This window comes from Salvelinus alpinus, chromosome 15 (assembly GCF_045679555.1).
Source record: "Salvelinus alpinus chromosome 15, SLU_Salpinus.1, whole genome shotgun sequence".
Lineage (NCBI taxonomy): Eukaryota > Metazoa > Chordata > Actinopteri > Salmoniformes > Salmonidae > Salvelinus > Salvelinus alpinus.
The window spans coordinates 40898590-41179529 of NC_092100.1; the positions used below are offsets into that span (position 1 = coordinate 40898590).

The window sequence follows — 280940 nt, forward strand, 5'->3', positions numbered from 1 at the left end:
TTCCTTCACTCTGCGGTCCAACTCATCCCAAACCATCTCAATTGGGTTGAGGTCAGGTGATTGTGGAGGCCAGGTCATCTAATGCAGCACTTCATCACTCTCCTACTTGGTCAAATAGCCCTTACACAGCCTGGAGGTGTGTTAGGTCATTGTCCAGTTGAAAATCAAATGATAGTCCCACGAAACACAAACCACATGGGATGGCGCATCGCTGCAAATTCTTGTGGTAGCCATGCTGGTTAAGTGTGCCTTGAATTCTAAATAAATCACTGACAGTGTCACCAGCAAAGCACCCACACACCATCACACCTCCTCCTCCATGCTTCACAGTGGGAACCACACATGCAGAGATCATCCGTTCACCTACTCTGCATCTCACAAAGACATGGAGGTTGGAACAACAAATCTCAAATTTGGACTCATCAGGCCAAAGGACAGATTTCCACCGGTCTAATGTCCATTGCTTGTGTTTCTTGGCCCAAGAAAGTCTCTTGGTATCCTTTAGTAGTGGTTTCTTCACAGCAATTTGACCACGAAGTCCTGATTCACACAGTCTCCTCTGAACAGTTGATGTTGAGATGTGTCTGTTACTTGAACTGTGAAGCATTTATTTGGGCTGCAATTTCTGAGGCTGGTAACTCTAATGAACTTATCCTCTGCAGCAGAGGTAACTCTGGGTCTTTCTTTCCTGTGGCGGTGCTCATGATAGCCAGTTTCATCATAGCGCCTGCTGGTTTTTGCAACTTTTAACAAGGCACAGCTGTTAATTGAAATGCATTCCAGGTGACTACTATATGAAGCTGATTGAGAGAATACCAAGAGTGTGCAAAGCTGCCATCAAGGCAAAGGGTGGCTACTTTGAAGAATCTCAAATATCTTTATTTGTTTTACACTTTTTTGGTTACTACATGATTCCAAATGTGTAATTTCATAGTTGTGATGTCTTCACTATTATTATACAATGTAGAAAATAGTAAAAATAAAGTAAAACCCTTGAATGAGTAGGTGTGTCCAAACTTCGGACTATTTCCAGTATAGTCACATTTTCAGACGAAGACTCATTTGTGAAATGGTATACATGTCATGAAAAGCTTTGGCATGTAAACTGCACTGAGACATCAAAGTTGTCAGCGGGCTGTAGTTTAGAATTACTCAACAAATTGCTGCACAAAGACACATTTTGTCATGTTGCATATGACTGGATAAGTAGAGTAGAGGTTCTCCACTTTGGTCTCAAAAAGTAATTCACTAATGCACTGTCTAATGCAAGGAATGTGAATTTCTCTCAACATAAAGACATTCCTAAGCCAACTCAGAGAAAACTGTCTTCACTAACCACTGAGGATTTTGATTCAATAAGCAATGGAAATTGGTTCCGTGATAAGAATTTATGTTGCTTGATCTTGTAAACTCTCATTTGGAGGATCACTTTGAGTTGATGTGCAACACTTATTTTGTTAGCCAGATGATAGATGTTCTGCCTAAGGTACCAAGAATAGCATGCAATGTTTGAGGCAGAGGTCCTCTGTCCAGTGTCTGTGTTCTTTTGCCCATCTTAATATTTTATTGGCCAGTCTGAGATATGGCTTTTCTTTGCAACTCTGCCTAGAAGGCCAGCATCCCGGAGTCGCCTCTGTTGACGTTGAGGCTGGTGTTTTGCGGGTACTATTTAATGAAGCTGCCAGTTGAGGACTTGTGAGACGTCCGTTTCTCAAACTAGACAATCTATTGTACTTGTCCTCTTGCTCAGTTGTGCACTGGGGCCTCCCACTCCTCTTTCTATTCTGGTTAGAACCAGTTTGCGCTGTTCTGTGAAGGGAGTAGTACACAGCGTTGTACGAGATCTTCAGTTTCTTGGCAATTTCTTACATGGAATAGCCTTCATTGCTCAGAACAAGAATAGACTGACAAGTTTCAGAAGAGTGTTTTGTTTCTAGCCATTTTGAGCCTGTAATCGAACCCACAAATGCTGATGCTCCAGATACTCAACTAGTCTCAAGAAGGCCAATTTTATTGCTTCTTTAAATCAGCACTACAGTTTTCAGCTGTGCTAACATAATTGCAAAAGGGTTTTCTAATGATCAATTAGCATTTTAAAATGCTAAACTTGGATTAGCTAACACAACATGCCATTGGAACACAGGAGTGATGGTTGCTGATAATGGGCCTCTGTACGCCTATGTAGATATTCCATTTAAAAAAATCTGCCAATTCCAGCTACAATAGTCATTTACAACATTAACAATGTTTCCATATCTATCCAATATAGACATCCTCTACAATCATTCACGCACAATTGCAACATAAGTGTACTGCCTGTAATCAAATGTAAGAAATTCGATGAAACAAATTAAATTAATTTAAAATAAAACATAACGTTTAGTACGCATTAATTTGCATCAAGACTGTGTTGAGCATTTGGCCATAAATTCTCATCCATATCACAGTGAATGTCATTGTTCATGCACCGTGGGAAAAACATTCTGGTATGGCGAATCCAAGCCTGACATTGGTCTGCATTAATATCGTTGCATGTCTCATCCATGGCCAGGAGGGTGGCATGCTCATGGGGATGTCGATCGTACACCTTCCACCTCCATACTGAAACTAGATACTCAAAAGGTTTGAGGAAAGGAAAGTATGTGGGCTGGTATTCGGTCATGAATCGGGGATGGGCCCAAAACCATGCCTGAACCAATTCAGCATGGTGGAACCTGACATTGTCCAGCACAATGGCATAGGTGACCCCTTCACCTTGCCTGCCTGCTCAATTTCATTGAGAAACACAATGAGGTGTGCAGCATTGTATGGTCCAAGTAATGTCCTACCACAACATCTTCAGAGAAGGCTGCGCACATAGAGATGTTTCCCCCAGGTTTTACAGGCACTTGGACAGTCGCCCGTTGGCCGATGATGATCCGCCCAAGGTGCCTTGTTTTGGCCAGGTTGAAGCCCACTTCATCAACAAAGATATACTTGTGATGGTTCACAGCAGCATCAAGCACCATCATCCTCTACATTTTTGGGGGAGTTAGTTATTTTTACAGTATAGTTTCAATATATTGTGAAGTAGCATGCGCATCAAATAATAACAATAATACAGTATATAGTGCTGTACCTGAACAAACTTGACCCACAGTTGTTTTACCCGGTTGTTAATTCTTTCAACAGGCAACATGTAAATGTATTTCATGCTGGAACACACATTGGCAAAGGTGACATCTTTCTCCTCAATGGCCTGCTTTATTTCGGACAGCCGTATGTCATTCCTGGCCCTCACCATTTCCACCACTGCCCAGTCCTGCTGGTCGGTCAGCATACGGCCACCACCATGTGTTCTCCTGTCAATTCTGAGGGTAGTATAGAGTATACTGTAACATGTTTAGTGAATTTACATGCATTACAATATGTAATTTACTGTAAATGTAATGATAATGCATAATGTATATCCTGCAGACTTACCAGTTTCTTGGCGAAATGTTCTCATGATCGAATTGACAGTTGATCTTTTCAGATTAATTCACACCAATCTGTCAGCCTCTTACCACATGGTCAACGACGATGTCCCGGACTTCATTAGATACAACAGTTACCTGCCAGTGGTGGAAAAAGTACTCAATTGTCATACTTGAGTAAAAGTAAAGATACCTTTATAGAAAATGACTCAAGTGAAGTCACCCAGTAAAATACTTCTTGAGTAAAAGTATTTGGTTTTAAATATACTTAAGTATCAAAAGTAAATGTAATTGCTAAAATATACTTAAGTATCAAAAGTAAAAGTATAAACCATTTCAAATTCCTTATATTAAGCAATCCAGACGGCACAATTGTATATTTTTAATTTTAATGACGAATAGCCAGGGGCACACTCCAACACTCAGACATAATTTACAAACAAAGCATGTGTGTTTAGTGAGTCTGCCAGATCAGAGGCAATAGGGATGACCTGGGTAGTTGTCTTGATATGTTTGTGAATTGGACAATTTTCCTGTCAAAATGTAACATGTACTTTTGGCTGTCAGGGAAAATGGAGTAAAAAGTACATTATTTTCTTTAGGAAAGTAGTGAAGTAAAAGTTGTCAAGAAATATAAGTAGTAAAGTAAAGTACAGATACCCCCAAAAATGACTTCAGTAGTACTTGAAAGTATTTTTACTTAAGTACTTCACTCCACTGCGTCTGCCTCTCTCTCTCTCTCTGATGTTCACCTATTTGATGGGGCCCATGCCCACCTCTTCTTCCTCTTCCTATCCCAGTCTGCTGTCCCCACTTGCTTTAATAGATCCACAGACGATGCAATTGCCATCGCACTGCACACAGGTATTCCTCTTGTCCAGATGGGATAGGCCAATGTAAGAATGCTGTTCATTGACTACAGCTCAGCCTTCAACATCATAGTACCCTCCATGCTCATCATTAACCCCTGGGTCTGAACCCCACCCTGTGCAACTGGGTCCTGGACTTCCTGACGGGCCGACCCTAGGTGGTGAAGGTAGGCAACAACACCTCCCCTACACTGATCCTCAACACTGGGGCCCCACAAGGATGCGTGCTCAGCCCTCTCATGTACTCCCTGTTCAACCATGACTGCGTGGCCACGCACGCCTCCAACTCAATCATCAAGTTTGCAGATGACACAACAGTAGTAGGCCTGATTACCAACAATGATGAGACAGCCTACAGGGAGGAGGTGAGGGCCCTGGCGGAGTGGTGCCAGGAAAATAACCTCTCCCTCAATGTCAACAAAACAAAGGAGATGATCGTGGACTTCAGGAAACAGCAGGGGGAGCACCCCCCTATCCACATCGACGGGACAGTAGTGGAGAAGGGAGAAAGTTAAGTTCCTCGGTGTACACATCACGGACAAACTGAAATGGTCCACCCACATAGACAGCGTGGTGAAGAAGGCGCAACAGCATGTCACCTAAAACTCTCAAACTTTTACAGGTGCACAATCGAGAGCATCCTGTCAGACTGTATCACTGCCTGGTATGGCAAAGGCACCGCCCTCAACCGCAAGGCTGTCCAGAGAGTAGTGCGGTCTGCAAAACGCATCACAGGGGGCAAACTACCTGCCCTCCAGGACACCTTCAGCACCCGATGTCACAGGAAGGCCAGAAAGATCATTAAGGATCCCCGCTATCATCCAGAAGGCAAGGTCAGTACAGGTGCATCAAAGCTGAGACCGAGAGACTGAAAAACAGCTTCTATCTCAAGGCCCTCAGACTGTTAAAAACAGTCATCACTAACATAGAAAGGCTGCTGCCAACATACAGACTAAAATCATTGGCCATTTAATAAATGGATTTAATAAAGGTATCACTACTCACTTTAAATAATGTTTACATATCCTACATAACTCATCTCATATGTATATATTGTATTTTATACAAGATGCAATAGATCTACTGCATCTTGCCTATGCCGCACGGCCATCGCGCATCCATACATTTATATGTACATATTATTTTTCCATCCCCTTACATTGTGTGTATAAGGTAGTCGTTGTGAATTTGTTAGATTACTTGTTAGATATTACTGCACTGTTGGAACTAGAAGCACAAGCATTTCGCTACACTCACATTAACATCTGCTAACCATGGGTATGTGACCAATAACATTTGATTTGAGCGGAGTAACAGGATGGTCCTACTTAAATTCGCTTTCGAAGATACTTTACTTAGGACAGCTTATCAGCCGTACCAGTGATTGTCCGGGAGGTGAGTTTGTTTCCACCTCGGGTTGAGATTCAAAGTTCAAACCACTTTAAAAAATGTGCAGCTGCAGCTTCACGCTTTTCTGGTCTCGTGTTTTTTTCTTAACCCATCGATAATAGAGTTTGGTCGAAAGGGGCGGTTCCGGCAGGCTGGCACGCTCTCTGACCTCACTCCAGGCGGTAACTACTCACTGTGCAAAGTTAGGTAAAACAATTATCTCTAATAACTTCTCATATCACATCCCTCTCTTAACAAAAAGACTCATCATTTTTCATATTACATGCACAACGCAGAGTATGGAAACTTTATATATAGTACTTTACAAATTACTGTATTTCTTTTAGATTTTTTTTATGACATCCCAAAATAACATTAGTGTTCTATAGATCGCCTCTGACCATGCCCCACATTCTATGTTAGAAATATTGTTCTAGTATTCACTTTTGAATGTGTTAGAGGTTCAGTGGGGAAAAGTACATTCCTTTGATGAATCTTGAGAGCGCAGGCCTGAATCTTCTCCCTTGATTTACAACAGGGTGTGAGTTGTTAACCCCTACTAGTTTTTTCCTTCCCTCTCTAGGGTGAGAGGGGTTCTGATTGAAGTTATTCATTGCAAACCTGATCTGACCTATTTGGATTCTCGTGGACAGTCATGACAGTTATCATACATGTAATTTAGATGTTTATTCTTTACAAACACACATGTTAAATCCATATATAGTAGACAAACCAGTTTAAAATCTATATGTTTATCAAATGGTTAAGTGATTATCCATTAAGCGCAGTTGGATTAACTGATGGTCAAATGTATTTAAACAAATGAGAAGAGAATCATATGAAAATTGTGAGCATTGCATTGTGAAAAGCAATTACTTTATATGAAATGTATTTCTAGATGAAACACTGATTAGATTGTGAAAAAGTTACTGTGTAATTTTGAGTGATCATCAAAAACAGCCTTTTTGATGATCTGTTTGAGTGGTGAAGTTACCACATACTTGTGAAAATAGTACCAAAGCAATAAAAAAAAACTAATACCTGTGAATTTAGAAGCACATTGGATGGCCATCGCTATAAACATGAAAAATAAAGTATGTGCTCGCAATAGTATAACATTGAGTGTTAAAAAATGTACTCCTTAAAGCAGTATGAGAAGGAACTGGAGGTCATTCTGCACTCACTACAGAAATATCTGGCGCTACAGTATTTAGCATTACATAGGAAGATTTTCAATTCAAATTAACTCACAACACTGACCCTGCATTGTAAATGTGGCACTGGCACTGACCCTGTAAATGGCTTACTTTCTTTTTTTTTTTTTTAACTCGACTTTATACTATTTTATATACGATAGTATGGCATAAGTCACACAATCCAATGGAGAGATTGGGATAAGGCAGAGAGCTCTGTAAATATTTAATCATTGGACATATGGAAGTGTAGCGGGTCTTATATGCACCACAGGAGAACCAAGAAATGAAGAGCGACACCACGACTGTCTTTTAGGCTTTTATGTTGATCTGCAATAGTATTGTGAAAAGACAGGACAGAAACACATCAGTCTCCAATGCACCATCTGACAAGTTGTTCTACACAGGAGCATGAAGATAAAACACATATCCTGTCTCACATCCCTAATACATTGCTAGGTGCTTTCAGTGTTGCCAGTACCAAAACACAACAACGCATGTACAAAAACACTGCAACACAGACAAGTTACAACGTGAAATCGCCCCCATCCCGTTCAACCTTAGAGGACCAAACTACATCTCCCGTAATGCAACGCCAGCACCAGTCGGCAGCTCAGCTAACCGTCTGCATCACAGAAAGGCATGCTAGCTAGCAACAGCAGCACTTTTAGCACTCTGTAAACTATATTAATAACAACAATAAAACTCTGAAAGTTACATGTTTCAATAGCCTCACACTCCCTTATAACAATATCTACAGCATTAACCTTGGGATGTTTTATTTATTTCACGTTATGGATTTATGGAGTAATCTGCAACACATACCTTTTTCTCTCAGTGTTTTCTCGGACTGAGGAGAACGGGAGCTACGGGTAGTACCAGGGTGTTAGTAGGTGACGCAAGCACCCAGATGAAATAAAATACATTTAATGAAACAAAACCCGAAGATGTTAACATCATTCAGCTACTGACTCCCCCCTCCTGTCTGAACTTGGAATATTCCTGTTCGCGGGCTTTGGCGACTGACCCTCAACCTGGTTGTTCTGTTCTGCGTTGTGTACTATTCTAATAATTTGAAGTTTGATAACCATTTTAACTCTACTACAGAAGCACGACAGCACTGACTTCAAGAAATGGGTCAATGCACAACTTCCTTAGAAGTTCTGATGTACCATACTGTACTATGACTAAGTGGATCTAAGTCTAGATGATGACTACACAACATGTAGTATTTTTTTTATTTAACTAGGCAAGCCAGTTAAGAACAAATTCTTATTTACAATGACGGCCTACCAAAAGGCAAATGTCGGTAATAGATTTGATCGAGGACACATTGCTTCTTTGGAACTGCATTGGATTCCTATTCCATGATGGATGCGTTGTTTGCAAAGCTTTCCACCAAAATGTTGTTGCAGTTTTATTTCATAGCATTTCTGCCATGTAAATAGAGCGTCAAGTTCTATTCTGAGCTCTGGCTTTAGGAACCAAAGCTCACACTCTGCAAACACACACACACAGTAAACACTGCATCTCTTAAAAAGCCACAGGGAAATTCCTTTCCTCTCTTCTCCCTGAGATTGCAATAAAGTGTCAGCCACAGTTAGAAAGAAAGGGGAGAAGGAGGGAAAAAGACTTGCAAACTTGGACAGTGTTGCTTAAACAAGTGGCCTTGAATAATAATTCAGGGGAACAGATATGAGAGAAGACAGACAAATGAAAGCTAGATGGGAGCATATACTGTACTGTAGGTTAGGTAATGTGTTGAATAAGCTGTGGCACTCATTCATAGACACAGTACATGATAGTAACAGGTAAATACTGTACATAGAGGTACAGAATACTGGATAGAGCAAGACAACATAACTTAAGCCTCTTGGATCAAATAGATGGTGTTCATGTTGTGTCATGCTGACTATAAGCAGTGTACTGTAAAAGTCCTTACTATCAGCCTACTAACACTGCAGCAGTGGTGTAAAGTACAAAAGTAAAAAATACTTGAAAGTACTGCTCAAGTAGTTTTTGTGGGGTATCTGTACTTTACTATTTATATTTTTGCCTACTTTTACTTCACTACATTCCTCAAAAACATTATGTACTTTTTACTCCATATATTTCCCTGACACCCAAAAGTACTCTTTACATTTTGAATGCTTAGCAGGACAGGAAAATTGCCTAATTCACACACTTATCAAGAGAACATCCCTAGTCATCCCTACTGCCCCTGATCTGGCGGACTCACTAAACACATGCTTCGTTTGTAAATGATGTCTGAGTGTTGGAGCATGCCCCTGGCTATCTGTAAATTTGAAAAACAAGAAAATTATGCTTTCTGGTTTGTTTATATTTGAAAATATTACATTTACTTTTGATATTTAAGTATGTTTAAAACCAAATACTTTTAGATTTACAGTGGCAAATACAGTGGCTTCCTCCTTGCTGAGCAGCCTTTCAGGTTATGTCAATATAGGACTCGTTTTACTGTGAATATAGATACTTTGTACCTGTTCCCTCCAGCATCTTCACAAGGTCCTTTGCTGTTGTTCTGGGATTGATTTGCACTTTTCGCACCAAAGTACGATCTCTAGGAGACAGAATGCGTCTCCTTCCTGAGCGGTATGACGGCTGCGCGGTCCATTGGTGTTTATACTTACATTTACATTTAAGTCATTTAGCAGACGCTCTTATCCAGAGCGACTTACAAATTGGTGCATTCACCTTATGATATCCATTTTGCGTACTATTGTTTGTACAGATGAACGTGGTACCTTCAGGCGTTTGGAAATTGCTCCCAAGGATGAACCAGACTTGTGGAGGTCTTGGCTGATTTCTTTTGATTTTCCCATGATGTCAAGCAAAGAGGGACTGCGTTTGAAGGTAGGCCTTGAAATGCATCCACAGGTACACCTCCAATTGACTCAAATTATGTCAATTAGCCTATCAGAAGCTTCTAAAGCCATGACATCATTTTCTGGAAATTTCCAAGCTGTTTAAAGGCACAGTCAACTTAGTGTATGTAAACTTCTGACCCACTAGATTTGTGATTAAGTGAAATAATCTGTCTGTAAACAATTGTTGGAAAAATTACTTGTGTCATGCACAAAGTAGATGTCCTAACCGACTAGCCAAAACTATAGTTTGTTAACAAGAAATTTGTGGAGTGGTTGAAAAACAATGTTTTAATGACTCCAACCTAAGTGTATGTAAACTTCCGACTTCAACTGAATACAATGTGCGACTTTATTTATTTATCTTTAATCAATTGCTCACTGACATTTAAATATAGTTGTAAAGATGAACAAATAATCTGCAAATCATGAACATGAATGCCTTATAAATTATGTATTAATCAATGGCTTTTGATTCAATTTATTATAAAGTGTTGCCTTCTGATTTAATAATATGGTAATTTAGCAGATGCTCCCTTGTTCTCTTTCACTTGAGTTACCTGTGTTCGTTTTTTCTTCTCTTTCAACTCTCTCTCTCTCTGTATCATCTCTCCTTCCTATAGCCTTTCTACAGCCTTCCGGCAGTGATCAATCAAATGGTTCTTCTCTCACATGTTGATGTAAGTGTGAGATGCGCTAATCACGATGAGTTTGGGAGAAATTATCTCTACATGCTGTTTGTCATCACTCTAGTGGAAAGTTGCTTTGATCTGAATTGAATGTTGTTTTTAACTTTATTTTCTCCACAACTCTACTTCTGTACAGGTTCTTACTGGAGTTCAACTTTTGTGGGTTGTGGCGCTCGTATTACGTTGTAGAGTGTAGACGGTAAATTATGCTCTTAATACTTTACGTGACAAAGGCCATTGCAAAGAGGATATTTGGATACATACCTGTGGAGGGAGAGTCTTTACGTGCTAGCTGAGAGGTTTGCATAGAAAGTCTACAAGTTATATATGTATAGTCAACACCATGGTGAGACTGAACACATCAACAAAGGAATTAAGTTCTGTTTTATTGACCTCGTTTAATTTTTCCCGTAAAAAATACTGAGAATAAAAAAACATTACAACAATCAATCGTCAGTCAATCATTCCAGTACAATTTAAGAGATTTTGTCCATCTCTTCATTACCCTCCTCAAAGAGTATTTCTCTTTCTCGTCACAGGAGAAAGACTTCTATGAAACCGTTTTCCAACAATTCTTTCACACTGTAACCTTACATAGATAATAAGAAGACATCTTATAAATTACTTCAGGAACTCTGAACATCTTTTCCACAGTTTGAGTGTTCCATTTGAAACCATAAACCATGGTGTTTCGTTTCAGACCACTAAGTGGCAGTATTTTACCAACAGAGCAGGCTTTTCCGAGGCCCACTAATACTAGGTGTTAAGATTTAGGTGTTGTTGACCCGCCTGAATCAGAGATTTAATATTTGAAAGAGTAAATAAAATGATGGAATATATTAAAATTGCTTGTTAAACAAAAGGCATTATAAACCCCCAAAATATGAAACAGCAGTACAATCTGAATGTTTCCATTTGCGTATCAAACTGTGCTCCTCCCTAAAGAAATCTTATTTTTAACATTGAGCATTTTATCTGCTTTTTCCTGCTTTTGTCATGGACCCATTGAAAAATCTCGGAGGCCTCATAGGGGTCCCCGGCCCCCCTATTTGAGAATTGCAACAACTGAGAACTCCAACCGAGGAGCCAGCCGTAGATCACTTTGCATAGCCCCTTGGCCTGATCATCATTCTGACAGTCTTGAAAGATTGTCTGTCATTAGTCGGGTAGTACTCTGTGGATATGTTATGCCACGTCCCCCAGTAGATCCCGTTCCGCACCCCTTTGTATTTTCCCACATAATATCTCCCGTTGAGGTTGGAAGCCATGCAGGCGTCAAACCACCAACCTGAGCTGTAGTAGGCCCCACAGTTCCCTGAAGGGTAGCGGTCATAGTCCCTGTCAGGAGTCGTAAAGAACCGGTTGTTGTGGTCGTAACTCTTGCTAAATTGAAGTGCATCTCCTGCCGTGCCCGAGTACCCACCCACAGACAGGCGGTAGCGTAGCCGCTCGCCAGCCACACGGAAGAGCCTGTACTCTGCGTACTCCATCATGCCGTTAAAGTCCTCCAGCTCCACCCTAAGGACCATCACCCTGTTTCGGGTCAGCAGGTGGATGTGGTCGTTGCCCAGCCAGAACTCCCCAACCATCAGGTCACCGAAGCCCGTCCGGTATTCAGCCCAGGTCCGGTTGAAGTCCACACTGCCATCCTGACGGAGCTGAATGACGGTCCACCCTCCGCCATGAGACTCCATGTCACAGAACACTGCAATGGTTCCGTTCTTAGGGTCAGGGGTCACTTGGTAGACTCTGCTCTTCCTCTCCCCCCTGGCCATGTGGTCAGAGCAGTCTCTGGGTGCCATGGTAACTGTTGAGTGGAAGGATAGTGGAATGAGAAAATTAGATTGGAGTAGTCTGTAATCCTTGTTGAAGAAAAGGTGCCTTGCAGCATAACACAAATATACATGTTCTTACTGTAGGCCTACAGAAACTAAACTGGTTAAATTAAGGTTATTTTATTTTTTGCAAACAAAATACAATATTTCACACATTTGATACTATACACACAAGATTAGAATATGATTGTATCATGCAGAAATAGCTAGGATTTATCGGTTACCATAAATTTGAAGTCTTTTTATGTTAAAGAAAATGTCCCTGAAACAGATTTCAGTTAAATGTCAATTAGAGTTAAGTCGGTAAGATATTTAGGTGCTTGGCTTAAAGTGGCCTTGTACATTAATAAAAAGCTAGCAATAGCTTTGTGTGACACTTAATTTGTTATTTGATATATGTGCCACTCATCAATAACAATGTGTGTTTAAGCTGACTATGACCTAAAAGCATGCTCTGCACAGTTGCACCTTGATCCCTATTTAAGCCACACACACTCACAGACATGCACATGCTCACATATATAAATTCTTAATTTAACAGAGAATAACCACAAACCACACAACATCTGTTACAAAGATGATGATCTCAAACCTCCACCACATTATAATAGGCTCATTAAACATCACCTTAGGTCGCTTGGACTTCAGAGTTACAATCCTCATAATTTATAATGGAGATGATATCACACTGATATAAAGTTGATTGAACAATATAAAAAAAAAATCCAGAACAACATTGTTCCACTCACAACAATATATTTTCCAGTCACAATTTCCACTGTTATCTGCCATAACCTAGGCTACACTGTTTCAATAGAAGTTTATAATTTATCTTAACCAATGGGGAAAGGAATAGGGGTTTTGTACTTACAGTGGGGAGAACAAGTATTTGATACACTGCCGATTTTGCAGGTTTTCCTACTTACAAAGCATGTAGAGGTCTGTAATTTTTATCATAGGTACACTTCAACTGTGAGAGACGGAATCTAAAACAAAAATCCAGAAAATCACATTGTATGATTTTTAAATAATTAATTTGCATTTTATTGCATGACATAAGTATTTGATCACCTACCAACCAGTAAGAATTCCGGCTCTCACAGACCTGTTAGTTTTTCTTTAAGAAGCCCTCCTGTTCTCCACTCATTACCTGTATTAACTGCACCTGTTTGAACTCGTTACCTGTATAAAAGACACCTGTCCACACACTCAATCAAACAGATTCCAACCTCTCCACAATGGCCAAGACCAGAGAGCTGTGTAAGGACATCAGGGATAAAATTGTAGACCTGCACAAGGCTGGGATGGGCTACAGGACAATAGGCAAGCAGCTTGGTGAGAAGGAAACAACTGTTGGCACAATTATTAGAAAATGGAAGAAGTTCAAGATGACGGTCAATCACCCTCGGTCTGGGGCTCCATGCAAGATTTCACCTCGTGGGGCATCAATGATCATGAGGAAGGTGAGGGATCAGCCCAGAACTACACGGCAGGACCTGGTCAATGACCTGAAGAGAGCTGGGACCACAGTCTCAAAGAAAACCATTAGTAACACACTACGCCGTCATGGATTAAAATCCTGCAGCGCACGCAAGGTCCCCCTGCTTAAGCCAGTGCATGTCCAGGCCCGTCTGAAGTTTGCCAATGACCATCTGGATGATCCAGAGGAGGAATGGGAGAAGGTCATGTGGTCTGATGAGACAAAAATAGAGCTTTTTGGTCTAACTCCACTCGCCATGTTTGGAGGAAGAAGAAGTATGAGTACAACCCCAAGAACACCATCCCAACCGTGAAGCATGGAGGTGGAAACATCATTCTTTGGGGATGCTTTTCTGCAAAGGGGACAGGACGACTGCACCGTATTGAGGGGAGGATGGATGGGGCCATGTATCGCGAGATCTTGGCCAACAACCTCCTTCCCTCAGTAAGAGCATTGAAGATGGGTCGTGGCTGGGTCTTCCAGCATGACAACGACACGAAGCACACAGCCATGGCAACTAAGGAGTGGCTCCGTAAGAAGCATCTCAAGGTCCTGGAGTGGCCTAGCCAGTCTCCAGACCTGAACCCAATAGAAAATCTTTGGAGGGAGCTGAAAGTCCGTATTGCCCAGCGACAGCCCCGAAACCTGAAGGATCTGGAGAAGATCTGTAGGGAGGAGTGGGCCAAAATCCCTGCTGCAGTGTGTGCAAACCTAGTCAAGAACTACAGGAAACGTATGATCTCTGTAATTGCAAACAAAGGTTTCTGTACCAAATATTAAGTTCTGCTTTTCTGATGTATCAAATACTTATGTCATGCAATAAAATGCAAATTAATTATTTAAAAATCATACAATGTGATTTTCTGGATTTTTGTTTTAGATTCCGTCTCTCATAGTTGAAGTGTACCTATGATAAAAATTACAGACCTCTACATGCTTTGTAAGTAGGAAAACCTGCAAAATCGGCAGTGTATCAAATACTTGTTCTCCCCACTGTATGTGGGATCTTAATTTGATCAATCTGTTGCAGGATGTCTTTTCTGCAATGCAGGACATTTAAAACTTATAGTGTATTTGAGGTTCAAAAAGGCTTCTTTTTGTAATTTGTGATTTCCACTTAGACGTGTCATACTTGATTTTCCATTATGAAAAATGTATTAACCTCTACAAAAATGTCCATTAATTATAATCCACATAATAATTAAAATTTCCTGTTGCTGCAGGATTATTTTCCTGCTGTAGCAAACTGGCTCAAATGAAGATCCTACATCTGTGTAGGCTGTAGTCAGAATTTGTAGTGCCGTATTTGTATAGCCCGATTCTATTAAGTTTACCAAAAAAATGGCATCTTAATAACTTAATAACAGTGAATAGCCTTTCTGGATCTTGCTTTGAAAAATTCAACACATTTGGTAGCTATCTACTATAGGCTACCTGGTACCAAATAATACATAACACGGCTTGATTCAGTGAACCCGTAAGAAAGCTCAAACTAAACTTTATGTAATTATCAATTACAATGTAATTATCATAATTCCATTTAAATAGCAGACAATAGCATGTAAAGTAAAATATAATTGATTTATCTTACCTCCTGGTGAAATCTGTGCAGGGCTTTGAGGCTGGTTCTCCGTCCTGTTAGTCTTGCTGCCTACCTGGTCCTTCTCTGTGAGCAGGTTTAGCCCAGGACGGACCTTTGGATGCCCTCCTCGAGAGACCTTTGGCCCTCCGCTTGTATCCTTTGTGTCATTCAGACTAGCAGATACCTGGCTGGTCTTCACACGCAGTTCTCTCACACTGGGGGTGGAAGACTCCGGTATGGGGCTGGGGGTAGGGGAGTCGGGGCTGGGGGTTGTAGGGCTATGGATAGAGTTGGCCAATGGAATGGGACTAGTAGTGGTAGTTTTGGGGCTAGGCCTTGTGCTAAATTGTTGCCTTGAGCTGGTCTTTTTTAGACTGGCGATAGTAGTGGTCATTGTGACAGGGCTAGTGGATATTTTCCAGCTAGTGCTAGAGATTATTTTTGAGCTAGAGCTGAGGGTAGTTTGTTGGTTAGGTCTTGTAGTTCTTGAGCCAGGGCTTGTGGGCGTTTGTGGGCTGGGGTCAGTCATAGTCCTTTGGCTATTGGATGTCTTGGTGCTAGGTGTGGAGGAAGTGGTCCTTGGACCTTGGGTGGTAGTTTTGGGCCAAGGCTTTGGAGCAGGTCTGGGCTTCAGCACAGGCTTTGGTCTTGGTCCAGGTTTAGGTGTTCGGTCTGGAATAGGTCTTGGGTCTGGTTTGGGCTTTGTGCCAGGTTTAGGCTTACGTTCAGGTTTACGCTTTAGGCCAGGTCTGGTAGTTGTTGTGCTGGGTTCTAGCTTTTGGGCAGACTTTGTTTCAGGACTGATGCTGATACTGGTGGTCCTTGAACTGGAACTTATGGAGGTTGTGGTTGCTGGAGTTGGACTGATTGTTTTGCTGCTTGAGCTGGAAGAGTTGGTCCAAATTCTTGAACTGGTGATCTTTGAGCTAGTGTTAGTGGTGGTTGTGGGTTCTGGAGTTGGGCTACCGCTGGTGCTGGTCCCGATGCTGAGCCTGAAGGTTCTGTAGTTCATCCTGGATCCTGGACTAGTGACCTTTGGGTTAGGATTAGTGGTGATTCTGGTTGCTGAAAATGAGCTCAGTGTTGTACTGCTTCGGCTTGAGCTGGAAGTGCCATTCCGGATGCTTGGACTGGTGGTCGTTGGGCCAAGGCTACTGGTGGTGCTGTTTAGACTAGTACTGGTCCTGGTGTCACGTAGAGTGGGGCTGGTAATGCTGATCTCCGGGCTGAAGCTGGTAGTCCTGAAGCTTGAACTGGTAGTATTGGAGCTTGGGCTATGGATAGTGGTAAGAGATGGGTCAGGCCTGGGAGTGATTTTGGGGCTGGAAGAACTAGTAGGATTGGGTGGTCTGGGCTTTAGGACAGACTTTGGTTTTGGTCTTGGTTTGGGTCTTAGGCCTGGAATAGGCCTTGGGACTGGTTTGGGATTTGGTTCAGTTTCAGGCCTTAGGTCATCTTTAGGCTTTAGGCTGGGTCTGGACTGTAGGCCTGGTCTGGGCTGTGGCCCAGATTCTGGCTTTGTGCTAAGTCTGGGGATCCACTTGGACCTGGTGATCGTTGGGCTGGGTCTAGGATTTTGGTCAGACTTTGTCGCATGGCCGGAGCTGGCGCTGATGCTCAGCGAGCTGAGTCTAGTAAAGCTGGTTGATGGGCTGGGGTTAGTGGCGGAGGAGCTGGCCTTGATAATTGGATTGGTGGTGGTTGTAGTTGCTGGAGTGGGACTACTGCTGGTTCTGGCCCCAGGGCTAAGGCTAGTGGTGGTGGTTGAAGTTGAGCCGGGTTTGAGTGTGGTCTTTGGTCCTGAACTGGAGAAGCTAGTCGGGCTGGGTGGTCTGGGCTTTAAGACTGGTGTGAGCTTTGGTCCAGGTTTGGGTATGGGTCCTGGAATAGGCCTTAAGCCTGGTTTAGGCTGTAAGCCAGGTCTGGGAGTCAACCAGAACCTAGTTCTGGAGCTTGGATGGGTGGTCCTTGAGCTAGGTCTAGCAGTGGTTGTAGTTCCTGGAGTGGGGCTACCACTACTGCTACTGCTGATGCTGACCCCAGGGCTGGAACTAGTGGTCTTGTAGCTTGGGTTAGTAATCTTTGTGGTAGTGCCTGGAGAGGAGCCTGGTGTGGTGCTACTTTGGCTGGTACTTGTCCGCGTGGTCTGCCAACTGTGGCTTGTGATCCCAGGGCTGAGGCTAGTGGTCGGAGTTATGTTACTGGTCTTAGGGTTGAGGCTGGTTGGGCTGGGTGGTCTGGGCTTTAGGATGGGCTTTGATTGTGGTCCAGGTTTAGGCCTTAGGCCTGGAATAGGCTTTGCGCCTGGTTTGTTCTTTAGACCAGGTTTAGACTTCAGGCCAGGTTTGGGCTGTAGGTTAAGTCGAGACTGTAGGCCAGGTGTGGGCTTGATCCTAAGTCTGGCAGTTGTTGTGTTTGTTTCAGGGTTTTGGACAGACATTGTCTCAGGGCTGGAGCTGGTACTGGTGGTCCTTGAGCTGAGGCTAGTGAAGCTGGTCCTTGGGCTGTGGCTAGTGGTGGTTGTTGCTTCTTGAGTTGAACTTGAGCTGGAAGAGCTGGTCGGGATGCTTGAACTGGAAGTCTTTGGGATAGCGCTAGTGATGGTTACTGGAGAGTATCCCGGTGTGGTGCTGCTTTTGCTGGTACTTTTCTTAGTGGTCTGTTGACTGGGTCTTGTAAAGCTGATCTCAGGGCTAAAGCTTGTGGTGGTGGTTGAAGTTGAGACAGTTCTTGGATAGGTATTTGGGTTAGAGCTAGATGAGCTGGTTGGTTTGAGTGGTCTGGGCTTCAAGACAGGCTTTGGTTTTGGTCCAGGTTTGGGTCTAGGGCCTGGAATGGGTTTTGCACCTGCTTTCGGCTTTAGGCCAGGTCTGGGCTTTATCCTAGGTCTGGTAGTCATTGTGATGTGTTCAAGATTTTGAGCAGATGTAATCTCAGGGCTGGAGCTGGTACTGGTGGTCCTTGAGCTAAGGCTAGTGAAGCTGGTCCCTGAGCTGCGGCTAGTGGTAATTGTAGTTGCTGGAGTTGAACTTGATGGCGTGGGCTTTAAGACAGGCTTTGATTTCGGTCCAGGTTTTTGTCTGTGGCCTGGAATAGGCTTTGCACCTGGTTTTAGCTTTAAGCTGGGTGTGGGGGTCCACAAGGACCCAATTCTGGCACTTGAACTGGTGGTCCTTGGGCTAGATCTAGCAGTGGTTGAATTTCTTAGAGTTGGGCCACTGCTACTGCTGGCCCTAGGGCTGGAACTAGTCGTCCTATAGCTTGGGCCGGTAATCGTTGAGCTAGGCTTGGTGGTGGTGGCTGAAGAGTGTCCCAGTGTGGTGCTACTTTGGCTGGGTTTTGCACCTGGTTTTGGCTTTAGGCCAGGTCTGGGCTTAATCCTAGGTCTGGTAGTCATTGTGCTGGGTTCAGGGTTTTGGGCAGATGTCGTCTCAGGGCTAGAGCTGGTACTGGTGGTCCTTGAGCTGAGGCTAGTGAAGCTGGTCCTTGAGCTGATCCCTGGGCTGGAATTGGTAGTAAAGGAGCCTGGACTGGTGATATTTGGGCTGAGGTTTGTGCTGGTGTCTAGAGTTGAGCCAGTCATGGAAGTTGTCTCTGGGACGGCTAGGGAAGAGCCAGTTGAGCTTGATGGTGTGGGCTTTAGGACAGGCTTTGATTTTGGTCCAGGTTTGGGTCTGGGGCCTGGAATAGGCCTTGCACCTGGTTTTGCCTTTAGACTGGGTCTGGGGGTCCACCGGAACCCAATTCTGGAGCTTGGACTGGTGGTCCTTGTGCTAGGTCTAGTGGTGGTTGTAGTTCCTGTAGTTGAGCTACTGCTAATGCTGTCCCCAGGGCTGGAACTAGCAGTCTTGTAGCTTGTGCTAGTAATCTTTGAGCTTGGACTATTGGTGCTGGCTGAAGAGTATCCCGGTGTGGTGTTGCTTCGGCTGGTACCTTTCTTAGTTGTCTGTAGATTGGGTCTTGTAAAGCTGATCCCAGGGCTATGCCAAGTAGTGGTTGTTGAAGTTGAGCCAGTTCTGTGATAGGTCTTTGGGCTAGAGCTGGAGGAGCTTGTTGGGCTGAGTGGTCTGGGCTTTAGGACAGGCTTTGATTTTGGTACAGGTTTTGGTCTGGGGCCTGGAATGGGTTTTGTGCCTGGTTTGGGCTTTTGGCCAGGTTTGGGGTGTAGGCCAGGTCTGGGCTTAATCCTAGGTGTGGTAGTCATTGTGTTGGGTTCAGGGTTTTGGGCAGATGTCGTCTCAGGGCTGGTACTGGTGGTTCTTGAGCTGAGGCTAGTGAATCTGGTCCTTGGGCTGCGGCTAGGGGTGGTTGTAGTTGCTGGAGTTGAACTTGAGCTGGAAGAGCTGGTTGGGACGCTTGAACTGGAAGTCTTCGGCCTAGGGCTAGTAGTGGTTACTGGAGAGTGTCCCGGCGTGGTGTTGCTTTTGCTGGTGCTTTTCTTAGTGGTCTGTAGACTGGGTGTTGTACAGCTGATCCCAGGGCTAAGGCTAGTGGTGGTGGTTGAAGTTGAGCCAGTTCTTGGATAGGTCATTGGGATTGAGCTTGATGAGCTGGTTGGGCTGGGTGGTCTGGGCTTTAGGACAGCCTTTGGTGTTGGTCCAGGTTTGGGTCTGGGGCCTGGAATGTGTTTTGCTCCTGTTTTGGGCTTTATGCCAGGGCTGGGCTTAATCCTAGGTTTAGTAGTCATTGTGTTGGGTTCAGGGTTTTGGGCAGATGTCATCTTGGAGCTGGTACCGGTGGTTCTTGAGCTGAGGATAGGGAAGCTGGTTCCTGGGCTGCGACTAGTGGTGGTTGTAATTGCTGGAGTTGAACTTGAGCTGGCAGAGCTGGTTGGGATGCTTGAACTGGAAGTCTTTGGGCTAGTGATGGTTGCTGGAGAGTGTCTTGTCGTTGTGCTGTTAAGACTCCCTAGGCTGGGGCTTGTATTATTAATCCCTGGGCTGGAGCTGGTAGTGCAGGAGCCTGGAGTGGTGGTACTTGGGCTGAGGCTTGTGCTGTTGTCTGGAGTTGAACCAGGTCTGGGAGTGATCTCTGGGTCAGAGCTGGAAGAGACAGTTTTCCTTGATGGTGTGGTATTTTGGACAGGCTTTGGTTTTGGTCTAGGTTTTGTTCTGGGGCCTGGAATATGCTTTGCACCTGGTTTTGGCTTTAGGCCAGGTCTATGGGTCCACAAGGACCCAATTTTTGTGCTTGGACTGGTGGTCCTTGGGCTAGATCTCGCGGTGGTTGAAGTTCCTGGAGTTGGGCTACTGGTACTGCTGACCCCATGGCCGGAACTAGTTGTCTTGAAGCTTGGGCTGGTAATCTTTGAGCTAGGACTAGTGGTGGTGGCTGAAGAGTGTCCCAGTGTGGTGCTGCTTTGGTTGGTACTTGACTTAGTGATCTGTAGACTGGGTCTTGTAAAGCTGATTCCAGGGCTAAGGCTAGTGGTGATGATTGAAGTTGAGCCAGTTCTGGAAGTGGTCTTAGGGTTGAAGCTGGAGGAGCTGGTTGGGCTGGGTGGTCTGGGCTTTTGGACAGGCTTTGGTTTTAGTCCAGGTTTGAGTCTGGGGCCTGGAATGGGTTTTGTAACTGGTTTGGGTTTTGTGCCTGGTTTGGGCTTCATGCCAGGTCTGGGCTTAATCCTAGGTCTGGTAGTCATTGTGCTCGGTTCAGGTTTTTGAGCAGATGTCGTCTCAGGGTTGGTACTGGTACTGGTGGTCCTTGGGCTGAGGCTAGTGAAGCTGGTTCCTGGGCTGCGGCTAGTGGTTGTTGTTGCAGTAGTTGAACTTGAGCTGGAAGAGCTAGTTGGGATGCTTGAACTGGAAATATTTGGGCGAGAGCTAGTGGTGGTTGCAGGAGAGTGCCTTGCCATTGTACTTCTAAGACTGCCTAGACTGGGGCTTGTATTACTAATCCTTGGGCTGGAGCTGGTAGTAAAGGATCCTGGTCTGGTGATATTTGGGCTGAGGCTTGTGCCGTTGTCTGGAGTTGAGCCAGGTCTGGGAGTGATCTCTGGGACAGAGCTGGAAAAGCCAGTTGGGCTTGATGTTGTAGGCTTTAGGACAGGCTTTGGTTTGGGTCCAGGTTTTGTTCTGGGGCCTGGAATAGGCTTTGCACCTGGTTTTGGCTTTAGGCCAGGTCTATGGGTCCACAATAACCCAATTCTGGCACTGCTGGCCCCAGGGCTGGAACTAGTTGTCCTGTAGCTTGGGCTGGTAATCTTTGAGCTCGGACTAGTTGTGGTGGCTGAAGAGTGTCCCAGTGGGGTGCTGCTTTGGTTGCTACTTGTCTTAGTGGTCTGTAGACTGGGTCTTGCAAAGCTGATTCCAGGGCTAAGGCTAGTGGTGGTGGTTGAAGTTGAGCCAGTTCTGGAAGTGGTCTTAGGGTTGAAGCTGGAGGAGCTGGTTGGGCTGGGTGGTCTGGGCTTTAGGACATGCTTTGGTTTTTGTCCAGGTTTGTGTCTCTGGCCTGGAATGGGTTTTGTGCCTGGTTTAGGCTTTAGTCTGGGCTGTAGGCCTGGTCTGGGCTTAATCCAAGGTTTGGTAGTCACTGTGTTGGGTTCAGGGTTTTGGGCAGATGTTGTCTCGTGGCTGGGACTGGTACTGGTGGTCATTGGGCTGCGGCTTGTGGTGGTTGTAGTTGCTGGAGTTGAATTTGAGCTGGAAGAGCTGGTCGGGATGCTTGAACGGGAAGTCTTTGGACTAAGCCTTGTGGTGGATACTGAAGAGTGTCCCGGTGTGGTGCTGCTTTTGCTGGTACTTGTCTTAGTGGTCTGTAGACTGGGTATTGTACAGCTGATCCCAGGGCTAAGGCTAGTGGTGGTGGTTGAAGTTGAGCCAGTTCTTGGATAGGTATTTGGGCTAGAGCTTGATGAGCTGGGTCGTCTGGACTTTAGGACAGACTTTGGTGTTGGTCCAGGTTTGGGTCTGGTGCCTGGAATGGGTTTTGCTCCTGGTTTGGGCTTTAGTCCAGGTCTGGGCTTAATCCTAGGTCTGGTATTCATTGTGCTGTGTTCAAGGTTTTGGGCAGATGTCATCTTAGGGCTGGAGCTGGTACTGGTGGTCCTTGAGATGAGGCTAGTGAAGCTGGTTCCTGGGCTGCTGCTAGTGATGGTTGTAATTGCTGGAGTTGAACTTGAGCTGGAAGAGCTAGTCTGGATGCATGAACTGGAAGTCTTTGGGCTAGTGGTGGTTGCTGGAGAGTGTTTTGGCGTTGTGCTGTTAAGACTCCCTAGACTATGGCGTGTATTACTAATCCTTTGGCTGGAGCTGGTAATATAGGATCCTGGACTGGTGATATTTGGGCTGAGACTTGTGCCGTTGTCTGGAGTTGAGCCAGGTCTGTGAGTGATCTCTGGGACAGAGCTGGATGGTATGGGCTTTGGTTTGGTTCTGGGGCCTGGAATAGGCTTTGCACCTGGTTTTGGCTTTAGACCGGGTCTGGGGGTCGACAAGGACCCAATTCTGGCGCTTGGACTGGTGGCCCTAGGGCTAGATTGAGCAGTAGTTGAAGTTCCTGGAGTTGGGCTATTGCTACTGCTTGCCCCAGGCCTGGAACTAGTCATCTTGAAGCTTGGGCTGGTAATCCTTGAGCTAGGACTAGTGGTGGTGGCTGAAGAGTGTCCCAGTGTGGTGCTGTTTTGGTTGGTACTTGTCTTAGTGGTCTGTAGACTGGGTCTTGTAAAGCTGATTCCAGGGCTAAGGCTAGTGGTGGTGGTTGAAGTTGAGCCAGTTCTGGAAGCAGTCTTATGATTGAAGCTGGAGGAGCTGGTTGGGCTGGGTCGCCTGGGCTTTAGGACATGCTTTGGTTTTGGTCCAGGTTTAGGCCTTAGGCCTGAGAATGGCTTTTCGCCTGGTTTAGGTTTTCGTTCATCTTTAGGCTTTATGCTGTGACTGGGCTTTAGGCCTGGTCTGGGCTGTGGCCCAGATTTTGGCTTTGTGCTAGGCCTTGGGTTCCACCATGACCTGGTAATTGTTGGGCTGGGTCCTGGGTTTTTGTCAGTCATTGTCCGTGCAGTGCTGGAGCTGGTGGTGGTGGTCCGTGAGCTGAGGCTGGAGGACCTAGTCAGGATGGGTGGTATGGGTTTAAGGCCAGGTCTGATGGCCTGGATAGTTTGTTTGGGCTTGTGCTTCTGGGAAGGTCTGTTTCTTGGGCTAATAATCCTTTTTGATGAGCTGATGGTTGTTTGGTTTGAGCTTGTTTTGATACTTGGGATGGTTCTGTCAGTCCTGTAGCTGGTGCCTGAACTTGGGGTTGTGATGGGGTCAGACCTGGTGGCTCCTTGGAGAGGTAAAGAGGAGATGGTCCTTTGACTTGAGCTTGTGTTAAGAATTGATTTCCTTGTGCTGGAGATGGAAGAAAATCTTGGGCTAGAGGTTGAGCTGGAGGAAGGACTTGGAATATATCCACCGGCACCATCTGATCTAGATCCTGGGCTGGGATTGGTGGCAGGGCCTGAGATGGAGGTGGATGTTTGGTCTGGTCCTGAGGAGTGAGGTCTGGGGATTGAGCCCTGTGTCAAACCAGTGCTTGGGCTAGTTGAGGCTATGTCCTGATTATCACTTGACCCATCTGTCGTCACCACTATGCTGTGTCTCTGCACTTTTTGGACTCTTTTTTCTACCTCTTTCTCTACCTTCTTTACTGTCTCCTCTCGCTGATTCTCTTTCTTTTCTTCTGTCTGTCTGTGGCTCGGGGTTTGCTTCTCTCTCTCTTTCTTCTTCTGCCATTCTTTCTCTCCCTGGGTCTTCTTCCCTTGCCAAGGATGTTGGCTCTGCCTCTCCTTCTCTTTCTTTTTTTCACTATCTTTCTCTATCTTCCCCTCCCTTTCCCTCTCTATCTCCACCTGATGTTGTCCCTTCTCCTCGATCTGTTCCCTATTTCCCCACCCTCTCTCTTCTTTCTCTCTACTCTCACGCTCCAGATCCTTCTCCCTTACCTTATCCCCCTGACTCTCCTCGGTTTCCACCTTCATTTCCCATAACCTCTCTCTTTCATTTTCACTCCCCCTGTTTTTCTCTATCTCTCCCCCTCTCCCCCTTTCCCCTTCTAAAATGTTATCCTTCTCCATCTCTGTCTCCCTTCCCTCCTCTTCCTCTCTCTTGGTCTCATTCTCTATTTTTTTCTCCCTCTCTATCCCCCATTCCCTGTTTCCCCCTCTTTCTCTCTCCTTTTCCCTCACCCACTCTGTCTCCCACTCTTTCTCCCGTTCTCTCTTTCTTATCTCAACAATATTGCTCTCAATCTCCCTGGCCCTCTCCTCCACTCCCTCTCTCTCTTCCACAATTGTTCTCTCCCTGTCTCTTGCCTCCTCTCCCTCCTTGTCCATCTCCATCTTCCTTTCTCTGTCTCCCTGTCTCTCTGTCTTCTTCTCCCACTCCTTCTTCCCCTCTTTCTCCTTCTCCCTCTCTCCCAATCTCACCTTCTCCTTCTCTTCTTTCTCCCTCTCTCTGTCCCCCAGCCTCTCTCTCTCCCGCTCCATCTGGCTTATCCTGCACTCCATGCAGGCTCTCTTCAGCTGCTCCACGGTCTCCTTTAGCCTCTGCACCTCCTTCACAGTCCTCTCCAATTCCCTGAGCTGCCGGGGCAGCATGACGTCCAGCGGTGGCAAGGTCACTCGGTAGGGGCATGCGTCCTCGTCCATCCCCTCTCCCCCACACTTCCCTGCAGGCTTTATAGTTACCAAGCAGCTCACAGATTCTGTACCCCAATTAAAGTCTCCCTTGCTGAGGTTTGCATAGTTCCCAGGGGGCGTGGAGAAGGCCAGCAGGGTCCCGCACACGCAGAGCACAGCTAACCTCATCGCTATCCTGAGCTATAAGAATTCTGAGAGAAGAGAGGGCGAGAGAGGGTGCATGAGGATGCCAAAGACCCACCTCAGTGTGTGGGAAGCTGTGACAGAGAGTGGGAGGGAGAAAAGAAGGGGAAGAAAGAGGAGGGGGCTGAGGGACTTCTTGAAAGTGGTGTTTGCTTGTGTGAGAAGGATTTAGAGGAGAGAGAGAGAAAAGGAATGGGAGTGAGGGATTAAAAATTGGGCGTCCACTTCAAGGGGGTATCCATGTCTGTGAGTGAGACAGGAAAGGATGAGATGAAGAAAGAGGGAGTGAGAGAGGTAAAGAAAGAGAGGGGAGGAAAGAGAGAGAAAGAGATAATTGGGGGATTATAGCAGTCTTTGGCCGCTTCAGCATGTCACCAAAAGAGTTAACAGGTACAGAGCTAAATCGGTCATAAAAGGCACAAGGCACGTGAAGCTTTAAAAACGAAAGGCATTTATACAGCATATTGTAATCCTATTATTATTTTCCACATTGTCTTTAACCAAATCAAAACATCTAATGAGGACCATTCGCAACGCATTCTTATTCCATGCTGTAATGATAAGCACACATTGTTTTCTCTTCTTGTATATCACTGCAGTGAATATGCATGTGTGTGACGGTTGCTTTGGCATCCATTTCCCCATGCGTCCTGTTAATAGGGCCGACACGCATGCGAATGACAGATGAGACAGGTCCAAATATGCATTTGAAGCACAAAGTCGCCGGGCCCTGGGCTGTGGCTTTATGTTTGTTGCATTACTGTTCAGACATATCTGATATCTCTCTGTCTCTGAGCCTCAGTTCTCTCTGGCTTGAGTGGAATAACAGGCAAGAATTTATCATCACATATTTATCCAAGGGGGTTTGTGGTTGCTAATTACAGTGTATGGGTAATGAATTGCCTTAGTTAGAGATAAGGATTATGGGCCAATTGTATGCATTCTATTCATGGAAAGAGCAAAGTTTTACGCCTTTGGAATGTGCCACTGGTATAAATCCACAGTGCCTACGTAGTCGAAGAATGAAGTTGCCCCCGATACACATGACTAGGCACCCACCCCAATGGCTCAGGTTAGGATTTGGGTGAGTGAATTTTTAAAATCCTAGATATGTGCCTAAGGGCAACTTCTACCCAGAACGATGGCACTACACTGCACAGCCAATTTCCTTCATATTTATTTTAGACCCAGGCCATTAACACCCTCTGCTGTGTCCTTAGCCATGTTTGGTCAGGAGGGGGGTTTTCATCCTCAGGGTGCCCTCTTTCTGAACGCAGTGTTTTGAATTCCCACGGTAACCTGTCTTGGCCTACTCTCTGTCCTGGGTTGTGTAAGCACTAAGCAGCACTATAGTTTTTCCTTAAACCGGCAAAAATAAACATCTTACTATCAGTAAGGCTTTGCTACCTAGACTGGACTACTAGATCAGGCCTCCCGGCAGGCCTCACCATCACCATCCACTCTAGGCAGAGAAGTGACTGTCGTTGGGCCTGTATGTTTGTCTGTGTGTGACTGCCCTATTCCTAACTGAGCTGGATTCACATATCTGTCTGCGATGCCATGCCACTTCCCTGTAATGCCATAATTCCTGGTAGGCCACTCCAACTCTGGAGCGAGATGTGGCAGTTGTGTTGGCTCTATGCCTAAGTTTTCTTCTCAGACCAACCAGAGTCTCATCTGTCTGCGACGCCATTCTAGTCCCCTGTAATGCAGCACTTGGCATGTGGGTCTGATAGCGTAAACACAGTAATGTAATGCAGTATTAGGCATGACAAGTCACCTGTCATTACCATGAGGTTATGTTTAGTCTAGAAACTGTAGTTGAGACTGGTCAGCTGGTCAGCTGTGTTCTGACTAGATAGGACAAGGACAGGAGCTTATTTATTAGGATCCCCATCAGCAGTTACTCTTCCTGGAGTCCGAGCAGGATACATTTCTGTTTTAATCCTACATCATAAATAAAATAACACATCATAAACAAAACAACACATCATACAAGACATTACATCATTACTATATCCTCACACATCTACAACATACATTTTACAATACTACAATACAACAGTATTAAAGTATTACAGTGTGTGTGTGTGTGTGTTTGTGTGTGTCTTTTCACAGTCCACTTTGTGCCGTGAGGTGTTGTTTTATCTGTCAACTAATTTACTACACACACACACTTACACACTTGAACACTAATTAGTTCACATCTTCTCCAGCCTCAGTCAACCCTCTGTACATACTGGAACTGATAACTTCCTGTTCCTCCGTGTAAAAGTTCTCCACTTATTCATTGGTCAGTTGCCTGATTTTTTAAAAATGAGAAAGCGAGGACTTAGAGTCCCACACATCTGGGCTGGATTTCCTACACAGTGTCAAACACAGATAACATCAGGTCATTTTTGTTTCTGTTTCAAGAGCCTGTACCTCATTAAGACATTGTTTGACAATTCTTTCTAAGATTCCCTGAGTTGATACAGGGTCTGGAAAACATGCTTTAAAGGGAGAGTGGGTTGTTTGGTTCTAACACCTCTCACCCAGGGGAGTCTGACTCTCAACCATCCACACAATCGTTATAAAAAACCTTTCTATTTTTCCCCTGAAGGAGAAGTTGTGGTGTACTGGAAAACAGTTTGTTTGTACCTTTTTTTTTGCCAGCAAATTTACAACAGGACATTCTAGTTTTATAATCCTCATATTGTGTCCTGAGGGACCACTATATTGTATAACTTGTTTAACTGTGAATTTCTCCATTTAGTTTCACAGTGCACTAATGGAGGAGGAGTGGAAACCAGCAGTAAACAAGATAATTGAGATGTGTCAATTCATTTGACCCGTATCGTGCTTCGCAATAGTGTAAAATCTTCCTCTCCTTATATTTATATCTATCTTCATCTGCATAGATGTGAAAGAGCAGGACATGTGAAAGCAAAATCCTGGTTTATATGTCTTCCATATGTTTTTAGATAAGAGGAGAGGACAGGGAGAGGAGGACACTTCAGACAATTGACTCCAGACATGTACAAATTACCTCGACTAACCTGTACCCCGCACATTGACTCAGTACCGGTACCCCCTGTATATAGCCTCGTTATTGTTATTTTATTGTGTTACTTTTATTACATTTTTTACTTTAGTTTATTTAGTAAATCTTTTCTTAACTCTATTTCTCGGGCTTGTAAGTAAGCATTTCACGGTAAGATGTGACAAATAAAAATTGATTTGATTTGATTTGACATGTTTGTGGATGGAGAGTGTGTGTGAGGGTCGAAGGGGAGTTACTTACTCTTTCCAGTGAGTCATCACCATCTCCATGGTAACCCACTCATTCAGTGTCAGTTCTCTGTCCAATATACACTCAAGAACAATTTAGGGCCAGAGAAATAAACACACTCTGTTAGAATAATCCACTATCAGGATTTAACTGAATGCTGTGTTTATTCTATACTCTCCGTTGTCTCTGATGGATTTTAACCCCTACTTGAATGTTGCATTAAAAGGATAGAGTGGTATTAAAAAATTGATCCCTTCGCCGAGGGTGCACTTGAACAGAATTATTTAGATGAGGGATAGTTTGCATATTTTCACTGTGTTTATTTCTGATTTATGTTTGCATGCAGATAAACTTCCCTTTTTCAGATAACCAGTGCATTACTGGAAACATGATTGAATGCTGTTTACAGCACATAGTTTATTCGGTAACTGAGACACAAGCTAGGTAATATAAATAATCAATAAATGAGAAAAGACACAGCTGAAGTTGAGCGTAAACAGGCCTATTACTATTATCAAGGTTGGATTGTGTAATCTGAGTCATGTTTTGAAATGACATCACTCGCTTCATGTATTTGGGTTTTAACTAGATCTGTGAAAACAGCAGAGAGGTTTAAAGTGCACGTGATGTCTCTCTCTCCGTCTCTCAATTTTCCCTGTCACTATATTTTTCCATTTCCCTCTCTTCTCTCTTCCTCCCTCTAACACCTCCCTTCCTTCCTCCCTCCTTTCATACAAGTACTTGGGAGTATGGCTAGACGGTACACTGTCCTTCTCTCAGCACATATCAAAGCTGCAGGCTAAGGTTAAATCTAGACTTGGTTTCCTCTATTGTAATCGTTCCTCTTTCACCCCAGTTGCCAAACTAACCCTGATTCAGATGACCATCCTACCCATGCTAGATTACGGAGACGTAATTTATAGATCAGCAGGTAAGGGTGCTCTCGAGAGGCTAGATGTTCTTTACCATTCGGCCATCAGATTATCCACCAATGCTCCTTATAGGACACATCACTGTCCTCTATACTCATCTGTAAACTGGTCATCTCTGTATACCCGTCGCAAGACCCACTGGTTGATGCTTATTTATAAAACCCTCTTTTACCTCACTGCCCCCTATCTGAGATACCTACTGCAGCCCTCATCCTCCACATACAACACCCGTTCTGCCAGTCACATTCTGTTAAAGGTCCCCAAAGCACATTACACCCCTGGGTCGCTCATCTTGATCTTGTTGTGCTGCTGCCATGTTGTTGCTACCATGCTGTGTTGTCATGTGTTGCTGCAATACTACGTTGTTGTCTTAGGTCTCTCTTTATGTAGTGTTGTGGTGTCTTTTGTCGTGATGTGTGTTTTGTCCTATATTTTTAAACCCAGCCCCTGTCCCCGCAGGCCTTTTGCCTTTTGGTAGGCCGTCATTGTAAATAAGAATTTGTTCTTAACTGACTTGCCTAGTTAAATAAATAAGCTCTCTCCCTCCCTCATACTCTGGTCCGCACAGAACTAACCACTAACTACTGGGCCCAGACGTCAGTTCAAAGTCTAGTTTTGATTTACATTTGCTTGAGTTGTCAACTAACGTGAATTCAGTGTGAAAACAACTAAATAATGTCACCATGTCATTGGATGTAGGTTAAAAGTTGGGTTAAAAAAAAATATATATATATTACATTGATAAGTTTTTTCAAATACAATCAGTTTCCACGTTGATTCAACGTCATCACATAGATTTTTTTTGCTTGAAATAACAGTGGGTAGTCCCTACTCCTGCACTTGTGAAGTTCAGAGAAGATTGGGTAGATTTCAGCAATATGGAGAGAAAAAAATCGATCAGCCTATTAATCAATCAAATCTATTTTATAAAGTACTTTTTACATCAGCAGTTGTCACAAAGTGCTTTACAGATAACCCACCTAAAACCCCAAAGAGCAAGCAATGGAGAGGTAGAAGCACAGTGGCTAGGAAACCACATTGCTTATGCCTATCCAATTCTGTAGGATCTACATGAAGTGAAGTGCTAGGAGTAGAGTCCTCTCCCCCTCTCTCGTCAACCCCCCCTTCTCTCTCTCTCTCTCTCTCTCTCTCTCTCTCTCTCTCTCTCTCTCTCTCTCTCTCTCTCTCTCTCTCTCTCTCTCTCTCTCTCTCTCTCTCTCAACAGCAAGACATGGATGCCATTGTTAAGTGAGTCGTGCCTCTGCTGCCATCGTGTGGTATATTTTAATATTGCAGCATAGCCGTGATTATGTATTTTTTTTACCTTTATTTTTAAGAACAAATTCTTATTTTACAATGATGGCTTACCCCGGTCAAACCCTCCCCTAACCCTGACAATGCTGGGCCAATTGTGCCCCGCCCTATTGGACTCCCGATGACGGACGGTTGTGAGACAGACCTCCTGAGTGGCGCAGTGGTCAGTGCTAGAGGCATCACTACAGACACCCTGGTTCGAATCCAGGCTGTATCACAACTGGCCGTGATTAGGAGTCCCATAGAGTGGCGCACAATTGGCCCAGCGTCGTCTGGGTTTGGCTGGTGTAGGCCATCATTGTAAATAAGAATTTGTTCTTAACTGACTTGCCTAGCTAAATAAAAAAAATACAGCCTGGGATTGAACCAGGGTCTGTAGTGATGACTCTAGCACTGAGATAAATTGCCACTCAAAATGTTGGTGTAGTGAGTACCCAAGCAAGGAAAAACAAATAGTCAAATGTGGATTAATAACTCTTTACAGGAAAGACACTCATATATTTAGAATATTCTCTATCGTCCAATCTCTTTCATTTATGTCACTATATCAATTATATATCTCATATCACAGTGATAGTGAGAGATGTGGCAATGTCAATATTGTACTATATTCATTGTAACAGTGTAGCTGAGGTACAGGGTGCATAGTATAACATTGTATCAATGACAGCTAGACTTTCCCGTTTGCAAAGTGTTTACTGTTCCCCCCTCTTCTTTTCTGACGTACTACACAGGGGCCCGCCCCTCCCTGTCTCTCACGCAGCAGTTACGTAGGAGCGTAAAAAATTGAAACTTTCAAGATGGCTGAGTCCGTAGGATCCATGCATTTCGCAGCTAATGGCAAAATAAATCCCCCAAAACCCTTGGTACCCAAAATACCACCTGAGAGTCGACCACAGTCTTCCAACGATGTCTTCCCCCCACCGCCCAAGAAAGTCAGAATTGAGGAGAAGAGCTTGAAGCAAAAGAAATTGAACGGGGACGTAGTGTGCGCAGGGGAAAAACACAACGGGAAGCAGAGTTATGGAAGCCCAGCGAAATGGAGTTTCGGCCCGGCTAAGCCGAGCAACTCCACCTCGCCAGCTCCCGCACGAAAGATCTTCAAGATCAGCAACTTTCTCGCCTCTCCTTCGAAAGTGAAGAAACCGAAGGAGAAACGTCACAAGGAAAAAGAGAAGAGCACTAAAATGCAGAGATCACTCCTGGAGAAAGTGAGCCCTCCGAGTTGCCATACAAAGACGGAGAATGGTGATGTAAAGATGTTACGAGGTCAGTCTTCTGAATAACGGATTTCATGTTAAAAGTAATGGAAACTAGGTTTTAAATGACTAAGGCCAGCTGATAACATTAGTTACAGTGCCACTGTACAGTAGGCCTACATAATGCCACTAGGCCCAGCTGTTTATAATACTACTGACTGATAGGCCTACACTTGAGAAGTTGAACATGAATGACGTGTTGATTGATCACTATCAATATATCTGTTACTACATAATCTGTATTACATTTCCATTTTTAAGATCACACTGGCAAAGATGAGGAAAGAGAGAAGAAAAGGGAGAAGGATACTGATAAAGAGAGGGACAGGGAGAAGAAGAACCACCCAGGGATGGTTGTGAATGATGTTGCGAGGGAGAATGGCGAGGTGAAAATGCCACTGAAAGGTATGGGTGAGAGAAGCTCTTCATGGTGATTGCTTGGAGATTGATGCCGTGTTTGTCATGCCCATGTCAGAGGTGTTCACACTGTTTTAGTTTCCCTCTCATAATACATTTAGTCAAAAGATGTGAAGTAGCTAGGTCATTTACCAGCACTAGTGCCTTCAAGATGTGAAGTAGCTAGGTCATTTACCAGCACTAGTGCCTTCAAGATGTATGCACATCTTATTTACACCTGTTGGCTTACACGTCTTCTCTTCCATGCAGACTCAACAGAAAAGCCAAAATTCAACTCTGAGGATGAGCTCCTCTTGAAAAAGTTAAAGAAGAAGAAGAAAAAGAAGCACAAAGACGGCGAGAGGGAAAGACGCAGCCGGCCCAAGATGCACCACCGCTCCAGCCAGACGGTGTGTTCTGGTGTATCTGTGGACCTGCCGGACCTGCTCAACACACCAGACAGAAGTAACAACAGCACCAATAACAGTTTCTTCCAAACCTTCCCAAGTCCCCATCAGGATTTTTCCAGCATCACCACTAGTACTTCTGTGTCCACCTCCACAGCCTCCATGGTCAGGGAGAGGTTGGGCTATGGCTCCCCCCTCCACAGTGCCCCGTCCCTTGGCATGGCGGTGCTGGAGTTTGGCAGTCTGATCCACGTGGAACAGCAGGCCAACGGCGGGGCCTTGGTGGCCCACGCTTACACTCAGCAGCTGGCCTGTCTCTCCCCGGCTGAGATGCAGCGCTTCGCCCAGGAGTTTGTCACCCTGTCATTCAGCGAGGACCAAGCTGACGCCGCCCATTACGTCATGGGCATCATCCATGGAGCGGCCTCCTACCTACCAGACTTCCTGGACTACTTCTCCTACAAGTTCCCCAACGCACCCGTCAAGATGGAGGTGCTGGGGAAGAAGGATATAGAGACCACCACCATGACCAACTTCCACACTCAGGTCAGTGGATGGATGAGGGAGAATGCTTTATAATGCTGGTATAATACTGTTGTGCTTTATAAGCATCCCAAAGAATCACCACATCAGTACCAGTCACTTCCACACACTGGTGCTGATGTTGTGTGATTTGAAGTGCATGTTGTTTTTGTAGCCCAGCGTTTTCACGGGACTAGCCTCTCCATCTGGGCCATATCCATTTTGTTTACGTTTAGGCTTTGTTATCTTTGCTCCAAAGGCGTTGGTGAATCTTTGACGCTCCATATGTTGTTAGATTATTGCCTGGATGAGGGTTTGAACCAGCCTAAAATGACAGAGCATATCAATCCCACCTCGTTGATTTCCCACTGCGCCAAGGATGTTGCTCATAAGTCGAGGTTGCGCAGCCAAGAATGAATAATTGTAGCGAATTCGGGGGATTTTTTTTACCGAAAGTGAACATACTCAATGACTCCGACCCGGCTGCTGTATTTACCCTAGAATTAGTTTTTTATGCTTTCTTTTCCTTACAGTAGGAAAGCATTGGGCTTCTTCCGACAATCCTCGCCCCTTCTTACCCTGTAAATCTCTCTTTTTAATATGAAAACCTGTCAGGATTCAAACTTGTTGATGGGTAAATGTGTTTATATATTTTTATTTAACCTTTATTTAACTAGGCAAGTCAGTTAATAACAAATTCTTATTTTACAATGATGGCCTAACCTGACCTAACCCGGACGACACTGGGCCAATTGTGCGCCGCCCTGTGGGACTCCCAATGTTAAGCCTAAACACCACAGGAGTTACATCTTGTTTATCCCAATTAAGATAAAGGGCTTAATCTATACATTTAAGATCATGTTCACATCGCAAACACAATGTTAGCTAAGTTGTTTTGATTGTAAATCAAGGAAGTAATTAAAAACACAGAATTGGAAGAAGACATGAGTGACAAATATACTTTAATTGTTTGAAATCGGTGCACATATCACACATGCTGGAAAATTAAATAGTTTATAAAATGGAGCGTTCAAAGACTAATATGAATTTATCAAAATGCAGTCGGAGCGTTCATCTAAGGGCTTTTGTGCACAGAGTGAATTAAGAGGAAGGGGAGAACACTGACTAATACATCAAATCACATTGTATTGGTCACATACACATGTTTAGCAGATGATATTGCAGGTGTAGCTAAATGCTTGTTTTCCTAGCTCCAACAGTGCTGTAGTATCTAACAATACACAGCAATACACACATCTAAAAGTAACATAATGGAATTTAAAAATATTAGGACAAGCAATGTCTGAGTCCGGAGTATAAGTGTGTGTGTGTGTGTGTGTGTGTGTGTGTGTGTGTGTGTGTGTGTGTGTGTGTGTGTGTGTGTGTGTGTGTGTGTGTGTGTGTGTGTGTGTGTGTGTGTGTGTGTGTGTGTGTGTGTGTGTGTGTGTGTGTGTGTGTGTATAATGGGATGTATAGACATTATGGACAGTATGTGGATAGAATATTTAGTGTATATATACAGTGGGGAGAACAAGTATTTGATACACTGCCGATTTTGCAGGTTTTCCTACTTACAAAGCATGTAGAGGTCTGTCATTTTTATCATAGGTACACTTCAACTGTGAGAGACGGAATCTAAAACAAAAATCCAGAAAATCACATTGTATGATTTTTAAGTAATTAATTTGCATTTTATTGCATGACATAAGTATTTGATCACCTACCAACCAGTAAGAATTCCGGCTCTCACAGACCTGTTAGTTTTTCTTTAAGAAGCCCTCCTGTTCTCCACTCATTACCTGTATTAACTGCACCTGTTTGAACTCGTTACCTGTATAAAAGACACCTGTCCACACACTCAATCAAACAGACTCCAACCTCTCCACAATGGCCAAGACCAGAGAGCTGTGTAAGGACATCAGGGATAAATTGTAGACCTGTACAAGGCTGGGATGGGCTACAGGACAATAGGCAAGCAGCTTGGTGAGAAGGCAACAACTTATATACTGTAATAGTTTAATATAATTGCATTGACTAGACTACAGTATATACCTATGAAATGAGTAAAACAGTATGTAAACATTATTAAAGTGACCAGTGGTCTATTATTAAAGTGACCAGTGATTCCATGTCTATGTACATGGGGCAGCAGCCTCTAAGGTGCAGGGTTGAGTAACTGGGTGGTAGTTGGCTAGTGATGGCTATTTAACAGTCTGATGCCCTTGATATAGAAGCTGTTTTTCAGTCTCGGTCCCAGCTTTGATGCACATGTGCTGATCTCGCCTTCTGGATGATAGCGGGGTGAACAGGCCGTGGCTCGGGTGGTTGATGTCCTTGATTATCTTTTTGGCCTTCCTGTGATATCGGGGGCTGTATGTGTCCTGGACGGCAGGCAGTGTGCCACCGGTGATGCGTTGGACAGATCGCACCACCCTCTGGTGAGGTACCGGGCGGTGATACAGCCTGACAGGATGCTCTCAAGGGTGCATCTATAAAAGTTTGTGAGAGTCTTACATGCTGACCAGACTGGACACGTGCACGAGCGTCGCAAAATACATTTTGAAATCAATGTTATTAAATTATTGCACCCACACTGCTCGCTCGCGCCAACGAGCGTCTGCGATGCCAAGGGCTAAAATAGAACTCCTTTATATTTCTGACGCAGATCGCTCTGAAAGTCCTGCCTCTCCCATCTCCTCATTGGTTTATAGAAGCAGGTACCCACTTGCCATCTCCTCATTGGTTATACCCACGTGGGTGATTGAAAGACGAACTGTTTTGCCGGTCGTCGTGGTAATACTATGAAAGTTTAGATGCCGATCACCATATAAGTTCAAAGATGAAAAAGCCTGGAAGGAGGAGAGATGACTAGAAACGATTCGGTTGGCCGTTTTATGTGTGGATTAATTGTCGGAGTAAAGGACCTTGTGCATTTCAGGTAAAATAACAACTCAATGTTTATATCCCAGGACAAATTAGCTAGCAAGTGCAAGCTAACTAGCTAAAGTGCCATACATGTTTAATGCTTTTCGACCTGTCCCCAAATTAATGTAATTGGTTCAGAGTTTGTTTTGATATTTTAACCTGCGTGTCGTGATCGCGTTTGGTGTAGGGGGGCAAAATAAATATATGCACGATAGCGCACGATGGCGCACGCGTGCAGCCGGTTTGGGTTCCGTGTTAGGGGCCAAGCTACATTTCTTCAGCCTCCGGAGGTTGAAGAGGCGCTGTTGCGCCTTCTTCACCACATTGTCTGTGTGGATAGACCATTTCAGGGTGTCAATGTGTATGCTGAGGAACTTGAAGCTTTTCACCCTCTCCACTGCAGCCCCGTCGATGTGGATGGGTGCGTGCTCCCATGCTCTCTCCTGAAGTCCACGATCAGCTCCTTCGTTTTGTTGACGTTGAGGGAGAGGTTATTTTCCTGCACCACTCTGCCAGGGCACTTCTCCCTGTAGGCTGTCTCATTGTTAGTAATCAGGCCTACTACTGTCATTGCAAATTTGATGATTGAGTTAGAGGCATGCATGGCCACACGGTCATGAGTGAACAGGGAGTACAGGAGGGGACTGAGCACGCTCCCTTGTGGGGCCCCTGGGTTGAGGATCAGCAGGAAGTCCAGGACCCAGTTGCACAGGGCGGGGTTCAGACCCAGGGCCCCAAATTTAATGATGAGCTTGGAGGATACTATGATGTTGAAGGCTGAGCTGTAGTCAATGATAGAGGTTGACCGATAATGATTTTTCAACTCCGATACCGATTATTGGAGGACCAAAAAAAGCCAATACTGATTAATCAGCCGATTTAAAAATAAAAAATGTATTTGTAATAATGACAATTACAACAATACTGAATGAACACTTATTTGAACTTAATATAATACATAAATAAAATCAATTTAGCCTCAAATAAATAATGAAACATGTTCAATTTGGTTTAAATAATGCAAAAACAAAGTGTTGGAGAAGAAAGTAAAAGTGCAATATGTGCCATGTAAGAAAGCTAACGTTTAAGTTCCTTGCTCAGAACATATGAAAGCTGGTGGTTCCTTTTAAAATGAGTCTTCAATATTCCCAGGTTAGACGTTTTAGGTTGGAGTTATTATAGGAATTATAGGACTATTTCTCTCTATACGATTTGTATTTCATATACCTTTGGCTATTGGATGTTCTTATAGGCACTTTAGTATTGCCAGTGTAACAGTATAGCTTCCATCCCTCTCCTCGCCGCTACCTGGGCTCGAACCAGAAACACATCGACAACAGCCACCCTCGAAGCAGCGTTACCCATGCAGAGCAAGGGGAACAACTACTCCAAGTCTCAGAGCGAGTGACGTTTGAAACGCTATTAGCGCGCACCCCGCTAACTAGCTAGCCATTTCACATCGGTTACACCAGCCTAATCTCGGGAGTTGATAGGCTTGAATTCATAACAGCAGAGCTGCTGGCAAAACGCACAAAGTGCTGTTTGAATGAATGCTTACGAGCATGCTGGTGCCTACCATCGCTCAGTCAAACTGCTCTATCAAATCATAGACTTAATTATAACATAATAACACAGAAATACGAGCCTTAGGTCGTTAATATGGTCGAATCCGGAAACTATCATCTCGAAAACAAAACGTTTATTCTTTCAGTGAAATACTGAACCGTTCCGTATTTTATCTAACGGGTGGCATCCATAAGTCTAAATATTCCTGTTACATTGCACAACCTTCAATGTTATGTCTTAATTACTTAAAATTCGGGCAAATTAGTTCGCAATGAGCCAGGTTGCATATACCCTGACTCTGCGTGCAATGAACGCAAGAGAAGTGACACAATTTCATCTGGTTAATATTTCCTGCTAACCTGGATTTCTTTTAGCTAAATATGCAGGTTTAAAAATATATACTTCTGTGTATTGATTTTAAGAAAGGCATTGATGTTTATGGTTAGGTACACGTTGGAGCAACGACAGTCCTTTTTCGCGAATGCGCACCGCATCGATTATATGCAACGCAGGACACGCTAGATAAACTAGTAATTTCATCAACTATGTGTAGTTATAACTAGTGATTATGATTTATTGATTGTTTTTTATAAGATAAGTTTAATGCTAGCTAGCAACTTACCTTGGCGTCTTACTGCATTGGCGTAACAGGCGGGCTCCTCGTGAGGCAGGTGGTAAGAGCTTTGGACTAGTTAACCGTAAGGTTGCAAGATTGAATCCCTGAGCTGACAAGGTAAAAATCTGTCGTTCTGCCTCTGAACAAGGCAGTTAACCCACCGTTCCTAGGCTGTCATTGAAAATAAGAATGTGTTCTTAACTGACTTGCCTAGTTAAATAAAGGTGTACATTTTTTTTTTTTTTTACCGATTTCCGATTGTTATGAAAACTTGAAATCGGCCCTAATTAGTCTGCCATTCCGATTAATCGGTCGACCTCTAGTCAATGAACAGCGTTCTTACATACGTAGGTATTCCTCTTGTCCAGATGGGATAGGGCAGTGCGATGGTGATTGCATCGTCTGTGGATATATTGGGGCGGTGTGGAAATTGAAGTAGGTCTAGGGCAGGGGTGTCAAACATACGGCCCGCGGGCCGGAACCGGCCCCCAAGGAGGTTCGATCAGGCCCGCAGGATAATTTGAAAGTGGAAAAAATGCATAAAAGACATGGAATTAATATTTTTAATTCGCTGCAATTCATGGATTATCCGCTAAGGGGCGCACTCTTTCCATCAGAGTAGAAGACAAGCCGCATCACTGAGACAGACTGAAAACAGCAGACGGTATCAATGCGCCATCTGCTGCTTGTTACGACGTTGTTAATACCTTGGTCTCTACCTCTCCGCTACACCCTCATTAGCCAAAATGTCGTTATCCAAACGGAGAAAAGTAGATAAGGAGTGTAGAATTTTCAAAGAAAAATGGACCACGTCCTATTTATTTACAGAGATGCACGGAAAACCTTCGTGCTTGGTGTGTTTGCAACAAGTTTCGGTATTGAAGGAATATAATATTCGACGCCACTACGAGACTCATCACAGCGAAAAATATGACGGCTTGCAAGGACAACTGAGAAGAGATAAGATTAACGAATTGCTGGCGGGTCTGAGGAAACAGCAGTCAACTTTCATCCAGAGCCGAGAAGTCAGTGAAGCAGCGGTAAAAGCCAGCTATATGATATTTTGGTTATTTATAGCAGAGTATGGTATAATTTTAATGGTCCGGCCCACTTGACATCTCCCTAGGCCGTATGTGGCCCACGATGCGAAATGAGTTTGACACCCCTGGTCTAGGGTGTCAGGTAGGATGGAGGTGATATGATCCTTAACTAGCCTTTCATAGAACTTCATGGTGACAGCAGTGAGTGCTATGCGGTGATAATCATTTAGTTCAGTTACCTTTGTTCCTGTACCTAAGAAAGCAATGGTGGATATCTTGAAGCAAGTGGAGACAGCAGACTGGAATAGGGAGTGATTGAATGCACTACCAGTCAAAAGTTTTAGAACACATACTCATTTAACGTTTAATTTTTTTTTATTACTATTTTCTACATTGTAGAATAATAGTGAAGACATCAAAACTATGAAATAACACATATGGAATCGTGTAGTAACCAAAAAAGTGTTAAACAAATCCAAATATATTTTATATTTAAGATTCTTCAAATAGCCACCCTTTGCCTTGATGACAGCTTTGCACACTCTTGGCATTCTCTCAACCAGCTTCGAGGTAGTCACCTGGAATGCATTTCAATTAACAGGTGTGCCTTGTTAAAAGTTAATTTGTGGAACCGTTGTGGGTGAACGGATGATCTCCGTATGGGTACTTCCCACTGTAAAGCATGGAGGAGGTGTTATGGTGTGGGGGTGCTTTGCTGGTGACACTGTCTGTAATTTATTTAGAATTCAAGGCACACTTAACCAACATTGCTACCACAGCATTATGCAGCGATACGCTATCCCATCTGGTTTGGGCTTAGTGGGACTGTCATTTGTTTTTCGACAGGACAATGACCCAACACACCTTCAGGCTGTGTAAGGGCTATTTGACCAAGAAGGAGAGTGATGGAGTGCTGCATCAGATGACCTGGTTTCCACAATCACCCGACCTCAACCAAATTGAGATGGTTTGGGATGAGTCGGACCGCAGAGAGAAGGAAAAGCAGCCAACAAGTGCTCAGAATATGTGGGAACTCCTTCAAGACTGTTGGAAAAGCATTCCAGGTGAAGCTGGTTAAGAGAATGCCAAGAGTGTGCAAAGCTGTCAAGGCAAAGGGTGGCTATTTGAATAATTTCAAATATAAAATGTATTTAGATTTTTGAAACACTTTTTTTTGGCTCTTACATCATTCCATATGTGTTATTTCATAGTTTTGATGTCTTCACTATTATTCTACAATGTAGAAAATAGTAAAGAATAAAGAAAAACCCTTGAATTGGTAGGCGTGTCCAAACTTTTGACCGGTAGTGTATAGATAGCTAAACAATCCAGCCAGCTTGTCTGCGCATGCTTTGAGGACGTGGCTAGGGATGCCGTCTGGGCCAGCAGCCTTGCGAGGGTTAAAGCGCTGAAATGTCTTACATCGGCCACGGAGAACGAGAGCCCACAGTCCTCTGGAGTGGCCCGCGTCGGTGGCACTGTGTTATCCTCAAAGCACCTGAAGAAGGTGTTTAGCTTGTCCGGTACCAATATGTCGGTGTCCGCAGCGTGGGTGGTTTCCCTTTGTAATCCATGATTGTCCTTGCCACATACGTCTCGTGTCTGAGCCGTTAAATTGCGACTCCACTTTGTCTCTGTACTGACACTGTTTGTAATGTTTGATTGCCTCACTGAGGGCATAACTGCACTGTTTGTTTTTGACCATATCCGTTTGCGCCTCAATGAAAAATTGTGCTGTATAAGCTTAAAATAGTAATATAGTTAAATAGACACTACAGAGGGACAAACAATTGAACACAAATAATTATATTTCTATAATTAATTGAAAATGGAGAGAGACTGCTGGCTCCATCAGAATGCCCATCCTGTAAGGAGCGGAGGACAGGGGGCTGCAGAGTCCCAGCCGGGCACGCATCCTTACTGTCAAAAATAGAATTAAATTAAGTCAAATCCAAGTTGTTCGTGATATACACAGGATACCTCAGTGTAAACAGTGAAATTAAATGCTTACTTGCAAGCTACCTGTCAACATAGCCCTTGATAATTCATGACTCTCAATTCCATTACATTACACGTAAGTCATTGGACCAAGGCGTCTTCTGTACGGGGGTTAGAGTTACTACACAGCCATATCTCCATGTTAGAGCATGTGTTTACGGAAAACAGACTGAAGGCAGAGTCGACTCCCTGTGGTAATTGGCTATCTACGTCTTTTAAGTGTGTGTGTGAACAGAAGACGGATGCCACAAACGTGTTGTCACTGAAAAATACTGTCAGCGACAACTGTGTTAAAACCCGGTCAAAACAGTGTGTGTATTTTGATGTGATATGAAAGTAGAGGGATTTCTGTTTCTGGAACCGTACCGTAGTTGAGAATCGATTCACGTTTAGCTGGAGTATTTGGCTGTTTTGGCTGCCAGAGCCAGTTCGCCTTTAAACAGAACATGTAAGGTCCTTGGACTATAATGAGTAACTTTAGGCTCCTTTAGTCCATTGTTGGACTACCTCTCAACAGTGCAGTGAAATGTCAAAAACAAAGAACACAATAAGGCAAGTGGTAAACAAATATTAAAAGGTATAAAAGTAGTAGTAAAACCTAGCAGTAATGGTATGTACTGTGAAATGTGCTATGTCAACAAGTAGATGAAGTGAGCAGTACATATAAATAATATCAGCAGTGATGTGTGTGCGTGGGCAAGGGCTGTGACTTTAGTGGAGCGGTAGGTAGCAATGCTTTGTCGGAAGCAATACTGTCAGAGTCAGTGGAAACTGTCTTTTAAGGTGCAGGTGAACAGCAGGTTGTGCAGGTGGACAGCCAGGCCTTTTAAGTCTTATGGCCTGGTGGTAGATGCTCCGGTACCGTCTGGCAGACAGAAGCGAAGAGAACAGGCCGTGGCTGAAGTCCTTGGTGATCTTCCCGGGGGACGGTGGAGCTGCCTTTACAGGCGGTGATGCAGCCAGATAGGATCTTCTCAGTTGTGCATCTGTAGAAGCTGGTGTCTGAGGACAAGGCTCCCATCTGACAACTTGCTATGGAAATAAGGGGGCGAGTTTATTGATGAGTATAAGCAAATTGGGTGTATAGATGGAACATTTTAAATGAACAGTGTCTAACCTTTACCTGACATCTCAACTCTCTCAGCACATTATAACACACACAAGCAAGTGCATGTTTATTCAATGTCAACATCTAGCTAGCCACATTATTCATTTAAGTAATTTCAAGCTATCTGACTTTAACTAGCTGGGCAACAAAACTTAGGCCTACTATAAAATCACACTAGGATTTCAGCCTAGTATGGAAATATTGGGGCTGACATGAAGAGAAACTATTTTGACAACCTGTCAAAACATGCAGCTAGCTACTGTTACTGTAAGTACTGTGGCTAGCTAAGTTGTTAGCCAACTGTACTAATGTGATGATCGTACATGCTAGTGATAGATGTTCCAATTGAAAACAGCAGACAACTTCTGATTTCAGAAAAATATAATATGAGCCGCGAAAGTTTTAACTTTACTGTTGGATGAAATGTTTGTTAGAGACAGAGGAGAGACACTCTTCTAGTTCCGGACACTTCCATAGCTCTATTCTCATTGGTCAATTCTTGATTGCGCTGGCGTCTCGGATTGGTTGGCAAGTGCAATTTTTGGTTAGCTCTTGGTTGTAAGTCAAATCAAATTTTATGTCACATACACATGGTTAGCAGATGTTAATGCGAGTGTAGCGAAATGCTTGTGCTTCTAGTTCCGACAATGCAGCAATAACCAACGAGTAATCTAACCTAACAATTCCACAACTACTGCCTTATACACACAAGTGTAAAGGGATAAAGAATATGTACATAAAGATATATGAATGAGTGATGGTACAGAACGGCATAGGCAAGATGCAGTAGATGGTATAGAGTACAGTATATACATATGAGATGAGTAATGTAGGGTATATAAACATAAAGTGGCATAGTTCAAAGTGGCTAGTGGTACATGTATTACATAAAGATGGCAAGATGCAGTAGATGATATAGAGTACAGTATATACATATGCATATGAGATGAGTAATGTAGGGTATGTAAACATTATATTAAGTGGCATTGTTTAAAGTGGCTAGTGATACATTTTTACATACATTTCCATCAATTCCCATTATTAAAGTGGCTGGAGTTGAGTTAGTATGTTGGCAGCGGCCACTCAATGTTAGTGATGGCTGTTTAACAGTCTGATGGCCTTGAGATAGAAGCTGTTTTTCAGTCTCTCGGTCCCTGCTTTGATGCACATGTACTGACCTCGCCTTCTGGATGATAGCGGGGTGAACAGGCAGTGGCTCGGGTGGTTGTTGTCCTTGATGATCTTTATGGCCTTCCTGTGACATCGGGTGGTGTAGGTGTCCTGGAGGGCAGGTAGTTTTCCCCCTGTGATGCGTTGTGCAGACCTCACTACCCTCTGGAGAGCCTTACGGTTGTGGGCGGAGCAGTTGCCGTACCAGGCGGTGATACAGCCCGACAGGATGCTCTCGATTGTGCATCTGTAGAAGTTTGTTAGTGCTTTTGGTGACAAGCCGAATTTCTTCAGCCTCCTGAGGTTGAAGAGGCGCTGCTGCGCCTTCTTCACAACGCTGTCTGTGTGGGTGGACCAATTCAGTTTGTCCGTGATGTGTACACCGAGGAACTTAAGACTTACTACCCTCTCCACTACTGTCCCGTCGATGTAAATGGCGATATGTAGACGGCGATATGATTGGTTGTCATAACCAGAAATTTCCTGGACTCACTGTTGTCAGGGGTCCTCACGAGATGGATATTAAATACATGATTGGAGATGAACACCTCAAGGATGACCTGATCAGCTCATTCTCTTCCCTCCTCTGTTTGTGAAAGCTAGGCTATGCGTGACTTCTTAACTCTGCACTAGGTCCTGCTAGTGTGACTCCTTGATTCTTCTCCGAGTGTTTGTTTCCGTTCAGAATCTGCATTTATATTTCCCCCCGACCAGGGACTCTTACTCCTGTATCCTAGCAACCCTGTTTCCTTCCTCCCTGCAGATAGCTTGAAAGGTCTACTGCTCTCTCTCAGACGTCACGTGGTTGAACATTCAGCAATGCTGAAAATGAAAGGCAGTCACTTACTACTTGACTTGATTCCATCATGTGAACAAACACTGCAGGGTGTTGAAGGGTTATTAGTGAGCTTCTGTTACCATTAGTAGCTGTGTGTATTGGGCCATGACAGAGACACCTGCTACAGCTAGATGTTGCTGACATTAATGGATTCTTGATGGATAGATAGTCAGCTTGTCTTGCGAATATAATGTGTTATGGTGTTAACAGTCCATTTCCGCATGATGGGAAGAAGATGATGAATCAGCCGAGTGCTTGTATTTAGGTTAAACTGTGTTGTCAAAATTACAGTAACATTTCTCAACATCAGTGGTTATTTTTACTGACCCGAAACTTGCATGGTAAAAGAAAAGTTGAAAAGCGGAGTTTGTTGAATGTTTATCTTCTGTCTGTTGGTAGATGTCTTTCTAGCCTTATTGACTATTTCAGCACCTGTGTATCTGATGCTGGTGTCTCTCTTGACTCCTACTTCCAGAGCACTTACCTGTCCATTCACATCTCCCATTTTAACCTATCTTCCCCCTTTGTCTGTCTCCAGGTGAAGCGTACCTACTCCCAGGGGACGTACCGTGCGGGGGCCATGCGGCAGGTCAGCCTGGTGGGGGCCGTGGACGAGGAGGTGGGAGACTACTTTCCCGAGTTCATAAACATGCTGGAGGAATCGCCCTTCCTTGAGGTGGGTGTAGAGTATAGGTCTTCTCGTCTCCCAAACATCCGAATTGGATCCGTTAAATTCCTCCCCGACAGGATCCGGTAATAAAAAATAAATAATCTATGTCGATTCGGATCTCAGGTGGACCAGATACGACCCAAAACATGTCAGACCTGAGAGAGAATCAGATCCAAATTGGGTCGGCCTGTATCCTACCAATGGATCCAAAATATATATTTTTTAAATGCAGCTTTTTTGTCGCGCAAGACAGCGAAATGGTTTTGACTTGTCTGGCAGTGAACTTTAACGTGTATTTTCAGTTGTATCTAAAATAATTGATCTGTGGTCTACAGCTTAGTATTTTCATAATAACATGCCTATAGTTAGATGGAGAACATGAGGTTTTCAGAAACGTTTCCTTATTTCGGTTGATCAAATATTTGATTAAGATTCAATTCTTTGTGATGATCATCGTGTGCCAGAATGAGAGCAGCGAATAGTTCACTTTTGTCTGTAACCTAATATTTTATATGCCTATTATTTTACTGAGCAACATTACAATCTAGCCTATTTAACTGTTTTGATCAACATTGATTTAGACTAAAGCTAGGCTATAGCCTGTGACCTGCAAGCTTCAAATAGGCTACGGAAGGATGGCGTCTCCCATCAGTATTCCCAACAATTGGGATTTGTCGGTCTAGATATGTTTTTCCGCTATGACAGTGCTATAATTTAATGTAAAATATTTCTACGTTTTCAGAGATCTGTTTTGTTTCTGTTGACCACTTTTTTTTTGTGGTAATTTTTAAGACTATGAAAATCACCACATTATGTGATGAGTGCTGTGTGTTAGACAAACAGTACCAGTCAAAGGTTTGGACACACCTACTCATTCAAGGCTTTTTATTTTGACTATTTTCTACATTGTAGAATAATAGTGAAGACATCAAAACTATGAAATTACAACCATGGAATCATGTAGTAACCAAAAAAGTGTTAAATAAATCTTTGAGATTCTTCAAAGTAGCCACCCTTTGCCTTGATGACAGCTTTGCACACTCTTGGCATTCTCTCAACCAGCTTCATCTGGAATGCTTTTCCAACAGTTTTGAAGGAGTTCCCACATATGCTGAGCACTTGTTGGCTGCTTGTCCTTCACTCTGCGGTCCAACTCATCCCAAAGCATCTCAATCGGGTGATTGTGGAGTCCAGGTCATCTGATGCAGCATCCATCACTCTCCTTCTTGGTCAAATAGACCTTACACAGCCTGGAGGTGTGTTTGGGATCATTGTCTTGTTGAAAAACAAATGATAGTCCCACTAAGCCCAAACCAGATGGGATGGCGTATTGCTGCAGAATGCTGTGACACTGAGTGTCACCAGCAAGCACCATCACACCTCCTCCATGCTTCACAGTGGGAACCACACATGCGGAGATCATCCGTTCACCTACTCTGTGTCTCACAAAGACATGGCAGTTGGAACCAAAAATATCAAATTTGGACTCATCAGACCAAAGGACAGGTTTCCACCGGTCTAATGTCCATTGCTTGTGTTTCTTGGCCCAAAGAAAGTCTCTTCTTCCTATTGGTGTTCTTTAGTAGTGGTTTCTTTGCAGCAATTCGACCATGAAGGCCTGATTCACGCAGTCTCCTCTGGACTACAGTTGATGTTGAGATGTGTCTGTTACTTGAACTCAGTGAAGCATTTATTTGGACTGCAATTTCTTAGGCTGGTAACTCTAATGATCTTATCCTCTGCGGCAGAGGTAACTCTGGGTCTTCCTTTCATGAGAGCCAGTTTCATCATAGCGCTTGATGGTTTTTGCGACTGCACTTGAAGAAATGTTCAAAGTTCTTGACATTTTCCATGTTGACTGACCTTCGTGTCTTAAAGTAATGATGGACTGTCGTTTCTCTTTTCTTATTTGAGCTGTTCTTGCCATAATATGGACACCTACTGTATAACACACCTACCTTGTCACAACACAACTGATTGGCTCGAATGCTTTAAGAATGAGAGAAGTTCCACAAATTAACTTTTTACAGTCACACCTGTTAATTGAAATGCATTCTTGGTGACTACCACATGAAGCTGGTTGAGAGAATGCCAAGAGTGTGCAAAGCTGTCATCATGTATTTTTATTGGTTTAACACTTTTTTTAGTTACTACATGATTCCATGTGTGTTATTTCATAGTTTTGATGTCTTCACTATTATTCTACAATGTAGAAATAGTAAAAATAAAGAAAAACTCTTGAATGAGTAGGTGTATCCAAACTTTTGACTGGTTCTGTAAATATATCAAAGTAAATAAGGTGATGTGTAATTGTGTGTGGTCCCAGCGTACCCTGCCCTGGGGCACGTTCTCCAGCCTGCGCCTGCGGAGCCCCACAGAGAGTGATGATGGGCCCATCATGTGGGTCAGACCAGGGGAACAGATGATCCCTGTGGCTGACATGCCCAAGTCCCCCTACAAGAGAAAGAGGTGTGTTGCGTTGTTTTGTTTGGCATGGTTGTTTGACCACCATAGTGAAAAGATTGAGTTAGGTCTAGGCTTGGTAGGGACAAGAACCAAGGCATGGCAGCAAGACACTAACATGACATAAGACATTAGAATTAATAGCTGACAACAATGAAGTAGTCTGAGGTATCTTAGGATTTGGTATCCTTATGCCACATCCTATAGCATTTTGTTACTACTTTTTAAGGTCAGTTTACATTTCCCCCTGTTCCAGGTCAACCAATGAGATCAAGAACCTGCAGTACCTGCCGCGGGCCAGCGAGCCCAGGGAGATGCTGTTTGAGGACCGGACCAGAGCCCACGCCGACCACATCGGACAGGGCTTCGAGAGACAGACCACCGCCGCCGTAGGGGTGCTCAAGGCTGTGCGCTGCGGAGAGGGGTGGGTACACACCTGGCCTCTGTACCCCTGATCTAGTACACACACACACACACACACACACACACACACACACACACACACACACACACACACACACACACACAGCCCATCCATATCTGTACACACCTGAGCTCCTCTTGCTGACAGTGTCTCTCTCCCCTTGTCTGTCCCTGTAGTGATGCTCCTGCCAGGATTACCAAAGACGTGGTGTGTTTCCACGCTGGAGATTTCCCTGAAGTGGTCCAGAGGCTCCAGCTAGACCTGTACGAACCACCCCTCTCACAGGTACTTCTGAGATCAATGGATTCTACATGGATCATTAGAACAGATTATTAACCAATGATTGTGTGTCAATGGTGGCTTTAACCAACAAAATAATCTCCTCTACTGCCCCTTTCACTCCTCCTTTTTTGCTCTCCCACCCACCCACCCTCCTTCTCTCCCACCCACCCACCCTCCTTCTCTCCCACCCACCCACCCTCCTTCTCTCCCACCCACCCACCCTCCTTCTCTCCCACCCACCCACCCTCCTTCTCTCCCACCCACCCACCCTCCTTCTCTCCCACCCACCCTCTCTCCCTCCCACCCACCCTCTCTCCCTCCCACCCACCCTCTCTCCCACTCTCCCCCTCCCTCTCTCCCACTCTCCCCCTCCCTCTCTCCCACTCTCCCCCTCCGTAGTGTGTGCAGTGGATAGATGATGCCAAGCTGAACCAGCTGAGGAGAGAGGGCATCCGCTACGCTCGTATCCAGCTCTACCACGACGACATCTACTTCATCCCCAGGGGAGTGGTGCACCAGTTCAAGACTGTGTCTGCTGTCTGCAGCCTGGCCTGGCACATCCGCCTCAGACAATACCACCTGGACCAAGAGAGGGAGGAAGAGGAGAGGGAGAAGAGCTGTACTTCTACACAGGCAACAAGTCAAGTCATAGAGGAAGCGGAAGAAACGGAGGAAAGTGAGGAGGAGGGAGGGAAAGAGGACACTCCTACACAGCCACAGGTAAAGACTGAGGAGGCAGGGGGAAGGGCGCCTGTACAGGAGCCGCCATCAGTTTGCAAGGAGGAAGAAGACACGCGGGAGGAGGGAGGGGAGAGAGGAGGCTGTACATCGACACTGGCATTCCCTTTAGTCAAGGAGGAGAGAGGGAAAGGAAACGCAGTCACAGAGACACTACTGGAAGTCAAGAAAAGAAAGGAGGATGATGACCATCACAAGATGGAAGAGAGGGTGAGAAAAAGAGCAAGAGATGGCACTACACCCACACAGATGCCACCACAAGTGCTGATGGAGGAAGATAGTGAACTCTCAAAGGCATCACAGCAGGCTGGCATAGAGAGAGAGGAGGAAGAAAGACATCAGAAGACACCTCCACAAGTCCAGAAAGAGAAGGACAAAGGGAAGGGGAAAGATTTGGAGAAAGACGGTAAGGAGAAAGTGGAGAGGGAGAAAGTGGAGAGGGAGAAGAAGGAACGGGGGAAAGAGAAGGAGGAGCGGGGGAAAGAGAAGAAGGAGAAGGTGAAAGATAAGGACAGAGAAAGGGAGAGAGGGAAAGATAAGGAGAAGGATAGAGTGAAGGAGAAAGAGAAGGGGAAAGATGAGAGTGTAATGGAAATCACCACACAAACAGAGATGTCTCCACCCATTAGGAAAAAGGAGGATGAGGAGAGGAAACACACACATCCATCCCAACTCACCCAGAGGGAGAAGGGAATGAGGGAGACAGACACTGCTTCAAAGACACAGCCTCAAATCAAGAAGGAACGAGACAGGGACAGAGGTGGTAATAGTGCACAGACACAGTCTCACACACGGCTAGAGAGAGAGGAGGGCAGAGAGAGCAGCACACACAGACACAAACCCTCTCATGGAAAGAAGGACAGAAACGGGTATAGAGAGGGTAACCCATCCACACACCCCAATCCAGGGAGAGAGGAGGATGGGAAGGTTCTCTCTCCTAGACCCACACCCTCTCATGTGAAGGAAGGAAAGAGAGATCGAGAGGTCAACCATAAGGACGAGAGGAAGAAACCGCCCCCTGCCCCTAGCTGCCCCCCCTCGTACCACAAACCCCCACGGACACTTGTAACCTTTGACCTCTTTAAGCCTATGGACGCACTCCAAGCCCCGCCCCTGTCCCTGGCAGACAGGTCTCACCACAGTGACTGTCGAGGTGCTCGCTCCAAGTCTGAGAGTCGGACACTAGCGCCCTCTAAAGGAGCAAAAGTAAAGGACATGACACACACCAAACCTGCAGTTCCTCTCCAGGACACACGGCTGCAGCACTCGCTAAAACAACCCCTGAAACCACACACCACACATCCACAGCATAAAGACTTTTTATTATGAATGTGTAGTTCTCTCTATTGTACAACTTACTTAGCCTTCTCCAAGATCTGTTGCTGCTTCAGCAATACTATAATTGTCATGCCATAGTACATATACAGAGGAGTTGAATTGGCTAAGGCATATACAGATCTGGGATCAGGCTACAACTTACTGTAAGGCCCTGTTTGGAACTTTGAAATGCATCCTTTCTTTCTTCCTCCATTCCTTGGAAGTAATTATTGGTCTAATACAGTTGGAGGGTAAAACCTAGTCCAACAATGGACTAAAGGAGCTTAAAGTTACTCATTATAGTCCAAGGACCTTACATGTTCTGTTTAAAGGCGAACTGGCTCTGGCAGCCAAAACAGCCAAATACTCCAGCTAAACGTGAATCGATTCTCAACTATGGTACGGTTCCAGAAACAGAAATCCCTCTACTTTCATATCAAAAGACATATCAAAAAATAAAATTCACAAATTAAAAATATACACTTACTGTATACTGTTTTAACCGGTTTTAACAGTTACAGCCGACAGTATTTTTCAGTGTCAACACGTTTTTGGAGTCTGTCTTCCATTTACACACAGGTGTTCAGAGACGCAGATAACTAATTAGGTACGCCTCTATCTTCCGTTTGTTTTCCATAAACAAGTGCAGTAACATGGAAATATGGCTGTGTGGGAACCCTCATCTTATTTAGGTGTGTAGTAATTTAGCCTTTTTTTAAAATATTATTTTGTTGCTAATATGAAAAGATACGTTCCTTACGTTTTCAAAACCATGCCGCAAGCGACGCATTTTAACGTTCAGAACGAGTGTCGGGGGCTCTTAAAACTCCCCTGGCCAGAAGATACTATCGTCAATAGGCGCTACGGTAGTTAGCCTCTGAATGTGTGACACAAACATAGGTGTTAAACCACGTAGTTCTCTCTGAGGAAGGATGCATTTCATAGCATCTGAAGAGGGCGTAAGGAATGTACGCTAAGTAGCTCACTTCACGTTTGTTAGTGAATCTACGTAGGTTCTTTCTATGAAAAGCGTTGTGACCCGTGCGTTAGTGCCTGTGCACTACTTGGCTACACTGTTCTTCAAGCACCTATTCTAGGTACCCTATGGCTCAGTCCAAAAACAGCTCCTTGGCTCCTTTGTCTTCTAGCCTTTCCCCCTTTTAAAGTTTGCAGATCTGAAGGGACTGGTTAGGTGTATGTAGGCAATATGTTTCCCCATCTAGGCTCAATTACAAATAGACTCCTACCCCCAAACCCTTGAAGTCTACACTAGACTATACTGAAGTGGTTAGTAGGGATAGGACTCTATTTGGAGTGTAGAATTAGCCTTCCTGTATGCTATGGGGAGCTTCTACTATATTGCTTCTACCTATCCAGGCACCTCAGGTTTGCCAACACTGAAGGCCTTAGAGCTAGGGGCTATTTTTGGACCAGTCTTGTATGTATGATTCAACACAGGGCTGTAAATGATACGTACCGAATCTGTACAGTATAGATGTACTAGTACTGATGTGAGAAAATGTATACATAAATGCATATATTTTTTGTAAGCCGAGTTTTATTTTCCATAGAACTTATTTATATCATTTTCAGTCTGTTTTTATTTCAGATGTATGTGAGAACCTCTGTTGTAAATGCCTTTTATCTCCTGAGATTAAGACTTGGTAGTGTGATTTATACTCTGACCAGAACCTTTCAATAAAAGGTTCCTAATATTACAATGGTCTCTTCATTGTGCTCATTCAATCTGTATGGCAGTGGTTCAGCACTATAGCGCAATTGAAATTTAAAGGCAATGTTAGAAAACAGTATTCAAAGTAAACACTGCATATGTCAGCTCAATCGCAAATTACATTTAAATTGTGCTGAATAAAGATTGAATCGATCCCAACTCCGATCGCACACACTGACAACCACCAATCATCCAAATAATGTTACATTTGATTGACATAATGCATGTCTGTCACTCGGGACATAATACCAGGCACACCACACATTTCTTTACAGAATCTTCCATAGTGCTACTGCCATATGAGTATATACATTTTAAGTGGAACTCTCAACCCATACCATGGGCCCTACAGACAAAGTCATGACCGGGAATATCCCAAATCCCCTTTAGTGTCTACAGATCTCAGGGAACCTGATCTGATAGGTGTAAGGCTGCTGACACAATGGGATTTTGTGTCTGAGAATTTCGGATGGAGACGATGCTTTTTCAATAGGTGCCGGATGAATGACAACGGATGATGATTCTCTGACAAAAAAAACGCAGTCTTTTGACAGACAAACTCGTCTGAAAATAGTTGACTTGAGTTGTACTTTTGACGGACAATGATGTACACTGTTTATTAGGTACACCCTTATCGTACCCGGTCGGACCCCCCTTTTTCTCCAGAACAGCCTGAATTCTTCGGAGCATGGATTCTACAAGGTGTCGGAAACATTCCACAGGGATGTTGGTCCATGCTGATGCGATGGAATCATGGAGTTGCTGCAGATTGGAGGCGGTACATTCATGTTGTGAACAGCCCGTTCCACCTCATCCCAGAGATGATCTATTGGGTTTGGTTAGAAACACTGTTCAGATTTGGACCAGGCAATTTTTTCCCACTCAATTGTCCAGTGTTGGTGATCGCGTACCCACTGGCGCCGCTTCTTCTTGTTTTTAGCTGATATGAGTGGAACCCAGTGTGGTCATCTGCAATAACCAATCCGTGACAAGGATCGATGAGTTGTGCATTCCGAGATGCCGTTCTGCACACCACTGTTGTACTGTGCTGTTATGTCTGTTTGTAGCCCGCCTGTTAGCTTGCACAATTCTTGGCATTCTCCTTTGACCTCTCATCAATGAGCTGTTTTCGCCCAAAGGACTGGATGTTTTTTTGTTTGTCGCAACATTCTCGGTAAACCCTAGACACTGTCGTGCGTGAAAAGCCCAGGAGGACGGGTGTTTCTGAGATACTGGATCTGGCACACCTGGCACCGATGATCATACCACGCTCAAAGTCACTTAGGTCACTCGTTCTAACGTTCAATCGAACAGTAACGGGATGCCTGCTTTATATAACAAGCCACGGCCACGTGATTCACTGTCTGTAGGAGCAATCAATTTTCGTGAACAGGGTGGTGTACCTAATAAACTGGCCACTGAGTGAAAATCATATGATTTCATCCATGTTCACGCATCTGAGTGTGGCTGTAGCTTAACGGATAAAAAATAAGGGAAGGTTCTAAAGGTTGTCAGACCTTCAGTCCTGGCACACCCCAGCCAGCCAGCGACAGGCCCTTTGTACAGTGTTTCTCAATCCATTCCTGTGAGACTCCAAAAATATGCACATGTTGGTTCTAACCCAGGTCTAAGCATTAGCCTTATTTCGCTAACATGGTTGATGATTACTTTCTTAGTAGAATCAGGTGTGTTAGTGCTTGACTAGAGCAGAAAACAAATACATGCAGCCTCCTGGGTGAGCCACAGGACTAGATTGAGAAACTCTGCCTTAGCAAACAACAAAACATCACAGAAGACAACATGGAGTTATTATAGCACTTTCTAACCCCGATGCCCTGGCTGCCAGTAGCAGTAACAGTACGAGTCCTGTCCATGAATAAGCTGACCTCTTACAGAACACTCCAGAGGGCAGGTAATCGCTGCCTCTGTTCTCTTTGGAGTGGGTCAGGTTACCAGTTATGTAATTCTCTTTATATCAGACTCAGAGCCTTGTTCCAAGACTTATAGAATGTACACTTCATTTCTCCCTTTGAAGTAGTCACTAATCTGCATGTGATTAAATAAATGAAAGATGGGATATACTGCTGTATAATCAGTCATACTGCTTACACCAATCCAACCCAGCAAAGTTGAGGAATTGTAAATATTTATTTTTGTGTCTGTTTCTCCGTGCTATCCACAGAAAAACAGATCCCTACCACTTCAAAAAGACACATAATTAATGTTCACATATAAACCCCTTGGACCTAACGGTTCCAGTTATCTGAGAGTAACAAAGGCACATGCACAGATCAGTCAGTCTGTCAGGAGGTCCAGTCTGCTTATGAATACCCTGAATTCTCATCCAGAGTCCATCATGGCAAAGACCAACATGGCTGCAACATTTCTTGCTGTATCACTAGGGCGAAATAAAGATTACATTTGTAAGCAGCATAAACCCATAAAACATATTGCCATATCACTACTCTCTCTTGTAGTAGTCTCTCTTGTAGTAGTCTCTCTTGTAGTGGTCTTTACATCCTGTACTAGTGGAGTAAACTAAATCAATTCCCTTCTCCATCTCCATTTACCCTCCCATTCTTTCAGTCTTTGCTGTAGTGAAAATGAACAATTTCTCATCTCCATATTCTTCAGTTCAGTTTCTCCTACAGTGGATAACAATAATCTCCCATTCATCTCCCCTACAGACTAACTTGCAGTCTTTATATCCTAGACGGAGTAAATAAAATCTATCTCCATCTTTCTCCCTCTCCATCCTCTCACTCTCTGCGGTAGTGAAAGACACTGTAGCCCAGCTCCACCATGGCCCCGACCAGCAGGGCCCAGAGGGGAACACACACCACACTGAGCCAGATTTCCATCAGCCTCTCCAGCCGGGCACACAGCGTCAGACAGAAGCCCAGCTTCAGCAGCATGGCCACTAGGTACCACACCCTCCGTCGCAGGTTCTGCTGGCCTCCACGCGGGTCATAGCCGGGCTTGCACCGACCCGCCATCTTCACCACGAGCATGAGGATGAGGATGGTGTCAAAAATCCATACGGGGAGGAAGATGAGGAACCAGTTCCAGGGGATCTTGGAATCCAGTTTGAGGACCAGCATGATGAGGAAGATGAGGGAGAAGACCCAGGTCAGGAGGACTCTTTGGGCCAGAGACATTCTCATTTAAGGGATGGGGTGGTGCCCTGGAGGGGGAACGTTAACAATGTGGCACTGGCAAGTCAAGAGCGAGACGAACCTGAAGATAGGAGACATACATGAGTGACATACACACCTAAAATGTGAGACAATACTAGCTAACATACCAGATTGTACAGGTTGTGATAGGAAGGTATAGCAATGTTGTCCTCCTGGCAATGTTTATTTTTTTGTGGGGTGAGGGCATGCTAAACGTATAGGAGTATGCTGTAGGTAGCTAACATTAACTACTGTAGCTAACGTGCAGTCTGAGTCTGCAAGCACACTAACGTTAACTAGTTGACACACTTCTAATGGGGGATCATGATCAGATTATTGCGACTTATATTTAGTGAAATAAATGAATGACAACAATATTGGTTAGCGAAAATAGCATTAGCTTAGCAGCTACAGTTAGCTAGCTAGCTAAATCTAGCCGAACTCACATACGGCCAGCCAACATTCTCCTTACCTGGATCAGAGGATTTGTCACCTAAGTATCTTTAAAAATCCATATCATAGACAATCTTGTATTTTATTGCACTTTCCGTTACGATAAAAACGAAAAGTGTCTAGGGGATTTTTCGAATGTTTATCTTCCGGTTGTCGTTATTAAAAACATTTTTTTTATCACGCTATTATACACTAGGATTGGCCATTCTCTGTCAATCATACAAAACAGCCCTCTGATTGAAGGAAAATAAATACGTGAAACCGAGCATTACCGTAAAGTACACAAAAGGTGTGCATATTTGTTTAGTTCAGGCAATGGTATAATTTAAGTAAATGGACTAAATATATATATATATATTTTAAGGCAATAGAAATCTGTACTTAGCCATTAGAATTTTTATTCAAATCTGATATCACAAATGAATGATAATTACAACCTTGGATAAAAATTTCTCATTACAGATTGTCAAAAAAAGCTAAGTATTAAAAAACGGTTGAGGTAAAACATCATAAAAATAGCTTCTGTTAAAAAGCCCTTATTGAAATCACAAGTTAAGTTAAAAAGCTTACTTCACAATACCTAGCTGTCCTAAAAAAACGATTTATTTACAGTTGAAGTGCCACACAACACAGTAAATGAGACAACATTAATTATCGTTAAACCCTATTTTTCTCATCATAAGTAAACAGTAAACAACAATTACAGTTCAATATTTAGTTTCTATGGGTAATACATAACATGAATGCTTTATGACCTTTGAAAAAAGGATGACAGACTGGTCCCAGAAGTACTTTAGCCAACTTCTCTATCATTGCCACACCATACATGTCATGTTTGGCATGACAGTAAAAAAACACACAGAGGAAGGGAAACATACAGATGGGACAAGCCAGGTTAACACAGATTGGACTAGGCAGGTTCTTAGAATGAGAAGCAAGATGTGACCAAATTACATTCACATCGTGTATTTACTCCAAAAGCTACTTTTATCTTTGAATTTTATAGTAACTGCAGTTCTCCAAGTTTTGTAGATGAAAACCCAGACACAATCCAAGGGCCCACATCCAAGGGCCTACAAGGTATGGCATCATAGTAGTGTGAGTCAAGTTTCAAAACACACAAAACATAAGCATCCCAAAAAAGCAGATATATTCAGATCTAATCAAATGCTTAGAAAAGTTTGTTTTTTCTCTAAGTAAATGCTGACTAAAAAGAGGCCTCTTGTGGGGAGAAGTATGGAGTGCACTTAACCATGTCTTTTTAGGTCTAGGTTGCTTCTAGCCTAGCCACTGATCTAAGGTCAGTTTAGCATTTTCCCCCTAATGTCTAAGATAAGATATTTGGGGAGGGCAAGCTACCCATGATTCCCTCTACTCAGTGCTCTGCCTACTCCCCCGACCATATCTCATTGACTCTGAGCAGCGGGGCTGGGAATTCTATGAATATCCCGTCTGAATCTAAGTCCAGGGACTCCAGCACCTGTCCAATGACGGTCTCCGGGCTGGAGGATCCGCTGATTGGAGAGGAGGGGGCAGCCTTGTCCATGTCCGTAAGGGTCATTGTTGCCTCCGTCCCATGGAGGGGTCCTGGGGAGTGGAGGGGGAGGATGGAGGGGGAGGGGAGAGGAGACTCCATGGTTCCTGACAGAAGGAAGGTTGTGGGTTAGAATCAATCAGTCTGGCAAGAGTATTTTCTTATTTTTAATACTCTGGGAACTTTTACACCCTGCGCCTCTGGAAGTTTGCAGTTTGTAGTGTATGCATAACGTAAACCTAGTGAGGAGGACAGATGACCTACCTCTGAACTGTGGAACCACACAGAGCCTGTTAGCAGAGGCGCTGGAGGTGGATGCGTCGGACCTGGAGGCCATGTCAGCGTAGGCCAGCCCCTGTTCCTCCAGGCAGGAGATGATCTCACAGGCAGAGTGGCGTCGGATGCCCCCGCTGCCCACCGAGCTGGCATCAGGGTCATACTCTGCCACGGGCGTCAGGAGGAGAGGGATGTTGTAACTCTTAGAACGGACCACAGGGTTCTTAGACGGCTGGTCCGCAGGCTGCTTAGGCCAGCACCACTGCAAACGCTTCTCTGTGAGGGAGGCACATAGTGTGTAAGAGAAAGAGAAAAGAAAGCAAAGGAGAGAGAAAACATAGTGGGAGAAGAGTGAACAGCGCAGTGTATGCTTCTTACCCAGCACACAGGAGCAGTGTGCCACACTGTCATCTCCAGAGTAGAGGCCGTGGGTGCCCAGGTAAGGAGAGACCACCCTCTGGACCAGAGACTCCAGACGCAGGTAGTCCTCACTCACACCCCGCGACTCATGGACACCCTAAAGGGAGAGAGAGGAGAAAGGTCAGAGCGAGTGTGTGTGTGTGTGAGAGAGAGAGATAAAAAGAGACAAAACGACTCAAAGATATAAAGGGGAAACATATAAAGACAGAAAAAGAGAGCGAAAGAGAGAGAGAAAAGGAGATCAAATAAGTGAGCGATAAAGAGAGAGAGGCGTACTGTACCTACCTGCAGTATAAGCAGCATCTGTGTGACGGAGGGGGGAATGCGGGCGCGGGGCCGAGACAGAGCGTCCTCCAGCTTCACACTCAGAACTATGGTGTTCCTGAAGTGGAGCAGAGCCAGCTGTCTCACATTGGGCTCCTTACCCTGCAGGCAGGAGAGGATAAGGGTAGAGATAGACAGAAGAATGGAGCGAAGGGTCAGGAGAGGGGGATGTAACGTTATGAAAACTTAGCTTTAAATACCTGAGAAAATATTCTTATTTATTGTCTGCTGAGAGAAATACAGATAGAGAGAGAGAGAGAGAGATTGAGGGTGAGCAGGTTAGAGGAGCGTCAGGACAGAGTGACAGTGAAAGCGAGATGAAGGAGAAGAGTCAGAGGATTGGTACCTGTACTGGGTGAAAGATGGCCTGCAGCATGTTGAGAACATCACAGAAGAAGAAGTCCCATGTCTCTGCCAGAGAGTCCAGTGACTTCTGACCTGCATACCAACAGGAGGAACAAACCATCTGCTGTTAGTAAGAGAATAATATCACAATGCACAGCTGCTTGGGACCTATGGCCTCAGATTACTTTGGCGTGTTAAACACAGAACACCACAGACCCTGACAAAGGTAATGTAAGCTTCAGTTCAACTATTCTTCTTTGGAGCACTGGCTGCTCTCTACTGTGTCACTCTGTAAACACATCTACTAATATTCAATTAACAGTGAGACACCACAAATACCTTCGTAGAATCTTATTTTGTCCCGTAGAATGACCATGCCCTTTGTCAGCAACTGGTTCTGAGGGACAGAGAGGTTCAATGAAACAACTTTTGTAAAAAAAAAAGATATTATGGCTCAATCAGAAACAATCTATCTATGATATTATTTCACCATTTAGCAGAACCATCACTTACCTGGAGGTATTCTGTGAAAAACGACCCCAGCTCTGTTTTCAATAGGTATCTGAGTAAACAAAGACAAGAGTTCACCCACTAGAGCTATAGGGTACATTTGACTAGTATAATACACTGATAACACAAAACAGGCAAAAGATTCAAAACCAACTATGTAAAATTTGATGATAGCATATTATTGGTTAAGTACATGTATATTACTGTGTAGGTACATGTATTCACACCAAGGAATGTACAGTAAACCTCATATAACTGCATGGTATCTGGGTAAGTGCAACCCAGCTCTCTCTTTTAAACATACTGTTCATGTTTGTTTCCAGTGGTATAAGTATATGTTGAAACAGTGTTAGGAATAGACCCTATGATTGACTCGGCTCTCCAAGTGTGTGATGCGTGTGATTTCAGTTGTTTACTAGGCTATAATGGAGGCTGATATGACAGAACTGATGGCTCTAATGTCAGGCCTGGAAAGATAATGAGACATCTGGCAAGGCCACATGGCTTCACACACACACACACACACACACACACACACACACACACACACACACACACACACACACACACACACACACACACACACACACACACACACACACACACACACACACACACACACACAGCAGACAAATGCCATGTTAGCAAACCGGTGTGTGTGTGTTTGTTAGTGTTTAGAACTCACCTGACACCTTCGTTGAGGACATAGAGTTCATTGTCAGACAGACCTTTCTTCTGGAAGACGGCAATGACAGCATTGTGGATGCTAGTGAACACGCACGCACGCACGCACGCACGCACGCACACACACACACACACACACACACACACACACACACACACATACTGTTTAGATTACATTTACCCATTAGATGATAGTTCATGTTCATACAAATGTAGAATCTTAATTTGAGCGAGTTTGCTATAGCAGGAGTTATTATATGGATTATAATTATCAAACATTATTGTAGGGGTTGATGCATTTTTCATAAGGGAAATCTGAAATGTCTAAGTGGAAATTATAAACTTGAAATACAATACATGTTTTACATTTCCTGCATTGGAGTAAAGTTATCCTGCAAGAGGGTGATCAAATGAAGTTCCTACATCTGTAACAGGCACAGACTACATGCATGGTCAGGCTGCAGCATACCTGTTCCAGGTAGCGTTGGCCCCGGCCCTCTTCTGTTTCTCTCCTCTCTCCTCCGGTGATCCCTTCTCACTCTTTCCCAGTTCACTGAGACTGGGGGAGCTCATCAACTTCAGCCTGTGTAGAGTCCTCATAAAGGCAGAGAGGGAGGGAGAGAGAGAGACAGCACACTAAGTATTGAACTAAACCAAAGACTAGAGTCTGAAATACTAGAAGAGAATGAAAATAGGGGAGTAGAGAGAGGGCATGAGAAGAGAAGAGAAGGAAGAAAGAGTGCAATGTGAAAGAGGGAAAGAGAGACATCTGGAATCTGGTCGAGGCAGAGACCAGAGCAGAAGACTGAATGAGAGAGTGAGGAGAAGAGAGAAAGAGGATAAGAGAGAGCGAGAGAGAGAGGGGAGGAGGAGGAAGGAGGGGCTATCAGAGCTGTCCTTTGCAAGGGGTGGGCCATGGTGTGACTTTTCTCTCTCTCTCTCTCTCTCTCTCTCTCTCAATTCAAAGGGGCTTTATTGGCATGCAAAACATATGTTTACATTGCCAAAGCATGTGAAATAAATAAAAGTGAGAAGAAACAAATGTAATAGTAAATATTGCAATCAAAAATGTTTAAAAAAGATAAAGACATTTCAAATGCTATATTATCAGCTATTTACAGTGTTTTAGCAATGTGCAAATAGTTGTAGCACAAATAATGGGGGAGGATAAACAAACAGATAAATATTGGTGGTATTCATAATGTTGTTTGTGCTCCACTGGTTGCCCTATTCTCATGGCAACGGGCCACAAATCTTGCTGCTGTGATTGCACATTGCGGTATTTAACCTAACAGATATGGGAGTTTATCAATGTTTGATTTGTTTTCAAATTCTTTATGGGTCTGTGTAATCTGTGGGAAATATGCATATTTAATGTAGTCATACATTTGGCAGGAGGTTAGGATGTGCAGCTCAGTTTCCACCTAATTTTGTGGACAGTGGGCACATATCCTGTCTTCTCTTGAGAGCCAGGTCTGCCTATGGCGACCTCACTCAATAGCAAGGCAATGCTCACCTACTCTGTACACAGTCACGGATTTTCTTCATTTTGGGTCTTTCACAGTGGTCAGGTATTCTGCCACTGTGTACTCTCTGTTTAGGGCCAGATAGCATTCCAATTTGCTTCGTTTTTTGGTTGAGGCTCTCTCTCTTTCGCTCTCTATCTCATATACACACATACTACACTGACACTCCAACACACGCACACATACTACATACGCTCACACACACACACACATGCATATTGACACCCTACATACACAAACACACTTTCACATACGCTGCTACTACTCTGTTTATTATATATCCTGATTGCCTAGTCACTTTTACCCCTACCCACAGGTACATGATGTATTACCTCAATTACATCAACAACCTCGTACTCCTGCACACCTACTCGCTACTAGTACCCCTTGTGTACAGTCTCGTTATTTCCTTTTATTTTTAGCAAATAGTTGTCTTACTTTTTAACTCTGCACTGTTGGGAATGGGCTCATAAGTAAACATTTCACTGTAAAGTCTACACCTGTTGTATTCGGCACATGTGACCAATCAAATTTGATTTGATGACAGTGTCTAAAGAAAGTCTACACCCCCTTGAACTTTTTTCACATTTTGCTGCTTTAAAGTTACATCTAAAAGGGATTAAATGCGACATTTATCCTATAGATCTACATAACCTACTCCACATTGTCAAAGTAAAAGAAAGTTCTTGAACATTTTCCAAATTCAGAAAAAATAAAACTGAAATATCATAATTGGATAAGTCTCCACTGCGCTGAGTTAATACTTGCTGGAAGCACCTATGGCAGCCATTATAGCTGGGAATCATGTGAGTAAGATTTGACCAACTTTGCAGAACTCTTAGGGCAATATACACAAATGCATTAACATTTGTGTGATTGTCTTGCTGAAAAATAAAACTATCCCAAGGTTAGGTTTTCAGAAGACTGAGGTGGCTTTTCCTCTAACCTGGGTTTTGCTCCTTTCATATTGATTTTGATCCTAACAACCCCCCCAGTCCCTGCCGATGACAAGCATACCCATAACATGCCACCACAATGTAATTCTGCCCTATGACACCCATCAATTTCTTTCAAGTTTCCAGTTAGTTCCATGGTAGTTATACCAATCCGATTGTAGGGCAACTCTCTGTAGCGCCATCTGCCATCCACTACATAAGGAATGGGGCTAGGGGTTGATTTCAGACTGGCTATAGCTTTATGACCAACCTCATAAGAGGGCTAACCAGAAGGCAAATTTTTAATGTTAATCCTTTGAGTTGATCCTCACCTCCTGATTGGATGATGATTGCTGTCAATATCAGGGCTTGGGGGCGGGGCTGAGAAGGTGGTGAAGTTGAGTGACAGGGGTCGGGGGGAAGGGCGAGAGCCGTGCCTCCGACGGAGTCCATCCAGCATCTGCCAAAAGAAACATTGAGAAAACAACATAAAATTCATCAACACAAGTAACTGCAAGAAAGCCTTGACTCACCAGGGTCTTATTATTCAGGTTGGGTTCAGGTTTCAAAGTGACAAATGCTCAGAAAGAACCGTATTATACAGAACAGGCATTTCTCTTCATCATGCAGAATAGGAACTTGATTGTGTCTGTGAGCTCTATATTTTATAGATTATTATTATGTCACAGCAGCTAGCCAACCAGGAAACATTGAACACATGGAAAGAGAGAGAGAGCAGTCAAATCCACAGTGAACTCTGAACAGCCTGGTATTGGATGTTCTCTCTATCACTGGATACTGTTGCTGTAGCAGCCTGTCATTTGAGAAGTGTAACAACAGTGGTATTTTGAAATCAAAAGTTAATGCTAACTCACTGCTAACTCAAACTCATTCAGTCTACACGCACGCACACACACACGCACGCACACACAATAGAAATACAAGGGTTAGTTTTAGTTTAGAATATTTTGCATGTGATGTGTCTTCCATTGATAGGATGTCAAGGTGTCGTCCAATGATGTTACAAATAATACAATGGCGCCATCAGCTGGTTATTGGGGAAAACTACAGTCTAGGCGCTCTGTTATTTTAACAAAGAGTATCAATAAAGAGTTGTTTTGATCCTAAAAACGTCATGCAGTGGGCGTATCTGAGACTAAAGGAAATTAGAGATACATTTCTTCCAATATTACACAGATCTAATGTTACACAATAACCAGGCTTCACTGTTGTGTCTGCACAAAGGATATTGGTACATAGGGCTGTTGCAATTTGTAACGACAGTTCCTAAAAAAGACATAGTAATTTAGTAATGATTGAATAGGAGCCTACAACCCAATTTAAAACAAAATGTCATTCACTCAACTAACAAATCCTACTTCCAGTGGTACCATTTACTTAATGTCATACTGTAGCCTAATAATTGTGACTGGAGATTACAATATGCAGATTAATCTAATAAATAATAATAGGAGGATCCAAGCACGTCTGGGGCTGTCCAGGGGTTGGGGCAATGTGTGTCAGACTATGAACATGGCAGGTGTGTATTCTCTTTGTATGGCAGGCGTGTGTTGTTGTCTCTGCGTAAACTGGTCGTTGGAGCAGACGCAGACTCCACACACACACACACACACACACACACACACACACTCCCTTCGGACTGTCTGCCCCGCATGCCACGCCAGTCTGGGTATTCATTTGGATATTCTGCATTTGTTCTTGCGGAGCGGCTGAGGTCCCTTTTCTTCCATAACAATCTTGAGATCGATCGCTTTAATTTGCAAACGAGGGCATTTACCTCGTTAATTTATGAGAACCCCTAGACTACATAATAATATCCTTGCTTTATACGATATTTGATGTGTACAACCTACACAAAGGAAATGTATTCCAAATATATCCCCATCATAGAACACGATGGCCATGTCACAGGGAGGAACGTAGCCTACATTACAGTGCGTACGTGGAGTAGACAACTTTAACATGTGCTACAGGATATGCAAACAAACTAGCCCATGTAAACAATGCGACAGTAGACTATCTTAGATTTCCCAATCAACAGACGCCCATACCTTAAAAATTAGACCATAAATAGCCTACCCGGTAGGCTATCATTCAAAGTTCACTGTACACACACATCCATAGCACGCTACGTACTCACCGTTCTCTCTCCTGATCGTGTTGCTTATAATATAATATAATGATATGGATATCATATATGGATGTTCACTAGCATTAATGTATAGCCTATCAGCAATAAACACCATAGTCTATCTCCTTGTTGATTCCCAGTCTGCACTGACCAAACAGCCATTGGGGTGCAGTTGTGGGGTGCGCCAGCGACCTATGCTGCGGGAGTCATTCCATGAGCATGCATGCTCGCCCCCGTGTTGTTTTGACGAGATCCGATCCACTGGACCAGACGCCTTGCGTGTTTTGCGTCTGTTGGTGCTTTCAAGACAACTCGGAAACACGGAATCTCCGAGTTTAACTATACGTTTTTTTGCGTAGAGAATTTCTATTGGTCAATTCAGACATTTTTCAAATGGTAACGAGTTTTCAAGTTGGACATTTCCGACTTTCCCGAGTTATGAGTTGTCTTGAAAGTGGCATGTGAGCGTGTACGCGCGTTTTTGTGTCTGGTGTTGTAGGGTGGACGAGATAAACATTCTCATTCAAGCAAGGAAGTTGTAAAAAGGAAAAGAAAGATCAGGATGCGCAATTTCAATTAGGCCTATAGATGTTTATATTATATTTTACAGCATTCTTCTACAATTTATTGTACATAATTTGTAATGTAATAGCCTACACATTCCCTTTTCGGAGAGCTGAATAGTTTTGAATTAGACTAGTAACCTAATTTTCCCTAGTTACACAGTTAGAGGCTGTAACTATTTACCAGTGGTGGAAAAAGGACCCAATTGTCATACTTGAGTAAAAGTCATGATACCTTAATAGAAAATGACAGAAGTAAAAGTGAAAGTCACTCAGTAAAACACTACTTGAGTAAAAGCATAAAAGTATTTGATTTTAATTATACTTAAGTATCAAAAGTAAATGTAATTGCTAAAATATGCTTAAGTTTCAAAAATAAAAGTATAAATAATTTTAAGTTCCTTATTAAGCAAATCAGACGGGACACATTTATTTTTTAAATTTGTAATTTACGGATAGCCAGGGGCACACTCCAACACTCAGACATCATTTACAAACTATGCATTTGTGTTTAGTGAGTCCGCAAGATCAGAGGCAGTAGGGATGACCAGGTATGCTCTCAAGATAAGTGTGTGAATTGGACTATTTTCCTGTCCTGCTAAGCATTCACAATGTAACTAGAACTTCTGGGTGTCAGGGAAAATGTATGGAGTAAAAAGTACATCATTTTCTTTAGGAAAAAGTTGTCCAAAATATAAATATATATAAAGTATAGATTCCCAAAAAAACGACTTAAGTAGTACTTTAAAGTATTTTTACTTAAGTACTTTACAGCATTACTTTCATCTTCACTCACATAAACGCTCAGTGAGGGTACTTCATAAATTTGAGTAAAATCTTTTTTTTTTTCTGTAGACCCATCCTTGGTGCTTAGGATGTTCAGGTCTGGACCTTTGTTGGTCTGTCTCCATAACAATGACTGTTTACAAGTGGATTATAATAGAGTAGAACAGAAATGAACAGTCAGATCCACACGCACACACACACACACACACACACACACACACACACACACACACACACACACACACACACACACACACACACACACACACACACACACACACACACACACACACACACACACACACACACACACACACACACACACACACACACACACACACACACACACAGCTCTCATGGCGAGATTTTCTTGGGTATCAGGCTACATTCCTGTGGGCTTCTGTAGCCTAGATGTAATGTGTAATTCACATTTTGAATATGACCACTATCTCCCCATAAAGTCCTGACTAATGGGGTTAGACACATGCTGCTCTATATCCAGCATTGACCCCAACCTCACCCAGTTTAAGCACAGCAGAGAGGGCTCTCCTCTGTGCCATCTGTCACATCATCATGGCACGAGTGGCGGGGGCCACTTTAGTGCAGTCAGTCAGGGTTGGCACAAGGTTGGTCGAGAAACTGCGATTATAAATATTTTTACGTTGACAAAGGTCAAGGTTATTTATTTTTCACATATACAGCTATCTATGTGACTGAAAACAATGACATATGAATTAATGATGATGATGATTCATTTAGGACATGAATGCACAAATCCTAACATCCTTAAAAATACTGGACAAACCCACTTAACTCGCGTACGACCAATGAACAAAGCGAAGGGATTTGACTAGGGTAAAATTCAGGATGGGTAATGGCTGTTTGTAGAGTACATTTTGTTTGTCGACGCAACATGGAGACAAATTGAAGATACAACAACCATTTGAACAGTTTGCTATTACAGCAGATAAAGTGGACTTGTGTGTCTTGTGTGTGCTCGTTACCACACGCCTCGGGACAAGACCTGGGACATGCTTTGCTCTCCAGAACAGGGTGCCATTGAAGGGAGTGATAACTGGAGTGGCACAGTTGAAACTGAAATGGTAGATTCCTGGTGTCTGTGACACCCGCCGTTTGGTGCAACGCAGATCCTGTTGAGAGTGTAGTGAAACACAGAAGACACTGCCTGTCCTGCGGAGTTTTGATGCAGAGTCTTTACCCAACAAAGTCAAGTTAGGATGTGTCAGTTGTCCCGTGAGAGCTTTAGTCCCTAATTCATTAAAGTGTTTTAGGGGCCAAGCGTATGGTCATGTTGCAGCAGAGTGTAGAAGGGAGATTCCTAGATGTGATAAGTGTGCAGGACTTTATTTAACCTTTATTGAGACAAAGGAATGTGTAGTATCAGTGGAAAAAGCTGTGCGTGTTAACTGTAGGTGTACCTATGGTGTCCGATGAGAGAAAGGCAGGTCGAGGTTGCCAGAATCCGAGTAGTACAGAAGGTGTGGTATGCTGAGGCAGCGAAGAGAGTAGTAGAGGAAGATGGTTCTATTGCTAGGGATCCTAAGTGTGTGAGTAGGCTGAGGCCAATAGAGAGTGATAGGAATAACATTTCAGTAAGGTTGGATTCTAAGCATTCATAGCCATGATAACCATGGCTATGAAATGGAAAGCAAATCACTGAAAATAAATGTTGTGGTGGCAGCTGTAGAGAAGTACTTGGGTCTACAAAATTTTACTGCAGAGGAGTTACAAGATGTGTTGAACGATAGCTTCCCGTCCTCCTAGGCTGCTGGCCTGGTGTAGGATCAGATAGGGTCAAATTGTGTAATAATGGTGAGGTTTTAATAGGTGTAGGGTTAGTTGGTGTAGGGCTAGTTTCCCCCGTTCTTTTCCTCTTCCCTTTTGTGTAACAAAGTTGAATGATTTCACACCCCAGAACAGTAGGCGGAAACACAGGGCTAGAAAATAGAAATTGTAGATTAAGAGGCCCACACTCCAGTACAGTAGGTGGCGGTACAGTGATGGTATATGCACCTTTCAGTTGGTTGCGATCCACCAATACAAATTTAAAGAAGAAGGAGAAGGGTCACATTCTTCAAGGAGATAAGTCACTCAAGGAGGTAGGGGAAGGAAGATGGCAGAAGCGGATGTTCTGTTTGAATCAGATGGTGTGTCTAGTGGAGATGAGAAGAATTGGATTACAGTGGCGAATACAAAAGGAAATAAGAGAAGTAAAGTTGTAGTGGAAGCTAGTAAACCCAAGCCTAGTTCTGATTCTTTTTTGTTTGGAGTAAGAGTTTTGGATCGATGGAGTTTCCTGGGAGATCCATTTTAAGTCTATGAAAATCATGGATGCTTTGGGTAAGGTGGTGTCGGTGAGAGTAACGAGAAGTGGGCTTATTTTGTTATTTTGTGTATCTATGGAACAGAAGGACCGTGCTCCGCGCCTCAAGAAGATATCGGATTGGAATGTGTCGTGTGTGGATCTTCGAAGCAGGGCAAAGGATATATGTGAAGAATTGGATCAAGTGGTTGGTGCACAATGACTGACCCGCATGGTGGATGGAGTGAGGAAGCCCACTCTATCCATTCTATTGTTTTTTTATTAGATTCTCTCCCTTCTCACGTCTATTTGGATTTTATGAGATGAGTCATGTGAGAACAGTCATGACCAAACCCATGCAATGTGAAAAAAGGAAATCATTTGGCCATGTGTCAAGTGTATGTAGATGAGAGGGGTATCGTATGCTGCAATTGTGGTGGTGAACATGCACCTGAATTTCTGAAGTGCCCTGTTAGGGTGAAGGAGACGGAGCTGGCAAGAATAAGGGCTGTCCATCATGTCTCCTGTCCAGAGGTGGTGAGAAGAGTGGAGTGACGTTGAATAAGTAATGGTAGTAGGAGTAGAGACACCAGATGATGTTCCTTGTCAACAGAGGGATCCTGACATGTTGCATGTTATGAATTTGGACTTTGTAGCATTTATTGCATTGGTTATCAACTGTACAGCGCAAACAGAGAGGAAATCAGAAAGAATAGTCATCGTTGTGAGTGCGGCTGAGCGTTTTTTGGGACTCAGATTTTACAGCAGAGACATTACAAAGAGACTTGTAGATGAATGCTCTGTCCTCACAGGCGCCTGAGCAGGAGTGAGGTGGTTGTTTTACCACCCCATACAGTAGGTGGCGGCAATACACCAATAGGTTGTAGTCTGCCATAAAACTTTAAAGAAGAAGAAGATGCGTCACTCAAACTTCGACTCAGGGGCAAGCGGGAAATACAATATTTTGTAGCTAGCTAGAATTCACTAGCTATAAACTTAACACGCTCTAAACTCTAAGGTAATTTACGGAACATGTATTAACTTTCCAACCTTTGTGAATAATACAGCTTCACCTCATAGCTAGCAAATTTTTCATCGGCTAATATATGCCAAAACAACTGCTAGCCAGTTAGTTATAGCGAGCCAACTAGTTAGCTAGCTAGACACATTCCAGAAATGAGCAGTTTGTATCAAAGCGATAGCTACATTGTAACTATTCAAATCAAATTTTATTGGTCACATACACATGGTTAGCAGGTGTTATTGCGAGTGTAGCGAAATGCTTGCTTATTAAGGTCAAAGTATGAGTTCGTTTGCAAACTCTGCGCACTTCGTTATGTCAGCATTTAAATTTTCTAACGGTACGTTGCCGATTTGGACAGTAATACAGCTGGATACGTTTTATTAGTCGTATGTACTGGATACACATGGCATACACCGTCCAACGAAACGCTTACTTTCAGGGTCTTTCTCGACACTGTAACAGTAAGAAACAAATATATAACAATACGAACAAAGGAAATGGCTAAGTAGAATAGAATACACATTTAACCACAAGTAGATATAATGTTAATACAGGAAGTGTCGTGTGGCAAATTTTGGTGGCACCAGAATTGGGAAGGACGGGCTCGTGGTAGTGCATCTTTAAGGGGCGGCAGGTAGCCTAGTGGTTAGAGCGTTGGGCCAGTAACTGAAAGGTTGCTAGATCGAATCCCTGAGCAGACAGGGTAAAGATCTGTCGTTCTGCCCCTGAACAAGTTAGCCTGTCTTTGTAAATAAGAATTTGTTCTTAACTGTCTTGCCTAGTTAAATAAAAACAATGACCGGACTGTTATTAGTGGAATGGTATGAAACAAATGGTTTGATGCAATTCCGTTCCAGGTTTTATTATCAGCCGTTCTCCCCTCAGCAGCTGACAGGAAGGCACAATTGAATGCTTAGAGACCGTCAGCTTGTGGCCGTGGGTTCTTTTTTGATGCTGCGGGCCTTTTACAGGCACCATTTCGAGGAGATGTCCTAGATGGGTGTGAGCACGGTCCCAGTGATGTACTGGGCCGTTTTCACCACCCGCTGGAGGACCTTGCGGTCGTGGATGGAACAATTCCCATACCAGGCCTTCATGCAACCGGTCAGGATTTGATTGACTGTCTGTCATACACTTTTTGCAGCACCTGCCACAGTATTGATAAACTGGAGACTGTGAAAATATGCACCATGATACAGAGGAGGACAAGAGCAGCCAAGCATCCAACACGCGCTTCGGGCAGGTAGGTTTGGGGTGCATCTCAGGAGTCTAAAGTGGCTCCAAATCCTCTATCCTTTCATGTAAACACTGATGTGAAAGAACTGGACAAGGGAATGCGTCATCCATCCTTTGTTTTCAGATCAGTTAAAGCTGCAATATGTAACTTTTTGGGTGACCCTACCAAATTCACATAGAAATAGATAGAAATAGAGATCTGCCATTCTCATTGAAAGCAAGTCTTAAGACACTTGTAGATCTGTTGTGAACTATTGCTATGCTTCCCATTAAGTTTAGTTTTAGCGGCTTTTACTTTAAAAGTACTTCTGAGAGTACTATATTTTTGGTTATGGAAAATATATTTCACAGTGGTTTAGATGGTACAGTGATTCTCTATAGTCTACACTATGCTTGTTTTGTCACAAACTAAAATTAGGCAAACTATTAGAATTTTAGCAACCATGAAATGGCGGAGTGATTTCTGCATAGTGTATCTTTAAGATGCAGGATAAGAAAGCCTCTTTAGACTATAGAAAATACCTTAGACTTTTTTTATCCACCCAAATGAATAAAAACAGTGTAGGACACTGACCTTTTTGCTTTATAATGGCAAGCAAACCTCAACCAAGACTTTATCTTTCCAGTATAACTATACTGCAGAGGAGTACCAGGCAGTCCAGAATGCACTGCGACAGAAGCTGGGACCTGAATACATCAGCTCCAGGATGGCTGGAGGGGGCCAGAAGGCAAGGCCAAGTCACACAAACTTTTTTGTTGTTGAAAACAACTTCGAATTACATCCTAATCCACCCAAGAGAAAACTAACCAATAAGTACACACTTCATCATCAGCCTTCACTCACTAAAACGCCCGCTTGGAACTAAAAAACAGTGTTGTCCTTGTTGCAGGTGTGTTACATCGAGGGGCACCGTGTGATCAGCCTGGCCAATGAGATGTTTGGATACAACGGCTGGTCTCACTCCATCTCCCAGCAGAATGTCGGTAGGAGAGCTGGAGCATCGCTAGCTATTAAACAGTATATTTAGACACTTACTTCTGTCTTCAGTGTAACCTTTATTATTTATTTATGACCCACTGGGTACTGTATATGAATGTGTTAGTGTAATGCACAGTCACAACACAGCGACGGTCTGTCTCCTCACAGACTTTGTTGACCTCATCAATGGGAAGTTCTACGTTGGAGTCAGTGCGTTTGTCAAAGTCCAACTGAAGGTGGGTGATGGGCAGAGAAGTCAACCATTGTTATTTCAAATCTACAGTGCCACTGTTGGCTCTTCCCAGTTTTGGAAGTGTGTTTCAAGGGAGGGTGCAATGAGTTGTGTGTTGTTCGGCAATGCTGTGCCAACATTGGTTATTATGTTTACCCATTAAATAGTTGGGAGCATCTATAGTACATATATAGTAGTACATACACTGAGTGTATAAATCATTGGCACCTTCTAATATTGAGTTTCAACCCCCCCCCTTTTGCCATCAAAACTGCCTCAGTTTGTTGGGGCATGGGCTCTACAAGGTGTCGAAAGCGTTCCACAGGGATGCTGGCCCATGTTGACTCCAATGCTTCCCACAGTTGTGTCAAGTTGGCTGGTTGTCCTTTGGGTGGTGGACCATTCTTGATACACACGGGAAACTGTTGAGTGTGGGAAAACCCCTCACCGTTGCATTTCTTGACAAATCGGTGCGCTTGGCACCTACTACCATACCCCGTTCAAAGGCACTTAAATCTTTTTTCTTGCCCGTTCACCCTCTGAATGGTGCGCACACACACACACACATAATCCATGCCTCAAGGCTTAAAAATCCTTTAACCTGTCTCTTCATCTACACTGATTGAAGTGGATTTAACAAGTGACATTGATCATAGGATCATAGCTTTCACCTGGATTCACCTGGTCAGTCTGTCATGGAAAGAGCAGGTGTCCTTAATGTGTTGTACACTCAGTGTCTATAGTAGCATATATAGTGTACAACTTTGTTTTTTAATACAGTTTACTCTCTGTTAGCACCACTACAAACCATTTTGGGTGTGTCAACTCACGCTTTTTACTATAATGTATTTCACACACTTACTGTATTACTAAGTGTGTTTGGTGTGTCTCTCTCCCCATAGGACGGGTCGTTCCATGAGGACGTTGGCTACGGGGTGAGCGAGGGACAAAAGTCCAAGGCCCTGTCACTGGAGAAGGCCAGGAAAGAGGCGGTCACTGATGGACTGAAGAGAGCACTCAAGTACAGGGGGAGACACTACACTTCATGTACCATGAACTACTTTTTACTGTGTGTGTGTGTTGGTGTCTAAGTTTGTTGTAGTTCTGATATTTGATCCCCCATCCTTCCAGATGTTTTGGAAACGCCCTTGGGAACTGTATCATGAATAAAGAGTACCTCATATCCATCAACAAGATCCCTAAACAGGTTAGATACTGTTCCTGTCAACTGTCATTTACATCCATCCATCCATCCTTTCCAGTGTTCACTGTCTGTGTCTCTCCCAGCCTGCTCCCCCTCTGGACCCGGCCCAGACCAAGCGTTCTGACAGTGAGCCGTCAGTGGAGAAGGCCCGGCTGTCTAGCTTGGCCCGGTGGGAGGGTGCTGGGCCTGGGTCAGGGAGGGCACCACTGGAGCAGCCCAGGGCCCACAACCACCACCAGGCTCCCCCAGGGGAGCACGGGGACAGAGGGGGAGCCAGGACCTTTCTCTCACACACCCCTACTGCTGTCTCTGGACCTGTAGCTCCCTCAGCTCCATCAGACAGTGAGAATAAGTGCTGTAATCTTGTCAGGTAAGCAACAGCCAGATGACTAACTGTCAAACCTTTCTTGTGTATTGGTTTTATTACAGGTGTGTCTGTCTCTATATTTCCTCTCTGTACCCAAACTCTTACTCTCACCTCTGTTCTCTCTCTTATCTCCTCTCTATCCCTCTCGTCCTCCTTCCTTCAGGTCTTTATCAGATGTGGAGGACCTCTGTCTCTCTGACGCCCACACAGACCCCAAGCAGCTGAGGAAGCTCAAGCAGCAGCAGCTGCAGCAGAAGTTCCGCCAGGAGATGGAGGTGAAAAAGCTCCTACAGGGACAGGGACAACCTCTGCTCCAGCTCAAGACAGAGGGCCCAGACACAGCTATTGCACAGGCACCCAGTGGAGCTCATGGTAAGACAATAAGCAAGCAAGAAAATACTATATTTTGGAGGACTGGTGCTTGACTTGGGCAGGAGCTCACCGGAGTACCGGCACCTTACATTTTCTATTGTGAAGCTCCTGCACCTAAAATATAAACAGTCCCGGTACCCAAAATGATTTCCGGCACCTATTTCAGTCCAAGTCGAGCACTGTGGAGGACCATACAATCTGTTAGCAAGAAATGTCCAAGTTCTGTATTAATGCAGTATGGCGTTTGTGTTAGCGTCAGTTAACCATGTTCTATGTGACTGGTGTTCGTCTTGTACTAGTGTTGCCATGCTCTTTGGGAATGGGATACCTCTCCTTCCAGGTAGGTTTAGCACCCCTGACCAGGGACAAAGACCACCATGGCTTACAGCACACCTAGTGGACACAAAGAACCCTGCAGCAGGGATGAGTATCTTGCCAGTACCGTAAACCACCACCAGGGAGCTCAAGTAGAAAGAATGGGAACTACGCATATCTGGTGTTGCGGAAATCTACCTCCCTATGCTGCCGTCTCTGTTACATGTGTACCTGAATACTGTGGCTGCTTCTAGTTGTTACTGTTGTACTAGGGGCTATAAAATCCCCATAGTGTGACAATATACTGTATATTCTCTAACACTTGTCATCGTCCCCCCAAGATAACCCAGAGCTGTGGAACTTCACTCTTGACGGCATCCAGGAGTTGGAGGCCCCAGCAGGTGGACCTTCTATAACATCATCCTCGTTACGACCCAGCACGCCAGGGGGTAGTCACCAAATGCTGACCCGCAGTAAGACACCTCAGAGAGGGGCTTCACCATCCCTACGACCCCCCGTCAGGCCCCACGAGCCCCCACCACACGGCCAAGGACAGGGGGGGCACCAACCCCAGTATCACAACCCTAGGACATCTGACAGGGCAGGTGAGACTGGGTAATGAATGAGCTGCTTTAAAACAGTGGACATCATTAACCCTGGTCCTGGGGGACTACTGGGCGTGCTGCGTTTTGTTTCAGACCTGAACTAACATATCTAATTATCAACACCTTGATTAGCTGAATCAGGTATTCTAGCAAAGTAAAGTACCTTCAATTTAACCAGTTTGAGAAACATTCTTGTTATTGGTACAGCATTTTCTAGATTATTAATTGCCTTTTCTTGTCACAGGTGAGGCATTCAGTCCATGTAGACAAGGACAGTACATGAAGAAACGCAAGCTGGACACTTGAGAAAAGGCTGTTACCTAAAAGCCATTTTACCAACAAGTCTTCATTTTGATTTTGTATTTTATTTTAATTGAGTATATTGGCATCTCCTGTTGCTGCTAAATGTAAAGAAATGTTTATGGTTTTTGTAAATAAAATCAGGGATTTGTTTGCCTTTCAAAAAACGGGACTATTCTTTTACATGCAAGTGTAACCTTTGTTCTGAATGTCATCATGTTACAGGTCCAGGATCCGGGCCACACCAACCTCATTGGCAGAAATAGGTCTACTTGGTGCATGTAAAAGATGAAACAATATGATTTCAGTTGAATTTTTATTAATTTTTTAACACTTTGTACAACGTGAAAAAACAACCATAGAGTAGGCTGGTCCCTGGAAGAGCAAGAGAAAAGATGGACAAAAATCCAAGAGTACAACATGAAATAACGTTATAAATGTCAGTAGCCTAAGGAGACAATTGTGCCTGTAGAATCTTTTCACCACTTGAGGATAATTGGGTGATTAGTAGCTTGTGCTGTACAGTGGGTTGTTGTAGGTAAGCCAAAGGTCTAAAACCAGTTAGCATGCAGAATTCAGGAAAGACACATGCCAATATTATATTGAGATACATTGACACCTGAGCAATTCATGATCGGCACTTTGTGTGGACTTGCATACAGCAAAGAAAAGCAGGATCTCAGTTTTCCCAATATCAAAAACACTAAATAACAACCCTCGTCGGCATGAAAACATTTCCCCTTGGTCCCTATTAAACATTGCATATTCTGCATTGCAGTAACTTATTATTCTCTAGAGAAGTTAAAGTAGTAGTTCAATCCAGGAGTGGGTGAGGTCACTGTATCGAGGGGAATGGCACTCATCACGTAAGGTGGCAAAGAAGCAAGAGAATGGTGCCAATGGAGAGAAAAACCACAGTTTAGTTTTCTTATCTGTTGAAAACAAGTGCTGCTATGCAATACTGTACTGATTACATTCACTTAGACAAGTCATACCCTTTTTCAACAACCAACATAAGATACACAAATGCCGGTTTTGGTGACTACAGAAAATAACCTGTTTTCATGCAACACTGCTCTGCTTTACATGAGTCAGTCCTGTGTTGATATAAGACTCACCTGCCTCTTCTGACAGACTTCATTAGGTATGTTTAACTTTCACATGAAACATTTACCCATGTCTATGGACGTTTGATGGATCTCACAGGTCGGCAGTTAACTGGTCTTTCAGTCACTGGACTCTAGTCCATCAGAAAGAACAGTAGGGCTAGGTGATTATGGTGGAAGTTCTCAGTAGTGAGGATGCGAAGCACTAAAGAGTTCTGAAAGTTTACAGGGCTGTCCGTGTGTGTACTGTGTGGGGGTGGGTAAATCGCAAGACATAATACTTACTCTATGGCGATGAGCATTATATGAAAGCATTATTTAAATGTAACACATGTACCTTGCATGTATAGACATATACACAGTAAAACAAAACAAAAATGACAGGGTGGTGTATGATAAGAGCTGAAGAAGCACAGGACTACTCTGCTGTTACGGAGTACAATACCAATAATAACCCTGCAATTGCACGTTATATTCCTTTAACTACATGTTGTTTAACAACATTTAATAGTTAGTGAAACATCAAAATATGATGGCTGAATACAGGTCCATAGAGAACATATTGTATTTGTATTTAAATATACACACAAAATAAACCACAGAAAGGGAACCCCAGACAATTTGTCATGATTTTGAAATATGACGACAACGGGAAATAAGGTTGGATAGATTTGTGAAAAGTTGACATTTCTAAGGTCTGTGTGAACATCATGCCCCGTTCACTGCTAGATAATATACCAGTAGTATCTATAGATAACCCCATGTCTCAGGAATGTACCGAGGGCCATAGCCTTACTTATCAGAGTGACTACAGTACACCAGGTGGTGAGGTGAGACAACCGACACAGTAGCTGAAGCCTACAACTCAAACAGTTGATAAGCCTAACCAGTCTCTAAAGCGTAAACCAAAATCACTCATGGATACAGTCAGGCTAAATCCAAAGCATGGACATGACAGGAAGTAGATAATGATAAACTATCTACAGACAGGTCTGTTACTTAGCTCACGCTAACAGGCTATGGTCTCAAATAAGAAAGTAACACCCTCAGTCAGGCATAACATCACACCATCTCAGAGGGACAGATAGAGTCAAATATAACCATAGAATCATAACCTAGGACAAGAAATATTTGTTATACAAAGAAAATGTGTACATGCGTTTAGGGGTTGAAGGCCACTGTTACACGGGGCCAGGGACTCACTCCTTTCCCCACAATGCTATTATTGCATCTTACTGTATGGCGATGATATGGGTAACCACTATCCAGTAAAACCTTACCGACTTCCATTCACTCTTCTTTCCTTCTCTACATACTGTATCTCTCTCGACTTTCTTTATACAAACTTGATACCCACAATTCATCTGTTTCTCACCAAGATAGCTTCCCATACCATTCAACACCCCCGAATCTCAGCCAATAACAGTAAGGCTAGGAGGTGCGTGTGTGTTGGCAGGGTTTCTCTCTATCTTCTAAATTCTGTCCTAGTTAAGCTTAAGGCCAGTTACAGTCAAGAAGTGATTAAGAGTTCCCCCTCCCCCTCCCTATCCTCTCCTTCAAGGGAATGATGACGTCACAATGGTGCTTTCAACAGACGTCTCTGGCCGTTGCTGTTTGTGCTCTTGGCTTAATGGCTTTCATTGGACAAACCTAAATGTCAATCACAACCCGCTTCCACAGCCATTGGCAGAAAGGACTGGGCCCTGGTAGGGGTGAAGGTGTGATTGGTGTGCTATGGGTATGTATTGCACTCTCCCTCCAACCGACAGACAGACCTCTTTTTTCGCCTGACAGGACCACAGTCTCCTCTCCTTCGTTCTCTTCTTTTTTGTTCACCTCACCAATAAGCGAAACAGAACAAAACATCAGAGAGTGCTAGTAGTTGTCCTATGGCTCTCCTCCTCCCTGCCCTCAGTCCCTCTCAGCCTAGCCTGACTAACCCAGGTCCAGGCTACGTGGGCCTCAGGTTGGGGCCTCCAGGGTTGCTGACAGGTTTCTGAGTGGCTCCCACGTGGAAGGCCTGCTGAAGGGGGGCTGAGGCCGAGGAGGGGGCTTGGGGCTGGTACTGGGCCTGCGGCTGGGTGGAGGCCAGGAGGCCCACCTGACAGGGACCTGTAGGTCCTGCCCACTGGGGGGTGCTGTAGGTGGATGGGCCGTAGCCGAAAACCTGGGCAGGGGTGCCCAGAGAGCCCTGACGCGGGCAGAGGGGGATGGAGGGGTTGGTGGAGGGGTGGGTAGTAGGGCAGAGGTGGCCAGGGGCAGAAAACTTTCGGCCCATGTTGGCTTGTGGAGGGATATGTAGAGGGATCTGTAGTTAGGAAGAGGGGACAGGAGAGAAGGAGAGGAATTGGATAAGGGGAAGTTACAAAAAAACACTATTAAGAGAAAAAAAAAGCAAACATAATCATGAAAAATAGAGCTAAAAACATAGATTGGCAGATGATGGAAATGGCTGGTCTTTAGACTGAGTCGTGAGGCCTTACGTCGTGTCCGGGTCCCTGGGATGTCCCCTTGGGTCCTTTCTTGCCGTGGGAGAGGCTGATGGCGTCTCGAGCCCAGTTGTCAACTAGCAGGTGCAGGTCGTCTGTGAATGTGCCCTTGCGACTCTGTGTTACGGCCGGGGCCATGTTACTGCCTGACGGCTGAGACTGGCTGGTGTTCGCTCCACTGTCTGAACTGGTCCCACTCACTCCTGGAAGACATACAGAGACGAGTTCAACCTGGGAAGCCAACTCGTTTCTCAAATCAAGTTTGGCTTCTCTTCTGGAGATGTATCATCTCTTGGTTTGATGAATATTACGTGGGTTTGCCTTTCTAAAACATGTAGTGAAGGAGCATAGACAATAGGAGCGCCGCTTGGTTTGCTTACCCATGGTGGAGGTGCTGAGGCTGGGCAAGGAGGGGGAGAGTTTGAGATTCTGGAGGGAGGTCCGGCTGCCTGGCTCAGAGAGCCCTGCCGTGGGGCGAGACGTCTGCTTAGAGGAGGACTCTGGGGAGATCTGGCCTGTGACTTGGGCTCCTAAACACACACACCAACATCAACCACAGAGTGGAGAGAAACAACTGATCACATTACATTTATACCTTCTAAGCTAGCAGTCTCTACCCTTTAATATTGACTGATTACTCGTTGCTTGCAGTCCAACATTTGTATATTAATTTCCATTCAGCAGTGCGGAGATAGTCCCTCACTAGATACAGACAGCTGGACTGACCAATCATAACTCGTGTTACCTGAGTGCAAGGGACCGGGCTGGGCGCTGCTGCGGGCTGATTTGCTGGCCTTGGTCTTGGCCCTGCGTCGGCCCCCGGCCATGGCCACAGACGGGGAGAGGACAGCCGAGGGACGAGGTTTACCCAGCCTGGTGAACAGAGCATCGATTTCCTCCTTGTGACGGGAGTGGAGGGTCTGGCTCTCTATCATATGTCTGTGGAGGGAAGGAGGAGTGGAGGAAGAGAGGAGGAGGGCAGAGTGAGGCAGGGTTGTAACAAATACAGTACAACAGTCATCACTTCTCTCTTCCACCACTACTAAGTGATCCCGTTGAAATTTAAAAACATATAAAGAGAAATATTGCCCAAAACGGCAAACAAACAAACAGGTTACATCTTGGAGGAGTGAAGGTAACATACTTCTCTCGGAGGTGGCTGACTTCCCTCTCAAAGGCCTCATCCTCTGGCCCTGAGTCATCCTCGTTGTCGCTGGTCATGTAATGATTAAACAAACCTCTGTTCACGCCGGAGGCGGAGCTACAGGGGTTAGAGGTTGTTGAAGAGGAAGGGCCGTTCTGATGGGAGGAGCTAGATCCCGAAGGAGCCGTGGTATTGGCTGCAGCTGGCGTCACTGAGAAACGGCCCACTTTTGAGACAGAGTTGGGGCTGGTTGTGACACTGGCAGTCACCTGAAAGCGTCCGATGGTGGCGGGCTGCGTTGGGACAGAAGTGAGCCCATCTACGGAGTCTCCATTCCAGACTCTTTTGGAGAGGGAGGAGGAGCGGTGGAGGGTGTTCTCTGGGCTGGAAAAGGAGGAAGACGAGGAAGAAGAGGAGGAGGATGAAGAGGGTGTGAGGGAGGAAGAGGAGGCGATGGTAGAGGGGTCAGGAGTGCTGCCGGCGCCAGCTTCTGAGACCTGGAAGCGTCCCAGTTTGACGACCCCTGTGGAGGGCGTTGCTGCTCTACTGCTCCCTGGGATGGTCTCAGGGCTCACAGCTCTCCTCAGCTGGCCGTCCAGACTACCAAGAGGCTGCTGGGACTGGACACACACACACGAGACATGTCAGTAACAAACATACCAACACAACTCACTCAGAAAACATTCAAAATAACTAACGCAACTAATATAGGTAAGATAACACAACAGAACAAGCACAACTCTGTGTGTAATGTGTAACTCTGTCGTTGTATGTGTCGAACTACTTTGCTTTATCTTGGCCAGGTCGCAGTTGTAAATGAGAACTTGTTCTCAACTGGCCTACCTGGTTAAATAAAGGTGAAATATATATTTTTTCAAATAAAAACTAGACACACCACTTAAAGATGACCCAACGTTCACCTATTCCACACATCTACAAAACTCAACATTACAGTACATAACTTAAAACTTCTCAAGGGTACAAGTTCTGAAAAGAGGACTAACCTGGTTTGGTACTGGGAATGGAGGCAATTGCTCAGAGGTAGGGGTGTCTGCCTGCTCGGAGACACCAGGATACATCCGACACACACACACAAAGATGTAATCATTATTATCAAGGTGGGAGAAAATCCCTCAAGTTACAACAACTGAAAAAAGCATTTAGTACAAATACTATATCTTCTCAGTCACTGGACAATCAGAGTACCCTCTACTGTACCTGCGCTCTGGTGGCTTGGCCATGCTTTTCTGGATGGATCTGTGCATGTTCCGCTGGTGTGAGGCCCTGTCCTGCGTTGGAGGGGGGGCCCGGGGCTCCCTGTTCCCCTGAAGTGAGGGACAGGTTGAAGGGGGGCACCAGGGCCGCCAGATGGGGAGGGGAGATGGTCTCTGTGGAGGAAGAGGTGGTCTCAGTGTTGCCAGTGTCAGCGGAGGTGGTGTCCTTAAAGAGGGAGCGCAGCTTCTTTTCTAGGGCATGGATGTCATCTATACCAGGGGCCTTGGACTGGGACTCTCCCCCATCTGGGTCCCCTGGCTGCAGCTGGGACGGTTGGGAGGGCAGGGTAGAGGGTGGAAGTTGGGTGGGAGCCATTGCAGGCTGTGCCACAGGGACAAAGGTAGGGACAGGCTGAGACTGAGACTGGGAGGAGGTGGGCTGAGTGACAGGAATGGACACAGGGATAGGCTGAGAGGACAGGATAGGAACAGGAACAGGGTGCTGCTCTGAGCTGGTCACAGTCCCAGAGTTACTGGGTGGAGCTCCAGAGACAGGGGCAGAGCTGCTGCCCATCTGATCGGCAGAGGCTGGGGGGAAAGAGGACGAGGAGGCCTGGGGGTGCTGGAGAGCAGCTGAAGGGGGGAATGTGATTTGGGCAGGAGCAGGTTGAGAGGGGGCAGCTTGGCAGCCAGGCTGGGGGTGTGGGATTAGCTCACTGGTAGCAGGTGCAGGGGCTGAAACTTGGGTTGGAGACCCCCTCCCGGTTGCAACTTGGCATGTGGAGGGGGGAAGAGAGGAGGACCCAGAGGGGATGACAGAGACATGAGGCAGGGTGGAGGAGGTGGTGGGGGCCGGGTGCAGACCAGCCTGGGAGGAGGAGACTGTGCTGGTGGCTCGTCTCTCCCCACGCGTCTCCCTCATCTCAGTGAAGGCCTGCTGGAGGCGGCTTGAGGGGGCAGACAGGGACAGGCCCAGACTCACTGGGGCAGCGGGGAGGTACACAGAGAGAGGAGTCACTTACATAATCTGGGCTCTTACAACAAGTCATTTATCATCATGACGTCAAACACACTAATGTTGGTAAATGCATCAAGCAACATGTTTTAGAGTTCTCAAACATGTCAAGGTTGGAAGTGGGGCACATTTTTGAAACACAGACTTCTAACATTCTATATGTGAGTTCTGGTTGCACTTTATGGCCCAGAGATTCCAGTAACTCTCACCTGGATGGGGCTCGTCCCTAAACGAGGTGTTAGCCGAGGGAGGGCCGAAGAACTGCTCTCTCAAACGGGACTCTGGGACAGGGCTGACGATGAACCTCCGGCCTGCAGAGTGGACCACCTGAGCTGCAACGTCTAGGCAACAGGGGTGAGAGGTGAGTAGTGAAAAGGTGAAGCCCAGACAACCATAATTCAGTAGAGATAGTAAATGTGTAGGTGCATGTTTACCAGACAGAGGAGTGGGCTTGTCACGCTGCTGTAAGGGGTCATCTACCACAATCTGTGGAGAGAGAAGGACAACACCATGTCAACTAAAGGCTGCCTAGGAGTTAGTGGGTGGGTAGTGTAGTGAGGGGAAAGATGAAGTGTTGCTGTGGTATGTTACTTGAGTGAAGGGCGGTTGAGCGCAGCCTTCCTTCATGCCCTCTACTTTATCGCCCGGCATTTCGATGACCTCCCGAACCTGCTCGATGAACGACTTGCGTTCGCTCTCCAGGATAAACTTACTCAGGACCTGAGAGAAGGATATACATTTAACTACAATAATACAAAAACCCATGCCTATCAAATCCACATTTCCACCTGTGGAAAGAGACTTGTGGAGCTACAAAACAAATACATCTAATTTCTTTACTTTTGACAATTACAGAGACTTGGGGGATACAACTCAGATCAGTGCCTTTTAGTTTCTTATCATCATCATTACCATGATCCGTGCGATCTCTTCAGGGTTATCTCCATCCAGGTCGAACTTAAAGGTGACCATCTTCCTGTTGTGGGTCTCCAGCTGGCACTCCGCCACCCGGTCTCCCATGTTGGAGATCTGAAAACAGACACACAGAGAGAGGACACCAGCTGAAATACGACCAGACGTCTGTAGACACAGAGAGAGGACACCAGCTGAAATACGACCAGACGTCTGTAGACACAGAGAGAGGACACCAGCTGAAATACGACCAGACGTCTGTAGACACAGAGAGAGGACACCAGCTGAAATACGACCAGACGTCTGTAGACACAGAGAGAGGACACCAGCTGAAATACGACCAGACGTCTGTAGACACAGAGAGAGGACACCAGCTGAAATACGACCAGACGTCTGTAGACACAGAGAGAGGACACCAGCTGAAATACAACCAGACGTCTGTAGACACAGAGAGAGGACACCAGCTGAAATACAACCAGACGTCTGTAGACACAGAGAGAGGACACCAGCTGAAATACGACCAGACGTCTGTAGACACAGAGAGAGGACACCAGCTGAAATACAACCAGACGTCTGTAGACACAGAGAGAGGACACCAGCAGAAATACAACCAGACGTCTGTAGACACAGAGAGAGGACACCAGCAGAAATACAACCAGACGTCTGTAGACACAGAGAGAGGACACCAGCTGAAATACAACCAGACGTCTGTAGACACAGAGAGAGGACACCAGCTGAAATACAACCAGACGTCTGTAGACACAGAGAGAGGACACCAGCTGAAATACAACCAGACGTCTGTAGACACAGAGAGAGGACACCAGCTGAAATACAACCAGACGTCTGTAGACACAGAGAGAGGACACCAGCTGAAATACAACCAGACGTCTGTAGACACACAGAGAGGACACCAGCTGAAATACAACCAGACGTCTGTAGACACAGAGAGAGGACACCAGCTGAAATACGACCAGACGTCTGTAGACACAGACAGCAGGTGAGAGGCCAATAGGGCTGCAAAATTCCTGTAACGTTTTTCTGAAATGCCGGTTAGAAGATTGTCCGGAATCCGAAGGGAATAAGCAGGAAATCTAAAATCCTCCAAGCAGTATTTCTGGAAAACCTGGGTATGTTGAAAATGACTGGAATTTTGGCTTGAGGAGATAGAAGTGGCCATGTGGGGTCTGTGTGTGACTTCTGTGCGAGCCAGGGACAGAGCGCTCCACATAGAGGAAGACAGACAGACATTGAGTTGAGGTGAAAGTCTGACCACGTGACTCTTACATTGAGGACGATGAGCTTGGCCTTGGCGGTCTTCTCGTGGCAAGAGTGGCTGCGTACAGAGTGCTGCTGGTGCCGCTTGATCATGGAGCGCCCTTCGTGTCTACCATCTGATGTCCCCTCATAGCCGTTACTCAAACCTGACGACACGTTCGAAAGGCAACTGGGAGAGAGAGAGGAGAGAGAAGTGGGGGGAGTGAGACATCACAAGGAACAAAGGGCCGTATCATACAGTATATAGGTGTATTTTCAATAGAACATATTGAGTAGCAGAAAAGGCTTTCTGGTGTGAGCTAGGTATAAAGCTGATGTGGAGAGATGTGATGCCTTACTTCTCCACAGACTGAGGCACCGGCGCTGTCTGGCCTGCTGCCTTCTCTGCTGACGCCGGCTGGGATACACTCACAGAGGCCTGAAACATCGTCACACACACACACTGTTCATTAAAAGGATCTTTACAACCATGTCATGTCAAGCATGAAAGCAAGGGTGTGTGATCTGACCGCAAGGGTGTGTGATCTGACCGCAAGGGTGTGTGATCTGACCGAGTAATTGGAAATGCTTTGAGCACAAACACACACAGAAGGCTTTGAGCACACACACACTGAAGGTACAAGGTACTTCTCGTAGGACATGTTTTGTATGTGTGTTTGTAGGCTCCTTACAATACTATCACATTCCAGCCTAACAACCAACACACATCTCACTCACACACGTTACCCCTGGTCTGTGTGTACCTGCGGCATAGAGAGGTTTGCGGCCTGATAGAGGAAGTAGAGGTGCTCTGCGTTGATTGGAGGAGATAGGATAGGAGGGCTCGGATCATTGGCCCATGACTGACAGCCATGCAGGAAGAAGCAGCAGCATGCAAGAGGAACGTATGAAAGAAAGAGTAGAGCCACGGAGCTTTTAGTCCAGGGTTTCCCAAACTCGGTCCTGGGGACCCCAATGGGTGCAAGTTTTGGTTTTTGCCATGACACTACACAGCTGATTCAAATGATCAAAGCTTGATAATCAGTTGATCACTGATGTGTAATAGGGCAAAAACCAAAACGTGCACCCATTGGGTTCCCCAGGACCGAGTTTGGGAAACCCTGTGTTAGTCAAAAAAAGAGAAAAAAAGTGGGAAAGAATAGAAAAGAGAAGGAATGACAGGACTGTACTCGCCTGATACAAATAGATGGAATACATGCTGTGTCCTTGTTTGTGACTGTTTTAGCGTTAGTAAGAGCGTAAGCTGGGGTTGTTGTGAACTAGTGTGTCGGTGTGTATGTCTCACCTGTATTTGTTGGGCACCAGGCTGGAGCGGTGGTAGTGCTGTGCTCTGAGGTACAGTGCTGCCCACTGGCTGTGGCTGCTGGAGGTGCACGGGAACAATGGCATGAGATGAGGGGGTGGAAGAGACACATAGATAAGAGATCTTCACAAATCAAACAGCCATATCTGCAGACAAGACAATCTCTTCATTATCTATTCACCAACACACTGCTCCTCAAACAAACTCACTATTCTTCCCCCAGAGGCCTAACCGCCTCATAGCTTTACACTGGCTCTCATCCACAATCCAACTCCCCCAGGAATTTACCTACTGCATCATATAGCAACACTATAAATCAGTCTCATATAGCTTCAGTACAGGTCTTACAGCATGGATTATACCACACACACACACACACACTCCCTACTCTAGTCAAAAAGCCGTGAAGGATACCATACAATAGGCTTGGGGGGTATCCAGATTTTCATATCGTCATACCGTCCTTCTCTCATCCCGGGATTTACAGTATTACCGGCATAGCACACAAGGGGGCGCTAAAATGCAAAAAAAGGCCATTGGGCCTCTATTACCAAAATGCTAACAAAATTAGCACAAACAAGCGAACAATAAACAAACTAATTGCAAAGAAAGACAAATACAGCTCAAAAAGTTATACAAGCATAGTTAGTAGCTACCTAATGTCATTTTTGGTGAGTGTGGACATGAACAAGCGAAAGGGAACAAGATACATTTAGCAAATGAACAAAGTTGTGATACATTCCTTTCTGAAGTAAGAGAAGCATGTGTACACGGAACAGAAGAGAAAATCACATATGGAGAAAATACATGCTAATAGGAAGCACCTGGAGAAAATGGCAACTGTACAGATAATTCATCAAGAGCTCTTTGACTTCAGGTAGAAAGCCATTATAAAATACAGCATCTAATTTCAAACATTTACAGTGCATTCGGCAAGTATTCCGACCCCATAACTTTTTCCACATTTTGTTACGTTACAGCCTTATTCTGAAATTCATTATTCTGAAAAAGGTATTATATTAAATTTCCCAGAATGCATTAGTTTAACCCTCAAGTTGACCCTAAAGCCTTTTAAAACAAAGCCAAACAAATTAAATGGTTGGTGGAAATAAAAAAAATAAAAAATAAAAAAAAGACCATATACAGTGCATTCGCAAAGTATTCAGACCCCTTGACTTTTCCCACATTCTGTTAGGTTACAGCCTTATTCTAAAATGGATTAAATAGTTTATTTCCCCTCATCAATCTACACACAATACCCCATAATGACAAAGCAAAAACAGGTTATATATTATATACACACACATATATATATATATATATACACACACACACACACACACACACACACATATAATATATATATATATACACATATATATACACACACACACACACATATATATATATACATATACAGTCATGGCCAAATGTTTTGAGAATGACACAAATATTAATTTTCACATAGTATGCTGCCTCAGTGTCTTTAGATATTTTTGTCAGATGTTACTATGGAATACTGAAGTATAATTACAAGCATTTCATAAGTGTCAAAGGCTTTTATTGACAATTACATGAAGTTGATGCAAAGAGTCAATATTTGCAGTGTTGACCCTTCTTTTTCAAGACCTCTGCAATCCGCCCTGGCATGCTGTCAATTAACTTCTGGGCCACATCCTGACTGGTGGCAGCCCATTCTTGCATAATCAATGCTTGGAGTTTGTCAGAATTTGTGGGTTTTTGTTTGTCCACCCGCCTCAATGGGATTAAGGTCTGGGGAGTTTCCTGGCCATGGACCCAAAAGATCAATGTTTTGTTCCCCGAGCCACCTAGTTATCACTTTTGCCTTATGGCAAGGTGCTCCATCATGCTGGAAAAGGCATTGTTCGTCACCAAAATGTTCCTGGATAGTTGGGAGAAGTTGCTCTCGGAGGATGTGTTGGTACCATTCTTTATTCATGGCTGTGTTCTTAGCCAAAATTGTGAGTGAGCCCACTCCCTTGGCTGAGAAGCAACCCCACACATGAATGGTCTCAGGATGCTTTACTGTTGGCATGACACAGGACTGGTGGTAGTGCTCACCTTGTCTTCTCCGGACAATCTTTTTTCCGGATGCCCCAAACAATCGGAAAGGGGATTCATCAGAGAAACTGATTTTACCCCAGTCCTCAGCATTCCAATCCCTGTACCTTTTGCAGAATATCAGTCAGTCCCTGATGTTTTTCCTGGAGAGAAGTGGCTTCTTTGCTGCCCTTCTTGACACCAGGCCATCCTCCAAAAGTCTTCGCCTCACTGTGCGTGCAGATGCACTCACACCTGCCTGCTGCCATTCCTGAGCAAGCTCTGTACTGGTGGTGCACCGATCCCGCAGCTGAATCAACTTTAGGAGACGGTCCTGGCGCTTGCTGGACTTTCTTGGGCGCCCTGAAGCCTTGATCCGATAAATGGTTGATTTAGGTGAGCGCTCTGGAGTAGGTTTTCAAAGATCTCTCTGTACTCTGTTCCGTTCATCTTTTCCTTGATCCTGACTAGTCTCCCAGTCCCTGCCGCTGACAAACATCCCCACAGCATGATGCTGCCACCACCATGCTTCACCGTAGGGATGGTGCCTGGTTTCCTCCAGACGTGAAGCTTGGCATTCAGGCCAAAGAGTTCAATCTTGGTTTCATCAGACTAGAGAATCATGTTTCTCATGGTCTGAGTCCTTTACGCGCCTTTCAGCAAACTCCAAGCGGGCTGTCATGTGCCTTTTACTGAAGAGTGGCTTCTGTCTGGGCACTCTACCATAAAGGCTTGATTGGTGGAGTGCTGCAGAGATGGTTGTCCTTCTGGAAGATTCTCCCATCTCCACAGAGGAAGTCTGGGGCTCTGTTAAAGTGACCAAGGCCCTTCTCCCCCGATTGCTCAGTTTGGCCGGGCGGCCAGCTCTAGGAACAGTCTTGGTGGTTCTAAATTTCTTCCATTTAAGAATGATGGAGGCCACTGTGTTCTTGGGGACCTTCAATGCTTCATAAATGTTTTGGTACCCTTCTCCAGATCTGTGCCTCGACACAATCCTGTCTCGGATCTCTATGGACAATTCCTTCGACCTCATGGCTTGGTTTTTGCTCTGACATGCACTGTCAACTGTGAGACCTTATATAGACAGGTGTGTGACTTTCCAAATCATGTCCAATCAGTTGAATTTACCACAGGTGGACTCCAATCAAGTTGTAGAAACATCAACGATGATCAATGGAAACAGGATGCGCCTGAGCTCAATTTCGAGTCTCATAGCAAAGGGTTTGAATACTTAAATAATTGAGGTATTTCAGCTTTTTATTTTTTTTAATAAATTCTCAAAAATTACTAAACTTGTTTTCGCTTTGTCATTATGGGTTATTGTGTGTCGATTGAGGGGAAAAGTAATTTAATCAATTTTAGAATAAGGCTGTAACGTAACAAAATGTGGAAAAAGTCAAGGGTCCTGAATACTTTCCGAATGCACTGCAAATTTAGAGGGAGGCTGTGGGTATGAGAGTAGAGGGAAGAGGTGTGCGTTTACAAGGGACGGTTTTTATATAGCTGAGGGGGAAGCGATGGGTGGCAGTAACCTCCATACTACAATAACAAACATAATACAACAAAGGGTAAGAGAGGGAAAGGTGGAAAGAACGAGAAAGACAGAGGGAGGCGAACAGAAGGAAGGAACAGAGACCAAGAGAAAGAGGGATGATAGAGAGGAAAATATAAGAAGAGGGGGATACCAGTACATCTGAAGAAAAAAAAAGAGAGACAATTTCAAGAAACGCATAAAGAAACCGAAAGAAAGAGGGAGAGAGGGTCCACCATTGTTTTCAAAAATGTGTCTACATTGGTCTTTTGGTAACAGCCCACAAGAACCTCTCATCATGGTGTTTCCATCTATGATCAGTTGAGGAACAGCAGTGGTGTTATTGTGATGGTGACGTGTACCTGTTGTGGAGCCCCAGGGACAACAGTGGCAGTCTGGGCAGCAGGAACCACCTGACAAACAGAACAGAGAGAGGAGGAGAGGATAGAAGGAGGGAGAGAGAAAGTCAGATGTAGTTTATATTATACTGTACATACAGAGACAAGAGTTGGGTACTGTTACTGTAAGAATATATTAAATACATTGCGTGCCACGATAATGACACTCACCATGGTCTGCTGCGGCTGCTGCTGCGATTGGTCGGTTTGGACAGGGGGCGTGGCCTGTGGGTATGGGGCCTCTGGCTGAGGCTGCTGACTGGGCAGAGAGCTGTATGACACCACCGGCTGAACCAGGTGCGTCTCGGGAAGGATGGAGGAACTATCTGTTATTTGATTGGCTGAAAGAGGGAGGGGTAAAGAATAGGTTTATTAATTGATAGTTCATAAAAACACTAGATTAACTTCTTCAGGCTGCAAGCCCGACATCGGGATCAATATGACAACAGCCTGTCCAAGTGCAGAGCGCGAAATTCAAAATCTATTTTTGTAAAATATTTAACTTTCACACATTAACAAGTCCAATACAGCATTTGAAAGATAAACATCTTGTCAATCCAGCCAACATGTCCGATTTTTTAAATGTTTTACAGAGAAAACACCACATATATTTATGTTAGGTCACCACCAAATAAAAAAAGACAGAAAGACATTTTTCACAGCACAAGTAGGCTGCATTTAGCATGCACAAGCCAACCTAACTAACCTAGAACCAACCTAAATAACCTAGAAAAAACTACCTCAGATGACAGTCCTATAACATGTTACACAATAAATCTATGTTTTGTTCAAAAAAAATGCATATTTTAGCTATAAATCAGTTTTACATTACTGCTACCATCATAGTTACAGTAAGAAATCGCACGGGAGTAGCCAGAGAAAATACAGACACCAACGTCAACTACCTTATTACACTTCAGAAAACATTTCAGAGAAATATATGGTGGATAGCTAATGAAAGAGAAAGATCTTGTGAATACAGACAATATTTCAGATTCTTTAAATGTTTTACAGCGAAAACACCACATATATTCATGTTAGCTCACCACCAAATACAAAAAGAGAGACATATTTTTCACAGCACCGGTAGCATGCAGCTAGCATGCAGCTAGCATGCAAAGCCAACCTAACTAACCTAGAACTAACCTAAATAACCTAGAAAAAACTCCCTCAGATGACAGTCCTATAACATGTTACACAATAAATCTATGTTTTGTTCAAAAAAAATGCATATTTTAGCTATAAATCAGTTTTACATTACTGCTACCATCATAGCTACAGTAAGAAATCGCACGGCAGTAGCCAGAGAAAACAGACACCAACGTCTACTTCTAATTTCACATCAGAAAAGATTTCAGAAAAATATATGGTGGATAGCTAATGAAAGAGAAAGATCTTGTGAATACAGACAATATTTCCGATTTCTGAAGTGTTTTACAGCGAAAACACAATATATCGTTATATTAGCTTACTACAATAGCTAGCACACAGCAGCATTGATTCTAGTCAAACGCTAGCGATAGCACAGTTCGACAGATATATGAAAAAGCATCCCAAATTGGGTCCTTATCTTTGTTGATTTTCCATCAGAATGTTCTCCAAAGGGTCCTTTGTTCAGAACCGTGTTCATTTGGACCTAGAACGAACGATGTCCCTGTTGAATTAGCATGACACACTGGCCATGCCATGCTAACCTCTCCGTCTTGACAAAATTCTTGCGTCGCATCACGTCTAAAGTCCAGAATAAATTTCAATAATATAATTAAAGTATATTGAAAAAACATACTTTAGGATGATTTTGTGACATGTATCAAAGAAAATCGAAGCTGGAGGTCATATTCACCTATAACGAGTGTTTTCCAGGAGCGCGGTCCAGTTCCTACTTCGCGCCCAGAAAAAATTATAAAGTGCGCACTTATCACTCAAAGAGGTTCCTTTCAGTCCCTGACAGAGATAATCAAGTCCTTTTTTCTCTCACTTCCGCATGACAACCAGGGGAAGATGTGTGACGTGTTTGTACAGTCCCAAGTGCCAAGGCCTTTTATAGAGAGTATCTTGAAGAGAGACATAGCTTCTTGGAAAATTCACTTTTTCCAGAAAATGGGCTGTAAAAAGAGTTATGTTTCACTTAGAGAAATAATTAAACCTGTTTTAGAAACTAGAAGGTGTTTTATATCCAAAGGTAATAAATAATATGCATATTGTACGAGCAAGAATTGAGTACGAGGCCGTTTGAAATGGGCACCTTTTTTCTGGCTACTCAATAATTTCCCTTGCAGCCATAAGAGGTTAAGACTAGGTCAATACTACATAGCACTGAGTGCAAAAAAAAGGTGCCAGGCAGAAGGTACAGACCTGTCTCTGTCTGCTGCAGGTACTGGTCCACCTCTGGCACCTCTGACTCTGGCTGGGCTGGAACTTGGGTTGATACTGGGACTGGGAGCTGCCCTGTAGACTGGGGTATGTAGGGAACTCCCTGGGGCCCCAGCTGTGCCGTCTGAGGGGGGATGTCGGGTGTCGTCTGCAGGTTGGGCTGTGGTGGCTGCTGGGTGGGCTGTGGCTGGGTGTAGGGGGCAGCCTGTTGGCCTGGCTGGGAGGCCTCTGTGCCAGGCTGCTGCTGTAGTATTACTTGTTCTTGTTGTCGTTGACCCTGCTCCTCCTCCAGCCTCCTCTTCTCCTGCTCCTCTCTCACCTTCAATATCATCACATCAAGTTCACCTCAGTTTAATTCATTTGATTGCAATATCATAAAACTTTACATTTAGGATTCAGACCTAAGATTCCATTGAGCTGGTACAGACCTGTTGCCTCTGCTCCCTCTTCCTGCTGATGAGGGAAACCCTGTCCTTTATGGCCTTAGCCATGGTCTTATGGTCCCCTTCACACACGTAGCCAGACTCCACCTGAGACAGAGACACACAGACAGAGAGAAAGAGAGAGAGAACAGAACAGGGGACCAGGGCAGTGTTAGGACTTGAAAGATTCCTAAATAATCAGGAAGAATAGACTCCCAAATGGCACCCTATTCGCTATTGGCCCTGGTCAAAAGTAATACACTATATAGATAATATGGTGCCGTTAGGGGTGCAGTCAATATCTCTCTGAAGTGGACATTGTGTCGTCACCCACCATCTCCTGGGCCACGTCCTCGGGGACGTCCTTGCTGAGGTCGAAGGAGAACTCGATGGCCTCGTTTTCCTTGTACTTCCCCTTCAGCTTCTTGACGTCCTCTATCCTCAGCCACAGCTTGATGGCCTCCATCTCCCCGTCATCTTCCTCAGCCAGCTCCACACGCACCCCGGTCTCCTCCTGGAAGAAGGCATGGTTCAGCAGGTCCTTTATCGAGTACCTAGGAGAGACGGGAAGAGTCAAATCAACACAGATATTTTTGACACAACAAAAGCCTTTTAAAGTCGTCTCATTTTGAGAAGGTCCTGGGTGCATGAGTAGGAATACTCTCCCCTGCATCCGTGATTCTATAGCTGGACTTCGCAGAAATCACACTGGGTAAGAGTGTCTGCTGAATTAACAGAATGTGAGTGTGAGCTGACCTCTCGTCCTTGTTCTGTCGGATGCATCCCTCGATGATCTCCTTCACCTCGGGGATGGCCACCTTGTCGAAGCTGGCCGGCTTCACCCCCTATAGGACACAGACACACACAGACACACACACACACACACAACTCTCAGTCAACAACCCACACATTGTCAACATAGAAAGATTCTTCTTCTGTGATTCTAACTTCCTGGGCCTGGTTTCCCGATAGCGATGGAACTTACGCTTACGAGTGTTTTATGATGCATCTTTCCATCAGAAGATGTAACGTGTGTTTTATGATGCATCTTTCCATCAGAAGATGTAACGTGTGTTTTATGATGCATCTTTCCATCAGAAGATGTAACGTGTGTTTTATGATGCATCTTTCCATCAGAAGATGTAACATGGTTTTCCAAAACATGCACTGCACTGCTCTCGGATCAGCGTTCTCCCTTTCCAATCTAATCTTAACATTAGAATTATTCCACAACACTGATGGCGGATCAGCTCCTAGAGCGATATTATTATCCAAGGCTACAAATATTGATGTTGACTATAATAATGCACTAAATCAAGATTTGGTACATCATTGCACATGTTACACATCATGAAATATATTGAGTCAAATAGCTAAAAAGCATACAAATAGCTAGATATAACTTTATTGAATTAACATGAAATTCCAATATCATTCAGATATATATAGGTCTATGTAGCCTATACTGTATTTATCTTTTGATACAGTTCTTGGTTTTCATTTGAAGTTTCTTTATATCATTCACTTGTTATGCAAAGAAATCGTCAACTTTGTATTTGTAGTCACTGTCACATTTGTTCTGAAGTTATTGGCGGTCACAGAAAGACAGATAAACATAGATTTGGTGTTTAGCGGAGATCTTCTGTGTATAAAATGACGCGGAAGTGCAAAACAGCATCTAACGACGTACTTAGCTGTTCTGAGGCAGTTGTTAAATAACAAACATTTTCAAGAGCAACTTTAGTAACAATGGTTTTGGGAAACCGTTCGGAAATGTAACGATGCACCTACAAAAGGTTCTAACGATGAAAGTAGCCTTAAGATGCTTTTGAGGAATCGTGCCCTGGTCTACTCAGGGTTGTGTTCTGGAGGGCACAAGGTTGCAGATAGAAATGATGTGTACAAAGTTGAAATTATTCCATATTCTACATGCCAGAAGTATGTCTGTTCTACATAATATATGTCTGAACGTTCTGTGGCGTTCTGTTGCCCTGTCGCCTCCTAGCAGCACTGTAGAACAGAGTATAACCCTTTACTGGGCAGCAGTGCATGCTTTGTGTTAAAACTCATGTACTTGAATGTCCCAAATGTTTTTGTGGGAAAACAACGTTGTTGAGGGGGAATAGAGTCACCGGTTACAGTGCTCTCATCTCAGACCAAGGTTCAGTAGCTACAGTACCCACTGAACCCTGGGCCTGTTTTGAGGGCCACTGATCTAAATTCTACATGTGCATTTAGGAGTTATGGTGACACTCCCACCCTTTGAAGATTAGTGGCTAGGGCTGTTACTGGGAGGGAGGGAGAGGAATGTAAATAAGGAAACTGACCATATTTCAAGAGGATTTACTTCTGGGTAACAGAGATTAGGTCTATAGAGACAGCAGGAGACTGCCTGGCTCTACAGAGGTATGGAGGGCTGGATAAGAGCTGTAATCACAGTCACATTAAGACAGCTCTGATAGACAGTCATAAGTTTGCACAATCAATTCTGTGATAAGTATGTTGTGTATACTGATTCCTGGAATGCAAGTAACTTATCAAGGGAGTTTAACAATGTTTAACTGAGGTAAAAAGGTAACCTGTGTCATAAACAGGGTTGGGAAATTACACCAACCCTTCCAAATGCGGGTAGATTTTGTAATTGGTGGGTAAGAATGTCTATTTCACCAGCCACGTTGACAGGTGATCACACATATATTTGGAATATATACATTTTTTATCCATATGTAGAAGTTGGTCGAATTGACTGGAAAAGCCTACTAAAGTGTGACTTTTTCCTCGAGTTTCTTGGCCAGTTATATCACTTTGTTCACATGCTAGGTAGATTTTTTAATGTTAGTTTGAGTTCGCTGTAACTGTCTGCTGAAATGTTTTTTTCATCAGAGACAAGAGCATATCCAAGTTACCACGGTAACAGCCAGTCCCTTAAAGGGGCAGCTGAGCGTTTGTCTCACCTACTGATTGTGCTTGATTCAGCAGGGATCTCTCTCTCCTAAAAGCTTTTATTAATCAACTTTTAGTCATTTCTTATCATTAAAAACTCTAAAATAGTTTAAATGTTCTCCTAGATTTATTTGTGAGAGTCTACATTTCTACTTAACTTCTTATGGCTGCAGGGGCAGTTTTGAGTAGCTTGGATGAAAGGTGCAGAGAGGTGCCCAGAGTAAACGGCCTGCTCCTCAGTCATAGTTGCTAATATATGCATAGTATTATTAGTATTGGATAGAAAACACTCTGAAGTTTCAAAAACTGTTTGAATTATGTCTGTGAGTATAACAGAACTCATATGGCAGGCAAAAACCTGAGAAAAAAATCCAAACAGGAAGTGGAAATTCTGAGGCTGGTGGATTTTGAACCAAGCTCCCATTGAAATCCCAGCGAGATATGGATGAGTTTTCACTTCCTACGGCTTCCACTAGATGTCAACAGTCTGTAGAACTTTGTCTGATGACTCTACTGTGAAGGGGGGCCGGATGAGAGGAGAATTAGTCACCACTGCCATGAGGTGACCATGCTTTCACCATGCGCGTTCACATAAGAGGGAGCTCCGTTCCATTGCTCATCGTCAATGTAATTCTCCGGTTGGAACGTTATTCAAGATTTATGTTAACAACATTCTAAAGATTGATTCAATACATCGTTTGACATGTTTCTACTGACTGTTATGGAACTTTTGGACATTTCGTCAGGTTTTAGTGAAAGCGCTTTGTGACTTTGGAATTGTTTACCAAACGCGCTAACCAAAGTAGCTAATTGGACATAAATAACGGACATTATCGAACAAATCAAGCATTTATTGTGGACCTGGGATTCCTGGGAGTGCATTCTGATGAAGATCATCAAAGGGAATATTTATCATGTCATTTCTGGTTTCTATTGACTCCAACATGGTGGCGACAGTGGCTGGTGGACCAAAAAGTGAATTTCCCACCGTGGTCGTGATCAGGTGTACCTACTCCCTCCCAGTGTAGTTGATGAACAACTGTGATCATTGAGCGTGGCAGCAGAGATTACAGTACTAGAATGGCAATGCTGATTGGTGACAAAATAGGCTCACCTTCAAGGTCCATTTCTAACCATAAATCATGGAGTATCTATGTCGAGGTGTGTGTTTTATTGCTCCTCCTTTGCCAAAGACCAGTTCCAGTATCAGCCAGAGGGAAATAACAGGACAGTGCAAACACTCCAATCAATCACACACTCCTCACTTCAACTGACAGACACGCAACACAACTTCTAGACTCATTCCACACACGCGTCAGGAGACAGAGCAAGGAAAACAGAGAGGAAGAGAAGGAAATAGAGGGGGAGAAAAATAATGGAGTGGAGGATTGGAGGGAAGGGAAATAGGTAGAGAGAGGGCGGAAGAGGACTCGAGGCGAAGACAGAAAGAGGGGTGAGAAATCGATAAAGATAGGAGAGAAAGAGAGTGGCAAAGGAAGGCCAATGATGCAAATGAAAAAGAACTGTGCTCAAAAGGGAGAAAACAGCAGGGAGGGAGGAGAGGGGGGTGGCAGAGTGGGAGGACAACAGGGAGAGGGGGGTGGCAGAGTGGGAGGACAACAGGGAGAGGGGGGTGGCAGAGTGGGAGGACAACATGGAGAGGGGAGTGGCAGAGTGGGAGGACAACATGGAGAGGGGAGTGGCAGAGTGGGAGGACAACAGGGAGAGCGGGGTGGCAGAGTGGGAGGACAACAGGGAGAGGGGAGTGGCAGAGTGGGAGGACAACAGGGAGAGGGGGGTGGCAGAGTGGGAGGACAACAGGGAGAGGGGGGTGGCAGAGTGGGAGGACAACAGGGAGAGGGGGGTGGCAGAGTGGGAGAACAACAGGGAGAGGGGGGTGGCAGAGTGGGAGGACAACAGGGAGAGGGGGGTGGCAGAGTGGGAGGACAACAGGGAGAGGGGAGTGGCAGAGTGGGAGGACAACAGGGAGAGGGGGGTGGCAGAGTGGGAGGACAACAGGGAGAGGGGAGTGGCAGAGTGGGAGGACAACAGGGAGAGGGGGGTGGCAGAGTGGGAGGACAACAGGTGGCATGGAATGAGGGTTGAGGCGTGGGAGACTTACGCTGGTGACTCGGCGGTAGATCTGTGCAGCGTTCTGGCACTCGGAGTATGGGTACTCTGAGGTGGCCATCTCCAGCATGCACATCCCAAAGGCATACACATCCACTGACTCGTCGTACTTCTCCTCATACATCTCAGGCGCCATGAACTCAGGGGTACCTTAAATCAAATACAACCATTCAGAACTCTGTGTCTCTCTCCCTCTCGGAGTGTCACACCCAAAACGCCCCTCTTCTCCTCTAACCGAAGAGGAGGAAGAGTGACCCGTCGCCGCTGCCTCCGGGTGAGCAGAACCTGCGAGAGGAGAGAAAGAGAGAGAGAGAGAGAAAGAGGGGGGGAGGAGAGCAACAAAAAAAAGGGGGGAAGCTGGGCTCAGTTAGACTGTAGAGAAAGAGGCACACGTTTCTCTGTGTAAGACCTGGTTATCTTGGGGGGGGTGACACCTGGTATAGGGGGTCTAAAGAAGATGGCTGGTGTACAGAACACACTATGGGCAAATTGGTGTTAGACACATATCAGTTCAACTACTGACAGACTGTAGAATTACCCGGTTTACCTGTCAGAACCCGGTTAGTGAGTTGAGTGCCAATGATCAGGGGCTTCAAAATGGCAGAGAAGGGGCACGAATCATAAGACTAGCTATGGAAATAACTTGTGTCAAGACCTTACCTTTCACAAACAAACACTCAAACATAACCCATTTCATACAAACTTACCTTTAAGTAGGCCGACTTACCTGTCCTCCTTGACCTGGGGAGTAAGGTGTTACGGTGAGGGCCGAGAGAAGCAGATCCCATAGCTAGTTAGTGAAACAGTGTGTGTCTGGACACCAGCCGTATTCAAATAGCAGATACTCTGCTCTCAATCTTCTGAGGGTCTTACACAGAAAAACTCAAGATGGATATTTGAAATGAATAGGTTTTTGTAAGATGTGTGTCACAGTGCACTTGCACACTTACCAGGCCCATAACAATACTCACTTACCAGCAGTACCCTACTTATTCCTTTACTGCAGCATGGAGCACAGCTGAGGCTAGAGCCTACAGTTTCAAAACATACCCGAGAGTGAAAGAAATCAAATAAAAAAAAGTCTGATAAAGGAGAAGTGGGTAGGGGGGCTTTCCAGACAGAAAAAGAAGCAGACATTCTCTCTGCTCCTAAAATGGTTTAAAAGACAGAGAAACACTGACAAAAACCTGTGGGAGCAAACCCTTAAAAAAAAGAGAGACAAAACGGGAAATGTTATTGGCATCATTGGCAAACAGACCACATATTTCCAAACCACAAAGCAAAGACCAGTCTGAGAGAACATAGAACCAGTGGCCATACCTGTAGCCCTGGTCTGGCTAGCCTGACGGTTAAGGCATGACAGGTGGATTGAGATTCATATTTCGCAGAGAGATTGGAGGCGCTACTTACTCTTAGTAGGAGCCTGACACAGCAAACTTTCACTTTATGGAGGAAAAATACTATCTAATCGATTCTGTCACTGAGTAACCAGCCCTGGCGGACTCACTGACATGACAGTGTGTGTAAAGAGAGGGTTTGTGGGTCTCCCCATGACCTGGCCTCCGCTTGTGCTGTGGTTTGATTAGAGAGCTGAAACATTGTGGTCTGTTTTCCAACCACATTGTCATAAAAAAAAAGACGATCAGAAACAAAAACCTAACCCCCCCCACCCACCCAATCAAACCCTTCATAACCTCAAGGTCAACCACAGTATAAGAACCTTACACAAGACATCCCTTTGGAGTGTAGCGGGGAGGAAAGCAGGGCACAGTAAAAGGAAGTGGGTGATATTGGGGTCTTACCTATGACACTCTTGGCAAAAGAGGACCTCTTGAGTGTGGCCAATCCCAGGTCTCCTATCTTGACGGAGCCTGTGGGGCCGGTGATGAAGATGTTGTCACACTTCAGGTCCCTGTGAATGATGGGAGGGGCTCGGGTGTGGAGAAAGTGAAGGCCCTTCAGGATCTGCCTACACCAGCTCCTCAGAACCTTAATCTTCATCACCTTGAAACGCTTCAGATACCTACAGAACAGGACACATATAGGGTTAAAGATGGACGTCACACATCCATCCTCATTACAATTCACTGACTCAGGAACCTAGTGCCGACAGTTTCATTATGACCATCTTTGAGAAAAAACACACAGAAGAGAACAACACCATTTGCATGACGTCCAGCACTGGACTGGTGTTGACGCCTGTGTGTAAGAGTGATACTCACGTTTTCAGTGTTCCGGAGGTCATGAGTTCTGTGACCAGCACAATGCACTTCCTGCCTTTAACGGGGGCCTCCCAGGATTCGTAGAAGCGGACGATGTTGGGGTGCTGCAGCCCCTTCAGCATGCCAGCCTCCTCCTTGAACCGCTGGCGTTCCGACTTGGACAGCTTACGGTCCTACGGGGGGGGGGGGGGGGAGAATCATAGGAACGTCAGTGTTACAGTCAGTCAGGAGAGAGAATAAACACAGGTCGATGAGAGTACATTTAGCTTACAGACAATATGGCATATACTCTTTTCATTCAGCAAAGGTCAAACAACAATGCGAACAGTAGCCTTTTACTAGTATGATGTCAAAGTGAAAGTGGCTCTACATCATGGCACAAACATTCATGTTGATGCTTTTTAAAGTGTGGGGATTTGCAATATGAGTGTTTAGCTCACTAAACTTTTGGAAAGAGGGCAAATCTTCAAACATTTCTGTCAGCTTGCTTTCAGTTAGCACATGCTTGGGACAAAATACATCATCACTTGTTTCTTTCAAAGCAGTATAGTGACTGAGTTGGACAAAAGTGCTTTACAGTTCATAAAAACAAGTACGAATAGACCTATGTATATTCATCAAATTACAGTACCGGTCAAAGGTTTGGACACACCTAGTCCTTCAAGGTTTAAAAAAAATATCATTTTATACATTGTAGAATAGCAATGAAGACATAAAAACTATGAAATAACATATGGAATAGTGTAGTAACCAAAGAAGTGTTAAACAAATAAAAACAGGAGATTCTTCAAATTAGCCACCCTTTGCCTTAATGACAGCTTTGCACACTCTTGGCATTCTCTCAAACAGCTTCATGAGGTAGTCACCTGGAATACATTTCAATGCTCCCGAGTGGTGCAGCGGTCTAAGGCACTGCATCTCAGTGCTTGAGGCGTCACTACAGACAACCTGGTTCGATTCCAGGCTGTATCACAACCGGCCATGATTGGGAGTCCCAGCCGTCGTCCAGGTTTGGCCGGGGTAGGCCGTCATTGTAAATAAGAATTTGTTCTTAACTGACTTTCCTAGTTAAAAGTTGAACAAAAAATAAATAAATTAACAGGTGTGCCTTAAAAGTTCATTTGTGGAATTTATTTCCTTCTTAATGCATAGGAGCCAATCAGTTGTGTTGTGACAAGGTAGGGCTGGTATACAGAAGATGGTCTTTTACCAAATAAGGCTAAGTCTATATTACGGCAAGAACAGCTCAAATAAGCAAAAAACGACAGTCCATCATTACTTTAAGACATGAAGGTCCGTCATTCCGTAAAATGTAAACAACTTTGAAAGTTTCTTCAAGTGCAGTCGCAAAAACCATCAAGTGCTATGATGAAACTGGCTCTCATGAGGACCGCCACAGGAAAGGAAGACCCAGAGTTATCTCTGCAGCAGAGGATAAGTTCATTAGAGTTACCAACCTCAGAAATTGCAGCCCAAATAAACGCTCAGAGTTCAAGTAACAGACACATCTCAACATCAACTGTTCAGAGACTGCGTGAATCATAGTCAAATTGCTGCAAAGAAACCACTACTAAAGAACACCAATAAGAAGAGAGTTTCTTGGGCCAAGAAACACAAGCAATGGACAATAGACCGGTGGAAATCTGTCCAGACGCAGAGTAGGTGAACGGATGATCTCCACATGTGTGGATCCCCACGTGAAGCATGGAGGAGGTGGTGTGATGGTGCTTTGCTGGTGACACGGTCAGTGATTCATTTAGAATTCAAGGCACACTTAACCAGCATGGATACCACAGCATTCTGCAGCGATATGCCATTCCATCTGGTTTGCGCTTAGTGGGACTATCATTTGTTTTTCAACAGAACAATGAGCCAACACACCTCCAGGCTGTGTAAGGGCTATTTGACCAAGAAGGACAGTGGTGGAGTGATGCATCAGATGACCTGATCTCCACAATCACCGACCTCAACCCAATTGAGCTGGTTTGGGATGAGTTGGACCGCAGAGTGAAGGAAAATCAGCTAACAAGTACTCAGCATGTGTGGGACTGTTGAAAAATAATTTCAGGTGAAGCTGGTTGAGATAATGCCAAAAGTGTGCAAAGCTGTCATTAAGGCAAAAGGTGGCTACTTTGAAGAATCTAAAATATATTTTGATTTGTTTAACACTTTTTCAGTTACTACCTGATTCCATATGTGGTATTTCTTAGTTTTTTTCTTAGTTCATAATAAAGAATAACCCTTGAATGAGTAGGTGTGTCCAAACTTTTGACTGGTACTGTACATTAAAGACATGCTCAGTTCGTCAAATTTCTGCCCTGCTAGAGCTGCCCCAGTCAAGTGTATGTGCTGTAAATGTGAAGTGGAAACATCTAGGAGCAATAACGGCTCAGACGCAACATGGTAGGCCACACAAGTTCACAGAACGGGACCGCCGAGTGCTGAAGCGTGTAGAGCGTAAAAATCGTCTGTCCTCGGTTGCAACACTCACTACCGAGTTCCAAACTGCCTCTGGAAGCAACGTCAGCACAATAACTGTTCGTCAGGAACTTCATGAAATGGGTTTCCATGGCCGAGTAGCCGCACAATAGCCAAAGATCACCATGCGCAATGCCAAGCGTTGGCTGGAGTGGTGTAAAGCCTGTCGCCATTGGACTCTGGAGCCGTGGAAAATGTGTTCTCTGGAGTTATGAATCACGCTTCACCATCTGGCAGTCCAACAGACGAATCTGGGTTTGGCGGATGCCAGGAGAATGCAACCTGCCCGAATGCATAGTGCCCACTGTAAAGTTTGGTGGAGGAGGAATAATGGTCTGGGGCTGTTTCTCATGGTTCGGGCTAGGCCCCTTAGTCCAGTGAAGGGAAATCTTAACGCTACAGCATACAATGACATTCTAGACGATTCTCTGCTTCCAACTTTGTGGCAACAGTTTGGGTAAGGCCCTTTCCTGTTTCAGCATCACAATGCCCCCGTGCACAAAGCAAGGTCCATACAGAAATGGTTTGTCGAGATCGCTGTGAAAGAACTTGACTGGCCTGCACAGAGCCCTGTCCTCAACCCATCAAACACGTTTGGGATGATTTGAAACGCCGACTGTGAGACAGGCCTAATCGCCCAACATCAGTGCCCGACCTCACGAATGCTCATGGCTGAATGGAAGCATGTTCCAACATCTAGTGGAAAGCCTTCCCAGAAGAGTGGAGGCTGTTATAGCAGCAAAGTGGGGCCCAACTCCATAATAATGTCCATGACTTTGGAATGAGATGTTCAACGAGCAGGTGTCCACATACTTTTGGTCATGTAGAGTAGCTGCACATATGGGATGTATCATGCCATTTTCGGAGATCACTTTGGCTGGTGAGTGCTACTTTAAGAACTACTGGCCAAAAAATATACAAAAGTACTGGAAGAGTCACTTTAAACTTTAATATAATTTGATGTATATATATAGGCAGAGGTAAAACTGAAATAATTTTCACACTATCAAATAATTGTACGCGCGCACACACCCACGGACGTAGGACCTTGCGCCTGTTCTCTCTGGCATGGGGCAGTGACATGAGGAATGTGTGCAGCTTTGGCATACCTTCCCACCAAACTGAAAACAAAAAGGGCCAAAGCGTGACCGAGCGAGAGACGAAAGTGGAAACGTGAAAAACCTCATTCTTCCTGTCTACTAACCAAATCCCCTCAGTCTACCATCGCAAATCATACATAACATATCTAGACTTCTCATAGTGCACTCTTATCCAAACACACAGAGCTCTGTCCAGTAACATTCAACAGGTGGCCAGCGTAAAGCCCTGACAGAATATCAAGTACAAGTCAAATCAGATACCTTCATGCATTTGTAGACTAACTCTTTGGAACACTTTATGATCGCCAACGCCTTCATTCTTGGACCAGTAAAACTCAACAATAATCAAAACCTTTTCTTAACTAAGAGAGCCAGCAAATAAATTCTAACTAAAAAGTCTAATTTCACTTCGACAATAGGCCTATTTAAATACTAAAACAGGAGTAAAAAGGCAACAGAGTTTGTGCACAGGCCTGAGGCCTTTATGCCTCAGTCTCAGATACACTGCTAGGCCTACATCTGCTCTCTGATCTGCTAAACGTGCCAACCCAGACCAGAAACCAGACCACAATATGAAACAACATCAGTGCAAGATCTGGCAAGTGGCCAGGTTGTCCAGGAAACGCTCCCTATTGTATGTGTGAGTGAGTGAGAGAAAGAGAGAAAAAAAGAGAGAGAGAGAGAAAGGGAGCTTTCCACTGTCAGACTGACATCTGACTGCAGTTAGAAAGGAACTGAGCTGTTCTGGCTCTGGGGCTTTGGTCTGACTGTTAAGTGTTGGGTGTCTTTGGGGGTGTGGTTACTAGGGAGGGGGGTTTGGAGGACAGGAGGTGGAAGGATGAGGATTCTTTGGACAAAGGCAGGTTTTATTTTTAGGGAGGGTACGCACAGGAGTGAGGGGGTGACAGGGAACCAGAGTATATTTCAGGAGGAGGGGTGACCCTGAGCCTGGATAAGGGCTGAGGTTGAGTCAGGGGCGAGGGACTGCTTGCTTTGCTCTCTAACTAACTGACCTAGTTTCAGTTCATCTGTTGTGCCCATGGCATAGGCCAGCAGTTCCCCTTCCCCTTTCTCTTCCCGTTTTGCAGTGCATATGGAAACAGCCATGAAAAACATTTGTGGTTCGATACCACGGTTGTGCGCAATTCTGAAGTTTGGAATCAACTCATATTCAACTCATGAGTTAAAATTAAAATTGAATTGGCCAGGATGTAGACTAAAACATGTGAGTGATAAAGTAAAATTGAATTCAGTGCAATTCAAATAAATTCCACTCAGTCATACAGAACATGAGTTTCAATGAATCTGACAGGTCACACTTCCAGATAACAAAGAATATTTCACTTTACTCTGGAAACAATGTTCATATACTCTTAACCGTAGAAGAGCAAAATACAGTGCATTCGGAAAGTAATCAGACCCCTTGACTTTTCCCACATTTTATTACGTTACAGCCTTATTCTAAAATAGATGAAATTAAATGTTTTCCTGAATCTACACACAATACCCCATAATGACGAAATGAAAACAGGTTTAGAAATGTTTGCTAATTTCTGAAAATGAAAAGCATAAATACCTTATTTACATAAGTACTCAGTCCCTTGAGACTCAAAATTGAGCTCAGGTACATCCTGTTTCCATTGTTCATCCTTGAGAGATTTTTCTACAACTTGGAGTCCACCTGTGGTAAATTGAATTGATTGGACATGATTTGGAAAGGCACACACCTGTCTATATAAGGTCTCACTGTTGACAGTGCATGTCAGAGCAAAAACCAAGCCATGAGGTTGAAGGAATTGTCTGTAGAGCTCCGAGACAGGATTGTGTTGAGGCACAGATCTGGGGAAGGGTACCAAAACATTTCTGCAGTATTGAAGGTCCCCAAGAGCACAGTGGCCTCCGCCATTCTTAAATGGAAGAAGTTTGGAACCACGAAGACTCTCCCTAGGGCTAGCCGCCTGGCCAAACTGCACAATCGGGGGAGAAGAACCTTGATCAGGGAGGTGACAGAGAACCCAATTGTCACTCTGACAGAGTTCCAGAGTTCCTCTGTGGAGATGGGAGAACCTTCCAGAAGGACAACCATCTTTGCAGCACTCCACCAATCATGCCTTTATGGTATAGTGGCCAGATGGAAGCCAATCCTCAGTAAAAGGCACATGACAGCCTGCTTGGAGTTTGCCAAAAGGCACCTATAGGACTCTCAAACCATGAGACCAAAAGGCACCTAAAGGACTCCCTGGTCGGATAAAACCAAGATTGAACTCTTTGGCCTGAATGCCAAGCATCACGTCCGGAGGAAACGTGGCACCATCCCTACGGTGAAGCATGGTGGTGGGAGCATCATGCTGTGGGGATGTTTGTCAGCGGCAGGGACTGGGAGACAAGTCAGGATCGAGGGAAAGATGAAGGGAGCAAAGTACAGAGAAATCCTTGATGAAAACCTGCTCCAAAGCGCTCAGAACCTCAGACTGGGGCAAAGGTTCACAGGACAAAGACCCTAAGCACACAGCCAAGACAACGCAGGAGCGGCTTTGGGACAAGTCTGAATGTCCTTGAGTGGCCCAGCCAGAGCCTGGACTTGAAACCGATCTCTGGAGAGACCTGAAAATAGCTGTGCAGCGACACTCCCCATCCAACCTGACAGAGCTTGGAGAGGCTCTGCAGAGAAGAATGGGAGAAACTCCCCAAATACAGGTGTGCCAAGCTTGTAGTGTCATACCCAAGAAGACGAGGCTCTAATCGCTGCTAAAGGTGCTTCAACAAAGTACTGAGTAAAGGGTCTGAATTCTTTCTGAATGCACTGTACATATCCTTAGAGATTGACAGTCTTAAAAATAACAATGTTAACGATAACCTTACATTTTTAAAGAATCGGTTGATTAAATAAATGAAACCATTAAATTATTTATAACATTAAAATTAATTTCCTAAATTAAGATGTATACTAATCTTATTTATATAAATAGCCTTTGTTCTCTTATTCCATACTTTTGGCCTGGTGTGAACATTTTAACAGCAGCTGTAAAAATCTGTCGTTCTGCCCCTAGGCAAGGCAGTTTACCCCCTTAAAATCAACCACGACAGGGTCAGAAATGTTGTGACAAAAACCATGTCCCTACACTTAATTCAAACCACTCCGCCCCATTCTGTGTTTACATGTGTTCACCATTCATTAACTGCCTCACTGACTGACTCCAAACACAGTTCAGTGCAACGGAATGGACTGGTCTAACACACCATTCACTTACGGTAATTCAAACAGTTCATTACGATATTTTAACACTAGGAACTCCTCTGACATTGTCATCTCAAAAATAGCATCTATGGAGTATAAAGCAAAACCTTATTAGGCAAGTTGTTGTTCACACTTACAAAGCAATGCAAACTACTTCCTGCATTAACCTGAGCGTGGACATCTGTTACTCACAAGTCCCCTTAGCTTGTCACATACAAGCAACAAAAGACACCACATTACTACTCCATGTAGTAACAACCATGTAGTAACACTGCACATCACGTGGTCACGAGAGATCACTGGCTACAAAAGATGCTAGCAATAATATACACTACATTTCAGTTCAAAACATCTTATGCATGTTTATAATTTGCTTATATCACACATGCTCATAGCTTAAAACTGAGCATTTCCGTTATTTTGTTGTGGTTGAGCAACCACAGATGTCTGAGTAAAACAATAACAAAAGAGGAATAACATCCATACCACAATACCGGGCTGTTTGCAATGCGTCATTGGTTAGACTTATTTACATACCAGTAATGTTACTGCTGATATTTACAAAGAAGTGCCAATACAACTGAGTGATACTAGTGTCCTAATCACAATGTTATACTATTATATCCTCTTAGTATGAATAGATTGTTTTTATACATCCTTAGAAAATAGTGTTAGGTTCAAGCTCTGTGTAGGAGAAATGTAATTACAGTGCACTCGGAAAGTATTCAGACCCCTTCCCTTTTATCCACAGTTACGTTACAGCCTTATTCTAAAATGGTTTAAACATATCTTTTCCCCAATCAATCAATCTACACACAATACCCCATAATCACAAAGCGAAAACGCACTGTATTTACTGGACTGCAGGAATGTGTACTCCCAATACCTCAAAGTTTCTCCTGACTGAGGTGATCTGCACAGAGAAATCCTGGGTGATGGAAAAGTACATCTTTGTGGCAGGTGGATGCATCCTGTCAGTAACAGTGGATAGAGCCATAGTTACTAAATCCGAGGGGATACAGCCCCAATTTATGAATATGATGGGAATGAGAGACGTTGTGTAGATCTGGTGAGTTCATTGAACCAATACATTTGTGACGGAATGGTCCGTCACTGGCCGCAGGCAGCGTTTGGTACACTAACAGGCTGACTACACCATTCGCGTCGCGTGGGTTGCAAAATAAATTTAGAAATCTATATTATTCAATTATTGCACCCACACTGTTCGCGAGCGTCTGCGTTGCCAAGGGCTAAAATAGAAGTCAGTTCTATTTGTGACGCAGATCACGCTGCAAGTCCTTCCTCTCCCATCTCCTCATTGGTTTATGGAAGCAGATACCCAGGTGCCTTCTCCTTATACCCAAGTGGGTAAATGAAAGACTAACGAGGTCAGTGGCGGTAATGCACCTAATTTATGAAAGTTGCCAATCGCAATATAAAGTCAAGAGAAGGAAAATGCCTAGGAGGAGATGACTAGAAACGATTCGGTTGGCCGTTTTATGTGTGGATTAATTGTCGGAGTAAAGGACCTTGTGCATTTCAGGTAAAATAACAAATCAATGTTTATATCCCAGGACAAATTAGCTAGCAACAGCAAGCTAGCTAAATAGGACAAATTAACTAGCAAGTGCAAGCTAGCTAAATTGCCATAAATGTTTAACGATTTTCGACCTGACCCCAAATTAATGTAATTGGTTCAGAGTTTGTTTTGATATTTTAACCTTAGTGTCCGTGATCGCGTTTGGTGTGGGGGGACAAAATACAATTATGCACGATGGCGCACGCTCGCAGCCAGTTTGGGTTCCTTGTTACACACAGACACATTCATTGCGCCTCCCTGCTCCGTTATCAGCTACGTTAACAATGTGGGTCAACACACAAGTTAACTTCTCTTAGTACATACATTTCACACCTCATTATTACCTTCCGTCAGTAACAGGTTATGGTATAAAGAATATACAAACAAGCGTTCATGTTTAATTTAAGCAACGTTTATTGTACTTATCAATGTTATGGATGAGTGCGTTGTTTGGTTCCTTTCTCTCCATCTCTGTAGCTTCCGGGTATGCTGGGATAAGGACCAGAGCTACGGTAATCGGGCTGGGTTTGTAGTGCCTGTTCCGAATCGCTCGTTCATGTGAATGGGCATATTGGAAGACTACGTGTCAGTAGGGATGGGATTTTGTAAATGGGTTATATTGGTTTATTGTATCATGAGAAACGTGTTGCAATGTATATAATTATTTATGTTTAGCTGAGTGGAAAATGTAGGCTTTGATGAAGGTAATTGCTTAATTAATTAGTGCTGGGTATTTTCTGATGGGAGGGGCTTCCCCGAAAAAGGAGCCTCTCTTTCAGTTCAAGGGGGAAACCATTTTGGATTGAGCTGTTGATGGGGTAGCACTGTTTTTAAGCTGTCACCATAATGTAATGTATACTTTGGATGGCAGAAACTGTTGTTTTTCTTCCGGATTCACTCTGTAAATAAACACCCTTGCACAGAAGTACTTCTGCGGCTCCGCCATCTTTTTTTTGATAGAGGTTTTTCAGTTTAGCCTTCTGGCCTACTCTACGTGACAACATTCAACCACCGAGAAGTCGCTAATTAGTATGTATGTACGTACGTACGTACAGTGAGGGAAAAAAGTATTTGATCCCCTGCTGATTTTGTACGTTTGCCCACTGACAAAGAAATGATCAGTCTATAATTTTAATGGTAGGTTTATTTGAACAGTGAGAGACAGAATAACAACAAAAAAATCCAGAAAAACGCATGTCAAAAACGTTATAAATTGATTTGCATTTTAATGAGGGAAATAAGTATTTGACCCCCTCTCAATCAGAAAGATTTCTGGCTCCCAGGTGTCTTTCATACAGGTAACGAGCTGAGATTAGGAGCACACTCTTAAAGGGAGTCCTCCTAATCTCAGTTTCTTACCTGTATAAAAGACACCTGTCCACAGAAGCAATCAATCAATCAGATTCCAAACTCTCCGCCATGGCCAAGACCAAAGAGCTCTCCAAGGATGTCAGGGACAAGATTGTAGATCTACACAAGGCTGGAATGGGCTACAAGACCATTGCCAAGCAGCTTGGTGAGAAGGTGACAACAGTTGGTGCGATTATTCGCAAATGGAAGAAACACAAAAGAACTGTCAAACTCCCTTGGCCTAGGGCTCCATGCAAGATCTCACCTCGTGGAGTTGCAATGATCATGAGAATGGTGAGGAATCAGCCCAGAACTACACAGGAGGATCTTGTCAATGATCTCAAGGCAGCTGGGACCATAGTCACCAAGAAAACAATTGGTAACACACTACGCCGTGAAGGACTGAAATCCTGCAGCGCCCGCAAGGTCCCCCTGCTCAAGAAAGCACATATACATGCCCGTCTGAAGTTTGCCAATGAACATCTGAATGATTCAGAGGACAACTGGGTGAACGTGTTGTGGTCAGATGAGACCAAAATGGAGTTCTTTGGCATCAACTCAACTTGCCGTGTTTGGAGGAGGAGGAATGCTGCCTATGACCCCAAGAAACCATCCCCACCGTCAAACATGGCGGTGGAAACATTATGCTTTGGGGGTGTTTTTCTGCTAAGGGGACAGGACAACTTCACCGCATCAAAGGGACGATGGACGGGGCCATGTACCGTCAAATCTTGGGTGAAAACCTCCTTCCCTCAGCCAGGGTATTGAAAATGGGTCGTGGATGGGTATTCCAGCATGACAATGACCCAAAACACACGGCCAAGGCAACAAAGGAGTGGCTCAAGAAAAAGCACATTAAGGTCCTGGAGTGGCCTAGCCAGTCTCCAGACCTTAATCCCATAGAAAATCTGTGGAGGGAGCTGAAGGTTCGAGTTGCCAAACGTCAGTCTCGAAACCTTAATGACTTGAAGAAGATCTGCAAAGAGGAGTGGGACAAAATCTCTCCTGAGATGTGTGCAAACCTGGTGGCCAACTACAAGAAACATCTGACCTCTGTGATTGCCAACAAGGGTTTTGCCACCAAGTACTAAGTCATGTTTTGCAGAGGGGTCAAATACTTATTTCCCTCATTAAAATGCAAATCAATTTATAAAATTTTTGACATGCGTTTTTCTGGATTTTTTTGTTGATATTCTGTCTCTCACTGTTCAAATAAACCTACCATTAAAATTACAGACTGATAATTTCTTTGTCAGTGGGCAAACGTACAAAATCAGCAGGGGATCAAATACTTTTTTCCCTCACTGTATGTATATACACTGCTCAAAAAATTAAAGGGAACACTAAAATAACACATCCTAGATCTGAATGAATGAAATATTCTTATTAAATACTTTTTTCTTTACATAGTTGAATGTGCTGACAACAAAATCACACAAAAATTATCAATGGAAATCAAATTTATCAACCCATGGAGGTCTGGATTTGGAGTCACACTCAAAATTAAAGTGGAAAACCACACTACAGGCTGATCCAACTTTGATGTAATGTCCTTAAAACAAGTCAAAATGAGGCTCAGTAGTGTGTGTGGCCTCCACGTGCCTGTATGACCTCCCTACAACGCCTGGGCATGCTCCTGATGAGGTGGCGGATGGTCTCCTGAGGGATCTCCTCCCAGACCTGGACTAAAGCATCCGCCAACTCCTGGACAGTCTGTGGTGCAACGTGGCGTTGGTGGATGGAGCGAGACATGATGTCCCAGATGTGCTCAATTGGATTCAGGTCTGGGGAACGGGCGGGCCAGTCCATAGCATCAATGCCTTCCTCTTGCAGGAACTGCTGACACACTCCAGCCACATGAGGTCTAGCATTGTCTTGCATTAGGAGGAACCCAGTGCCAACCGCACCAGCATATGGTCTCACAAGGGGTCTGAGGATCTCATCTCGGTACCTAATGGCAGTCAGGCTACCTCTGGCGAGCACATGGAGGGCTGTGCGGCCCCCCAAAGAAATGCCACCCCACAGCATGACTGACCCACCGCCAAACCGGTCATGCTGGAGGATGTTGCAGGCAGCAGAACGTTCTCCACAGCGTCTCCAGACTCTGTCACGTCTGTCACATGTGCTCAGTGTGAACCTGCTTTCATCTGTGAAGATCACAGGGTGCCAGTGGCGAATTTGCCAATCTTGGTGTTTTCTGGCAAATGCCAAACGTCCTGCACGGTGTTGGGCTGTAAGCACAACCCTCACCTGTGGACGTCGGGCCCTCATACCACCCTCATGGAGTCTGTTTCTGACAGTTTGAGCAGACACATGCACATTTGTGGCCTGCTGGAGGTCATTTTGCAGGGCTCTGGCAGTGCTCCTCCTGCTCCTCCTTGCCCAAAGGCGGAGGTAGGGGTCCTGCTGCTGGGTTGTTGCCCTCCTACGGCCTCCTCCACGTCTCCTGATGTACTGGCCTGTCTCCTGGTAGCGCCTCCATGCTCTGGACACTACGCTGACAGACACAGCAAACCTTCTTGCCACAGCTCGCATTGATGTGCCATCCTGGATGAGCTGCACTACTTGAGCCACTTGTGTGGGTTGTAGACTCCGTCTCATGCTACCACTACAGTGAAAGCACCGCCAGCATTCAAAAGTGACCAAAACATCAGCCAGGAAGCATAGGAACTGAGAAGTGGTCTGTGGTCACCACCTGCAGAACCACTCCTTTATTGGGGGTGTCTTGCTAATTGCCTATAATTTCCACCTTTTGTCTATTCCATTTGCACAACAGCATGTGAAATGTATTGTCAATCAGTGTTGCTTCCTAAGTGGACAGTTTGATTTCACAGAAGTGTGACTGACTTGGAATTACATTGTGTTGTTTAAGTGTTCCCTTTATTTTTTTGAGCAGTGTATATATATATATATATTTTTTTTTAAATGTAGAGGCAAGGACAGAGAGCTTTGTGGCGATATGGCTCTTCTTGCCTCCCAATCTACTGACCGGTGACCACAAACAGTGAAGCAATTGTGTGAGAAAGCAGAAGGAGTTTAAAAGAGTGTATAAAAGGTTGTTAAGAGGTGATCGTGGGATGTTACGCTCCAGAGTCTATAACCCACAGCAAAAAGTGGGCCCCTATGCAACTGTGTAAATGGTTACATTAGAAACAACATCAAACAATTCAAAACCATAGCCAATAGTTAAGACTAAAACAAAATTGGAAACGAAGCAGAAAGCGGTAAGGAGTAGTTCAATATATACAGTATGTTTTACATTTGGTAAACATTGGTGTGATGACTGATGTATTTTATAATTTGGAAGCATTACATATTAACCTCAAAATAAGACATTCATGAGTGTGAAGCAAATGAATATACAACGGAGACTGGTAATAAATATGTACAGCAAAAAAAGTTAGGGTAGACTAAAACACACGAAGCCTTCCGGGGTGGCAGTGGCCTGCCTGTGAAAATAAGTTTTGTTTTGTCTGTAATTAAAACCTTTTTGTTCACCTGGTAAAATAATGTTAGAAGGAATGAGTGGTAAAGCATAGAAGAGATGTTAAAGGGAAACTATTGTTAGAGTGGAAGAGAAATGTACTGGGTGATGATGATTGAGAGGGCTTTCCAGTTGGAAAGGGTGGAAGAGTGAGTTGAAGGAAAACATACAGTTGAAGTAGGAAGTTTACATACACCTTATCCAAATACATTTAAACTCAGTTTTTCACAATTCCTGACATTTAATACTTGTAAAAGTTCCCTGTCCTAGGTCAGTTAGGATCACCACTTTATTTTAAGAATGTGAAATGTCAGAATAATAGTAGAGAGAACTCTATATTTCAGCTTTCATTTCTTTCATCACATTCCCAGTGGGTCAGAAGTTTACATGCACTCAATTAGTATTTGGTAGCATTGCCTTTAAATTGTTTAACTTGGGTCAAATGTTTCAGGTAGCCTTCCACAAGCTTCCCACAATAAGTTGGGTGAATTTTGGGCCATTCCTCCTGACAGAGCTGGTGTAACTGAGTCAGGTTTGTAGGCCTCCTTCCTCGCACACATTTTTTCAGTTCTGCCCAAAAATGTTCTATAGGATTGAGGTCAGGGCTTTGTGATGGCCACTCCAATACCTTGACTTTGTTGTCCTTAACTTCTTGCAACTATAGGGGGTGCTGTTCTGCATTAGCATTTTTTGGTCTCCAAATTAAACTGCCTCGTGCTCAATTCTTGATCGTACAATATGCATATTATTGTTATTATTGGATAGAAAACACTTTCTAGTTTCTATAGCCGTTGGAATTTTGTCTCTGATTGGTACAGAACTACTTCTACAGCACTTTTCCTGACAGGGAGTCAGATTTCAGAAATTTTGACCCCTGATCTGGGGTCGGTTTTAAGGTGCCTGTAAATGCTATGGAGAAACCGACACTGCCTACGTCTTCCTCTGGGTGTCAGTACGTCATCACGCTTTGAATGGAGTCGATTGCACAATCAGAGCCACTATAAAACAACAAAACGTGGAAGTACCGTCCTTTCCCTTCGCGCGTCTTACGCAAGATGGACATCGGACTTGCCTCCTTCCAAATGGTTGTTTAGCCAGTGATATTTCTCCGGTCATGTTTTTACTCGTTATAGTTGTTAAAAACATCATAATGTAGTTAATTTGAACCGTTTTATAGCAATTTATATCCGTTTAGTGCGATTTTGAGGAATTTCTTTGTCGTGCACTTTGAAGCTTTGGGCACGTTTCGGGGTCTCGGTCGATGTTAGTGGACATTTCGAAGGACAGAGGACATCTATCGACCAAAAGAAGATTAGACCCAAGAAAGGATACATTGCCCAAGAATCTGATGGAAAATCACCTCATAGTAAGAAATATTTAATATGATAAATCGTTGTTCTGTTGAAATATTTTAAACGCATAATCCGCCATTTTGTTTGTTATCGCTTCACTTGGCGAACCCTGTATTGCACAGTAAGGATAATTTTATAAATGTAAATCAGCGGTTGCATTAAGAACTAATTTGTCTTTCGATTCCTGTCAACCCTGTATTTTTTAGTCAAGTATATGATTAGCTTTCGATTAAACTAGATCACTCTGAAAGATGACGTCCGACATTTTGAGGCTTGATTTGCTAGTATTTTCATTGTATAACCACGGTTTTGTATGGCTAAATATGCACATTTTCGAACAAACTCTATATGTATGTTGTAAAATGATGTTACAGGAGTGTCATCGGAAGAATTCTGAGAAGGTTAGTGAAAAAATTAATATATTTTGGCGATGATTACGTTATAGCTCTCTTTGGCTTGAATCGATGCTCTGGTAACGTTTGCACATGTGGTATGCTAACTTATCGATTTATTGTGTTTTCGCTGTAAAACGCTTAGAAAATCTGAAATATTGTCTGAAATCACAAGATCTGGGTCTTTCCATTGCTATGCTTTGTCTATTTTTATGAAATGTTTTATGATGAGTAAATTGGTCATACACGTTGCTCTCTTTAGTAATTCTAGTCGAGTTGTGATGGTCGGTGCAATTGTAAACTGTGATTTCTACCTGAAATATGCACTTTTTTCTAACAAAACCTATCCTATACCATAAATATGTTATCAGACTGTCATCTGATGAGGTTTTTTATTGGTTAGTGGCTATTTATATCTTTATTTGGCCGAATTTGTGATAGCTACTGATGGAGTAAAAAACTGGTGGAGTAAAAAAAGTGGTGTCTTTTGCTAACGTGGTTAGCTAATAGATTTACATATTGTGTCTTCCCTGTAAAACATTTTAAAAAACAGAAATGATGGGTTTATTCACAAGATCTGTATCTTTCATCTGGTGTCTTGGACTTGTGATTTAATGATATTTAGATGCTACTATCTACTTGTGAAGCTATGCTAGCTATGCTAATCAGTGTGTGGGGGGGGGTGGGGGGTGATCCCGGACCCGGGGTAGAGGCTCGTGAAAGGTTAAGCCATTTTGCCACAACTTTGGAAGTATGCTTTGGGTCATTGTCCAATTGGAAGAACCATTTGCAACCAAGCTTTAACTTCCTGACTGATGTCTTGAGATGTTGCTTCAATATATCCACATAATCCACATTCCCCTCCACATGATGCACTCTATTTTGTGAAGTTCACCAGTCCTTCACGGTTGGGATGGTGTTCTTTGGCTTGCAAGCCTCCCCTTTTTCCTCCAAACATAACGATGGTCATTATGGCCAAACAGTTCTACTAGACCAGAGGACATTTCTCCAAAAAGTACGATCTTTGTCCCCATGTGCAGTTGCAAACCGTAGTCTGGCTTTTTTTATGGCAGTTTTGGAGCAGTGGATTCTTCCTTGCTGAACGGCCTTTCAGGTTATATTGATATAGGACTTGTTTTACTGTGTATATAGATACTTTTGTACCCGTTTCCTCCAGCATCTTCACAAGGTCCTTTGTTGTTGTTCTGGGATTGATTTGCATTTTTCGCAGCAAAGTACGTTCATCTCTGAGACAGAACACGTCTCGTTCCTGAGCGGTATGACGGCCGCGTGGTCCCATGGTGTTTATAGTTGCGTACTATTGTTTGTACAGATGAACGTGGTACCTTCAGGCACTTGGAAATTGCTCCCAAGGATGAACCAGACTTGTGGAGGTCTACAATTTTTTTTCAGAGGTCTTGGCTGATTTCTTTTGATTTTCCCATGATGTCAAGCAAAGAAGTTTGAAGGTAGGCCTTGAAATACATCCACAGGTACACCTCCAATTGACTCAAATTATGTCAATTCGCCTATCAGAAGCTTCTAAAGCCATGACATCATTTTCTGGTGTAAAGGCAGTCAACTTAGTGTATGTAAACTTCTGACCCACTGGAATTGTGACAGTGAATTATAAGTGAAATAATCTGTCTGTTAACATTTGTTGGAAAAATTACTTGTGTCATGCACAAAGTAGATGTCCTAACTGACTTGCCAAAACTATAGTTTGCTAACAAGAAATTTGTGGAGTGATTGAAAAACGATTTTAAGTGACTCCAACCTAAGTGTATGTAAACTTCAACTTCAACTGTATGTAGACTAGTGAAAGTAAAAGAAAGTGAGTTCGGCATAGAAAGAAAGGAAAGATTCATGTTACTCATGGTCTATCAGTTGAAGTCAAGTGTAATGAGTATTGACAGTATAGTTCATAATATTAGTAGCTTTCAGCAAGCACTCTAATAATGCAATATTTTAGTAATTTGAAGCGAAGGTTCTCATACAAGGTCACATGATGAATACGAGTGTTGACAGCATCTGCATTCTATTGTTTGATATGCTCCCATTACGTGAAACATTGTCCCAAATTGAATTAAACCGATCCAAAGAAATGGGCTGTGAAACTAAAAAAGCTGATAATCCAGCACAGGTTTCTTATTTGATCTCCCAGGGACAGAAATTATAGAAGGCAAGCCATACGTCAATGCAACAGGTCTAGACAACAAGATTACCAGTGAAAGAAACTTTTGCACATCTTTCCTACATCCATCGTTTTTTGAATTTTCTAATGCTATATGACTGTCCAGCTTTAATTTTTGTCCGTAAATGATTGGGGATTGCCAAACAAACTTTGGTGGGTCTTCACAAAATGTATAGTAATCTAGACTTTAAAAATGCATTGAGACAATGATCTGTCATTAACATGCCACTCGCGCCGGTATAATACAAGGACAAACGGGGACCATACTGAGAAAAATGTATGCTGGAAATTTAAGATAAATAAAGTTAATGTTTGCAGGATATCTCCCTTTCTGTAAATGTGTGTCCGTTTGTGCTAAATTGAGGGTCGATTGATAGACTCAACGTGAAGTACCCTTTCATAGGGTTTCGGGCGTGTCACAAAATGCACGTGTCACTGTCCCAGTAGCAATCGATTTCGGCTGTGGGGCAGTGACAGTTAAATTAAGAACTGGGTCTATTTGACTACATCCATAGTTTTATTCCATCGTTCTCATCAATGGCTATGCCATTGCAAGCTTTGACGGAAGGGGGGGGGACAGAGACACGACCCAGTATACTGGACACCAGGGTGTCAAGAAGCGTTTGAGAAGTTTAAACAAGCGCTGTGCGAAGCCCCCACTCTGGGAATACCAGATGTAAATAAGGAGTTTGAGATGATTGTACACAAGGATAAGGGACTACCACTCTACATTTAGGTTGGATAATTTATCAATAGTTCTAATTGTGATGGGAGAGAGAGAGAGCTGCCCCTGGACTGTGAAGCACAAAGGGAGGGGCGCGTGCGCTACTCACAACAGCGATTGAAGGGTGAAAGAGGAACCTGTCTAGTCTATTTGACAATTTCTTGAATTACCTTATGGAATTCCCTATACTGTTCCAGGACAGAACCGTTATTTTAAAAGCACGGGAACCAGTTAATAACGTTATTTTACATTCCGGGCATTTTTTACAGTCCCACAACAAAAAAACGCAACAAAGCGCCTATGCAAAGCTTTCACTCTGTCACTCATGAACGAAAGCAAAGCTACTCCTACACATTTCTGTGCCATCATTCATATTTTGTGCAGAGGTGTCATATGATTTCAGACTTGGCAATATCATCATACAGGTTGTTTCTGAAACGAATAAAACCTTTGTAAGAATTAATTGAGTCTAAATTTGAGGGTTTCCTCCCTGGTTGAGAGAGAAGGCCCTGTTGTACACTTGAGCTGCTAACAAGCTACTCTGTCAGTGGTTATACCAACAACAATGATGTATGTAATGATGTATTAAAACTTCTTGCCACTAGGGGGGTGCCATTTCGACATAGTCCAAATTCGTTTCCAAATTAAACTGCCTCGTACTCAATTCTTGCTGGTACAATATGCATATTATTATTACTATTGGATAGAAAACACTCTCTAGTTTCTAAAACCGTTTGAATTATATCTGTGGGTGAAACAGAACTCGACTTAGAGCAATTTTCCTATGTGTATGTCAGAATGCAGAATTTTACTGGCTGTTCTGAGACCTGTGTATTAATTTGCCTGTCCTCTATTGGTTGAGATGCACTGCATACGCCTTCCCCTGGGTGTCAGCGAATAGGGAGACTTGAAATGGACTTTCTGCGTAGTTCCCAAAGGTTATAAATTGATTGGAATCACGGTGGCCGTTCTTTTGGATCTTCGCTCGGGCGCAAAGAGGAGCTTGGCATGTCGTTGTAGAAGCTCTGGTTTTAGCTCCTTAGATAATTCCGGTCATGTTTTTATTCGATATAGGCTTTAAAGACATCATAATCTTGTTATTTTGAACCGAATTATTTCAGTTTATGTCAGTATATTGCGATTTTCGGGTATTTATTTCCTTGGCGCTGTAGGAACTTGGGTATCTCTTTCTTTCGTGCTAATGTTTACAGCTAATTGCAACTCTGAAGACAACGTTCTCCAACCTAGCAACGATTCTTTTGGACAAAGGACACCTAATCCTAAGATTCTGATGAGAGTTCATCGAAAAGTAAGAACTATTTATGCTGATAATTCATTGTTCTGTTGAAAAAAGTAAAATGCATGAGACGCCATTTCTTGCAGTGTAGCCTTGCGTTATCGGACCCTGTATTGCGCAGTAAGGTTAATTTAAAAAATGTAATTCAGCGATTGCATTAAGAACTAATTTGTCTTTCAATTGCTGTCCACGCTGTATTTTTTAGTCAAGTTTATGATTATTTATTGATTAGACTAAGTCACTCTCCAAGATGGCGCCCGACATTTTCTGGCCAGTTTGGCTACTTTTCTCATTGTATAACCACGATTTTTGTGGCTAAATATGCACATTTTCGAACAAACTCTATATGTATGTTGTAATATGATGTTACAGGAGTGTCATCGGAAGAATTCTGAGAAGGTTAGTGAAAAAATTAATATATTTTGGTGGTGATAACGCTATCGCTCTTTTTGCCTTGAATCAATGCTGGGGTAATGTTTGCACATGTGGTATGCTAATATAACGATTTATTGTGTTTTCGCTGTAAAACACTTAGAAAATCTGAAATATTGTCTGGATTCACAGGATCTGTGTCTTTCAATTACTGTACGCTGTGTATTTTTATGAAATGTTTTATGATTAGTAATTAGGTAATACACGTTGCTCTCTGTAGTTATTCTAGTCGCTTTGGTGAGTTTTGTGATAGTGGCTGCAATGGTAAACTATGATTTATACCTGAAATATGCACATTTTTCTAACAAAACATATGCTATACAATAAATATGTTATCAGACTGTCATCTGATGAAGTTTTTTCTTGGTTAGTGGCTATTTATATCTTTATTTGGTCGAATTAGTGATGGCTACCTATGCAGGGAAAAATGGTGGACAAAAAAAAGTTGTATCTTTTGCTATGGTGGTTAGCTAATAGAAATACATATTTTGTCTTCCCTGTAAAACATTTAAAAAATCGGAAATGATGGCTGGATTCACAAGATCTGTATCTTTCATTTGGTGTCTTGAACTTGTGATTTCATGAACATTTTATTATATGATATCCCTGTAGCTTTAGGCTAGGCTATGCTAGTCAGCTTTTGTGATGGGGGGGGATCCCGGATCCGGGTTTGGTAGCAGTGAAAGGTTAAGTTAGTTACAACATACAATGATGTATTAAGTTAGTTACCTGGAAGCTTAGCTAAATATGGTCTAACGGTTTATTGAAACTCTACGCTCAAGCTGTTTTGAGGTTGAATTTGATTACCAATTATTGCAATTTCACACTCTGTTGGCTATATATGGGGAAGGTTTTACTAAGGAAGGAACGACCATTGAACGATTAGCCACAGACCCCTGTATACAGGAAGCTTGTTCACCAGAGGGAAAGTTGTCTGTATTTGGGGTGGCTCATCTGTTGCAGAGTGTGATTAGGAAACGTGACTCAAGAGTTGTGCTTGACACGCAACACTACTACTCTCTCCTTTTTTTGTGAGCAGATAAGCTTTAGACATACATCACAGAGGACTGGGACCAAGCTAAGGGAAAAGGAAATTGTCAGAGAGTTGCTCAACATTAACCATTAGGCCCTAAAGCCTAAACTGTTCATAGGATTTTCTCTAGGCGGTGGGTGTAGATAGGCCTTGGGATGAGAGGTGTGTGACTGACCTGAGTACTGGTAAATAATACCAATAAATACCAACTGTAGCTCAACACAAGGAATTGGTAGAGACTTTAGCTGGTAGAGATTGGCGTGAGGTGAAACTGATTGAGGCCACAGCTAGTGTAGAGTGGCTATGGGAGGTGGAATAGAACGAAGTGAGGAGGACATGGTGTAGGAACACCTTCTGTAGACCTGCCACCTCTGGGGGAAGACTGAGTGAAAGCAAGAGGTGTATAGATCCTATATTTTTGTCAATCTCAGCAGAAAAGCAGCCCACAGGCCAGGGTTTCCATTAGGAAAATGTGGTGCCGGACAACCTGACCCGGGAAGATTTAGATTTATCTGCCATTTGAGATATTTACCAGACCCATATGTATTGGGTGGGTAACCCATTAGGGCATCCACCAACAGTGCTCAGAATGACAGGAATCACATTTAGATTATGGTAATTCATCTTAACGGAACATGCAACTCCTGTAAGGAAGCAGCCAAGAAAAATACATTCAAACAAATGTAATTTGCAGAAAAACAACATTCTAAACAGCGCACCTGGGAAAACACCATTCAAAGCAGGGCACCTGATAGCAGTTCCATATGTGACAAAGATGAAAATCTCTGTTAGAAACTTAGAAAGAAGGGGAATGAAAATATGCAATATGACTAGGATTGTGCCTTTGGCTTCTATACAATGAAAGAAAGTTGATATGAAAACCAGAAATGGCATAGCAATGGATGCAATACAGAAATAAAAAATATTCAAAGTACTTCACCATGACTTAGGCACAGAGGAATCAAGGTTCATTAGCTTCTTTAAAAAGATAGCTTTGGGCCTCCCGAGTGGCGCAGCGGTCTAAGGCAATGCATCACAGTGTTAGAGGTGTCACTACAGACTTGGGTTCAATTCCTGTCTGTGTAGCATCCGGCCACGACCGGGAGACCCATGAGGCGGCGCACAATTGGCCCAGCGTCGTCTGTGTTAGGGGAGGGTTTGGCAAGCAGGAATGTCCTTGTCCCATCGCGCTGTAGCGACTCCTTGTGGCGGGCCAGGCGCAGTCGCCAGTTGAACGGTGTTTAAAACTTCTTAGAGTCAGGCCCCTTTTTTCTCCATTTCCGCCTGAATGACGTGCCCAAAGTAAACTGCCTGTAGCTCAGGCCATGAAGCCAGGATATGCATATAATTGGTACCATTGGAAATAAAACACTGAAGTTTGATAGATATGGTAGGAGAAAATCGAAAGAAAAACCAACTGGAAAAAAAATTCTGTTGAGAAACCATCCTCTTAGAAATGCAAGAGAAAGGTAATATTGTAAATTAGCTCCCTGGATGCAATTCCTATGAATTCCACAGGGTGTCAGGAGTCTATGTTCAAGGTTTCAGGGTTGTAACTTCAAAAACGAATATGAAATAGCAGTTTTTGTAGAAGGACACAGTCCCGGAAATCCGTGTTTGCGCACGCCATGAAGAAATTACGCACCTGCTAAAAATCGGTTTCCAAATTAACATACTTCTTTCCGAAATAAATAGTAGTTTGATTACATTTTAGGGTATCTGAGGAGTAAATAGAAACGTATTTTGACTTGTTGAAACAAAGTTTAGGGGTAGATTTTCGAATTCCTTTCTCTGAAAGTTGAACGAGTGGATTACTCATATCGATGTCACCAACTAAACTGACTTTTTGGGATGTAAAGAAGGATTTTATCTAACAAAACGACACTACATGTTATAGCTGGGACCCTTTGGAAGACAAATCAGAGGAAGATTTTCAAAAAGTGAATATTTAATCGTTATATGTGAATGTATGAAACCTGTGCCGGTGGAAAAATATTTTGATGTGGGGTGCCGTCCTCAAACAATCGCATGGCGTGTTTTCGCTGTAATAGCTACTGTAAATCGGACAGTGCAGTTAGATTAACAAGAATTTAAGCTTTCAGTTGATATAAGACACTTACATGTACCTATATGTTTAAAATCCATAATATTCACGATTATTTATTTGAATTACGCGCCCTCCAGTCTCACCGGAAGTTGTCCCGCTAGCGGGACCCCGATCCTTTTAACCGAGCAGTGAGTCAAGAAGCAGTGCGGCGGGCCTCCCGGGTGGCGCAGTGGTCTAAGGCACTGCTTCGCAGTGCTAGCTGTGCCACCAGAGACTCTGGGTTTGAGCCCAGGCTTTGTCGCAGCCGGCCGCGACCGGGAGGTCCATGGGGCGACACACAATTGGCCCAGAGTCGTCCGGGTTAGGGCGGGTTTGGCCGGCAGGGATATCCTTGTCTCATCGCGCACTAGCGACTCGTGTGGCGGGCTGGGCGCAGTGCACGCTGACCAGGTCGCCAGGTGTACGGTGTTTCCTCCGATACAGTGGTGAGGCTGGCTTCCGGGTTGGATGTGCGTTGTGTCAAGAAGCAGTGCGGCTAGGTTGGGTTGTGTTTTGGGGGACGCATGGCTCTCGACCTTCGCCTCTCCCGAGTCCGTATAGGAGTTGCAGCGATGGGTCAAGACTGTAACTACCAATTGGATATCACAAAATTGGTGAGAAAAAGGGGAAAATTACAAAAAGAGTAAACAAATTTTTAAAAGATAGCTGTGGATTATTTCAAATCACAAGTTTGTAGGTCTATGCCTATTTGAGAAAGCCACAACTAAATAATTGTGGGCGTCAGCAAAAAGCATCTAAAATGTGTAAAGATAATGTGTCTTGAGTATCATTTAAAATGTTGAGACAAGGGCAGGTGTGTGGCGAAGAAAGGCGAGTCGCTCCACAGAACAATTATTGCGCATTTACGGTTTCATTGAGTATGGTTACATGCACACAATGCAATTATATTAAAACTATAGTTCCTCACAGTTAACTATTTGAAAAATCTTTCCAACAATCTCCCCCTTGATAATCACCAATCCTCAGTGTGAAAGAGCAATGAAAGTTATAGGTCTACTGCTGCATTGGCCTATAGGCTATGAGTTCCATGCGCTCAATTATTGTGGATAGTCAGATTAATATAACAGTTCTATTAAAACGTTTACATGCTTTGCAAAAATAACGATTTCCCTAATAATCCTGTTTACAAGGACACATCTGAAATCAGGCTACCTGATTGCACTCAGATAAACGCAGAAAATCGCCCATCAAAATAAACGTTCTACCACAGTGACCATGTTATTTTTCGGAAGCCTATTTTATTCTGAGTTCGGACATATATAAAGTTAGTTTGTGAAAACTACTTGTAAGACACATGCATTCAGTTGTTCCGAACTCAGGGAGGCTCGCTCAGCTGGTGCTAGCACATGCGCAAACCAAATACGCCGCTGGAACATCGATTTAAGTGTTTACATTAGAGGTCGACCGATTAATCGGAATGGCCGATTAATTAGGGCCGATTTCAAGTTTTCATAACAATCGGAAATCGGTAATTTTGGATGCCGATTTTGCCGATTTATTATAAAAAAATATTGTTACACCTTTATTTAACTAAGCAAGTCAGTTAAGAACACATTCTTATTTTCAATGACGGCCTAGGAACGGTGGGCTAACTGCCTTGTTCAGGGGCAGAACGACAGATTTTTACCTTGTCAACTCAGGGATTCAATCTTCAATCTAAAAATCGTCCGATTAATCGGTATCGGCTTTTTTTGGTCCTCCAATAATCGGTATCGGTGTTGAAAAATCATATTCGGTCGACCTCTAGTTTACATGTCTTAATTATTTGAAAGATTGCTCATAAAACCAAGTGTTTTAATAGGCGTAAGTTTACTTAGATTTTTACCGTATGCCGATTAAGATAAGAGAATGGTGTTTACATGACTATTGCATTATGTGAATGGGAGGCGGGCTTCAATTACCAGTAGAGAAATAAAAATAGTAGCTCTTTTTAATCATGCACCAAAACTGTGATTGCATTTAGAATTGTTGTGCAATGAATGGGCTTATAAAAGCTAAATGTTTTAGTCCAACAGCAACCAGCTGAGGAGCTGCAGGAGAAATCCAGCTCAAAAAAGGCTCTGTATGCTGTGCTTATGTGATAGTTGTGCTGGATAAATAAGTTACATGATGACTAACGAAAAACACAGCCTAATGTAACTCAACTAAACTAAATAAATGAACCTATAGACTGATACTCATGACTGTCAAATGCATTTCTAACTGGTATTTCCATCTATTTTTTTTCTCCTGATCATTTTGGCCTTTATTTATCGGCTTTTCATTCATCTGTATTATTATTGCCGGTTATGTTTATTGTATAATGAGATCTTGGTCCTATCACTATGATCATTGATATTCTAAATAAGCTATCCCTTTCTTTCTGTGCCCCCAAATGTTTAGATATACTGGTAAAGTTACCAGATAGATGAAAAAAAATCTACCAGCCACTCAGAATACTTACCAGTCATAATAACATCAAAAACCACTCGGTTTAGTTTTTCCAGGTTCACTCAAAATCTTATTTTTTTTTAATTAAAAAAACAAACAATTATGTTCCAAGTCCATAACAATGATTAAAACCACATCAGGAGACCACTTTTGAGGCCAGGGGAAGAAAAGAAAAAATATTTGATGGTACTTGGCATTGCTAACTGGCTACACAAAGTGGTAGACAGGCATTCCCATGCAGTTCTCTTCAGAAAGTTACAAGAAATACAAATCGCTGGTGCATTCTTTACAATATTAAAGAATCTGACCTCGCTTTTTTCTCTAGGGCACTCAAACAATTGCACAGTGAAGCCTATCATTACAACAATTATTATCTGGGTGATTTTTCCCCCCCTGGTCACACTGGTGCTCCCAAAATAAAATGTTAGGTCCCACAGCAAAATATCTAGGAGCACCTAATAGAGCCCTGGTGATACCTGTCCTCTGTGACCCGTCTTCACACACCGGCTTTGTCTGCAGCTGGGAGGCTGGAAAGCCTGTCTGGTCTAGTCTAGGCTGTGAGGGAAGAGATGGGCCTCGGTGTACATGGGGTTGGGGTGGGTGGTGTATAACCTAGACTATGTCTGGGGAATAAAGCCTTGTGCTTGAGTTTTACTGATCATGGGACAGCTTTAATAACCGTGTGAGGGGATTTCAGCTCCTCCCAGCATAGTGCCTACTAGGGTTGGGTGGTATTGACTTTTGTAACTTCATACCATTCCTGTACCATACCAGGGTATACGGTATTACCACACAATGGGCAATATTTAATTCAAAAAACATATATATATATTTTGACGCGCAAAACAAATTTAGGCAGCGGGGATCTTGATCCAGGGGGGATTGTCTCTTCTGTACCCAAGAAACTTGATCTTGCAAGAGCTGGAGATCATTTATTTGGCAGATCTTAGATAGTTAACTTATACTTCTCAGCAATGGGGTAGCACACACCACTTTATGTTTGTGACAAAGATTTGACATGTAGAGTTTGAGAGGGAGCATAAAATAAAGAAAAGGCAAGAATATATCCTGAGGCTATAGAAAATAAAATGTGCAGCTTGATTGGTTATACGCTTTATGTCTGAATCCTGGGGAGATATTAGTCACATGCCACTGTCAGCATCATCTCTGTAGAATGGATGGAGTGTGGAAGGGGAGAGAGAAGGGACTAAGTGGAGGGGGGAGGAGGAGATAGAAGATGGACATATAGAGAGCTGAAGAAACAGGCCTTGGCAGGCCAGCCTGCTGCGCTTCACACAGGAGATTAGAAATTCATCAGTCAGGAATCTGACCCATTTTAAATTCACAAAAGCAATGAGCTCAGGGGTTGGACTGAGCATGTGCAGAATTCTCTCTCCGGGCTGAGTGAGGAGGAAGGGCTGTGATAGCAGCATCTCCACGTTCTTGGTGTGTGTGGGATCTGTGATTGTTATGACAGGCTCAGAGTGTCAATATCAAGACAGTGCATTCGGAAAGCATTCAGACCCCTTGACTTTTCCCACTTTGCTAAATTACAGCCTTATTCTAAAATGGATGAAATGTGTTTTTCCTCATCAAGCTTTACACAATACCCCATGACAAAGCAAAAACAGGTTTTAAAGAAAATTTGGAAAAATGTCAAGAAGGACAACCATCTCTGCAGCACTCCACCAATCATGCCTTTATGGTAGAGTGGCCAAACAGAAGCCATTTCTCAGTAAAAGGCACAACAGCCCACTTGGAGTTTGCCAAAAGGCACCAAAAGACTCTCAGACCATGAGAAACAAGATTCTCTGGTCTGATGAAACCAACATAGAACTCGTCGGCCTGAATGCCAAGCGTCACGTCTGGTGGAAACCTGGCACCATATCTACGGTGAAGCACGGTGGTGTCAGTATCACGCTGTGGGGATGTTTTTCAGCGGCAGGGACTGGGAGACTAGTCAGGATCGAGGCAAAGATGAAGGGAGCAAAGTAAAGAGAGATCCTTGAAGAAAACCTGCTCCAGAGCGCCCAGGACCTCAGACTGGGGCGAAGGTTCACAGGACAAAGACCCTAAGCACACAGCCAAGACAATGCAGGAGTGGCTTCGGGACAAGTCTCTGAATGTCCTTGAGTGGTCCAGCCAGAGCCCGGGACTTGAACCCGATCGAACATCCCTGGAAAGACCTGAAAACCATCCAACCTGAGAGCTTGAGAGGATCTGCAGAGAATAATGTGAGAAATTCGCCAAATACAGCTGTGCCAAGTTTGTAGCATCATACCCAAGAAGACACCAGGCTGTAATCGCTGCCAAAGGTGCTTCAACAAAGTACTGAGTAAAAAGGCTGAATACTTATTTAAATGCAATATCTGTTTTTAATAAATGTTTGCTTTGTCATTATGGGGTAGTGTGTGTAGATAGATTAAATTGTTTTTTTTTCATCAAATTTTTGAATAAGGCTGTAACATAACAAAATGTGGAAAGTCAAGGGGTCTGAATACTTTCCGAATGCACTGTATATGGTATTCTTTTTTTTATACAGGTAAAGTTGATAATTTCATAACCAACCTTCGTGAATTCTCATCCGAGTGGAGAAGCGTCTGATGTGGAACAGAAAGTTTATTTATTTATTTATTCTGCATTAACGCGAGACACATTACTAGCTAACACTTTTAAAATCGGCAAAAATGACAAATTAGTGGGTGATTTTCTTCAACTTTAAGTTGTAATTTAACATCATGACTTTCAAGACAAAACATGCAACATAGCTCTGTGTGACTGTACGAGTAAAGGATAAACACATTGTGAAACACTTGTCATACCAATACCACAATGAGGAAGGACACATTCTTTACACAAAATGAGGAAGTGTGGGGCCACTCTAGCGCCCTTCCTCTGACCAGAAAGAATCCAAACAATTAAAAGGGAAAAGGCAACGCCGTTTCTTAAAAAGGGAAAAAAGCTGTGGCTGTGACTCAGGAGACTGAATCAGGGAGGAAATCACTCTGGGTGTGGGCCACGAGATTCTACTAGAACGTGAACAGTCACCGGTGTTGTGGTGGCATAGACCCATGTAGTAGGGAGTGAATGTAATTAGTCATTTCCGGTCACAACTTGCAGACTTGTTTACGTGCTGCTGCGCGTTTTGTTGCCAACCTTACTTGACTACCTGACAACTTTACGGTTTTTACTTTTTAATTACCGTTTATATTTTTAGTTTTTCCCTCACTCAACTTTTTCACTCCGGATGTTTTATCTGGACATGGTTCGTCAGGACTTCCAACAGCCGAAGCTAAGTAGTAACATTAACATGATGCCTTCTAATTGCAGTCGCTGTACTCATAATATACAGGAGAACGATCGCCTTACGGCGAGGATAGCTGTGCTGCAAGCCCAGCTTCAGACGCAATCGTTAGGCAAGGGTAATTTCAGTGTAGGAAAGGATGAAACAGCGTTGGTGCCACCAGTAAGTACAGATAGTAGTATAAATCCCCTCGCACGGTCCCCGCAGCCAGACAACTTTCTCATGGCTTCTGGAGGGAAATGCTGTAGGAATGCTCAACTGGTGTCGCTCATTCAGCCGACAGAAAATTTCAACCGGTTCTCCCCATTAAGCAGCGAGTCGGAGTCAGAGGCCGAGCCTTCTCTGGTCTCTACTCCTCCCGTTACGGGGTCTGAGACGCCGAAGGCTCCCACCATTAGCTCTGACACATTGAAAACCCTAATCATTGGCGACTCCATTACCCGCAGTATTAAGACTTAAAACGAATCATCCAGCGATCATACACTGTTTACCAGGGGGCAGGGCTACCGACGTTAAGGCTAATCTGAAGATGGTGCTGGCTAAAGCTAAAACTGGCGAGTGTAGAGATATTGTTATCGACGTCGGCACCAACGATGTTAGGATGAAACAGTCAGAGGTCACCAAGCGCAACATAGCTTCAGTGTGTAAATCAGCTAGAAAGATGTGTCGGCATCGAGTAATTGTCTCTGGCCCCCTCCCAGTTAGGAGTGATGACCTCTACAGCAGAGTCTCACAACTCAATCGCTGGTTGAAAACTGTTTTCTGCCCCTCCCAAAAGATAGAATTTGTAGATAATTGGCCCTCTTTCTGGGACTCACCCACAAACAGGACCAAGCCTGTCCTGTTGAGGAGTGACGGACTCCATCCTAGCTGGAGGGGTGCTCTCATCTTATCTACGAACATAGACAGGGCTCTAACTCCCCTAGCTCCACAATAAAATAGGGTGCAGCTTAGTGGACTCTGCCACTAGCACAGTCAGTGTAGTCAGCTCAGCTATCCCCATTGAGACCGTGTCTGTGTCATGGCGGTGTTCGCCTTAGCAATCTCACTAGAATAAAGACATCCTCCATTCCTGCCATTATTGAAAGAGATCGTGATACCTCACATCTCAAAATAGGGCTACTTAATGTTAGACCCTCACTTCAAAGGCAGTTATAGTCAATGAACTAATCACTGATCATAATCTTGATGTGATTGGCCTGACTAAAACATGGCTTAAGCCTGATGAATTTACTGTGTTAAATGAGGCCTCACCTCCTGGTTACACTAGTGACCATATCCCCCGTGCATCCCGCAAAGGCAGAGGTGTTGCTAACATTTACGATAGCAAATGTTTTTGAGCTTCTAGTCATGAAATCTATGCAGCCTATACAATCACTTTTTATAGCTACTGTTTACAGGCCTCCTGGGCCATATACAGCGTTCCTCACTGAGGTCCCTGAATTCTATCGGACCTTGTAGTCATAGCAGATAATATTCACATTTTTTGTGATTTTAATATTCACATGGAAAAGTTCACAGACCCACTCCAAAAGGCTTTCGGAGCCATCATCGACTCAGTGGGTTTTGTCCAACATGTCTCTGGACCTACTCACTGTCACAGTCATACTCTGGACCTAGTTTTGTCCCATGGAATAAATGTTGTAGATCTTAATGTTTTTCCTCATAATCCTGGACTATCGGACCACCATTTTATTACGTTTGCAATCGCAACAAATAATCTGCTTAGACCCCAACCAAGGAGCATCAAAAGTCGTGCTATAAATTCTCAGACAACACAAAGATTCCTTGATGCCCTTCCAGACTCCCTCTGCCTACGCAAGGACGTCAGAGGACAAAAATCAGCTAACCACCTAACTGAGGAACTCAATTTAACCTTGCGCAATACCCTAGATGCAGTTACACCCCTAAAAACGAAAAACATTTGTCATAAGAAACTAGCTCCCTGGTATACAGAAAATACCCGAGCTCTGAAGCAAGCTTCCAGAAAATTGGAACGGAAATGGCGCCACACCAAACTGGAAGTCTTCCGACTAGCTTGGAAAGATAGTTCCGTGCAGTATCGAAGAGCCCTCACTGCTGCTCGATCATCCTATTTTTCCAACTTAATTGAGGAAAATAAGAACAATCCAACATTTATTTTTGATACTGTCGCAAAGCTAACTAAAAAGCAGCATTCCCCAAGAGAGTATGGCTTTCACTTCAGCAGTAATAAATTCATGAACTTCTTTGAGGAAAAGATCATGATCATTAGAAAGCAAATTACAGACTCCTCTTTAAATCTGCGTATTCCTCCAAAGCTCAGTTGTCCTGAGTCTGCACAACTCTGCCAGGACCTAGGATCGAGAGAGACACTTAAGTGTTTTAGTACTATATCTCTTGACACAATGATGAAAATAATCATGGCCTCTAAACCTTCAAGCTGCATACTGGACCCTATTCCAACTAAACTACTGAAAGAGCTGCTTCCTGTGCTTGGCCCTCCTATGTTGAACATAATAAATGGCTCTCTATCCACCGGATGTGTACCAAACTCACTAAAAGTGGCAGTAATAAAGCATCTCTTGAAAAAGCCAAACCTTGACCCAGAAAATATAAAAAACTATCGGCCTATATCGAATCTTCCATTCCTCTCAAATTTTATAAAAAGCTGTTGCGCAGCAACTGAATGCCTTCCTGAAGACAAACAATGTATACGAAATGCTTCAGTCTAGTTTTAGACCTTATCATAGCACTGAGACTGCACTTGTGAAGGTGGTAAATGACCTATTAATGGCGTCAGACCGAGGCTCTGCATCTGTCCTCGTGCTCCTAGACCTTAGTGCTGCTTTTGATACCATCGATCACCACATTCTTTTGGAGAGATTGGAAACCCAAATTGGTCTACACGGACAAGTTCTGGCCTGGTTTAGATCTTATCTGTCGGAAAGATATCGATTTGTCTCTGTGAATGGTTTGTCCTCTGACAAATCAACTGAAAATTTCGGTGTTCCTCAAGGTTCCGTTTAACGACCACTATTGTTTTCGCTATATATTTTACCTCTTGGGGATGTCATTCGAAAACATAATGTTAACTTTCACTGCTATGCAGATGACACACAGCTGTACATTTCAATGAAACATGGTGAAGCCCCAAAATTGCCCTCCCTAGAAGCCTGTGTTGCAGACATGGCTGCAAACTTTCTACTGTTAAACTCGGACAACACAGAGATGCTTGTTCTAGGTCCCATGAAACAAAGAGATCTTCTGTTGAATCTGACAATTAATCTTGATGGTTGTACAGTCGTCTCAAATAAAACTGTGAAGGACCTCGGCGTTACTCTGGACCCTGATCTCTCTTTTGACGAACATATCAAAACTGTTTCAAGGACAGCTTTTTTTCCATCTTGGTAACATTGCAAAAATCAGAAACTTTCTGTCCAAAAATGATGCAGAAAAATGTATCCATGCTTTTGTTACTTCTAGGTTAGACTACTGCAATGCTCTACTTTCCGGCTACCCGGATAAAGCACTAAATAAACTTCAGTTAGTGCTAAATACGGCTGCTAGAATCCTGACTAGAACCAAAAAATTTGATCATATTACTCCAGTGCTAGCCTCCCTACACTGGCTTCCTGTTAAGGCAAGGGCTGATTTCAAGGTTTTACTGCTAACCTACAAAGCATTACATGGGCTTGCTCCTACCTATCTTTCCGATTTGGTCCTGCCGTACATACCTACACGTACGCTACGGTCACAAGACGCAGGCCTCCTTACTGTCCCTAGAATTTCTAAGCAAACAGCTGGAGGCAGGGCTTTCTCCTATAGAGCTCCATTTTTATGGAATGGTCTGCCTACCCATGTGAGAGACGCAGACTCGGTCTCAACCTTTAAGTCTTTACTGAAGACTCATATCTTCAGTAGGTCATATGATTGAGTGTAGTCTGGCCCAGGAGTGTGAAGGTGAACGGAAAGGCTCTGGAGCAACAAACCGCCCTTGCTGTCTCTGCCTGGCCGGTTCCCCTCTCTCCACTGGGATTCTCTGCCTCTAACCCTATTACATGTGCTGAGTCACTGGCTTACTGGTGCTCTTCCATGCCGTCCCTAAGAGGGGTGCGTCACTTGAGTGGGTTGAGTCGCTGACGTGGTCTTCCTGTCCGGGTTGGCGCCCCCCCTTGGGTTGTGCCGTGGCGGAGATCTTTGTGGGCTATACTCGGCCTTGTCTCAGGATGGTAAGTTGGTGGATGAAGATATCCCTCTAGTGGTGTGGGGGCTGTGCTTTGGCAAAGTGGGTGGGGCTATATCCTGCCTGTTTGGCCCTGTCCGGGGGTATCATTGGATGGGGCCACAGTGTCTCCTGACCCCTCCTGTCTCAGCCTCCAGTATTTATGCTGCAGTAGTTTGTGTCGGGGGGCTAGGGTCAGTCTGTTATATCTGGAGTATTTCTCCTGTCTTATCCGGTGTCCTGTGTGAATTTAAGTATGCTCTCTCTAATTCTCTCTTTCGGAGGACCTGAGCCCTAGGACCATGCCTCAGGACTACCTGGCATGATGACTCCTTGCTGTCCCCAGTCCACCTGCTCCAGTTTCAACTGTTCCGCCTGCGGCTATGGAACCCTGACCTGTTCACCGGACGTGCTACCTGTCCCAGACCTGCTGTTTTCAACTCTCTAGAGACAGCAGGAGCGGTAGAGATACTCTCAATGATCTGCTATGAAAGGCCAACTGACATTTACTCCTGAGATGCTGACTTGTTGCACCCTCGACAACTACTGTGATTATTATTATTTGACCATGCTGGTCATTTATGAACATTTGAACATCTTGGCCATGTTGTTATAATCTCCACCCGGCACAGCCAGAAGAGGACTGGCCACCCCTCATAGCCTGGTTCCTCTCTAGGTTTCTTCCTAGGGTGTGGCCTTTCTAGGGAGTTTTTCCTAGCCACCGTGCTTCTACACCTGCATTGCTTGCTGTTTGGGGTTTTAGGCTTGGTTTCTGTACAGCACTTTGATATCAGCTGATGTAAGAAGGGCTATATAAATACATTTGATTTTAAATAAATACATTTGATGTAGTAGGTACTAAACGGTCAATAAGAACACATTGTCAAATTCCATTTCAAAAAGCTTTGCTGCATTGTGCACAAATGAAGATGACCCTTATATTCAGGAAGGGGTCCATCCTGATTGAAAATATATTGTTATCCCTAGGGACAACACCAGAATCACAATATTTTTTCCATGGCAAAAATGAAAACACAAAGCAGGCCACACTTTGGTCCTTTAAAAACCTTCGGTATGTAAAATAGTGTGCTATAGCCTGGAAAATAAATCCATTTGACTCTGGATGACAACATAATGACGTTTGTTTCCAACATTAGGGATGTTTTCCTAAACAAGTTAAATCCCCTGTGTTTTGTTTCCTTGTCACAACACTAACGAGTATCACAATATTTGTATTGTCCCAACCCTAGTCAGCTCTGTAACATTGCGGGCTAGATCTCAGAGAGGAAATGCCAGGAACTTGACTAATGAGATAAGGCCTATAATAAATACAAAGGTGAGGGTTTGGAAGAACAAAGGAGACATTGCACTAGTGTACTAAACTAATATCAGGAGGATTATTAGCAAATATTTTACAACAGATATTTGATACGGCTTTGAGATACAGAACGCGCATTGGCCATTGCGATTGCATAGGCCTCATTGGGCGGTAGGCTACAACTGCAAAGTTTTTTAGGATATTACATTTATTAATAGACGGCTACTAGCAGTGGGTATAATATTTAGAGTTGGCAATCTAGCTCATGTTTTTTAGTTTCCACTTACTCAGTTGGTGAATTACCCCCTAATAAATTAGCCTATGATATCAGTGCACATAAAGTCGCATGTAAATTTGCATCACCAGAGCATGGCAATGTGAAGGGGCATGCTCGGATGACTGTGACTGATTTAAAACACCTGAGGGTGTGTCACCGGTGACACCCACAGTTAATGTCCAAATGCCCTGAATGTGACTCAGACCGCATGACAGTACCACAGTCACAGGAAGGAAAGATAGGTAGACTTATGGGCCTAGACCTCAGTAGTCATGAAGGGAGGGATTTGAGGATACAAGTTTATTAAATAGATAGTATTGAGATGCAGGTAGCTTAGTGGTTAGAGTGTTGGGCCAGTAAACGAAAGGCCTAGTTAAATAAAGTTTAAATAAATAAAAAATGAAAAATCCCATGCTCTTACCTGCAGCTCACACCATGCCACCTCCACTGTGGTCTCTGTGTCCAGGCCCTTGTAGACAGTCTTGAAGGAACCACGTCCAATCTCAATGTCAAACTTCAGGAAACGCCCATCCGGCGACGTTCCCACCGCTTTCGTCTCTGCTTCCTCGATGTCATCCTGCACCTTTTTCTCTGCCTCTCTCTGTTCAGCCTCCACCCGGGCTTTAGCCTTCTCTTCCTCCCCCTCTTCCCTCTCCTTCACTTCACCGCCACTTCCAGGTTCTGTCGTTTGGCTTGGCGGTAGGGCAGCTAGACTGTTTGCTGGCTGAGCCACTACTGCATCCCCATCACAGATATCTTGTACTACGGCAGCCTTCTGCTCTACAGACACATCTACCTTCACTTCTCCTCCTTCGCTCTCCGTCACAGTCACACGGGGTGCAGGTCTTGGGGTAGGGGGTGGACTGGCAGGATGGGACACATCTTGCACGGGGGGTACAATGGGCGCAAAGATAGGGATTGTACTGGGTAAGGGGAGGTCAAGGGCGGTGGCATTGGAGTCACTGATGACGCTGCGGCGGAAGAATGGTCGATATTCGGCGGTGCAGCGATCGCGCTCCATGGTGTGGTGGCGGTGCCTCACCTCCACTGCCACCCTTTCACCAACAAGTGAGTCCGAGCCAGATCCGTTGTTTACGTTGCCATCACCACTCTTGGAAAGGGGAGCCAGGAACTTCACCATCTTGTCGTTGGGCTTTTCCGACATCCCACCACCCAACGCGAGAGTGAGCGGATACGATTCAACAGAGAAAAGAGAAGTCAAACTTCCTCCATAGAGGCTTTGGAATGAAACAAATCTATCTGGTCAAAAAGAAAAAAAAATGTTTTAAAAATGCCACTAAACAGGAGCTTGTTTTGCAGATCTCCCTCTCCTATTCCTAGCTGTGTGCTTGTTGCTTTAAAACAGTCTGCAGGTGTACAGGGCTCAGCGTCTGGATGGAGGGTGTTCTTTTGTAGATGGAAACGAACAGAACACAGTCACGGAACAGGAAAAGCTGATGCTGATACACAAGACCCTTTAGATCCACACCATCCATGCTGCAAGAAACCAGGTACAACCGCGATCCATCATAAGGAGCCACCAGGGCGGGGGAAAGAGCTAGACTCTGCTCCAAGCACTGAGCTTCACTGCAGGCAACGACAGGCCACACACTGCCAGCTGAGATCAAGTGTCACTGCAGGGGGAAAGAAGCAGGGAGAGATGAGATCAGTATTACAATAAAATTCAGGGGAGAAAGGGAAAACTGTTTTAAGGGCAGGCGAGGGAAGGGTTTGGTCAGAAAATCTAGAATTCCTGACTTATCAGGCCAAATTCCCTCAATGAGTGCAAAGAGAGGTTTGAGGAATGTCTGTTTAAAAAAAGTTGTTAAGAAGCAGTACATTAGAGTGAATATCTGTAGCTACCTTGTTGTGGTGGTCAAGTGGCAGACAGTTATCTCAAGCTTTACAGTACACAGCAGAGTAACAGTGATTCAACTAGGTAACTAAATATCACAATATTTACACATAATACGACAGTAGCTTTGTTGGCTTGTACGTTGTAGTCAACTGCATTCAACGCCGACCCAACAGCAGCTTTGAAACACTACAAGGTTTTATGCAACCCTCTGTCCTAGTTATGTCACACTGTTATGGGTCTAAACCACATCGATTAAACCCCCTAGAGTCGATTGACACACCTGTGCCTCACAAAGTGACGTCATTTTGAATATTGAATAGCTCCGTGTGTTTATGCTAGAGACTTACTGTTTCTTGTAGTGGCTGCAAATCAAAGCCCTCTTTCCGCCGATATAAAGTTTACGCCTATTCCATAACATGGGAGCTTGTGAAAGTGGCCTTTTTCTACACGAGGATCCAGACAAGAAAATTATCACGAAACCGTCTGTAAAACCCGAACCGTCTGAGTTACAAACTAATATGTGACAGTGTCGGTTGTTTGGCTATACGACAACCACAAGCTTTACAACAGTCGTCTCAAATCTGTCACTGACGTTGTAATTTTGAGGTCATCTCACAAAACCGACTGTCCAGACCGAACCATCAGAGCTACACACCAATATCGAAAGGGGAGACTCACAAAGGTGTCGGTTGTTCTGCCTAGTGGTTAGAGCATTGGACTTGTAACTGAAAGGTTGCAAGATTGAATCCCCAGCTGACAAGGTAAAAATCTGTCGTTCTGCCCCTGAACAAGGCAGTTCCTAGGCCGTCATTGAAAATAAGAATTTGTTCTTAACTGACTTGCATGATAATGCACGGCCCCATGTTGCAAGGATCTGTATACAATTCCTGGAAGCTGAAAATATCCCAGTTCTTCCATGGCCTGTATACTCAGCAGACATGTCATACTGTTGCGCATGTTTGGGATGCTCTGGATCGACGTGTACAACAGTGTGTTCCAGTTCCCGGCAATATCCAGCGACTTCGCATAGCCATTGAAGAGGAATGGGACAACATTCCACAGGCCACAATCAACAGCCTGATCAACTCTATGCGAAGATGTGTCACGCTACATGAGGAAAATGGTGGTCACACCAGATACTGACTGGTTTTCTGATCCACTGACTGGATTTTTGTTGGTCACAAGGTATGTGACCAACAGATGCATGTTTGTATTCCCAGTCATGTGAAATCCATAGATTAGGGCCTAATGAATTAATTTCAATTGACCAATTTTCTGTATATGAACTGTAACTCTTTGAAATTGTTGCATGTTGCGTTTATATTTTTGTTGCGTGTGAGATATATATACACAAACAAAATAACTGATTAAATATTGAATTTTGCATTTACTGCTATAGCCCATAGAAATGTATTGAGTAACACATTCATATTTGACAAAACATAAAGTAAATTAATCATTAGGAACAAGGTTTTGAAGTGAGATCTATATCTGAGAGGGAAAAGAACTGAGAAAAAATAAATGTACACCCATGTTTGGTCATATTATTTTTGGCACATTTTACCCCCAATACATGTTTTACAGCCTGGTACTTGGTTACCTTCAGACCACTCCCCTGAAGATTACCTGCTGGCCACTAACAAGGATGTTAACAAATTTGTGCACAAAATTAGACCAACCTTTTGGTGCGTATTGAACATTTCTGGTATCTTTTATTTCAGCTCAAGAAATATGGGACAAACACGTTACGTTTTTATTTTTGTTCAGTATATATTTTTGTTATACCTACAGGGGTCCTAAAATCCAATGGCTAAATGATACATTTTATGACAATCTTTAAACAATTCTATATGCTAGCTTTGTAGATATTGCGGTCTAAGTGCTTAGACCTACACGGCTTAATTTCTGAGCTTTGTAGAGAAAATCGTGTGATTCAATTCAGCACAACCTATTTGTGTATGTGCTACACTTATAAAAAAATGTGACACTGATGAGTCAGTTATCAATGTGAAATGCTTGACGTAAATTTGTTAACATTTTCTAGCTAAATAGATAACATTAGCGACCAAATATACTCAACGCACAAACCGCAGAATTTCGCAACATCGCGAGACTTCCAGGAACGCTTGCGAAACAGACCTGGGTTCATAGTTTGATAAATCAATTAGAGAAGTGAAAGATTACTTCTTAGCTGTTCATTTTCTCGAACTCTAAAGTAACAACCTTGATTATAGCTAACGTCATAACTAGTTGATCACGTTATTAATCCCAACCTCGTGAAAGTGAAATGTTTTAATTTCCCTAAAAGCAACTTGATATTGAAGGAGTGCCTTTGATTTTACAGCCTACATATGCGCAGTTCGGCGCGAGACGACCGTTACACCTATTTATATGCATGAGTTTAGCGAGCCAACGTCGCCTGCAATCAAAGATCTTACAATTGTGAATGGAGATTTATATTGGATTAACAGTTTTAGCCTAACTTTTTTTTCTATTTTCCCCTAAAATGACATACCCAAATCTAACTGCCTGTAGTTCAGGCCCTGAAGCAAGGATATGCATATTCTTGGTACCATTTGAAAGGAAACACTTTGAAGTTTGTGGAAATGGGAATTGAATGTAAGAGAACATAACACAATAGATATGGTAGAAGAAAATACAAAACAAAAAAAAACGTTAAAAAAAAAGTCTGTATCTTCTTTCGACAAACGTTAGCTACTAGTTAGTTAGCTCACCATCATTCCATGGCGACTGCGCAGTTAGCTAGCTATTATTATTAACTTACCTAAAAATGAGTGATAGAAATATAAAACGTTTCTAAACCCAAAGGCGCAACATTGCAAGACCTCCGGGAATGCTTGAGAAACAGACCAATCAAACCAGAGAAGTGAACAATTCTTACTTGGTTGTTCATTTTCTCAAAATCTAAAGGCGCAATCTAGATTCAAGCAAATGTCTTAAGTGGTTTAACATGTTATTACTCCAACCTCGTGAAACTGAGAAACTGGCACGTTTTTATTTTCGTAAAAAAACAACTTTATATCACAGGAGTGCCTTTGAGTTGACAGCCTGCACATGCGTAGTTCGGCGCGAGACGACCGTTAGACCCGATGACGTGTTTCTACGCATGAGCTAAGGTAGCCAAGGTCCCCATGATATCGCCTACTAGTGTGATCGGAGAAGCAGTTTTAGCCTACCTTCACACTGTACTGTCTTTGGAAATATCTCATAGTTAACTAACTACTTTAAGTTATCGAGCTACGATGGTGCTTGGTGGCGACTAGCAACTTAACAGTTAGCTACCCCAACTTGATAAAATAACAATTGATTAACGTTTGTCAAATTACATTATCGTGAAATCGAAACGATAACTAACACAAAACAATAATAATACAAAGACAAAAAACGAACATGAGATTTGGCACTTGACTGTTTTAAATCTGTCTGATTCGCGTTGGCTAGCTGGAGCGAGAGTTCTTTGTTAGCCCATCTCCGCATAGAACATCGAAGGACAGTTCCGCGTTGCCAAAACTGCGATTTCTCTCCCGCTCATAGAATGCTAATAATAATAGAAATACTTTAATCGGTAGTTTCATTTACCGTTGTATGGTCAAGTTTCCATCCATAAGTATCCATCAAGCTGTGAGAAAACTCTCCGAGACGTTTGTTTACCCAAGAAGGTCCTTGCCAAAGGAGCCGGTTGGAGCCTTCCAAACACAAACAGGCAGCGTCGATTCTTCTTCTTTGGGTTTATTGGCGAACTACACGAAAATTGTCACCACCAACTGGACAGGGGTGAAAAATTCACAAAAGAAAAGTAAATTCCACTGTCTACAGCAAAGCTCAAATTAACATTATTCAACACAAACTACGAAAGAAAAAAAACTGTGTGTGTATATATATATATATATGTGTGTGTGTGGGCCAGTGACATTTAAAAAAAAATTGATTTCATTTTAAATTCAAGCTGTATCACAACAAAATGTGGAAAAAGTCAAAGGGTCTGAATACTTTCTGAAGGCACTGTACATCATTGGTACTGACTCGTGTGGTCCCATTCTGTCGAGCCTGAGCAGGGGATTTGAGGTTTCAAATGACTGAAGGAGCGGGAATATTTACAGTGTATTTACAGTAAAATATGTACAGTGCCTTCAGAAACTATTCAGACCCTTTGACTTTTCCCACATTTTGTTGTGATACAGCTTGAATTTAAAATGAAATCATTTTTTTTTTTTTTTTGTCACTGGACCATACACACACTATACCCCATAATGTCAACGTGGAATTATGTTTCTTTTACGAATTCATGAAAAGCTGAAATGTCTTTAGTCAATAAGTATTCAACCCCTTATCATTTTCATTTTATGTGACTTGCTAATCACATATTTACTCCTGAACGTATTTTGGCATGCCATAACATGCCAAAATACGTTCAGGAGTAAATATGTGATTAGCAAGTCACATAATCAGCTGAATGGACTCTATGTGTGCAATAATAGTGTTTAAAATGATTTTTTAATGACAACCTCATCTCTGTACCCCACACATGCAATTATCTGTAAGGTCCCTCAGTCGAGCAGTACATTTCAAACACAGATTCAACCATAAAGACCAGGGAGGTTTTCCAATGCCTCACAAAGAAGGGCACCTATTGGTAGATGGGTTAATAAAAATTGGGGATTGATCAACAACTTTGTAGTTATTCCACAAATCTAACCTAATTGACAGAGTGAAAAGGAAGCCTGTAAAGAATACAAATATTCCAAAACATTTTGCAACAAGGCATTAAAGTAATACTGCAAAAGAATGTGGAAAGGAATTAACTTTTTGTTGAAAACAAAGTGTAATGATTGTGGCAAATCCATTACAACACATTACTGAGTACCACTCTCCATATTTTCAAGCATAGTGTTGGCTGCATCACGTTATGGGTATGCTTGTAATTGTTAAGGACTGAGGAGTTTTCAGGATAAAAAATAAATGGAATGAAGCTAAGCACAGGCAAAACAATCCAAGTGTGGAAAGCTCTTAGAGACAGACTTACCCATAAAAACTCACAGCTGTAATCGCTGCCAAAGTTGCTTCCACAAAGTATTGTATGTACATTTTATATTTCTACTTATCTAAAAAATATATTTCTGTATTTCATTTTCAATACATTTGCAAAAACTTTCAAAAACATGTTTTCACTGTCACCCATCAACCAATAGGTGCCCTTCTTTGCAAAAAAATCTAAATTGATTTCATTTTAAATTCACGGTGTAACACAACAAAATGTATAAAAAGTCAAGGGGTCTGAATACTTTCTGAAGCCACTGTACATCATTGGTACTGACTCGTGTGGTCCCACCCTGTCGAGCCTGAGCAGGGGATTTTAGGTTTCAAATGACTGAAGGAGCGGGAATATATATATATATCATTTTTTTGTGTTTTTTTTCGTAGTTTGTGTGGAATAATGTTAATTTGATCTTTCCTGTAGACTATGGAATTTACTTTTCTTTAGTGAATTTTTCACACCTGTCCAGTTGGTGGCGACAATACACATTTTTGCGTGTAGTTCGCCAATAAACCCAAAGAAGAAGAATCAACGCTGCCTTTCTGTGTTTGGAAGGTTCCAATCCTCTCCTTGGCAAGGACCTAGTATGTGTAGATGGGTGAGAAAAAAATTGAGTACATTTAATCCATTTTTAATTCAGGTATGAAAACTTTCTGAAGTTCGGAAAGTATTCAGACCCCTTGACTTTTTCTACATTTTGTTACATTATAGCCTTATTCTAAAATGTATTGTCACGCCCTGACCATAGTTTGCTTTGTATGTTTCTATGTTTTGTTTGGTCAGGGTGTGATCTGAGTGGGCATTCTATGTTGTTTGTCTAGTTTGTCTATTTCTATGTGTTTGGCCTGATATGGTTCTCAGTCAGAGGCAGGTGTTTGTCGTTGTCTCTGATTGGGAGCCATATTTAGGTAGCCTGTTTTGTATTGTGGTTTGTGGGTGATTGTTCCTGTTTCTGTGTTTGTTCACCATACGGGACTGTTTCGTGTTCGTTAGTTTATTCGTTATTTTGTTTGTTTGTTTCAAGTATTCTAAATAAATATGAATACTCACCACGCTGCGTATTGGTCCGATATCTCCTACTCCTCCTCAGACGAGGAGGACGAAGACAGCCGTTACATGTATTAAATAAATAAAAAATCCTCAGCAATCTATGCACAATACCTCATAATGACAAAGAGAATACAGTTTTTTTTGCAAATGTATTAAAAATAAACAACTGAAATACCTTATTTACATAAGTATTCAGACCCTTTGCTATGAGAATTGAAATTGAGCTCAGGTGCATCCTGTTTCCATTGATCATCCTTGAGATGTTTTTACAACTTCATTGGAGTACACCTGTGGTAAATTCAATTGATAGGACATTATTTGTAAAGGCACACACCTGTCTATATAAGGTCTCACAGTTGACAGTGCATGTTGGAGCAAAAACCAAGCCATGAGGTCGAAGGAATTGTCCGTAGAGCTCCAAGACAGGATTGTGTCGATGCACAGATCTGGGGAAGGGTACCAAAAAATGTCTGCAGCATTGAAGATCCCCAAGAACACAGTGGCCTCCATCATTCTTAAATGGGAGAATGTTGGAACCACCAAGACTCTTCCTAGAGCTGGCCGCCTACCCAAACTGAGCAATTGGGGAAGAAGGGCCTTGTTCAGGGAGGTGACCAAGAACCCAATGGTCACTCTGACAGAGCTCTAGAGTTCCTCTGTGGAGATGGGAGAACCTTCCAGAAAGACAACCATCTCTGTAGCACTCCACCAATCAGGCCTTTATGGTAGAATGGCCAGATGAAAGCCACTCCTCAGTAAAAGAAACATGACAGCCCACTTGGAATTTGCCAAAAGGCAGCTAAAGACAACTAAGACCATGAGAAACAAGATTCTCTGGTCTGATGAAACCAACATTGAAATCTTTGGCCTGAATGCCAAGCGTCACGTCTGGAGGTAACCTGCCACCATCCCTATGGAACATTTCTGGGATCTTTTATTTCAGCTCATGAAACATGTTACGTTTATATATTTTTGTTCAGTGCAGTGCCATTTGTCACCATTGCTATAAAAGCGACAAAGTCCACTTTCTTCAGCGTTGATTCTGACAGACTAGGCGGGTCTTGATACTCTCGTGCCACCCGAGGCCTAGAACCTCCTCCTTCCCCCTAAAGACAGCAGTTTACTAGCTAGTTTAAAACTGGGCACTCCCCCAAATTCATCCTGCTAGTGGCTACATAAGCTACTACTATGTGAGGGCTATGGTCATTTGACTAAATGGCCTGAAATGTAGGCACCACGGCTTGCCAGTGATCATCAATGAATACTGCAACTTCACATAAATACTTACCTTACAGTGCAAGTTAAGAGAACTACCGTAGCAGGTTAGGATAATTGAGGTGGAAGGTTAGGAGAATAAAGTTAAGGTTAGGAAAGGGGTTAGCTTTCCTAAAATGCGTAGCTGGTTTGGATAATAAACGTGGCAGGTTAGTAGAATGAGGTTAAAGTTTGGAAAAAGGTTAAGGTTAGGCTTAGCTAAAATGATACAGTTAAACAATAAACTTGTCGTGCATCCCAATCAGCCACGCAAAACGATCTTGAGTGGCAAGAAATCTCCCAATTAGATGATTCGCTTTCAATACACCCACTTCTGTTGACAAGCCCACTTTCATACACACTCCAAGTATGCAGATAGAAAAATGAGCCAAATATTCCACCAGATGTATAAATTTGAAGCATCCGGTTGGCGGTTCCACTAACTACCAAATATGGTGATGAGAGGAATCCCAGTGGCAGGCAGTTGGAGAAGATGGAGTGAGAAGGATTTTGGCTGACATTCTGCAAATGTTCTTATCGATTAAACAGGTTTCTGTTTCCAAAACTAGAATCGGTAACAAACAGAGAAGACTGTGTTTTGTAGACTTCACCCGTTGCCAACGTTTTAAAAAATTGCGAGAAGGAGTGCAAGGGAAAATTGTGTTATTGCATACATGGTAGGCGTTCCATAAAGGAAATATGCAAATAAATGCTAGAACGCGCCAATAGGATCTCACTAGCTCGTGCTTGGCTCTGCCCACCTGCTTGCTTGTTCTGCCCACTATGACGCAACCGGCTTTGGTCTATCTTGGGTTAGTTATAACAATCTTTGGCCAAATCTTTGTCGCTGTCCCTGCCATACTATAGGCCTACTGCCCTGTCCAAAACTGCGACTGCTGCTTCGGAAAGACACGAAGACCCGGCGTAAACCTTTTGATGATGAAAAAGTAAACAAGAGCACCCCCTTCAGGTGAAAATTAAATGTAGGCAGAGTTTTAGAATGCTTAATGTTCCGTTATCTATATATCATGACACGTTTGTGATAATGTAGAAGAGAAAATCACACAAGACAACAATGACAAAACGGGACAAAACATACCAAGAATTTGAGTAGACATTGTACAGGGAAAGTTCAATCGCTTTTGGTTCAAGGGACAGTGGACCTGAGACCTCACTTTTATCATAAGGACCTCTAGTCACTTCGTAGGTCGAATTCGTAGTTTTTTTCAATATGGCCCATGCGGTGATTGAGTTTGACACCCCTGCTTTAGAAAGTTGGGTTGCCTCCAATGATTTATATATACACTAGATCAGGGGTTCCCAAACTTTTTAACTCGGGGTCCCCCTTCCAGCACTGGGGAACATCCCGTACCACGCCTGCGCGCACAAGCACTTTTCATGACACAAACTGTTAACAGCCCTCGTTGGTGGAGAGAATTTTGAAGGTTTAAAGTTTAATTCCTACAATTCTACACATTTTGTCATGGGGTGCAAAGAAAATGTTGCAACTGTGAAGCACATTTTCTTGCAATTCTATACCATGTCTAATTTGTATTAATTTGATATTTGAGTGACAAAAGAATTACAACAATATCTATGGGCTGAACAACCTAAATAAAAAAACGTTTGCTGACATGGGCTAGTTGATGACAAGTTATAAATAGCTCTCTAAGGTATGCAATGACTAACATGACAAGAGGAACTGATGATGCACTACTCAATTTTGAAATTGCACCTTGTGCATTCTCAGGGGTGCGTTCTCAAGTATGCGTACTTAGTCCCCTCCTGTACTCCCTGTTCACTCATGACTGCATGGCCAAGCACGACTCCAACACCATCATTAAGTTTGCTGACGACACAACGGTGATAAGCCTGATCACCAACAACAATGAGACTATAGGGAGGAGGTCAGAGACCTGGCAGTGTGCTACCAGGACAACAACCTTTACCAGGACAACAACCTTTCCCTCAACGTGATCAAGACAAAGGAGCTGATCGTGGACTATAGGAAAAGGAGGGCTGAGCACACCCCCATTCTCATCAACAGGGCTGTAGTGGATCAGGTTGAGAGCTTCAAGTTCCTTGGGGTCCACATCACCAACAAACTATCATGGTCCAAACACACCATGACAGTTGTGAAGAGGGCACCACAATGCCTATTTCCCCTTAGGAGACTGAAATGATTTGGCATGGGTCCTCAGATCCTCAAAAAGTTCTACAGCTGCACCATTGACAGCATCCTGAGTGGTTACATCACCGCCTGGTATGGCAACTGCTCGGCATCCAACCGCAAGGAGCTACAGGCCATCATTGTAAATAAGAATTTGTTCTTAACTGACTTGCCTAGTTAAATAAAAGGTTAAATAAAGAATTAAATAAAAATACAGAGGGTAGTGCGTGCGGCCCAGTACATCACTGGGGCCAAGCTTCCTGCCATCAGGACCTCTATACCAGACGGTGTCAGAGAAAGGCCCTAAACATGGCCAAAGGCTCCAGCCAACCTACTCATAGACTGTTCTCTCTGCTACCACACGGCAAGCGGTACCGGAACGGCAATTCTAGGTCCAAAAGGCTTCTTAACAGCTTCTACTCCCAAGCCATAAGACTGCTGAACAGCTAATCAAATGGCTACCTGAAATATTTGCATTGACCCCGCCCCCATTTTTTTTACTCTTCTGCTACTCACTGTTTATTAACTGTGCATAGTCACTTTACCCCTACCTACATGTACCGTACCAGTCAAAAGTTTGGACACGGCTACACATTCAAGGGGTTTTCTTTATTTTAAAATATTTTCTACATTGTAGAATAATAGTGAAGACATCAACACTATGAAATAACACATATTGAATTATGTAGTAACCAAAAAAGTGTTAAACAAATCAAAATATATTTTAAATTTGAGATTCTTCAAAGTAGCCACCCTTTGCCTTGATGACAGCTTTGCACGCTCTTGGTATTCTCTCAACCAGCATCACCTGGAATGCTTTCCCAACAGACTTAAAGGAGTTCCCACATATGCTGAGCACGTGTTGACTGCTTTTCCTTCACTCTGTGGTCCAACTCATCCCAAACCATCTCAATTGGGTTGAGGTTGGGTGATTGTGGATGCCAGGTCATCTGATGCATCACTCCACCCCTCTCCTTCTTGGTCAAATAGCCCTTACACAGCCTGGAGGTGTGTTGGGTCATTGTCCTGTTGAAAAACAAATGATAGTCGCACTAAGCGCGAACCAGATGGGATGGAGTATCGCTGCAGAATGCTGTGGCAGCCAAGCTGGTTAAGTGTGCCTTTAATTCTAAATAAATCACAGACCATCACACCATGTCCTCCATGCTTCACGGTGGGAATCACACATGCGGAGATCATCCATTCAACTACTCTGTGTCTCACAAAGACACGGAGGTTGGAACCAAAAATCTCAAATTTCGACTCATCAGACCAAAGGACAGATTTCCACCGGTCTAATATCCATTACTCGTGTTTCTTGGCCCAAGCAAGTCTCTTCTTATTATTGGTGTCCTTTAGTAATGGTTTCTTTGCCACAATTCGACCATGAATGTAATGGCTTCCGTCGGTAGAAGGAGAGGAGGACCAAAGCGCAGCGTGGTATGTATCCATATTTATTAGAATACTTCTTCTATAATGAACAAAACAATAAACAGACGAAAAGCCAACGAAGCTACAGTCCCGAACTAGAGAACACAAAAACAGATTGTCACGATCGTCTTTATGTGGAAGAGAGGACCAAGGCGCAGCGTGATACGAATACATCTTCTTTAATTATAACGAAGACGAAACAAACACTTTTACAAACTAATACAAAAACAACAAACGTGAAGCTACAAACCTACGTGCACACATGCAACATAGACATAGACAATTACCCACAACCTGTCTAATGCCTATGGCTGCCTAAAATATGGCTCCCAATCAGAGACAACGATAGACAGCTGTCTCTGATTGAGAACCACTCAGGCAACCATAGACATACCTAGACACCTACACTGAACACAACCCCATAAACTCTACCAAAACAAACCCCCTAGACACTACAAACACCCTCGACTAGACAAAAACACACAAACATCCCCCATGTCACACCCTGACCTAACTAAAATAATAAAGAAAACAAAGATAACTAAGGCCAGGGCGTGACACAGATGAACGCAAGAACAGGAACAATCACCCACAAACCAACAGTGAAAACAGGCTACCTTAATATGGTTCCCAATCAGAGACAACATAAAACACCTGCCTCTGATTGAGAACCATATCAGGCCAATAAGACAAACCTAAACAAAGAAACACATAATATAGACTATACCCACCCAGCTCACGTCCTGACCAACTAAATAAAGACTAACCAAAGGAAATAAGGTCAGGAACGTGACAATGAAGGCCTGATTCACGCAGTCTCCTCTGAACAGTTGATGTTGAGATGTGTCTGTTACTTGAACTCTGTGAAGCATTGATTTGGGCTGCAATTTCTGAGGCTGGTAACTGTAATGAACTTATCCTCTGCAGCAGAGGTTACTCTGGGTCTTCCTTTTCTTTTGCTGTCCTCATGAGAGCCAGTTTCATCATAGTGCTTGATGGTTTTTGCGACTGCACTTGAAGAATTGTTCAAAGTTCTTGACATTTTCTGGATTGACTGACCTTCATGTCTTAAAGTAATGATGGACTGTTGTTTCTCTTTTCGGCCCTTCTCCCCGATTGCTCAGTTTGGCCGGTCGGCCAGCTCTAGGAAGAGTCTTGGTGGTTCCAAACATCTTCCATTTAAGAATGATGGAGGCCACTGTTTTGCTCTGACATGCACTGTCTACTGTGAGACCTTATATAGACAGGTGTGTGCCTTTCCAAATCATGTCCAATCAATTGAATTTACCACAAGTGGACTCCAATCAAGTTGTAAAAGCATCTTAATGATGATCAATGGAAACAGGATGCACCTGTGCTCAATTCCGATTCTCATAGCAAAGGGTCTGAATACTTATGTAAATAAGGTATTTCAGTTTTTTATTTTTAATACATTTGCAAAAATTTCAAAAAAACAGTTTTTGCTTTGTCGTTATGGGGTATTGTGCATAGATTGCTAAGGATTTTTTATTTATTTAATCACCCTACCACTGAGGGGATTAGATTAAGCTGCCCCTCCTGCCCGTGTGGGTGGAGTTTGCACCGGGTGGACAAAAATATAAACGCATCATGTAAAGTGTTGGTCCCATGTTTCATTAACTGAAATAAAAGATCCCAGAAATGTTCTATATGCACAAAAAGCTTATTTCTCTAAAATGTTGTGCACACATTTGTTTAACTCCCTGTTAGTGAGCATTTTTCCTTTGCCAAGATAATCCATTCACCTCAAGAAGATGATTAAACAGTATGATCAGTACACAGGTGCACCTTGTGCTGGGGACAATAAAAGCCCACTCTAAAATGTGCAGTTTTGTCACACAACACAATGCCACAGATGTCTCAAGTTTTGAGGGAGTGTGCAATTGGCATGCTGACTGTAGGAATGTCCACAAGAGCTGTTGCCAAATAATATAATGTTCATTTATTTACCTTAAACCATCTCCAACGTCGTTTTAGGGAATTTGGCAGTATGTCCAACCCGCCTCACAACCGCAAACCACGTGTATGGTGTCGTGTGGGCGAGCGGTTTGCTGATGTCAATGTTGTGAACAGAGTGCCCCATGGTGGCGATGGGGTTATGGTATGGGCAGGCATAAGCTATGGACAACGAACACAATTGCATTTTATTGATGGCAATTTGAATGCACAGATATACCGTGACGAGATCTTGAGGCCCAATGCAAGGCCCATTTTTAAGCTATTTGTGACCAACAGATGCATACCTGTATTCCCAGTCATGTGAAATCCATAGATTAAGGCCTAATGTATTAATTTCAATTGACTGATTTCCTCATATGAACTGTAACTCAGTAAAATATTTGAAATAGTTTCATGTTGCGTTTATATTTTTGTTCAGTATATTTTATGGAAAATAGATATTAGTATTTTATGGAAAATAGTATTACCGTGCGGCTCAGATTACTGTTCGATTTAAACTGGGAAGGCCTCCCTCACCGGTTTTGCCCCCTTACGTTACGGGCCATAGCCCAGTGCAACACGGGCTAGCTCAACAGAATCCCCTCAGTGCCTCAGCATCAGTTGAGTCGACCCCCTCTATCTTACTCTTTCTGGTTTTTCAGATGGCCATTTTAACCTGCCCTAACAAGCAGTTCATGAGGCAGTCCATCTGCCTGTTTGCCACGCTGTACTTGGGCCCCCCAACGTACAGCTGCAGGGTCCGCTCCATGCCCAGCCCCTCACACCATCTATCTAGGACCATGAGCGAGAGATAGAAGGAGAGAGAGTTAAACAAAATGTCAAATAAGATGTACCTAGCATAGGTCTAGACCTATCCAAGGAGAATGCCCACTGGCTTCATAACCAAACCGTGGAATTATGTCAGGTATCAAACATCTGACTCAAACATTTATTTAAAGGAAATTAATTCATTTTTACCATCCTCCTCTTGGTGATTGCAACCCTAAAATTGGTTCTCAAACACTTTAGGCCTATCTGGTGAAACAGTTCTAGGCTACACAAAATAACACACTTAGGTAAAAAGGCTAGTAAATTAATTGTAAAGTAAACCGACTTTCTGTACGTTATGGTATGTCGTCGGGAACACGCCTTTGGGATTAAAGTGTAGCGATGACAGTCGTGAACGCGCATCGCGGGCTTGACGTCACTGAAGCGCCCAGGCTCTCCAGAGCGAGAGCCGCTGGTTGTGTTGGCAAAAAATATGGGAAAATTAGATAGAGGTATGCTGGGGAAATAAGGGAAAATGTCCGTATATGTAGCCGTTTTCCATTTGACGCAGGATACAACAAACTGACTTGACTGACCCCCATCAGACAGAGCTACAGCACGGTAGGCTAGTTCACTCTATAAGTTATTTTCGTCATCATTGTGTTCATTTCTAAGGATTCTGCTTGACCATATCATATTTATGAATATGTATGCATCAGAATATTATGACATTTTTGGCAAAGAAAATAACGGCATTATTGTTAGTTTTTTTTTAGGGGGGAGCAAATTTCTTTAAATGAAGGAAAACCCCGTAAATGATGTTCAGCCCTACAGCAATGGAGGAGGAAAAGAAAGGGATATTTGAGAGGGAGCGATTGGGTGGCTCCTGTATTTAACGAATATATATATTTTTAGATGTTGTCCATTACTAAAGATTTTAGACGTCTTGCCACCCAAGTTGACAATCGTATTACCTTCAGACCATTTATCAGTTTTGTTAGCAGTCTATCTTGCATCCATGAGGTTTTTATTCCCCAATGTTTAAATGGCCAGCCCTTTCAGTCATAGCTAACGTAGCGAACAAGAAACAATGTAGCACACTACCTTGCGCGATATAGGCTAGTGCAAGATCCATCAATCTACATTCAATTTCGGAACAGTGTTACGTTGCAATATTTTTTTTCCGATATTGCAGCAAAACGTTACATTGTAACGCTTGATAAGTCACATTAGCGTCATATTTGCTTTTAGCTAGGCTGCCATTTGAAACTCCTACTAGCTATGGATACATTTATGAGGAGTCTACAATCGAAATGGTCCGTGGTGAAATGTATCACGGATAAAGATAGTAAGTGGGGTTTCTTAGGAAATTCTGTACTATCGGTCGCATTTTTGGGCCCACAACTCGCAGTCATTGGATACAATTGAAAAGGGGCGCTCCTCCCTACATTAGCCAGGTGACGTGACACATACAGTACCATAACGTACCAGCGTCCCTACATGAAATTCTATCTTTGACGCTGAACGTAAGGGGAAAAAATCTAAATTATCTATACAAAACGGTCTTTGCAGAGCCTACTATTTAACTGTAGGTGTAGCGGATTTCACATATGTATTGATACAACTGTCCATTCATTCATAGGAGCAATAGGCCTACATTAACACGGCGATATGGGAATTATTCCATAGTAGCCTTTATACATTGGCTAGTAGAAATAAAAATGTTCAACTAACCTGTTCTTGCCTATACTTTCTTCGTCTATTGGGAAGAAACGTATTTTACATGTACGTGTTCAGTTGCAGGTGGTTCTCAAAAAATCTGAGAATATTCAGAAAGATAGTGAAATTCATATTTTTCCAACAAGTAACGTTAAGGAGTTCCCTCCTTTAATCATTAGGACATCTCGCATTTCCCAAAATATTTTCAGGAACAAGTCGGCGAGAAGTCGGAGCAAAACAGGAAAAATAACATGTAACAGCTTTATGAAACATAATACACAACATCCGGGACTAGCATTAGCCACTGTAGCATGGTGGGGGAAAAGGGTGTTTCATAAAGAAAGTATGCATATTTTCCCCGTTTCTTTTTGCCTTCTCGCCATTAAGTCGAATGAAGGCGAAAACCAACGCCTTTGCAGCCTGAATGGACAATGTTTTATGTACGAACCGGTCCAAGGGGGATACGAGTGTATAGCTGGCTGCATACATTCCCTTTGAATGGTAAGATGACATGACTCTATCGACATCGTTTCTATGCGACACAGCCGTGGCCATGTGTAGAAAGAAGTAGATGACAGTGCAACCAAAACAAAAATCAACACAAATGCAAGAGGGGCGCCCTAAAGCTCAGGTGTGAGTGCTACGCCACTGCTTATAAGTTAATGTATTTGCCACATCTTAGATAGTTATCTCCAGTTCAGGGTTCCAGCTATATGGTTTGCTAACGTTCTATCTAAGTGGCAAGCTTGCTAGATCAAGTGTCTTGGTTACAGCAAATCCCTCTTGGATCAAGATCTCTGCTGCCTAAATTAGTTTTGTGTGCACTACTGGTAATACTGTATACCCTGGTATGGTAAAGGAATGGTATGAATATCTGGATACCGCCCAACCCTATTTCTCACTCCATACAAAATGTGGATTTGACCATTTTTCTTTATATTCTCTTGTTTTTGGAGAACCGCCTGCAACTGAGCACAGACAAGATACATGCTTTGTTCTCGATTCGGTAGAAAAGTGTATCTGCTAAAACGGGTTCATCGAAAAATTGCTTTAAACACTTTTTACTAGCCACGGTATAATGGCTACTATGGAAGAATTCCCATATCACTGTTTTAATGGATATCTACACCCAGTTGGTGGGCTTTCTATATGGGAATTTCTTACTGGACACGCTCAAAGCATCTGCCAAAATGCATTGGCCCTTTGAAAAACCTTAGAGCAGGTTTTATTGCAAGATTATGCCTATGGTTGGTAGTGTGGTTTCCACTCTGGTTTCTCCTTTAATCAGCTTGTCTTTGTTGTATTTGGAAAGGCAACAATGTAGTGTTGTTGAATGCAGAAACATGAGTATGACCTCTTCTGGAGTGTATGGTACAGACTCATCTAGAGTCTGCTTCTTCCTAGTTCCTGCCTACTAAGTTTTCTTTTCTTGCCACTATAACCTCTGCTTGCTCTTTGGGGGTTACGGTCTGCATAGTTGTGACATTTGAGGTACTCATCCTACACACTTGGTGTAGGGACCCTGGATGTACAGTCGTGGCCAAAAGTTTTGAGAATGACACATATTAATTTTCACAAAGTCTGCTGCCTCAGTTTGTATGATGGCAATTTGCAAATACTCCAGAATGTTATGAAGAGAGATCAGATGAATTGCAATTATTTGCAAAGTCCCTATTTGCCATGCAAATGAACTGAATCCCCAAAAAACATTTCCACTAAATTTCAGCCGTGCCACAAAAGGACCAGCTGACATCATGTCAGTGATTCTCTCGTTAACACAGGTGTGAGTGTGGACGAAGACAAGGCTGGAGATCACTCTGTCATGCTGATTAAGTTCGAATAACAGACAGGAAGCTTCAAAAGGAGGGTGGTGCTTGGAATCATTGTTCTTCCTCTGTCAACCATGGTTACCTGAAAGGAAACACGTACCGTCATCATTGCTTTGCACAAAAAGGGCTTCACAGGCAAGGATATTGCTGGCAGTAATATTGCACCTAAACCAACCATTTATCGGATCATCAAGAACTTCAAGGAGAGCGGTTGTTGTGAATTTTCAATTGTTGTGATGAAGGCTTCAGGGCGCCCAAGAAAGTCCAGCAAGCTCCAGGACCGTCTCCTAAAGTTGATTCAGCTGCGGGATCGGGGCACCACCAGTACAGAGCTTGCTCAGGATTGGCAGCAGGCAGGTGTGAGTGCATCTGCACGCACAGTGAGGCAAAGAATTTTGGAGGATGGCCTGGTGTCAAGAAGGGCAGCAAAGAAGCCACTTCTCTCCAGGAAAAACATCAGGGACAGACAGATATTCTGCAAAAGGTACAGGGATTGGACTGCTGAGGACTGGGGTAAAATCATTTTCTCTGATGAATCCCCTTTCCGATTGTTTGGGGCATCCGGAAAAAAGCTTGTCCGGAGAAGACAAGGTGAGCGCTACCATCAGTCCTGTGTCATGCTAACAGTAAAGCATCCTGAGACCATTCATGTGTGGGGTTGCTTCTCAGCCAAGGGAGTGGGCTCACTCACAATTTTGGCTAAGAACACAGCCATGAATAAATAATGGTACCAACACATCCTCCGAGAGCAACTTCTCCCAACCATTCAGGAACAGTTTGGTGACGAACAATGCCTTTTCCAGCATGATGGAGCACCTTGCCATAAGGCAAAAGTGATAACTAAGTGGCTCGGGGAACAAAACATCGATATTTTGGGTCCATGGCCAGGAAACTCCCCAGACCTTAATCCCATTGAGAACTTGTGGTCAATCCTCAAGAGGCGGGTGGACAAACAAAAACGCACAAATTCTGACAAACTCAAAGCATTGATTATGCAAGAATGGGCTGCCATCAGTCAGGGTTGTGGCCCAGAAGTTAATTGACAGCATGCCAGGGCGGATTGCAGAGGTCTTGAAAAAGAAGGGTCAACACTGCAAATATTGACTCTTTGCATCAACTTCATGTAATTGTCAATAAAAGCCTTTGACACTTATGAAACGCTTGTAATTATATTTCAGTATTCCATAGTAACATCTGACAAAAATATCTAAAGACACAGAAGCAGCAAACTTTGTGAAATTAATATTTGTGTCATTCTCAAAACGTTTGGCCACGTCCTTACAGTACCAGTCAAAAGTTTGGACACACCTACTCATTCAAGGATTTTTCTTCATTTTTACTATTTTCTACATTGTAGAATAGTAGTGAAGACATCAAAACTATGAAATAATAAAAATATATATTTTATATTTGAGATTCTTCAAAGTAGCCACCCTTTGCCTTGATGACAGCTTTGTACACTCTTGGCATTCTCTCAACCAGCTTATTGAGGTAGTCACCTGGAATGCATTTAAATTAACAGGTGTGTCTGTTTTAAAGATAATTTGTGGAATTTATTTCCTTCTTAATGCGTTTGAGCCAATCAGTTGTGTTGTGACAAAGTAGGGGTGGTATACAGAAGATACCAATTCCATGTTATGGCAAGAACAGCTCAAATAAGCAAAGAGAAACAACAGTCCATCGTTACTTGAAAACATGAAGGTCAGTCAATACGGAAAATTTCAAGAACTTTGAACAATTCTTCAAGTGCAGTTGCAAAAAACCATCAAGCGCTATGATGAAACTGGCTCTCATGAGGACCGCCACAGGAAATTAAGACCCAGAGTTACCTCTGCTGCAGAGGATATGTTCATTAGAGCTCCCAGCAAATTGCAATCCAAATAAATGCTTCACAGAGTTCAAGTAACAGACACATCTCAACATCAACTGTTCAGAGGAGACTGCTTGAATCAGGCCTTCATGGTCGAATTGCTGCAAAGAAACCACTACTAAAGGACACCAATAATAAAAAGAGATTTGCTTGGGCCAAGAAGCACGAGCAATGTACATTAGACCGATGGAAATCTGTCCTTTGGTCTGAGTCCAAATTTGAGATTTTTGGTTCCAACCTCCGTGTCTTTGTGAGACGCAGAGTAGTTGAACGGATGATCTCCGTATGTGTGGTTCTCACCGTGAATCATGGAGGTGCGGGTGCTTTACTGGTGACACTGTCAGGTGATTTAATTAGCATTCAAGGCACACTTAACCAGCATGGCTACCACAGCATTCTGCAGCGATACGCCATCCCATCTGGTTTGCGCTTAGTCCCACTGTCATTTGTTTATCAACAGGACAATTGTGTGCTGCCCTATGGGACTCCCAATCACGGCCGGTTGTGATACAGCCTGGAATCTAACCAGGTTCTGTAGTGACGCCTCTAGCACTGAGATGCAGTGCCTTAGATCGCTGCGCTACTTGGGAGTGAAGGAAAAGCAGCCAATAAGTGCTCCGCATATGTGGGAAGTGGGAACTTCTTCAAGACCGTTGGAAAAGCATTCAAGGTGAAGTTGGTTGAGTGAATGCCAAGAGTGTGCAAAGCTGTCATCAAGGCGAAGGGTGGCTATTTTGAAGAATCTCAAATATAAAATATATTTTGATTTGTTTAACACTTTTTTTGTTACTACATGATTCCATATGTATTATTTCATAGTTTTGATATCTTCACTATTATTCTACAATGTAGAAAATATTAAGAAATAAAGATAAACCCTTGAATGAGTAGGTGTGTCCAAACTTTTGACTGGTACTGTGTGTTAGTGATATTAAACTTGTTCCTCATTTCATGCATCATGGCTAGACCGATATTACAGTAAAGCAGCGATGGTATGCTTTTGCCTTTCGGTGTATGGACTTTCTCATTTAGCCAACTCTGTTCCTTCCAGATCAGTCTCCTGTGTATCGACCCTCTGAATGGTCGTTATCTAACTCCAAGAGCAGCTGTCACTCAGTCCCTTCTGAGATTGAGAGAGCGCTCAGCTGTTTCACATGAAACAAGCGCTCACTTACTTCAGTTGAGTCCGTTACACACTAGACAAGGCTACATCTCCACGTTTCGGACACTGCACCTCTTCCCACCATCCAGCCGTCCACTCCTCTGCTTCAGCAAACATGTACGGCAGCGCCCGTTCCGTTGGCCGAGCGGATGCCAACCACAGCGGAGGAGGGAGAGATGGGGGGAGCAGCCAGGGTTCTGGGCGCTCCCCTCGTCTCCCCCGCTCACCACGGATGGGCCACCGTCGCACCAACAGCACGGGGGGCAGCGGAGGATGTCCAGGCGGAGCGGGGGGTAAGACCCTCTCCATGGAGAACATCCAGTCCCTCAATGCAGCCTACGCCACCTCAGGACCCATGTACCTGAGCGACAACGAGGTCGCCATGTCCGACCGCGTTAACAAGAGTGGTCGGGAGATGACCACAATGGGGCGACAGAGAGTGACATACGGGTCGAGGGCGAGCGCAGGTGGGGGTGGAGGCGTGGCAGCCAGCACGCCAAACATCGCCACGTCGGCCCCAGCCAACGCTGGGCTCCCTGGGGGTATGATGGCAGGTGACTCCCTGGCTTTTGGGGATCACCACATGGCCTCTACGGTGCCCCACTCCCTGAGACAAGCCCGGGACAACACCATACTGGACCTGCAGGCCCAGCTCAAAGAGGTCAGTAGCCCCAGTTGCAGCTATCTAATTTACTTATTTGCATATTTTAGTGAGATTGGAAGCTGTGATGTCATAAGGACATTTTGCAATGACACGTTTGACATGACCGTATTTTGAGCAGCGCATCCAGTTGGACTTTTACGGAGTGTCTGCCATACAAAGGTTTGTGTGAGAACGATTCGGTGCAGAGTGTGTGAGTGAAAGTCAGATTGTATGTTTGACTGACTGAGTCTCCTGGTCCCTCAGGTACTGCGTGAGAACGAGTTGCTGTGTCGTGAGGTGGAGGTGAAGGAGAGCAAGCTGAGTTCCTCCATGAACTCCATAAAGACCTTCTGGAGCCCTGAGCTGAAGAAGGAGAGAGCCCTAAGGAAGGACGAGGTGTCCAAGATCACTGTCTGGAAGGAACAATACCGCGTGGTGCAAGACGAGACACAGGTTGGTGTGGGTGATATTTTTCATCCATGTAATTGTTAAAGAAAGAATTGGGGGTTAGATAATCTGATCCCAGATTTGTGTTTAGGGGCAATTTACTACCACGAGCAAAGGGCAGGTTAGAGCCTATTGGCTGTGTGTGTGACAGGGGAGAGACGTAGGCTCTAACCTATCCTGTAGCTATCGGCTGTGTGTGTCTGGGGGAGGATGTGTAGCTTTAGCAACATCAGCTAATCCTCTTATATGCAGCTATGTGCTCATGCTACATACTGCAGATGAAAGAGGGGTGTTAGTTTAATGGCTGCATAAGTCTGTACACAACATCCCCCTTTTGTTAAAGGAATGGGAGGATGTAGTGAGCAGATATGAGAGGAAACCTGTGAAAAATTAGCTTCAGATTGAGCTAGGGGGATGTTACAACGCTACTGTACTGTACCTGCCATAGAGAGAAAATAAATAATGGAAACAGCAGAACAGCCTCTTGGGGATAAGACATAAAGTAAATAGCAGGCTCTTGGGAAAAGCATATAAAAGCAAGCGTTTAGTCCCCCCCCACCCCCCTGTGTGTGTGTGTGTGTGTGTGTGTGTGTGTGAGAGAGAGAGAAAGCTTTTAGTTTCCTCACATTGCTGTCTTATGTGGTGACGGCTCACAACTCGGCATACTGAAGACGAACTTGCTAATCAGAGACCAAGGGCTCTATTTTTGGCTGCCGCTACGGCGGTGTGAGTACCAAACACACGTTAGTTTGCATTTTCAGCATGTAAAAACTGGCCCCATGCACCAGGTTCATGCCTAATATCAGCTCACTTGTGCTGAGGTGGGAGAGATGGCAATATTTGAGGTGTGTCCTTGAAAACAAGCACAAAACGGAATTTAATGCGGCGCATATCGGAAGATTTAAGACCAATGAAAGCAGGTAGCTCTTAGCAGTAACGCGGTTGGTAAGGGCATGGATTTTGTGAGCGGAAGGGCAACCAATCTAGCCGTGACGCACAGTGCCCTTATGCTCATTGAACAAGAGAGGGGATGTGCTTTTTGTTCCGGTAACCCTCGGGGCGGTAGGTAGCCTTGTGGTTAGAGCGTTGAAAGGTTGCTGGATCGAATCCCCGAGCTGACAAGGTAAAAATCTGTCGTTCTGCCCCTGAACAAGGCAGTTTACCCACTTCCCTAGTAGGCCGTCATTGTAAATAAGAATTTGTTCTTAACTGACTTGCCTATTTAAATAAATAAAGGTTAAATAAATAAAATAATAAACCAAGCATATAGCCTCCCCTCAATTAATGCTGCTTTCAAGCCTGAAAGGGTTTGACTCGTGAGACTGCTTTGAAATGAATCTTAATCTCCAACGCTTTATTCAAATATCAAGTTTGGGAGCAGCAAAACAGTGAGCGAACGTCCCCTTTTTATGTATTGTGTAGGCCTACATTATTTTAGCCAGCTCTCGTTTTGGGTGTGCGTAAACCACCTCCAAATAGGCTACATGTGTCCATATGCCCATCACGAAACGAGATATGAGATGATGCTGGTGCCCCTTGTGTTTAGAACTTATTTTCCTCGACCAATTGCTTGTTTTCCTTTTCACATGATTAAAAACCATTCCCTCCGTAGGCTACCCTTACCCTAGACCTATACGCTGTAACAAAGGCTGGTTCAACAGCCATCCTTCATGTCTTTTTTTATCCTGTTGGTTTTATGATATCATGGTTCTGACCCCAAGCTATTTAGAAATATTGTTGTAAAAAAAACAAAAAAACAGTGATTTTAATTTGATTAAAAAACCAACTTATTAGAATGATTCACCGTCCTAGCTTTGTGATGAGATCGTCCAGCTCGCATGCAGTGGAATTTAGGAACCGTCTGCTATTTCTGGAGAAGTGTGAATTCCATCTGTAAAATGGCTCCATTATGTTTCTAAAACATATTTGGGAGCAGTATAACGGTTGACATTCTCTTTATATTGGAGCTTTGTCCAGCTTCTGTGAAAAGTTTGGATGTGTGTAAAACCTTCCATTGTCTGCATTGCCTTATATTATGCTCATGGGAACAATTATGGTGCCTGTAACTATATTTATGCATAGCCTATTTTAAAACAAGTTTTGATTTTAATTTAATTTAAATGTTTTGCTCTTTTTAGGCCTTATAGTGAATTCAATCTTGCTTATTGACTACGTTTGGCATGTCCTTGGCTCAGACATAATGCAATTTACAGTAGTCTTATCCCCTGATTCAGAGGGGTTGGGTTTGTATTATGTATTTATTTATATAATTTTTTTGACCACACTGACCTTACGAATTCAAAAGTACAATTCTTGTGTTTCATAATTTGGTCCGTTATACTTGGATGTGTGGTGTCAGCGTTTGTTGCTGGCATGTCATCCCTAAGTTTGCTTATCTTGCCAATGAAAAAGTCATTAAATAGTTTGCAATATCAGTGGGCTTTGTGATGAATGAGCCATTTGATTCAATGAATGATGGAGCCGAGTTGACTTTTTTCCTAAAATGTCATTTAAGGTGCCCCAAAGCTTTTTACTATCATTCTTTATATAATTTATCTTTGTTTCATAGTGTAGTTTCTTTTTCTTAAGTTTAGTCACATGATTTCTTAATTTTCAGTATGTTTGCCAATCAGTTGGGCTGCCAGACTTAATTGCCATACCTTTTGCCTCATCCCTCTTAACCATACCATTTTTTCTCATCAATCCAAGGGGATTTAACAGTTTTTACAGTCATTTTCTTAATGGGTGCGTGGTTATTAGTAACTGGAATAAGTAGTTTCATAAATGTGTCAAGTGCAGCGTCTGATTGCTCCTCAGACCACCAAATATTCTTTACATCATCAACATATGAATCACAACAAAACTTCTTGTATGACCTCTTATACACTATATTAGACCCAGCCTTTGGAACTTTGGTTTTCCTAGATATGGCTATTATATTGTGATCACTACATCCATTGGATTTGGATACTGCTGTAAAGCAAATATCTGCAGCATTAATAAAGATATGATCAATACATGTTGATGATTTAATGCTGTTTGTAACTACCCTGGTAGGTTGACTCATAACCTGAACCAGGTTGCAGGCAATGGTTACAGTTTGAAGTTTTTTCCTGAGTGGGCAGCTTGATGAAAGCCAGTCAATATTTAAATCACCCAGAAAATATATCTCTTTGTTGATATCACATACATTATCAAGCATTTCACACATGTTATCCAGATACTGACTGTTAGCACTTGGTGGTCTATAGCAGCTTCCCACAAGAATGGGCTTTAGGTGAGGCAGATGAACCTGTAGCCATATTACTTCAACGGTATTTAACATGAGATCGTCTCTAATCTTTACAGGAATTTGGTTCTGAATATAAACAGCAACAACGCCGCCGTTGGCATTTCTGTCTTTTCGGTAGATGTTATAACCATGTGTTGCTACCACTGTAACATCAAAGGTATTATCTAAGTGAGTTTCAGAAATTTAGCAGAATATGAATGGCATCTGTTACAAGTTATTGACTTCATGGACCTTGTTTCTTAGGCTACATATGTTAATATGGGCTATTTTTAGCGCTTTTCTGGGTTGTTTGATTGTTTTTAATGCTTTACTGGGAAGCTTATCAGAGGTAGACTTACTCATGTTATTTACATTGGAGCTGATAGTGCAGGGTGAGCTGCATAAAGATGTCTTCCTACTAGGGCACATCGCCTCAGTGCTAACAGTGTAACTCTGGTTTATAGGCTCATGATTAAATGCGGAAGACACATTTCAGTTGGACAACTGACTATGTATCCCACTTTCCTTTCCCTATATTAGTAGGAATGCTATGTTTTAACAATATATTTCCATATTGAAGCCATTCAATTACTTAGAACAATGTGGATTGCAAACTTGGTCAACATATTATGCAAAGATGGGACAGGCCCACATTTTGTTTCTGTAGGCTATTTAACAAACTAGGCTATAAAAGACTAACATTCGAATTGGAGTTGATGACAACACGGTACATAAGACTGTAAATACACAAGTTGAAGCAACTGCATATTTAGCCAAGGAGCACATTCTGATTGGCCAGTGAGGGGTCAAGCCTCCAACTTATTTATTAATCAAAACTCCTACTTTAGCAGTCAATGGCATTTGATTCTTACCCCCTCCTGTCTCCTTTGGGGTTGTGCCAAGTTCAATTCCACATCAGGTGCTTTAAACACAGCTGCCCACCTCTCTGTCTCTCCTGCTCTTCAGAGTGAGTGAGAGGAGACGCTGCCTCTGCGTTTAGGATAATGCTCAGCTCAGCACCCCATCACTGCGTGTGTATAATGTGTGAATGCTGGCAGGGGGATTTTCTGCACTCCAACCTTCTGTCATCGTGTGTGTGTGTGTGTGTGTGTGTGTGTGTGTGTGTGTGTGTGTGTGTGTGTGTGTGTGTGTGTGTGTGTGTGTGTGTGTGTGTGTGTGTGTGTGTGTTAACTAGCAACAGGATATTAACTGTATGAGAAATGGGGATCAATTCTGTTTCAGAACTAGTGTATTTAGGAAATCATCTATAATCCAGATGTCTGGAAAACATGGATGATTTTTCACTTCATGTTTTGGACTTCACTAATCAAATGAATGTATTTCCCCTCTGAACACTGGCATCCTGACATAAGGCATGTCTTTAATGATTAATGGCCTGATCTGGATAATTTGGTGTTTCTTTTCCTGCCCATTATGCCCTGCTGAGTCACACACACACACACACTACGGGAGAGTGGCTGTGTGAGGGGGCTGACGGTTAGACGAACAGGGTAATTACCCAGATGCCTGTGCAGTGGGGCGCTGACAGTCTGAAAACAGCCATCTTTAAATTAGAGCACCCGCTGATTAGCCCTACAGTAGTGAGGCTACCTCACACAGCCACTCTCCTGGTGTGTGTGTGTGTGTGTGTGTGTGTGTGTGTGTGTGTGTGTGTGTGTGTGTGTGTGTGTGTGTGTGTGTGTGTGTGTGTGTGTGTGTGTGTGTGTGTGTGTGTGTGTGTGTGTGTGTGTGTGTGTGTGTGTGTGTGTGTGTGTGTGTGTGCGCGCGCATTGGTTGCAGCTCTTGTCATCCCAGTAGAAAATAGAAGACATTGATCCCCTTCATCCCCAGTGATAAGTGACTGCTATTAGTCTCAGAATGTGAGGCGAGCGCTGTAAAATGGCTGTCATCTTCCATCTCCTACAGTAGTACGACTGATACTCAGCTATTTAACATCGCCTGTTACTCACTAAACACCACTCCCCTCTCCACTCAGATACACCATTTGTCATGTCAGAATGTTAAAAATGCTTAATTGGCTCATATTAAAGTGGATGTATAAGATATTTGTGGTAAGATAGGGAATGAATACAAATGGGAGGGAGGGATAAATATATAAAGAGAGAGGGAGGGAGTGTCAGTGTTGATATGTTAGTGTTTATCGTACGTTTGACCCATATATAGCATTGTACTGCAGTGTGTTGTAATGCAGAGCTTTGCTTACTGTGTGTGTGTTCTGTTTAGATCAGCTTGCTGTATCCAATCTCTTAAACGCCTCTCTGTTGTCTCTTCTCATGAGGGAGAGGAATGGAGCGAGGGATCAGTGAGTCAGACTTAGTCACTGGGTCTGGGAGGGGCGAGGAGGAGAGAAAGAGGATGAGGGAACGTGTGAGAGAAACGGGAGGGTGAGGAGGGGAGTGAAAGAGACAGAGCGAAGGAGAGCGCGAGTGGCAAAGGGATGGGGCGAGGGATACAGACACGGACTTGTCTTTGTGCTGTTGTCTGAAACACCTCCCAGCTGATCCAAAGCAGAGAATAGAGCACAGCATTGTATTTCTGTCACATAGCTACTCTGTCAAAGAACTGTGGCAGTACAGGCTGCAAACAATGAATGCTGGCTGATTGTGCTTTTGCTCTCTGTATTTCACTACATGGGAATGCCAGAATGTCCTGATTGAGTAGGTGGTATATTTGTTGCTGTACCCACCGATCCTTCTCTTCTCTCCCCTTTCCCACCCTTTTTGATACATATAACTTCTCCCCCTTTCTCTTGCTCTCTCTCTAGCACCTCCACATGACGGTCCAGGCCTTGCAGGATGAATTGAGGATCCAGAGAGACCTGAACCAGCTGCTCCAGCAGGACCCTGCCAGCCAGGGTCGCGAACTGGCTCTGAACTCTGAACCAACGGAGGAGAACTACCGGCGACTTCATGGGGACCACGAGCGTCAGGCCAAGGAGCTGTTCCTGCTCAGAAAGACCCTGGAGGAGATGGAGCTGAGGATAGACACCCAGAAACAGACCCTGGGCGCCAGGGACGAGTCCATCAAGAAACTGCTGGAGATGCTGCAGAGCAAAGGTGGGTTACTGGGACACACACGCAGCGACCCATATTAGTCATTTTCCAATGTTAACGCATCTTCTAAATGACCATATTATTGTATTCCAGGGCCGTCGGCTAAGGCCTCAGAGGAAGACCAGGAGAGAACAAGGAGACTGGCTGATGCTGAAATGCACAGACACCATCTAGAATCCCTACTGGACCAGAGAGACAGAGAGACGACTGCTCTACGAGAGGTGAGGGACACTGGGAGAGATGAGGAGGAGAGAGGGGAGACGGAGGAAGGTAACACATAGAGGGGCTTTAGTTGGGTCACAATACAAACCATTTGGGATTGAGTGTTGTGTAGTAGACAATGTGTGTGAGGTGTGACAACCTTGTTCTCTTTAGGAGCTGCATCGTCGATATGAGGGAACCCCAGAGTCCACCAAAACCAAGGCTCTACAGACAGTCATCGACATGAAGGTACCCGTCTCTGTGTGTGGCTGTATCTGTAAGTGTGTTTATGTCTGTGGCTTAACCCCTTATCTCTCCGGTGTGTGTCAGGATGCTAAGATCAACTCTCTGGAGCGAGGTCTGAGGGACATGGAGGAGGAGGTGATGATGCTCAAGTCCAACGGCCTGCTGAGCTGTGAGGAGAGACAGGAGGATATGAAACAGATGGAGGTCTACCGCAGCCACACCAAGTTCATGAAGAACAAGGTTAGATGGTCACTTCCCCTCAGTTCCCATTGGTCTGAATTCAGTTGCCCTTGGTTCTGATAGGTCAGAATTCAGTTCCTTCCAATCAGCTCAATATCAATCTGTTCTATAGTTGTATGTGTTCTCATTATGTTCTCTTCATAGCCATGCACTCCTTCCTCTCCCTCTGCTCATCACCCGCTACTTCTCTACCATTCCTCTTCTCCCCTCTCCTGCTCTTGTTTTCCCTCTTCCTCCACCTCTGTCTTTCTCTCTCTCTCTCAGATGGACCAAGTAAAGCAGGACATGTCCAGGAAGGACACAGAGCTGCTAGGTTTACAGACCAAGCTGGAGACTCTGACCAACCAGTTCTCTGATAGCAAACAGCACATTGAGGTCCTCAAGGAGTCGCTGACCGCTAAAGAACAACGAGCTGCCATCCTACAGACAGAGGTACACACACACACACACACACACACACACACACACACACACACACACACACACACACACACACACACACACACACACACACACACACACACACACACACACACACAAACACACAGAGCCAGTAGGCTGAGCGGTTCCCCTCTGCTGGCCAGGTGGATGCGTTGCGTCTGCGTCTGGAGGAGAAGGAGACCACGCTGAACAAGAAGAGTAAACAGATCCAGGAGATGTCTGAGGAGAAGGGCACTCTCAACGGAGAGATCCACGACCTCAAGGACATGCTGGAGGTCAAGGAGCGCAAGGTCAATGTCCTGCAGAAGAAGGTGGAGCTTGACTATATATCACGCTGTATAATGCAATAGGATACAAAGTCATACAACGTCCTGTTTAGTAAGCGTTTTGTGTATGTTTTTTGTCTAGCTCACCTAATTGTGTGTGTGTGCCAGATTGAGAACCTGCAGGAACAGCTGAGAGACAAGGAGAAGCAGATGAGTAGCCTGAAGGAGAGAGTCAAGTCTCTACAGACAGACACCTCTAACACAGACACAGCTCTTAACACACTGGAGGAGTCCCTCGCCGAGAAGGTACACACACACACACTAGAGTCCTACATTGGTCAGCCTGCCACATCAATTCCGATACCTACCTGACATCAGGACAGGTTGTTCTCCCCAAACCGACCCACGCGCTTAGAATTGTTCCCGAGAGCCGGTCCATTACCCGCCAAATTGCATCAATTTATTTAATTGTTTTTATGACTCCAGACAGTAGGCTATTCCTTTTCCCTGCTAGAATGAATTTGTCTGCATGTCTATTCAACAGTTGGATAAAAGAAACCATGCGGCACATTGATAACTCAAATATAACAAAACATGACCTTTGCATTCAATATTGTTTTGATTTTCAAATAGTTTAATTGAAACTTAAATAAATAATTGCCCGAATTTTTAATATAGACTACAAAAATACTTAAACCTTTACCAGCCATATTGGTCAAACGCAAATTATATGGCCAGTGTATGGTGAATGAAAGTCTGAATTGCGAAAGCCTCTGCACATGGACAAATTAAAGTGTTTCAGCCCCAATAACGGACAGTTCCCTGCTCCACACTCTCACTGTGGCTGGGTCTTGCACCGCTCACACAATGGAATTTACACCAATAAAACAAGCTGCTGGGTTTGTACAAATTGTATAAGCATGATTTAAAACATTTCCGACCCGCAATATAATTGTTCTGAACTGCGAGCCAACCCACGGGTTCAAGGAATGCTTTCATTCCACCCGCCAGCAGATTTTTGTTGTTGTTATGGGTCACCCGTGGGGAACCGTCGGTACCCGATGCAGTGCTCAAACACACACACTGTCCAACTCCGGCAGAGACTCATGAGCAGTGCTGTTTCTGTCCGGGGTGTTTGTACTCTCATATGGGCTCTGAAATGACACACGTCTGTAGGAGCGCATCATCGAGCGTCTGAAGGAGCAGAGAGACAGAGACGACAGGGAGAAGACTGAGGAGATCGACAGCAACAAGAAAGAACTGAAGGATCTGAAGGAGAAAGTCAGTCTGCTGCAGGGAGATCTGTCTGACAGAGAGGTACACACACACACCCAAAATGTAGTGACACTGTTGACACTTTAGATTTTTTTTTCATTATTATTATTTTTTCAAAACGCTATATCAACAAATGTTTCACATTTTGTTTTTGTTTTTTCATAAATGATTGCTTATGAGTACCTTCGTGTGTGTAAAATATTACAGATTTTTTATTAAAAGATTAAGAATAATTTTTTGTTGTTGGGAAAAACACTATATATCCATTGTTTAGCTGGAACGGAATGTTCATATCCTGTATATTTGACTGTGATACGTGGTTGTCTCACCTAGCTATTTTAAGATGCATGCACTAACTGTAAGTCTCTCTGGATAAGGGCATCTCCTAAATGACTAATGTCAAATGTAAATGTTTTACATAGAGGTCATATTACTGTATAGAATTATTATTTTTTAAATTTAAATATTGATGTCACAAATGTATCAAAAAAAAAATGTAATGTAGTTATTTGTTACATTTTACTATGTAAAACCTAGCAGTACTCCTTGTTTCCCTGAGAGTCATTTACACTGAGTGTACAAAACATTTCCATGATATAGACTGACCAGGTGAATCCAGGTGAAAGCTATGATCCCTTATTGATGTCACTTGTTAAATCCACTTCAATCAGTGTAGATGAAGGGGAGGAGACAGGTTAAAGAAGGATTTTAAAACCTTGAGACAACTGAGACATGGATTGTGTGTATCATTCAGAGGGTGAATGGGCAAGACCAAAGATTGAAGTGCCTTTTGAACGGGCATGGTAGTAGGTGCCAGGTGCACCTGTTTTAGTGTGTCAAGAACTGCAACGCTGTGGGGGTTTTCACGCTCAACAGTTTCCCGTATGTATCAAGAATGGTCCACCACACCCAGCCAACTTGACACAACTGTGGAAAGCATTGGAGTCAACATCCCTGTGGAAAGCTTTCGACACCTTGTAGAGTCCATGCCCCGACAAATTGAGGGCAAAAGGCGGGGGTGCAACTCAATATTAGGAAGGTGTTCTTAATGTTTTGTACACTCAGTGTATGTAGCATTTAGCAAAAAAACATGATTATTTGTCTGAAATGAAACCATCAAGTGATAGACATGTATTTGTTTCAAACCTGTCATTGAACAACCCCATGCCATGATTAGATAGTGAAAAAACACACATCCCTTTCATAATTTCTTTAAACAATAAAAGGTAATTTACCAACATTTCTGAAAATGGATATATAGCATTTTGGAATGAAACTCTTTAATTTATTAACCCCCTCTTCCTCTCTCCAGACCAATCTGTTGGACCTAAAGGAGCATGCATCATCCCTGGCATCCTCGGGGCTGAAGAAGGACTCCAAGCTGAAGAGTATGGAGATCTCTCTGGACCATAAGAAGGAGGAGTGTCTCAAACTGGAGAACAATCTTAAGAGGGTGAGATGTTGCCTCTAGACAATGATCTAAGGCCACTTTTACTTACTTGTCTGATCATAAAAATAAAAAAATGTGTCTGACTGTGTTTTCAGGCCCAGAATGCGACGTTGGAGGCCAAGGCGAACACGGAGCTGTCGGAACGCATCACCTCCCTGGAGCAGGAAGTGACCCGACACAGAGAGGATTCTGGCAAGGCTCAGGCGGAGGTGGACCGGCTGCTGGAGATCCTGAGAGAGATGGAGAATGAGAAGAACGACAAGGACCGCAAGATCAACGAGCTGGAGAAGTATGTGTATCTTTCTCTGACCCAGACTCTACTTGTTTGTGACTAACGCAGCCTCTGTAAACAGCAGTTTATCTATATACATGTGGACCTGGTCTAATGTAGGTGTTTTCCTCTGAAATACCACACGGTCCTCCTCTTCTCCTTCCTTTCATCTTGTCTTCCTGCTCTCTGAATCTGTTTCTCTCTCTCTCTTGCCTTCTTGTCTTTATGCTGGAACTCTCTTGTCTCCTCTCCAGTCAGTCCTCCAGGTTAGTAACATGTTCTCTGCTCTGTCTACTGGCTGGACTTCCTACCTTTCCCCCACCACCCCCACTCTCTTTTAATCTCAATTGCTTTTGCTCTCCCTTCCCTCTCACTTTCACCACTCTCTTCACTTTATCCCACTTCACCCCCCCCCTCTCTCTAACACACTCTCCCTCTGTGATGCTTTAGTGTTATGAGTGTAACCTTATGGGAATGTCTGTAACCCAGTCCTCTTGTGTCCCATGGTGCCTTGCAGGCAAACCAAGGACCAGAGTAAGAAGGTGGCATGCCTGAAACATAAGGAGCAGGTGGAGAAGAGTAGGAACGCCCGACTGGTGGACGAAGCTAAAAAGAGAGAGGACAACATCTCAGAGAGCTCTCAACAGGTCAAGGTAAGGCACGTGTGTGTGTATGTTTGTTTGTGTGTGTGTGTGTGTGTGTGGGGGGGGGGGGGGTCTATGGATGTGTGACTAATAACACTGGTAAAGAAAGCTCTTCTTGTTGGCACAATTTTCTTTCGACATACAGAACCAGTCAAAAGTTTGGACACACCTACTAATTCAAGGGTTTTTATTTACATTTTTTAATTTTCTACACTGTAGAATAATAGTGAAGACATCAAAACTATGAAATAACACATTTGGAATCATGTAGTAACCAAAAGTGTGCAAAGCTGAGTGTGCAAAGCTGTCATCAAGGCAAAGGGTTGCTACTTTAAAGAATCTCAAATATAAAATATATTTTGATTTGTTTAACACTTTTTTGGTTAGTACATGATTCCAAATGTGTTATTTCATAGTTTTGATGTCTTCACTATTATTCTACAATGTAGAAAATAGTAAAAAATAAAAACCGTTGAATGAGTAGGTGTGTCCAAACTTTTGGTACTGTAAATATCCTTATCTACCTCAGTCTTCTCTCCCCTCCCATCTAGGACTCTCTGCGGTTGAAGACTGAGCGTATCGAGGAGTTAGAGGAGGCTCTGAGGGAGAGTGTTCAGATTACAGCAGAGAGAGAGATGGTGCTGGCACAGGAGGAAGCTGCCAGGAACCACCAGGAGAAACAGGTACACACACACTTAACACAAGTGTACACACACATGCACAAACACCTGGAGGAGGTGTTGGAGATGAAGTAAGACGCACACGCGCAACACAAGGGTACACACGCAAAACACACGCACACATGTGCAACACAAATACACACGTATGTACAAAGCTACACAGACACACACAGCTTCTATATCCTTTCTCCTCTCATCCCATCTACTGGCCACATTTCACTCTGTCCCTCCCTTCCTACCTGCTGTCCCTCCCTTCCTACCTGCTGTCCCTCCCTTCCTACCTGCTGTCCCTCCCTTCCTACCTGCTGTCCCTCCTTTCCTACCTGCTGTCCCTCCCTTCCTACCTGCTGTCCCTCCCTTCCTACCTGCTGTCCCTCCCTTCCTACCTGCTGTCCCTCCTTTCCTCAGCTTTCTTGTCTCTCATTTTCTCCTGTTTTCTCTGTTACTTACTGCCTCTCAGAAGCACTCACACAAACCAATGCATGAGTCCAACCACGTCCACTTTAAGTGGTCTAAGGTATGACGTAATGATCCTCCTCTGTTGTATTTCACCCTTTTGGATCAGTAGCTCTTTAGACCATGTTATCATGTACCATTTACCTACTATTCACTTCGAAATTACATGGTGTAAACTAAACCAGAACCATCTGATACTTGTTTCTCGTGACGCCAATCTGTAACTTGTTGGTAACCAATGATACCAACATTGCACCCCAGAGAAGGTCAATAGTTATTATTTAGCAATGTTGGGTTGTACTATTAACCATGTGACTTCTAAGTAAATGCCAGTTAAATGAAAGTACTACAGTGAAGTAGTACCTTTATTGCTGTTTAGATCTGTCATTGGAGCCCCTTGTTGTAAAATCAAATCATCAAATCAAATCAAATTTTATTAGTCACATACACATGGTTAGCAGATGTTAATGCGAGTGTAGCGAAATGCTTGTGCTTCTAGTTCCGACAATGCAGTAATAACCAACAAGTAATCTAACCTAACAATTCCACAACTACTACCTTATACACACACACAAGTGTAAAGGGATAAAGAATATGTACATAAAGATATATGAATGAGTGGTGGTACAGAACGGCATGGCAAGATGCAGTAGATGGTATAGAGTACGGTATATACATATGAGATGAGTACTGTAGGGTATGTAAACATAAAGTGGCATAGTTTAAAATGGCTAGTGGTACATGTATTACATAAAGATGGCAAGATGCAGTAGATGATATAGAGTACAGTATATACATATGAGATGGGTAATGTAGGGTATGTAAACATTATATTAAGTGGCATTGTTTAAAGTGGCTAGTGGTACATTTTTACATAATTTCCATCAATTCCCATTTTTAAAGTGGCTGGAGTTGAGTCAGTATGTTGGCAGCGGCCGCTAAATGTTAGTGGTGGCTGTTTAACAGTCTGATGGCCTTGAGATAGAAGCTGTTTTTCAGTCTCTCGGTCCCTGCTTTGATGCACCTGTACTGACCTCGCCTTCTGGATGATAGCGGGGTGAACAGGCAGTGGCTTGGGTGGTTGTTGTCCTTGATGATCTTTATGGCCTTCCTGTGACATCGGGTGGTGTAGGTGTCCTGGAGGGCAGGTAGTTTGCCCCCGGTGATGCGTTCTGCAGACCTCACTACCCTCTGGAGAGCCTTACGGTTGTGGGCGGAGCAGTTGCCGTACCAGGCGGTGATACAGCCCGACAGGATGCTCTCGATTGTGCATCTGTAGAAGTTTGTGAGTGCTTTTGGTGACAAGCCGAATTTCTTCAGCCTCCTGAGGTTGAAGAGGCGCTGCTGCGCCTTCTTCACAACGCTGTCTGTGTGGGTGGACCAATTCAGTTTGTCCGTGATGTGTACACCGAGGAACTTAAAACTTTCCACCTTCTCCACTACTGACCCGTCAATGTGGATAGGGGGGTGCTCCCTCTGCTGTTTCCTGAAGTCCACAATCATCTCCTTTGTTTTTTTGACGTTGAGTGTGAGGTTATTTTCCTGACACCACACTCCGAGGGCCCTCACCTCCTCCCTGTAGGCCGTCTCGTCGTTGTTGGTAATCAAGCCTACCACTGTAGTGTCATCCGCAAACTTGATGATTGAGTTGGAGGCGTGCATGGCCACGCAGTCGTGGGTGAACAGGGAGTACAGGAGAGGGCTCAGAACGCACCCTTGTGGGGCCCCAGTGTTGAGGATCAGCGGGGTGGAGATGTTGTTACCTACCCTCACCACCTGGGGGCGGCCCGTCAGGAAGTCCAGGACCCAGTTGCACAGGGCGGGGTCGAGACCCAGGGTCTCGAGCTTGATGACGAGTTTGGAGGGTACTATGGTGTTAAATGCTGAGCTGTAATCGATGAACAGCATTCTCACATGGGTATTCCTCTTGTCCAGATGGGTTAGGGCAGTGTGCAGTGTGGTTGCGACTGCGTCGTCTGTGGACCTATTGGGTCGGTAAGCAAATTGGAGTGGGTCTAGGGTGTCCGGTAGGGTGGAGGTGATATGGTCCTTGACTAGTCTCTCAAAGCACTTCATGATGACGGAAGTGAGTGCTACGGGGCGGTAGTCGTTTAGCTCAGTTACCTTAGCTTTCTTGGGAACAGGAACAATGGTGGCCCTCTTGAAGCATGTGGGAACAGCAGACTGGGATAAGGATTGATTGAATATGTCCGTAAACACACCAGCCAGCTGGTCTGCGCATGCTCTGAGGACGCGGCTGGGAATGCCGTCTGGGCCTGCAGCCTTGCGAGGGTTAACACGTTTAAATGTTTTACTCACCTCGGCTGCAGTGAAGGAGAGCCCGCAGGTTTTGGTAGGGGGCCGTGTCAGTGGCACTGTATTGTCCTCAAAGCGGGCAAAAAAGTTGTTTAGCCTGTCTGGGAGCAAGACATCCTGGTCCGCGACGGGGCTGGTTTTCTTTTTGTAATCCGTGATTGACTGTAGACCCTGCCACATACCTCTTGTGTCTGAGCTGTTGAATTGCGACTCGATTTTGTCTCTGTACTGGGACTTAGCCTGTTTGATTGCCTTGCGGAGAGAATAGCTACACTGTTTGTATTCGGTCATGCTTCCGGTCACCTTGCCCTGGTTAAAAGCAGTGGTTCGCGCTTTCAGTTTCACGCGAATGCTGCCGTCAATCCACGGTTTCTGGTTTGGGAATGTTTTAATCGTTGCTGTGGGTACGACATCGTCAATGCACTTCCTAATGAACTCGCTCACCGAATCAGCATATTCGTCAATATTGTTGTTGGACGCAATGCGGAACATATTCCAATCCGCGTGATCGAAGCAGTCTTGAAGCATGGATTCAGATTGGTCGGACCAGCGTTGAACAGACCTGAGCGCGGGAGCTTGTTGTTTTAGTTTCTGTTTGTAGGCTGGAATCAACAAAATGGAGTCGTGGTCAGCTTTTCCGAAAGGGGGGCGGGGGAGGGCCTTATATGCGTCGCGGAAATTAGTATAACAATGATCTAGGGTTTTTCCAGCCCTGGTAGCACAATCGATATGCTGATAGAATTTAGGGAGTTTTGTTTTTAGATTAGCCTTGTTAAAATCCCCAGCTACGATGAATGCAGCCTCAGGGTGTGTGGTTTCCAGTTTACAAAGAGTCAGATAAAGTTCGTTCAGGGCCATCGATGTGTCTGCTTGGGGGGGAATATATACGGCTGTGATTATGATTGAAGAGAATTCCCTTGGTAGATAATGCGGTCGACATTTGATTGTGAGGAGTTCTAGATCAGGTGAACAGAATGACTTGAGTTCCTGTGTGTTGTTATGATGATCACACCACGTCTCGTTAATCATAAGGCATACCCCCCCGCCCCTCTTCTTACCAGAAAGATGTTTGTTTCTGTCGGCGCGATGCATGAAGAAACCAGCTGGCTGCACCGACTCCGTTAGCGTCTCTTGAGTTAGCCATGTTTCCGTGAAGCAGAGCACGTTGCAATCCCTGATGTCTCTCTGGAATGCTACCCGTGCTCGGATTTCATCAACCTTATTGTCAAGAGACTGGACATTGGCGAGTAGTATGCTAGGGAGTGGAGCGCGATGTGCCCGTCTCCGAAGCCTGACCACGAGACCGCCTCGTTTGCCCCTTTTACGGCGTCGCACAGGGTCGCCGGCTGGGATCAGATCCATTGTATTGGGTGGAAGGCAAAACACTGGATCCGTTTCGGGAAAGTCATATTCCTGGTAGGAACGATGATGAGTTGACGTTAATCGTATATTCAGTAGTTCCTCCCGACTGTATGTAATGAAACCTAAGATTACCTGGGGTACCGATGTAAGAAATAACACATAAAAAAACAAAATACTGCATATTTTCCAAGGAACGCGAAGCGAGGCGGCCATCTCTTTTTCGGCGCCGGAAGTTCAGGTGTACGTTCAACACCTCAGTGGGGTTGGATCCAGAAACAACCCCTAGCCCTGTTCACCATATTGCTGGTCTATTACCCATCAATCCGTTCAGATTTACACTAGTACCTAGGTGCTATAGGGTGTAAGAGCTAGTGCCAAGGGGATAGGGTGTAAGAGCTAGTGCCAAGGGGATAGGGTGTAAGAGCTAGTGCCAAGGGGATAGGGTGTAAGAGCTAGTTCCAAGGGGATAGGGTGTAAGAGCTAGTGCCAAGGGGATAGGGTGTAAGAGCTAGTGCCAAGGGGATAGGGTGTAAGAGCTAGTGCCAAGGTGATAGGGTGTAAGAGCTAGTGCCAAGGGGATAGGGTGTAAGAGCTAGTGCCAAGGGGATAGGGTGTAAGTCAGGAATCATCAACTAGAGCAGCCGCGGGACCATTTTGTTTCTTGCGCGGATGTTCGGGGGGGCCGGAATCTAATTACAAATAATTTGTAGACTGCAAATTCACCACAAGAAGCCCAAACCGATGTAATGTTTGACTAAAACATAATCATTTCAGTCCTTGCTTATAGTTGTATATGATCATGTGTGTCTCTCTATTTTCCGTGGGAATACTTGGGAACAGATTTACAAAATTATATAACTTGGAGCTGATTTCCTGACTTTTTTCCAGTCTTTTATGTCCAACAATGAACATTAGAAAACGTATGGGTGGCAAATATTTGGCCTGCAGTCTGCCAGATGGGGAACCCTGGTGTAAGGGCTAGTGCCAAGGGGATAGGGTGTAGGGGCTAGGGGTTCTTTGATTGACGGCTCATCAAAATGGGGCTGTACTTGAGGAAGGTTATGTCTTTGAATGATAAACATAATCTAATACATTTTCACTCTCTCTGCTTGTCTTTGTATTGTCTTATTTTTATTATGTGTGCGTGTGTACAGATTGAGGAGCTGCTGGGGGCCATGGAGAAGGTGAAACAGGAGCTGGAGTCTATGAGGGCCAAGCTGTCATCTACCCAACAGTCCCTGTGTGAGAAGGAGACTCACCTGACCACTTTGAGAGCCGAACGCAGGAAACACCTGGAGGAGGTGCTGGAAATGAAGTAAGACACGCACGAAGACACGCACGAAGACACACCCATCGTACACACACACACACACACACACACACACACACACACACACACACACACACACACACACTGTATATACACCCATTCCCTCCACTTTCACACTTTGCAACATGTCTGCTGACTTGGTAGTCAGGTAATGCTGTAATAGTCAGGTAATAGGATATCCTGTAAATGACTCATTCTAAAATGCCACCCTGTAATACCACCTTGGTGCAGACAGGAGGCGCTGCTGGCAGCCATCAGTGAGAAGGATGCCAACATTGCCCTGCTGGAGCTGTCCTCGTCCAAGAAGAAGAAGACGCAGGACGAGGTGGCTCTGCTAAAGAGAGAGAAGGACCGTCTGGTACAACAGCTCAAACAGCAGGTAGGGAACAATCCCTCGTCATGTTACCTAGGTCCAGCCACATAGGCCTCTGTAAAGTCACTTCCTCTACTCATCTCCTTCACCTGAAATGGGGGGAGACTAAACAGACCTCAGATTGTTTATAGGTATAGGTTTTAACTTTGCAGCAAGTGTCAAAATCAAACAGTAGGCAGCCATAAACCTCTCTCGGCACAGCTGTCTGCTCAATGCAGCATGATTAGGGTGGCAGGTAGCGTGGCGGTTAAGAGCGTTGGGCCAGTAACCGAAAGTTCGCTGGTTCAAATCCCCAAGAAGACTAGGTGAGAAATCTGTCTGTGCCCTTGAGCAAAGCATTTAACCCTAATTGCACCTGTAAGTCGCTTTGGATAAGAGCATCTGCTAAATGACTAAAATGTAATGTAAATGAGTATGCTGGTCAAAAAATGCCTTTAGTCTCCCCCTGAAATTTTGTCCTCTCTCTCTCTCTCTCTCTCTCTCTCTCTCTTTCAGACTCAGAACCGTATGAAGCTAATGGCAGACAACTATGAGGACGACCACTTGAAGACCGCTCCCGACCAGACCAATCACAAACCTTCTCCAGATCAGGTGGGTACACAGTCAACCAAACAGAATCATATTTTTTGCAGTCGAAGGCTGTCTAGATGCTATTATTGTGTGAACACATGTGTAGCTTAACCAGAATAGACCATCTTTCTCCAGTATATAAAGTTATCACGGCCGGCCAGCTCATTAGGCAGGATTACACCTGCATGCTTGCTGTTTGGGGTTTTATACTGGGTTTCTGTACAGCACTGTGACATCAGCTGATTACAGAAGGGCTTTATAAATACATTTGATTGAAATTGGATTAGGCAGCCACCTATGGCGGCATCGTCTGACCTAGACACACCTCCAACAACAAATAAAACCTCACATAATTCTGCCCAAATACAATGACAATTTCTCTCAACCAGTGGCAAATGGGCTTTTTAGGTGATCGCTGATGCCGCCCTGTGATAAGCAGTGCCCCTTTGTCAAAGGCAGGTGCGCAAAATATTTAGCTTGTCCATTCCCAGCGTGCCTCTCCAGGGTGCTGTTGGAGAGACTCATCGCTGCGGTGCTCCACCAACGTTCCGTCTAAAACATAATCTAACATAAATCATGTAGCAGATATAGGGTAGGGTTTCCCTAACTCGGTCCTACACCCCCCCGGGTAAACTTTTTGTTATCAGCCCCAGGACCGTGTTTGGGAAACTCTGATATAGGATATGGTAGAAAGAGTATGTGGCCTTTTCTGTAGCTTGCAGGCTGGAGATAAAATATATGACAATGTAATGAGATGGACACTTTTTACATCATGCAAGTTTCTCTGGTCAATTTGCCTAACTAACTTAAATGGCGCCCAATCAAATAAAAAATGTGCTGTCATTTTAACAAACAACATATCCTAAAAATAGGACAGGTCAGACAATATGGAATGGACAATCACAACTGTTGTCCAGGAGTTTCACCCCTTTGATCAGTGGTTTAAAGTTTGTATCCTGTTCATAGTGAAAAAGAAAATACTTCTGCTTTTCCCACTGTGTAAACACATTGCAAATAGGCTCACGATAACTCCTGATAAAGTTGGTTAGCTGATATTCAGAGCTTAAATAGCCAAATTGATTATTCACAGGAATCAGGACTAATAAAGCCAATACAACAGCCGGCTTTACAAATGGTGGTCCTACCACATGAATGGGCATTCATAACATGCAGACATGGTAGGCTACACCTCAGTAAGCACGGACTGACGCAGATGCTTTGTGGACATCTTTTTTTGGCGCGGTTCAGACCGGCCTTGATTTCAACGTCCACAGACATGGATTTTTGGTCAGTTTTCTGTCTCGCACTCCTATTTTTCTCTGTCACACTCTCTCTCTCTCTCTCTCTCTCACACACACACACACACACACACACACACACACACACACACACACACACACACACACACACACACACACACACACACACACACACACTAACCAAGTGTTCTTTTCTAATGCTGCAATTGGCTAAACCATCTGTCCAATAGGATGATGAGGAGGGTATTTGGGCATAGCCAACCCTGCGCCCCCCTCCCCTTTCTCTCTCAGCCATTTTGTTCAGAAGGGTGAGAGCACAAATGAATGTCCGAGTCATCTGTCCATTTTCACCACCTTCCTGGCATGTATGCCCGTCTCTCACTCCATCGTCAGTGTGTCCCGTTTTGCGCCTCCATTTTGTTTTGTCGTCCGTTTCTCCTCTCACCAATTTATGTTGGTGCAGTGAGTTGGTCCGTGCAGTGTTTGGTACATGTCATCTGTTCTCATATTTGTATTTTCTTACGGGAATGATATCTCTGTTGTTACTGTGTTACCTTGGATGGTGTTTCAGTGTTTGTCTGCCCACCATGTACTGTAGCTTGGACACTGTTTGTGAACAACTGAGTCAATCAAATAGGCAGACATACACACACACAAGACACACTTCTGTCCCACATACCAGACTCCACAATCGTTTCTCCTTGTGATCTAATGCATGTGAGATGCAGCCTTTTCCCTCCTCCTTCTGCATGCTCCATGATTCTGGTTTAGTCTCTGAAAACACACAGGGACCTAATGTCATTTTTCTTATCTCTCTCTTATCCAACTGGCTCTTCCCTTTCCTCTCCCCCCTTGCATCTCTCCCCTCCAGATGATCCCCCCTCTCCTGTCCCTGAGTGAGAATCGCAATAAGCTTAAGCTCTACATTGCCCACCTGACTGACCTCTGCCACGACCGAGACCCCAGCATCCTCAGCGTCCTGACCCCACCGACCCACTATCACCACGCCAACCCACCAGCCTGGGAGGAGGAGCTACACAAGATGACTTTGGAGCAGGTAACAGAGGAGTCCCTCCCTCTGGGGTTTTCTCTCTCTTGTTCCCCGTCTCTTTCTCACCCTCTATCTTTCTTTCGGTGCTCTGTCATATCTTCCTCTTAACAGGAATGAGTGAAGTTTTTATCGCCTCAAGGGAGATGGTGGGGGAGGAGAAGTATGCTAACTCATTATCTCTCCCTCTGTCCTATTTTCTCCCCCCTCCCTTCCTCCTTAGTTGGAAATGGAGTTGGAGTTGTGTGAGAAGGAGAGTGGGGAGCTGCAGGAGTATGCCAACTCGGTGCTGCAGCAGATCGCTGACTACTGCCCTGACATCCTGGAGCAGGTGGTCAACGCGCTGGAGGAGTCCTGCTGAATTCTCACCTTTACAGACCACCCCCTGATGACCCCAGGACCCTGCATGAGCTTCAGACAACCTTCCTCCCATCTATCCACACATGATCTTGGCGGAGGGAGGACTGCGCGATCATACTACACCCCCACATGCTCAATTCTCATTCCTGGGGAGATTCACCAGCCTGAGGAGATGATGATGATGATGATTAACTGATGAAGAACAGTCACACAGTGGGCTAATGGTGGAAGGATGTAGATGCATGCTGGTCATGGGTTGTGTTCAGTAGTGCACATCGCACAAAAACGTTTTGAAAGAGAAAACAAAGTTAAGGTAGCACCTCCCTGTTTCATTTCTTTCAAAGTTTTCGCAGTTTTCGTCCCTACTGACACAACCGTAGTTGTCTCTTTGTATCTAAACCGGTGTTTTTTCTGAATGGTGGGGAGTCGTGGCATGGAAATGTTTAGAAACCAGTGACCATTTAAACAAAAACATTTAGCATATATTACGTGTTATTTCCTATGTTTGACATTAACAATCTCCTATGTGAGTTTCTGGACAACAAAACTTTTCCCATTTTCCCTCAACCACCCAATTAGATCCATAGAGAGAGAGAAACACTAGCTGGGTTTTAGGGCTTGTGGGGCTTTATCTCTGGCTGACTTACTGCATGTTCTGGGAACGGATCTTAAGATATAAGAGGGAGGAATCCTAACTCAATATCCTAACTTGAACTTCCACACACATCTCCCATTGACATCAGTGTCTGATTTACGTCAAATAAGGATTTGGACCAGAGGGAGAAGGGGAGAGAGAGAGAGAAACAGAGAGGAGAGGGGGGTAGTGGTTTGTTTTAGATGGTTTTGCACACAGCACCCTCTTCAATATGAGGTATGCAACATTAGTTTATTTTAGCCACGTACACTTCTAGTAGTGCATCACAGGAGGTTGGTGGCACCTTAATGGGGGAGGACGGGCTCGTGGTAATGGCTGTAGGGGAATGGTATCAAATATATCAAACACATGGAAACCAAATCCATTCCATTTACTCCGTTCCAGGCCTTATTATGAGCCGTACTCCCCTCAGCACCCTCCACTGTAGTGCACTATATGGAATATGGTGTCATTTGGGACGGTACGATAGAGTGGCCTTTGAGTGTGCAAAGGGATCAGTACTGGACGTACATGAGGGACCTTTTTATTCCTCAGTTCTATTGGTGCTACAGCTTGACATAAGACATGAAGAGATCTACTCCACCAGTCATAGGATCTCATCCAAAGTTTCTATAGATATGACTTTATAAAACATTATCATTGTTTAATTTTTGATTGAATTATGTTCCCTGAGATTGATGTTGCCCCTTTTGTGCATTTTTCCAAAGCTTCAGGGCGTGTGGTTCTTGTAATGAAATTATAGTGAATACTACTTAAAAGGATATGAAAGTCCCTTCCCAGTGGGTTTGAACCTTTTTTAAATCAATTTGTAAATGACTCATTAAATACGTAGTGACTAGGGTTGAATATTTTCCCCGTTTTTTAGAAATGTTCCATCCCGAAAATAAATCACTTTTCTCCTGGGTAACCTGGTGTTTCCCACCAAAACCGGACGTTTCATTCAAAAGAATTATAAAGCATATATGTTTGGATTTGATTATAGCTTTGATCAGCATGAAAATTCTAACCTGAATCTACCAGAGCCTGATGAGCCATATATTTTTAAAACATTTATGAGCCCTACATTAACAACATTTAATGAGCCTAAGCCCAAAAATGCCCAAATGAATATGCCATTATCCAATACATGTATGATAAAGCCTACTGCACATTATGCGTGACAGAAAAACATAGAAGCCCCTAGATGTAGCCAGCTATAACCTATGCTCTCTTGGGTAAATAAATTAAACTAGCTCCAATAGGCTAATCTTTTTGAGTGTGAACTGTATTGTATTATATGGACTGGAATTAGGCACATCGTTGAAACCATGATGAAGCAGAAGAGAACATGCAATTCTGGTGCAGCACATGCGGCCTACAAAGTTAAAAGTATTGGCTAGCGAATTTGATTTTAATTTTGAAATATAATTGGGCCTATTTGTATAATTAATATGCTGACATATTTCTATACCTACCTTTTATATACCCTGAATGTTATCCTCTTTCTCTCATTCCATCCGCCCTTTCAACAATTAAATGAAATACGTTTCGTTGTCCTTATCTTCATCATTCTAATGACATCCTTGAATAATATAGGACTAGACTTAGATGCAGACTGCTTTCACTTCTCTTCATGAAGATTGAATGGTTATGGGTCTGAATAAATAACTGCCATCGCGAGTTCGCTCATCTTTCAAATTACCCATGAGTTCTATTGGCTTCTGTGTATAACATTCAGCTAAAAAGAGCTTGCATCCCTCTTCGAATAGTCTATTGGTATAAAAAATGCTCAAAACATTATGTCCAGCAAGCTATTGTGGTCTAGATTTCCCTGCATGGGACTCCAAGAGCTAAGGAGCGTTTTTTTAAGGAGAGAGGCCAGAGGAGCGCAGGTGCTTGCGTATTGGATAAGAGACAGAGGTTATAAGTTAGAAGCTTATTGTGCATAACCCATAATTAATTAGCTAAATATAAGGCTTATACGGCATTGAACGTATTACCCGTAGAAGGTAGGCTAGAACATCTCTATATATAGGGCTATATATCAATCTAGAACAGGATTATCTATTTTGGATGGAGTTGATGGAGAGCGACAGAGAAAAAACAAGACCCACGAAAGCCAGGAGGAGATGGGTAAATTAGATACGCATTAGATCTTTATATTACTGTAACATAGGCTATGCTGCAGCAAATGTAGTCCCACCTGTCATAAGAACAAAAAGTTGAGATGATAGGTCTACATGCATTATGAACTGTACTCCATACTGAGATGGGCTGTCTGTCCCCACCCTGAGCGTTGATTCATGCAGAGGCCATAGAGAAGCCAGATTTAGATATCGCATATAATATAACAGTTCCATTTCACACCATGCTGTTCATATAAATAATTTATTATAATTTACCGGTTTCTCGCAGTTATTTATCCCAGGGAAAAGCGAGTGATTTTGAGAGAGAAATCCCGGTAACCGGGTTCCCGCCATTCAACCCTAGTAGTGACTACATAAATGTAACCCAGTGGAAGATGTTGTGAATTCTGTAAAAAACAAAGTGAGAAGCTAAAAGCAGTGCAGTTAGTTGTCTATTGTGTGTGTGTGTCTCAATTTGTCTGAAGACAAAAGATATGACCGTACTGCCATAAATTGCGGAAAGTCATGTTCTATAAATATATATACATATAAAGTATGATGTTGACCATATGGATATATATGCATTGAATGTTTGCACAGAATCGTGAGGAGCAAGACTCTCTGAACAAAATGGCGGACCGTTCTAGTGTCTTCAGCTAAAACTGGAGAAATATTTGTAAAAAAAAAAAAAAAACTTTTATAAATGTCAAATTATGTGTAAACTTCAAACGTTTTCAAACTGTGACTGTGTTGAGGGAGAGTACTTTTTATTTTCTTTCATTTATTTATATTTCTTGAATTTTTTATGCATACTTTTTCCACATGATGTAAACGTATTACCCTGAGGTTCCAGTGTTTAGTTATTTCATATATCCGAGATGTTTGTGGGAATGACGCCCCCTAGACTGTGTTCCTCTGTTCTCCACTTGTCTCACACTAGTCTGACCGTTTAGGACAGAACGGTCTCCAACCATGGTTCTCCTGATACTTATTCAGTGGCCTGATTTACAGAGCACGCTGCCAGTCTCTGGCATTTAGAACTGCTCTGTACAGTACATTTCTATTTCAATCTGTCCATGGTTGAACAATGATAAGCTACAAATCAGCTTGGTCTCCAGGACCAGAGTTGGAGACTAGGCTACTGTTTAGGTTCTATTATCTTGCCCCTTGTCCATAAGCCAGGATGTGATTCCAAAGTACTCTCTATGGCCATCTCCCTTTCCAGAAGTTATTACTGACCTGACAAAATCGTAGAGGTAAAAGCAAAGGGTTTCACTGGTCAGCTTTCACCTATCCAGGTCATGAGAACAGTTTTATTTCAGGAAGGAGGAAAAAAATGTGTCTTTCAAAAAAGTTGCAACAGGGCCCTAGCCTGTGTATCCCTGCCCTTGCCTTAATGTCTGTGGACTCACCAGTCTGTGATAACTTTGTTTTAAACTCTTCATTCAGGAACACAGTGCTGTTAAAGGGGCTACTTCTAAAGTCATGGTTCTAATTTTATTTTTTTACTTTCATTTGCATTTGTTAAAGAAATGTACTGCCTTCCGTCTGTGTTAATGATGAAAAAAGTTATCTATGAAAAATTTAAGCAGAACAGACACGTTTGAGTATTTGCATTTTGTATGTATGTAAATAAACATATCCTATCAGTCTTTCACGCTCTGTGGGGATTTTTGTTTACAGGACTACCATTGTGCATATTTATCAGCATAATTAAGTAACATAAAACAAAATGATTTGTCACACACCGGATAAAAGGCACAGTGATGCTGAAATGTTTTTTTTTTACCCAATAAATTACTGGGAGGTTATACATATGAAGTGTGCGACTCTCTTTGTAACACACCGGATAGGTGCAGTGAAATGTGTTGTTTTACAGGGTCAGTTATAATAGTACAGCACACCTGGAGCAAATTAGGGTTAGGTGCCTTGCCTGACCCTAATTTGCCCAATCTTGTCGGCTCGGGTAATCGAACCAGTGATCTTTAATTTACTGGTCCAACACTCTAACCGCTAGGCTACATGCCACTCTAATAGCATATCTTGGAATACCTTAATACATGTCTGTCATTTTATACCTAATAGCTGTCTCAGTTGCCAAGAATGGTTTTCATGCCCTCATATTTGATTTGACTGTGTCCCGCTGTGGATTCGCTAGGGAGATGAGGTCAAATGTGATTGGCAACCCTTCGCCTCAACTCGACTTCTGAATGTGTGTAAAGAGTGACAGAAACTCATCCATGGTAGGTGCTAATCCACTATTTCATTTAATCTATCCAGTTCAGACCTGAAAACACCAGGGAGATAGAAAGAAAAGGACAGATTTTATGTCAATCTGGTTGTGCAACCCCCAAATGGTTGTTTCTGGGCCAGCATAATTTATATTAGAGTAAGATAATGGAATGGCCCTTAATGTTCTGAACACCCTGCACCTTCTGCCATATTTAGTACCTGCTTTTTCATAGTAAGGCCCTCCTATAAACCTCAAATGGGCGACAGAACTCAAAATAAACCATTTCCCCAAAAAAAACATTCAGCATTTTTATTAATAAATATCACTGTTGTATGAATATAAAACCATTTTAAATTACCCTTTTTAAGAAACACACCAATGATCTTTCCTTGAAGGCTTTACAGGAGAAAATATGATGTAGGTTATTGATATGTTGCATACAGACTTCAAATACATGCTCTTGATAACCAAGGGCAAGATAAAGTCTATTTTTACACTCTCCATTCTAAAGTCCCCAGGGGGGAGAAGGCAGATAGTTTACCCCTGTCATATCCACACTGTTCATGTTTACCAGAAGGAATTAGGAAAGGCAGATTACAATGTTAGATACAGTACAACTCCTCAGGCATGGAAACTACCAATTCAAAAAGGTGTACTTCAAAAACAAACAATTCACTTCAATTTGAAGTACAATGTTCTGGCTTACAGCCATTCATTATAAAAACTATATTTATTAACATAAGAAAAATACTTCTTAGTCAAAACTTCAATCCAAGGCATTAAGGCCTTAATGTGCAGTGTTAAGATGGACTGTGTTAGAACATAGTTGTTTTGCATGAGTTGTCTATCATCAATACTGGTAAACAGTTAAAGGGAAAGTTGAAAAATGTGGCATATATCCCATATTTTTTTTGTTTGCATGGAAAGACAGTGGGGTTGTGTCCCAGGCACTCCAGTTTCTTCAATGAATGAGGTAGCTAGTAAAAACCTTATAAATGTGATACAATGACAGGATAGTTAACATGGAAATAAGGGGTGGAATAATGCTATGACAGTGAATGTTTAAAAAGGGTTGATCCCTTCTACAAAAAATAAGGTCACAGTATTATAGTTATTAAAAGGTAATGTAATAGTCTACAAGCTGTTCCGCTCAGGTATTCTATGAAAAATAATACACCTTCCACGGTGAAAACCACAACTTCTTCCTCCCAGCTTGGCTTTCACCTCACTTTCTCACTCTCCGTCATCTGCCAGAGTCCCAGGTTTAACACTTTAAGGCACGGGAGCTGCGTTATCCTTTCCAGACCCCGCTTGGTGATTTTGGTACACCCGTACAGGTCGATACCGGTGAGCTGCGTCAGGTGGTCGGCGATCAGCTCCAGCCCCTTGTCAGTGATGCGTACGCACTGCCCGATGTTCAGGGTCTTGAGCTCGTGCATCTGGCGCACCATCCGGTTGATCCCGTCGTCACTGATGTGGCAGGAGCACAGGGACAGAGACTTGAGCTGGTACAGCCCCTGGGCGATGTAGGCCAGGCTCTGGTCACCTATCTTGTCGCAGAAGGACACGTCGAGGCCGGAAAGCTGTAGAGACCCCATTGCCAGGTGCATGATGCCCGTGTCACTTATGTTGTCACACGACCGCAGGTTGAGGCTCCACAGGTGAGTCATATTCGACAGGTGGATCATACCGGCGTCCGATATTCCTCCGCAAAAGCTGAGGTTGAGCACCTTGAGATTGGCCAGTCCCTTGGAGACGTGTTTGAGGGACAGGTCCGTCAGCTTTTGGCAGTCCTGCAGGGTCAGCTGCTCCAGAGAGAGGCAGCCTTCGGCAGCGCTTCGGGTCATCCCAGCCAGGTGACCGATGCCCACGTCCGACACATGCCTGCAGCTCCGCAAATTAAGGCTCTTGAGTTTGTGCAAGCCCCAGGCAATGAGCAAAAGGCCTGTGTTGGTGATGTTACTGAGGCCACCGAGTTCCAGGACCTCCAGATTTTTCAGGTACTGGGCAATCCTGCCCAGGCTTGAGTCTGTGATTGGTTTGCAGAGGCTGAGGTTGAGGATCTGCAAGGATGGGATGTCCTGAACAAAAGCATGTCCGAGCCCGTTGTCCGTGAGGTTAAAACAGCCGCATAGGTTAAGGCTTTCAATGTTTGGCATCCCCTGGATTACGTAGCTCAGGCTGCGCCGCAGGCTGAGGATCTGGACCTTCTTGATGCCCCGGGTATGGAGGCTGGGGAACAGGGACGGATTGGCCCTACGCAGATGAAGCTTCGCTTCCACCCCCCTCCACACAGACTTGTGGTACGAAGCGTCCCTCCAGGCCGCACACACTTGGGCCACCCTACCTTTGTCCCTTACGTCCAAGTAACTGAAAATCATAGCTAAAATTTCCGGGAAGAGGCCAGATATGTGTGTCTCCATTTCAAACATGTTTGGAAGGGGAGAGGTTAGCCAAAACTAACCAGGTATACGATTATTCGAGTAGGCTAGCTAACGTTATCTGTTTGCGAAGTTAGCTAATGTAACTCAGAAAAATAACATGTTCAAAGTCCAGGCATCCCAAGCCATCTTTACATAATACACATCTGAAATTCCAACGCGAAGTTTTCAGGTTGTGTTATATTATTCCAAATCAACTGAGATAGTTAGCTAACTACTTCCCATGAAAACGTAGACAACTAGCTGACGTTAGCTTGCCTGGCTAGTAGCCTAGGCTAGCTAGCGAACCATAAGGCGGAAAACAGAGACCGTCAGGCGACTCTACCCATGTTCAAGTCAGATGACGGTTGTCGTTCTTCAAATGGATCCAGTCGGTCGTTCATTTTCAAAATAAAAACTGAAAATGTATCTCTGAAACCCGTAGTATTCTTTTCTTCTGTGTAATGGGTAAAAAGGCACAGTTTATATTAGCATTTCAGTTCTGTTGATGGATTCATGGCGCTTCTTCCCGTGGCTGCGCTGTGCTGCCTTTGTCTGGCCAACCATTTCAAACTGACGACGTAGGAACAGCAGTGCTTTGGGGGGGGGGGGGGGGGGTACAAAAACAATCCACAGAAACAATTGACATTAATATGAGAAGACGTAATAAATGTAATTGGCCGGATTTAATAACATAAATATTAAAAAGTTTGATATTTTATACATAATCACTTTTCTCAGAAATTATTTTAAAGATAATAACCTTTTTTAGGACCACCACATTTTTTTATTCTTGGTTTCGCCCAATTCGCTACAAGTTAGTGGTCCTCTGGAAGCGACTATAAATCAATGAAATCCTTTTTTGTATCCATTGTGAATGATAATATTTTCTCACGGTATTTAAAAAAGGCCTCGGTGTGAAATAGTATAATGTAACGCTCTGAGGATCCCATATAGCCAGTGGAAATTTCATAAAACACCTGAAAAATTTCCCCACAGATAGAAAGGGTAACTCAGACACGTCACGTGGGCTATTAAACGTTTAGAACGTTTTCTCACCATCAAATATGGTAGTGAGAGGAAGTTCAGTCGCGGGTAGTGGGAAAAGATGGAACTAGGTGAAACTGGGCCGATCTTCTGCACATTGTCTCATCGATGAAACATCTGATCTCAATACATTTTTCTCTTCCCAAAACTACAAATCTGTTACGAACACAGTGCCCTAAGTTTTCTAGACTTGACGCTATGCCAAAGATTTTTTTAGCAGTACAAGGTCGAATTGAGTTTGTGCGCACGCGCACTTCGCAGAGGAGGGGTTCCCTAACGGAAATATGCAAATACTTGCTACAACGCGCCAATAAACTCGTGCTTGGTTTTGAACCTCTTTGCTTGTTCTGTTCACGATGCTTCATTTGCTCCCATGTAAACGACAGAGATTAACTATCTTGGGTTAGTTATACATTTATTTGATTTCCCTTTTCAAAAACAGCTGTGTCTGTCCAGAGATCACTGGCGCGGGGAACTTGAGGGCCCGGAACAGGCACATCAATATCCCGTTATTTTTCGGGATACAAAAGTATTCTGTTTTTGAGATAAGCCCAAAAACCTTGTATCCAGGTTATGTTAAACCAGGACAAAATGCCTGGGGTATGCTGATTTTAACGGGATGCTGTGGCATATAAACATTTTATCCCGTGTACTGTTGTTATTCGCGGTCTGCGCAGGCTCAGTTGCGCATATCCTGGGTGTTGTGTTATGATGTTTTCATCTGATTGTCAAACAAATCACTTAAAAAAGTAGTTTACCTGCGCAGTTCGATCCACCATAATATACCATACTCGCTACTTTCAACCCTAATTTACACACGTTCTTGCTTATAATTTCCGACATTTGGTGGTGGACAGGCCATTTGTTTGTCAACTACAATAGTTAGAAATAAATAATATTTCTCCACTTCTGTTCCTGAGACAAAATGTAACCTACATTTGTTGTTTCATTTTACTGCAAGAAATGCATAATTCTGCTGGAGTTAATACTATATTACGCTACATATAAGAGGTTATAGGCCTAAAGTCAGTGTTCAGTCAGTTACTATTCCATTTAACCCATATGAACTTAAATGAGGAATATTCTGTTTATTCAAGGTACAGGGATACTATAGTTAGATACGTGCAGCTTATTTTATGTCATAACTCCAAAACAGTGGAAAGTTTGGTCCTGTGCTAAATGTCCAATGTCATCCGTTTGACCAATTTCTAAGGAAATTAAAAGCTGAGAAAAATGATTATTAAACATGTTTCTGATAAGACTTCAGTTCGTCTTGGGTGCATATTTTATGTGTTGAAATACTGTCTGCTTGCATAACAGTCAAAGATTACCCATTAGGCTACATGCACCTTTGCATTTTCTCAAGAGATGCTGATGCTGAAAGAAAGAAATCATATTTCTCCACTCCTGTTCCCGAGACAAAATTAACATTTATTGAATCCTTTTACTGCAGGAAAGGCATAATTCCTGCCTCCCGAGTGGCGCAGCGATCTAAGGCAATGCAGTGCTTGAGGCGTCACTACAGACTCGGGTTCGATCCCAGGCTGTGTCACAGCCTGCAGTGACCCGGGGTCCCATGGGGCTGCGTACAATTGGCCCAGCGTCGTCCGGATAGAGGAGGGTTTGGCAGGGAGGGATTTACTTGGCTCATTGCGCTCTAGCGACTCCTCGTGGCGGCTGAGCACCTGCAGGCTGACTTCGGTCTTCAGTTGAACATCTTTTCACCAGCACTAATAATCGGGCTGGTGTAAAGAAGCGTGGTTTGGAGGGTCATATTTTGGAGGAGGCATGACTTGACTTTCGCTTCTCTCAGGCCGTTGGGGAGTTGCAGCATGAGACAAGATCGAGATTGGGGAGAAAAAATGGGGGTAAAATACAAATATATATATATTTTGCATAATTCCATATGAACTTCCATAAGGAATATTCTGTTTATTCACAGGTATAGGGATACTCGTGAATGGGTTATCAAAGGTGCATGTAAACAGCTTATCCCGAATGAGACCTTAAGCAGGATATGAGCTACTATCTGGAATACTATGCGCATGTAAATGTGGTACCTGTTGCAAGTTCGCTAGCCACAGCATTGGGCTGGACCTTCACAGTCATTGGGCTGGACCCAGTTGATTGGATAGACTACAATGATGCACTTCACTAGTGATAGCTCAAGTTAAGACAGAGCCACTCTTAGAAAAAAGGGTTCAAAAAGGTTTCTTTGGCTGTCCCCACAGGAGAACCCTTTTTGGTTTCAGGTAGAACAATTTTGGGTTACATGTAGAACCCTCTATAGAAAAGGTTCAACCTGCAACAAAAAATAGTTCTTCAAAGGGTTATCTTATGAGGACAGCCAAAGAACACTTTAAGGTTATAGATAGCACATTTTTTCTAAGAGCGTAGAAAGGGAAGCAGACAGGCGAAGTAGAAAGATGAATGTGATTGAAAGAACCTGCATTTTCATCAGGATATTTCAGTTTGTATTTGTTGTTGTTTTTGTAGGCTATTTTTAATTAGTTGACAATTATAGGCCTACTACTACATTGGCCTAGGCTATCTCTTAGTTCCATGTGCTCATGGTGCATCAATGTGTCCATATGGCAGAGGCTGGTGCTCACCCATTAGTGGAATTTTAATTTTAACTTCATCATTTTAATTCGATTATTATTAATCAAGTGACAATGATTTTGAGAAAGAAAAAGTTATTATTGAAATGAAACTGTTCCAACAAAATGCACATGTGAAAATCATGACTGGATCGCAGATTGGTAGAAATTATAGAATAAATTAAATTGTAAGCTTTCCCAAACTTGAAACTCACAAACTTGAAACTAAGGTGCAGCCTAGGATTAGACAATTCTGAACAGAGCGCACATTTCTTTGTACTGCATAATTACAGGTGTACAGTTGAAGTCGGAAGTTTACATACACCTTAGCCAAATACATTTAAACTCAGTTTTTCACAATTCCTGACATTTAATCAGAGTAAAAATTCCCTGTCTTAGGTCAGTTAGGATCACCACTTTATATTAAGAATGTGAAATGTCAGAATAATAGTAGAGAGAATGATTTACTTCAGCTTTTATTTCTTTCATCACATTCCAAGTGGGTCAGAAGTTTACATACACTCAATTAGTATTTGGTAGCATTGCCTTTAAAATGTTTAACTTGGGTTAAAAGTTTCGGGTAGCCTTTCACAAGCTTCCCACAATATGTTGGGTGAATTTTGGCCCATTCCTCCTGACAGAGCTGTCAGGTTTGTAGGCCTCCTTGCTCACACACGCTTTTTCAGATCTGCCCACACATTTTCTATAGGCTTGAGGTCTGGCTTTGTGATGGCCCTCCAATACCTTGACTTTGTTGTCCTTAAGCCATTTTGCCACAACTTTGGAAGTATGCTTGGGGTCATTGTCCATTTGGAAGAGCCATTTGCGACCAAGCTTTAACTTCCTGACTGATGTCTTGAGATGTTGCTTCAATATATCCACATATTTTTCCTGCCTCATGATGCCATCTATTTTGTGAATTGCACCAGTCCCTCCTGCAGCAAAGCACCCCCACAACATGATGCTGCCACCCCGTGCTTCACGGTTGGGATGGTGTTCTTCGGCTTGCAAGACTCCCCCTTTTTCCTCCAAACATAACGATGGTCATTATGGCCAAACAGTTCTATTTTTGTTTCATCAGACCAGAGGACATTTCTCCAAAAAGTACGATCTTTGTCCCCATGTGCAGTTGCAAACCGTAGTCTGGCTTTTTTATGGCGGTTTAGGAGCAGTGGCTTCTTCCTTGCTGAGCGGCCTTTCAGGTTCTGTTGATATAGGACTTGTTTTACTGTGGATATAGATACTTTTGTACCTGTTTCCTCCAGCATCTTCACAAGGTCTTTTGCTGTTGTTCTGCTATTGATTTGCACTTTTCACACCAAAGTACATTCATCTCTAGGAGACAGAACGCATCTCCTTCCTGAGTGGTATGATGGCTGCGTGGTCCCATGGTGTTTATGCTTGCGTACTATTGTTTGTACAGATGAACGTGGTACCTTCAGGTGTTTGGAAATTGCTCCCAAGGATGAACCAGACTTGTGGAGGTAAAACATTTTTTTCTGAGGTCTTGCCTGATTTATTTAGATTTTACCATGATGTCAAGCAAACAGGCACTGCGTTTGAAGGTAGGCCTTGAAATACATCCACAGGTACACCTCCAATTGACCCAATTAGCCTATCAGAAGCTTCTAAAGCCATGACATAATTTTCTGGAATTTTCCAAGCTGTTTAAATGCACAGTCAATTTAGTGTATGTGAACTTCTGACCCACTGGAATTGTGATACAGTGAATTATAAGTGAAATAATCTGTCTGTAAACAATTGTTCGAAAAATGTATTTTGTCATGCACAAAGTAGATGTCCTAACCGACTTGCCAAAACTATAGTTTGTTAACAAGAAATTTGTGGAGTGGTCGAAAAACTAGTTTTAATGACTGTATGACTGTATGTAAACTTCCGACTTCAACTGTATGTGTGTGTGTGTATGTGTGAGAGAGATCATGAGTGGGGTGTTGTCGCTAAGATTGTGCCTATTAAAATTGAGCACAAATGTACAGCTATGCTATTTATCCCGGAGAAAATCGCAGAGATTTTCACCTCGATCTACCTCGATCCAGCACCAGTGGGAGGAAAGCACCTGGTGGAAAACAACACGCGGAAAGCACAACACACCACCCAGCACTGTGTTGCTTGCTACACTAGTGGGCTAGTACATCTACATGTTTGATATGGGCAGGAGCAGGCCTGCGAGCCGAAGTCGACATAATTCCATGTTCCTTATTTGATATTGTTCTCATTCCATTTTCGCCAAATTTAGAATTGAAAACTAATAGAAAATACAAGGGAAAACTATTGCAAGCACTGCTCCAGATCACTTGATATCCACCACATGGGGGAGATAAGAGAAGAGGGAGAGAGAAAGGGAGACAGAGAGACCCGACTTAACTCAAACTAAACTGTATATAGCAGAGCGTGTCGGACTCCAAAGCCCCACAACTGAATAGATAAGAGCATATCATGAGTGCACTACTTACAAAACAGAGCTGAGAGCTCCCTAAGGCAGAATGGGGCCCATATATAAACAGCCCATGTTTTATTTATCTTCCCTACTCCAATACCATTATCATGTATATCAATAATGTATCAGAAAAATAGTTTAATAATTTTTTATTGTAACAACACAAATTCTTGCAGTTTTACCATCTCACTAACAGGGGGTGCTGTAGCACCTTCAGCACCAGTACTTCACTCTGCTCTGTCAATTGATGTTTACTGATCCAGAAAAATATGCAGTTACTTGCTTTATAATGATAGGCCTAGAGCTAAATGTGCGCAATTGTTTTTCATGAAATAATCGGAAATGTGTATTTCTGACTCTGCTCTTCAAGAGGTGATGATATTAAAAACCAAATAGTTATACAATTTATTTAACAATCCCTGAAAACGGCACACAGTTGTCAATGATTTTAATGGAACTTGGGGTCTCCTTGCCCTCCAGCAGGCAAATCGACTGCTCTGCACCTTATTGTGACGTTTGATAACGACATATTGTCTCCTGACTAATCAGAAATGTTGAAAAACCATGGAACATGGTGAAGCCCCAAAATTGCCCTCCTGAAAGCCTGTGTTTCAGACATAAGGAAGTGGATGCCGGCAAATGTTCTACTGTTAAACTCTGACAAAACAGAGATGCTAGTTCTAGGTCCCAAGAAACAAAGAGATCTGTTGAATCTGACAATCAATCTTGATGGTTGTACAGTCGTCTCAAATAAAACTGTGAAGGACCTCGGCATTACTCTGGACCCTGATGTCTCTTTTGACGAACATATCAACACTGTTTCAAGGACAGCTTTTTTCCATCTTCGTAACAATGCAAAAATCTGAAACTTTCTGTTCAAAAATGTGGCAGAAAAATTACTCCATGCTTTTGTCACTTCTAGGTTAGACTACTGCAATGCTCTACTTTCCGGCTACCCGGATAAAGCACTAAATAAACTTCAGTTAGTGCTAAACACAGCTGCTAGAATCATGACTAGTACCAAAAAATTGGATCATATTACTCCAGTGCTAGCCTCTCTACACTGGCTTCCTGTTAAGGCTAGGGCTGATTTCAAGGTTTATCTGCTAACCTACAAAACACTACATGGTCTTGCTCCTACATATCTTTCCTATTTGGTCCTGCCCGTACATACCTACACGTACGCTACGGTCACAAGATGCAGGCCTCCTTACTGTCCCTAGAATTTCTAAGCAAACAGCTGGAGGCAGGGCTTTCTCCTACAGAGCTCAATTTTTATGGAATAGTCTGCCTATCCATGTGAGAGATGCAGACTCGGTCTCGACCTTTAAGTCTTTATTGAAGACTCATCTCTTCAGTAGGTCCTATGATTGAGTGTAGTCTGGCCCAGGAGTGTGAAGGTGAACGGAAAGGCACTGGAGCAACGAACCACCCTTGCTGTCTCTGCTTGGCCGGTTCCCCTCTCTCCACTGGGATTCTCTGCTTCAAACCCTATTATAGGGGCTGAGTCACTGGCTTACTGGTGCTCTTCCATGCCGTCCCTAGGAGGGGTCACTTCAGTGGGTTGAGTCACTGACTGATCTTCCTGTCCGGGTTGGCACACCCCCTTCGGTTCGTGCCGTGGGAGAGATCTTCGTGGGCTATACTCGGCCTTGTAAGTTGGTGGTTGAAGATATCCCTCTAGTGGTGTGGGGGCTGTGCTTTGGCAAAGTGGGTGGGGTTATATCCTGCCTGTTTGGCCCTGTCCGGGGGTATCGTCGGACGGGGCCACAATGTCTCCCGACCCCTCCTGTCTCAGCCTCCAGTATTTATGCTGCAGTAGTTTATGTGTCGGGGGGCTAGGGTCAGTCTGTTATATCTGGAGTATTTCTCCTGTCTTATCCGGTGTCCTGTGTGAATTTAAGTATGCTCTCTCTAATTGTCTCTCTCTCTTTTTCTCTCTCTCTTTTTTTCTCTCTCTCTCTTTCTTTATTTCTTTCTTCCTTTTTTTCTTTCTCTTGGAGGACCTGAGCCCTAGGACCATGCCTCAGGACTACCTTGCCTGATGACTCCTTGCTGTCCCCAGTCCACCTGGTCGTGCTGCTGCTCCAGTTTCAACTGTTCTGCCTGCGGCTATGGAACCCTGACCTGTTCACCGGACGTGCTACCTTGTCCCAGACCCTCTGTTTTCAACTCTCTAGAGACAGCAAGAGCGGTAGAGATACTCTGAATGATCGGCTATGAAAAGCCAACTGACATTTACTCCTGAGGTGCTGACCTGTTGCACCCTCTACAACCACTGTGATTATTCTTATTTGACCCTGCTGGTCATCTATGAACGTTTGAACATATTGGCCATGTTCTGTTATAATCTCCACCGGGCACAGCCAGAAGAGGACTTGCCACCCCTCATAGCCTGGATCGGCCTTTCTAGGGAGTTTTTCCTAGGCACCGTGCTTCTACACCTGCATTGCTTGCTGTTTGGGGTTTTAGCCTGGGTTTCTGTACAGCACTTTGTGACATCAGCTGATGTAAGAAGGGCTTTATAAATACATTTTATTTGAAAATTTGATTTGATGTTCCTGGGATCATATGGTACCACAAATATGATCCCAAAATTCTAAATCGTCTGACTGAGGTTCACACCCGTTCCAGGAGGTTCCAGGAAGATCAATATGGAGTAATGAGAGCAGCAGCTGCCTGTCTGCCAGGGTCTAGGACTTTTGCATTTAAAGAATCACTGCTGGCCTCATGCAATCACTATCATATCTCTGTTGAGGATGCTGAATTGGCAGTGTTTATTCAGCAACTGCGTCGAAAGTGGTGGGAGGTCAGGAATTCCCATCCCTTATTGAAGTTTTGGACAGCTGCAGCCCTGACATTTTCCCCAACATCAATAGACTACTAAGGGCCATTCTCAAACGTCCTATGACTTCATACTGTTGAGAGACTCTTCTTTACTACAGGTCGTATCAAAACATTCGTCAGATCTTGCATGCATGTATGTCTCAACAATCTAGTCCTATTGTCCTTTGAAAGGGAATACAGTGACTCTTTGTACTATGAAATAATCTCCATCTTCAACACCAAGTCTATGCCTTGTGCTGTAAAACGTGAAACACACAAGAAGCCTGAATGCTGTTTATTTATGATTTAGCCTAATGTTTTCATGCCTGCCTTTATGTGTTTGATTCAGAGTGAACTACTTTATTCATACCCACCGTGATATTAGGCTATGTATGATGATTTCATGTTTTCATGCATGCCTTGGTAGGCCACGTTGATATTTGCTGATTCAAGTGAGATAGTGTATTCATATCCTTTTTTCATGCCTCAATGCCTACAGAAGCGTTTGCTTATTCAAAGTAAGCTATTCATTTCATACTCGCCACACAGTTCAAGATATAGGCCCAACGTGTTTGTATTGTTTTGTGTGTGGCTGTTTCCATATGGCAAAAAAGTGTGCACTTTTGGGCTAAATTAAATTAAAACACTCTTTCTATTCTTTGTGCATTAAGCTGTTTGCGCATATTCCAATCCAGCGCCAAGTTGGTGTCCAGCTGATGCGCTGACCATGTCCCTGAATCTACCTGTTGTGCCTGTACTGTAGATCGCTCCTTTGAGTGGAGTGGTCGATCTGATCTGATAATATGTGATTATTTAATGAGGTTGTACTGTCGGATTGAAAACTTCATCCATTATCCGTATTTTCTGACAGTATAATCTTCCCCATTTTATCACTGCACCTGTTGCTCTCTCTCTCTCTCTCTCTCTCTCTCTCTCTCTCTCTCTCTCTCTCTCTCTCTCTCTCTCTCTCTCTCTCACACTCTCTCTCTCTCTCTCTCTCTCTCTGTCTCTCTCAACATGTGCATTTCATTATGTTTGTTGACTTGGACAGTCGGCCTGTTTTGTCAGCAGTGTTGTTGTAAGCGGTTGTGTAGTTGCGCATGGAGCTTGTTGATAAGGGGAATATGTGGTGTTTTTTGTTTGCATTTATCCTGTTTTATGTGTTAAATCATGCAATGTGATTCCACAAATTTTCACTTAAATATGTCGGGGTAATTTTGCTGTATACTTGCTGGAGAATGTTTCCCCAGACATTTTTACTTATGCCCAGGCACACAGCAATTTCTGCCTACAATGTCATTCATTCTCTTTCCTCAATTCAGTCCCAGGAGAGAGGTATAAGGCTAATGTGAGAAAAATATATAGATGGTGTCACACCCTTTGTGATTGTCTCCACCCCCCTCCAGGTGTTGCCCATCTTCCCCATTATCCGCTGTGTATTTATACCCGTGTTCTCTGTTTGTCTGTTGCCAGTTCGTTTTGTTTCGTCAAGCCTACCAGCGGTTTTCCCTCTGCTCCTGTCTCTCGATTGTTCCTGTTTCCTTGTTTTCCCGGTGTTGACCATTCTGCCTGCCCTGACCCTGAGCCTGCCTGCCGTCCTGTACCTTTGCCCCACCTATCTGGATTACCGACCTCTGCCTGCCCTAGACCTGCTTTTTGCCTGCCCCTGTTCGATTAATCAACTGTTGTTACTTCGACGTTATCTGGGTCTTACCTGAAACATGATAGATGGAAATGAGTAAAACATTTACAACATCGATGAAACAGTCTTTGGATGCCCATTGACTGATAATGACCCGACACTTGGTCTAATTAATGAAATATACAATTGTAATAATATAACCTTTTTAGTGTGTATTATTGACTGATGATTAGAGTAAACATAATATCTGTGTATCTGACAGCACAGATGGTAGAACAAAAACCAGATTCCCTGTTATTCATCCTCCTCTCTCTCTCCTATCTTTTCTGCCAGTGCCTGTGGCAAGGACGAGGCAGATAGTGGCTATGTCCCAATTATCTCTCCTTCCTCCCAGTGTGCTCTTGTTCACTTCCCTTCACTGATTTGAAAGGAAATTATTGGTAGAAGAAATATGGTGGCATTTCGCACTAGCCCATGCCTCCACCAATCCACTGCTTTGTGGGAAGTAGTAAATGAGTGCACACCTTGGGAGAAAATACATATTATTGGGATTCCCAGACTCCGATCTTCACTGACCCTGACCTGGGGGAGGCCATCTTCCAAACAATCATCTCCTTTCATGAAGCGACCAGAGGTATATACTACGTACCGGGTTTGAGGAGTTAGCGAGGCAACTTTGAGTTCAACTCGGGATAATCGGTCATACGAAAGTGGCTCACCTTTTTATCAGATACATTTCTATGGCAATGAATCCTTCGGGGCACGCACACTCGGCTAACTTCATTAATTGAGAATGAACTGTCTGAGCCATGAGTTGAGGACTAATGAAATCAGATACCTTCCCTCTCACAAAGATTGTGTCATCTGTGCCCTTCATTGAGGAAGACCACTCATTAAATATTTTATTAATAATTTAAAAAATGCTGTGTAAAGAAAATAGTAATGTTAACATACCTATCACCTGACATCGTTACTACTGAAAGCATTTGCTTTCCAAATTGTACGTTTTTTGAGCAATTGTATTTAGAAAAAAGGCAAATAACAACCACAACCAACCATAGACCAATAATCCATAGATGGCAGTTCCCATTCAGGGTAATAGGGGGTAACTACCCCCCCCTAAGAACAATGTCTAATTGCTGACACAAAAAAGCAATGTTTGGAAAAATAATTGGTATATGGAGGAAGGTCATGTTTAGGCAAATAAACTATAAAGGGAAATAAATGGCTACAGTTTACACTTTTTTAGTTATTTCATGAAATGTTGTTTACAGGCGTTTTTTTTAAGTCCCGGGGGTGCCAGTTACCCTGGTAGAATATTATGGGATAGGGTTTCACACAAGTGTGTTCAAATCCATTTAATCATTTTATGTAGAAATTCTTTAGTAAGAGCTAAGTCTAGTTGTCTTATTTTAATGATTTAAATACAGTATGGGGGGGGGGGGGGGGGATATGGTGTTGCACATGTCACCATTAATATACACACTGTGAGGAGATTTGATGTAAAGTCCCACTTTTTGACTCACCTGCACATTAATTTGATTTGTTCTTTTCCATACAATCCATTATGTACCATCACACTAAATACTGTATGATTTGAATAATGCAAGATTTTAAATCCCAGCAGTCTTTAAAATTATATTCAGGAGCTAAAGGTTTTCAATAGTTGTTTCTAAGTCATAAAAAAATAGTTAATTGGAAAATAACTAACAACATTAAATAACATTGGAATATAACATTTAATAACAATAACTTAACTGATTAATTCAGTGTAACATTGATGTGGCAACTCTCTTATGCTCTGCTATTGCACGGTTCTAATTTACTACTTTACTCAAAAATTATCAACATTTTTTTCTCTAAACAAGTGGATTATTTATCTTAAGGCTTTCCTATTTATATATTTAAAAAACAATTATAGATCTAACTTCATTGGAATATATCTACAACTTTTTCACAAATAAAAAAAAATTAGATCAACGTACTGCAAAATCATTTTGATATTTTTTTTTTAGGTAGTTACCCCCTACTATTCAATTGCTAGTGTACCTACTCATGCGTTTAACAGTCAAATTGCCAGGTTTAGAGGTTCCAAAACCCTTTTATGGATTATATGTCTCTGGCCACCACAACGCAACAAGCTATTCTGTTGGTTCCACAGATAGCAGAAAGAACGATAGGAGTAGGGAAAAGGTGCTTGTGCATTGATAAGTACACCAAAGATGGCATTAACGGTAAGTAATACAACAAAGACGACACTTCTAAAAGCCTATTTCACACCATAGCCTGCTGAATGGGCAAGATAACTTTTCTTTCATTTAGATTTTGGCACAAATAAACATGTGGCACTGACTCGCCCATGGATTGATGTTTTAGCACTGTCTCAATGAAGAGTTCGGCATTCGACTGGCCATGTGCGATATGCATGCGCAGTTACAAGCCTGCTAGAGTTAGTGGCAGGTGTATGAGCAAAGGGCACTAGGGGGTAACCCACCCTGTAATTCACAATAAGACCACAAGATATCACCAAATTATTTTCCCAACACTTTCCCTGGCTGCCACTGCTCTTGCACAAATATTTCCTCTGTGTCTTCACAAGTTTTGGAGATATTTCAACAAAACTATTTAGTGGTCATTTTATCACATTTTTTTAATTTGGAAAAAGTTTAGATATATTCCAACGAAGTTAGAGCTATAATATTTTTTTTAAATATACAAGTACTAAAGCCTTTAGATAAATTATTCACTTGTTTAGAGAGAAAAGTGCAGATCATTTAGAACAAAGTAGTAATATGTTGGATGAGTGTGTTGGGGGTAACTGGCCCCTGGGGTCTAGTTACCCCTTTATGGTTATGAATGTGTTTCTACCTGTCATTTAAAAAATGACTAGCCCAGTTAGTGCTAGTTTATGCTAACTTGCTAGCTAGCAACTTCACTAGCAGTAAATGCTAGCCAGCTAGCAAGTTGTGTGCTACCTAGCAACCTTACTACCAGATCGTCTGATGTAAAATACATTAAAAACATAACGTAACTTAATTGCATTTGTAAATGTTTCCGCTAGTGACTGATAGCCTTACAGTTAATGTTACTTTATAGCCTTTTAGCTATTTTAAACAGCATTTTATGTCACATAGCTAGATAGCTAGCTACGTTTTTAAGCGAGAGCTTTTCAATTGGCATCTCTCCCCCTGTTTTCAGTCACATGTGGGGACTGGATTATGCGTGAGCAGTGCAGGAGGGCGTCTTATGAGTTGTGCTCCAATTTTACTAGGGATAGCTGTATTTGTGACCTACAGTGAGGGAAAAAAGTATTTGATCCCCTGCTGATTTTGTACGTTTGCCCACTGACAAAGAAATTATCAGTCTATAATTTTAATGGTAGGTTTATTTGAACAGTGAGAGACAGAATAACAACAAAAATATCCAGAAAAACGCATGTCAAAAATGTTATAAATTGATTTGCATTTTAATGAGGGAAATAAGTATTTGACCCCCTCTCAATCAGAAAGATTTCTGGCACCCAGGTGTCTTTCATACAGGTAACGAGCTGAGATTAGGAGCACACTCTTAAAGGGAGTGCTCCTAATCTCAGTTTTTTACCTGTATAAAAGACACCTGTCCACAGAAGCAATCAATCAATCAGATTCCAAACTCTCCACCATGGCCAAGACCAAAGGGCTCTCCAAGGATGTCAGGGACAAGATTGTAGATCTACACAAGGCTGGAATGGGCTACAAGACCATTGCCAAGCAGCTTGGTGAAAAGGTGACAACAGTTGGTGCGATTATTCGCAAATGGAAGAAACACAAAAGAACTGTCAAACTCCCTCGGCCTGGGACTCCATGCAAGATCGCACCTCGTGGAGTTGCAATGATCATGAGAACGGTGAGGAATCAGCCCAGAACTACACAGGAGGATCTTGTCAATGATCTCAAGGCAGCTGGGACCATAGTCACCAAGAAAACAATTGGTAACACACTACGCCGTGAAGGACTGAAATTCTGCAGCGTCCGCAAGGTCCCCCTGCTCAAGAAAGCAAATATACATGCCCGTCTGAAGTTTGCCAATGAACATCTGAATGATTCAGAGGACAACTGGGTGAACGTGTTGTGGTCAGATGAGACCAAAATGGAGTTATTTGGCATCAACTCAACTTGCCGTGTTTAGAGGAGGAGGAATGCTGCCTATGACCCCAAGAAACCATCCCCACCGTCAAACATGGAGGTGGAAACATTATGCTTTGGGGGTGTTTTTCTGCTAAGGGGACAGGACAACTTCACCGCATCAAAGGGACGATGGACGGGGCCATGTACCGTCAAATCTTGGGTGAAAACCTCCTTCCCTCAGCCAGGGTATTGAAAATGGGTCGTGGATGGGTATTCCAGCATGACAATGACCCAAAACACACGGCCAAGGCAACAAAGGAGTGGCTCAAGAAAAAGCACATTAAGGTCCTGGAGTGGCCTAGCCAGTCTCCAGACCTTAATCCCATAGAAAATCTGTGGAGGGAGCTGAAGGTTCGAGTTGCCAAACGTCAGCCTCGATACCTTAATGACTTGAAGAAGATCTGCAAAGAGGAGTGGGACAAAATCCCTCCTGAGATGTGTGCAAACCTGGTGGCCAACTACAAGAAACATCTGACCTCTGTGATTGCCAACAAGGGTTTTGCCACCAAGTACTAAGTCATGTTTTGCAGAGGGGTCAAATACTTATTTCCCTCATTAAAATGCAAATCAATTTATAACATTTGTGACATGTGTTTTTCTGGATTTTTTTGTTGATATTCTGTCTCTCACTGTTCAAATAAACCTACCATTAAAATTACAGACTGATAATTTCTTTGTCAGTGGGCAAACGTACAAAATCAGCAGGGGATCAAATACTTTTTTCCCTCACTGTATGTACAAATTAGAATGCCACAATAGCAGAGCATAAGAGAGTTGCCACATCAATGTTACACTGAATTAATTAGTTACGTTATTGTTATTAAATATTATATTCCAATATTATTTAATGTTATTAGTTAGGCAGTGCGAATATTAATGGTGACATGTGCAACACCATCCCCCCCATATTTCTACATAAAACTGATTAAATGGATTTTAACACACATTTTAACCCCTTTTTTAAAAACAACATTTCATGAAATAACAAAAAAAGTTTCAACTGTAGCCATTTATTTCCCTTTATAGTTTATTTGCCTAAACATGACCTTCATCCACATACCAATTTATTTCCAAACATTGCTTTTTTGTGTCAGCAATTAGACATTGTTTTTAGGGGGGACTAGTTACCCCCTAGTACCCTATCCATTGTGTAGCATGGATGAGGTCTGACCTGGAATGTGAAGCATATTCTATTAACTAGAAAGGTATCTTGGCGGCGTAGAGAACATTCTGCTGTTGTAAAGCACATTTTCGGCAATTCTACAAATGTTTCCATTGAGCTGAGAAAATGATGCCATTTTAAAGCTAATTTACTGCAATATTATGTATTTTGTCATTGCTAATGCTGTGTTCCTGTGCTCATACATTATAACAACATCAATGCGTATGTTCCCTGAATGCCCAGATTTTAAAATTTTTTAGCTTTTATTTGATTTGTTAGTCCTCAAAGATGGTATTATAAAAAAATATATATATACTACATAACCAAAAGTATGTGGACACATGCTCATCGAACATCTCATTCCAAAATCATGGGCATGTTAGTCCCCCCTTTGTTGTTATAACAGCCTCCACTCTTTTGGGATGGCTTTCCATTAGATGTTGGAACATTGCTCCGGGGACTTGCTTCCATTCTGCCACAAGAGCATTAGTGAGGTAGGGCACTGATGTTGGGCGAGAGGCCTGGCTCGCAGTCAGCGTTCCAGTTCATTCCAAAGGTGTTCGATGTGGTTGAGGTTAGGGCTCTGTGCAGGCCAGTCAAGTTCTTCCACACCAATCTCAACAAACCATTTCTGTGTGGACCTCGCTTTTTGCTTGGGGGCATTGTCATGCTGAAACAGGAAAGGGCCTTCCCCAAACTGTTGCCACAAAGTGGGAAGCACAGAATCGTCTAGAATGTCATTGTATTGCAGGGTTCTCCAACTGGCGGCCCGCAGGCCAAAATTGGCCCGCGGGTGGTTTTATTAAGGCCCCCGAGTTTTCTGAGCAAAACATTTTTTAAATGTATGTGGAATTTTCAATGTTGGACATAAAATACTATAAAAAACACCAGCAAATCAGCTCCAAGTGATTTTAATTGAAGAAATCTGTTCCCAAGTATTCCCACACATAATAGAGAGACACAGCGTGATCGTATAGAAATGTAAGCAAGGTTTGAAATTATTATGTTTTAGTCAAACATATCAGTTTGGGCTTCTTGCAGTCTACAAATTATTTGCAATTATGTTCCGACACCCCGACCATCCGCCAGCCCGCAGATGAATCTAGTTGATGATCCCTGTTGTATGTTGTAGCACTAAGATTTTCCTTCATTGGAGCATGAAAAACAGCCCCAGACTTTTATTCCTCCACCAACTTTACAGTTGGCACTATGCATTTGGGCAGGTAGCCTTCTCCTAAAATCCACCAAACCCAGATTCGTCCATCGGAAATGCAAGATGGTGAAGCATGATTCATCACCAGAGAATGGGTTTCAACTGCTCCAGAGTCCAATGGTGTTGAACTTTACACCACTCCAGCCGACGCTTAGCATTGCACATGGAGATCATAGGCTTGTGTGCGGCTGCTTGGCCATGGAAACCCACTTCATGAACCTCTCAACTAACAGTTCTTAACAGTTCTGCTGACGTTGCTTCCAGAGGCAGTTTGGAACTCAAAAGTGAGTGTTGCAACCGAGGACAGACGATTTTTGATCCCAGACGTTTCCACTTCACAATAATAGCATTTACAGTTGCCCGGGGCAGCTCTAAAAGGGAAGAAATTTGATGAACTAACTTGTTGGAAAGGTGGCATCCTATGACGGTGCCACATTACTCTTCAGTAAGGTCATTCTACTGCCAGTATTTGTTTATGGAGATTGCATGGCTGTGTGCTCGATTTTATACACCTGTCAGCAATGGGTGTGGCTGAAATAGCCGAATTCACTAGTTTGAAGGGGTGTCCACATACTTTTGTATATATAGTGTAGGTCAATATCTTTTATGTATGCTTTCTATTTCATTGTAGTTGCTTAAGCTGACACTGAAACTGTTGTTCCATCCCAAAAATGTACACTTTGACGGCCCACCTAATAATGTTCTATACAGAAAACCCCTGTAATTAGCTCAAATGACAGTCATTTTCTCCATATGAAATGGATAGTTTGAGATTTTGACAATGAAGCCATTTATCTACTTCCCCAGAGTCGGATGAACAGGAACAGCTAGCATGCTAACGGTTCGTGTATACTTCCAGTTATTGCGCTAACGCTAGTAAGCATTGGCTCGTGAAACTACCTCTAACTTCCTTCATACTGGACCCAGAGACATAGCCTAGCATTTAAGAGCGTTGACCTAGTAACTGAAAGGTCACTGGTTTAAATCCCCGAGCTGACTAGGTGAAAAATCTGTTGTTGTGTCCTTGACTAAGACACTTAACGCTATTTGCTCTTGTAAGTCGCTCTGGATAAGAGCGCCTGCTAAATTACTAAAATGTAATGTAAAAATGGTATACACAATGATATTCTGTTACAGCTAGCAATATTAATAAAAAATATATTTTTCACATAAAAAATGTATTTTACATTCACAGACCCCCTGCAGTAGGCTATCTCCGCGGACATCTAGGGGGCTGCGGACCCACGTTTGAAAACCCCTGACTTAATGTATTTAAAGACAAGTCTACTATACACAATGATTACATTGGTAGAGTTTGTTTGAATGATTTTGTGTAAGTACACAAGTGGACCACTGACATATATATTGTTTTAGATTACTGTACATCTAACAGGTTCATTCAGGAAATCTGTTCCCAAGTATTCCCACAAATGAAAAGAGAGACATACAGTGCCTCCAGAAAGTATTCACACCCCTTTACCTTTTCCACATTTTGTTGTGTTACAGCCTGAATAAAACATTTATTAAATTGAGATTTTGTCTCAATCTCCTTGGCCCTCTCCTCCACTCCCTCTCTCTCTTCCACAATTGTTCTCTCTCTCTCTTGCCCCCTCTCCCTCCTTGTCCATCTCCATCTTCCTTTCTCTGTCTCCCTGTCTCTCTACCTTCTTCTCCCACTCCTTCTCCCCCTCCTTCTTCCCCTCTTTCTTCTTTCTCCCTCACTCTGTCCCCCAGCCTCTCTCTCTTCCTCTCCATCTTGCTCATCCTGCACTCCATGCAGGCTCTCTTCAGCTGCTCCACGGTCTCCTTTAGCCTCTGCACCTCCTTCACCGTCCTCTCCAGGGGTTATTCCTTTGAAAGTTGCATCATACTGCAGGTACTGGGTGCCGCAGAATTCTATGGCACGTTATTTAAGTGTCAGCAATTGTTGACATTAATGCTAGTTAATGCTGGTTTGACCACCAGAGGGCATCTTTGAGAAGTTAAGTTAATGAAATGACATGGAGCTGTAGACCTAAGAGTCCTGTTTACTGTACAGTAGCTGTTTTAGCGTAACTTACTTATTGGCATACAGACCTACTTCAATATACAGTATATCAATCAATCATTCATTCATTTGTCCATGTCATCACACAGCGTAGAAGTCATCCATGTCTTTAAATACATGCAAGCATTTTTGTTATAAAATTAAATAACAAAGGTAGCCTTGAATATTTAAACAATGAATAAACCTCAATATGTTGGCTAAAGCGATTGAGTTCAGGAATACATTTGACTGTTTTTAATATTAAGAAAATATGGCGCTGTACAACGTGACCAAGCGGGAGTAGGACTTGGCTACTAAGTGACTGCGAGTGAAGAGCAAAATAATACTAACATTTCCACACCCTAAATGTAGGCTAAATAATACCCAAACTGAGATTCTGTGAAAATAAAAACCGCATTGATTTATCAAGACCAGTCCCCATGCTTGTCTCAGAGAAGCACAAAATGGTGCTGAAATAGTTGACCACACGCAGGTAGGCTATTGCTTCAAATCCTATTATAACAATTGGATGACATTGGGAGTTTCAGTAAGCAACAATTTGTTGCCTTCATTAGCCTACTTTATTCAAATGTTTCTGTCATTCAGTGATATTTATTCCCGTAGTAATTCGTTATGGATCCATCCAGATGTGGTTAGAAAACAGTGCATTTCGTGGACTCAGTGTCATGCCTGCTCCCTCTCTCTGAAAGGCATCAGGCTGCCCTTCATTACGCCCTGTCACCGTCATTACACGTATTAGCGCTCACTGGACTCACCTGGACTCCTTCACTTTGTTGACTGCCTTCCCTATTTCTGTCTGCTCCTCAGTCTGTTCCCTGTGTCAGCTTTAATGTCGTTATGTGTTCATGTCCAGACGCTGTCCTGTCATGTTCCATGTCCGTTGCTAATTAAATGTTCACTCCCTGTACTTGCTTCTCGTCTACCAGCGTCAATCCTTACAGAATGCTGACACCACTAAAAGAAGCATCAAGGAGTTTTTGTTTTTGTTTTGGTTGGTGACGTCGGGTCCGGGTGCCGTTGCCGAGGGAACCGGAGGTGCCTCAGCTAGCTCGTTGGCTGGCTGAGAGGTCTTCTTGCCTCGGTGGGCTCGGCAGGCGCTCACTCCACATCATGCTTCAGCTGGTCCATCAGGCTCCCACGCCTCAGTTGGCTCGACAGGCTCCCATGCCTCTGCCGGTTCATCGGGCTTCTACGCCCCCAGCCGGCTTGTCCAGCGCCCATGCCTCGGCCAGCCCATCAGGCTCGCCCAGGTGGGACGCCGGGTGCGCCAGAGAGAATCTCGGCTTAACATGAATCTTGGCTTAACAAGTCCGTATAATTCACCATATTACAATACATTCACTCCATTACAATAAGCTGCCATGTCTTTAACATGAAACATACTTTTTTTTAAATCATACTTTTTTTAATTTAACCTTTATTTAACTAGGCAAGTCATGAAACAATAACGCAGTGCACCATCATTTGCTAATTTTCTCATTATTCAGTTGAGGAATGAATCTTTAATAGACGTCGGAGATGCACATCGCCAAACGCTGCATAAATATGTTTGACATATGACTATGTGTAAGGACAGATCCTGGAAGACAGGAAGCAAGTACAGGGAGTGAACATTTAATAAATAACAGACATGAAACAAAACAAGGACAGCGTCTGGACAGGGGAAACAAAATGACATTAATGCTGACACGGGAATTAAACTGAGGAATAGACAGATAAAGAGGAGGCAATCAAGAAAGTGATGGAGTCCAGGTGAGTCCAATGAAGCGCTGATGCGGGTAATGATGGTGACAGGTGTGCGTAATGATGGGCAGCCTGGCGCCCTCGAGCACCAGAGAGGGGGAGCGGGGGCAGGCGTGACACTATGACTATCAACGTGTAACCATTTTAATCATTGCGGACCGTCGTCTACATTTGACATAGCTCTTGAAATCCCATAGTAAAACAGAGCGGGACTGTTCTAGATTCTCCAGGGACAAACGCATGTATTTGTATGTATGGCTGATCATGTAGGAAGCACATCGGAATGAGAGCCTTTGGGCTACTAACGAGGTGTCAGCCAGCGCAGAGAGAAAGGCAGAGCGATAGAGGGAGAGAGTGAGAGAGGGGCATCACCTCGGCAAGAGTCTATTGTCCTGATGATAGCCCATCAAGGGTGGAAGGATTATTTTGTATTCTTAAAAGAACTCCAGCACAGAGAACAGAAAGGAGCCTTAAATGATTCACGAATGCATTTGACTGTTTTTAATATTGGCCATCAACCAAAAACACAGAAGCTGGCATGATGAAAACTATGTCCATTTAGTCTGTTCTCTTTGGTCGCAATGTCATTTTTAAAAAGATAAACAGCTCGTTTTTGAATGGTAACTGTGTTTAGGGTGGAGTTTGGGGTGGGGTGAGGAGTACTGGAAAGGTGTGACTCCAGGTTACAATAGGCCATAAGTATACAGCAGATCACCGATTGTCCTCACTTTGATTATGCTGTAACAACATACTGTAGCACCATGACCTGGATCTCTATTCATTTAAATGAGCAGATTAGTATCATTCAGGTAAGACCCAAATGCAGACTCTGTTGAAGTAACAATGTTTATTACAGCAACAGGGGCAGGCAAACGACAGATCAAGGCAGGAAGAGGTCGATAATCCAAGGTGGTAGCAAAGGCATAGGATGGGAGGCAGGCAAAGGTCAAAACCAAGAGAGTGAGAAAAAGAGAGACTGGGGAAAAGTAGGAGCTGAGACAAAACGCTGGTTGACTTGACAAACAAGACTAACTGGCAACGGACAAACAGAGAACACAGGTGTAAGTACCTAGGGGATAATGGGGAAGATGGGCGACACCTGGAGGAGGGTGGAGACAAGCACAAGGACAGGTGAAACAGATCAGGGCTTGACAATTAGGGCTTTCAGGAGGAACAAAAATCTACTGGAGACATTTCAAAAATACTGTTAGATTTAGGGATTATGTAGCTGAGATGTACGGTAGTTGAAATAAACATCTGCATTTCAAAAGAGTATTTTTATCATTATTTTATTAACAAAAAAATTAAGATGTTGATGAAAAAATACTGTACATTAAATGCTTTATCCTACATTTTGCGGTTGTATGAGGTTTGGAGATAGTAATGTAAAACTTTAGAGTACTTAATACACCACTGTAAATAAAAACACAGCATCTACAGTGGTACAAATATATTATTGAATTCTAAAAAAATATACAAGCGCACATAATTTTCAATGTTATACTAACAAGTGGTTACCATGGTAAATAATCCAATAATAATTGGTATGACATGGCTCTCGGGAACTCATTAAGAGGCGGCTTCTAAATGAAAATACCTGCAGATCAATAAAATGTAGGTCTAATTAAATTTAGAGGATTGGAGGATTCTAAATTAATATCTAAGAAGCATTTTTCGTTAGGACAAATCTGATCTGTGAGAATATCTAAGGGTTTTTATATAATTATAATAGAGGGTTAATAATAATAATAATAATAGTTGGATAACAGATCGGCTCTCGGAAGTCATTAAGAGGCGGCTTCAATATGCTTTAAATGTTCCAGGACCACCGACAGTTTTTTTTGCCTGATGCAGGACTCTAGTGCCAGAGAAGAGAGACTCTCAGACTGAAAACACCTCCATTAACACCTCCACCAATAGATCAGCGTTGTAACTCCACCTTGATAGTGTGGTTTAATGACAGAATGCCACCATCTACCACTAACTTTTAATGGAAGCTTCACTGTACATACAATACCCCATAATGTCAAAGTGGGATTTTTTCCCCCAAAATTTGTACAAATTAATTAAAAATGAAAAGCTGAAATGTCTTGAGTCAATAAGTATTCAACCTCTTTGTAAGTTCAGGAGTAAATATTCTGCTTAACTTCTCTGCGCTACGGATCCCTTTTTTACGGGATCATTTTCCTAAACAACCGCTGAATTGCAGGGCGCAAAATATTACTAAAAATATTTATAATCATGCAATCACAAGTGAAATATACCAAAACACAGCTTAGCTTGTTGTTAATCCACCTATCGTGTCAGATTTTGAAAATATGCTTTACAGAGAAAGAAATCCAAGCTTTTGTGAGTGTATCAATCAATGCTAGAACAGCTAGCCCCAAATTAGCATGGTCACGAAAGTCAGAAAAGCAATCAAATTAATCGCTTACCTTTGATAATCTTCGGATGTTTGCACTCACGAGACTCCCAGTTACACAATAAATGTTATTTTTGTTCGATAAATATTACTTTTATAACAAAAAAACGCCATTTGGGTTGCGCGTTATGTTCAGAAAACTACAGCCTCGTTCTGGTGCTGAAAGGCAGAAGAAAATTCCCAAACGTATCAGATTAAAAACTATTACTAAAAATATTTATAATCATGCAATCACAAGTGAAATATACCAAACCACAGCTTAGCTTGTTGTTAATCCACCTATCGTGTCAGATTTTGAAAATATGCTTTGCAACGAAAGCAATCTAAGGTTTTGTGAGTGTATCAATCAATGCTAGAACAGTTAGCCTTATATTAGCTTGGTTAGCTTGGTCACGAAAGTCAGAAAAGCAATCAAATGAATTGCTTACCTTTGATAATCTTCGGGTGTTTGCACTCACGAGACTCCCAGTTACACAACAAATGTTATTTTTGTTCGATAAATATTACTTTTATAACAAAAAAACGCCATTTGGGTTGCGCGTTATGTTCAGAACACCAAAGCCTCGTTCCGTTCGACGAAAATTCCAAAAAGTATCCGTAATGTTCGCAGAAACATGTCAAATGTTTTTTATAATCAATCCTCAGGTTGTTTTTAACAAACATAATCGATAATATTTCAACTGGACCGTAACCTATTCAATAAGAGAGAAAAATAAAATGGGGAGCTACCCCTCTCACGCGCAGGAAGTAATCAGAGGACACCTGACTATTTTTGAAAAATCTCGCTCATTTTTCAGAATAAAAGCCTGAAACTATGTCTAAAGCCTGGTCACAGCCTGAGGAAGCCATTGGAAAATGAATCTGGTTGATACCCCTTTAAATGGAAGAAAGACGGGCCAGGAAACAGATTTAAAAAAAAAATCACTTCCAGGTTAGATTTTCTCAGGTTTTCGCCTGCAGAATCAGTTTTGTTATACTCACAGACAATATTTTGACAGTTTTGGAAACGTTGGAGTGTTTTCTATCCTAATCTGTAAATTATATGCATATTCTACGATCTGGACCTGAGAAATAGTCCGTTTACCTTGGGAACGTTATTTAAAAAAATACAAATAATAATCTGACCTCTAGCGTCAAGAGGTTAATAAGTTGCACGGACTCACTCTTTGTGCAATAATAGTGGTCAACATGATTTTTGAATGACAACATTGACATTTTAGCAGACACTCTTATCCAAAGCAACTAGGGCTAAGTGCCTTGCTCAAGAGCACATCAACATATATTTCACCTAGTCAACTTGGGGATTTGAACTAGCAACATTTCAGTTGCTGGCCCGACACATTTTACCACTACGCTACCTCATCTCTGTACCACACACATACAATTATCTGTAAGGTCCCTCAGTCGAGCATTGCATTTCAAACACAGATTCTACCACAAAGACTAGGGAGGTTTTCCAATTCCTCGCAAAGAAGGATAGAATAATTTTTTTAAACCCATTGCCCCCGACCCCGCAGGAGGTCTTTTGCCTTTTGGTAGGCCGTCATTGTAAATAAGAATATGTTCTTAACTGACTTGCCTAGTTAAATAAAGGTTAAATAAAATAAATAAATAAAAAACACTGAGAGATGAATTCACCTTTCCGCAGGACAATAACCTAAAACACAAGGCTAAATCTACACTGGAGTTACTTACTAAGAAGACAGTGATTGTTCCTGAATGGCCGAGTTACAATTGTGGCTTAAAATCTACTTGAAAATCTATGGCAAGTCCTGAAAAAGTTTATTTAGGAAGGATCAACAATCGAGCTTGAAGAGTTTTCAAAATAATAATTGGCAAATGTTGCACAATCCAGGTGTGGAAAGCTCTTAGAGACTTTTTTTTAACCTTTATTTAACTAGGCAAGTCAGTTAAGAACAAATTCTTATTTTCAATGACAGCCTACCGGGGAACAATGGGTTAACTGCCTTGTTCAGGGGCAGAACAACAGATTTTTACCTTGTCAGCTCGGGGATTCAATCTTGCAACCTTTCGGTTACAAGTCCAACGCTCTAACCGCTAGGCTACCTGTTAAAAATACTCAACTGTAATCACTGCCAAAGGTGCTTGTACAAAGTATTGACTCATGGGTGTGAACACTTATTTAAATGAGATATTTCTATTTTTAATTTTCAATTAATGTGCAAAAAATGTCTAAAAACATGTTTTCAAATTGTCACTGTGGGGTGTTGTGTGTAGATGGATTCAGGCTGTAACACAACAAAATGTGGAATAAGTCTGATATTTATGAAGGCACTGTACATTTCACAATGACATAGACTTTCAATATCCCAAGCATTCATACATTTAAAAGGAATAACGTGCCAGAAAAGAATTCTTTCAGTAATTTCTAGGGCTGTCAGAGTTAATCAGTTAACTCAAGTTAACTGTTTGTAATTTTTGTGCACACATTATTTTTAATTGTGATTAATCGTATTGTCTAAAAGCGTTCATAATACACTGAAAACATCCAAAATGCACAATATATTCAACTAAAAACAACACTGCAATGTCCAAACAGGTTGACATTGCAGTTAAAGAAAGTGTGCTTCATCTGTTTACCTGATTCTACTTACCATTACTTTGGAAAAAATCAAGATGTCAATATTTCTGTCATACTTTTTGTATCAATTGTTTTAAAATACAGCTCAATTTGAGCAAATTCAGAATTTGCGATAAATCGCAATTAATCACAGCAAATCCTGCGATGAACTCAATTGCATTTTTGTATCATTTGACAGCCATAGTAATTTCATTATCTGTTATAATTAAACCCAGACTGTTTTATTTTGACCATTTTCCATTTTTGTCTGGAGATCTCTGGACCCAGCTGAAACAAATGATTTCATTTTCTTTCATTTTTCTTGCCTGTTTGGCCTGGTGAGCCTGCAGCACAGTCACAGCTTCATCCACCTTGGAGCGGAGACACTCTGGAGACTCCAGCATGTAGAGCAGCTCAGAGTTGTCAATCTCCAGCAACATGCCAGTGATCTTTCCTGCCAGACTGGGGTGCATGTTCTGGATGAGCAGGTAGAGGCGTTGACCCAGCATTTCCTTCTGTTCCTGAGGAGGAGCAGCAGCTAGCGTGGAGGCAGTCAGAGGCTCCTGGTCCTGCACATGGACAGCAGGCTGCTGCTTAACAACCTGGGGAAGTGTATGAATGTATGAAGGGTTGCGCACTCCTGCAGCATACTTGTACTGAGGCATGTGCACTGGGGTTACAGTAGCTGCAGCCTGGGCGGCCATGCGATGAGGGGTCACCATGTGAGACACGTTGGGCCTCACAGTGCTGAAGGTCGCTTGCATGTTCTGAAAATATTGTTGTTGGGTTATCCAGCGAGGGTTGGGTCTCCGCCCTGCCAATTGGTTGGTATTGTAATAAGAAGTATGTGGAATGGCATCCATGAAGTAGTCAGATGGAGGTGCTAAGGAAGAGATGCACTGATTGATTTAAGTCAGCTTGATAATTGGTGTTTGGACAGTTATTTCAATCACAGGTTTATGTATCCATTCCTCAGTAACACAGAAGATTGAAATGAAAGTCCCCATAATAAAATGTGGGTGTATTTTATAATCTGTTATTATTCGGGCAATTACACGCCAGACCACCAGGGGCAGACAGATGGTGGCGGTAAACACACATCAGGTGATCTATAAAGACACATGTTTGAACCTATGGTGAGTGTGGATGGTGGGAGAGCTCACTGTTCTTACCACAATCAAACCAACGCAAATTAATGCAAGAAAACGCAAGAAACCCCAAACAAGATAAAAAGGATTACTACAGTCAACTCTATGGATCAACATTCATTCAAGGTAACCACTATTGCTAATTTTGAGGCATGTAAAAAACAAGTCTATTTGATACTTCTCACCTACCTTCCCATGATAGTTTGACAATTTCCTTCTTGCAGATATCCTCTAGTTGTTCTGTCACCTCAGATACAAAATTCTTCACAAAATGAAAAGATATGTGTGGATTGACAGATATGCTGGGTAAGGCATCAGATCCAGGAGGGACACAGAGAGACTGAAAACTCTACAGGGAGAAACAGGTTGAAAACAGAAATGTGGAGATGTTTTATCTAAAGTTTATAAGTTATTTTAGATTTTTTTTAACTTATATAGACAGACTGATGTCACCTGGAAGAAATGGATGTGATCCTCTGTGTGTGAAAGCTGCTCCAGCTCAGCATCTCTCCTCCTCAGCTCAGCCACCTCCTGCTCCAGCTGCTTCAGTTGCCTTTTAGCCCGACTCACTTCAGCATTTTCCTGGGCTGTTATCTGCTGCTTCACCTCAGAGTTCCTTCTTTCAATGGAACAGATCAGCTCAGTAAAAATCCTCTCACTGTCCTCCACCGCTACCTGTGCAGAGAGCTGTTAGAACACGCAGAGAGAATGAGGGTCCATTTCATTCAGCCCAGGAGAGACTATAAGGACTTTTCTTACCAGCATTCCATTGACAGCCAACATCTAAAACTGATCCTTACCTTAACCCTAACCTTACACCAAACCCTTTACCCTGACCCTAACATAATTTTAACCAATTCTGAAATGAAATATTGGTTTGCTGGTCATGTTAATATATATTTAATTTAAATATAGATGGCCCTAAAACTCACCTTCAGAGAGACCACAGCCTGTCTCAGCTCCTGCATCTCCTTCTCTTTCTGCTGGATTCTCTGCTGGGATTTCTGCTGATTCTCTACCAACTGTTTCTGCAGAGAATGGTGACAAGACTTTGTAACGGCTCCTTTCATGATATTCATGTGAAATAGGATAGTCCTTCAAACCACTGAGACGCAGAGATGCAGCCAAAAGAAGGAGATATGTCTAAATATAATACCATAATGATTGCATTTTGTGATGTGTCAACGTATTATTGTTATTATTATTACTTATGAGAGTCACCAAATTACTGCAACAATATAATCAGGCAATTCTGTTCAAGTACTTTGACATCTCTCGGGGCGTTGGATGTTTTTCTTACTCTTCCAGTTATATCACCTTTGACATAAAACACTTCCATATGATATGAGGTACATCAACAATATGTTGTAAAGAGATTAACAAATGTCTAAATGCAGATCTATGATGTTTAACAGTGGAGTTATCATCCTTACCTGTTTCTCAGTCCTTTCTGCTGCAGCTGTATCATGGCCTTTATGTTCATTCATTGTACACAGATAACAGATACACTGCTGATCGGTACGGCAGTAAACCTCCAGTGGTTTGTCATGATGAGAGCAGATCTTCTGCTGTAGTTGTGTGGAGGCTTTGACCAGCTTGTGCTTCTGAAAGGCAGGGGATTCAAAGTGAGGCTGGAGGGAGTCTCACAGTAAGATGCCAGACACACCAGGCAGGACTTGACAGCTTTGAGTTTCCTCCTAGTGCAGAAATCACACTCCACATCTCTAGGTCCAGCATAACAGAGAGCTGGAGGAGCAGATTTGAATCCTGTCGTCTTCTGTTTCTCCATTAATTCAACCAATAAGATGTTTTTCCTCAAAACAGGTCTTGGGATGAAGCTTTCCATGCACAGTGGACAGCTGTAGACACCTTTCAGATCTTCCTGGTCCCAGCAGCCCTTAATACAGCCCATACAGTAACTGTGTCCACAGGCAGTAATCTTCAGTACATCCAGACAGATTGAACAGCAGAAGGGATCCTGACCCAAAGTTGCCTCTGCCATGTTGATACACACACTGGCGGACTGAACAGTTGTGGACAAGCATTGGGGTGTTGTCTGTCTGCTTACTTTCATTTCTCTGAAAATGTTTGTGACTTCCTGGTTCTGCCTATCTAACCACAATGAGGGTTTGTTTGGCTAATGGCCAAAATATAGTCATAGATTGTATTTTTTAAATGTATTTAACCTTTATTTAACTAGGCAAGTCAGTTAAGAACAAATTCTCATTTACAATGACGGCCTACCAAAAGGCAAAATGCCTCTTGGGGGACTGGAGCTGGGATAAAAAAAAATATAGGACAAAACACACATAGCATGGCATCAACACATGACAACACAGCATGGTAGTAACACAACATGACAACAACATGATAGCAGCACAACGTGGCAGTAGCACAGAATACAAACATTATTGGGCACAGGCAACAGCACAAGGGGCAAGAAGGTAGAGACAACAATGGTAGGCCTACTGAACAGAAGGAGACAATTAAAACATGTCATTTATGAAATTATAGTATTCCATATACAGAGATATTTAATTAGAAAATCAACATTCTCTCTGGGGTACTTGGGGATAAGTAACAGACTAGATTGAAATCACTGAACAACAAATCTTAAGTTTTAGATTTATTATTTTCATCCAGTAGGTGGCAGAAAAGTTTAAAGTAGAAATTAGACTTGAACGTCTTTTCTCTCCAAGAAAAGGTGTACTCAACAGCGCGAGAGACAGAGGAAATGACAGGAAAGAAACATGTAGAAAGAACAGTGTTCTCTTTACTATGGTTTGACTTTTACATTCATTCTCTCACCTCAAGGAAGAAAGGATCATGTGCTAAAAATATAGGCTAAGAAATAAATGAAAACCTTTAAAGATTTAAATGAATAAAAAGTACTAATAAAATCGATGAAACAATGTATGGTAACGATTGACTCAACGCCTTGATTTGATAATTAATTCATTAATTATATTATTATCAATGTTATTATGATGGGCTTAGTTTAAATAGCGTACATTCTAGTTTAAGTAAAATTTTAAAAAGGCAGCCTCTAAGAATAGTCTAAATCAAGATGTATCTCATTTTGCTTTTTGATGTTCGAGTTTAACCAATAAAATGCTTAATTCGTTAAATTGTTTAGTATTTATGAGTCGTTCAATGGACAGGGACAGGCTAAAAGTCACAATTTAGAAATAAATCGATTTAAAATACATTTCATTAAAATAGTCTTCTTTTTGAACGATAAAATAGGGCCTATGTTGCTTTTTAGACAACTGGTAAACTCGGGGATTCTCATCAAAACGCTTAGGCCCACTGTATTCAGAGGACAATACTCCACCTCCACATCATTATTAATGCACATGGCCCGCCTGCACATCTACCAGCAGTGGTAGAGCACGAGCGGTGACCAGTCGGTTGCGTCTGTTCTATAATGTATGGTTTGGACAATGGGTGCGCGTGGACAGATTTCAGCGCAACTTTAGATGTTGAAAAGGTTTGAAATCCAAACCGCTCCTCTCTGACGAACTCAGCCCGGATCACCTGAAAGGGTGAGATCTCTTTTTCAAAGTAGGCCTCTATGTCTGTCTGTGTAATTATCAACAGCAGGTGAATGGGAGAAAATTGGAGTATGGGGGGGTGTTCACCTGCTGTAGGTCTATATATTGAGGGGATGTGAGCCCCGATCTACAGTTCGAGCGGGACCTTTCAGTGACAGCGCCCCATTTCGAGCAACGGGACGGAACATGGTTTTGGAGGAAGATACATGCCACACCCGATGGACAGCACAGGTTGTATAAAATGTGTCTCTGAGCTGAAATGTCTTGGTTAAAAAGGAAAGCATGAAGCTTTTTGCTTGGGCTAAATAAATGGTTTTGTGTTGTTTATAAATATATTGTTTTAAGTTTAGGCGATAGGCCTATCCTAAAACTGGAAAGGCAAAGAACTTGTGAGTGGAAAACTAGATTAACACAAACTAATTATTTACCTACATCACATTTTTTCTAAAGCCTCCACGTCAATATGGGGATCAAGGTGAACGGCCGTGGAGTGCAACGCTTGCTGCATGGCATAGAGTGGGCCTAGGCTAGAGAAAGAACTGTTGCACCGGTTCACTATCCGCCATATGAGGAGCGTCATTCGATGCTGCCGCAGTGTGAGCGCAGGAGCTGCATGCGCTCTCAACAAGCCCTAAAAAAACGGAGAAATCTGTGCGAACGCTTTAGAGGCTAAGGACATTAATACTATAATGAACATTTAATGCTCGTAACAGTAGGCCTATAGCCAATACACTTAAAAAACGGTAATACAATCAAATATAATCTAAAATTATTAGTATTGTCACTATCAGCAATCTTAATAGGCTATGTTCGCAATATCGGACAAGTGACACACGGCACGGGACTCCTGTACGCGCCGCACGCGCTAAAGAGGTCCGTGACACTGACGAACTGTTCACCAGCAGCAGGAGGAGAGGGATGAGGGCAGCATGGATTACTCCCTTCCACTGGGTTAAGATGCTTACCAACTAATGACCTTTCTATCTCAAAATCCCCGGCCACGCAGCCCCAACAGACGGAGTGCTAGGAGAGATGAAGAGATAGAGGGACGGGGAGGCCGGTGGTGGAGAGAGGAGAGGATGGGTGTTTGTGTTTCTTTTTTCATTTCAGGATGAGGATGCTGTCCTTTGGGTGATGTGGCCTTCGTTCAGGTATGGAGCTATTCCTCGAAGAGGGGGAGGTAGGGAGAGAGTGGTGAGTAAAGGGAAGAAAACAGTCCTTGACTAGACATAAAGTTGTATAGACAAAGTTGTATAAGCTTTATACACTGTATTATTTTTAGGTAGGTAAAGTGCGGTTTAATAATTTCGTTTCATGATTATGTAGAGTTATTGCGCAGTGCGCTTTATGGAATGTAATTTCAGTCACAGAAGTCGCTGCATTTTAAAAGAGAAAACGATAGGCCTATTTTTCATTACAAAAATAATAAAACTTGGCATTTGGTTCGAAATTAATGTTTTCTATGCGGTGTTGATTCACGTGCATAAATGTTTTATAGGCTATTGCATGTTAACTCTGTCATTGCAGCCTGATGCCTAATTCAATTAGCAAATAAAAACTAGTAGCTTCGCTTTCTGAAAAATGTGTTTTATTCAAATTGTAATTGTATTTAACCTTAAAAGATATAGCTTCCTCCTACAATGCGGTTTAATCAAATACAATTACTTAGCACTATAAGTAGCCTAATTCTAATTCGTTCAAGTTGGCTACTTATGCGTTATAGATCATTTATTTTTAGGCCTACAAAAAAACGATATAATCACTTTTAGTCCACATGAAAGCTAAAGAAGTGACTTCGCGGGTTAAACTGTAAAAATATATATCAAGGTCATACCTGGACAGCTATGGGCCTTAACTACCCTCTTGGCGAACCCTCTCGTGCACTCCTTCAAGGGTTTGTATTTCTAAAACGGTCCTAAAATAACAGGAGGTGGAGGAGCGTAGACTGCATAATCATCACAGACAAATGCGATTATCCACCAGCATCGAGGGCATTCTAAAGAAAGGTGAAAGTCGCTCCCGCACGCAACTAGGCCTGCGGCTAACCTACTCTTCACATCGTATTCCTGACGATGGGATTAGGTGACTGAATAATAAAAAAGTAACAGACTGTTTTCTGTAGAAATTTAAACAAAGCCTATAACCTAATATGTATTATTGCTGCTATATCCTATTTATTCGTTTAATTGAGGCGTTTTGATTTGCATATAGGCTACCCGAAGTTAACGGTTGTAACGTTTTTATAAGGTTATAAATTAGCATTTGCTTTTTTCTAATAGAAAAGGCCTATAATACCAGTGAAACGTCTGTTGCTAACCATTTTCAGGGGCATTCCTCTCACCATTGCAAAGGCCCCACTCAACTTGCTTAATGACAGAGGTCTCTCTCCCTCTTTCTCTCTCTCTCTCAACCAACATTGCTCTTTAGGTCTATTGATGATTTCTTCCAGAAGCGGGAAGAGGAGCTCTGGGACCCATTTGGAGCATCTCAAAAATCACTTAGTGCATCATTCCACACAGCTGTGATCAATCTTCGAGCTGGGTAGTGGGTCTGCATGGCACAGAGATGAATGTCTGCCCCACACTCCATGTCCCGATAAGGGATGTTTGTTCTAACCTGTTTGTTCTAACCAGATGGACAGAAGGCATGTGCAACGCAGCCCATGAGGACATGGATATAAGAAAGTTGTTGCTGATTTGAAGTGGTAGTATTGAATACATGGCTAATGCTGTGTTGGACGACATGTTGGAACACATTCTTTTAGAACACATAGAGCATAATTCTTCTCTGTGTAGTGTGGAGTAAGGTCTAGTGTTTGAGAGAGTACTTTTGTCATGCATTTCATTCAAGCTCTGCCTTTCTCCCCCGTTCATTCCCCTTTTGTGGATCAGAGACAAGGTAGAAGATGTAAGCAATAACTTGACTTGAGCTTCTATCATATTTCTCTGACCTATCCAAGTTCACAGGGGCGGGCGGCCTGTCCATCTGGCATTTTGGGCAAATGCCAGATGGGCTGGTCCATTTTTAGCCCAGTAGGACTGTCTAACTTGTTGCTGTGGTTCTGGATTTTCTGTAACCCGACTTGCTGTTGCTAAAAATACATAGATTTCTGCATATGCAGGATCCACTAGCCTACCTCCTTTCAGCTGCTGTTCAGTAATAATGGGAAGTTCTTACCAACTCAGATCTTTTTGACCCAGTCAAAAGAATGAATCAAGCTCATTCCATTCATTTGATTCAGTAATGCCCAGAGCATGCAGGACCCCTACCGGCGAATGATGAACTAAAAGCTCGAAGGAATCATGATTTCACAAGTCTCTCATTCACCATAGGAGGCTTATTGGAGCTGCCATTTGTGACTGAAACGTATAAAACTGTGCTTCATACAATGTACATTTGTGATTGCTAGGTATACAAATAAGATTATTTATTGATACATTTGAAACAAGGTCTTGTTGCGGCCGCAGCCGGACTAGATTGTGTGAACGACTCTTGACGGAATGCTTGACTGCCGCGAGGGAGATCAGCAAGATATTGTTTACGAACTGCAGCAGTCCACCAAAACGATTTGTTCGAGTGTTGGGCAGAGTCAGGCTGTGTATGTTTTGATTCTACAAAGCTGTGTCCATCGATAACATTCAATAATCAATTCATTGCATTAATTCTCGCACCATGCGATCACCTATCAGTTCTAAACATGTATTTCCTTTTCTGCTGCCTGTATTTTTCTGTGCACACATGATAGACAGTTGGTAGGCGCATATTAATCCTACTTTCAATTTTTTTGGCGGCCAGCAGGTCAAAAGAATGACTAAAATGAGCGAGTCACTCGGAAAAACGAATCATGACTCTCGAGTCAGTAAAAAGAGTAGTTCAAAAAGAACGAATGGTTCACAAACTGCACATCACTACTGCTCACTGCTCAGTCACTCTGTGACGCCACTACTGTTTGCACACAAAACAGGTAATCAATAGCAATTTAATGGTTTAAAAAATAAATAATTATGATCATTGCAAACATAGGCTAACCAGGAGGGAGACTGCAGTGCTGGTAAAATGTCAGCATAGCTATAAAGATTACATCCCCACTCAAAATGCTAATTGTTTTGCACCAATGCAATGTGTAGACTGCATCTTGCTTGTGCTATGGCAATATCAGTTACAGAGAAGGTTGTAGCCTTCATATATATTTTTGGAACGCTCATTCAAATTGCAGTTGTTCAGAAATATCAGGCAGAGACATAAGGCTGGTTTACAGTTGGTCGATCGACATGTCTGTCAACAGTTATCGCAGTGACATCATGAACATTCTATTGTCATCCGACATCAAACTTGTTGTCGTCGTTATGAGTATAAAAGTATAAACACAAAACAACAACCTGTGCATAACATCAGCATTCTGGTGTCCAATAGAGTACTTGCTCTATTTGAACACCAATAAACACAAAAGTTTAAAAATTAATTTAATAAATGTCAACCTAGCAAGCCTTGCAACAATGTTTTGGTTCATTGTCAGCTAGCTGGCTAGCCAATTAAAATTAGGGCCAGAGTACAGCTGACAACATCTTAACTTGAGCTGCTTTTTATTCATTATTACAGGAAAATAAACCAACGACAACAACACACCACATTATTCACAAGGTAAAATTGCTTACGGTTGTGAGTGTAACAAAGGGTGCGTTCGTAAATTCACTCTGGAGTGCCAGAGTGTGCTCATAGTGCGCTCTGGGCATTCGCAAATTCAGAGCGTTGTCAGATTGTCCGTTTGTAAATTCAGAGCGTTTCACTCTCGGAGAGTTCAGAGTGCACACTGGACGCTCTGGCCGAGGAGTAGGGTTGGTCCGAGCGTTCTGACCACACAATGGCAGTCAAGCACCCAAGCTAACTGGCTAACGTTGGCTAGCTTGCTAGCTACCTCCAGACACAAATGAGAGAACACCTCACTCTGACCATTTTACTCACCCTAGCACAGCTGGTTAGACTGTTTTCATGTTATCCAGAGCGTTGGTGACTGCAACAGTGCTGCTGGCAACAATGTAAATACGTTTTTTTGCTGACGTTTACCGACACCGGCCATATTCAACGGGTGTTGAGCATTCGTAAATTAATCAGTTATTCTGTGCTCTGGCACACAGACGAGAGTGCCCTGAAATTGGAGTAGATAGCCAGAGCGAAATTACGAACACGGCCAAAATAAATTAGGTCATTTTTTCTGAGAATTTTAGAACTCCTGTTGTCCTGCACCTTCTTGTCAGAGGGATTTAGTCTTGTTGCTGTAGCAGCCCAGTAACCACAACAACGGACATTGCGACAGTCGCAGAGACATTAACTTTTTCATGTCTGTGCAACGATGAAACCGAGTTGCAGCGACGGTCTACAGACAGTCCACCGGACTATAAATTAAATGTAGTTTTGACCAGCGACACATGTCGCGTTCAATTTGTCTACAGACATGTCGTTAGACCAAGTATAAACTGCTCTATAGGCTACATCATCATATCGATCAAATTTGTTTGAGGGTTCAGAAGAGGGTGAGTAAAGAGAGAAACGTGAATGTTTATGTAAAATAGCACATGCACAGAACGTGGTTCGGATCCTTAGTTTCGAGAAGTTTCCAGAGGGGTGTGGCAGGGGTGAAAACTCAGTATTTGTAGCCTCGGCCAAGAAAAAAAAGGTCCGGAGTGTTTCAACTGACAAGACCGATTTCTGATCCCAGTCCGCCCCTGTGGATCTGTGATGGGAATAAACAAAGACAGAAGGTAGGCAACAACTTCCTGGATTGAAACACAGCTCTGCCATGTTCTGTGTTTTGTCCTGCCCTGCATGGATGTAGTAGGCTGCCCATGCAGCATGCCCCGGTGCTGGGCTGATGACTCCTCCTGTTCTGTGTATGGCACTGGTAGAATTCACTGTGAAGGCACACTATCAGTGAATTACCATAGGGCCATAAACAGAGTAGAGAAATAACCAAATTACCCAACATGCATCGCTGACACTGTCCCCTACCCTCTGCCCTCTTTACATTCTATACACCAACTGCGTAAAATTCAGTGTTGATGAAAGTCTATGACCATGATTGTGTTCTAACAGCTGTGGTGAGACAAACAACTTGTTATTCATCCAACTATTTTAGTTTTCTTCAGGCTGGTGCTGTTGTTTAAGACATGGCCTCCACTCGTCTTCTTTTCCCATTTTGGCACTAGCACATTTTTGCTTCTGTATATATCTGTTTGAGCAATCATGTGTAGTGCCAATATAGGAGGAGACAGACACTCAACACTTGTCTTTTTGGTTTGTTTGAACGGAGGTTGTATAGAACGTGGATTAGTGATACGTATGTGATAGGTCCTGTAATTGATGTGCAGTGTCACTGATTTGACAGAAGCTGAGGGTGGGACCAATTACTTTGTTTCTTTAGATTCATGAGTACTTGATCACAATTTTTCTTTATCTTTCCTACGGACAGAGAGAGAGACAGACAAAGAGATAGGTGAACTCCAGAGGGAATGAAAAAGAGAGCGAGAGACCGCAGAGGATGATCTATAGATCAATGGTCTTGGTCCTCTCCTATATCTCTGGTTGCTATGGAGGTCTATCCTCTGTTCCAGAGGCCCTGAACGCTGTAACCTGAGCTGTAGTCTCAGACACAGGCCTCATGACTCACACAGAGCCTTATGATGCTCTCAGACTTAATGCATTCAAACCATTCCACAGCAGTCAAGTTCCAGGGCCTTCTTAGGGTGGTCATTATTAACTCTTTTGTGACTCCTGGGCAATTCTACTGACCAATAATAATCAACAGAATGTGCTCCGCCAGTGTATTTATGGTTGCCCCGCTCACCCCGCTTTTTGGCAATGGTAGAACTCACACTGGTGGGATAGATGGATCCGGTGGTTCTAGACTTGCCAACAACTGACTGAGAGCTTACCAGCCAGCCAGATCCACCCGGCAACCACATGGCAACCACCCCCTTCAGGCCAGATGTTGATGGAGTTAAACAACAAGAATGACACTGCAGCCTTTGATGACCAGAGTTCTTTTAAACCTGAGACACGACAGGAGTGTCAGGTGAGCGTGACTCATTGAGTGTTGATTGGATGAGGCAGAGAGAGGAGGTGTGTGTGTGACAGGTGTGTAAGTGACTGTGGGCGGAGCAGAGAGAGGGTTAAACAGACTGTCCCCTCCTGCACCCGTCAGTCTCAGAACACTCATCACCATGGAGGCTGGGAGGAACACAGCCATAACTGAGGTTTTGTGACCCACCTAAAGCCTTCTGGGGTTTAGACACACAGACAGACTTCTTCAGTGTGGCGACCAAATTATGGGCAGAAGAACAAGCATCACCCTTCCTCTTGTTCTGACTCTTCCTCTCTCCCCTAGGTCCCAGGGCTCTCAGTAGCTGTGTGCCATCCCCCTGGGGCATCTGCACTATGATTAGCTGATTATAACATACACTCCCAGAGTAACCTTACACTTGACAGAGGAGTGTGTGTGAGTACGTCTCAGCAATAGGGGCTGTAACAGAGATCCATACACACCCCCATTAACCATTAACCTCACTGGAATGAGAAGTGCATCCTACCGAGATTTGCGCCAATCAACGAATCAGTCAATCAATTTGATTGATTCATGTGCTTTCCAAGTCGTATGGATGGTTTTGGCTGGGGCTCGAGATGGGGCTGGGGCTGGGCAGTACGTGAGTGTAGTGGAGTATGTAGCAGTGTAGCAGTGATGTGCAGTGGATTAGAACCTGCGTTGTCCCTGCAACAGCAGAAGGGCCTGCTGTAAATCCTGGGCTTTAACGTTAGCCACAGCCACCGCAGCTTATAATGCAACCAGCTCCCCCTCTACGGCACCACGAGAGGGGAGTGAGAGGGGAAGAGAGCAGGGGGGGATTGAGAAAGGAGAAGAGAAAAGTAGGGTGCAAAGTGGTCTTGATTATGTCATTTTGACACAAATCAGCTTTCGAACACTGCAGTTCATCGGGTTCAACACAGAATGGGGAGGTTCACGCACACATGCACGGATGCACGCACACACATATCCATAGCACATGGTTAAACTGGTGGCTATAGCGAGAGGGCAGTGTGCTGCTGACACACTGACAGCTGCTGGTGGTGATTAGACCATGTAGCCATGATGGAGGGGATCAAAGACACACACACACACACACACACACACACACACACATGGTGTGCCAAAAAAAAACCTGGAAGGAGACCAGAGGAGGTTTAAGGTAAGTAGGAAGAGTGTGTGTGTGTTACATGTGTGGTATGGAAAATTTCGCTGGTCCCCACAAGGAAAAAGGCTATTTTGGGGTTAGGTTTAGTTTTAGGGATAGGGGTTTTGGGTTAGGGTTAGGTAAACGGTTAGGATAAGAGTTAGGGGTTAGGGAAAATAGGATTTCGAATGGGAATGAATTGTTTGGTCCCCACAAGGATAGTAAAACAAACGTGTGTGTGTTGCTAAGACCTGCCCTGTCACTCATGGGTTATAGGTGGTAGCAGAGCAAGAGGAGAAGAAATGGGCTTAGGAGTGGTAAGAGGGTAAAGGATGAGGGGTGGGGGGTAAATGGATCCCATTATCAGCCACTTAGTGATGGTAGTACAGAGCAGGGCAGGGGAAATGACTGTACAGCTGATCACACTGTATTCATGTCTTAATGCTGTATGAATGTTGGTCTATGCTGCATGTAGTCCTAAAGTATGTGAAGAATGTAGGTACTTGTGCTCTCCTAATCCGTTCTGAATTGTCCCCAAGAGGATTGATAAAGTTCTAGTGAATACATCTGTATTGTATTGTCGCACATTCCAGTATACTATGTGGTAACAACTGAACACAGAGCCTATAGAAACAGGTGGTGGGAAGGTGAGAAAGTAAGAAGGAAAGGTGGGGTCTGAAAGATGAAGTGTGGAGGGTGACAAATAAAAAGAACAGATAACACACACACGCACACACACACACACACACACACACAAAACCACCTCCACTTCATCCTGTGACGGCTCTGTCTACTGGGTTTTGCTGGGCTTACTTGCTGCAGGAGATTGGTGGGCGGAGCTGGGAGGGTTGTCAGTGCTGATGGGGCACACCTGTGAAAGCTCAGCAGTGGCATAAAGCCACTGTTTCCCCATTCAGCCAGATATTCCTCTCTCCATGCATACCTTTGGTTGTTTCGTTGTGGCAGTTGGCAGTTGACACCTTATTTACTGACCTTCATGCCTCATCTATTGTTGTGTGTTTACTTTATTTATGGAATAAATTCATTTTGTTATCCTTTTTGTGTGGTTTCCCAATGTTTGTTACAATCTTGAGCCAGGTTGTAACTCATCCAGAACACACAACACAGTAATAAACAGGACACCATCATCTGGGCTAAGTAACCCCCCCTACTACCCCCCCTGCTGTCTTGGCTAGTTTTTATTGCTTTATTTCACTGTAGAGACCTCAGTCCCGCTCAAATTGCCTTAGATAGCTCTTTCGTCCCACCCAACACACATGCGGAGACCTCACCTATGTTAATTGATGCCTCCAGAGACAAAACCTCTCTCATCATCACGCAACGCATAGGTTTACCTCCACTGTACTCACATCCTACATACCCTTGTCTGTACATTATGCCTTGAATCTTTTTTACCACACCCAGAAATCTGCTCCTTTATTCTCTGTCCCCAACGCATGTAGAGGTTAACCCAGGCCCTGTAGCCCCCAGTTCCACTCCTATTCCCCAGGCGCAATAATTTGTTGACTTCTGTAACCGTAAAAGCCTTGGTTTCATGCATGTTAACATCAGAAGCCTGCTCCCTAAGTTTTTTTTCTTCTTCACTGCTTTAGCACACTCCGCCAGCCCTGATGTCCTAGCCGTGTCTGAATCCTGGCTTAGGAAGGCCACCAAAAATTCCCCAACTATAACATTTTCCGCCAAGATAGAACTGCCAAAGGGGGTGGAGTTGCAATCTACTGCAGAGACAGCCTGCAGAGTTCTGTCATGCTATCCAGGTCTGTGCCCAAACAGATTGAGCTTCTACTTTTAAAAATCCACCTTTCCAGAAATAAGTCTCTCACTGTTGACGCTTGTTACAGACCCCCCTCAGCCCCAGCTGCGCCCTGAACACCATATGTGAATTAATTGCCCCCTCATAGATATCATCCTGACCAACCTGCCCTCTAAATACACCTCTGCTGTCTTCAACCAGGATCTCAGCGATCACTGCCTCATTGCCTGCGTCCGTAATGGGTCCGCGGTCAAACGACCACTCCTCATCACAGTCAAACGCTCCCTAAAACACTTCAGCGAGCAGGCCTTTCTAATCGACCTGGCCCGGGTATCCTGGAAAGATATTGACCTCATTCCGTCAGTAGAGGATGCCTGGTTATTCTTTAAAAGTGCTTTCCTCACCATCTTAAATAAACATGCCCCATTCAAAAAAAATTGAACCAGGAACAGATATAGCCTTTGGTTCACTCCAGACCTGACTGCCCTTGACCAGCACAAAAACATCCTGTGGCGTAGTGCATTAGCATCGAATAGCCCCCGCGATATGCAACTTTTCAGGGACGTTAGGAACCAATATACCCAGGCAGGAAAGCAAAGGCTGGCTTTCTCAAACAGATATTTGCATCCTGTAGAAAAACTCCAAAAAGTTCTGGGACACTGTAAAGCCCATTGAGAATAAGAGTACCTCCTCCCAGCTGCCCACTGCACTGAGGCTAGGAAACACTGTCACCACCGATAAATCTATGATTATTGAGAATTTCAATAAGAATTTTTCTACGGCTGGCCTTGCTTTCCACTTGGCCACCCCTACCCCGGTCAACAGCTCTGCACCCCCCACAGCAACTTGCCCAAGCCTCCCCCATTTCTCCTTCACCCAAATCCAGACAGCTGATGTTCTGAAAGAGCTGCAAAATCTGGATCCCTACAAATCAGCTGGGCTAGACAATCTGGACCCTCTCTTTCTAAAATTATCTGCCGCAATTGTTGCAACCCCTATTACTAAACTGTTCAAACTCTCTTTCGTATCGTCTGAGATCACCAAAGATTGGAAAGCTGCCGCGGTCATCCCCCTCTTCAAACTGTAGACCCAAACTGTTACAGACCTATATCTATCCTGCCCTGCATTTCTAAAGTCTTCGAAAGCCAAGTTAACAAACAGATCACCGACCATTTCGAATCGCACTGTACCTTCTCTGCTATGCAATCTGGTTTCCGAGCTGGTCATGGGTGCACCTCAGCCACGCTCAAGGTCCTAAACGATATCATAACCGCCATCAATAAGAGACATTACTGTGCAGCCGTATTCATCGACCTGGCCAAGACTTTCGACTCTGTCAATCACCACATTCATATCGGAGGACTCAACAGCCTTGGTTTCTCAAATGACTGCCTCGCCTGGTTCACCAACTACTTCTCGGATAGAGTTCAGTGTGGCAAATGGGAGGGCCTGTTGTCCGGAACTCTGGCAGTCTCTATGGGGATGCCACAGGGTTCAATTCTCGGGCCGACTCTTTTCTCTGTATACATCAATGATGTCACTCTTGCGGCTGGTGATTCTGTGATCCACCTCTACACAGACAACACCATTATATATACTTCTGGCCCTTCTTTGGACACTGTGTTAACTAACCTAAAGATGAGCTTCAATGCCATACAACTCTCCTTCCGTGGCCTCCAACTGCTCTTAAATGCAAGTAAAACTAAATGCATGCTCTTTAACCGATTGCTGCCTGCACCTGCCCGCCCGCCTAGCATCACTACTCTGGACGGTTCTGACTTAGAATATGTGGACAACTACAAATACCTAGGTATCTGGTTAGACTGTAAACTCTCCTTCCAAACTCATATTAAGCATCTCCAATCCAAAATTAAATCTAGAATCGGCTTCCTATTTCTCAACAAAGCATCCTTCACCCATGCTGCTAAACATGCCCTCGTTAAATTTACTATCCTACCGATCCTTGACTTCTGCGATGTCATTTACAAAATAGCCTCCAACACTCTACTCAGCAAATTGGATACAGTCTATCACAGTGCTATCCATTTTGTCATCAAAGCCCCATATACTACCCACCACTGCGACCTGTATGCTCTCGTTGGCTGGCCCTTGCTTCATATTCGTCGCCAAACCCACTGGCTCCAGATCATCTATAAGTCCTTGCTAGGTAAAGCCCCATCTTATCTCAGCTCACTGGTCACCATAGCAGCACCCACCCGTAGCACACGCTCCAGCAGGTATATTTCACTGGTCACCCCCAAAGCCAATTGCGCCTTTGGCCGCCTTTCCTTACAGTTCTCTGCTGCCAATGACTGGAACGAATTGCAAAAATCACTGAAGCTGGAGACTCATATCTCCTTCACTAACTTTAAGCATCAGCTATCAGATCATTGCACCTGTACATAGCCCATCTGTAAGTAGCCTATCCAACTACCTCATCCCCATATTGTTATTTATATATATTTTTTTTTTTGCTCCTTTGCACCCCAGTATCTGTACTTGCACATTCATCTTCTGCACATCTATCACTCCAGTGTTTATTTGCGAAATTGTGATTATTTCGCCACTACGGCCTATTTATTGCCTTACCTCCCTAATCTTACTTAATTTGCACACACTGTATATAGACTTTCTATTGTGTTATTGACTGTACGTTTGTTTATTCCATATGTAACCCTGTGTTGTTGTTTGTGTCACACTGCTTTGCTTTATCTTGGCCAGTTCGCAGTTGTAAATGAGAACTTGTTCTCAACTGGCTTACCTGGTTAAATAAAGGTGAAATTAAATAAAATAAATACACTAGACTCCGACAAGGACTCAGAGCGGCTCATTGCACGAGTCACGGCACAAGCAGTAAACACTTTGGGGAAACTCTGAGCACTTTCATCCGGCACCTCTCTGAGATGGGCCGAAGGCATGGAAACCAGAGGAGGTGGTGATACATCTCGCCAGACCCTTCCACCGTCAAGATCCTTTCCTAGAATCACCACCTCCTTCGACAGGCAATGAGGAATGAACTCCTATGATGACCTCACCTTGTACCAGATCTGTGGAGTGCACAAGTTTGTGTAAAGGGACAGACACAATATGCAGACCTATCCCTCGGATCAACACACTGTGTCCTGTATCCGTCTCTGGAGAAAAAGGGAGCACTGACTGCAGACTGGAAGAATAATGCACCAGTCTCGCAGGACTTTAACTGGGACCCTCTCTTCAAATCAAATCAACTTTATTTGTCACATGCGCCGAATAAAACAAGTGTAGATTTTACCGGGAAATGCTTACATACAAGCCCATAACCAACAGTGCAGTTCAAGAAGAGTTAGGGAAATATTTACCAAGTAGACTAAAATAAAAAGTAATAATAAAAAAGTAACACAGTATAAGAATAAAAATAATGAAGTTATATACAGGGGGCATAGTTACTGAGTCAGTGTACAGGTTAGTTGAGGTAATTTGTACATGTAGGTGGCGGTGAAGAGACTATGCATAGATAATAAACAGTGAGTAGCAGCAGTGTACAAAAGGGGGGGTCAATGTAAATTGTTCAGCAGTCTTATGGCTTGGGGGTAGAAGCTGTTGAGGAGCCTCTTGGTTCTAGACTTGGCGCTCCAGTACCGCTTGCCGTGCGGTAGCAGAGAAAACAGTCTATAACTTGGGTGACTGGAGTCTCTGACAATTTTCTGGGCTTTCCTCTGACACCGCCTATTATATAGGTCCTGGATGGCAGGAAGCTTGGCCCCAGTGATGTTCTGGGCGATTCTCACTACCCTCTGTAGAGCCTTAAGGTCAGATGCCGAGCAGTTGCTATACCAGGCGGTGATGCAACTGGTCAGTATGCACTCGATGGTGCAGCTGTCGAACCTTTTGAGGATCTGTGGACCCATGCCAAATCTTTTCAGTCCCTGAGGGGGAAAAGGTTTTGTTGTGCCCTCTTCACGACTGTCTTGGTATGTTTGGACCATGATAGTTTGTTGGTGATGTGGACACCAAGGAACTTGAAGCTCTCGACCCGCTCCACTACAGCCCCGTCGATAATAATGGGGGCCTGTTCGGCCTGCATTTTTCTGTAGTCCACGATCAGCTCCTTAGTCTTGCTCACATTGAGGGAGAGGTTGTTGTCCTGGCACCACACTGCCAGTTCTCTGACCTCCTCCCTATAGGCCGTCTCATCGTTGTCGGTGATCAGGCCTACCACTGTTGTCGTCAGCAAACTTAATGATGGTGATGGAGTCATGTTTGGCTACGCAGTCGTGAGTGAACAGGGAATACAGGAGGGGACTAAGTACACACCCGAGGGGCCCCAGTGTTAAGGATTAGCCTGACATACATGTTGTTGCCTACTATTAACCACCTGCGGGCGGCCCGTAAGGAAGTCCAGGATCCAGTTGCAGAGGGAGGAGTTTAGTCTCAGAGTCCTTAGCTTAGTGATGAGCTTCGTATGCTCTATGGTGTTGAATGCTGAGCTGTAGTCAATGAACAGCATTCTCACATTGGTGTTCCGTTTGTCCTGGTGAAAAAGGACAGTGTGGAGTGCGAATGAGATTGCATCATCTGTGCATCTGGTGGTGCAAGCTGGTATAACTGAGTCAGGTTTGTAGGCCTCCTTGCTCGCACATGCTTTTTCAGTTCTGCCCACAAATGTTCTATAGGCTTGAGGTCAGGGCTTTGTGATGGCCCTCCAATACCTTGACTTTGTTGTCCTTAAGCCATTTTGTCACAACTTTGGAAGTATGCTTGGGATCATTGTCCATTTGAAAGACCCATTTGCGACCAAGCTTTAACTTCCTGACTGATGTCTTGAGATGTTGCTTCAATATATCCACATATTTTTCCTGCCTCATGATGCCATCTATTTTGTGAAGTGCACCAGTCCCTCCTGCAGCAAAGCACCCCCACAACATGATGCTGCCACCCTCGTGCTTCACGGTTGGGATGGTGTTCTTCGGCTTGCACGCGTCCTCCTTTTTCCTCCAAACATAACGATGGTCATTATGGCCAAACAGTTCTATTTTTATTTCATCAGACCAGAGGACATTTCTTCAAAAAGTACGATCTTTGTCCCCATGTGCAGTTGCAAACCGTAGTCTGGCTTTTTTATGGCGGTTTTGGAGCAGTGGCTTCTTCCTTGCTGAGCGGCCTTTCAGGTTATGTCGATATAGTACTCGTTTTACTGTCGATATAGATACTTTTGTATCGGTTTCCTCCAGCATCTTCACAAGGTCCTTTGCTGTTGTTCTGGGATTGACTTGCACTTTTCGCAACAAAGTACGTTCACCTCTAGGAGACCGAACGCATCTCCTTCCTGAGCGGTATGATGGTTGCGTGGTCCCATGGTGTTTATACTTGCGTACTATTGTTTGTACAGAAGAACGGGGTACCTTCAGGCGTTTGGAAATTGCTCCCAAGGATGAACCAGACTTGTGGAGGTCTACTATTTCTTTTCTGAGGTCTTGGCCGATTTCTTTAGATTTTCCCATGATGTCAAGCGAAGAGGCACTGAGTTTGAAGGTAGGCCTTGAAATACATCCATAGGTACACCTCCAATTGACTCAAATGATGTCAATTAGCCTATCAGAAGTTTCTAAAGCCATGACATCATTTTCTGGAATTTTACAAGCTGTTTAACTTCTCTGCGCTACGGATCCCTTTTAGGGGATCATTTTCCTAAACAACCGCTGAATTGCAGGTTGCAAAATATTACTAAAAATATTTATAATCATGCAATCACAAGTGAAATACCAAAACACAACTTAGATTTTGAAAATATGCTTTACAGAGAAAGAAATCCAAGCTTTTGTGAGTGTATCAATCAATGCTAGAACAGCTAGCCCCAAATTAGCATGGTCACGAAAGTCAGAAAAGCAATCAAATGAATCGCTTACCTTTGATAATCTTCGGATGTTTGCACTCACGAGACTCCCAGTTACATAATAAATGTTATTTTTGTTCGATAAATATTACTTTTATAACAACAAAACGCCATTTGGGTTGCGCGTTATGTTGAGAAAACTACAGCCTCGTTCCGGTCCTGAAAGGAAGAAGAAAATTCCCAAACGTATCAGATTAAAAACTATTACTAAAAATATTTATAATCATGCAATCACAAGTAAAATATACCAAAACACAGCTTAGCTTGTTGTTAATCCACCTATCGTGTCAGATTTTGAAAATATGCTTTACAGAGAAAGAAATCCAAGCTTTTGTGAGTGTAGCAATCAATGCTAGAACAGTTAGCCTTATATTAGCTTGGTCACGAAAGTCAGAAAAGCAATAAAATGAATCGCTTACCTTTGATAATCTTCGGATGTTTGCACTCACGAGACTCCCAGTTACACAACAAATGTTCTTTTTGTTCCATAAATATTACTTTTATAACAAAAAAACGCCATTTGGGTTGCGCGTTATGTTCAGAAAACCAAATTCCAAAAAGTATCCGTAATGGTCGTAGAAACATGTCAAATGTTTTTTATAATCAATCCTCAGGTTGTTTTTAACAAACATAATCGATAATATTTCAACCGGACCATAACCTATTCATTTTTTATTTATTTATTTATTTCACCTTTATTTAACCAGGTCGGCAAGTTGAGAACACGTTCTCATTTACAATTGCGACCTGGCCAAGATAAAGCAAAGCAGTTCGACACATACAACAACACATAGTTACACATGGAGTAAAACAAACATACAGTCAATAATACAGTGAAAAATAAGTCTATATACAATGTGAGCAAGTGAGGTGAGACAAGGGAGGTGAAGGCAAACAAAATATATATATAAATAAATAAAAATATAAAAAAGGCCATGGTGGTGAAGTAAATACAATATAGCAAGTAAAAAACACTGGAATGGTTGGTTTGCAGTGGAAGAATGTGCAAAGTAGAGATAGAAATAATGGGGTGCAAAGGAGCTAAATAAATAAATAAATACAGTAGGTAAAGAGGTAGTTAAGAGAGAAAAGGAAAATGGAGAGCTCCTCTCGCGCGAGCAGGAACTATTCGGAGGACACCTGACTACTTTTGAAAAATCACGCTCATTTTTCAAAATAAAAGCCTGAAACTATGTCTAAAGCCTGGTCACAGCCTGAAAAAAATATCACTTCCGGGTTAGATTTTCTCAGGTTTTCGTCTGCAGAATAGGTTTTGTTATACTCACAGACAATATTTGGACAGTTTTGGAAACTTTGGAGTGTTTTCTATCCTAATCTGTAAATTATATGCATATTCTACGATCTGGGCCAGAGAAAATGTCCGTTTACCTTGGGAACGTTATTTTAAGAAAATAAAAAAATTCTGACCCCTAGCGCTAAGAGGTTAAATCTGAATTTTTAAGGTTAGGGTTAAGTTTAGGCATTACCTCAAAAAAGTAAAAGCTTAAAACAAAAATTGAATTTTCTTTTTATATCGCTGGATTTGAAGATGAAACCTTTAGCGCTAGCCCTGATCTCCACGCGGCGCTGGCTGTCCAGCTTGTGGCTGGCGCACGGCTTGGTATGTGCACCAGAAGCAGATGCTTACGCCCATCTTCCATCCCGGTCCACAATGCCATAGCAAAACTGAAACCTACTTGACATCGAATACTGACTTGTATGATGCGTGACCTCGCTGCTTCATCCAGGATACTATCATTTTAGCTTGCTTTAAATAACCACAATGCACTGGGGTTTTGGGGAAGGGTTCAATTCTAGACCAGTTAAAAAAAAAATCTAGAGTTGTTTCAGTGAGTGCACAGACACACGCATGCACATAAATACAGACGCACGCACACACACACACTGGATTACAGTAATCCAGGGACAGAGGGTATTTTTAGGCCATGATAGGCGTGGCGCACTGATCTAGGAAAACATGCAACAATTAGTTAATTCGTTGTACCTTGGATTGCTTTCATGGTTAAACTGACAACTGTTGCTTTCATACAGAATAAAAAAAGGCAAAAGCAATTTGCTCATGTATTGAGATCCATCTGTGTAATACTACTGCAGGAGAGTTTTGTAATCTCATTGCATTGGCCAGAGACACTACGGAATACTGCCACCTGGTGCTTAGGATGACCACAGCAAACACATAAAAAAAAAATTCTCCAATGTTCCTGTCTGTGTAAGTGGGCGTTCTCTCTCTTACGTGAGCATGCTTTCCCACATGAGCTCACGGTTCCTCCATAATCTCTGGCATGCTCACACGAGAGAGCGAACGCCCACTTACACAGCCCAACAGCTGGCTCTGTCCTACTTATTGTCCTCTCCCTGCTCGCCACACCCGCCCCGCCCATAAAAAATTTGCCAGTGAGATGTCTCGCTTTCTTTACCGTCGCTGCACATATAGCAGCATACACTGGAGAAAGAGGGACGAGAGAGATACCCACCACTACCCACCTGTCGTAGATATGAAAAGATAGGAGGGGTGTACGCAATACGGTGGAAACCCAACCAAGCCCTCTGAGTTAGAGTAGAGTGCAGAAGAGGAGACCCAAGGGTAGTCCTGCTGTGTCTAGGTAATACTGTGTAATATTGAGGCTTCCAAAGCACTGCTTTCAAATGGCAGGTCACACAGCTATCTTACTGCCTCTTCTTCCAACATTATCCCATAAACACTTTAGTACGTAATATAATCATCTGCTCTGAAGGATCATTATCCATGAGTGATGATGGAGAGGAGAGAGAGTGAGTGGAAGGCGGAGAGAGAGAGGGAGGGATCAGAACCTGATTAGGGAGCAGTGAGTAGCCACTCAGATCTGAAGGAAAAGGGGGGGAGGGGCTGAGTGTTGATGTGCTGACTGTGCTCTTCCCAAAGACAGACACACACACTACACTCCACAGGCGGCCGTTGGCACCTTAATTGGGTATGACGTGCTTAAGTAATGGCTAGCACTAATGGCCGGAATGGAATGTTATCAAACACATCAACCATTCCATTTACTCCATTCCAGCCATTATTATGAGCCGTTCTCCCCTCACCAGCCTCCTATGCTACACACACACCAACTTGTCGAGCGCCATGGAAACAGTTATTGGTGGAGCATCTCCTGGGAGGAGTCAAAGGAACACCCAGCTCACTAGGAGAGAGAGAGAGAGAGAGAGAGAGAGAGAGAGAGAGAGAGAGAGAGAGAGAGAGAGAGAGAGAGAGAGAGAGAGAGAGAGAGAGAGAGAGAGAGAGAGAGAGAGAGAGAGAGAGAGAGAGAGAGCTGTGGGTTGGCAGCGCACTACATTGCTGCTTGCCATAAGTTGAGGGACAGTGTCTGACAAACATGTACTCTACTGTATGCTTATTGTTATTGTTGAATGTATGGTTATTTTGACACTTGGTTATTGTTGTTACTGTTGTCCCGTTGACAATTTTGATTCTCGTTTTTATTTTTTTATTGTAAATATCCAAAATAAGCTTTGGCAAGATGTACATTGTTACGTCATGCCAATAAAGCAAATTGAATTGAATTGAGAGAGCGAGAGAGCGAGAGAGCGAGAGAGAGAGAGAGCGAGAGAGAGAGAGAGAGAGAGAGAGAGAGAGAGAGAGAGAGAGAGAGAGAGAGAGAGTTGCAACTAAATGAAATGGCAACCTCACTGGGAGTCATTTCTCCAAAAGCCCTGACTGTTATCACCTCTCCAGTCTAGAAAGGGAAGTTATAGTAAGTAAGGACTCTGGATCAGTCTACCTCCTCACCCCACAGATTATCCACAGGTCAGGAAGGAAGACCAGAACAAACACACAGGTCCATCTGCCACTGTATTCAGGTGTGTGTGTGTGTGTGTGTGTGTGTGTGTGTGTGTGTGGGGGGGGGGTGCACCACCCACCAGGTGTGGGTGGTGCATCATTGCACCACCTGGTGGGCATAGTCAGAACTACAGCTAGCTGTAGAAAGACTAGCTGTTTGTCTGGGGAGAGGAGTTTATAAGACTGGTGGGTGGGTCACAACTTTATCTTTGAAAAAATACAAGAACAAATGGTCAGATGTAACATTTTATTAATCTTTTACCTTTTGGTTATTGCTTATCTGCTTTTATTTACATTCAGAAAGTTGAAACATTGTTTAGATACTGTATCTTTGAGAAGATTTGTAACTGAAAGTAAGTCTATGAAAAAGTAGATAATCTGTGTTTCTCTATTACATGTTGACGTACACCTTCTCCAAACCCAGGATTTTGGGCACTAGAGTCCTCTATTTATCTCTATGGGTCAGATGGCTCAGCAGATGTCAGAGGTCAGGGGTTAAAGGTCAGTCAGACCGTCATGGTTGGGGTGTTACATCTCAGCGCTGGGCTACAGTTTTCCCATATACACTAATCTGAGCCAAGTCTCCCTGGTCTTCGCTTCCTCTGAGCCACATGTCTTTGGGGTGCTCTGGTGTATCTTTGGTCTTCACTTCCATGGATTAGTACCTGCAATGAACACTCTCACTGTAAGCCACAGGAACATACTGGAACGCCAAATGACATTACTGTTCATGTTCATTCCTGCTTTTAGTGTGTATATGTGCATTATATGCTTGAGATGTGAGTGTGTGTGTGTTTCCCCACCTGTAGTAGTTTGGTTTGAAGGGTCCAGTCTTGGTGAGGCCCAGGTATTTGGCCTGCTCATCAGTCAGCTCTGTGAGGTGGGCGTCAAACGTTGGCAGGTGGAGTCTGGCCACGAACTCGTCTGAAAACATGCAAGCACACACACACACCCAAACACAGTCACACTATACCCTGTCAAAACCGGAGTAACGAAGCAGTAGGTAGGTAAGGTGGTGTCTCACCCATCTTCTTTGGCAGGAGGTAGACATCTTTATTGTATCGTCCCTCTGGGGCATTGTACAGCTCAATCAGAGCCAGCGCCTGAGGGCATTACGTTACGTTATAGAAGTAGTATACCTAGAACATAATTAAATTACAAAGAGACTGTGGCTACAGAGGCCAGTTCCTTTTCATAGTGCATAATTGTAGCCCTCCACAGTAGAGCTTGTGTGTTTGCTGCGACCATGACGTCCCCTGCTGTGTGAGAGACAGACAGACCTGTGTGGTGGCGGTGATGGAGAGAATGAACGTGGGTACCGTGGAGCAGCTCAGATTCAACAGATGACCCTGAGAGAATATACACACACTGTGAAACACACACACACACACACCAGTGATCAGTGGTCACACACTTAACACACACAGGCGCTGACCTCAGCCAGTAAGATAATTCTCTTGCCATCTGGCCAGATGACATGGTCCACCTGTGACCTCACTCTCTCCCAGGTCAACTCTGGGCTCCGCAGACTCGCCTGACAGAGGAAAAACACAGTGTGTCAACCGTATATATCACACACACACACACACACACACACACACACACACACACACACACACACACACACACACACACACACACACACACACACACACACACACACACACACACACACACACACACACACACACACACACACACACACACACACACACACACACACACACACACACACACACACACACACACACACGTCTCACCACGTCTATCTCAGTGTTGGAGTGACCCATGTTACAGACGATGCAGCCGTTCTTCATTCTGTCCAGATAATCTCTTCCCACCACGTTCTTGTTGCCTGAGGACAAAACTGAGGCTGTTGTATCCTGTTATAAGCTGTCATAACCTGTCATAGCCCATCATTACCTACTGTAGGCTGACAGGTTCAGGAGGAGGGGGTGCATTGGGACATGAAGCTAGGGTTAGGATTGTGGTTGGGGTTGAGGCTAGGGTAAGAGTTGGGGTTGAACCGGGATGCGGACATGAAGCTAGGGTTAGGGTTGTGGTTGTGGTTGAGGCTAGGGTTGAACCGAAATGTAGACATGAAGTTAGGGTTATGGTTGTGGTGAAGGCTAGGGTTAGGGTTGAACAGGAATAGTTCACCTAAATTACAAAATTACACATTTATTTCATTACTCTGTAAGCAGTCTATGGACAAGGTATGATAGCAATTGGTTTAGTTTCCCTGGCACCGTTTCCACATGCTAACATTTTAGCATTGGTGGCACAAATCCCTTGCAAGTCATGGGACCGATGTTAGCATTTTTCACACATCATTTCCAAATCATCTGTAAGTATCTCAAATTGATTGTGAAGCTCAACAAAGTCAGTTATAGATGATTTGAACATGATGTGCGAAAAATGCTACGGAGGATACACTGGCAATTTTTTAAGGCAATATTGCCAAGCAATGTTGCTGGGAACAGAGTGGGGTATGAGACATTGGAGCTATGAAGAGCAATGAACAACAATTGGCATTAATACTATTCCCCAGGTCGTTGATGTAAATGAGAATGTGTTCTCAGTCAACTTACCTGGTAAAATAAGGGTTAAATAAATAAAATAAAATAATAATATATTTCATATAAAGCATAGATAAATTAGAAACGTAATTTTCCTATTAATTTACTCATCTCCTATAGCTTGTTATTGACTGTTGACTGCCACGGCTGTATAACAATTCATCAGCTAACAAACAAGCAACAAAGAGGTGTTGCCTCTGCCCTGTTCATCCACTCAACCTGCTTCCAGGTTGCTAACAATCTAACCAATTTGGGCCATTGAATATACATGGGCTTTGATTAGCATGCTAATCAATTAGTACGCCCCAGCATGGATACTGTCGTCAGTTAAACTTGACAAACTGAACACAGTATGTATGTAGTAATGTGGCATGATCAAATATTGTGGTGAGGAAACATTTGATGGTTGAATGACCAACATTTCACTGCAAAACGTTCATTTTCGGACACTTCGGCTCAAAAACGGCCACCATGTTTCCAAAATGTTTTAGAACGCAGACTGATCACATGACCAATATATGCACTCTGATTGGAGGATTTCTAAAAATCGTTTATGGAAAACTGTTGCAGCAACCATTGCTGGCAACATTACTCCGCAATATTGCTTCAAAGAAATGTATAGTTTATTATCATCTTTAAGGTTAGGCTTGTGGTTGAGGCTAAGGTTGGGCTTAGGGTTGAACCGTGATGTGGACATGACGCTAAGGTTAGGGATAGCCGGTCTCATTACAGCACACTGAAAGGGTTGGTAACATGAAAAACACTCTGGAGAGTACACATTTCAGGCAAAAAATGTACTCTACTATACTTCCATGTGTAACTTTTGTGAGCTATAGTTCGTGTGAGAGTTAAGCCCCTCTCTTTACTAGACCATTCACATTACCTCTGTGGGTGATGACATGTCTTACCCGTGCAGGTGATGACCATGTCCACCTGTCTGATGACGTCATTGAGCTTGACCAGTCTGAAGCAGTTCATGCTGGAACAGGGAGAGACATAAACACGAATAGTTCATCTCTCTCTCTCTCTCTCTCTCTCTCTCTCTCTCTCTCTCTCTCTCTCTCTCTCTCTCTCTCTCTCTCTCTCTCTCTCTCTCTCTCTCTCTCTCTCTCTCTCTCTCTCTCTCTCTCTCTCTCTCTCTCTCTCTCTCTCTCTCTCTCTCTCTCTCTCTCTCTCTCTCTCTCTCTCTCTCTCTCTCTCTCTCTCTCTCTCTCTCTCTCTCTCTCTCTCTCTCTCTCTCTCTCTCTCTCTCTCTCTCTCTCTCTCTCTCTCTCTCTCTCTCTCTCTCTCTCTCTCTCTCTCTAGTCATACCAGGCCTGCAGGGCACATATGGGGTCGACCTCTGTGATGTACACTATTGAGCCCATGGCCTTCAGAGCGGCAGAGCAACCTTTACCAACCTGGGAGAGGTGGTAGGAGAGGGTAGAAAGACAAACATTCATACACACAGATGGAGTAAACACATACATAGAGAGAACAATTTAGACCTTGGTGTTTAATAGGTGCTAATAAAATACTGACCTCTCCATAACCACACACCACAACCTGCTTTCCCCCAAACATCACATCTGTCAACCGTTTCAACCTAGGGGGAGATGGGAGGCCAAAGGTCACACACACAAAAAGTCAAAGGACACACAAACAAACACACACACACACACTCATGTTATTTCTGCATCTGTGTGTTTTAGTATATGTACCCGTCCAGTATGGACTCCCTGCAGCAGTAGAGGTTGTCAAACTTCTGTTTGGTGACTGAGTCATTGATGTTCATAGCAGGAACACACAGCCTCCCTGCCTTGGACAGCTGGTACAGCCTTGGGAAGAAGGGAAACACTGCTACCTTAGCACAACACATAGGCTGCGTCTAAAATAGCAACCTATTACCTATTGTTATGGATTAGGTAAGGTCGTTTAGACAGCACACTACAGCTCACTACCACTTCCACACTCCATTCCCCAGGGGGCAGCAGCAACCTTGTCCAGCTGCTGAGACTGGTTGCTAAGGAGACAGGTGCTGCCCATTAAGACGGTCAATCAGTGTCTGACCGATCGAGAGCTCAAGAGTGACAGAGTTGGCCCTTGACCAAGGTAAGGATGCTGTCTCCTTGGGCACATGCACACTTAACACCTAGGCACATATGCTGATTTCTCACATAGATGCACACATTCATTCGGGTTACAGACCATTTAACTAGGCCAAAACCCAAACAGAGTGGCCAGTTATTGGGCTTATAACAAATGTTAACACATGTTCGCATTTGTGGTTGTAGTCCAGGTGGTTGTGAACCGTCAGGATTTGGTGGTGTGCATTTGTTAAGAACATTTGTAGCAGGTGTTTTTGTCAAGTTTGTGTCACGCTAGCATGCTAGGAGAGGTTTGCAGCAGTGTTAGTGTGAGTTTCAGTTTCCTGGCTAGCAAAATAGCTGATGGCTTTAGTCAACAGAAATGTTTGGTGTGGCTGCACCCACAAAGGTAACCAATCATTTGCAGTTGGTAGCTGTTAACTACTGTAAGGCTGATGAAGTGTTTTGCTTGTGGGACGGAATATTTTGTGTTGACTGTTTTGCTAGTGCTGTTGGCAGGATAAGATTTCCGAGTTTGGAGTCTAGAGGAGTCTGTGGCACATGCGTTTGTGTTAGTGCTAGGCTAGTGGTTAACTGTTGCTATGGTTTGTAGCTTTGGTAAATAAGGCAGTGTTAGTGTTAGGCTAGTGGCTAACTGTGGCTATGGTTTGTAGCTTTTGTGCATGGCATGCGGGTTTGGTTTTTGCCTAGTAGGAGTGGTTATCTCTGGGGTTTGGAGCGCGTCCTGTATTTGTTAGCGTATGGATTTTGACTTTGGGGGTGTTTGAGCCAGCAGTGTTTTGTGCTGAGGTAGATGATAGTTGGGGTTTGCTCAAGCTAACAAGGGGTCAGTTAGGTCATGTGACAGAAATGCTGGAGGTTGAAATAGCAGATGAGTTGAGCAAGTTAGAGGTTGCAGTGCTGTTATTGGAGAAGTGGAGTGAGTTCTTGCTGTTGGTTCTGGTGGATAGCAGTTAGGAGGAAGAAGACTGGAAATAGTGAGGCTAGAACAGGAAATAGCACTCTTGAAAAAGCAGGTGAATGAAGGGCTGCATAGAGGGGAGAAAGTTTGTGTTTCCTGTCAGTCAGTCTTGTCACTAAACCAGTTTCCACCAGTGATTTGTTTTTTTTGTAACCCCAGTGAAAAGTCTCAGGGGGTAGAATCTCTCAAGGAGTTTTGTGGTATCCCCAGTTTGTGAAGTCACTCCGGTTCATCAGAGTGCTGATGACAAACCAGATAGGGAAGATGATGATTTATGTGGGGACTTGGAGGAAACATTCTTTGTCAAACTAGACTGGTTCCCAGGAAATAGTTCTCCCTAGTGAAACCTGGACTCAGGGGTAGACGTAACATTTTACTATGATATGTTGTATTTTGTATGGCATGTATTAATTTGGGGATGTGCATCATCCATTTCATATTACATCTTACAAATTACAATTTGTATGATTTGTTAAGAATTTGAAGTTGTACAATATGTTACGAATTGCAATTTGTACAATAGAATTTGCTAAACGTATAATATGTTACAAATTTCAATTTGTTGTGGCTAATGTTAGCTGGTTGGCTAGGTGGCTAACACTAATGTTAGCTAGGCTAGGGGTTAAGGTTAGGGGTTAGGTTAAAGGGTTAAGGTTATGGTTAGAGGAAGTTTTAGCTAACATACTAAGTAGAGACAAAGTATCTAGGAAGTAGTAAGTAATTGTAAAGTTGCCCGTGATGAGATTCGAACACGCAACTTTTCTAAATGCTCACGTTATACGCCCACCCATGCATCATACTTTCATTTTGCCTTTGTTAACCTTCTGTCTTATGTAATCACTAAAATGTCATACTAATTTACTATGCTACGTCTAGTCTATGAGACCAGACTGCCTAGAGAGAAAGGTGATTCTTGTATGTCTCTAGCTGAGACCTTCTGGGCAGAGATATGTGATGTAGTGTACCTTCTGCAGGTTGAGGATGAGGTTGATTCATGTGTCAATTTAGGGGAGACATTCTTTGTTGGGTTGAGTGACAATGGGCAACTAGGTTATGTTGGTGGTCTGATAGTGGATTTGGTTCGCCCAAGTGATCTGTTAGATTCAGAGGTTGTCAGTGATTCTTTTGTTCCTTTAGCTGACATAATCTTTGCCAAAGTACTTGAGGTTGTGGTTCCTCCGCAGGCTGACCATATGGTTGTTAGGGTGTCAGGTGTTGATTTAGCTGACACGTTTATTAATAAGCTGTGGGAGGGAGCAGATTCTTCCCAGTCACAAGGTGATGTTAGTGAGGATCCGCTGGAAGATCCGGTCTGGGTTTTGCTGGGTGACACTGCTGGGTTTTGTGACAAGAATCAGGAGCTTGAAGAAATCAGTTGAGTGGAAAAGCCAGATCCACCCGTGTTGTCACTTCCTGTTGTTGAGGAGAGGTTAGTTCCGGCATCATGTAGGCCAAGTGTGTCTCCTGTTACTTTCTTCCACCTTAATTGAGGAGGATCTGGCTAACAGTTCCCCTCCAGTGAGTGCTTAGGGCTGTCTTCTAATCTATCTCACAACAATCAGAGACATGGGTGCTCCAATCCCACCTGTGTACTCCTGTGACGCTCTCCTCCACGATGCCCTTGATCATCTTGAATATGCTGGGGTATTTCTTATCGATCCAGTGGGTCAGGTCTCCCCCATCATCCAGGATCTGAGAAATACAGAGAATCCATCCATAACTGGATTAATCTGGATCATAGCTGTCTAATGTGAGAGCTAGGCCTATACTGTACCATATTAAGAGGGAGACATGTAGGCCTATACTGTACCATATTGGGTTGCCAGGCCTCCAGGCTAACACAGTGGTCAATACACCACCAGTAGTCATCCTCCGACTCCCCCTTCCACGCAAACACAGGGAAGCCTGAGAGAGAGAGAGAGACAGAATACGGGAGAGGGCAAAGGAGAGTTTATTGTATTTCCGTAGATTACTGAGTTTGAGAGATAATGAGGAAAAAAGGAGGGACTTGTAAAAAGTAAAGAGAGAGCTGAGAAGACAGTGGTGAGAAAAAGTGATAGCGGAGAGAGCAAGAGTAATACTGTGTGTCTCTCACCTTCCTCAGCCAGAGCTGCAGCTGCAGCGTTCTGGGTGGAGTAGATGTTACAGGCTGCCCAGCGACACTGAGCCCCCAACGCAGACAGAGTCTCCATCAACACCTACAGGAACGCATATGTGCACGCACGCATGCGGACACACGCAAATACACACAGTCCAATTTCAGTTTGCGTGTGTGTACTTGCGTGATTCAGTGTCTATTTGTGTGCGTGTGTGTGTGCATGCATACTCACGGCTGTGTGAGCGGTGATGTGAGTGCAGCCCACTACTTTAGCTCCAGCCAGTGGCTTCTCTCCCGCTGCTCTCTTTCTCAGGGCCATCAGAGCTGGCATCTCTACACAGAGAGATGAGGGAGAAGGAGTGGGAGGGAGGGACAGAGAGGGAGGGAAAGAAAGGGGAGAGAACTTGACACACCTTGAGTCATGTTCCTCCCTCTCTCTTACCTTACTTTTTAACACACACACTCTTAGAAAAAAAAGGTGCTATCTAGAACCTAAAAGGGTTCTTCAGCTGTCCCCAAAGGAGAACCCTTTGAAGAACCCTTTTTGGTTCCAGGTAGATCCCTTTTGGTAGAAACCTTTCCACAGAGCGTTTTACATGGAACCTAAAAGAGTTCTACCTGGAACAAAAAAAGGTTTCTCCTATGGGGACAGCTGAAGAACCCCTTTTGAAACCATTTTTTTCTAAGAGCACACACACCTCTTCCATTCCCTCTCACCTTGCTCAGCGATCGCTATCTCCCTGCGTCCGAAGCTGGCCTGTCTGATGTTCTTGATGCAGAAGTCTTGATGTCCCTTAGAGCTCCTCTGCTGCCTGTCTCTAGGAGACGTCGCATCCTCTGAACTGTCTGTGTACAACGCAGCTAAGGATGTGTGTGTGTGTGCAAGCATGTGAGGGGTTGACAGAGTAACACCAGGCACAATGAAACAGGATGAGCAAGATAAACCATCTAGGTTTAACTGAAATCTACCATTGGACCAATAGTCAAATGGCAACAGGTTACAACTGTTATCAGCTAAAGTAGAGAAGCAAAATAAACCGTTATGTATACCTTCCAATGGATTGTAAATCTGGAAACAGCTACAATACTATGAATCAGCTTTGTTGTGTTTGTCTGAGGTTTAAGTACGTGCTATGTACAGTTAGGATTACTGCTCCCTCTCTGTCTGAGAACAGCTAACTAGACAGATAAGGAGTAAATTAAAGAGGTAATTAATCTGAAGACTTTCTCTCAATGAAAGTTTGGCTGAGGGAGAAAGACTCAAAATGTATCTCACTGTAACAACCTGCTGGGACAACAGCCAGACATGGGCAGCTATACACTTAGAGACAAAACACACCGTGCCGACGAAGCAGGTGTGTGTGTGTACCTGAGTTGTAGTTATCTGTGGAGGACTGGGAGAAAGAATGGGAGCGACGACCGGTCTTACTAAGACGTTTGTTAAAATCCTGCTTCTGATCAGAAAACTGGATTTGCTGTGGAGAAAGAGGGAGGGAGAGAATCACTTTTGAGACAAGCGAAACAAACCGGGTCAGACAGACACCAGGGTTACAGTACATCCACCGCTTTGTCCAAGGCATTATGTCAACTTTTTATCTCCACATAAGGAACAAAACACACAAAGGAGAGAGAAGATACAGGAAAGTTGGTGATCCTATCAAGAGGCTCACATCGTTCTCTCACTCTCATCATAGCTAACACTTGCACACCTTCTCCCTCTCCCTAACACACTCTCCATAACATGGTCACCCACTCTCATTCTCTTTCCCTTCTCCATGTTTCTCTCACCTTCCAAAGCTCTCTTTTTCTCTCCATCCCTCTGTCCCTCTCTCTGTCTCACCATCCATTGTGGTGGTTGGAAGGCAGGGCTGGTGGAAGGTGCCCACTTAGCCATGCCTAGTGTCTGCTCCCTCTGTCACAGTCTCAAATTTGATTTGTACACATACACATGTTTAGCAGATGTTATTGCGGGTGTAGCGAAATGCTGGTGTTTCTAGCTCCAACAGTGCAGTAATATCTAACAAGTCACAACAGTATACACATAATCTAAAAGTAAAATAATAGAATTAAGGAACATTTCCCGGGCTAATAATGTAAGAAATAACGGACAAAAAAAACAAAATACTGCGAAGTTTCTTAGGAGCTAGAAGCAAAATCCACTCCTGTGTGCGGTGAGCACTCAGAGAGAGACACACATAGAGGTACAGAAAGGCCCAATGTGTAACTTTAATCAGATATTTCAGTTATAAACCATTTGTATGTACTGTATTGTAGCCTACATGTATTTGTAGTGCATGGCTTCCTTGTCTGAGCAGCTGAACTGAGGCATTGGACGGTTCCCCTGCTCTGCCACACGAGGACAGTGTTTCCACTGGTAGGGTCTGCAGTTCTCATTTGTCCATCAACGAACTCACACATGGCACCACCTTCACATTAACCTTCTCCATGACAAAACAGCCCCAAGCCTGAACAGCCCCTAGCCCCTTCCACTAGATCCTTACAGCTTGTGTTTACAGCTTGTGTTTTGTTAACAAGCTGTCCTATGTGATCCCTTCAGGTGTGAATGCATCAGCAGGGTAGAGCCTTGGAGGGAGGGAATGGGATTCGGAGGTAGAACACTACACACTGTAGAAAGACTGTACAACTTACTGATAACCTGTACCAACCTGACCCCGGCTGTTGAAAGAGACTACACACTCAATCACTGACTTGTTTACATTGAACAGAAAGATATATACTGTAGGTAAATTCAGCCTGCCCTTAAAGATCTAATGCAGCCGTTTTTAATCTCGATATCAAATCATTTCTTGGTAACAATTAGGTATCTTACTGTGATTTGCTTTTAATGAAAGAAACAAAAATAGCTTCTTAGCAAAGAGCAATTTCTCAAGAGCAATTTTGTCTTCACTATTATTCTACATACATTGTAGAATAATAGTGAAGACATCAAAACTATGAAACAACACATATGGAATCATGTAGGAGCCCAAAAAGTATTATGCAAAGAAAAATATTTTTCTTCGCATCGATGACAGCTTTGCACACTCTTGGCATTCTCTCAACCAGCTTAATGAGGAATACTTTTCCAACAGTCTTGAAGGAGTTCCCACATACGCTGAGCACTTGTTGGCTGCTTTTCTTTCACTCTGCGGTGGAACTCATCCCAAACCATCTCAATTGGGTTGAGGTCGGGTGATTGTGGAGTCCAGGTCATCTGATGCAGCACTCCACCACTCTCCTTCTTGGTCAAATAGCCCTTACACAGCCCGGAGGTGTGTTTTGGGTCATTGTCCTGTTGAAAAACAAAACAAATGGTAGTCCCACTAAGCACAAACCAGATGGGATGGCGTATCGCTGCAGAATGCTATGATAGCCTTGCTGGTTAAGTGTGCCTTGAATTCTAAATAAATCACAGACAGTGTTACCAGCAAAGCACCCCCACACCATCACACCACCTCCTCCATGCTTCATGGTGGGAACCACACATGCAGAGATCATCTGTTCACCTACTCTGCGTCTCACAAAGACACAGCGGTTGGAACCAAAAATCTAAAATTTGTAATGTACATTGCTTGTGTTTCTTTACCCAAGCATGTCTATTTTTCTTATTGGTGTCCATTAGTAGTGGTTTCTTAGCAGCAATTCGACCACGATGGCCTGATTCACGCAGCCTCCTCTGGTCAGATGATATTGAGATGTCTGTTACTTGAACTCTGTGAAGCATTTATTTGGGCTGCAATCTGATGTGCAGTTAACTCTAATTACCTTATCCTCTGCAGCAGAGGTAACTCTGGATCTTCCTTTCCTGTGGCGGTCCTCATGTGAGAGCCAGTTTCATCATAGCCTCTTGATGGTTTTTGCGACTGCACTTGAAGAAACTTTTAAAGGTCTTGAAATGTTCCGTATTGACTGACCTTCATGTCTTAAAGTAATGATGGACTGTCATTTCTCTATGCTCATTTGAGCTGTTTTTACCATAATATGGACTTGGTCTTTTACCAAGTAGGGCTATCTCCACCCCTACCTTGTCACAACACAACTCATTGGCTCAAACGCATTAAGCAGGAAAGAAAGAAATTCCACATTCACTTTTAACTGTCACGTTGCTCCCGCCACGTCTGCTCCTGCCTGGCGCTTGAGGGCGCCGGGCTGCCCTGCATCACGCACTCCTATCATCCATTACGCGCACCTGCCTTTGCTCGTCATGGGCATCAGCGATATTGGACTCACCTGGACTCACTCATCACCTGTTATTACCTCCCCTATATTTGTCAGTTCCCCAGCTCTGTTTCCCGCTTCTGCATTGATTGTTTTTTGTCTGTGTTTACTCGTATGCTGACGCTGTTCCTGTCTTGTTACATGTCCGTTCCTTATTAAATGTTTGACTCCCCGTACCTGCTTCGTCTCTCCAGCGTCATCCCACGTGACATTAACAAGGCACACCTGTAAATTGAAATTCATTCCAGGTGACTACCTCATGAAGCTGGTTGAGAGAATGCTAAGAGTGTGCAAGCTGTCATCAAGGCAAAGTGTGGCTACTTTGAAGAATCTCAAATTTGTTAAACACTTTTTTGGTTACTACATGATTTCATATATGTTAGTTACTATTTAATAGTTAATTTTTTAAACTGCATTGTTGGGAAAGGTTTGTAAGCAAGCATTTCACTCTATTCTGCACCAGTTGTATTTGGTGCATGTGATAAATCAAATGTGATTTGATTTTGATAAGGAAATAATACTGACTTTTACAGTAACAGTTTCATCGGCTGTACAATATGATACAAAACATAGGAAACCATAGTTTTGACTGCACTGGGCTTTTAAAGTAGAACTAACAGCATTTTAGCAACATGACCTCTTATTCAAATCTGTTCATATACACCACTAGGAATTTTCTGAGAAGCGAACACTTAAATATGGTCGTTTTCATACTTTCATAGAATGTTTGGGAATGACAGAGTAAGGCATGTGTGAAAATTCTAAAGCAATATGGAGTGCGAAAGCGGGCGTGCGTTTGAACAATTAAGGGTGCTTTCACATATAGTCCTCTTAAAAAGAACCAATCTCAGTCCTCTTTAATGAAGTGAAATAACACATTTTTCTTTGTATTCACATTGCACTTGCCTTTGAATGACGACTCAACTCTTTTGCCAGTTCACAACACCTATTTTGTGGTCATCTTCCTCTTTGAGTTCACATTGCTATGTTTAGAAAGTAACCAATATCTAATTCCAACATTCACTCAATGCACACAGTTTTTTTTACAAAGTTCAGGACAAGCCATTCCATCAGAACGTGTTATCGAGAAGCTAGATATACCTACTTATATTTTGGAAGCTAATAGATTACATTTAGCTAAAAGATGAGACATAATAATTGTAATCAGAAGATACTATTAACATGTAAATATTATTGGTAACAGAATAAATAGTAGAAGAATAACTACAGATTAAATAATGCTGTAATTGAAAATTGTACACCCAATGTAGGCTACTGCCCCTTTAAGACCTAGAATAGATGTTGTACCCCATGTTGTGATTCTCACCAAATATATATTGTCTTCTCAAACTATTCAAACCGCACAATCGAATAAACAGCTGATGAAGCTCTCTTAGTCTGTAGATCACATATTGCAAACAAATAATCTAAACAAAAACTCCACACCCATTTGGGAATTTCTGTGCACCAATATCCAAAAACAGCAACAAAAAAAATCTGCGAACCTGCACATCACCCTCCTCTCTCTTTTGTGGCACCAATGTGAGGGGTTATTGCAGAGAAAACAGTGTTGCAGTAGTCTAGTGTGTGGTGCGGGAATGATGACAAGTGAACCTGGGGAGCTTTGTGTTCACATTGCCCTAAAAAAGAGAACCGAATCGCGGAATTCAAGCAAACCGAACTCAAACCAACTCTCGAGATGGTCGAGATGGTCGAGGGGCCTGAGTTCCTTTTGAGTGTTCACACTGCACAAAATATTAAGCGAAAAGCACTGAGTTCACAACAATTGGGACCAAGTGTGAAAACACCCTTATAGACACTGCAGTAAATAAAACCTAATAAAAATGTGTCAGTCTTGTCCAGGACTGGACTACACAGACCAGTGCACCATAGCCAATCAGAGCTACAGTAGACCTACATGCAAATAAGCTATTTGCCACACTGGCCTGCCATCATTCACTTTGAACTGGACTGTGTGTTTACAGGCAGTAACAACAGCACTAATTTAGATCATTAGAAAGTATTCCCCAAAATACACATGAATGGATTTCTGCAAATATGTGAATACCACGGGAGTCCTCTTACATTTGGAAACATTACAGGTCTATTTTTTTAAATTACCATGAACAAGGTAGGCTATCTCTCCCTCAGTTGTGTTTAAGATCAACAACTGTTAGCCAGAGCAAGATGAGCTAAAAATCTAACGAGGGAACAGTAATGTTAGATAAACCTTCCCAAACATTTTCAGCTTGTAGTTGCACTGATAAATGAGGGGAAATAGTAGCCTGCTCGCCCTGCTGCAGCCTGCCTGCCAATGTATGCTTGTCCCAACCCACGTTTTGACAACTGAATGGGAACTTGCCTGCCTTGCCCATTTGATCGATGCCAAATAGAGTACATTTGATTGACAATTAAGAGATAAACAGCTATCCAAAGTTAGCATAAGTTCAGCATAGTTAGCTAGCAAAAGGATTAGCATATTTTGCTAGCTAACCAAATGACACCTGCATCTCTAGCTGTAACCACCGAAAAACTATATGGGGGGGAAAGTTTCCCATCACCCACTTGTCCAATGACATGGCATCCTCCCAGCAGCTAGTTAGTTAGGCTCTGTGTTTTTAGCTTGCTAAATAAATGGCTACATAAATAGATAAGCTAGCCTATTCCACATTATGACTGACTTGAGGATAATGCCCTTGCTAGTTTGATTGTATTGACAGTCCCAGCCTTAGTTACATTTGTCAGTTTTTGTCCAAAATATTGTGTCATTGAAACTGAAAACAGTGCATCCAGGATGGCTGGAGGCAGTAAACAATGTACCAGGCCAGTTGTGATTTACGACCCGAGAGCAATATTTATTGGACTACCAAGAATTTTATTGGTGAATTAGCTATATTAGTCAAATATTGATAGTTACCATCTATTCTGCCAACAATGCCTTACTCTACATCATGGAATTTCGAGTCAAATAGAACCTATTTTTAAAACCTATTTTTTAAAAGTTGGTTTTGTAGCATAAACTGGGAATTTGACATTCTGTTTCATATCTGCAAAGTAGATATAAAGCTGTCCGTTCCACTTTAAGGGATAATCTGAGCTACTGTGATTAAAGGGATAGTGCAACAGTTTGGCAATTAAGAACTTTTTTTATACTTACCCAGAGTCAGATGAACTTATGGATACCACAACATGCTAGCTGTTCCTGTAGACTTCCAGTATTGCGCTAACGCTAGTTAGCGATGGCTCCAGAAACTACCTTCAAATTCCTCCAAACTGCATTCAGAGACATAGAAATGTTATTCATGAGTTCATCTGACTCTGTGTAAATAATAAAAAGGGCTTGATTGTCAAAATGTAGCACTTTCCCTTTAAAGATAGACGTAAAGATGAAATGCTGCTCATAATATCTCGTAAATACCAGCATACCACTGGGAAAAATCCACATTACTAGTAGGAAACTCGTCTATCATCTCTGAGCGTCCGACTTCTCCAACATGCTGAACTCTGACGTCAAATACTAAGGAAATTACCTCTGTAACAGCATTTTCGGAAGTTATATGCAACAACAAAACATTATTTGTAAAAACTATTTATTAATATGGTTAATGAACACCTATTTCCTTGAGCATCTGTACTTTTAGTTTATGGTTGATGCAGCTCGCTTGCCTGCCATTAGCCAATCGACTTTCTTAACAAGGTCAAAACAGGTGAACACACACAACTCGTTGCTCCCAGTTTATACGTTTCCCAGTTTCCCACATTTTAAAATATGGGTGAGTTGGGTAAGTTGAGAATTTTTTTTACATTCACCATCACTCTGTCAAGGGAAATATAGTATTATTTCGAAGAAAGAGATCTACATATATTTCAGGATGTTGTGTATCCCTGGAAATGATCAGGATTGATGTAAACATTACAGTTTTTAAAACATAGCTTGTCCAAAACAGTGGTCTCTTGGCACAACTTACCCCAGGTATGGGCCGCGGGACAGGGTAAGTTCAGCCGCCTACAAATTTCTGTACAGAATGAAATACTACCACTGTCTTTATTTCCCAAACACAATAAAATACAATCACTTTGTCGTTTTATAATTTTAAGCATCTTTTAACACAGGCTTAACACCTGACAAACATTTTTGTCTTTTTTAAACACTTTTAACATGCCCTGTTGTTACCTTCTATCCAAGCAATAATGCCTTGCATTACACCTGAGAAGAAAACACTTACATTTCCTAAACTTTTCCCATGTCCATTGGTTAAATTTACCCCAAGACAAACATTTTTACTATATTAGCCCACACAGCTACAAGGATGCTCTTTCATGCTAGATTCAGGACTTCAAGCTTATAGAGACGTCAACTGATGTATAGAACAATCTTAAAATGTTGTACATGTTGTACACGGAAGACAAGATCAACATGCTTGTACAAACTTGTCTGTAATAGTATTGCAAACATAAGCAAGATGCAGACAGGCAGTCAAAATAGTCATTTAGTGTTATTTTCTCATCATCATTGCAAACATCGGCTAGTTATTGTTTCAGCAACTCCCGCTACACTATGGCAGCATAACTATGAAGATTGTCATCACACATAGTAGGCAGCCTAAAGCAGTAGTTGACAAATTATGTAATGATTTAATAGCACCATCTGGTTACCTTTCAGGCAGATCCAGCTTCAATAGGATTATCATTGAGAGCCAAAATAGCCAGGGATGGATTAATGTAGGGCTTACAGGGGCTCCTGGGCCCAAGCCCCCCAAGCCCCTTTTTTTACTGCAACTGCCAACCACAGGAACCTGCTCTAAATAATCAAAATAAAAAATCATGAATGCAACTGTTTAATATCAAATTGTTTCGTGTTCTAAATAAAATGGTAAACACTTCATTGTGAGGCTAAATCTAAGGGCTGGACATGCTGATAAATGAAAAGCATATTTTTGCTGGTGTCTCGGGACTGGTAGGGTTTTAAGCATACAAAAAAAACCAATCTAAAACAAAAAATTAAAATGGCTTTCGGTTAGCATGCTACTCGATTAGCATGCGCACCACTGTCGATATTTACGGCAGTTAAACATGACAAACTGAACAAAGTATGTACAGTTGAAATCGGAAGTTTACATACACCTTAGCCAAATACATTTAAACTCAGTTTTTCACAATTCTTGACATTTAATCCTAGTAAAAATTCCCTGTCTTAGGTCAGTTAGGATCACCACTTTATTTTAAGAACGTGAAATGTCAGAATAATAGTAGAGAGAATGATTTATTTAAGCTTTTATTTCTTTCATCACATTCCCAGTGGGTCAGAAGTTTACATACACTCAATTAGTACTTGGTAGCATTGCCTTTAAACATTTTAACTTGGGTCAAACATTTCGGGTAGCCTTCCACAAGCTTCCCACAATAAGTTCCGGGAATTTTGGCCCATCCCTCCTGACAGAGCTGGTGTAACTGAGTCAGGTTTGTAGGCCTCCGTGCTCACACACGCTTTTCAGTTTTGCCCACACATTTTCTATAGGATTCAGGTCAGGGCTTTGTGATGGCCAGTCCAATACCTTGACTTTGTTGTCCTTAAGCCATTTTGCCACAACTTTGAAAGTATGCATTGTCCCTTTGGAAGACCCATTTGCGACCAAGCTTTAACTTCCTGACTGATGTCTTGAGATGTTGCTTCAGTATATCCACATAATTTCCTGCCTCATGATGCCATCTATTTTGTGAAGTGCACCAGGCCCTCCTGCAGCAAAGCACCCCCACAACATGATGCTGCCACCCCCGTGCTTCACGGTTGGGATGGTGTTCTTTGGCTTGCAAGCGTCCCCCTTTTCCCTCCAAATATAACGATGGTCATTATGGCCAAACAGTTCTATTTTTGTTTCATCAGACTAGATGACATTTCTCCAAAGAGTACAATCTTTTTCCCCATGTGCAGTTGCAAACTGAAGTCTGGCTTTTTTATGGCGGTTTTGGAACAGTGGCTTCTTCCTTGCTCAGCGGCCTTTCAGGTTATGTCGACATAGGACTCATTTTACTGTGGATATAGATACTTTTGTATCTGTTTCCTCCAGCATCTTCACAAGGTCCTTTGCTGTTGTTCTGGGATTGATTTGCACTTTTCGCACCAAAGTACGTTCATCTCTAGGAGACAGAACGCGTCTCCTTCCTGAGCGGTATGACGGCTGCGTGGTCCCATGGTGTTTATACTTGCGTACTATTGTTTGTACAGATGAACGTGGTACCTTCAGGCGTTTGGAAATTGATCCCAAGGATGAACCAGACCTGTGGAGGTCTTGGCTGATTTCTTTTGATTTTCCCATGATGTCAAGCAAAGAGGCACTGAGTTTGAAGGTAGGCCTTGAAATACATCCACAGGTACACCTCCAATTGACTCAAATGATGTCAATTAGCCTATCAGAAGCTTCTAAAGCCATGACATCATTTTCTGGAATTTTCCAAGCTGTTTAAAGGCACAGTCAACTTAGTGTATGTAAACTTCTGACCCACTGGAATTGTGATACAGTGAATTATAAGTGAAATAATCTGTCTGTAAACAATTGTTGGAAATATTCTGTGTCATGCACAAAGTAGATGTCCTAACCGACTTGCCAAAACTATAGTTTGTTAACACGAAATTTGTGGAGTGGTTGAAAAACGAGTTTTAATGACTCCAACCTAAGTGTATGTAAACTTCCGACTTAAACTGTATGTGCAGTATGTATGTATCAACTCCCATGTGAAATTGCCATTCATGTCTCATCTTTCTTCACGACAATATTTATCATGATTCAATAATATATACATACGGTGTTCAGTTTGTCGTTTTTAGTCCTTAATAAGAGTCTATTCATGCACCAATCTAAGTAAAAAAAAATGTAAATGTCAGTTGCGTCCAGTGGTGATTTTAGCATATAAACAAACTGCTAACAAACTTAGGGCCTACATAAAAGCAGTCCCAACACCTTACCACTGCTACACCTGGCTATCAGCGGAGCCTTGTCTGGCAGCGAAACAATTCTTTCAGCCTCATTTACTGCCTTTTAAAAAAACATTGCCGAAATGGCTGACTTGCTTAAATAAATGTGGTTTCTATTGACAATTGAGATGTACAAACAAATTTTGATTAAGACATTAATGAGCAAGCTAGGACGGACGTAGTCAATATAACTATTTGTTCAGCACTTTTGAAATGTACAGCGACAGAATTCAGAACATGGATCATTCTTACAGTATTCTCCTTGTACACCAACTTAGAACCATAAGATAAATAAAGGGGGCATATAAGCAGACAATGAAAGATCTTACAATATTCGATGATGACATTTCTCTAAAACAGGCTGGCTATAGGCTACATGTGCACCACCAAGTCAGAACAGTCGGCAATATTATGAGGGGAAAAGTGATCAAATTATTAGGGTGAGGCACATGGGCTACTAACAGCTTACTCACAACATACACTTATGTATACTGTCTGTAGCTAAGAAAGTAATACTATCTCCCTGGCATATTAGATCATTTATACAGCAGCATACAAGACATTGTTGGACTCACCTTGTTGTACAGTGCTCAATTGAACAGGAAGGTGGTGCGGCGGTCCTTTGTGGGACAATTTTATCAACAAATTTACATCAAGGTTTCTGGATTTATGGTGCTTTCAAGAAAACTGGTATCTCTGGAAAAAACAAGGTTGAATCATGATGTCATCAGTGATCTTCAGGTCGGAGCTCTAGAAAGGCCGTGTTCCCGACTTGCAATTCCGAGTTGGATGACCGTTCAAAATGTATTTTCTTAGTCGGAGCTCGTTTTTTTCCATGTTCCCAGTTATTGTGAACTCACTGAAGTCAGATTTCTCAGTTCCAAAATGTCCAGTTGTTTTGAGCTTTGCAGAAGTCATGCTGGATTGACAGCATGGCCAATGTTGAATGTTTATCCTTTTTAGCTTGGAAAAGAGATCTTTAAACCCAGACTTGGGACCACACATCCACTCCACTGAATAGAAGGCTAGTGATTACTTTGCAATTCTTGCAGTTAGCCACTGATTCCTTCCAAACCACTCATTGTTGAATTTGCGATTTCCAACTTGTTGTGTAATGTTTATGTCCAATGGCCGATGAGCACCGATACGTTTCATCTATAATTTCTCTTCATTATTTCTCTTCATATGACAAGGATTAAAAAGGATTTGCCAGTAGATTGTCAACTTCATTCATGTTGACTGCTAGCTAAGATTTTGAAAGTATGATGTTGACATGATCAGTCCAATCAAAGCTACTGTAGATATGTGATTTGATGTCATTTTATCTGTGGCCAATGACCTTGAGCCTTCTTTGACGGGCACTTCTAATGTAACTATGGCAGCATCCAAGGGCTTGAACTTTCGAGCTTTACCCTTTGCGGTGACGTAGTGTCCCCAGAAGTGACAGAACACTGAGTCAATGACATACCAACCCCTATGCTCTGTATTTTCCCCTGGCTGCCCCACCTCCACAGCACTGAGCTAGGCTGAAACACCTGCATTTTGGAGCATTGTTTGCAAACTGATATGTGACACATATTAATGACAAAATAACATACAAGACAGGCAACAACTACAAAAGTATACTGTGTGTATATTATATATATATATATTTTAGGGGGGGCTAACAGGTGGGGGCCGCACCTGCCCTGAGTGACGGGTTGCCACTGGCTGCGTCTCAATCCACCACATCCACGTATGTCGGCCTGCCGCATCTGCGGTGTTAGGTGGCCGAGCTACAGCAATGTTTGTCTAACCATGATTCATCCCGAAAATCGGTCTTCTCACGAAAACATCTATAGAATACAACCCCCACAAGTGTCACGGGACTCATCTGAAGTCGGTAATGCTGATGTGCCAACTTCTGAAGCGTCCGAACCGTTTGAGCTACACACTAATATATAAATGGAGACTCTCACAAACACGATGATATTCTCCGTTCTGCTCTACAACCCCCACAAGTGGCATGGGACTCGTCTGAAGGTAACCCATACAAACTAATGGAGGTATGCAGGTAGTTTTGCGTCATCAAAAATAAAGGGCTAAATGTGTCCAAAAAAAGGAACATTTCCTGAGCTTTCTTATATCTCCTAGATATAGAACCGACATTTCCAAACTTTATTCCTCATGTTTTATTTTTTGGCTGTCTTTTTTTGCCATTTTATGTAACAACGAATGCTTGTTCTTGTTACACATTTTTAAGTTTACAATAGCATCCCAACGCACCACATTGGTCAGTGCCACCCGGGATCCTTGGGACGTCCTTACCCAAAACCCTAACGTTAACCCTAACCTTTACCTAACCTTAACCCTTAACCATTTTAAATGTCAACTTCAATGGGGTAGGGACGTCCCAAGGATTCCAGGTAAACATAGAATCACATGGTTTATCCATCTCTCTGTGACCACCAATAACTTCAAAGTTGATTACAAATACAAAGTTGTCAATGTTTTTCTTTACAACTGAGATGATGAATATGAAGTAGAAAAATGTACATTTACCTTTTAATAACGATTGTTTTTGGAAACATCTGGGAGATTTAACGATGCTCCTATGAAGGTTCTAACGATGAACTTAGCCTTAAGATGCTTTAGGGAAAATGGGCCCAGACCGTTTAAAAAATGCTAGCTATTTCCTCATAGAGGATGACGTAATCCTCCTAAGGAGGATTAGCTGGCCAATCAGCGGTCTACTCGCATTAATACTTTTAAAGACCGGTATACGCCCACACCATTCCAACACAACATATTATTTTTTTTAACACTTAGTTTTCCTTCCAAAACATGAAAATAATTTCACACATATTGTAATTAATTATAGGTAATATTTCAAAGAAATTTGGAAATACTGGACAGTTAAAAAAAATTGTCACTTGTTCAAATGTTGTGTACAGCACTCCCTTAAAAATATAACACACCTGAACTCCCTTAATCATATAATTGAGCCAATGTGATCCTGTCATTTTGGCATAAGCAAGACTTTAAGTGTTCCAAAGAGCACCACTATCCCACAGAAAGGCAGAAGAAGAGAGACCAGGGGAGGATACAGATGGACTGAACTAGAGATAGCAAAGAGAAACTAGAACAGAGATACCTTGATACAGATGGACTGAACTGCCTCCACTTCCTTGGTTTTGTTCAGGTTGAACATGCTGTACACTTTCTTCATGCTGTCAGGTTCACCTCATTATGTGAACACCTTCCACCACACGCAGAAAGACTGTATTTAACCGTGGACTGACCGTGCTCGACCGTGACCTGACGTGTTTGATGAGAAGGTTCAGGGATTAAAGGCTGGCTAAGCTAACACAGTGAGAGGAGCCACGCCTTCAGCTCTCAGGCCCAGGTTCCAGGTGAGAGGAGAGACAGAAGAAAGAAAAAGATGAGGAGCCAGAGACAGGAGGAGGAGAGTGGGCCAAAGAAGAAGTGAGCCTTTGTGAGCTGAGAGAAGACGAGAGGAGCAGTTTCCAGGATGAACAACTGGGAAAGGAGGGAGCGAAAGAGGGGAGGGATGGAGGGCAGGAGTACATAAAGAACCACTTGAGGCCTCTAATGAATATGAATGACGTTTGGAGTGCTCTCTGATTCCCAAGGGTAAACAATACAAACGCAGAGGTGCGTGAGTCTGTGAGAATTGTGTGTGTCCAGAGAAGAAGAGTGGAAAAACACATGCATGTACAAACACAAGAACCACGGACAAGTGTGTACACACACACACAACCACTGTGAGAGCTGTCTTGTCCTGGTAAGTTGACACAGCATTAATTTATAACAAAGGCTGACTTGTCTTTGTTGAGGTCAGGAACATGAGGGGGTGGAGTCCTAGTCATTGACTCATTGTTTTTACACAATAACTACACTTATTAATGGTAGAAGGGGAGCTAAATATATGTACTATGTACTCTCTGTCATGTGTGTGTAAAACATTCATATGGCCGGCCACGGACAATACGATGATTAACAAAATAAGGATATGCAGATGCACGCCTGCTACCTGAGTGGGAGTGAGTCTGAAGAGAAAGTACTCGTATTGAGAAACAAATTTCAGTGTTACATTCAGCACATTTGACTTAAGTAGAGATTAGTAGAAACTCAAACTATCCTGTACACACACATGCAAACACACAAATAAAGCCCATATAAATTAGGTATAGGTGACGATAGCTGCACACTCTGACCTTTAAAGGCTTGAGAGTGAACCTGTTCTTCTAAAGGCCCGCACTCTTAGTATAGCTTACCTCATGAAGTGTGTGTGTGTGGTGTGTTTACCTCATGAAGTGTGTCACTCTGGCACACCCTGAATGTCACCAAACTGACCTAGTACAGGTTCACAACTTTTAAACAACCTTCATACGCCCTGCTAACAACAAACATTCCCTTAAGGGTCTCATTAGGTCATTAACTAACATTTTCATAGGAATGTTCATGTGAAGTGCAAGGAATATTTCCATGAGACCATTACCTTAGTGTCAAACAGAACTTACCCACAAAGGGGTTGCCATATAATCAGAACTTACGATATTAATGTTCTAGACAAGTTCCATAAGAAAGTTGCAAGAACACTTGTGTCTAGTTTTCTGTGGGTTAGGAGAATGTTCTATGAACTTCCCACCAAACATACACAGAACATGGCTGACATGTCAGAACATAATATATTGATGTTCGAGACACGTTTTATGAGAACGTTGCAAGAACATTCCAGTTTTCTGAGGGTTAGCATGCTAGCAGATACCCGTAGACTTCCAGTCATTGCGCTAACGCTAGTTAGCATTGGCTTGTAAAACAACCTCTAACTTCCTTCATATAGGACACATAGACTTAAAAATGATACCCACGAGCTCATCTGACTCCGGGGAAGTAGATAAAATCTCAAAGTATCCCTTTAACCACTGATCCATTCATAGCTATTTGTCTGTTGGCAGTGTTAGGGATACGCACACACACAGTACATTTAACATAGTGTTTTCAACTTACATATTTGACATACATGATTACATTGTGCATGTTTAGGAAATTATTATTATTTAACATGTATTCACTTGGGATTTAAACTCTCAACCTTTTTGGTTGACGGTACTCTGATCTTCCTGTTACGCCACCATGTCCGGTATCAGATCATCTGATTATTCTCATCATTGATTTGATTTACTTATTTCAACAATATAAGGGCTTTCTGTTTTAATGATACTCCAGAATCAATACGATCAATATATTTTTTTTTGAGTGTACTATTAACAGAGCTGAGATTTACTTCAAACTCAATTCACCTTATTGCTTACACCTATCAAGTTGTTTGAGATCTACACAAGTGCATATGGAAGAAGGTTTAGGGTTTCTTCTGGACAGGGCCTAACTATACTGGCCCAATAAGCACATGCCCTAGGTATATCCCTTATTGGGACAGTGGTTAGGGCGTTCGTCGTTGGTGCTGGTGGCCTGGGTTAGAGACCTGCTAGAGGAGTCACCCTACTCTCACATTCTTAGCAATATACTGGATGTTGAATGAAATAAAATCGTATTTGTCACATGCGCTGAATACAACAAGTAAGAAAAAAGTAAGAAAATTGTGATAAATAAAAAAAGGAAATGGTACTAAAATAACCAGGAGTACCGGTACCAAGTCAATGTACAAGGTGTAATTGCAGTAATATGTACATGTTTGTAGGAGTAAAACTGACTAGTCAATCAGGATAGATAATAAACAGACTAGCATCAGCGTATGTGAAAGTGTGTGCTGTAGTGTCACTGTATGTATGGGTAGAATCCAGTGAGTGTGCATAGAGTCAGTGTTTAAAAAAAGGGGGTCAATGAAAATAGGCAGCGTGATGGACACGCTGCCTATGCCTTTTTAATGTAATTAAACTGTAATTTCTCTAACCTCATCCCAATAGGCTCTCATCGTCGTTGGTAATCAGGCCTACGACCGTCGTGTCATCAGCAAACTTAATGATGGTGTTGAAGTCGTGTGCTGCTACGCAGTCATGGGTGAAGAGGGAGTACAGGACGGGACTAAGTACTCACCCCTGAGGGACCCCCTTGTTTCTTGTAGGCTAGGCTATAGGCCATACAGGTCTATCTGATACATTTCTTGTTGGCCTTTTATAAACACATTTCATGCCATTCTACTACACCTTATATGAATGGAGACATTAGCATAATCTTTTTTAATTCTACCAACATTACAAGGTAGGCTACTCTGCGGACACTGACAAACAAATCAATAAAAACGATGTTGTCTGATCCATATAATTGGCCTACGAAAAGGAGAGACAAAAATACAATATCTAACCTGGAGGAGGAAATTATTGTCCAAAAACAAACAAAAGTGTCACTCACTGAATGATGAAGACCGTGAATATGTACACTGACCCAATGATAAACACAGTGAATATGTACACTCACTGGGGATATTGCCGATGTTCTCCACTAGTGCCAATAAGATAGGCTACTGTTTGCTAAATAAAGTTGAGAATTTGGATAACTAAAAGAGAGATTGGAGTCTTTTCATTGTCATCTCTTTACAGCAATAGCCATTTGCTTTCCAAACTTTTTTCCGCAATTGTATTTTTAAATATTGCGAAATGCCTGACTCGCTCTTTTTGCAGTCGCAACTAAACAATCATCTATTTGATATTTGCAGAGCGTGCTGCACAAATTGCGGGCCCTTCCGACTGTAGGCTATGTGATTTAAAACAATCCAGTTGTTTTTTTAAGAAGAAGCTAATGATCCTCTATGGCCAAATGATGCTTTCTGGTGTAGTAGCCTATTTTGAATGAGTAATCTAATTAGGCTATATAATTGTGGCAATTTAAATAAATGTACTTTAGGGAAAGCTTAGCTTCCTCTAGCCTGATGGACACGCTGCCTATGCCTTTTTAATGTGGCATAAAAACAAACAGTCGTGATGTTTTCATCTGAATGTCAAACAAACACTTAACAAAGGTGGTCCTGTAGGCCATCCGCACGCATTCGTACACTCACAAAATAATTCCAGCATCCAAACCCCAACAGTGGTCCTGCATCTATTACAAAACACCTACAGTTGAAGTCGGAAGTTTACATACACCTTAGCCAAATACATTTAAACTCAGTTTTTCCACAATTCCTGACATTTAATCCTAGTAAAAATTCCCTGTCTTAGGTCAGTTAGGATCACCACTTTATTTTAAGAACGTGAAATGTCAGAATAATAGTAGAGAGAATGATTTATTTCAGCTTTTATTTCTTTCATCACATTCCCAGTGGGTCAGAAGTTTACATACACTCAATTAGTACTTGGTAGCATTGCCTTTAAAATGTTTAACTTGGGTCAAACATTTCGGGTAGCCTTCCACAAGCTTCCCACAATAAGTTCCGTGAATTTTGGCCCATTCCTCCTGACAGAGCTGGTGTAACTGAGTCAGGTTTGTAGGCCTCCATGCTCACACACGCTTTTCCAGTTCTGCCCACAAACATTCTATAGGATGAGGTCAATGCTTTGTGATGGCCACTCCAATACCTTGACTTTGTTGTCCTTAAGCCATTTTGCCACAACTTTGGAAGTATGCATTGACCCTTTGGAAGACCCATTTGCGACCAAGCTTTAACTTCCTGACTGATGTCTTGAGATGTTGCTTCAATATATTCACATAATTTTCCTGCCTCATGATGCCATATATTTTGTGAAGTGCACCAGTCCCTCCTGCAGCAAAGCACCCCCACAACATGATGCTGCCACCCCCGTGCTTCACGGTTGGGATGGTGTTCTTCGGCTTGCAAGCCTCCCCCTTTTTCCTCCAAACATAACAATGGTCATTATGGCCAAACAGTTCTATTTTTGTTTCAACAGACCAGAGGACATTTCTCCAAAAAGTACGATCTTTGTCCCCATGTGCAGTTGCAAACTGTAGTCTGGATTTTTTATGGTGGTTTTGGAGCAGTGGCTTCTTCCTTGCTCAGCGGCCTTTCAGGTTATGTCGATTTAGGACTTGTTTTACTGTGGATATAGATACTTTTGTACCTGTTTCCTCCAGCATCTTCACAAGGTCCTTTGCTGTTGTTCTGGGATTGACTTGCACTTTTCGCACCAAAGTACGTTCATCTCTTGGAACGCGTCTCCTTCCTGAGCGGTATGACGGCTGTGTGGTCCCATGGTGTTTATACTTGCGTACTATTGTTTGTACAGATGAACGTGGTACCTTCAGGCATTTGGAAATAACTCCCAAGGATGAACCAAACTTGTGGAGGTCTACAATTTTTTATCTGAGGTCTTGGCTGATTTCTTTTGATTTTCCCATGATGTCAAGCAAAGAGGCACTGAGTTTGAAGGTAGGCCTTGAAATACATCTACAGGTACACCTCCAATTGACTCAAATTATGTCAATTAGCCTATCAGAAGCTTCTAAAGCCATGACATCATTTTCTGGAATTTTCCAAGCTGTTTAAAGGCACAGTCAACTTAGTGTATGTAAACTTCTGACCCACTAGAATTGTGAGTTGTTGAAAATGAGTTTTAATGACTCCAACCTAAGTGTATGTACATTTCTGACTTCAACTGTACATGTATTGTAATGATGTAATGATGTCATTAGGCCTACACTTATAGACTGAATTGATGTGTCCAATGATGTCCGTGCATGCCTCGGTCTCGCCACTCATCTCTTCCTTGTCCTTGCGAGGCTTGGCCACTCATCTCCACCTTGACAAAATGTAAGTGTTCTAGTCGAATCACAACGTAATTTGGAGCTTATACCAACCGGTTTCAAGTCAAATCACTCATTTTTCATGCGGCTGACATGCAGTAATGTTAAATAATGGTGCCTATAGCTTTTGGGGGGCATTTTAAGTTAATTGTTATAGGCTCACATTTTACGCCGTAAACCCACAACTTATTTTGCCAGGATGCCATACTGGCTTACTTTCACCACTGCATTTGACAAAAAAATGTTGTTCTCTTTCTCCTCGATTAACTCCAAATAATGGGAGCATTTCCACAAGGAAAAGGTTAAGCGGGGTAACAACACAGCTGCCATCTTTCTTTGATTTTCAGCTTTACCTATTGTAAACGGTTAGCCAACAGCATGAATTCCGTTAGCATGAGACAAGGCTTTAAAAAATATATACAGTGCATTTAGAAAGTATTTATACCCCTTGACTTATTCTACATTGTGTTGTGTTACAGCCTGAATTCAAAATGGATGAAATAGTATTTTTATTATCCATCTACACACAAAACCCAATAATGACAAAGTGAAAACATGTTTTCTAAATGTTAACACATTTATTGAAAATTAAATACAGTATCTAATTTATGTAAGTATTCACTCCCCTGAGTCAATACTTTGTAGAAGCACCTTTGGCAGCGATTACAGCTGAAAGTCTTTCTGGTTGACACTCATCTTTTCCCAATGACTGCAACAAGGAACTAAAGTAATACTGCAAAAATTGTGGCAAAGAAATTCACTTTTTGTACTGAAAGCAAAGTATTTTGTTTGGGGCAAATCCAATACAACACATTACTGAGTAACAATCTCCACATTTTCAAGCATAGTGTTGGCTACATCATGTAATGGGTATGCTTGTAGTCTTTAAGGACTGGGGAGTTTTTCAGGATAAAAAAGAAACGAAATGGAGCAAAGAACAATCCTAGAGGAAAACCTGGTTCAGTCTGCTTTCCACCAGACACTGGGAGATTAATTCACCTTTCAGCAGTACAATAACCCAAAACAAGGCCAAATCTACACTGGAGTTGCTTGTTCCTGAGTGGCCGAGTTACAGTGTTGACTTAAATCTACTTGAAAATCTATGGCAAGGCCTGAAAATGGTTGTCTAGCAATGATCAACAACCAATTTGACAGAGCTTGAAGAATTTTGCACAATCCTGGTATGGAAAGCTCTTAGAGACTTACAATTGATGCTTCTGTTAATACATTGCATTCAATGCGAAAAGAAAAGTGTCACAAGGTTGACACTTATGTCAATACATCGCAGTCAGTAGGAAAAGATGAGTGACAACCAACTGATGGTTACAGTATGTCAGTACATTGCATTCAATGGGAAAATATGAGTTTCACAGGGTCAAAGATAGACAAACATGTCTTTCTCTCTCTCTATTCTCTCTCTCTCTGTCTCTCCTTCCCTCCCTCCCTCTCATTCTGTTTGACTCTCTTTTTCTCTACCTCCTCTTCACCCCACACCCTTTCTCTCTCCCCCTTCTTTCACCCCCCTCCACCCTATCCCCTTTCTCTCCCTCCTTCTCTCTCTTTCTCTCTCACTTCCTCTCTCTCTTCTATATATCGCTCTCCTCATCCCTGATTCACCCTCTCTCCCTCCTCTCTCTCCCACCTGTGACTCTCTCTCCGACTCCCCCTTCACTCTTTCCCTCCTTTCCCTCCCTACCCCTCTTCTCATCTCTCTCTCCCTCCTCTTTCTCCCACCTCTCTCACCTCCACAGACAGGATATTTATGCATAAATATGCGTCAAGGGCATTGATGCATAAGTCAACACATTGCATTCAAGGCAAAAAAAATAGTGACACAGCTGCAATGGGTAAATTGGTGAAAAACTTATACAGACAGACGCAGGCAGGCAGGCAGACAGACAGAGAGATGCAGACAAAGAGATGCAGACAGACAGATGCAGGAAGGCAGGCTGACAGGCAGAAGGGCACAATAAAAAAAATACCAATATCCTCTTCACAATTCATTCCAAATCTTGCCATATGCTTCCCAGTCAAAACAGTTTGCACATATATTATGACGGAATTCTGTGACGATTTTGTTTGTGCATGCTTGCCTGCCTACCTACCTACCTGCATCTGTCTGCCTGTCTATCTGTCTGCCCGCCCACCTGTCTGTCTGTCTTTTTCACCATTTTATCCATTGCGGCTGTATCACCAACTTTTTTGCCTTCAATGGCCTTGACGCATATTTATGCATAAATATCCTGTCTGTGGAGCTGGAAGAGAAGAGAGAGAGAGCGAGAGAGAGAGGAGGGAGAGGCAGAGAGATGAAGAGGGGGAGGGAGGGAAAGAAGGAGGGATGGAGGAGGGAGGGGGAGTGAGAGAAACGGAAAGGGTGAAAGAGGGAGAGAGGAAGGAGGGGAGAGAGTCTACAGACAGACAAAGGGGGGAGAGAGGAGTGAGGGTGGATGAGGGAGAAAGAGAGAGAAGGGAGGGAGGGAGAGAGAAAAAGAGAGCGAACGATGGCAAGAGGGGAGAGGGTGGAGGGGGTGAAAGATGGGGAGGGAGGGAGAAAGAGACAGAGGGAGAAAAAGAGGAGAGAAGGAAGTAGGGAGAGAGAGAAACAGGAAGAGGAGGATTAGAGAATAGAGAACAAGAGAGACATGTGTCTGTCTTTTCCTATTTACTGGAATCTATTTACATACTGTAAGCATCAACTGGTTGACACTAAACTTTTCCCATTGACTTGTGAGACTCTTCTTTTCCCATTGAATGCAATGTGCTGACATAAGCATCAATTGGTTGGCACTCATATTTTCCCATTGACTGCGATGTATTGACAAACGCACCATCAACCTTGGGAAACTCATGTTTTACCATTGAATGCAATGTCTTAACATTAGCATCAATTGGTTTACACTCATATTTTAACATTGACTGCGATGTATTGACATAAGCGTCAAATGGTTGCAGCCCATCTTTTCCGACTGGCACCGCAAAGCCTGTTGGGAGCATGGCCAATTGACATAAGCTTCAATTGGTTGATGCAACACTTCTTGCAAAATGTGACAGAATGACCTTTTCCTGTGATATCATGTTGCAGCCCAGCCAGCCTCCAGCATATGTTCCTTTTCAACACCAGGTTTGCAATGTCATCATGATAAATATATAATAAATTCAGGTTTATTGTAAATCCTAAGGAAAAGTCTCTAAGATTTCCCATTAATTTCCCATGGGGTCATTGGTTGGACAGGATAAAACAGATTTATATAGACTCTTTGCCTGCAGTGCCTCCATGCCATTGTGTTGTCCGTGATAACACTAGACCACATTACACACAGTGTCATTTGTTTACAGTAAACCCATTTGGCAATGATGGTCACAGAAAGCGGCAGATCACATTAAGTATTTAGGCCCACAACCAATACTTTAATTGAAATTCCATTGAAACTTCCATTGAACAACCCCCAGAAATGGAAATGGTTCACTGAACTGCCATCTATTAAAAACAAAGAAGGTTGCAACACAGACAATGATGAAGAAAGAGACAGTAGTCTTTACTTTCAGGGTGAGTGTTCAGGAAGACTTTGCTCCAACCTTAATGCGATGACTCAGGTGCTCCAGGGGTTGTTTCTGAGGTAACTGGATGCAGAGGGTGTGTCTACTTTGCGGAGCATGAGGAAGGGCGGTAGAGGGAGGGTCGTCCCTAGTTACCACAGCCACAAAGTCAGAAGGCCCTCCTACTTGACCAATCACATGAGAGTGATGATGATGCGTTTGCCGGCTTACGTTTGGTGGTAAACGACCAATCAGACGAGGGAGTGTGATGATGCGTATGCCGACTGGCATGCAGGGGCAGACAAGAGACATGCATTTATTTTATCTAGTGATCCATCAATGATTTGAGTATTTATTAAATATAGTTAAACCAACTGTTCTAAATGCAAAGTGGTAATCGGATGTCTTATTCATCTGTCCGTCTGTCCCGAGCCGTCAGAGCTGTCCGTCTGTCCCGAGCCGTCAGAGCCGTCCGCCAGACAGGAGCAGCCAGAGCCGTCCGCCAGACAGGAGCAGCCAGAGCCTTCCGCCAGACAGGAGCAGCCAGAGCCTTCCGCCAGACAGGAGCAGCCAGAGCCTTCCGCCAGACAGGACCAGCCAGAGCCGTCCAGCCAGGACCAGCCAGAGCCATCCAGCCAGGACCAGCCAGAGCCGTCCAGCCAGGACCAGCCAGAGCCAGCCAGCCAGGATCCGCCAGGGCCGCCAGCCAGCCAGGAGCTGCCAGAGCCAGCCGGCCATGAGCAGCCAGAGCCGCCAGCCAGCCATGAGCAGCCAGAGCCGCCAGCCAGCCATGAGCAGCCAGAGCCGTCCAGCCAGGACCAGCCAGAGCCGTCCAGCCAGGACCAGCCAGAGCCGTCCAGCCAGGACCAGCCAGAGCCGTCCAGCCAGGACCAGCCAGAGCCGTCCAGCCAGGACCAGCCAGAGCCGTCCAGCCAGGATCCGCCAGAGCCAGCCAGCCAGGATCCGCCAGAGCCAGCCAGCCAGGATCCGCCAGAGCCAGCCAGCCAGGATCCTCCAGAGCCAGCCAGCCAGGATCCGCCAGACCCAGCCAGCCAGGATCCGCCAGAGCCAGTCAGCCAGGATCCGTCCCTCAGTCCGGTGCTGCCCCTCATTCCGGTGCTGCCCCTTAGTCCGGTGCTGCCCCTTAGTCCGGTGCTGCCCCTTAGTCCGGTGCTGCCCCTTAGTCCGGTGCTGCCCCTTAATCTAGTGGGGTTAATTTGGAGGAGGCTACGGAAGAGGGGATTGACTATGGTGGGGTGGGGACCACGACCAGCGCCAGAGCCGCCACCGTGGACAGACGCCCACCCAGACCCTCCCCTAGAGTTTATGCTGGTGCGCCCGGAGTTCGCACCTTAAGGGGGGGTTATGTCACGTTCCTGACCTGTTTTCTTTTGTCTTGTATTTATTTAGTTGGTCAGGGCGTGAGTTGGGTGGGTTTGTCTATGTGTGATTTTCTATGTTGGGATTTTGTGTTCGGCCTGGTATGATTCTCAATCAGAGGCAGCTGTCAATCGTTGTCCCTGATTGAGAATCATACTAAGGCAGCCGGGGTTTCAAGTGTGTTTTGTGGGTGTTTGTTTCCGTGTTTGTATTCGTGCCACACGGGACTGTTGTCGGTTGTATTCATTTTTGTGATTTTGTTTCGTGTTAGTGTTCAGTTTTGTTTTAATAAATTATCATGAGCACAACCCACTCTGCGTGTTGGTCCGATCCATGCTCCTCCTCGTCTGAGGAGGAGAACGACTATGACGACCGTTACAGCGATGGAAACAGGAAGATCCGGTACAATTTAATAAATGCCGACAGATACAGTTGAAGTCGGAAGTTTACATACACCTAGGTTGGAGTCATTAACACTTGTTTTTAAACCACTCCACAAATTTCTTGTCAGCAAATTATAGTCTTGGCAAGTCGGTTAGGACATCTACTTTGTGCATGACACAAGTAATTCTTCCAACAATTGTTTACAGGCAGATTATTTCACTTATAATTCACTATATCACAATTCCAGTGGGTCAGAAGTTTACATACACTAAGTTGACTGTGCCTTTAAACAGCTTGTGAAATTCCAGAAAATAATGTCATGGCTTTAGAAGCTTCTGATAGGCTAATTGACATCATTTGAGTAAATTGGAGGTGTACCTGTGGATGTATTTCAAGGCCTACCTTCAAACTCAGTGCCTCTTTGCTTGACATCATGGGAAAATCAAAAGAAATCGGCCAAGACCTCAGATAAAAAATTGCAGACCTCCACAAGTCTGGTTCATCCTTGGGAGCTATTTCCAAACGCCTGAAGGTACCACGTTCATCTGTACAAACATAGTACGCAAGTATAAACACCATGGGACCACACAGCCGTCATACCACTCAGGAAGTAGACGCGTTCTGTCTCCTAGAGATGAACGTACTTTGGTGCGAAAAGTGCAAATCAATCCCAGAACAACAGCAAAGGACCTTGTGAAGATACTGGAGGAAACAGGTACAAAAGTATCTATATCCACAGTAAAACGAGTCCTATATCGACATAACCTGAAAGGCCGCTCAGCAAGGAAGAAGCCACTGCTCCAAAACCGCCATAAAAAAGCCAGACTACAGTTTTCAACTGCACATGGGGGCAAAGATCGTACTTTTTGGAGAAATGTCCTCTGGTCTGATGAAACAAAAATAGAACTGTTTGGCCATATGTTCGGAGGAAAAAGGGGGAGGCTTGCAAGCTGAAAAACACCATCCCAACCGTGAGGCACGGGGTTGGCAGCATCATGTTGAGGGGGTGCTTTGCTGCAGGAGGGACTAGTGCACTTCACAAAATAGATGGCATCATGAGGCAGGAAAATTATGTGGATATATTGAAGCAACATCTCAAGACATCAGTCAGGAAGTTAAAGCTTGGTCGCAAATAGGTCTTCCAAATGGACAATGACCCCAAGCATACTTCCAAAGTTGTGGCAAAATGGCTTAAGGACAACAAAGTCAAGGTATTGGAGTGGCCATCACAAAGCATTGACCTCATCCTATAGAAAGTTTGTGTGCAGAACTGAAAAAGAGTGTGCGAGCAAGGAGGCCTACAAACCTGACTCAGTTACACCAGCTCTGTCAGGAGGAATGGGCCAAAATTCACACAACTTATTGTGGGAAGCTTGTGGAAGGCTACCCGAAATGTTTGACCCAAGTTAAACAATTTAAAGGCAACGCTACCAAATACTAATTGAGTGTATGTAAACTTCTGACCCACTGGGAATGTGATTAAAGAAATAAAAGCTGAAATAAATCATTCTCTCTACTATTATTCTGACATTTCACATTCCTAAAATAAAGTGGTGATCCTAACTGACCTAAGACAGGGAATTTTAATTGGATTAAATGTCAGGAATTGTGAAAAACTGAGTTTAAATGTATTTGACTAAGGTGTATGTAAACTTCCGACTTCAACTGTAATTCCTTCGTTCGACATGGTGAGATCTTTTTGTTTCTGTAAAATGAATTAAACTTGGAGCCACGCGATGATAAGGTGTGTGGTCCTCCCACTACGACAACCATGCAGTTTATTACAGATGAAATAAGTTATGATGAACTTCACAGCTTGGTGAAAATGCACAGTGATCTTGATGCTCTTTTCCAATAAATATTGAGGGTCTGATTCTGGTGACATGATGATCAATGCTTGATTGCCATTTGACAAATAAAAGTATTCTCGCTCTTATCCATAATAATCTCATCATGTAAACTACCTCTATCTGCCAGCTGTTTGCTAGATTGTACGTGCCAAGACCAAAGTACGCAAATTTGCTATTTAACGCAACAGTTGTTGTGAATAAAACTATTGATGGATTTGAAAATGCAATGGAAACACATTGAACTTACATTTTTATTCGGTACGTGAAAAAGGTACATTTTGTGTGCACTATGTCATCACACACTGATTTATATCCGCAAAAAGTCAGTTGGTTGGAAAATGCAATACACCAGATTTTAGAATATTCACATGAAAATCTATCGCTGATTGGATGGAAACCTAGTTAATGTTATGAATTTGAGTGACGTTGCCAATTCTTGTTCCCTAATGTATTTAGTTATTTGGTCCTCAAACCGGAATAGGCATCATCACACTACCTCATCTGATTGGTTGGGTAGGAGGGCCAACTGACTTTGTGGCTGTGGTAACTAGTGACGACCCAGAGGAGGCTCTGGGTGGTGGAGGGGTGTGCTTTTTCTGAAGTCTGAGGGCCCTCTGCTTGCAGCCCATTTTGTCCACGCTGTCAACACACAAATACACACACATACAGACCCTTACATGCACGCACATATAGAAAGACAATCTGTCTACTCTAGAATTACTTACCACTGCTCTTTCTCTGTATATGTCCATATATGTTATTAACATATAATATGTCATAAACATCGAGAATTTCCTCACTATGCGCAAATATGAGCGTTTTTGCATCTCACCGGTAGAAACGGGGCATCTACATTTCCTGGTTTAAAACAAACCATAATATCTAGAATTCATAGCGATTTCAGGACGTAGTACCGCCCCTGTTGAGGTGGATCCAGTTGAGAATGTGTGTTAACAGTTGCTAACGTTACTCACTAGACCAGCCACTCATTCATGAAATATTTGCTTGCGAAGAACCATTTATTTTGTGTCGACAACAACTGTACAGTTTAGTCATGGTGTGGTGCTCAGTCAGTGGCGACCCGTCATTCAGGGCAGAGCCCCACCTGTTTTGAGACCCACATTTTTTTTGCATGTTATTTTGGCATTAATACGTGTCACATATCAGTTTGCAATCAATGTAAAAAATGTATCATTGAGTTAATAACGCCGCATACAAACAGTCTCAGGCAGCTCCAAAATGCAGGTGTTTCAGCCTAGCTCAGTGCTTTCTGTGGAGGTGGGGCAAGTCAAGTTTAAGGGTGTACTTCGAAAATTCTAGCTCCTTGGGTGCTGCCATAGTTACATTAGAAGTGCCCATCCAAGGGTCAAGGTCATTGGCCACAGATAAAATTACGTCAAATCACATATATACAGTAGCTTTGATTGGAAATATCATGTCAATATCATACTTTCAAAATCTTAGCTAGCAGTCATCATCATGAATCAAGTCGACAATCTACTGGCAAATCCATTTAATATTGTCATATGAAGTGAAATGATGAAGTGAAATTATAGATAAAACGTATGGGTACTCATTGGCCATTGGACATAAACATTACACAACGAGTTGGAAATCGCAAATTCACAATGAGTGGTTTGGAAGGAATCAGTGACAGTAGCTGTGTGGTCCCAAATCTGGGATTAAGGGGCTCATTTCCAAGTTTAAAATGATAAACATTCAACATTGGCCATGCTGTCAATGAAGCATGATTTGTGCTGCCCTCAAAACAACTGTTAACTCGAAACTGTGAAAACTTGACTTCAGTGAGTTTAAAACAACTGGTAATTCTGAAAAAAACGAGCTCTGACTGGGAAATATGTTTTGAACGGTCATCCAACACGGAATTGTAAGTCGGGAACTGAGGCATCTTTCTAGAGCTACGACCTGAAGATCAGAGAAATGTAATCATAAAATGTTGTAAGAATTTCATTGTCTGCTTATATGCCCCCTTTATTTATCCTACGGTTCTGACTTGGTGTACAGGGAGAACTCTGTAAGAACAGACCATGTTCTGAATTCTGTTGCTGTACATTTCAAAAGTGCTAAACAAATAGTTATTAACTACATCCGTCCTAGCTCACTCATTAATGTCTTCATCGAAATTACGGATTGCCTCTTATCCGCTTGTCATCCCCTTATACCATAGTTTGTACATCTCAATTGTCATCAATTGTCATTAGAGACACATTTGTTTAAGCAAGTAAGCCATATCAGCTAGTTTAAAAAAAATAAAGTCAGTAAATGAGGCTGAATGAACTGTTTCGCTGCCAGACAAGGCTCTGCTGATAGCCAGGTGTAGCAGTGTTAGGATGTTGGGACTGCTGCTGGGACAGCTTTATGCAGGCCCTAACAGTTTGGGGGCACAGTTTGTCACCGTTATAGTGCAATTAATGACTGTAGTGACTTTGCTGGCATGCATCCCACATTTTTGTTTTGTCCCACCAAGATTTACATGCTAAAATCGCCACTGCTCAGTATCTGGATGTGCAAACTACAAGCAAGCACAGGCTGCTGGGGTAACAGTTCATCGGTTACCTTACTATGAAGTCGAGCAAAGATTAACATATGTAGTTTGCTAGCTAGTTATCTAAATCAAACTCTATCTAGCTAGCTAGCTTTCATAATAAGCTGGCTAGACATTCCAAAGCAAATCAATGTAATTAGCTAGTTGCTAAATGGCAATGATTTGTAGCTTTGCAAGCTAAAGTTAGCTTCATTACAATAGCAACAGCCTACCATATGGGATCAATATCATGCCAAATTTATTCACAAATGTAAATCACTTTCCACAAATGTAAATCAGCAATCCACAAATGTAAATCACTTTCCACTAATGTAAAACGCTATCCACAAATGCAATTCACCATCCACAAACAAACACCTTTTGTATTTGTATTTGTAAATCGATATATTGCATTAGAATTTTTTTATAACTGCAGATATGCAGGTAATATCCAAGGGCCTTAAGTAAAATGACTGCCATAAAGACAAAGTTCTCCCGCGTAGAAAGAAAGTTCCCATAAACGTTGATCCCATTGATGCTGTTGACCCGGATCACTGGTTGCTGCGGAAAAGGACGCAGTGAAAGGGGGTGAGTGCAACCGGTGTGAAATGGCTAGCTAGTTAGCGGTGTGCGCTAATAGCGTTTCAATCGGTGACGTCACTCGCTCTGAGACCTTTAGTAGTTGTTTCCCTTGCTCACAAGGGCCATGGCTTTTGTGACTGTTGTGTGCAGAGGGTCCCTGGTGCAAGCCAGGTTGGGTCGAGGAGAAGGACGGAAGCAATACTGTTACAAAGTCTGATCCCTGTGGTGGAATTATTGTAATCAAAAGGAGAGACTTAAGATTTCTTCAAAACAATCTAACTTTATTATTTAATTAGTGCAGTAATGGAGCTGGTTGGTAATCACCCCTGGAGGTGATCACTGAGAACTCAACCAGCTGGTTTGAGCCACAGCATTTTATAGCAAAGTTCATCCTCCTTCAGTCTACATGACACACAACAGGTGTATGGAATGGGTCACAAGGTTAAGATTTGTATGAAAGATACTTATAATTCCCAGCAGACAGTATCTGCTGTAAAAACGTTAGAACTCATTGTGTAAAGACCAGTGTCTGGCCCCCCAACTCCATACTGGAGCCATCTCTCCCTGGTACCTTAAAGAACAGAAACATTAACTCATGCTCTGGAATGCGGAATCCCCAAAGACATGGTAAATCTTCCAGAAGCCCATCCTCGGTAGAACACATACAGATGAGCATTCTAACAACAACCTTATGCTGTTGCATAAAACAACCATTTGATGCAGTAACAGCATTATAACATAATCTTGTAATTTCCACCATATCCTACACCTCCCCTCTACATTTTGCATGCATCTCCTGGGGAAATGGTTAGAGGCCTCAGGAATATTTATGTCTCTTTAATGCTCATCGTCTGTGCAACATGAGACAGCAGATGGATTATAATAATTTACAATGTATGACATATCCTTCAGATTTACTGATCCTATCACACTGGCCAGCTAATTCAACTATTTGGGTGATGAACGGGTGTACACCGCAATAGTGCTGCAAATATAGAGTAATCTAGGGCTAGGGTTTCGATTTATTTATGTTAGACATACTATGGTATGCCTTGAAAGGCAGGCATCAACATGGCCGAACTAGAGGCTGCCAGCGATTTATAGAAATCGCTTTCTATGGGGACACCTTTTTTTATTATTAATACAAATCACTTTCTACATGTGAGAACTTGTTTTATACGTGTGAGAACTTTTTTTTATACGCATGAGAACTTCAGATTTTTCTTGTCGTCAAATCCCTGCCAAAAGTCAGGTGACCTAAGTGCAGGTTTGCCGTATGTCATGTGTGCGCATATCCCTCCTTTGTGCAAATATTTATGCCAGACATTTTTCTTAAGGCCCTTGGAAATGACCTGCATATCTGCAGTTATAAAACAATTCAAATGCAGTATATCGATTTACAAATACAAATCAAAAAGTGTTTGTTTGTGTATAGTGAATTGCATTTGTAGATAGCGATTTACATTTGTGGAAAGTGATTTACATTTGTGGATTGGTGATTACCAGTTGGTTATACCTGGAGTACTTCTCCTATCTTATCCAGTGTCCTGTGTGAATTTAAGTATGCTCTCTCTAATTCTCTCGTTCTCTCTTTCTTTCTCTCTCTCGGAGAACCTGAGCCCTAGGACCATACGTCACGGCAAACCGGGCATGATGACTCCTTGCTGTCCCCAGTCCACCTGGCCTTGCTGCTGTTCCAGTTTCAACTGTTCTGCCTGCTGTTATGGAACCCCTACCTGTTCAACTCTTAATGATCGGCTATGAAAAGCCAACTGACTTTTATTCCTGATTATTATTTGACCATGCTTGTCATTTATGAACATTTTGAAAATCTTGGCTCTCTCTAATTCTCTCCTTCTCTCTTTCTTTCTCTCTCTCGGAGGACCGGAGCCCTAGGACCATACGTCAGGACTACCGGGCATGAAGACTCCTTGCTGTCCCCAGTCCGCCTGGCCCTGCTGCTATTCCAGTTTCAACTGTTCTGCCTGCGGTTATGGAACCCCTACCTGTCCCAGACCTGCTGTTTTCAATTCTTAATGATCGGCTATGAAAAGCCAACTGACATTTATTCCTGATTATTATTTGACCATGCTTGTCATTTATGAACATTTTGAAAATCTTGGCTCTCTAATTCTCTCCTTCTCTCTCTCTTTCTCTCTCTCGGAGGACCTGAGCCCTGGGACCGTGCGTCGGGGCTGCCGGGCGTGATGGCTCCTTGCTGTCCCCAGTCCACCTGGCCTTGCTGCTATTCCAGTTTCAGCTGTTCTGCCTGCGGTTATGGAACCACCACCTGTCCCGGACCTGCTATTTTCAACTCTTGATGATCGGCTATGAAAAGCCAACTGAAAATTATTCATGATTATTATTTGACCATGCTTGTCACTTATGAACATTTTGAACATCTTGGCATAGTTCTGTTATAATCTCCACCCAGCACAGCCAGAAGAGGACTGGCCACCCCTCATAGCCTGGTTCCTCTCTAGGTTTCTTCCTAGGTTTTGGCCTTTCTAGGGAGTTTTTCCTAGCCACCGTGCTTCTACACCTGCATTGTTTGCTGTTTGGGGTTTTAGGCTGGGTGTCTGTACAGCACTTCGAGATATTAGCTGATGTACGAAGGGCTATATAAAATAAACTTGATTTGATTTGATTTGATTACATTTGTGGATTGGTGATTTACATTTGTGAACACTTTTGGCATGATATTGATCCCATACTACAGGACGGTATCTAACCGTTAGCTAGTAAAGTCTAACATGACTGGCCTGAGTTTTCTATTGATAGAGTCTGATTCTATTAACATCTGCAGCGGCATCTACATCAAGCTCAGCACCAGGAACTAGTGTAAGTCACCTTTGCTAAATCTTCCCATGACTTCATGATAAGTAAATAAATATACTGGAGCTAGGCATAAACATGGTCTGTGTCTTGATGTCATAGTTGGTGTGTTTATAAGTAGGCTACAACTTTTACTGTAGTTTTCTTTGTATTATGGAGGCTTGTAGTCTAAATTGGAGAAAAGCAGAGTTAGTAAGGAGGGGATGGTGTGGGTGACCGACTGTTGTCTGTTGGGGGTAGGTGTTGTGTGTATGAAGGTTATTATGCATGATCAATTTACACAAGGGGGAGGGGTGAATATAGTACCTTGTTTGAGTGTGTATTGATCGGGACAAAGTAGTAATATGTTGGCTAATCACTGACTAGAGTGTGTCCTACAGACTAATTCTGCTGCTGATGATGATTAGTCCCACCTTTAGTAGTACAGACCCTGTAGACCCATTGGATGAAAGCTTTCAGCCAGGAACAAGCTCAAGCTCAACATCATCTGACTCGGAAGAGGAAAAGACTGCACAGGGCCGGCAAGAGCCAAAGTATAAAGTCTATTAGTCCAAGGTCATGGAGCTCATGAAGTTCTGACAGACCAGCTGACATTTTCCAATGCAAGATGAAGTTCACCAGCTGAAGAACATTCAGCCAACACATCATCCATATTCATACTGATATTGTAATATAGAATGCCTAGTATGCTCACAACTGCATTGTGGTATAAACACAACTGGGTTGGTGTGTGTGGACCATGATCATTCTTTAGTGATGTGTGGATGGGGGCATGCTCGGCCCTCTGTTTCCTGTAGTCCACGATCATCTCCTTTGTCTTGCTGACGTTGAGGGAGAGGTTGTTGTCCTGGCACCACACTGCCAGGTCTCTGACACCGCCGTGTTATTTGCAATCTTAATGCTGATGTTGAAGTCGAGCGTGGCCACACAGTCGTGGGTGAACAGGGAGTACAGGAGGGGACTAAGCACGCACCCCTGAGTTGACCTGTGTTGAGGGTCAGCGTGGCGGATGTGTTGTTGCCTACCCTAATCACCTGGGGACAGCCCATCAGGAAGTCCAGGATCCAGTTGCAGAGGGAGGTGTTTAGTCCCAGGGTCCTTAGCTTATTGATGAGCTTTGAGGGCACTATGGTGTTGAACGCTGAGCTGTAGTCAATGAATAGCATTCTCACATAGGTGTTCCTTTTGTCCAGGTCGGAAAGGGTAGTGTTGAGTGCAATAGAGATTGCATCATCTGTGGATATGTTAGGGCGGTATGTTAATTGGAGTGGGTCTAGGGTTTCTGGGATAATGGTGTTGATGTGAGCCATGACCAGCCTTTCAAAGCACTTCATGGCTGCAGCCGTGAGTGCAACGGGTCGGTAGTTATTTAGGCAGGTTACCTTAGTATTCTTGGGCACATTGGCACTATGGTGGTCTGCTTAAAACATGTTGGTATTACAGACTCGGGCAGGGAGAGGTTGAAAATGTCAGTGAAGACATTTGCCAGTTGGTCAGCGCATGCTCGCAGTACACGTCCTGGTAATCCGTCTGACCCTGCAGTCTTGTGAATGTTGACCTGTTTAAAGGTCTTACTCACATCGGCTGCAGAGAGCGTGATCACACAGTTGTCCGGGACAGCTGGTGCTCTCATGCATGTTTCAGTGTTATTTGCCTCGAAGCGAGCATAGAAGTAGGTTAGCTCGTCTGGTAGGCTCGTGTCACTGGGCAGCTCTCGGCTGTTCTTCCCTTTGTAGCCTAATAATTTGCAAGCCCTGCCACATTCGACGAGCGTCGGCGCCGGTGTTGTACGATTCGATCTTAGTCCTGTATTGACACTTTGCATGTTTTATGGTTCGTCGGAGGGCATAGCGGGATTTCTTATATGTTTCCGGGTTAGAGTCCCACTCCTTGAAAGCGGCAGCTCTAGCCTTTAGCTCAGTGCAGATGTTGCCTGTAATCCATGGCTTCTGGTTGGGGTATGTACGTACGGTCACTATGGGGACAACGTCATCGATGCACTTATTGATGAAGCCAATGATTGATGTGGTGTACTCAATGCCATAGGAAGAATCCCAGAACATATTCAAGTTTGTGCTAGCAAAACAGTCCTGTAGCTTAGCATCTGCTTCATCTGACCACTTTTTTATTGACTGAGTCACTGGTGCTTCCTGCTTTAATATTTGCTTGTAAGCAGGAATCAGGAGGATAGAATTATGGTCAGATTTGCAAAAAGGGAGGGCCAGGGAGAGCTTTGTACGCATCTTTGTGTATGGAGTAAAGGTGGTCCAGACTTTTTTTCCTCTCTGGTTGCATATTTAACATAAATTACAAAATTTCTAAGTTTCCCTGCATTAAAGTCCCCGGCCACTAGGAGTGCCGCGTCTGGATGAGCGTTTTCCTGTTTGCTTATGGCAGAACACAGCCCAATGAGTGCGGTCTTAGTGCCAACCACATCGGTTTGTGGTGGTAAATAGACAGCTACCAAAGATATAGATGAAAACTCTCTTGGTAAATGGTGTGGTCTACAGCTTATCATGAGGTATTCTAACTCAGGTGAGCAGAACCTTGAGACTTCCTTAATATTAGAGATCACACGCCAGCTGTTGAGCCTCCCTGACTCCGCTGTTCTGTCCTGCTGATTGTATAGAAAACCAGCTTGATTTAAATTGACCATGTCCTTGTTCAGCAATGACTTGGAGAAACATAGGATATTACAGTTCTTTATATCACGTTGATCGGATAGTCTCGATAGGAACTCATACAGTTTTTTCTCCAGTGATTGCACATTCGCCAATAGAATGGAGGGTAGAGGCAATTTATCCACTCTGACGTAGTCTCGCCAGATATCCTTCACACTGACTCCTCCTTCTTCGATTGTGAAGTGACTTTATGACCAAAAATATCCTATTTACACTTTGTAGTCAATTTTGACACTATAATAAATGTTTCCGACTCATATCAATAGGCCATTTTGAAAATGAGAAGTAGCATTTTAAGAGCAGTCACTCTTTAAAACCGTACTGGATTTAGTGGTGTGTCAAATAGCCCCAACATGTGACCAAACAGACTGAGTTCTCTTTGGCCTTGTTAATCATGGCTAACTTGCATTTCATTTTCTTCTCTGAACTTAACCATCCACTACCAAACCCTCTCTCTCTCACACACACACACACACACACACACACACACACACACACACACACACACACACACACACACACACACACACACACACACACACACACACACACACACACACACACACACACACACACACACACACACACACACACACACACACTTCATCCAACTCCTCTCCCAATGCAGGCTCCCTAGCAACCGGTTGCTATTAGATACTGCTGGCCTGTCACCATGGCAGCAGATTCTCCCTCATTCTCTCTGCAGTGTTACAACACACACACCACACCACACCATTTAGCTGTGCTGTGGAGGGTGTGTCATAAGTCCTTGAGGACTTCCCCAGTCCAGCACACCTGTTGTGGACAGAATTCCAATGCAGAGAGAGAGCGAGAGGAACAGGGAGGTAAAGAGGGAGAAAGAGCCATAAAGATTCAAAAGTATCACATGGTATCATACTGTATTGTATCATATTCATTCAAATGAGATGCACTTTCTTGAGGCTGCTGCTGATGTACAGTTTGCTTACACTGAAATTAATTACTAGAGAGGCAGAAGTGTTTGTCTGTCTGTGTGTGTTTGCTTTAGTGCTTTACTCTGATATATGAATCATTCCCTGGATCTGACACTGCAACATGCTTCACCTCAGCCCTAACTAAGGGTCATCGTAATGGAGCATATGATTTACAATCATGACTCAGTGTGAGTAGACCACACACACACAGAGAGAGGAAATGAGAAGAGAATAAAGGAAAGATGGAGGAGAGGAGAATAGAGGAAAGACACAGGAGAAGAATTCAAGAGAACAGAGGAAGCAGTGCTTGTTTTCTCTCAAATAATAGCAATGCTCTCTGATTGTTGCTATGACGACCTCTCCTCTTGATTCCTTTTCATGCTGCTCCCTCTCATCCCTCATCCCCACTGCTTTTCAGCCTGCAGGGTGAGCACGTGTGTGTGTGTGTGTGTGTCTCGGTGACATACTTTTCTGAATCTCTGTCACTCAGCTCCCATAATCCCCTTCTCTCTGCCCAACAGGAATCCTTCCATCCCTCCATTCTTCCATCCATCATCCATCCATCCTTATATCCTCTCTCTCTGATGTTCATATTCTGTGTTGTTATGTGATTAGGTAAGGTGAAAAAGGTAAACACTAAACATATCAGTCCATCCTGACTTCAATTAGGGTTAGATGGGTTAGGTTTATAATAAAGCTATATTTATATATCTTTATTTATAGACATGCTGATCGATCACACAATAAACACACACACATTCAAGCCTGAGTTTGAGCAGAAAAGCCTTGTGTTGAACTGTGTAGGTTAGGTGACCTGTCAGTGTTTGTTGGGAGAGAACAGAA

The 280940-nt window shown here is 43.2% G+C and overlaps 10 protein-coding genes and 1 long non-coding RNA gene across 17 annotated transcripts; 3 read left to right on the plus strand and 8 right to left on the minus strand.

Annotated features, from left to right (window-relative positions):
* Positions 1–1990: 1990 nt before the first annotated feature.
* LOC139540081 (uncharacterized) lies at positions 1991–7818 on the minus strand. Its single transcript, XR_011668079.1, has 3 exons — positions 7732–7818; positions 3463–3593; positions 1991–3350 (listed from the first exon to the last, which is right to left on the minus strand). It is a non-coding gene; the product is annotated as an uncharacterized lncRNA (long non-coding RNA).
* A 3040-nt stretch (positions 7819–10858) lies between these two features.
* LOC139540082 (mucin-2-like) lies at positions 10859–25236 on the minus strand. The gene is made up of 2 exons (XM_071343635.1): positions 15387–25236; positions 10859–12287 (listed from the first exon to the last, which is right to left on the minus strand). The coding sequence occupies exons 1-2, from the start codon at positions 25159–25161 to the stop codon at positions 11578–11580; spliced, it is 10485 nt and encodes a 3494-aa protein (XP_071199736.1). The 5' UTR covers positions 25162–25236; the 3' UTR covers positions 10859–11577.
* Positions 25237–31435: 6199 nt separating this feature from the next.
* On the plus strand, positions 31436–52153 carry LOC139540084 (lysine-specific demethylase RSBN1L-like). Of its 2 annotated transcripts, XM_071343638.1 has the most exons (8): positions 31436–31962; positions 32214–32357; positions 32619–33301; positions 45077–45214; positions 47535–47677; positions 47928–48095; positions 48272–48380; positions 48777–52153. In XM_071343638.1, the coding sequence occupies exons 1-8, from the start codon at positions 31494–31496 to the stop codon at positions 50442–50444; spliced, it is 3522 nt and encodes a 1173-aa protein (XP_071199739.1). In that variant the 5' UTR covers positions 31436–31493; the 3' UTR covers positions 50445–52153. The 2 variants fall into 2 exon arrangements, with proteins under 2 accessions (XP_071199739.1, XP_071199740.1); XM_071343639.1 differs by lacking the exon at positions 32214–32357 and having other exon boundaries at positions 31469–31962.
* A 2140-nt stretch (positions 52154–54293) lies between these two features.
* tmem60 (transmembrane protein 60) lies at positions 54294–56010 on the minus strand. The gene is made up of 2 exons (XM_071343643.1): positions 55813–56010; positions 54294–55401 (listed from the first exon to the last, which is right to left on the minus strand). The coding sequence occupies exon 2, from the start codon at positions 55326–55328 to the stop codon at positions 54924–54926; it is 405 nt and encodes a 134-aa protein (XP_071199744.1). The 5' UTR covers positions 55329–55401; positions 55813–56010; the 3' UTR covers positions 54294–54923.
* Positions 56011–56171: 161 nt separating this feature from the next.
* On the minus strand, positions 56172–64750 carry LOC139540085 (proline-rich protein 5-like). Its single transcript, XM_071343640.1, has 11 exons — positions 64509–64750; positions 62680–62807; positions 60356–60481; positions 59888–59968; positions 59206–59254; positions 59032–59089; positions 58694–58785; positions 58309–58449; positions 57982–58120; positions 57592–57879; positions 56172–57434 (listed from the first exon to the last, which is right to left on the minus strand). The coding sequence occupies exons 2-11, from the start codon at positions 62805–62807 to the stop codon at positions 57181–57183; spliced, it is 1356 nt and encodes a 451-aa protein (XP_071199741.1). The 5' UTR covers positions 64509–64750; the 3' UTR covers positions 56172–57180.
* Positions 64751–68551: 3801 nt separating this feature from the next.
* On the plus strand, positions 68552–74972 carry rad52 (RAD52 homolog, DNA repair protein). Of its 2 annotated transcripts, none has more exons than XM_071343642.1 (11): positions 68552–69189; positions 70340–70438; positions 71058–71159; positions 71322–71415; positions 71579–71646; positions 72545–72663; positions 72774–72849; positions 72930–73216; positions 73377–73585; positions 74242–74515; positions 74750–74972. In XM_071343642.1, the coding sequence occupies exons 2-11, from the start codon at positions 70379–70381 to the stop codon at positions 74751–74753; spliced, it is 1293 nt and encodes a 430-aa protein (XP_071199743.1). In that variant the 5' UTR covers positions 68552–69189; positions 70340–70378; the 3' UTR covers positions 74754–74972. The 2 variants fall into 2 exon arrangements, with proteins under 2 accessions (XP_071199743.1, XP_071199742.1); XM_071343641.1 differs by having other exon boundaries at positions 68557–69189; positions 74242–74505.
* Positions 74973–75107: 135 nt separating this feature from the next.
* LOC139540083 (serine/threonine-protein kinase WNK1-like) lies at positions 75108–139234 on the minus strand. 2 transcript variants are annotated; one of them, XM_071343637.1, is made up of 25 exons: positions 139095–139234; positions 134058–135270; positions 99344–99516; positions 98924–99144; positions 97114–97271; positions 92805–92893; positions 92383–92602; positions 92055–92156; positions 91609–91945; positions 89425–89594; positions 89218–89268; positions 85246–85320; positions 84299–84378; positions 83970–84129; positions 82686–82802; positions 82365–82493; positions 82208–82259; positions 81983–82114; positions 80763–81739; positions 80549–80599; positions 79545–80164; positions 79146–79339; positions 78781–78930; positions 78395–78603; positions 75108–78219 (listed from the first exon to the last, which is right to left on the minus strand). In XM_071343637.1, exons 2-25 carry the CDS (start codon positions 134799–134801, stop codon positions 77863–77865), a joined length of 5568 nt encoding a protein of 1855 aa, XP_071199738.1. In that variant the 5' UTR covers positions 134802–135270; positions 139095–139234; the 3' UTR covers positions 75108–77862. The 2 variants fall into 2 exon arrangements, with proteins under 2 accessions (XP_071199738.1, XP_071199737.1); XM_071343636.1 differs by having other exon boundaries at positions 85246–85323.
* A 10362-nt stretch (positions 139235–149596) lies between these two features.
* On the plus strand, positions 149597–182394 carry LOC139540089 (ELKS/Rab6-interacting/CAST family member 1-like). Of its 2 annotated transcripts, none has more exons than XR_011668080.1 (20): positions 149597–149800; positions 155649–156420; positions 156667–156855; positions 162906–163197; positions 163288–163415; positions 163570–163644; positions 163726–163881; positions 164146–164313; positions 164466–164633; positions 164757–164894; positions 165765–165905; positions 167176–167316; positions 167409–167602; positions 168102–168237; positions 168780–168911; positions 174197–174357; positions 174604–174751; positions 175241–175336; positions 176805–176882; positions 177446–177560. XR_011668080.1 is itself a non-coding variant. In XM_071343644.1 (20 exons), exons 2-20 carry the CDS (start codon positions 155875–155877, stop codon positions 177981–177983), a joined length of 3333 nt encoding a protein of 1110 aa, XP_071199745.1. In that variant the 5' UTR covers positions 149597–149800; positions 155649–155874; the 3' UTR covers positions 177984–182394. The 2 variants fall into 2 exon arrangements, 1 of the variants encoding a protein (XP_071199745.1); XM_071343644.1 differs by lacking the exon at positions 176805–176882 and adding an exon at positions 177846–182394 and having other exon boundaries at positions 177446–177631.
* An 876-nt stretch (positions 182395–183270) lies between these two features.
* LOC139540090 (F-box/LRR-repeat protein 14-like) lies at positions 183271–185978 on the minus strand. Its single transcript, XM_071343646.1, has one exon. The coding sequence runs from the start codon at positions 185405–185407 to the stop codon at positions 184196–184198; it is 1212 nt and encodes a 403-aa protein (XP_071199747.1). The 5' UTR covers positions 185408–185978; the 3' UTR covers positions 183271–184195.
* Positions 185979–210986: 25008 nt separating this feature from the next.
* On the minus strand, positions 210987–214074 carry LOC139540091 (polyadenylate-binding protein 1A-like). The gene is made up of 5 exons (XM_071343647.1): positions 213884–214074; positions 213383–213478; positions 212904–213137; positions 212640–212712; positions 210987–212185 (listed from the first exon to the last, which is right to left on the minus strand). Exons 1-5 carry the CDS (start codon positions 213935–213937, stop codon positions 211545–211547), a joined length of 1098 nt encoding a protein of 365 aa, XP_071199748.1. The 5' UTR covers positions 213938–214074; the 3' UTR covers positions 210987–211544.
* A 21872-nt stretch (positions 214075–235946) lies between these two features.
* Positions 235947–258186, minus strand: LOC139540092 (putative adenosylhomocysteinase 3). Of its 3 annotated transcripts, XM_071343650.1 has the most exons (18): positions 257763–257849; positions 245227–246730; positions 244808–244913; positions 244156–244299; positions 243671–243771; positions 243436–243538; positions 243151–243245; positions 242926–243032; positions 239993–240109; positions 239814–239877; positions 239604–239692; positions 239201–239271; positions 237474–237568; positions 237149–237247; positions 236994–237062; positions 236738–236816; positions 236517–236637; positions 235947–236378 (listed from the first exon to the last, which is right to left on the minus strand). In XM_071343650.1, the coding sequence occupies exons 2-18, from the start codon at positions 245251–245253 to the stop codon at positions 236372–236374; spliced, it is 1494 nt and encodes a 497-aa protein (XP_071199751.1). In that variant the 5' UTR covers positions 245254–246730; positions 257763–257849; the 3' UTR covers positions 235947–236371. The 3 variants fall into 3 exon arrangements, with proteins under 3 accessions (XP_071199751.1, XP_071199750.1, XP_071199749.1); XM_071343649.1 differs by lacking the exon at positions 245227–246730 and having other exon boundaries at positions 244156–244284; positions 257763–258186; XM_071343648.1 differs by lacking the exon at positions 245227–246730 and having other exon boundaries at positions 257763–258185.
* Between the last annotated feature and the right edge of the window lie 22754 nt (positions 258187–280940).

What these genes read in the sequence shown, in the direction of transcription:
- LOC139540082 (XM_071343635.1), bottom strand. Translation starts at nt 25,161, where the DNA reads ATGAGGTTAGCTGTGCTCTGCGTGTGCGGGACCCTGCTGGCCTTCTCC. An exon ending in TGCACAGATTTCACCAGGAG is followed by an intron (nt 12,288 to 15,386) that starts GTAAGATAAATC and finishes TCCACTCAACAG; the next exon opens with TTACCATGGCACCCAGAGAC.
- LOC139540084 (XM_071343638.1), top strand. Translation starts at nt 31,494, where the DNA reads ATGGCTGAGTCCGTAGGATCCATGCATTTCGCAGCTAATGGCAAAATA. An exon ending in TGACCAACTTCCACACTCAG is followed by an intron (nt 33,302 to 45,076) that starts GTCAGTGGATGG and finishes GTCTGTCTCCAG; the next exon opens with GTGAAGCGTACCTACTCCCA. An exon ending in TCCCCCTACAAGAGAAAGAG is followed by an intron (nt 47,678 to 47,927) that starts GTGTGTTGCGTT and finishes CCCCTGTTCCAG; the next exon opens with GTCAACCAATGAGATCAAGA.
- tmem60 (XM_071343643.1), bottom strand. Translation starts at nt 55,328, where the DNA reads ATGAGAATGTCTCTGGCCCAAAGAGTCCTCCTGACCTGGGTCTTCTCC.
- LOC139540085 (XM_071343640.1), bottom strand. Translation starts at nt 62,807, where the DNA reads ATGCTGGATGGACTCCGTCGGAGGCACGGCTCTCGCCCTTCCCCCCGA. An exon ending in TTTTCACAGAATACCTCCAG is followed by an intron (nt 59,090 to 59,205) that starts GTAAGTGATGGT and finishes TCTGTCCCTCAG; the next exon opens with AACCAGTTGCTGACAAAGGG. An exon ending in CAAAATAAGATTCTACGAAG is followed by an intron (nt 58,786 to 59,031) that starts GTATTTGTGGTG and finishes GTTGGTATGCAG; the next exon opens with GTCAGAAGTCACTGGACTCT.
- rad52 (XM_071343641.1), top strand. Translation starts at nt 70,379, where the DNA reads ATGCACCATGATACAGAGGAGGACAAGAGCAGCCAAGCATCCAACACG. An exon ending in TGGCTGGAGGGGGCCAGAAG is followed by an intron (nt 71,160 to 71,321) that starts GCAAGGCCAAGT and finishes TCCTTGTTGCAG; the next exon opens with GTGTGTTACATCGAGGGGCA. An exon ending in TAGGACATCTGACAGGGCAG is followed by an intron (nt 74,506 to 74,749) that starts GTGAGACTGGGT and finishes TTCTTGTCACAG; the next exon opens with GTGAGGCATTCAGTCCATGT.
- LOC139540083 (XM_071343636.1), bottom strand. Translation starts at nt 134,801, where the DNA reads ATGTCGGAAAAGCCCAACGACAAGATGGTGAAGTTCCTGGCTCCCCTT. An exon ending in ACCTCCGGAACACTGAAAAC is followed by an intron (nt 99,145 to 99,343) that starts GTGAGTATCACT and finishes CCTGTTCTGTAG; the next exon opens with GTATCTGAAGCGTTTCAAGG. An exon ending in GTCAGCCACCTCCGAGAGAA is followed by an intron (nt 79,340 to 79,544) that starts GTATGTTACCTT and finishes TTCCCTCCACAG; the next exon opens with ACATATGATAGAGAGCCAGA.
- LOC139540089 (XM_071343644.1), top strand. Translation starts at nt 155,875, where the DNA reads ATGTACGGCAGCGCCCGTTCCGTTGGCCGAGCGGATGCCAACCACAGC. An exon ending in CCAAGTTCATGAAGAACAAG is followed by an intron (nt 163,882 to 164,145) that starts GTTAGATGGTCA and finishes TCTCTCTCTCAG; the next exon opens with ATGGACCAAGTAAAGCAGGA. An exon ending in AAGATCAACGAGCTGGAGAA is followed by an intron (nt 167,603 to 168,101) that starts GTATGTGTATCT and finishes GGTGCCTTGCAG; the next exon opens with GCAAACCAAGGACCAGAGTA.
- LOC139540090 (XM_071343646.1), bottom strand. Translation starts at nt 185,407, where the DNA reads ATGTTTGAAATGGAGACACACATATCTGGCCTCTTCCCGGAAATTTTA.
- LOC139540091 (XM_071343647.1), bottom strand. Translation starts at nt 213,937, where the DNA reads ATGAATGAACATAAAGGCCATGATACAGCTGCAGCAGAAAGGACTGAG. An exon ending in CAGAAAGGACTGAGAAACAG is followed by an intron (nt 213,479 to 213,883) that starts GTAAGGATGATA and finishes CATTCTCTGCAG; the next exon opens with AAACAGTTGGTAGAGAATCA. An exon ending in ATCACATCCATTTCTTCCAG is followed by an intron (nt 212,713 to 212,903) that starts GTGACATCAGTC and finishes CATTTTGTGAAG; the next exon opens with AATTTTGTATCTGAGGTGAC.
- LOC139540092 (XM_071343648.1), bottom strand. Translation starts at nt 257,837, where the DNA reads ATGAAGAAAGTGTACAGCATGTTCAACCTGAACAAAACCAAGGAAGTG. An exon ending in CATGGTCATCACCTGCACGG is followed by an intron (nt 237,569 to 239,200) that starts GTAAGACATGTC and finishes TTTTGTCCTCAG; the next exon opens with GCAACAAGAACGTGGTGGGA. An exon ending in CCTCCTGCCAAAGAAGATGG is followed by an intron (nt 236,638 to 236,737) that starts GTGAGACACCAC and finishes GCATGTTTTCAG; the next exon opens with ACGAGTTCGTGGCCAGACTC.